Source organism: Anser brachyrhynchus, assembly GCF_964034855.1.
Source record: "Anser brachyrhynchus genome assembly, chromosome: 7".
In the NCBI taxonomy this organism is placed as follows: domain Eukaryota; kingdom Metazoa; phylum Chordata; class Aves; order Anseriformes; family Anatidae; genus Anser; species Anser brachyrhynchus.
Genome location: NC_137701.1, coordinates 14,653,285 through 14,877,340, shown reverse-complemented (window position 1 = coordinate 14,877,340; position 224,056 = coordinate 14,653,285). Strand labels below are relative to the sequence as shown.

The 224,056-nt window shown below is 38.3% G+C and overlaps 6 protein-coding genes and 1 long non-coding RNA gene across 44 annotated transcripts; 4 read left to right on the top strand and 3 right to left on the bottom strand.

Annotated features, from left to right (window-relative positions):
- Positions 1-10,187: 10,187 nt before the first annotated feature.
- Positions 10,188-55,665, bottom strand: INO80D (INO80 complex subunit D). Of its 7 annotated transcripts, none has more exons than XM_080600358.1 (13): positions 55,263-55,665; positions 53,858-53,927; positions 45,712-45,804; positions 45,359-45,605; positions 39,049-39,797; positions 35,752-35,860; positions 30,183-30,407; positions 28,032-28,141; positions 26,485-26,618; positions 24,889-25,106; positions 24,332-24,489; positions 22,192-23,384; positions 10,188-21,726 (listed from the first exon to the last, which is right to left on the bottom strand). In XM_080600358.1, the coding sequence occupies exons 4-12, from the start codon at positions 45,574-45,576 to the stop codon at positions 22,216-22,218; spliced, it is 3,090 nt and encodes a 1,029-aa protein (XP_080456484.1). In that variant the 5' UTR covers positions 45,577-45,605; positions 45,712-45,804; positions 53,858-53,927; positions 55,263-55,665; the 3' UTR covers positions 10,188-21,726; positions 22,192-22,215. The 7 variants fall into 7 exon arrangements, with proteins under 7 accessions (XP_080456484.1, XP_080456486.1, XP_080456480.1 ...); XM_080600360.1 differs by having other exon boundaries at positions 10,188-11,534; XM_080600354.1 differs by having other exon boundaries at positions 10,188-23,384.
- Positions 55,666-56,027: 362 nt separating this feature from the next.
- LOC308198313 lies at positions 56,028-63,417 on the top strand. The gene is made up of 2 exons (XR_013953818.1): positions 56,028-56,154; positions 56,297-63,417. It is a non-coding gene; the product is annotated as an uncharacterized lncRNA (long non-coding RNA).
- Positions 63,158-77,103, bottom strand: NDUFS1 (NADH:ubiquinone oxidoreductase core subunit S1). Of its 3 annotated transcripts, none has more exons than XM_080600424.1 (19): positions 76,904-77,103; positions 76,589-76,713; positions 76,267-76,358; positions 75,018-75,125; positions 73,834-73,910; positions 73,661-73,742; positions 73,431-73,561; positions 72,547-72,732; positions 71,938-72,072; positions 71,449-71,563; positions 70,291-70,436; positions 69,526-69,654; positions 68,212-68,341; positions 67,575-67,735; positions 65,745-65,899; positions 64,967-65,142; positions 64,091-64,225; positions 63,808-63,880; positions 63,158-63,502 (listed from the first exon to the last, which is right to left on the bottom strand). In XM_080600424.1, the coding sequence occupies exons 2-19, from the start codon at positions 76,650-76,652 to the stop codon at positions 63,411-63,413; spliced, it is 2,187 nt and encodes a 728-aa protein (XP_080456550.1). In that variant the 5' UTR covers positions 76,653-76,713; positions 76,904-77,103; the 3' UTR covers positions 63,158-63,410. The 3 variants fall into 3 exon arrangements, with proteins under 3 accessions (XP_080456550.1, XP_080456552.1, XP_080456551.1); XM_080600426.1 differs by having other exon boundaries at positions 76,589-76,656; positions 76,904-77,094; XM_080600425.1 differs by lacking the exon at positions 76,904-77,103 and having other exon boundaries at positions 76,589-76,897.
- A 293-nt stretch (positions 77,104-77,396) lies between these two features.
- EEF1B2 (eukaryotic translation elongation factor 1 beta 2) lies at positions 77,397-81,170 on the top strand. The gene is made up of 6 exons (XM_080600523.1): positions 77,397-77,554; positions 77,747-77,869; positions 79,118-79,241; positions 79,627-79,693; positions 80,442-80,567; positions 80,981-81,170. Exons 1-6 carry the CDS (start codon positions 77,475-77,477, stop codon positions 81,133-81,135), a joined length of 675 nt encoding a protein of 224 aa, XP_080456649.1. The 5' UTR covers positions 77,397-77,474; the 3' UTR covers positions 81,136-81,170.
- A 1,930-nt stretch (positions 81,171-83,100) lies between these two features.
- CMKLR2 (chemerin chemokine-like receptor 2) lies at positions 83,101-108,348 on the bottom strand. 5 transcript variants are annotated; one of them, XM_080600492.1, is made up of 5 exons: positions 108,202-108,348; positions 100,249-100,290; positions 96,742-96,888; positions 93,679-93,746; positions 83,101-85,826 (listed from the first exon to the last, which is right to left on the bottom strand). In XM_080600492.1, exon 5 carries the CDS (start codon positions 85,808-85,810, stop codon positions 84,758-84,760), a length of 1,053 nt encoding a protein of 350 aa, XP_080456618.1. In that variant the 5' UTR covers positions 85,811-85,826; positions 93,679-93,746; positions 96,742-96,888; positions 100,249-100,290; positions 108,202-108,348; the 3' UTR covers positions 83,101-84,757. The 5 variants fall into 5 exon arrangements, with proteins under 5 accessions (XP_080456618.1, XP_080456614.1, XP_080456615.1 ...); XM_080600488.1 differs by lacking the exon at positions 93,679-93,746 and having other exon boundaries at positions 108,202-108,346; XM_080600489.1 differs by lacking the exons at positions 93,679-93,746; positions 108,202-108,348 and adding an exon at positions 106,584-107,304.
- A 55-nt stretch (positions 108,349-108,403) lies between these two features.
- Positions 108,404-145,374, top strand: ZDBF2 (zinc finger DBF-type containing 2). Of its 15 annotated transcripts, none has more exons than XR_013953783.1 (10): positions 108,404-108,540; positions 111,917-112,028; positions 112,627-112,678; positions 113,178-113,229; positions 113,738-113,843; positions 114,655-114,782; positions 119,886-122,466; positions 122,739-122,836; positions 123,368-123,423; positions 124,628-127,209. XR_013953783.1 is itself a non-coding variant. In XM_080600346.1 (10 exons), exons 3-10 carry the CDS (start codon positions 112,627-112,629, stop codon positions 124,656-124,658), a joined length of 3,237 nt encoding a protein of 1,078 aa, XP_080456472.1. In that variant the 5' UTR covers positions 108,404-108,540; positions 111,917-112,028; the 3' UTR covers positions 124,659-127,209. The 15 variants fall into 15 exon arrangements, 7 of the variants coding, with proteins under 7 accessions (XP_080456472.1, XP_080456476.1, XP_080456478.1 ...); XM_080600346.1 differs by having other exon boundaries at positions 119,886-122,599; XM_080600349.1 differs by lacking the exon at positions 108,404-108,540 and adding an exon at positions 108,643-108,985 and having other exon boundaries at positions 119,886-122,599.
- Positions 145,375-145,998: 624 nt separating this feature from the next.
- On the top strand, positions 145,999-221,045 carry ADAM23 (ADAM metallopeptidase domain 23). 12 transcript variants are annotated; one of them, XM_080600374.1, is made up of 28 exons: positions 145,999-146,409; positions 147,489-147,715; positions 155,251-155,327; positions 166,426-166,489; positions 170,970-171,052; positions 171,747-171,810; positions 174,060-174,132; positions 174,632-174,705; positions 175,605-175,670; positions 179,758-179,829; positions 182,503-182,669; positions 184,837-184,921; positions 185,732-185,822; positions 187,411-187,459; positions 189,715-189,814; positions 192,620-192,691; positions 193,476-193,562; positions 194,046-194,126; positions 195,682-195,732; positions 196,206-196,269; positions 197,703-197,808; positions 199,297-199,416; positions 200,334-200,502; positions 202,295-202,406; positions 210,228-210,318; positions 213,311-213,365; positions 217,766-217,859; positions 218,986-221,045. In XM_080600374.1, the coding sequence occupies exons 1-28, from the start codon at positions 146,247-146,249 to the stop codon at positions 218,997-218,999; spliced, it is 2,571 nt and encodes an 856-aa protein (XP_080456500.1). In that variant the 5' UTR covers positions 145,999-146,246; the 3' UTR covers positions 219,000-221,045. The 12 variants fall into 12 exon arrangements, 11 of the variants coding, with proteins under 11 accessions (XP_080456500.1, XP_080456497.1, XP_080456498.1 ...); XM_080600371.1 differs by having other exon boundaries at positions 146,000-146,409; positions 217,766-221,045; XM_080600377.1 differs by lacking the exon at positions 213,311-213,365 and having other exon boundaries at positions 146,001-146,409.
- The last annotated feature ends 3,011 nt before the right edge of the window (positions 221,046-224,056 follow it).

Genomic DNA, 224,056 nt, shown 5'->3' with positions numbered 1-224,056 from the left:
GAACCTTCTGCTCCCTGCAGCGGCCTCCCCTTGGCTGCCTCCCCTCGCTGCCTCTGCGGCGGGGCAGCCAGCGGCACAGTGATGAGGCAGGAAGCTGGGGCTGATGAAGTAAATCACACTGCTGGGTCAGGAAGCGACTCCTGGTCATATCACTGGTGTTCAGAGGTCTCCAGAAACCACCTTGGCCCAGCACAGACAGGCTAATACCCGGCCTCCGCTCCTCCGGCCCTGGCCTCTGCCCCTTGCCGCCGCCGTTACCCCCACGCCAGCCGGCACCAGGCAGCGCTGTGTGCAACCGAGTCTGCAAAGCAAATAATTAACAGCGGTAATTAACCTCTCTGCTTGCTTTTATGCAGTCCCATCAAAACTCTGGGGTGCTTTTGTTTACTTGCTGTGTGACAACAGCTTGATGGATTTATATGAAGAAAATTAATAAATAGGCAGTACCCGCGGCAAGAAATAATTGGGAGGACTTAATGCCACTGATTAAATTACCCATTCAGAAAGCAAGAGCTCTAGCTAAGCTCCCCTCCTTTCCCCTGCCTTTTCTCCTACACCTCTGCACCAGGAGCCCTCAAAGCAGCCCTGCTCGCCCCTCAGCTCAGCACAGCCCTCTCCCTGACCCCCATCTCTGTGTGCCCCATCTCTGTGTGCCCCCATTTCCCTGTCCCCCCAGCTCTGTCCCCCATCTCCGTGTCCCCCAGCCCGGTCCCCCCGCTCCATGCCCCCACGCTCGGTGCCGCTCCCGTGAGCCCCGAGCTCCCCCTAGCGGGGCCGGCCCCGCCGCTGAACCCCCCCGGGTGCCCCGGCCGGGCTGCGGTCCCCGGGCACCCCCGGGCAGCTCCTCCCGGCACCGCCACAGGTTGCTCGGAACCTGCCGGCTGTGCAGGTGTGGTTCCCGCAACTTGTCTGTGTTTTGTTTTCTCTGTATGCCTGGAAAAGGGAAGCACACGGATTCAAGGCGCAGGTGATGTTTTCAGGCACTGTTCTGAAACGGCAAGGTTTGAGCTTTGCACCCCATTGCCCACGGAGAATTAACACGTCCCTCCCTTCAGAAAAGGAAGGCTAGTTACTTCTGCCAGCACTCCATCCCAAGGGCCACAATATTTTCTGTTCCTATGGGGTCCTGAGTGCACACTTTGCATTTACCCCAAAGGGCAGGAGGAGCTGCCTGGGCACTGCTCCAAGCCCATGTTCCAGGTGGCTGCTAACAGGGGTGGGTCTGGTCTCCTTCCCCCACCATCTGATCCACGGTCTGGCTCCTTCCTCCATCCAGAGCTTCAAGAAAACAAGGTTCTGACTTAGAACATGATGAGATTGGTACTAAAAGTTAAAGCAATGAGACTTGGGTTTACTTACCCTAAGCCTATGGGGCAAGAGTTTTGTTTTTTCTCTCCCGACACAAGATCAGCCCCTTCTTTCCTCCCTATGAGAGAGCAGAATTTCTCTCTGGGACCTCAGTGAAGGTCCAGCTGCTGGAAGGACTGACAGCAGAGAAGCCCTCCTCGCTGTATGATGGAGAAGAAATGCAACCAGCCTCTGTGCTTCTCCAGTTTTGTGTTGACATTTCCATTCCGCGTTGCTCCTTATCAGCTCAGGGCCAGCCTGGCCCACAGGCAGCTGATGACATTTTCAGTCATCGGCATTTTTCCAGTTGAGCTGAGATTAAGCCAGAGTCTTCTCATATGGTGGATGGCTGAAAAAGCGCTAACAAGGGCCTCGTCCACAGCTGAGACTGTGCCTTGGTCTCGCAGTGCTCTCGCTGCCACACGTGTTGCATTACAGAGCCGCAGCCACACACGGCACCTGCACCTGGGAAGGGCACAGGGGTCTGGTGGCTGTGCTAGCGGGGGCAGCACCAGCACACAGACCTCCAGCAAGGCAGAGACCTCGGCGTGCCGCTTCCATTGGTGAGTCAGCTGGATCCAGGCATGCACAGGACGTGGCTGTGGTCGCTGCCCATCTCTGAGGGACGCGTGGGGATCCTCCAGGTCCTCAGCAAGAAGGGAAGCACAGAGAGCTGTTCCCAAAGCCACTGGAGGGCAGGGTGAGAGCAAGAGCTGCTTTTTCGGCAGGGACCACAACACCGGGTGTTTGCACGGTGAGCCTGATGTCCACGGCCAGCACGTCTGCTGAGCGGCTTGCAGCTACTGGTGTGCTTACGATACGCACATGCATGAGGGCACAGGCCTGCGATCCCCAAATACCCGATTGTACTTGCAAATGGAGCCGCACGGTGTGTAAGTGCACGTAATTTGCAGGTGCCGTTAATTTTCTCCGCAGTCTGGTTTTAACTGCAGGCAAAAGAGTTGTCAACAGGAGAGCGCACCTGCGGGTTTGGAGGCTGGCTGAAAAAGCAGCAACAAAGCAGCAAAAAAAGCCAGGACCAAGCAAGGCAGCCTGACAGAGCACATGGGAGAGCTGCATCAGCAGGACAGAGCTGATGCTGCTGGCAGAGCCGGACAGGCACAGTGCTTTGTCCCCAGAACAACCATGGGAGCTGCTTACTTGACAGCCTAATGACACTGGAAGTGCTGCTGGGGGGGTTGTCTTCTCACCTGAAGGAAAGCCAAGGTGACAAATACCAAACAGGAGCTTTTTCATCACAAAGGAGGAAAAGAAATCTATCAGAAAGCAGCACACTCATCCAGCAAAGCCTCACTCCCATCAGACTGTCATGGGGAAGTGCCAAGATATGTACAAAGTGGAAAATGAGACAAGAAGCAGCTTGGAGAGGTTTGTGGCGCCTGAAAATGAGCTGCACACTCAGAACAGCGGCTGGGAAGGGAGGAGAACCCAGTGCCACCAGTGGGACCGGATAAAAAAGGAAAGCTGAAACTTTGTCCCAAGTTCTTGGAGCGTGAAGGAAGGGGAGTAGCTGGGGTACCTGTTTCAAACTCATCTTCTAGAGCTGACTGAAAACAAGGAGAAGGCTTCCTCTACTTGCAGATGGGATTTTGGCAACCACAGACAATTGCCTGCATCAGGGCAGCCACTGGGAAAGGTAAGGATCTGCAGCCGTGCTTCACAGGCTTGTGGAGTGAAACAGTTCTGAAGGAAAAATGGGCGGTGGGGGAACCTTGGACTGCAAAGGCCACATCAGCTCCCTGGGTCTCAGGGTGTTGGGAGGGGACCCCGTCTTTCCCTACACACTATAATATTGCAGAGGAGGGAGGAGAGCAACATGCAGACCTTGGATTTTTGGACTGTAAATGAAAGCCCTTGTAAGAGTGCTCTGCAAGATAATCCATGGGCTGTCCTCCAGGCAGGTTAGGTGGTTCTTGGATTAGGCAGTGCTGAGGAGGGTTCCCCTGCAGTTCACTTTTGATAATGCTCTTTTTAAGATCCTGTTCTTTTCATAAAACTTGGCCATAAAAGTAACCTTAGTGTAGGAATGGGCAATACAAGTCCACCCGTGGAGATCTCTTCCAGCCTGAGAACCAAGACTGCACCTTCCTGCAGAGGAGAGACAATGAAATAGCTTTTTGCAAGTATTCAGAATCAGCATCGTAAATCATGTCCTGACACCAAATCTCCATTGGCAGAGGTAAGAAACAGCCCAAATAAGAGGTTCTCTCTGGGCAGGACATGATGGATGACAGACAGGGAAGTCTCAAGGAAAAAAATGTGTTTGTGGGGACAGCAGGAGCCTTACCCAGTGAGTCTGGAGCTGTCAAAACCCAGGTTGTCAGGATAATTGAAGAAAAGCAATTTCCTAAAGCGTAACGAGCTAGAGCGAAGGAAATGTATTTCCTCAGCACTGGAAACAGGATATACTGAATTATCACATAGTGGAAGAACCTAGTGAGACATTTTGACACACGTCACTCAGGCATTATAGAGCCGCAGCCTCTTTAGGAAATTAAGTAATGAGGGTGAATAGGAATAAAGGAAAGTGCCTGTTTGGAGAGGATGAAAGGCATCCAGATGTGCATGCGGCCGTGACTGCTTCATATTGTTTGAGACTTTCAGCCCCAGAAACAAAAGAGACAATCCTGATGAAATATGTAAGCCTTCACTTGAATGCTATCAAGACAGAATCAAACCTAATGTTAAAGCACAAATACAAAAAGGAAACGCAAGAGGAAATGAAAAGTGAAAGAGAATCTCCCCTTGAAAAAAATAATAAAGATATTCCACTTCCCTGCGCTTCCCGTTATCTGCTCTTGCTTGGGGAGCATCAGTTCTGCATGCGGCAGCCTCCGCACAGACCACAGGGAATTTTGTGGGGTGCAGTCTCTGGGTGCAGGAAGAACAGCCAGCTCTGGCACCCCGTCCTGCCCCTTAGCAGCCCCGTCCTGCCCCTCAGCAGCCCTGCTGTGCCCAGGCTCTGCAGGGTGCACACCGGCAGCCCCAGCACAGCCACTCCGGAGCAAACTCAGAGCAGGTCAGAAATGGCTTTGCCTTGGTTATTAAAAACTCAGGCAGTATATAATTGTATCTTAAAGGGTATTCTAGAAATATATTCTTTGAAATGGGGCTCTGCTGAGCGCCTGACTGCTGCCCTCATCTAACTGGTGCCTCCCTCTGCTGCCACTCCAGAGCAGTGTTTCCCTCAAGCATGGACCATGACAGTAAGGTTACTATAAGTGGAGTCCAGTACATCAATGGATAGGAACAATCCCTAGATAAATCATTAGCGAATTACCTGCTTGAAAATAGAAGTAGAAAAATTAATTCTATATTGTTAGCAGCGTGACATCCTTCACACAAAAATAACAGCCACAAACTGATTTTACAACGCAGGCCTTGTACAATAATACTTTCCTTTGCCAAGCCATTTTCCCAGAGTAAACAAAAACCTCTGTGAATGCTTATCTTGGTATAAAACCTTGCAAGAAAAATAAACAGAATGATGTCCAAAATGAAAAATAAAACAGGACGTGTTGGTTTTATCTTGCTAGAAAACCCATAAAACTTAATAGTCCGAGTGTGAGAGGTTGATGCCGTTTGCTCTGATCAGTGTATCCCTTCCATCAAACAGCACCTTCCACAGCAAGTCAGGTCCCAAACAGCTGCAGGAAAAACAGAGAAAACGAGGCTGAATTATGAGTGATATGAACAAGTAGATTTATTTTCATGGCATTCATGACCAAAGTAAAAATATATTTTTTTCTATTGTTTTGACGTATTTAAGAATTACACACCACAGGTACAAATCTCAGCCACCGAGTAACATGGAGGGGAGCTAATTAAAAATGCACCTGTTCTCCTGCCAGGGGGTCTCACAGCCTGCTGGCTGCCTATACAGGACAGGGTGGGCAAGGTGGGATGGGAGGACTGATAAGGCAGCAAGAGGGTCAAAAATTCTGTCTGTGCTAGCTCCAGAGACTGCAAAGCGAAGCTTTGGACATGAGGCCAAAGCAAGCAGAGAGCACTGTTAGCAAGAGCCAGGCTGCAATGAAGCAGGCTCAGGGGAGCAGTGCAAAACCTGCAGGGTGCCCATGCCAGGGGCAGCCGGTGGGCGAGGAGGAGGATGGCAAGTACAGTCACTATGAAAGGTGCTGCTCGCTGCAGCACGACGCCTGCGTGAATGCAGCAAGGCATGGATTGATGCTAGCAGGACTGCTAGCTTTAAAAGTATTTGTAATGGGAAACAGCGTCTGATAAAGGCATCATCATTTTTGGCATGTCATGACAGGAAATTTGCTACAGGCAGCCAGCTTTGCAAGGCATGCAAAATATCACAGAGGCTTGGGTTAATTTTTCTAAAAGTGCGGGAAAGATGACTTGTCAAGATCCTCATCTCCATCGTCATTGAAGGGGTCTAGTCAGACGACATACTTATGTACTAGACTGTGACTGATTCTGATTTCATAATTACGGGTACTAAGAGTAGCTGTGCCAGGCATGGCCATGTACCTGGGCAGCACTGACAGAAACAACAGAGCTGCATGAGGAGGATAAGGTCTGGCAAGGAACAGCTCTGAGCTCTAAGAATCTAATTTTACTCACCAGAATCTCCACAGCAGCAATTTTAGTTGTAATCTGAGGGAATGGAGGAAACAAAACAAAAACATTATATTGAACGGGCAAAACATTGGGAAAAAAAAGAAGGAAAAAAATCAAAAGCTATATTAAACAGCAGGACCCAAGGGAGAGCAGAAGAATGAGATTAATAACAAAGGTAGCTGGCTGGCTCCACTGAGCAAATGCTGGTTAACAGAAAAATAATTTCTGCAGGATTAAACAAGGCATTAAACTGGTTGGGGCAGAAAAAAAAAAAAAAAAGAAAAAAAAAGCCAAGTGCTCTCAGATATAAGTCAAGTGGCTTTACTGACTTCGAACACTCAGCTGGACTGAAAAAGCTCTTTACTAAAGCAGCCGTAGCAAATGCATGCAAATTGCTAAGAGTAAAAATTATAGAAGCCTACACACTTGGGGAAACAGCCTCTGCTGATGCTAATACATGTTGCTCTGGATTCAGGCAGCAAGTTCAAACATCTGCACCAACAGGCAGCAGGAATGTGCACAGAGGAACCCAGGTGCCTCACGTACCCCATATTTAATCTGTTTGCATGCATCTAGAAAGCAGCACCCCTCAAACCTTTCTCCCCATCCCACTTCAGTTCTTCCTAATATGGTGGTGGCAAAGAATATTTTTTATTAGCAAACGGAAAGTAAAATCTGGCAAAGGCATGATTTTGAAGACCTATTCAAAACTGGTTGGAAGACCTTCAAGGCCCCCAGCCTCAGCCAGGTCTCCCAGCAAAGGGAAGGACCAGCACCACCATCCTGGCCATGGAGAGATAATGGGGAGTTGTCACTGGATACCACAGGCTCGGTATAGAAATGATGACAATATTTGCTTTGCAAAATACTCATGAAGACTTCCAGCATCCTTCTCTTCACAAATTCCACTTTCACGGCTGTGGACCAACTCTGCTGATGTGGCAGTATTGTAATTGAGACCCACAGTTCAAAATCAAACTTTGGCAGAGTACTGGCCCATATCTGACATAAATAAGTATCTGTGTTGTTGTTGATGCTTTAGCAGCAGCTGAGGGAAGCAGGGTTGCTCCTACTCCTTCAGCTGGAGTTTGGGCCCAGTACATCTCCTAATGAGCACTGCCACTCAGTGCATGCAAAGCCACAGCGCAAGAAAGGCACAGCTTGGAAAGAAATGCTCCAACACTTCAAGGTACGAAGAAATGCTGGAAAAATAGTCTTTATGAAGAGTAGAAGAGCTTTGTAAAGCTACAGGGAAATGGTCATGGTGCTTTAGACAACTTCCTGCTTGGCGCCATTTTACCTGGTATAAGGTCACTGCCAGGAGTAAGACAACAAAGTGTGTGGGCTCTGAAACCAAGGTTTTTGTGCAGCCATGAAGCCCTTTATGGCATGAGCAGTACAACAGGTAACTTTAACAGGGAAATGCTGGGATGCGTTGACGAGGGATTATAGTTCTGAAACAGAGAAGGGAGAGTGCCTCAGACAGAGGCTAGCTCTGCCCCCCCAAGGGCTTTCTCTCTGGTGTGGAAGGCCTCTGCATGCAAAGGAGGTGCAAAAGGTGAGTGGAAATGAAGTTGCTAAGACCATTACACCCTCACAGGAAACACAAGGGAGCTATGAGAAAATACTGGTCAACATGACAGCATTTTTGCCTGTATCAGCAGCCTAACCCCTGTCCGTGTCCTAGGAGGTGTCACAGTACAGAAAGCCCCGAAGATCAGATTTGCAAGAGGCCCTGGGACAGCCGCCTGTATGGGGGTGTGTGATGGGGTGTATGTATTCTTCCACCAAGTGTTGCACAGCTTTAAGTTGTACGTTTGAACAAGCAAGGACCTGAAGCCGGTGTACAAGCTGAGCACAAGCAGGTAGCAGAGCCAGACTAAGCTCGGGTGACAGGACTCCCCCCCACCAGTGGCTGTCAGCCTCCGCAAGTGAGATGTGAGGGGCGAAAAGGACCCATGGCCCCTTTTCCTTCAGGGACATTTTAACACAACACTTCAGTTTTACCAAGTCTATTCATTGACACCTTCTACAAGCCATAAATTAGCAATAGCAGTAAAACAAGGCAGCCATTCCTGGGCTGAAGCTCATGGCAGTAAACAAAACAATCACCTCCTAGCCCTTCAAATAAGCATCATACATCTCCAGTTCAGATTTGACAGCTGCAGAACACCAGCCCCGTGTTTGGGCGGGAGGACCCAGGAGGGAGCGTGGAAGATCGGTCCCATTATTTTCTGCAGATGGGACAATTGCCGTGGCCGTGTGGGAAGAGAGAGAGGCTGTCTTCACCTCTGCAGGAAGCCAGCTCCCACATTTAGTCAAGGTTTCTCCTTCCAATCACTTCACTGAACATGAGAGCAACACTTGCTCTTGTAACAAAACTTGTCACCTGCTTTTCCAGCACAAACTAAATGAGCTTTCCTGAGAAAATAACTGCCAGCTATTGTAAGGCTACTGTTGGAGCTCAAGAAGACTGGCACAATACAATGAAAGATGTACCACATTCTTCCTGATCTGATACTTCAAATAAAATCTATTTGTGTTTCGAAATGCGGCACTAGAGAAATGACTGCTTGGTTTTGTAAAGTTGCAGGCTGAGAGTCATGCAATCATTTTCCAAGAGCATTTCTTTGTTGCTCATGGAAATGTTGGAAGAAAAAAAGAAGAAAAAAACCCACTCAGGTGATTCAGTTGGTTTCTGCCTTACTCAGTACAGGAGCATTTCTCCCCAAGCCCATGCTGGAGCACACCTGACGCAAGCACAGGCAGCTCTTTCTGCTGGGAAGTCTTTCCCCATGAGAAGCCTGCATTTTCCTAACTTCCTCCTTACTTCTCATTGTGGCCCTAAATCTTACACCAAATAGCAACTTTTGCTGTCCTGTTAGAAGCACATTTTTAGTAACTATTTTTTCCCCCGTAAGAATCAATTATTCTACCTTTCGCCATTTTGTTGTCTTTTCAAGGGCTACTCCTGTCTCCCATGAAGGTAAGATATTACAGCATAAACTCATACAGCCTTTGCTGCGAGACCTTCGCAGTGTACGTTCGCATAGGAGACCACATCATTCACTATCACCACTTAGCCCTCAGCCTGAATTACAATCAGACACTGCAAAATGCAGCTCTAATTGCACTGTCTTGAATGGCTGGGCCACTTTTTTTAAAACACTGTTTTTTTTCTAAAAAGAAAAGTCACATTACTGAATCCTCTCATCATCAGTCTCTGTTAATAGTTATTCTGATGATCAGAGCAGCACTAAGGGAGACTGCCTATGAAAATCAGAACCTGGAGCATGGTCACACTGAGGACGTGACTGCTTCTCCCTTGCAAGACAAGTCCAAATGCACTAGGGAAGGAGACTAGAAAAAGCAAACATCAGTGGCAGCACATACCCTCAATGGCAGAAGGAAAAGGGGAAGACTTCACAAAACAAATACTGTAAGGAAGATGCAGCAACCACCTACTTACTGCAAAGTGTCCAGGGCACAGTTCTGGTTAAAAGAGCACATCCTTCATGCTCCTGTGGAAAAGCAGCTCTCAGAGAGCGGCCACTGCTCTGTAAGTTTTGTACAGACAAGGTGGCCGAGCTCACAACGGCCTCAGCAGCATGGCAGGAGCTGCAGCTTTTTCTTCCTGCAGAGCCCTGTCAGAAATGTGGTAGCAAGGGTTCTCCATGCTATGCATCCAGGCAGCCACCACATACACCCCTGCCCAGCCATCCTGCCTGGGGCTGAGGCAGCCCCAGTGGCATCCTCAGCATCAAACTGCAACTTACCAGTTTCAGTGATGAAACAGATATATATATATGTCCCCGAAAACATAACATCATGTGATAGAATTTTGTCTTATATACCCCTTAAATAATATTTCAAGTACAGCTCTGCAGCTCACAACAGAAAACAAGATGAAGAAGATCTGCTCCCTGGGTCAGTAATCCAGAGCTAGAAAGCACTATAATTAGAATCAGGAGTGAGACTGAAGACCCCAGTTTGTTTGCAAAACTAATTAGCTAATGTTATTAAAAAGCAATATAGAATAAACCAGAGCACAATCAGACTCTACTGCTACCCAAAGGACATTTGTACTTAGGATATTTTTTTTAAAAAAAATACAACAACAGCAACAAAAAACCCACAACAGTTTATGGATTAGATTTCAGCCTGGGCAATATTCGTACAATTTGGGAGTTAGCAAAATGGCTTGGAGAAGAGGGTTTCATCATAGAAAACACAGCTACTTCACAGCAAGTTTTATTAATACATCCAAAAGAAAGAAAGAAAATCATTTTGTCACACTATATACAGATAATACATACAGTGTTTTATACACATATTACATCAGTTTTTACACAAGAAAAATATACATAAAAATGTAAACTTTTGTATACAAAAACCCTTAAACAAATTAAACAAGGACCAGATAACAAAAGGAGACCAATCTATTATCATTTCATTGATTTTTTTTTTTTTAATGGTAATACAGTACATTCATTGAGAAGTATGAGGAACACGTGAGCCAACTTTTCCTATTTAAAGGGAAAGTACAAACAGGAGCTCTCCTGCCCGCCCCTGGAGTGCTGTTGGCGAGCGCTCTGGCACCAGGAGCAGCGCCAGGAGCTGCTGTCGCCGCTGGGACTGCACCGAGTGACCGCTCTCCTCAGACACCCCCATGCTCTGCTCTCTCCAAAAGCGGCACACGTCCCAGAAGCAGACACGACTGGGCTTTCTGTGCCCATTAGCTGGTCTTCCAGCTAACACCGCGGTACGGGATGCGGCCGTGCAAGTTTGTATGTTCCCTTTAAGCAGTCATTAGGTGGATTTAGCTTTGCTGTAGCAAGTTGTTTATTTTTCCCAATGTACAGTATGCTGAACACATGTCAGGGATGAAAGGGAACAAGGAAGGGGTGTAAGAGACTGCTAATCCTTGCTACCATGCAGTTACTTCAAAATCAGTTACGTTTGCAAGCTACAATTCACTGGTTCAATTACACTGCCTCACCTTTGCTTTCCCACTGCAACTTTATGCTTTTAACTCTAGTGGCCAAACAACTGTACGAGGCTCTTTGTTACAAGGCTGTTTCTGATATCAAAGTGTGATCAAGCTACCTTTAAAATGACACCAAACACAAACTTCTCTGAGACAGCCTTAAAAAGAGTGACCAATCCCTCTAAAGCACTTCAGATTGTCCATTTGCCACCTTCTCTTTCATTAAACCTAGGACAAAGATATTTATTGTTAATTGCAAAAAGGATATTGGTTGGGACTCTGACATCTGTTTTTCTCCACTTGCAGATAAATATTTTGGGAAATTTAAAAACAGAGCAAAGCAAATAAAAAAAAAACATACACAACGATAAAACCCAAACCCTAAAACCTCAGGCATCAAATAAGAAGGGAATAACTACCTCGTACAATGGTGAAAAAACAGTTGCAGAAACTCTTTGGAAACAAACAACAGATTTCAATGAAGGCTTCTCACATTAAATAAGTTAAAGACTTGTTACAGACATCTTCATAAAAACATCCATCCTCCACAAAGTATGTTAAAACGTAACACAATAGTGATGCACTGGTATTTTTCCTGGAAAGGACAGAAGAAATAAGATCTCCTTAGTGCTATCAGTACTACTAAATTTAGTAGGTGAACGATGATTTAAGAAGTAATGGGGAAAAGTAATGGGGAAAGCTGTGTAAAAGACACCATGAATCATTAATTCTATTTGGACAAAAGGGGGATGGGGCAGAATGTGATTACAGTATGCCTCAGAAAACCCTGAATGAAATAAATACTTAGGAATTTGTTTTTCCATTTCTTTCTTATGACCATCTAAGTGATGGTGGGAGTAAGGGCTTGTCTGCTTGTTTTTGTTCTTTTCCTTTTTCTTTTTTTTTCTTTTTTCTTCTTTTTTAATAACAACCCTCCTAGTAAAAATTCAAAAGACAATTACAAATGGCTTTAGATAATTAAGTCTCCTTTTTAAAATAAAACTTTGATAACACATTTCTCCGTTTCTTCTATATAATGCAGCCTCAGTGAAAATATTTCATAAGGGCCAGCAACTTGTAAAAAGTAAAAAAAAATAAAAATAAAAAAAATTGCCAACCAAGGTTCATAACATATACACATGTATATGCAGGACATCTACACTCTATATACATATTTAATATACGTATGCATGAGTATATATCAGGAGAGAACCAATGAGTATGTTCTCCACATATATAAACTGAAATAGCGTAATATATGTGTGCATATAAATATGTATTATACACACACAGTACACAGACATACCCATACACACGCCCAAACATATGTATCATAGAAATTGTTATGTATGATTGCATGAAAGCTCAGATGGAACAGTACATCAGTTACCTTTTTCTAATAGAAATGCAAGGAAGACAAAAATTCCATGGCTGAATCGTGGCCAAGAAAAATAGTGCCATACCCAGACTGAAGGTGTGGAATGCAGGAAGGGCTCGATGACAGAACTGGAACAGCGCTCTCCATTGAAACCAAAACGTAAGCTAGCTATGAGTTTCAACAGTGCTTACATGTGACTGAGCAGGTTTCTGACAGCTGCTTTCTGCTAAAAGGATATGGGAACTCAATTTAGCCAGAAAACAGAAAATAAAATACTTAACAATTTCCTTGCATAAGCAAAGTCATTCAAGACACAATGAGATGCAAAGTACTAGCATGCTAATGGTCAACTCCGCAGCTCATTTTAAAATGTTTAATGATAAGATGTAACGAGCTGTGTTTCTCTTGATATGTTTGACGACACCACCACTGCTCGGAACACAGCACAAGGCTGCCTTCCGACTCCTGCTTTCCTTACGGGAAACACATACTGAGCTCCCTTTTCTACCTAGGGCTGAAAATTTAAGATCTTTTTCAGACAATTTGTTTTTCTAGTTTTGAGTATTCACCTCTAAATTATGGTGCTGGGTTAACCTTTTAATATGCTAGGTAGCTTTGCATCAGTTTTCTAAGAAAAGCTTGTGTTCATCTGCAAATCAATCACAGTCATGGTCAAGCACTATTGAGTATCTGGAAAAATCTGCCTAAGATCAAGCAAGTGCTTAGGGCCCAATTCAGCTGCCACTACAGTCACCAAGAGAATTTCCCTAACGCATAAGAAGAGCTGGATTGGGCCATTAAAGCCAATTACTGCCAGCAAGATAAGCTTTAGGGATACTGGGGCAAAGAGGAGCTGGAATGGAGGCAATGAAGCAGCGAAGCAGAAGAGGTCGGCATTGCAAGAGGCCTCAACACGTATTAACATAAAGAGAGGCAGAAACGTGCCAAGGAAATTCGACTTCGAGGGCTGAGGTAACAAAAAAACAATGGTGACCAAGATCAGACCCATCACTGATGTCATCCAAATCCTTCAGAAGAATTAAAACCACCTTGTTTGGCACAAGTGCTTACCTCTTACGCACAGACTACACAGATAGTCTCTCTCTTTAGCTCACACACTTATTCATGTTACAACTAATGTGTGTGATACTACGCATATTCCATCTACGTATCTGTATGCTTGTACATATAGACTTAGATCGATTGCATTCATATGTATTTATTGTACATCATGAGGGCAAGTCCACATTCAGCAAAGTGCTACCAACATCTCATATACAGATATCTCTCTCTGTACAGGTATACACAAAAATGGGCCTATTTTTCCACATAAAGGCATAAAGATTTATGCTGCTGACTCCCACATTACCACCAAACGATGAGAAGGAAAGGCCTCTGACAACTTCCACCTCCCTGCCCGTTCACTTGTACATGCACATGCGCAAGAAAGGAATTGTAGGGGGGGGAGCTGTGTCTGGGGGCACCAACATACTGGGAGGGAGGGGGATGTACAAAAACATTGACATTCAATTTGCAAATGCACTTCAAAAAAAAAAAACTTCAAAAAAAAGTCTGTGCCATATTGGAAGCTCTGTTTTTCTAAACAGATTTTAAAGTCACCAGGATCACCATCACTAAAAGTGATACTGTATGAATGAATAACAAATAGGTTTTTATTTTCTCCAGCCTAAATATTGTAACTGATGAACAGTATGAAGAGTAAGCAAAAGCATGAGTATTTCTGATTCCTCACAGTTTTGAGTGAGAACTCCCATAAAGAAATTTTGCTTCTCCAATTATGAGAAAAGCTAAGTGGACAAAATTAAATTCAGAATTTCACAGCACAAGTGAAACTCCCTGGACTGTAAGTATATATTGCTCTGCAATCCACAACAGCAATTTTTTTTTGGCAAAAATCAATACATACAAAGACCTTCAGGAGAGAAAAGAATCTACTTTGAAAACAAGACGCTTTTACAGAATGGAGATCAGTCCATAAACAGTACCCCTTACAACCTAATTTGAAAACACAAGTACAACTGATTGACCACATTTTCTAAGTCAGACCATGGGAGATTCGGGTATTAATTTGCAAAAATAAAGTAATCCCTCTGTCACACCATCCCACCAAATACAGACCTTCCCATTTGAATTTCTTCTGAAAAATAACACTCAATTCTCCCATCCCTTTTCCTCCCCCATTTATTTTATTTAAAGGCTGTCTTTGGAAACTTGGTATTTTCATGGCATTTTAAACAGGGCTCAATGCAACTCATTCAAAAAACAGTAAAATTGACATGATATCAGAGTTAGCCTTATAACAGAAGATTATGTAGTAGAGAGTTTGAGTTATTTATACAACAGTGAGGACATAATAACCCCCTACTAAATAATCACATTTCTACAATACATTCCATCACCTCTCAACTACTTCTCTCTATACAAAACTATGACCTACATACAATATACACATTCGTATCGCACATACATCCCCCCCAATGCATATCTTTTGTGTGTATATATAATACATACATGCACACAAGCAGTCTAATTCTATTTATAAGTCACAGTGGGAATTCCTTTTGTGAGGAAAGGAGGGGGAAAATTCCTGAATAAGACACTGTAGATTCCTAATGTTCTGACTTTTCAAATTCCAACTCACAGAGCTAACTGGAAATAAATACATTTAAAAAAAAAAAAAAAAAGGTCTTACAAACTTGGTTCACAACTTCCAGCTACAGTAGTTGGATTTTTTTAATTTGATCTATTTACCCTGTAACTAAATTTCTAATCATAGGTACAAACCACAGATAAATTATTGCAGAATGTAACACTCAAAATAAAATTTAAAAAGAATTATAGGAACAGTAATATAAGGGTTAAAAAGAGTTCTATGCTTTGTTGATACAGGATACCATTTTATTTTATTTATATATATATATCTATATATAGATATAGATATAGATATCTGCAAGGTAGCAAAGAATAGCTGTACACCTTGACACGGCAAAGATCCAGTGTAAAAAGGTGCTTCACTAGTTTGTTTTTTCCAAAAAAGCTTGTATATAATTTTATAGCTATTAAAAACACATATGCAACATAATTCATTACACTCAATACAGCTTTAGTATAAAACTTATAATTTATGAGGTGATGTTAATAGCATAAATTAATATACCATTTCTCTTAAAATCTACAATAAGTATTCTGAAAGCTCATTGGGGAAGGGTATCTTTAAATAAAAAGTTTAAAGCTGAGCGTGATGAAAAAGATTCTGTATGTTGAACTTGAGATGAGAGCCCCGAGAAGAGAAAGAGTCCCTAAGCCAGACACTGGACTAGAAAACTGAACAAGGATTTCTCTTTCTTGCGCTCTCACTTAGATGACGCTCTACCTTAAATTATTATTTACTTTTAAAACTATTTACTTTTTTTTTTTTGTTAACTGCCCTTATTTCCACAAGGAATCCCTGAGACATACCCAAAACTGTACAGTGAAGGTAATCACTGTCAGAGAAACTGGTTCAACCCCTTCTGGTAGGATGTAGGTATTTTGCATGAGAACCGAACTGTCTGTCACTTCAGAATGAATCTGTTTTCACTGGAACCAACTACGCTTTGAGACGCAGGTTAGAGTCATTTCAGGGTAAATCAGTCCACTCCAAAGTAGAAGCAAATGACATAGCAGTCAGCTACATTAGAGCAATCTGCACCGAAGTTAAAGTTTTCCAGAGGATATCTGGGGACATCACCTATCCAGAATTCACTTCAGTGGGCACCGGCTGACAAAGACAGAAATTGGGTAAAGCAATAGCATTGCTGGACCAAGTTCAACATGCGCATTTTCATACGCATGTACTCTGTATAACTCACCGTGTGTTTGGGGGCCTAGCAAGGGAAAGGAGTATGAAGAATGCATTTTTCTACATCGACTATGTACAGTTTTAAGGTCAAAAGCCTGAATTTCATCCTGTTCACTTCCAAACTGAATTCTGTGAGCCAGGGAAGACTGAAAACTTACTTTAAGGAGATGGAAAAAGAAAGACGTCTCCAACTACTGATGTCCATCTACAGCCAAACCCAATGTCTTCTCTCATGCTTCCACTATGTCACCTTATTCCAAAGTAGCCAGACAACAAGTATGTGGAAGCAGAATAAAACAGGGAAAAGCAAAGAACTCAACAAGCATGAGACAAGTAGCAGAACAGCAAAGGAAAAAGCTCCCAAAACCAAGTCACTGTTTTTTTTTTTTTAAAGTGGCTGAAGACATGAGTGAGAAAATTGTTCCAAGACACTTCTTCTGCAATTCCTCTTTCTTCCCCAAACTTTTCTTTTCCAACAACATTATTGTCTAGTTGTAAAGACAAAAACAAAATACAGGTGATAGAACTAAGGTCTCTGATGACCATGACCTCACCTAAAGTCCAGATTTAAGCATAGTGAACACAAATGTAGATTTTTTTCTCCACCAACTGTCCTTACTTTTAGTTGGACTTCTTCACGCAGGTTATTAAAAAGAATCACCTAAAATTTGTCTTCATTATTTTCTACTGATGCACTTCACAAAACAAGAGGAATCTGTGAAAAGGTAGATGCTTGCTAAAAATGCCTACACATTTACGGCTAACGTGTGCACTCCTGGGATCAAGGTGGCACCACAGCATCTAATTCATAACGTATCACTCACTGTGTTATGAAAAAAGATCTTACTCACTGCTCTGAGAAATATTTCAGGTCGTTCTAGCACCCAAAATGTGTGCTATGAATTGCTGGAATCTCTCCTCCTTTTCGTTTTACAGTCACATTCGCTCAAGACCAAGCCACAGAAGACTTACCGGTTGGCATTACTTATATTGGAGAAGTATCTGAGAATGGGAGAATAAAAAAAAAGAATGGTGAAGAACGCAGAGGGGAAGTAAACAAAGGACTGAGGAGAGGAGAGACAAGAGAAGCAGCCCACAACACCCCACTACTAAATGTCACCCAAAAGATCAGAACAACTGTATGATCAGATCAGAAAGACCTAAAGATATGGTCGGTGCATTAGCCCAAACGTATTCCTTCATTTAGTATTTCCACCACCACAGGGCCTTGCAAAAGACCTACACTAGGAGGAGACTCCCCTTCACATGTAATGGCAAAAATATAAAAGCAAAAAGAAATATCCCATCAGGAAAGCTGCCCAGACACCCACACAAACGCCTCACTGCAGGTTAAGTTGTCCGAAAACTCCTCCTGCCACTGTCCCTGCCCTCCAGAGTCTGCAAAAAGTCGACACCAGGACCTGGCTCTTCTGCTGATGAGCTGGTGCTCATCAGCGCTGCTGAGGCCTACAGAGAAATGCAACAGCCATGCTGCTGCAGCAACAGGTGGAGCAGCTGGAGTTTTGGATGCAGACCAACAGCATGTTTTTAACCACTAGGGCCAACTTCTCAGTGAAGACACCTTTACAGGCTTTATTTTACTTCTTCTTGAGACCCTGGCAAGCCAATTCAATTCTAGACTGCATTTAAATGTGGTTACAGCAAAATGAAGCTCCAAAGTGAATTTGGCTACTAGTCTGCATGTTCAGCCGCAGGCCCTTTGCCTGGGCCATGTCCTGGAGCCAGCTGCATCAGACTGTACCTAACAGCTTACATCAGGGCTTCCAAATTACTGAACTAACAGCTCCTCCCTCTTCAAAAAAGGCAGCAACTTCCCTTGGCTTCTCTTTCCGGTTATGGATGGCTGTTAATATCTTTTTCTTTGCATTTGTATTTGTGACACCATCTCTGATTTTCACCGAACAGGCTGTAACCTTCAAGGCATTTTTCAACGTCTGCAAATGAGAGGTATGATTCCTCATTCGCTAGCCTGCTGGGTGAAGTGGGACATCTAGCTGTCGCAGTCTTCTCCACATGGCAAGAGGCAGACCTACACCTGTGCTACCCCTCAGCATTATCAGCTTAAATGTTTCACTAACTTCTCTGCCCAAAGATACAGAGAAGCTTGCTACCAACAAGAGAACTAAGCAAGAACCTGGGGGGGACTGGAAGGCAGGACAGGACAACACAACTCATCTTTTCCATCTTCTTGCATCACAGCAATTACAAGGCCCAAGAACAAATCAGCCTTGAGGTATCAAAGTACATACAGCTCCCCTCAAAGCTGGCATGAAATCTTCCTAAGTGAAAGGAAACATCAAAGCATGTCTAACAATGTCTCAGACACCAGGCCGGCACGAGGCTGCTTCTGACCAGCCTCCATACACCATTACGTGTCATTCTGTCAGTACTTACACTTTTGTACAAAGACTAATTGAGGTGCTGCTATTAACCAAAACCAATCTTACTGGTATTTTTTTCTAGGCCTCTTTTTTTCCCCTCTATTCTTTAAAACTGAAATCTTATGTCAGGAAATTAACTTTTAAGTTAAACTAGCTTTATTCAATTTGTTAACATGTAAAGGACGAGATAGATATTGACCATCTCAAATGAATGGACTGAAATTGCTACACTGACTCTTTGGTGAAAGGGTGATTAGGGTGCTAATTGCTGTATGAGGAGATGATATTCAAAAACCTCTGCAAGAGAGCATGGACTCTATTAGGGAACCACATAAATAGCAACTGTAAGGACTACCTTAACTAGACCTGCAGTATGTCCCAGAGGAAGAGGTGTGAAACATCTCTGGCTGCACAAACTCTCAAATTGGGTCTCTCATACCCAACAGCAGGATGCTGATTCACTGAACTCAGTGAGTTGTGTTGGTGTAGAAGCCCACCTGCAGGATTCATCCTGTAAACCTAAGATCAAAACCCCTAACTGCTTGGTAGGCTGTATTGTTGGCCGTGAAAAAATGGGAGGTGAACCAGGAAAAGGCAAGAGTGGTGGCCCATTTCAGAACTCTGTATCAGACCGGACAGAGGGATTCCTATTTCAAATGTATACAAACAGAAATTTATTTTTAATAGTGCAGCTTTATTGCAAACTTAGTTTGCTCACTGAAAAATGTTACGTAGTCACTTTTCTGGGAAAAGACATCTAGGGATATACAAAACTGAAGTCTAAGTGGGGGAAGAGAGTTGATATCCTAGGCTGCCTTAAAGGAATACAGGTACATAATGGCCATTGATTTCAAATGGGAATTATGAACCCGCGTAGTTTTGACAATTTTTAAAATTTCCTGACTAAATCAATGCTTAGGTTAGGAGCTGAATTTTGTTCTGAGTTACACCAGTACAAACACACAGTGACCTTAAACCAAAGAGCTCCTCGGAAATTTATAGTGATGTGAGCAAGCAGAACTTGACTTCAGGTTCCTCTCCTTCCTTCCCACCCAGCACTTGCTAAGAAAGAGAAATCTAATGTGGGGCAAATTAATCTGCACTAGCTGCAGCTTCACTGGAGAGTTTGATGGGCACAAGAATAATTTCAAGACCAAAGTCCTGAAACCAATTTAAGAAATTAACATCCACTAAAATGACATGAATACACAAGCAGATTAAAGAATTAACCATTTGGTATACTAGTTCTCCACTCTTTTTCAACCAGTCATCCAGAACACATTGAAGAAGGTATATGGACACAAGGAAAATCATTTGCAAATCAAACAGTTGTCTCCTCAACAAAGTGTGGGGAACATAATACAAAAATAAATAAATGCCTTGTCAGATTTGCCTCATTTCACAATACCACTGGGCATTCCTCAATCAGCAGGACAATCACAAGCAGGATTTCATAGGCTTCAATTCAACTTTTTACATGATTTAAAAACATTTAAATGTTACAAACATATTTAAATCACCACTTAAAAATATTCGGCTTATATTATTAAGATCTATTTTACCAAGTATGAAATAAGGACTTCATAACAACAGAAGCATCAAAATCATTTTTGTTTCCTCCACCCACATACACTTGCAATTTCAGACAGGACATACGCATCATCCATACTCCTTTATGTTCAAGGAGGACAGATCTTTCAAGAAATGGGATAGTATGATTGCTATGATAGTAAAAAGACAAGACCTGTCCCATTTAAACTCCGTTCCTTAACAAGACGAAAGGAGAGGTTTGGGTCAGAGATTTTGGTGCGGGTCTGACTGCTAAAAAATGTATTTCTACACTAATTAAACTTAGTTCAATGATCCCTTGCTCAAACAATGTATTAGGCCTCCCTATAACATGTGCTTGGTATCTCCATTTTCTGGATTAGACTAGAATACATGCAGGTAGGATGTTTTATTGTAAGGTAGAAGGAAATGTCTTCTACAGTCAGAGACTGAAATGTGGGTTTTTCTGTTCTCTCTCATCTGCATCTCAGAAACAAACCAAGAAGAGTAAAGACTTATACTAATTAAACAGAAGTTACTTTTACAGTCCAAGTCAGTGTACAGTAGCAAGTTTGAGCCCTATAAAGTCACAAGCAAATTTCTTTTCTCACTTCCTGATAAAGAGATACAAGTAAACACCTCAGGATTTCTGTTGCTGTTACCCCTTGGATTAATAAAATAAATCTAAAAGCTAGTGGACTCCATTCTTTAAGAACTGAAATTACTACCAAAGAGTCTTAATACTATCCTTCAGCAGGTAGGCAGTAAAAGCAGAACTGTCCTGCAGACAAGAGGAATTCTTATCTCCCTATTTTGCTTTAGAGATTTCTCTTTTGGTTAGCCATGACTACTGATAGGTACCTGCTAGTTCCTTACGTACATTCAGCTTCACGTACAGAGCATCAAATCCCATAAGTGTCTCAAAAACTATATGGCTCCCAGGAGAAAAAAAGCTAACCAAGAAAGTCTCAGTAGCTAGTAATAATTTGAGAAATGCATCCATTTGGAACTTACCAAAGGGTCTGAACTAGACTTGTGTGGATGGGCAGAATACCAACCGAATTCTTCCAGTTTCAGCTGGGAAATACCTGTCAGCCTGTCAGACAAAGAGTCTGGGACAAAGCCACACTTGAAAAGGCAAATCATCAATGCTACAAGGCCACAGTAATTCAGCAAGGGAGGGAATTTCTGCACAGGAATCCTCACTGTACCATGATTCTGTTTCAATCTTTCTGGTTTTCTTTTTTTTTTTTCTTTTTCCCTGGGCTAACTTTGCATCAGCCTTCAGATTTCTGGGCAACCAGTCAATTGGTCCCCTTGCTGCTCAATGAATTAAAAATCATCATCACAAAAAACAAAAGTCAGCATGCAGTAAGAACAGTGACCAGTTCTGGAAGGGAATAACTCCCACTTCTTCACCAAAAGAAAAGGAACTGCTGCTCCCTGCACCCCAAACACACACACGCACACGGAGGAGGTCAAGACACTATTTTAAGAAACTGTCAAACTCATCCCAGAACCATGGTCTTGTTTTAGGACTTCAGTGCACCATTCTCAAATCAATGTGTGCAGCCAAGTTTTCAATGCCAGATGCTACCTTTGGAAAAAAAAAGTTTGTTTGTTTTTTTTAAAAAAGAGAGAAAATCAAAAATTAAAAAATAAAAATCAAGACTTCTGCCCACAGGAAAACTTTATAGCAGATGCTAATGGGATGGCAAGCACTGATCCGAACCCTAGGAAACAGTAACATGCATCAGTAATCTGAGGTATCTTCCCAATTCTAGGTCTTACTGCTAAGATCAATTACATCCAGTAACTGTGCTGTATCCTTAAGGAATTATTGGGGAACGGTGAACCTGCCTGCAATAAATGAGCACCGGTGCATAACAAGCACATGTGAACGCTACAGCAAGGTTCACAGGGGGCTAACCCTGGTCAGTACTGAAGCAGGGGTTTTCTTCTTAACCCCCTCTTAAGAAAAAAAAAAAAAGAGAGGACAGAAAAAATAAAGAAAAGGAAGGAAGGAGAAAGGAAAGATAGAAAACACAGGTCCCCCATCTACCTGCACATAGCCAGGCAGACAAGCTCAGTTGGAGGTGGTGAAGGGTGCGGATGCGTTATTGGTACTGGTAGCGGTGGCACCGGTCACTGCGAAGCCCGTGGGAGGAGCTATGGAGCTGTGGCTGGGCTGCAGGTCCTTGGGGATGCCACTGTGGGAGCTCAGCTGGTGCCCAAAGGCTGCGCTGAACTGAGGGAGCTGTTGCTTAGGGGAGGTGGAGGCCATGAGTTCAGCGGAGGCAGGACCCATGCCACTGAAACTGGTCTGCGGTAACCCCGGAAGCACACTGGAGCTGTTGGGGGTCACAGTGGCGAAGGCAGGCTGTGTGGTCTCTGAGTGCGAGGTGGTAGGTGGTGTGGACAGGGAGGTGGACAGGAGGTGTCCATCTGCACCAAGAAGGTTGCTAAACGGAGAGGGGTCCCCAAGATTGACAGGAAGATTTCCCCAGTGAGTTCTGGGGTTGACCACCCCGCTAAGTGGCACATCCAGCTGAGTTGGGAGCAAGTGCTGTGCCATCATGGGCATCTCTGCTGAGAAGGTAGCTGCCAAGTTATCACCAGGAAAGGATGTGGTGTGAGGGGATGTGATATGGTCACTGTAGGGAGACGGCACATGCTCACTATCATAATGGCTTCCATGGGGTGAGGAGTGTGAATGGTCACTGCTGTATTGCTGTCGTGAGGTGATCAGGTCATCTGCCTTGCTCAGCAGCTGGGCAGGGTGGGGCCTCTGGGAGGCATGGCTGCCATCATGAAGTCCATGAAACTGTCCTGGGAAGGCTCTCTCCCCAAGGCCACTCTGGCTTATCAGAGTGGCAGAAGTAAGGCCGACGTTGGCTGGGGCTGAGAATTGCCCCTGGATCTGCCCTGCCAGGGGCGTAGGTGGGTTGGACAAGGTAGCAGAACGGAGCAAGTTCTCATCCAGCTCCAGACCGGAGAAATTATCATGTACTATACGCCCATTCAACAGCTCCCCCAGATCGGTGTTAACCTCTCGACTCAAGGACTGCATTCCTGGAGCTCCAGCACCTGTAGAGAACACCCCTATCCCTCTATCTGACAGCTCCTGAACTGGCACACCATCTGTCTGTGTAAGTACTCCAATGGTACTCAGGCACTCAAGAGAAGTTACAGCCTGTAGGGCCCGTTCCAGTTCTTCAGCCTCTTCTGTAGTCGGAAGGAGATCTCCATTTTTACCTGCAGAAACAGAGCAACCAGAAATTAGAAAACTCATCTCAGGTAAGCCCAACACTGGTACTCTAAGGATGCAAAGGTGAAGAGAGCTCAGTACAGAGCCGCAGTGTATGATAAGCTTCCAGAATGGCTTTGCAGTACAGAGAAAGTTTCCTTCACGAGCGTTGACTAGGTAAGCAGTGTAAGAAAAACTAGAAATTACACCTTCATCTCCTGTGGAATTCTCCCCTTCCTCTTCCACATACTGCAGTGCAAGATACCCCCTGAACTCACTAGATTAAAAAATCAATGCTGCAATAACACAAGCAGTCCCTTCTGTTTACCACACAGCCTCAAATGTACACGATCAGTACAATTTAGGTTAATTTCAAGTCAAACACACACTGATGTCATATCAGATCTGAAAATGAGCAAAGAAATCACATCCCCCAAGTCTGGGCTGTTCTAATTTCTTTGTTACCTGTGATAGGTACTGAGCTTTAGAATCCAGGAATTCATGCACAGTTCTGATCAAAAGCTAGTTTCAAAAATGCATTTAAAGACTTTATTTTCACTCGCTTCTCCTTTGATAAAAGGCCAACATTGACTGTGATTCCAGCCCCACTCAATGGCAGAAAGATGCCATTACTGTGAATATGCTTGATTAAACTGCAAGGCTGACAGGCAATAAAAATGCAAAATGAATTATTAAAAAGCTAAACCAATTAGGATTTACAGAGCAGTAATTGTAAAAGCAAGCAGTGAACTACACACACCAGCCTTTTTAAAGTCTGGTTTATTTCAGAGCTCACAAACAAACAATAAGGCAGATGCATTCTCCCTTGTCTAGAAGTTATTACCTTTCTGGGAAAGCAAGCAATCCCTCAAAACATACGTTTCAGAAATACTTGCTTCTTCAGTTCACAGACTGTGTTCGCACTAGTATAGAATAAACTAAAATAAAATGGTACCTTCAAAGAAATCAAAATCTTGCAAGTCATCAGGCAGCCGTGGCAGGACATCAGAGAAGTCCTCCTGATTCAATTCCAAGTCATGTGGAATGTCTGTAATTTCATTGGCGATATCATCAGGCAGCTCATCGGCACTCAGCTCTGGGGTGGAGGGGCTCCTGTACAGAAAGTACCATTAGTCCTTGGTTCTCAACTTTGATTCCTCCAAATGAAAACTATGAATGCATAGCCAACTATAACAGATGTTTCCCCATATAATTAAAAAAAAAAAGCATCTAGAAAAAAATGCTTTTAGGAAGTTTACACTTAGTCTACCGATTAAATACACAAGATGTGGCATTAGAAGCAAGGTACTGTATCCATCAAATTTAACATTTGTTCAGATCTAAAATTACCCACTCTAAGATTTTTTCAACAGTCACATGGAGATGTAGTTTCTAGTCCTGAAGCATCTCACTGCTCCAGATGCTGATCAGCACAGCAACATCACACCTTTCTAAGCTCCTTTACAGCGTTCGAGCTAGCAGTGAGCAGAGTGGGACAGGGCTGCCACTGACCGTATGTGGGGCATCTCTACTGGCAGTGAGACACTGGCAGGCATGGTGAGGTTCCCTTGGGGCACTGCAGGAGGAATAGGTTTCTGGGGCCGGCGTGGGCCTCGCCTTCTCTTCTTCTTATGTTTTTTGGTAAGTGCAGGTGGCTTTGTTTTTTTCCTGGGTTTCCTCTGCTGCTGGTGCTGAACTTTACGGGAGCTGTCCCCTCTCAAGAAATTGTCCTTTGGGAATAAAACAATAGCAACGGGAGAAAATTAAGAACAAATATTACCTTCCTTGCCCCGGTCGTTCCACATACATTTACACATAATGCAAGAGAGATTGCTAAATTAAACCCAGGCAAGATACACAAAATAAACTGTTTCCTTCCTCACTGATCCCAATGGCAAAAATCACATAGACCAAAACATGAGGTATGGTAAATAGTGTGTAATGTCACTTAACAAAATCATCATAGCAAACCCTAACCAAATAGAGCAAAAACTGTAACCTTTGGGAGCATTCCTGTGGTGAGGTGACAATACTGGGGTTAGTGTGTAGCAGCTGAAGCCACCATCCTGAAGCACCCACTGCCATAAAAGAGGGACACCACACTAGGGCTAGGGACTTGTAAAGGGTGCGGGTGAGCAACTGAAGCCTCGTTGCTTTTGAAGAGCAACCCCCTGGCCGATTACAAAATGAAACAAAACAACATTAATTTTCAGTTGCCATTATACTAGGAATGGCAGAGGATTTTATCTGCTGCAGAAGTAAGTCTTGAGAGACTCAATAAAGATTGCCTGGGAGAGGGGGAACCAGCCCATACAAACCTTTTTGTGCAGCAGAAGCCCTCACATTTTAACCCAGAAAACTCAATAATTCACTATTATTGGAGATTAGGGGCCAAAAACCATCAACAAACAAACAAAAAAAATGCAATCCAAAAATAGAACAAATGAAAAGGGCAGTTTTATGCCTACTGCCTTGAAGAAAAGGCAAGACAGGAGTGAGCGTGTGAATTATCTGAAAAATTTTGTTCAGGAAGACTGAGAGCATAAAAGGTGAGTAGAGGACATCATCTTAATTTGTGTATTCTCTCAACTTGTTGTAGGCCACTGCTTTTCCTCTGGGATGCACAGACCCCTGAAGGGGATCAAAGAAAACTTTTCTAGTCACCAAAAGGTAAATGAAGAAGCAAAACCATTATCTTTATTCTTGTAATTGTTATCTACATTTCTTCTAGAAAATATTTTGGGCCCTGTGTAGTAATGTTGTTTGAGAAGTGGTGCTCTGACCATAACACACTCATGCTACGTTCAGATCCAAGAGCCAGGAATCAGTCCACATAAAATGACCACAGGATCTCTCACAAAGATTTCTTATTTCTTGATTCAGGAGAGGAGTCAAATATCTTTCAGTGAAGGATATTCTCATGTGGACTTTATTATATCATCAAAAGTATATAAAAGATTTTTACAGCATACTTTACACTAGTTGGGAATGTCTTATCCTCTTAAGAAAATAAAAGGGAATGAACTCCTAAGTTTGTAAACTTGCTGTCTGTCAGGCAAGAGTTCACCCAATACAAAGAAATAATTACATTTTTGGTTTTGTTCTTACCATTTTTTTGGCATGTTCTTCACACAGAGGTGTCTGATGTGTAATGTCAAAAACTGGCACAGAGCACTGTTGACCATCTGCAAACTTGGCTGTGCAACTTGAGAAGAGCTGCTGAGAACGGTTCAATAAGATATCTGTGCATTTCTGCATCAGGAATAACACACAAGGCAACGATGGAGAAACGCCCTTTGATTTATCAATCTGATAAAGATCAGAGCCTTCAACTCTATCTGTCCATAGATGCTATTTTTAATGAGTATCTTAACTTTGTTATTCAAGTTCAAAGCTAGGTAAGGCTCAAACCCAACTTTTAAAGTGAAAAACTGCATTCATGCAGAATCACTAATGATTTTATTATATATTGAGATAGTTTTATGGAAGCAGCTATTTCACTAATGAGTTCTTAGCAAAAAGAAGCCTTTTCCTGGAGTCTTAATCAATAGATCAATAGTACCAGTTGAAGCAGTGTAGTCAACAGGACTATTTCCTTACAGACTAATGACAATCCTTACTGAAACATTAAAGAAAGACTATTTCTTAATTCAATCTTTTGAGGTACATTCTTGGCATTTATCTTTAGAGCACAGACAAAGAAGTTTCAAGATTCTTCCCGCTACTCTGAAAAAAGATGTGCAATCAGACAGAAAGGTCAAGTAAATCTAAACGTAAGCTTGCTGAGATTTCCTTCAGAAAAATCCCCTGCAGGAATAAAAATGTTTCTCGTCTTAAAGCAAATCAAACAGATACTTCATTGTGTTTTTTCAAACATTAGAAGTATTCTTTCCACCTTGGAACAGTTCTCAGACTGATTCTAACCTCAGCATCACTATGTATGTTCAGAAAATGTTAAAATGCAAAAAAGAAAGGACAAAGAAAATGGAAAATGCCTGGAGAAGGCAGTCTGGATTGCAGACTTTGACAGAAGGGCCAGAACCAAAAGCTTCCTAATTTTAGGAGAGGAAATTGGAAATTTCTTCTTAGTGAAGAAAGTGCAGAGGGAACAAAATGGGAATGAATGCAAAATTGAGTATTCTTGACTTCTCTACACTACATACACCCACAAACAAGACCTCTTGACCTTAGAAATAAAATAAAATAAAATTCTAAATCACAAGGAAAATCCCCAACACAGCTGCACACCATGATACTCTCTCAGAGAGGTTTTTGAACTATTCTGCAGACAATTTTTTTTTTTTTAAGACCTGCAAAAATCAACCAAGAAAAACAAGGCATTTGTAACCTAAAAACTGAAAAGGTGCTGCTGTCTGATGGCAACTGGAACAGATAAGCACTAGTCACTTAAAATACCAAAAACAAAAACACCAAACAAAAGGAATTACTACAACAAAAACCTCCAACAAGTATTCATCTATAAAAAGACAAAGTCTGCAGAATTCTTAGGTATTCCAGGTCAGAGGCAAGCCTGTTTATAGCCCTCAGACTCAAACCTCATATCTAGTGTGCCTCCTCCTTTCTGTGGGCCTCGTGCATAGGACAGGACTGATTCCACCCCTGAATACAACTCTCAAACTTAGTTAAGAGGATACGCTGAAAACAATGCCTGGTGAATGGAAGGGCCTTGTTAGTGCACTGTTCTCCCTTCGAAGTCCCACTACAGGTTGTCGGTTCTGCATCTCTCTGCCTCGCTTGGCTTGTGCTGAAACAAAAGCATAAAAGAGTTTGAAGTCAAAAACGCAGCCTCAGATGGTAATTTAGCATGACTATTCCACTGACTGTGGCACAGTAGAATGAAACTTATAGCACACGTGTGTGTATGTCATGATCCAGATGGGTGCACACTACTACCACACTCTGAACAGGGATACAGAATAGATGTCAATGACAGGTGAAGGTATGATGCAGTTAACGGGATTATTGTTTATTTCATGGGACATTAATTGTAATGAGAGGTGCTATGTGCTGCTACCATGTAAATACTACTATACCCTGCAACAGAGTCCAGAACAGCAGTAGGTGTCACCATAGGCGACCCTTAAAATAAGGTCAACCTTCAGAATACGATGTATTGGGTATGCCCACTCAGGCAGTCGAGTGCACTTTCAAGCCTGTTCATAAATCAAAACATGCCGAGCATCCCCAGAGCTTACATGCAAGCATGTGCTCAGACAAACTCAGACTGAGCTCTGGAGTGGCAGAGCCTGAGCGTGCTCAACATGGGTAAAAGCTCTCCTCCATCAATGTGCTACAGCCCAATCCACCAGCAGGTGCCCGGAGCTGAGCGTTTCTTCAGCACAGCCTCAGTGCTTTGAGCCTGAACTGCAAGCAGGCGACCAGTCAGCAGTGTGGATGAGTACTGCAAGCGTTACACAGCTCGCTTGGTGTTAGCCTGCTCTCAAGGCATTTGTCACCTTCATGTAGATAAAGCTGGCGGTTCCAGGGCTGAATTTCACCTCTGTACACGCTGTTTTCTAGGTTGACAAAAAGCTGTCTGTAGCCTGACTGTTTTCATTCAGCCTTTACTGTCATCAACTGCACTTTAACTGAGCAAAGTTTTAGTTAGCAATATTACCCCTGTGAAACATTTCATAACTGAAAAGACTGTGGTTACTTAATTCAACCAGAGCAGTGATGACAGACATACCTGGCTTTGCTAGTCTACCCAGAACAATTTAATCTTTTGTGCGATAAAAGGCCTTAATAATGAAAAACCCAGCAAGCGTTGTCAGTTATGGCAAGGTTTTTACTGTAGGTTAAGTTTGGAGACTTTTATGCATCTTCATAAACTAGTCATGTACCTCTACATTACACCTCTGAGCAGCTCTCCCAGCATCACTCCACTTCCCCAGCAATAAACCCTCCACTTGCCACAAACTACAGCCCATTGTTCAGGAACGAGAGCATCCCATGATAAGAATATACTCTCAGCACCCTGCCTGCCTCTCATGTCAGCTCTCCCCACCCCCATAGTCACACACTCTGTAAAGCAAAACCAGAAAAACAAAGGAAACTGCTGGCACCCAAGACATAACACCAGAGTTCAGACTTACTCTGTCTCTGTACACATATGAATCAACCAACTCTCAGTACGCTGAGAGCTGGAGGGATGTTGACATTATCTAGAAAGAATTCCCACAGAAGGTAACCTTCAGAGTTGTTAGAAGATATTTATTTTGTTGCCGAGTTTCATTTAATGTTAGATTGAGTTAAATCTAACAAAAAGCATCAGCTTAAGTTTGATTTGCTGGGAAGAGAATTAAGAGGAGATACTGACTTTAAAAAAAAACAACAAAAACAAACACAAAAAAACAATGCTGTCTGAAAAAAGAAATCTATTGAAGCAGGGAACTAAAGAACCAGACTGGTCACGCTCTAAAGAACTGGACTTATTAAAGTACCAGATATTTGTAGCTAGCCAAAATACATAGATTAACTAACAACAATAAATTTTTGCGGGCCACTAACTTCTCTCATGACATTTCACAAGTCAGGCCCAGCTACAACTGAACAAATGATCCACATTTTAGAACAAAAAGCTGAAAAATGCCTGTCTGCATGGAAAATACTGTATGCCACGTTTATTTTACCCTGCAGGCAGACATTTATATGCCATGGCTGTTCTGCCTTGTGCATGCCTACCAGTTTCACAGTTCAGCATTTCAGCTGCAGCTGCTAGATACTCTGCCCATCTTCACCCTGCCCTGACCCTGGGTTACTGCAGTTGCAGAGGAAGGTCTAACCTGGTACGAGCACAGGTCGCTCTCCGGAGCTCTTGTATCAGTTGCCCAGCACGCTCCGGCTCTCTGCTGGCCGCCTGCAGCAAGGCTTTCCGGAGTGTGTGCCGGCATTTCTTCTGACGGGATTCTGCCCGCTCCAGGCGGCAGAGGTGCTTGTATTTCTGCTGAAAGTAAGTGCAAAGTCTGGTCACCCTGGAACTCCTGTCATCTGCATTGTCATCATCGGACCTAGAGGAGGGAAAATAAAAACAAATGGGCTTTAAGCATATTTTTTTTAAGGAAGTAAATTTGTCAGTTTAATAGAACTTTAAGTTGGTGTCCATCTTCTAGTCCCACAGACATACAAAGGCTGGTATCAGGCAGGGATGCTCTAGAAAGGGTAAGAACAAGATCCTTTTTTAATTCTAAAGGTACTTACCCTTCTTAGTATGTCATTATTAGAGATTACATCAATTTATCATCAATTCTGACACATTTAAATGTCTGGAGCCTGCTGTTCAAAAAAAAAAATCTATACTGTTAACCTTTATTTACTGTAAATGTCTCAGCAAATGAGACAAACTCTTAAATCAAAGTGCAATTAATGGAGAAGACAAGGGTGGGGAACTATGTAGCGGAAATTTATTGAAGAAAGGTCATGTGGAGAAGATAGTCAAATTCTAACAAGTACCAAAACTGCTGACCTTTACCTTTTCCAATTTCTCTTACTTTGCGCCAGGCAGTGTTTTCCTTTCTAAACCAAAATACACTCATACAGCCAGCATGAGGCTCTACACACTCTCTCCCTCTTGCACTAGATATATACCAATGACATGCCCACAGCTGTAATGGAGTTATTTCAGCCTTCTTCTTCAGAAGTGTTCAGAAAGCATCTCTTGATTTTTATCATCCAAACTCAACCCTGCAACTTTCATAGTCAAATGAACCTGGACTGATATCCCAGTCCTGTCACAGTCAACTGCAAAAATGATGTAGGGGACAACACCCACATGGGACCAAAGTCCCCATGATTCCGCCAAACTGTTTCTGAGACGGTTAAAAAAAAAAAAAAAAGTGGGGGGAGAGTGATTTAAGTACCAGTGATTACTTTCTAAGGCGATTTTAAGACAGTTGATGCAGCTTCCCCCTTGCTCCAAGGTTAAACTTGAGTTATCCTACAGCCACAGAGAAGAAATTAATGTTTAATTCCAAAGTCACTGAGGAAAAAATCAGACCAGTACTAAGCAATGATCAGAAGGAGGACTGATCCCACTCTTTGTTTGCTTCAGAAAGCCTTTTCCCATTTATCTTGGCTTTCTGAATGTCCAGGCACATACCAACAAGGCTATCAAAACCATGTCAACATGTTCGTAAAAAAAAAATCACCAAAAAGAATGAAATTATCACCGGGACTTGTTAAAACAATAGGTTCCCTGAAGCTGCCAAGCAGTCCTACACACCAAGCACTCGTTTGCACAAGGATGCTCTTGTTCCCAGAGCAACAGAGTGAGCTGAGGCTAAGCGAGGCAGACTTTGTTCAGTTTTCCTTTAAGTTTTTCGTTATAGAAATGAGGAACGTTTTGTTAACTTTCCCACCTGTAAAACAACGGAAGGGCAGGGGCGAGAAAACAAATCCAAACAAACGAAACAAATCCAATCCTAATAAGGTTCATACTGCAGGGCTTGGCTGGTGTGACTGAGTGAACTGACACCCAAACCTGCACACGGCAAGGCAGACCACAACTGGCTGATAGCAGAAGGATGCAAAATACCAGCTGCGATATTTAGTAAATAAACTAAGATCCAGAAAAGCAGACAAAACAGCTGTCCCTGAAAGGCAATATGACTAAGACCTACTTTCCTTTGTGGAAAATCTTATTCCATACACATGCAGGCTAAATTTAAGAGACGATTTAAAAAAGGCATCCGTCTTCACAAAGACTGCCCACAAAAACTCCACGTGAGCAAACACTGCCTTGGCATAAACACACATTTTTAAAGGTTTTATGTAAAGCCAACCATATGATGTATTTTGCCTGTTAAAACAGATTACAGATTATTTTCAAGAAACGTAAATTGCAAGTAATTAACCTCTGGAATAAAATGCTAAGCAGTAAACATAACCTGTTAAAAGTATTTAATGTATGCAATATTTAAAATATTGAAGAAGAAAAGAAAATACACTTTTAAGCTCTCTTAGGAAATAATGCCTACTGGGAAAAAAAAAAGAAAAAAGAAAAAACACCCACAGCCTGATTAGAAAAGTTAAATTATGTACTATTTAATAAAGATTTTCCTTCTTTTAATGTACTAAAAGAAAGCAAAAATATGGATGGGGTCAGTTACACATAGGTAGGTCTAGGGTCTTAAATGTTTTGCTATCTGCTCTAGGACAAATTACTTAAAGAACTTTGCAGACATATTAATTTAAAATATGGTTATAAAAGTTAATTTGTAATTAAGAAAGGAATATTCCTTAGGAAAAAAGTGTTTCCTTTTTTGAGAGAAAAGTGTTTTTTAATGCAAATTTGAGATCTCTGACCTGACTCCCATTGAAATAGACAGAAGTCACGGTATTTTAATGCATTTTGAACTGAAATTTATGAGATCATTTTAAAAAGCAAGATTAAGATATATATACAAGACAGAAAAAAAGTCATGCTTGCAACAAACAATGATTTATTTCAAGGCTAACAGCTTCTAAAAACCTATTCTGAATTTTGTTTCCAGGCCAGTTAGGTTAACCAAAACATATTTATTTGCAGGTTCAAAGAGACCTAAAAATAGCACAATGACACTTTTTTTTTTTAATCCTAGGCAAGTATTGAAACCGAAAGATACTTTTTACTGCTGTCTGTTTATAAACAAGTTTACCAACTTCTATTTAGCCTATTCTCTTAAGGTGCCTATATAATTTTTGAAGTACAATTTAACGTGTGGCATTTCATTTTTTAAAAGAAAACTGAAAATGCATCCAAATGATCTGATAAATAATCCAAAAAGCTTCTTCACAACCCTTCCCTTTAAGGCTGTCGTGTGTAATCATCAAGGGAATTCTTGCTGATTTCATGAAGAAAACAAAGGCAGCACAACTTAGCAAAAGGGTAGAGCGAGCAGGCGGGCACAGCGACAGCGCCGTCAGGGGAGCACTAGAGCAGGCTCTCCTTTAAAGCTGTTTGTTTTCCAGTACTTTCTAAGCTACAAGACCCCGTGCTGGAATCACCTGGGGGGCACCCTCCTCTCTGGCTGCAGGGAACAAGTCTCATTCCCCCACCGATGACAGTGTCCCCACCAGCTCGCTGCCTGCGGCCAGCCCCGCACTGTCGCTCCCACTGAAACACCCGCGCATGCCTCCAAGTGCTGCCACGTGGAGCCCTGCCTCCGCTGGAACCCTTTTTAAAAAATAAAATATTGGAGGAAAGAATAACGAAAGCAAACATTTGGCCTGTGTTTCCACAGATGATGGCAACAGTATGACTTTTATAGATTAAAAGGGTCAGAAGGCAAGCATACTCAAAATGTATTGCTGTTTGTTTAAACATTAATTTTAAACCAATCCAGTGATTTTCTGAGAGTTTAGGAGCCACTATAGTATTGCATAAGAAGTCCAACAAGAAGTCAGAGGATTCTGCCCATTATCAGCCAACCAGAAATGCTGAAAACAAGCTGTCCGATAATGCAGAAATGAGCTGTTCGCTTTCTTCTTCTAATCTGCTCTGAGAAGCATTCCTCCTGCTATCTTCCGCGGAGTCAAATGGAAAAGGACCACAAGAGCAGACACAAATGAAGAAACAACTATCTTTTAACCAGCTTTGCTATGGAAAACAGTAAGTAAATATCCAAAGAAATAGTTTGAACTAATTCATCTTCAGCAGCAGACAGACTATAGTGCAAAAATGTTGAAGTAAAATAGTTCAGGTAATAACATCCTCTACAGAAGCTTGTAGAATAGAAATAAAAGTTTTAAAAGGCTGGTGTCAAGTGAGCATGTCTGTGTTTATTCATAAATAAAATTAGGAAAGCTGCTGAAGAGCTAATACTGGGCAGACTGATTGAAGTACAAAAGCAGCTGGTACTATACAAAAATATATCCATAGTGATCGGTTAATAAAGCATTTAATTGAAGTGCATAAAATGCTAGAATGGAACAGAAAATGTCAAGACAAGGTATCAGTATGTGAAAACAAGGAAGAATTCAAAGGAAGTTAAGACAAACAGAAGACAAAACATACACAGATGACCTTTAGAAGTTGATGAAAAAAGAGGGATCTATGGAAGAACCAGATCAAATGTCAAAGAGAAAAGAGTGTAAGGGAGTCATTTGATAGATATATCTGCTTTGAAAATTATCTGTGATTTAAAAGATGAACTGAAAGTTTGTTCGTATTTTCCCAAAACATTTTAGTTCAAAAGCTACCTTTTAAGTAAAAATAATATTTGTGGAAGTTCACTCTCTGACTACTGATTCCCTAAAACCAGTGGTTTTTCATAACTGCAGAAATCCTTTCTTTTAAAAAAGGAAAGTAAAGATCTACACCCTGCTACTAAGCTTTGATTCGCTAAAGGCTCTCAGTAGTTACTACTATCTTGGTACCTGTCTTGTTAACTGAGATACAGCTCTCTTGTTCACCTTGTGGACAATCTTTAGAGATGGTTAGAAGTTCTGGTGAGTTTCAGGATTTCCAGTTAATCATGAGAATAATGATGTTAAATGTTACTTAACTGTGATATTTAAAGATTCAACAAATGGAAGAGAGCTGTAGTATCAGAAAGTCCATTCACACAGTGAAAGAGAACCCTGTTATAGAAACGACAGTCAAACCTTACTGAGACCCCAATTACCTTTTGTTACCAGTTTCTTTACAATACCATGCTTGGGATGCTTTGCTTTAACTTTGCACCTTAAAATTTACATTAATAGAGATATGAATTATCATATCCTGGTTTAAGTCCAGACTCATGGTTTATCAGAATAATTAGAACACTGCAAGCCTTTCCGCATCAGCTGCTAATACCTGCTCTGTTTATCCCTTCAGTCACAACACTTCCTTGCGTGCTCCAAACTATTTGACAAAGGTTTATTCAACACTTTTTAATTAATAAAAGAAATACTATGCCCTTTAAAAAGACACATTAAAGCAAATATCCTACGCAATTACCATAAGGAGTAACAAGTAAAATGCAGCAGGTTTACTACAAACCACACACGACTCCCTCCACTTGGTTACAATTCAGGAAATATCTCTACTCAGCAAGGCACACAAGTTCATGAATAAACTTCACTAAACTCAATTAAATTTAGGCAAATAACCTTGAAATTCTTTCCTGGTGTATCCTTCTAATAGCAGACTGCATAAAGGTCTCTAAGTTAGGTGAAAGCTGGGACTGAAGGTGGAAAGCTGTTTTGTAGGTCTTACAAACAAGGTGGAAAGCTGTTTTGCAGCTCTTGCAAACAAATGATTCAAACAATCCTTTGTTTCAGCAAAGCACTTAAATGAGTGCTTAGGGTCCAGTGCCTCCACATAAAGTAAAGCTCACATTTACATGATTTACTGCATCAAGGCCAACATGAATACTGAAGAATCATACTCACTCATGTCTTTCATAGCCGAGGCTTTCTCGGATAGACCATGCGACCTGGTAAGGGGAGGCTTGCTCTGAATCCTCGAACTCCTCTCCACTGTCTTCAGACCAATCCAGCCCTAAGAGAATTGAAAACATGAAAGCTGGGTGAAAAGTGTATCCACCTCACACAACTCTCTGAGCAACCCACAGCACAAAGGACAAACGTGTAGTATAGATGCAAGCAAAATTATGCTTGATTAAATATATAACTTTGTCAATTACACTGGAAAGTTATTGTAGCAGCTTCATTGTGGTATGCAAATAGCATGCACTGATTTTTTTTTTTTCCAAATTTGAGTCTTCCATTTAAAATTCTTATTGGCCTTTTTATCCATAAACAGTGAAAGCAAAATCACTAGCTTTCTTACCTACAGAAAATATTACAGTTTCTGTACCAAGCACATGAAATCTTTAGAGATGAGGTAAGAGAAGTCCCTGCCACAAAGAACTGACTGCCTGGTAATTTTTAACGCTATATGATCTAAATAGGTCAATTCCATTTCTGTTTATATTCTGACCACTGCTCTGTGCCAAAACATGCAGAGAATAGGAAAACTGTAAGACAGCAGCATGGACAGAGAGAGATAAGGAGCTACGCAGGACATTCCTCTGCTCAGTCTTTGTAATTGCCTGCAAATGCATATATTAGCAGGAAAAGAGAACTACAAAGGTATGTGAACACTCAGGCACTTTTACAGAGCAGCATGCTTTGGCTTAATGATGATACAGTAGGATCAACTCATTGTATGCACCAGCAACCTCTGTTAGACAAACTAACTGGACTCTGTTTCTGGCTTTCCTGTTAAGTTCTCAGGTGAAAAATTTCAGCTGAAGCATCATCTTTTACATTTTTTCCTACTCTCTCTCCCCCACATCCAATCATACTCATGGCAATCTCTTGCCGTTGGTGGGATAAAAATCCTGTAGCCACTTTTACAAGCCATCGTTATTGCTTTTTCACTTCCTTGTGTGCTCCTTTAAAACGGAGCAGCAAGTTGGACAGAATTAAGAAGAATTTTTGCTGAAAATAAACCAAACAACTATATCTGAGATGATTCTGAAGTCAGATGCTTTCAGTTTGGGAAACACATCAGTACTTGGTTGCCCACTTTCCAAGTTAAGAGACATACATACACATTTGGAATACAATCATCAGGAGCCCCTCCAGCATTGAGACATTTAGAAGCAACACTAACACTAATCAGAAATATCAGAAACCCTATTTTTCAGTAATATCAGCATCCTGAAAATACCTTCTTAATTCTTTTTTTTTTTATTATTTTTAAGATATGCATATGAACTAAATTATTTCAACACATTTGATAAAATGCTAGAATTATACTAGCAACTTAATTGTTTTCTACTCTACCCCCATTCATAAAGGAAGGGAAAAAAACTTCATCAGTGGATAAAGACTGTGCACAATAGATACCATCTAATAAATCATTTACCCGAAGTTTAAAAACAAAAATCAGAGGTTGGGTTCTTTTGCTTCCAATGGGCACTGCAGAAATGAAGGAATAAAATCTAATCCAGACTCAGCAATACTTACACTGAGGACTGCAGCTACATTAATATCCAGTAACATGCCTCTAATAGAAAGTACACATAAAACTGAGTGCATCTCTTTAAAGATTCTGTGCAGCCATCTCTAGTGCTACTCCATCATTAAACAAATCCTAAAATTTTCTGAACTGCCTAACTACTCTTTAATATTAAGGCATATTGTGAAGAAGTAACACATACATTTTCCTGGTCTGCCTTGTTTAATACATGAATTCTGTTACTTTGCCAGATATGAAGTCTTCCAAGTGTATATATTCATTTTCACATTTATTGTAGCATGGTATTTGCATAACTCTACATTTTTAGGTCTAATCCATTTTTCTACTAAGCCTCTTTTTTTTTTGGAAAACATATTCCCTTCAGTGCAAACATCACTTGATAACGTAAAACATTAAACACAGAAAGTGATCTTTCTCAAGACACAGGTCACTTTTCAAGCTATTTGGGTCTGTGACACTTGAAAGCGCCTCTAGAGTTGCCATTCCGCAGAAGACCTGCATTACACAGAGGGCCATCAAACAGGATTTCTGAAGAACAATGTCCTTTAGAGAATGCTATGGGATGCTAATTATCTTCTAAACAAATAGTCAAGCTATCCCTTGAGTGCCAAAGTGCAGATCTTAACTGCAAATTAAAAAAGGTTAATTGAAATGGCAAAAATTACAGATGTTTGCAATGAAATAAGATATTATATGAAGTACTTCCAATTTTTTTGAAGTCTTAAAAAAAAATATATCAACACCCACAAACACATCATAAATGGCATTCCTGCTCTAATATCACACACTGACCTCTATTTCCCTTTTTCCTATCAGCATTTAACTTGTTTGGAAAATACAACCTAAAACTAAGCAGAAAAGTACGGTAACTTTGGAGAGTGAGGGAGATGCAAGGGCTGCTAGGTGTACCTAAGTCTGCATTCATAAACAGACAAATAAGCCCTAAGGTCTGCTGCCTTTTTAGAAGCTTCATAGAGCACTACAGCCATAGCAGCAGGTTGGCTATTTCCACTTACATTTTTGCAAGCAGCAATTGATTAGCATGGTTTCTAGATAATAAGGAAGGAGGAGACTATTTCTGCACTGATATGCAGACAAGTCTCCACCTCTCTAATTACCTGTATAACGGCACTGCTTTCCTGCCTGGCACAAAGACAGCCTTGGGCTTTTGTTAGCCAAGTTCCACATATGAACAGGCCCAGTCATGAAAAACTCTCTTGTGCTCCAATTTTCCTAGCCACGTTAACCAGAAATTTACATCTGCACAGAATGATGGGCCAATCTCCAAACTTTCACTTGCACTTATTTTGTAATCTGCACTTGTCATATATTTAACATTCAATCTAACCTTGCCTACTCATGTAGGTACAGTTTGCACTACACCTTTACTACTGCAGTTGCAAACCGTCCATACAGTGCCTATGTGATTAAGCAATGTTCTTCTATACCTCAGCTTGATTTCTCAAATGGTTAATGGGACATTAAGAAGAATAAACAATAAAAATGTCATAAATCATATATGATAGGTCCAGACATTCCCTTCATAGAGAGCAGGGCTAAAGAAAACATCAAGAGTTCAGGTTTCTTTCATAAGGACCACACGTGCAAGCAGGACGGAGCTATGGAGACATTCCTCTTTTGTGTTCTGGTCTCAGGTTAAAAAAAAAAAAAGAGAGGCAGTGCATTTATTATCTACCCACCTAGATGTGGAAACAGATCAGTGTCCAGCTGCTGTTTTCGAGTGCACAGTTTCACCAGTCTCTGTAGCCGGCTCATGCAGGATGAGTGCGGAGAGAAGGCTGTGGCTTTCATTAGGACCCGATCAGTCCTCGGAGGGTCCGTGACCGGAGCCCTAGCAGGTGGCAGGAGGGGCAGAGGTCTCTTGTTAGACAACTGCCGGGCTTGTGCTATAGTGTGTGTGGTGGGTGCCACTCCCTGCATTGGTAGGCTGGTGTTCGGAGGTTGAGGTGACTTGCAGACTAAGCCCTGCGGTAGCCCTGTCGGCTTTAACGAAGCTGATGAAGGTGGCAGATGGGAGTGCTGCTGCTGCAGAGGCTGCTGCTGCAAAGGTGCAGGAAGGGGGCTAAAGTGCTCTTGGCGAACTTTTAAAATCTCTGTCTCTCTCTGGCGCTGCCGGTTTTGAGCCAACTTGCTCTGCAACTTTTTCCTCACCGTTGCCCCTTTCTTTAGGTCATCATCCTCCTCGTTGAAAGCAAAGGGGTCTTCTAGTTCTGCCTCCAGGTAGTGGAGAGGAAGCCTAGCCCCGGGAGGGGAGAGGGACATCCCATCCAGCCCATTGGGCATCTTCAAGGCCAAGGTGGGCACTGTCAGACTGAAGGCCATAGTATCCATCTGATGCCTGACCTTTACCTCCTCTATGGGATCATTCTTTTTCTTCCTCTCCTTTTTCGGTATAAAGCCAAGTACCTGCAGGTGGCTGTTGCAGTACCTTTGAAAAGTAAAAGCAGACAGTTCTTAATTCAGTTCTTGTAAGTAACACCTGAAGAAAACAGTCCACTAAGGGGAAATCCACATACAACATGAAAAATTAATCAAAACACAAGGGATTTTATAAAAAGTGTACACAATCACTTCTAATACAACAGCTAATTGTGGTGTTCCCGACCTATAGCAGAAAATAAACTTTTACGAGTGACAATTTGAAATCTTAAGATACAGAAGTATTCACTGGTTATTCGTTAATAGGAGATTCACACACTGTATTCAAAATATTTACTCTCTAATAGGGTAAATACTCACAAACCAAAGTGAACAAAACAAATGGCCTGATAAAAACACAGTAAGAACTCAAGCCATTAATTCTGATCATACAGAACCATTTCAAAAGCTCCCAAGAAAGAGTACAGGGAAGAATACTTCTTTCATTTGGCTGTCCTTTCACTGGAAGTAGTTAGCATTTTCATCAACACCCACATCATTCTCATGAATCCCAATTGTAGTAGGGAGCAGTTTCTCACAGGGACAATCTCACTGGAGAAATACCTTCTTGAGAATGGTCACTACTTGCTCTTCATGAACAAGAAGCTTAAATATTAAGTCCTGTTATAATAATTTAACATAACAATTTTGTAGCCAGAGGATTAGCTGAATGTTCTTCAAATAAAAATTCAGGTTAAAAGAAATTCTCTGTTCTTGGAAAATGTTTACACAATGCCAGGAATATGTATACATACAATCCACAAACACAGACTCCAAGCTTCTCTAATGTAAAAATCTTTTAAGATAATATATATAAAAAAAAAAAAAGGAAAGCCTTTAAAAGTTTGTTACAATTTATAGACTCAGATAACATACTAAGAAATAAACAATTATTTTTTGTCTGGTTAAAACAAGCAGGTGTTAGAAATACAAGAATCACAATCTGATCCTTTTGATCTGATGCCTCTGTAGAATGCCCCCAGCAATCAGGCTTCTGCCTGATCCCTTGCAGGATCCTATTTACAACCTGCAGCTCACAGCAGAAAACAAAGATATGAGGAAAGACTGATGTCTACATCATGGTATTTATGGACAAGATAAGGGAATATCCATGAAAGTATTCCAAATCGAATACAATCAAATAGAATCTCCTGGTCTTCATGGAGAAAAAAAATAACACAAAAGTCCAAATCAACTCCCCAGAAGGTATAATGCTTTTGTTTAGTAACTTCCAATTTGTTGTCCCACCCCTAAAGAAGCAATGTGTGAACTGCTTCTAAAGGGTCCATAAAAGGTAAAAAAGAAAAAGCAAATTCTTATATGCTCTTTAGCAATCTCCATATATGTAGTTTCTTGAAGGATTCACACCCATAAGGTTTTACAAATCAAAAAAGGCTGAAAAACACTACTACATATTATTGTCTAAATAGTTTCTTCATTACATTAAGTTGTAAGTAATAAATGTATCTAAATGAGACAGGATGAAAGCCAGCATGGAATGGAGTTCTTATTAGAACAGACTAGAATACTGTAAGGTCATACCAAGAGGTGCACTTTTAAAAATTAAATTCTGTAATGAGGTCTCAATAAAACTTCCGTTAAATTCAACAACACTATTCACATAATTAAAATTAAGCATTTTCTTAATATTTTTTTTTGAACAAGGCTCAGATCAGTTAGAATAGCACTTTTAGCATGACAGAAGAAAAACAACAGACAAGAAAAGCACAACATTTTTTTTCCCTTAATCCAATCAAAAGAAGTTTTGCTCAGTTTGAATGTTTCCCTTATATTGTTCACATCTCCATGCTGTGTTTGTGCAGGAGTGAGAAGGTAAAACTGTGAAAACCAGGGAGAAAGCAAAATATAGAAAAGGTGAATAAACCCATGAAAAGGTAATTAGTTTATCATCCTTCTCTGAGTTTTAGGCTGTTATGTGTTTTGCTTGTTTGTTCAACTCTAACAGGATCATTTTTACATGACAGAGAATAAAGCTTTGGTTCTTACAACCGACCGTGCTGCATTACTGAAAGCCAACAATATCTTACACAGGCATCACCTCTGGACACAAATCCATAGATACCAGACTACAGCATAAGGAAAATACAGATCACACACTTGCAGACTCCAGTACCCACTGACTTGGCTCTGCATCAATTCCCTGTTTTCCAGCATAATCGAGGCTGATACACTTTGCCCACCGGATTAGAAGGAGCAAGAAGAAATGGGGACTAAGTCTTCTCTGGTAGCTCTACATGCAAGCAGCTTTGGCTAGGCATAATTTACGGGGACCAACTCCACCATGGCCTTGCCACACTCTGGCCGGTCCCACATGGAGCCAGGTGGGCATGCACACTGAACTACTTCCCTGCCCTGCAGGCTCCAAGGCAGCTCTTTAGCTGGCCCTGGCCCAAACTGGCTCTGGCTTTACGTGGTGCTGCAGAGCCTGGTGCAGATGTCAAGTGGCTCTGCTGGAAGCAGCCGAGAGCCAGCTGAGTTGAGGCAGGAAGTTCTTTGGATCAGAGGTAATGCCAGGGAAACAGCTCATGCTCTGTAGAAGACAGACTACCAGGAAGACAGACTAGCTCCTGGAAGTAGCACAGTGCTTTCCACGTGGCTCTGAGCTGGAAGCCCAGGAGGGTGAAGCTGGCCCTGCACAGAGCCAGCGCTGGTGAGCCTGCCGTAGTGGCACAGTTTGTCCTTTCTGTAACCTGCCGGTGAGTTATTCTCAGCTGACAGCACCATGCTGAGTACCTAATACAGTTTCTTCCCCTTCCTTATTCAGCACTAAAGGCACCTATTCTGGAGCAGGTAAGGTCAAATGCAGCCAACAGGTACTTCAAGAGCAGTGGGTTGATATCCATTAAAACCATCATAACACAAAGCTCACAAAAGGTGATGGGCCACAAAGGCAGCAGCTGGACAGTTTCCCACATTATGGGGAAGTTAAGAATCCAGAAAGCAAGGTTTTCTACCTACACCTGCATCGTGCTTCACAATACATCCCAGGTTTGTGTTGGGTTTGGTCACTTATTTCAAGGAAGATCTAATTAAACTGCAGAGTAGCTTGCATATTAACAAAATATGTACAGACTCGCTTGAAAGAAGACAGATAAAATTATGTTTAACCTACCTGAAGTATAACAACTCTATAATAAAAAAAAATAAACTGAACTTTATTATCTATGCATGTATTTGAAAAAGAAAAAATGAGGAAACGTATTCAAGAGGAAATGCAGATTCATAGCCCATGTTAGTGTATGTTCTTTCAAAGCAAAATCGTGAATATAGAAACTAGACTTCAAATAAGGCAATGAAGTCATGCACTATTAATAGATTTAATTTGTAGAATGTTAATGGTTGATAAGAAGTTTAATAATATAACAGAATATTAAACATCGCCGTGGCTAGTGGCATCTCATTTGTCCGGGGTCAAGGGATAATTATTTTTAATTATCTGTGGAAAGACTATGAGGCTTTTGGCATATAATGCATGAAACCTGTCAAGACTTCTTACTTTTCATAATCTTTAAAGATATATAGGAAGATAGCTGTCAGAGCATCCTGCTTCTGATCATGTAGTTACATGTCTGAAACTGACAAAATGACCATCTGACAGAAAATTTGTACACAGAAAATTAAAAGCTGAGAGTGAAGAACTCAGACAGAGCAAACATTTTTATATTGAACAGAATGTGAAAAAAGTCTCCTAAGAAACACATACAGGTTCGCCTGCCAAAAATAAAAAAATAAAAAAAAATGTTTGGAGCAGGCGCAGTCTTATCACTAGCATTCATCAAGTTTTATTGTTAAAACTAAACTCTGCCCTGAGAAGCAGTCTTTTAAAATATTCTTTCAAACTATCACATCCTCTCATTTGAAATTAAAAGTTTATTTTCTCCTTCAGACACCTGCTGTCCTCTTCAAGTACTGTAATGTGACACTCGACATGCAGTTGAATTATTCTAATATAACATACACCAGATGTCATGACCACACTTCACTTTAACTTGAGAAAAATCAAAAAGAACAAAGTGTGAACTCGATTCAAGGTGTAAAGAAAAATCTCAAATTCCATGGGAACATATGAGACCTAAGAAGTGTCATTAAGTATTATCATTTCTATTGTTTTTAAGTATGAATCCTTGTAAACAGCAACTCTGGCTGAGTCCGTTCTTACATCAGAAATTACAGCATATCATTTGCTCTAACAATGTCTATGATCATTTTTACAAGCTTATTTCCAAAGTGCCTCAATTGTACAGCAGCAAAGAAACAGTCAGCGACTGTCAAATTACAGCTTAAAGTTATTCATCTTGTGCCATTTGAGCATTTGCCCTACAGCTTTTGACAAACATTCATGCTTTTTTCTCACTTCATCAGTCTCCTCAACTGAAATGGCAGGTGAAGTGCAAGTTAATTTAGAGCACAGTCCAACTGTTATTTCAGACAAGAGAGGGAGCTGTGAGCCGAGAAGGAAGTTATATGTAGGGCACAGTGGGAACACTGCTAATAATGCAAAAGGTTAGTGAATGGCAGCTAATAATGTGAAAGGTCAGTGAAGAGTGGTTTGGTTCTTTTTTGGCATATTTTGTTTATATTTTAGTTTAAAAAAAAAATGTTTCTAACAGAACAAACCTCAGGTAGTTAACAAACACATTAATTAAATACTGTGGTACTGGCAAAACCTGCAGCAATGACTGAAAATTTAGTCATATTTACCAGCCAAGATCAGAAAAAAATCTGCTATTTCACCCCAAGCAGCACCAATGAGATTTGCCTTCAAAAAGTCTTAAAGAGAAGAAAAAAAAAAAAAAAAAAGCCCTTGTGGTTACACTATAGGCTGCAATTCAGGAAAACGTGTTTGAATTCCCAGCTCTCCAACAACTTCAAGCATTATCTCTTGCAAGCCATTTAATACATGGGCACCTCAGGCATCTTCATTTGGGCAGGGAGAGGGAGAGAAAGAGAGGAAGCAGAGAAGAAAGGGAGCGAACAGCACTTTCGCAGCTGGCTGACTGTTATCAAGCAGTATGTATTTTATTCCAGTAATACACCACCACAGATCAGTACTAAAGCAAGATCACTGAACTGTAATTCTGCATTTGTCCCTGTGTGTCACTGCTCCCTAAGCCCAGAAGGTATGCACTTTTCAACTGTTTATCCTGAAAAAGTAGATGAAAGTGTGCTTTTGCCACAGCTGGCCAAACAAGTGGGCCCTTTTAAGAGCACATACTGTGAGTGACATGGCAAATTAGTTAGATCAGCAGATATTGTGTAGCAGGTTTGATCCACAATTTATAGTGAATTTGAGCGAAGCAATGAACTCTTCTGAAAACTTGGGACTAAGTTCCTTGGGAGTAAGTTACTGTCCCCTTTGTGTACTTGACACCCACTGAGAATAAAATAAAGTTTACTGGTCTTACAACAAAACCCTCAAAGAAACATCCTGGAATTCAATACACTCAGGCCAGTTCCTCCCTTATCCTGAAACCACACACAGTCTTAAAAGGAAGCTCATGCCTACACCCCAGCCACTTCCCACATCGCAGACAGGCAACCGCCACTCACCTACGATCCTCAGATTTGGGGATGGGGTTGGTGCAGCGTTGGCTGTTATACTTGGCCACATATTCACATTGCTTGAAGGGGGCAGTCTTGTCCTCCAGAACGTGTCTGATACAGAAGGCGTAGCCGTTAAGTCGCCTCTGCTTGCACAGTTTGGGGCTATACGAGCACAAGGGCTTATTGTCAACCTCAGAGAAGTGTATGTGTTTGCCTTCATACATCACGTGACTCTATTCCTTGTGAACATCAGCTGAAAGAACCAAAATATTAAGAAAAATCACATAAGGAAAAGAAAATGCATTCAGTTATACATTGCATGTTTCATGTTGGTGGGAAGAAGGGACCCAAAACAATACCTGATTTTAAATCTTCTGTATCATATCAATGTTAAGAGAGAGCCCCAAGGACACCACTATCCTGGAATGATGAATCAAGATGAAGCAGATTGTCTACGGAAAACATCAAAAAGGTCAAAGTCAGTCAGAATACAACAGATAGGATCATCCTGCTTAATAAGTAGGTGGCCAGAAGCAGCCATTTAACCTGTGATTCAGGTAGCATCCAATAAACCAAAATCATTAGCACAATAGTTTTCAACTAGCAGTCACAGATCTCTGGAAACCATAAAGGGAAATCATTGAGGAAAAAAGGTTTACCATCACCTTGCTTAAACCTGCCAAAAAAATTCCTCTCATCTACCAGTAAATTATTAGGAGCTACAAGTTGAAAAAGGTTAAGCAACGAATTAGATCACCTGTTTTCAGGAATCATATTGAATGCTAGTGTAACATTAAACCAATTGATCACAGAAAGGTTTTCCTTCAAGTATCTTTGCCTACAAAAATGCTGGAGACTATCTTTGCTCTACCAAATATTAATTTTATCATGCAGTGCAGGATTTTTTTCTTTTTAAGCTGTCTTAAACCAGCTATCACACCTGGTGAACAGACTTCATATCTTAAATTTGCACAAGCTTTTGCAAGCATCATTATGAAGTCCTTCCTAAGGTCATCACAGTCCTTCAGAGCTTCACCTGCCTTATTGTGCTTGCTTTAGGTAAATGCTGCCCTTAATGATTACCCCCATTGACCCCAGGAAGGCTGAAATGTCCTTTCAGCAGGAGGCCGTTTTCTTCCCCATTGCCCCAAAACAGATTCCCACAGTGCAATGAAATACCAAATTCATGAAAACTTAAGGTACTCTTCACAGGGATCTCCTGGAAAGAGTCCAGCGGAGGGCCACAAAAATGATACAGGGCCTGGAGCATCTTCCCTGTGAGGAAAGGCTGAGAGACCTGGGTCAATTCAGCCCGGAGAAAAGAAGACTGAGAGGGGAGATTGATAAGATATCAATGTTTATAAATACCTGAAGTGTGGCAAACAGAAGGATACGGCCAACCTCTTTTCAGTGGTTTATAGGGACAGGACAAGGGGCAATGGCTACAAAATGTATCACAGGAAGTTCCTCACCAGCATGCGAAAGAACTTCTTCACGGTGAGGGTGACGGAGCACTGGAACAGGCTGCCCAGGGAGGTTGTGGAGTCTCCTTCTCTGGAGATATTCAAGGCCCGTCTGGACGCCTACCTGGGCAGCCTGCTCCAGGGAACCTGCTTTGGCAGGGGGGTTGGACCCGATGATCTCTTGAGGTCCCTTCCAACCCCTACAGTTCTGTGATTCTATGATTTTCTACCACTATGCAGTCTTTAGCAATCAATTTTTTTAACACACTCACAAAAAAACAACAAAGCAGCATCAAGTAATATTTAACAGTACAGACAACCTGCAGCTCCTCTGCTACAGCCAGCTTAGCCTGCATAAGGCAGCTCTTATTCAGAAAGGCCATCCTGAAGCACAGGAATAAACTGAAGATGGTGTGTTCAGCACAGTTCAGTTTCATACGCATTATGTATCAAGCAAAGGAATGTAAATAGAGGTGATATTCAGGAAATATGTAGTAAATGAAAGACATGGGACAAATGCACAGATTACCACCTCAACCGACTTAGTTATTCCCAAGGCCCCAAATGGCAAGCGAAGGGAACCTACGGCCTTTACAGAAAAGATCCCACTTCCTCTGGTGAAGGAACAAGCCTTCTCTCCCCACTGCATAAAAACACCTTGAGAAAACAAGAAGTACCATGACATCTGGGGATCCAGGAAAGTAACTTTAAGTCACTACGGTAAAACCAAACACCCTAATGTACCTCTAGCAGTAAACTGCATAAACCAGACACTTCCATTAGCATGCATCTAGCTGTACAGCCAAGCACTAAAAATTCAAAGATACACTTAACAATTACTTAAATAGTTTTACAAGTACACACGCAGCGTGCAGGTTGGAGACTTGCCACAAAACGTAGGTGGCACAAACGCCAGCGACCTGATTAATCATTTGACAATAACGAGGATCGTCCCGTATTTCCTCTTCATACACACAGTTCCCTTTCCACACTCTGGGGCAGGGGCCTGGCACTTTGTTTACACCAAACAGCCAAAACACAAGCACAGATATCAAAAACAGTTCCCATCACCTTTCCCTTGATGCATGGGAGCACAGGAAGGAGCAGACTGCATAAATTTGAAACTGATCACTGGAGTATGGCCCTTCACAACACATTCACCCTACAAGCAACTATGTGGAAGAAAAGAAATCCCACAGCCTAGAAATAGGTGGTGACCTGGGTTTGGGTCCCAAACGCCTGACAAACAGCGCTCTCCATTACTATGGTAGAGAGAGTAATCAAATGGGTCTTAACTAATTGCATCTCTTACACAGAGTGAAACTGACAAAGTCTTTTGCTCTGGAGTTTGCTGCTCTCAACAGCTACCCAAAGCTTGTATTTGTGACATACTGGACAGGGTGAAAAATTGGAAAGAACACCTGAATCTTGCAAAGATGAGGTGACCCACATGCTGCTCTCTTTCTCTTGTATTTACCAGCACCTTTTAAGCTACTGCTATTATGCTTTGTAGAGTTTTTGATTGATCAATGACCTCCTTCTCTTTTGCACAACCCAGCAATATTTCTTGCCTGAAGGTTATCAAGCAACAGACAAAAAAAGAGTTTTTCAGAGCAGTTCCAAAGTAAACAACAAGAAACATGTATCTGGGGATACTAAGTTAGGTTTCTGTAAGAAAAATACACTGCAGTTCCCAGCCACTATAATCCTGGATTTATTCTTGTGCCCCCAGTCTTATTTTTGGATTTAGCTCACAATTAAGTCTTATTTTTACACTTGACTGTGTCAAGGAAGGCGCAGTATTTTCCATCTCACTTGTCAGAAAGATGCAGGACACAAGTATGATGCCATATGAAACATTTAAGCAAAAATACTAACAGTAATCCTCAGGGAAGCCAATGAGCTCAAACATGTATTTGGGGTCTATATATACACTAAGAGAAGCTCATAAAAATATAACCATATTAAAAATCCTGATAGGAATCGAACAGTGCAACTCCAGAGTAATGAACAGAAAGAGAGCTAATACACCTGGCAGCCAGTGTTATATAGAAGAACTATAGCAATTCTCTCAAACTGCAATGATATCTTTATTGGCAGACTCCTATACAGACCTCCAAAAGACAGCAGCACTGTGCGGACACACTGCCGGAGACTGAACTCATGCTATGCCTAAAACAAGCCTTTCCTTTTAGTTCCATGCTACATACATATACACACACACAAACACAACAAAGACTTTTTAATCTATCAATTCTGATTTAATCTGACGTAGTATTTTATTTCGAGCAAAATAGACAGGAGTTATTAACAGAGCTTTTTGCTGCTACACAAAAGTAGCACAAGCATGGAACAGGCACAAGTCGCCTAACTGAAGAGAACTGAAACTACACTTAGCTAAATAGTGGGTGGGGGAGAAATTATTTTTGTCCCACAGGATTCAGTAAGAGATGACGGAAACATGGACTTCCCCTGGAAAAATCAAAAGCTCAAGCAGCTGTACTTTGCTGCAAAAATATCAGGGTAGAAAACCTTTTAGAAGTTGTTTTGGGGTTTGCAGTTACACTCCACACTGAAGCTGTAGACAGGTTCAAAACAAACACAATTCATGCCTGCATGTGCTCACACTGGCTTTAGCCACAATTCATGAATGAGAAACCAGACGCTACTTCTTGAGGAACCTACATTTTCCTTAAACTGCTTCTAAACAAATGATTTAGAGAGTCTGAAGCAACAATGCAAAGAACAGAAGAGAACCCAGAAATCTGTCATTGCCAAATGATGTAGGTAGGACATGAGTGATGCTGAAAAAAATGACAGTGGTAAGGGATAAGGTGAATACAGAGCAGTCATGTACCAAATCACACAACATTAGAACTAGCGGTACTTGAGAAAGCTAGGTTGACTCAAAATATATTAAAGAAATATTTCTTTATTTTTGCTACTCGCAAGTGGTGAGCTGCTGAATTTGCTGTCACGGGAAGCTACGGAAGCAGACAGCATCAGCAGGTTCAGAAAGTTCACAGACAGTGGGGACAAACAGATACTATAGGAAATGGGCAGTGACATACCTGCCAGCATGCCTAATTTAATAAACACGGATGTTGGAGGAGCAAGAGAAAAAAAAAAAGAAAAAAAAACACTAAAAAGCAGCTGGGCTTTCATACTGTCCCTAAATAGCATCAGTTAGTTCCACTGTCCAAGACAGAACAGTGGGCTGGATCGACCCCTGATCTTACCCAGCAGGGTACTCCTTATGTTCTTATAAGCTTACCCCTAACATTTGTAATTTGATAACATTAATTTCTCCCCTTCTCCCACTTTTTACACCCGAACAGATGACTGGAAGATAATCTACTTGCCGTGGTAAAAGCCTTATCTGGACACGTGAAGAGCAACAAATTGAGTGTCCTAGCAAGGCTTTCCAGCAAGGACAGGCAGGACCCAGAGCAGAGTCACACTCTGTGAAAGCACCACTTTTAGCAGATCTACTTGTTCCTGCTGAGTGCAGCCACTGGTGGCCTGTAAGATAACAGGGAGTGGTTTGTAAAGTGACTGTGAATGAGAAATAAAAGACTTAAACACACACATGCACACACCTGTGCAACTGTCAGTGCCTGCTGCCAGGCATTGGAAGAAGCCAGCTCCCAACTGCTTTTAGGACTCGCAAAAAGCATAATAGGTTTCCTTGCAGCGCACATCAACTCCAAGACAACTAAGCTGTAGCTCTGCACTCCACATACCCTCTCCTCAAACAGTTAAAGTCCTTTGGAGAGGTCAGGAAATGCTGTCACAGCAAACTTTGGGGAAAAATCTTTGCTAGATCATACAGAGTATCGGCATCATGTCACACAGAAATTTGGTACCTTGCATCATCAGTATTTTACAGAGAAGTTAACGGCTATTAGAAAGCCTGAAATTTTTTTTACAGTCCCAAGACCCATCAGTAATCCCAAGAAAACCCTGTGCAGAAAATAATTTAAACCATGTGGGTTAGACACACTCTTAAATGTATGCTCAGAATTTGACATTCAACCTAAACAAGACCAAATTTAGGCAATGGAATCCCCAAATGCGTTGTAAATTGCAACACAATTACACATCCGTGGTTAAAAGATGTATAATTAAGAGGAGAACTTAGAGGTTCACAGACTGCATCCAAATAAAAGTCATGACTAAAGACATCTTAACAGTGTTGGTTTGAATTTTCTAACACCAGTGCAGATTTAATGCTGTATTGCTTGGTGTGTTCATGAGATTTCACAGACAAGGTACAATAGTCTACACACGCTTCCAAAACCATCAACCTGAGGCTAGAAAGCAGAACTCAGATCTCCCTGAACCTCAGCTTTTCCACAAAAACAGGCAGCATAAATAGTAGCTTTACCAACTCTTCAATTTGACCAAGAGATGAATTCCCTGTGTTCCACTTGCCTGACCCTTTTGCTGGGACCAACAGTAAATACATGGATTTTAAAGTGTTTTGGCAACATGCAATCTAATCCACTCAGAGATGAGCAGAGACCATAAAAAATCATGACAAAAAGACACACATTTAAAGCTACCTTACTGTAAAACCTTCCCATCAGTACTAGTAAAAATATAAGAAAGAAAGAAAGAAAAAATACTCCTTTTTCTTTCCATTTCATACTAGGCAATGAGCACCTCCCTGGGAAGAGCTCTGTTCTATCAAGAGAAGCTACACCACATCTAATTGTGGTCAACATCAACGCCACAAAGCTGTAACTTCTGTCCCCATCCTACGATCTAACCATAACTTTGGCTTAGCTCTGGTCATTTAACAACTCAGGCCTCTACCATGCTCAGCTACCAAACCGAGCCTGCTGTAATTCTAGAAACAAAACAGAGTCTTATTAGTAAAAACATCCAAAATGAGACAAAAAACACTTGGAAGCAACCAAAGTCAGCTACGTGAATGTTTATAAGGGACAATTTTATTAACCAGAGGAAAATCCTTGTTCAGTAAGACCTCTGAAGAGCCCCACACAAGTACAGGCATTGCATACGTGTGCCTGTACCCAAATAGATCTACCTGCAAGACCAAGGCACTTAACATATAAGATAGTACAAGACATTTTTAGTCACCACCTAGAATCATATTTTGGACTAATTTTGCATGTGAAAATCTACCTAGGAAGACAGAAGCAGCAACAATTGTCCTCATTCTGCCTTTTTAGAAAGCTTCTACTCTGCAAAAAGACAATTTATATTGCATAAGAACGTCCAATGTATTAACAGAAAAGCAGTAGTACATTTTAAGCAACACTGGCAATATGAATTATGCTTCATAATACAATACAATAAATACAAAACTAAAATTTAGTATTATTCCTAATAATAACTAAATAACATATAGACTTGTAACAAGTTCCAATCAACAGCAGAAAACATAACTAAGGAGACGGGGGAAAAGGCACTTTCTATTCCAAACTGATCAGGTTGTTGTTTTTGTTTTCCTACACAAAATGAACTTCAGCAGGCAATTTAATTTCACCGGATTCACCCATCTGATAAATAGTACCTTAAATAAAACGTGACAAAGACAGCCCAAAATCTGAAGACCAACAAGCTTTTAAGACTGCAGGAATTTAAGAAACTTCAAAGGATTTCTTAAGAGGAAAAATGCTCAGTAGGAAGATTTGTAACTGAAAACCATAGCTACGAGCACACTCCTATAGATTTCAATAAAACATTTCCTAAATATGGTTATTCCTGATCTGAGTAAGGCTCCAGACTGGTTCCATATCACTGGAAGTCTTTTGAACAAGGATTTCTCTATTTGACCTGATGGTCTAAGGCCCCAGTCCTGCAGTCCTATCCACACAGGCAGATTTTCATGCTTGCACAGAAACACAGTTATTTCAACATGGCTATAAACAAGACCAGGGTTTGCCAGGGAGACTGGGGCTGCAGAAAGAAGGCCTTCAGACACAGCAATAAATGGGACATTTAGGCAATTGCAACATCACAAAAAATGCACTTTAAAATGTTATCTCAAAATATCAAAACCACGATCCAGAGAGAAATCAGAGACTAAAACATACCACAGTATACCTTGCATCTGTACTTGAATTTACAAAAAAAAAAAAGCCGTAAGTCCAAGTCTTTTATTTATTCAAATAACAGCTAACCTGCACTTGCATATGAAGTTAAACAAAATGCCTTAGCCTTATTTCTAGTCCCAGTGGTGCAAAGACAAACAAACTTATTTTCGCACAATACCAGAGTATCATTCTTGCTTCAGTGGGAACACTCTAAATAAAATAAAGCAGCAGAGCTCCTCACAGAGCAGCCTTTTAGCAGTTGTAAGCTATCGAAGTTTCAATACAGTATTGCAATAAATTTGTACCTCCTGAGGGTCTACCATACTGCGAGAGCATGATACATGCAACTCTGTAGGACCAGGCCCTACATAAAACTCATTCATTCATCATAAAAGTATTGAAACATCAAAATCACTCCTACTAAGTAAATTTGGGGTTGCTTTCTGTAGACAATTTAGATTTACAATTAAATTTATCTTACATGTGTATACATTACAAACAAATCACATAAAAGGCTGAAGATGGCTGCAAAAATGTCACTAGACTGCAAGTAACAGCTTCACACGAAACATTAGTGTTAGGGTTTATCCATCACCAGCACTACCCGGTCAGTAAGGTCTTAGTATGACACTCTGACAGTACAACGGTGCCCACAGGATAGGACGCTCAGCTGTAAGGGAATGATGCATTGCCCTAAATTTGCCAATTTTAAGTATACCAATCCTCAAAAATTGAGAGCATCCTTAAAATAAACCCTCATCATATGTTGTTAAGTAACAAAGTTAGAACTAACTATAGATCTACATATTTTAATCAGATGGTGTAATATAAGGCTTTAAGCTAAGTGTTACTGTCATTCCCCAAATTTATTCAAGGTTACTTGTACAAAGCAATTAGCCTTCTAAACTAAAAGTCATTTTAAGGAACATTTAAACCAAAGTACACATCTCCAGCATTAGAAACCAGAGCTATTTCACCTGTGCTGGGTGAAGCGTGTTGGCTGGCTTTCCAGTGGGCTCACTTCAGAACTACCAGACGTTCCTTTCCCTGAAAAAAAGCATCCTTTCATTCCCAGCTCCCGGCAGCAGCACCAAGTAGGCAACTCCTGCCCCACACCTGCCCCAAGGACCGACGGGGCCCCAACCCACGCTGGGACCCCTTGCCACATTTGGGGACGCGGGACGGGGCTGGAGTCCGAGTTCTACTGTGCCCTGGTTGTTGAGGGGCCTTGAGGGGAGCCCCTTCCCCTGGCTGGGGGGCCGTCACCCCAGCCCACTCACACCCACCGGCCGTGGCAGGGCTGGGGGTGACCGGGGGACCCCGGGCAAGCCTGGGGCAGCCACCAGCCCTGGCACATGGCAGGGCAGGGAGGCGAGGCTGAGCTGGCCCCTCACCCCCCACCCTCGCCCCCGGTTTGGGGGGCACCCCCGTGCGGGGGTACAGCACTGGGGGAGGGCACTGTAGGCACTCTGACGACCTCCCCGCAACCCCAAAAAGCCCCCTCAACCACCCCAAAAAAAAGTTGCGGGGCGAAACCACCCCGGGCGAGGGGACACAACGGGGAGGGGTGCGGGGGAGGTCGCGGGCAGGGGGGGGCGGCGGCCGCGTCCCGGGGCACCCCCGGCCCATCCCCGCGGCCACCGAGGCGGGGGCGGCGAGGGGGGCGAGCACCCTAAAAACGCCGAGAAACTTTCCAGGCCGCGGCCGGCGCGGCCCCGCACGCCCCGCGGGACCGGCACCGCCTCCACCGCGGCGGCCCCGGACCGGGCTAGGGGCAGGGGTGCCCCCCACCCCCCCCGCACCACCGCCGCTGCTCATTAAAAGTCATTTTGGGAAATTAATGCCGCCCCCGGCCCCCCCGGCCCGCGCCCCTCCCGCCACCCCCCCCCACCCCCCTTCGCCGCCCCGTGGAGGTGGGGGGGTGGAAGCAGCCCCGCCGCGGCGCCCCCGCCGCCTTCCCCCCGGCCGCCCGGCTCCGGCGGCGGCGGGGCTCGGCCCGCTTTGGGCCCGGGGCCCGGCGCGGGGGGCCCGGCCCGGCGGGGCGGGGAGCGGAGCGGAGCGGCCAGGCCGCGCCGCGCTGAGGCCTAGCGCCCCCCCGCCCCCGTTCTCCCCCGCCGCCCTTCACCTCCCGGGCAAAGGCGCCGCAGCGCCGCGCCCCGACCCTCCCGCTGGGTCCCGGCCACCGTCTCACCCCCCTCCGGGGCTCCTCTGGGCGCCCGAAAGCCGCAAACCCCCCCCGGCTCCCCTCACCCCCCCTGCTGCGGCCTACCCCGCCCCGGCCGATCCCCGGCCTCGCGTAGCCCGCCTCTCCGCCCGCCCTGTACCCTTCGCACCGCCTGCCGCGCTACGCGAGCTCGGGGATGCAGGCCGGGCCTGGCTTACCTTTCCAGCTGCTTTTTTTTTCTCCTCTCTCTCCTCTCCCCCCTTTCCCTCTGTTGGGCTGACAGATCAGAGTTTCCTCCCCAGCAGAGGGACTGGGAATGGGCTCGGGCTCTGTGCTGAGGAGCTGCTGCCCCCCTGGCTCTGAGAAGATCCTGATTTTTGTGGGGAGGAAGCTTTGGGGGCTCTTTATTATTTTAAAACTACAAAGTGCTCAGAGGGTAGGTGATTATTAAGGGGAATCCCTGAATATATTCTCCAGCAAAGAAGGCAGGGCTGCTGGGGCTGCTCAAGAAGAGAGCCAGCAGCCTCCTACAGCACCACTACAGGCACCGAGAGGACATAACATCAGAGAGCGGTTCCTCTGCCCTCCAAAACAACAACTTTCCTACCATCTTGGAGGTAGTAGAGGGAGAGAGGGAGGGGGAAAAAAGTACAGAAGGTTTTTATAAAGTGTCAATTTGGGGGAGGGAGCCAAATGGCCAAAAACAAATTTTTAAAAATCATTTATATGACTTTTTATTTTAAATAAAAATAAAATACAAAGGCATGAGGGTTAAGAGATAATTTTCTTTATAACGAAATAAGATCAGCTTTCTGGGGAAAAAAAATTAAAAGAAGGTATGGTCACTTTTTTTTTAATTTTTATTTTTATTTAAAAATTTATTTAAAAATTAAAAAAATGTATTTTTTTCCTACAATTTAAAATGTAGATAAGTTTTTATTGCTGTTGTTTGATAGTTCTAAAAATGTATGTACAATTGTGAAAGTTGGTGTAACTTTTTTGGTGCTGCTGCTCTCAATAGAACAACTGAAATTGATGTGGGACTGTTTGGTAGAACTGTATCGTTATGTCTTCTCACTCGAGGCATTGTAAATAAAACTGAATGTACAGGTAGGAAAAAAAGCTCTTTTAATATTTTTTTTTGGGGGGGGGGGGAGGGGGATCCTGTAAAAAAGCCATGGGGGATTTAATGCAAGTGAGTGGAGCCTGTGATATGTATCTGAAAAATTCTGCTTATCTGTCATAAATTTAGCATTGTCTGCCCTTCAGTATGGAATGTGAAAAATAAAGCTCATAGAAAAAAAATGGAGGTAATAATTGAATTTTCTTTTTAATATTTTCAAAGCACTTTATAGCTTTCTAAAAATCTGTTTTGGTTCTTTTTAAGTTACTGTTTTGATTTGGGGGCTTTGTTCCTGATATTTATGAATAGCGTTATTCCTGACTTCTTTCTTACAGAGTTGAGAAATGTTATTAATTTATACTATAATACCTTGTAACGCAGAATGGTCGTTGTGTTTTTCTTTTTTGCATAAGCTTTTATTAAATTGTTTAAAATGTATGGAAAGCTGTCAAAATAATGTGAGGTGCTACTGTGTATCTATAGGTGAAGACACGGATCACTGTGTTCAGCAGACCTATGATAATATTGCTTGTGATAGGTTTATACTCAGCCCTGTACAGGGATGAACTGCTAAAATATCTATTTATTTCTCCTGAAGGAAGATGAAATAATCAGAAAACTAATGAGCTATATATATAAAAAAAAAAATGCGTTTAATTTTTTTCCATTGTAAAAATTAGTCAGGTGGTATAGGCTAATTGAACTGCAATCAGACTGAAGTCATGTCAATGAAGGTATTGAATTGTTAGTATGTTATCACCCCCTCCCTTGCCTCTGTCAGATCTGAAATATATTGCATTATCTCAATTACGGTAAACTTTTATTTAAATATATATATATTTCTCTGAATTTAGATACATTCCCTTATGAAAATATACATTGTGAATTGCCTTGCTAGTATCGTGAGTGTAGTTTGTGTGTTTATAGTGGCATTTTCATTTAGATAAATCAGTTTGAATTAAAGTATAATTAAAAGTCACTTGGTCTGTGCATCAAACTGCATATTTTTGCTCGACTGGATTATTTTTTTTTAAGATTATGGTTGGTCCAATTAGCATACTTAAATAATGTTGAGTTTTGCATTCTGTGGAGTTATTGCAAAGCTTTTTTTTTTATCAGATTATTAATTTATTAAATGCATTATTCTGCTCTGACATTAGGAAAAAATAGTAATAATCAAATGCGTTGCTACTACATCTTGTTTTAAAAGTTTGTGTAGAAGTCATGGCATAAGTAGGGTACTTCATAATCTTACCAGTCATGATTGTGTTGTTTGAAGCATGAAATGTAATGATTATTTTTGTAGGATACTTAAACAAAATTACTTTTAAATTTTATATTTAAAATTCACTACAGGAGTGACAGGGATTACAAATGTTGTTTATGATCGGGATGATTTAAAAAAAAAAAAACACTTTTGAAATACTACAAATAATTGATCTCCTGTGCCAATGGATTCAAAAATTTAACAAATGCAGCATAAGCTAATATTTCCTTTTATTCTAAAAAAAGTAAAGGACCAAATTCTCAGACCCCAGTTTTTCAAATGCTTGGAGGCCTGATTAATAATTGAAAAGTGTTTGAAGAATCACTTAATACTTACTTGCATAAAACTCTTACGAAGTCATTAGGGTTTGATAGAGTACAGAATTCAAGTTTCTGCACTAAGTGTTTTCTTGCATATAGCTATGTGTTGAAAAGAATTGACACTTCTAACTAGATCAGTAGTTTAGTGTAACTCAGATGTAAGTTTGTTCTCTTTATTGCACAGTTAAAAAAATTTTAGTGTTTTAGAGAGGGAGGCATAACACAAACAACCGATCTGTACTGAGACTTTCTGTGGCACTCTTGAGAATGCCCATACAGCACACTGAGGACTTTTTAAAAATGGGACATAGATGATACAACGTGTTAAAGAAAAGGCTATGAAAGCACTTGAGAACCCAACTACAGAGACAATATTAAACCCTTTCTTTGGTTTATGTGCTTGACTTCGCGGGTACTGACTTTAATCGGATTACATGCATGCCTAAATTTAAATATGTATCATAGTAGCATTACACATTTTGGTGACATCCTGAGATCTGTTTGATGTGTGTTAATTGCAAAACCAGAAGCATAATGCTAAAGAAAAAGAGAAACATTTTGAATCTAATTTGTAATAGGAAAACTGGAAAGGGATATTTTTGAGTGTCTTTTTCTAGGAAAAACAAAACAAAACACACAACTTTTTAAGGAGGATAAAGTAAAGAGGAAAAAATCACTAGATCTTAGATACACGGACTGTTGTGTAATTATTCAACAGAGAAATGAGTATCTCCACGCTATGTACAGAGGAATTTATTTAACACAACTTTATTTGTCTGAGAGAATTCAAAATATTTACTTTTTAGCTACTTGCTAAAAATTGCAAATATTATTTTATTTGTTTTGCTCACAACGAAATGTTACACTAACACTTCAAAGGAGCAAATTCTGTTAGGTTTAGTAATGTAGAATCTTAAATATATAAAACATTTATGGACAAGACTCGTAACTTGTGAGTCGCATCATTTTGACAGAGTGGCTCAGCACTCTGGAGTTATTTTAGAGAAAAATTCGGTGTCTATGACTCCTGTACAAGGACGGCGTGTGACCCCAAAGCAAGAAACATCCCCTGTGCAAAATGCAGACGCGAATTCTGGAGATTCCATTTCCTCATTACAGAATAGGTCTGTGTGGCCAAACCCCTGGACCAACCGCTCCAGCCAGTAGACATGCTCTGTGCTTGAGCACAGGGTGGTCAAAGAAAATTAATGTTCCCTAAATCACTAGTTTCTAGCTAATGAAGCATACTTTGCAGATGTGCCTCACTAGTATTAATAGTGAGACAGAGGGCAGCATCATAGCGAATAAGCTTTGTGAGTCTAATAACAGAAATTAAATAAATGCTTTAGGTTGTATACCAGTTATTGGAGGAGGCTGCTTCAAAAAGCAAGCTTTGACTCTCTCCCAAGGTCATATGCGGCCCAAATGCAGACCTCAAGCACCCCTGGAGCATGACTTAGATTTGATGCACGTAGTGAAGGTCTTGGCTTTTCAGCAACAAGTGTTGTGATGTTGGTGCCATGGTATTACTGCGTGACAGACACACAGGTTCTGAGGAAACAGTTCCAGTGTCTTTAAATGCTTGTGAAAGTGATCAGCAATGTATTTAAAATACATGAGAGTATTGGAAAGGGGAGGAACAACTGTGTGTGCAGACTGTTAGAGATTTTCATGCGTAGAGCCACATTTATGTATAAGATCTTGTCTTTAGGAGTTTAAACACTGACGAGAAAAAAAAAATCTGATAAGATCCATTCATCTTAGTAAGACCTTGAGCAGCAGTTTTATGTAGTGTTGGTTTATTTAATTGTGGTGAGTTCTGGAGTCAAGATATCCACAGGACAAACCATTCATAGAGCTAACTCATTTTGCTTTACTTCATTTAGTCATAAATGCTAGCAAAGCCACGCAAAGTACAAATGACTATCCTTGTTTTTCAAAGTCTTAGGATCCACATTAAGGCTGATTGGAGCAATGGGAATTTTACTGTGGATTTCAGTAGGAGTAAGGTTGCAGAAGTATTTAACCAGTTGGGAGCAGACGTGCTAGCATGGTAATGTAATTAACTGATAGTGAACTGAACTGAAAATAATAATTAACTAAGACTTTACTAATCTGTTCATTATCAATGTGTATTTTAATCTGCATTAAATAAATGGTATTGTCTCCTAAATCTCAGCAAAGACAAAATAACATGACTATCAGTTGTAGGAATGTTGTCCAGAGTACATTGCAGGCATCTGTGGAGATTTCTTTAAATAGAAGACAAATTAATGGAATAAACTGTCCCAGCAGAATGCTCTAATACAGTCCTATTTGACTAGGAAGCCCACTGTTAATTGAAAGTATACTACTGTATTTTTACTTATCTATCAATATTTCATTAACTGTAATCGTGGCGGTTAAGAAGCTACACGCTTTGTGAGCAGACCTTCTTTCAGTTATTCACTTACATTCAGGTTATGGCAGGTCTTGGTCATCTCTGCAAATTGGACAGAGGAGAATTCCCACTCCGTACTAAATCAGTGATCTGTTAGTCTTCTGACAGTGACCTGTATAAGATGCTTCAAAAAAGCTGTGGAGTATCCCATGATGGATAACTCGGAAATGAAAAGCCTGTAGGACAGGATTTTTCAAACAGTTTAGCTAACATCAAAGCATGAGGCTTAATTAGTTCCTAGGGTCATGAGATTCCAGTGGATTTTGAAAAAAATTATACATTAAGCTCTTTGGTTTTAGTATGTTTCTTTTTGATGTTTGTTTCTCATCTCTGATCCCTTTCAAACATAGACACAGATGTGACAGAAGGTGACAAGAAATAATAAAAGTGTTTCTTTGAGATACTGGTTGCATTTATTCAAAATGTTGAATTAGCATTAGAGTGCTGGGATGTCTCTACCAACTGGTATTTCTTAGTAGACCAGGAGGCCTGACCAGGTAAATATGGCACAGTGTTAGGTGCTGTGGTAGAATGGATGTTTGCATGTAGCCAGAGAAAAATGTTTATTAACAGCATTTAGCATGGGAGGCTTTGCAGAATATGGAGTCACTCATAAAGAGTTTAATTTGCAAGGTTTTATGTACATCTCATGACTGCATGTGAAGCCCTTCTACTGTGGGGAGTTCTGGATACCCAGACACTTTAGGACACGTTGCTGACAACATCCCCTCAGTTAATATGCATCATAGTAAAGCTTCTTTTGGATAAAACATTACACAATGAAGAGGACCATGATTTGTACTTGTCCTCAGTGTTTTGTTTCTGGACAAGAAATTTCCTTGTGACTGTAAATTTAATTGCTTCTTTCCCCATGGTACCTTGCCTCATTGACATTATGTGCAGATAGCTGCAGGAGATAAATTACATATGTATTAGTGGTTTGTTTGTTTGTTTTTGTTTCTAAACAGGAATTACTTTATTAGGCAAGACAACTTTTCTGTTATCTCTGAGAGCTTACCGCATAGAAAGTGTTCTTGTACTCCTGATAACAACTTGTTAGTTGTCATTGAAGTCAACTTCCAGGTGCTCTCCCTTAATCACTTCTTACTTTTTAATATATATATATATATATATATATATATTAAAATCTCCTACGATGGTAGTCACAGTTAAGCTTTCTTCTATCAGCTTGCTTGTTAACACTTTTTCTGTTCATGTCTTATTTGTGCTTTGACAGAGTCACTCTTTGTGCCCTTCATCACTGAAGGAAATACCTATTTAAATGAGATCACAAGAACAAAACATGGTTTTTAAGGGACTGTTGTGTTTTAGGAGAGGATGTTTTGGCTTAGCCCTTCATTGGAGTATTTTATGAGGTGAAGTGTCTGGGGACAGGGATGGAGGTGAGGTTTTATTACTTTTCTCTTTAGATTAAGGCTGATGTTAGGCTGCTGCTCCGTATGGTTTCAACAGTAACACAGAGCACATCCCCAGACCAAACAGATTCTTGCAAGACAGTGGCTGCTGTTGGTCTCAGAAGAGGCACTGATGCCAAATCTTTCACTTCCTGGGGAAATGCTACAGACATTTCCTTCTCTGCCTTTAGCTACACTTGAAAATACATTTGAAAATGAGGCAGTTACAACTATTTTTATGAATGGCCTAGTTTTGTTGGCTGTTTCAAAGTCTTGCTGAGAACACACCTCAGTTTGACTTGACTTTCCATTTGGGACCACTTTTTTTTTTCTTTTTTTTTTTTCAGTCAAAGCAGCTCAGTGAATTGCCTAGAATGTAAAGTGTCCCTCTGGAATTACAGGGATGTACCTGGGGGCTGCTGGTGCTTCTGGGAAGGTGGATATTGAATGTTCGGTTGGTGTGGTGGTTTTTTTGTTTGTTTTAAATCACACTTTAGACTTGTGCTTAATAGGGCTTTACCTTGAATTAACACACCCTTTTCCTTTTTCTGTCTCTCTACAACCCTCTACTGAAGACAGGGCTACGTAAAGGCAAGGTTTAATTAAATTGGGGTTAACTGCATGAATATGAGAGTTCTGTTTACATAGTGCTACATTAAGAGAAGAGGGGGCTTAGTAATTAAACCCATCCATCTCTCCCAGACATGTAATTGTTCTTTCTCATGCTGTCTATGCAGGCAACAGAGTACAGGAAAAAGAAAAAAAAAATCAAAGACAGAAATTAGAAAGTTAAGAACTCTATAGCAGCATTCTCATACACTTAGTATTATTCTACACTGGAAAAAAATGTAGGTTTTCCTCTTTAAAATAAAAAAATTAAGAAAAAAAAAACTTTTAAGTTGGAAATGATGGCCTCATGAGTGTTCCAGTCTGCATGATTTCTGGAAGGATTACTCTAAACCTATTATACTAGTAACTCATTGAGGGAGTAGCTAGTTTTCTTCCAAACTTACATTATCCAACATTACAGAGCAGAGACTCACTGTTCTGTAGTCATTCTAACGCTTCAAAAAGAAAGCCCACAGCCCCCTCCCCCACTTTGCTATAAAAAGATCAGTGCACACAGAAACCATACTGAGATCTTTCTTCCCTGTACTTGTACCGGTGTATCTGAAGGCCTTTATCTTTTGCTAAATTTTAAAAACAGTTTAGTATTACAAAGCTGTGTGAAAACCACTTACTCTTTTTCATGACATAAAAATAAACTGTATTCTTGAGTATTTTCTCAACTGCAACTAAACAGAGAAACATACAAATAAATATCTAGAGCAGTGGGAGGTGAACACTGACACAAACCAGGTATGTTTGCCTTGTTCCTCAAAAGAGGAACAACTTGTTCTGAAAGTGCATGATAAAAATAGCATGTTCACACCCTCAGCAGTGTTTAAGATAACTGAATGCTCTGGAAGAACACTGATTCTCAGTTGCTTACTGAGTTCTTCTCCTGCAAGAAGCATGAGCTATATGAATTACATAGGTAACAAACTGTTTAATATTATAATTTATTTGTATACAATCATCATGTATTCTGCCTCTAGGTACGGTAAGTTGAATGCTGCATGTTGTCTCCAGCCACAACAACAGTCCTATATTAATGGGACTACCTGAACTGATGAAAATATGAAAAGAGAAATACCACTGCCTAACAAATAGATTTTTTTGGGAAAAAAAAAGTATCAGTCACAGTTGTTAACTGCAGTAAATACTTGGATGAAGTTGGTAGCAGTGTGATAGTAACTAACTAGCAGCTGGCTGGCTCTTCCACTGCATGAGCACCTTCAACAACAGCTTTCACACACTTGGCCATAGTCTGGGATGCTCTACTGATTGAATCTGGAAAGGAAAAAAATAAAACACTTTTGTGTAAACTGTTAATTTTCAGCATATAACGATACACACAGAATATAAGAGATCTAGTACAGGACTGCATACAGATACAATATAGAAAAACACTTAGCTGAAAGTACAGCCTTATGGTTTATGGAAATTCCATATAATTTTATCAGAAAATCATGTTTGAAGAAAAAGACAAATCCTACATATCTTACTGGAAAGTTTCAAATGCCTCAAAAATCACACTGTAGAGCAAAGTAAAATGTATTGCTGATTTTGGATTGGAAAGGCCTTACTATACATACCTGTCATATAGAAATCTTTTATTGTGAGCTGTGGTGGAACAAGAGGATCAGCAAGAAGCTGCTGCTTCACTAACTGTGGCAGGAAAGTTTAAAAAAAGAAAAAGAAAAAGGTCAGCCAGCTGTATGATAGGAACTTGGTACAAAAGTATCTGTTTAGTGAAGTCTGCATTCACTATTCAGTGCAGACCGAGGTATGTTTACAATACTATGTATGAAGAAGGCCCATTTCTTTGAAAAGCATCAGGCTACATAGATCAAGCTTAAATGCTTTGCTTCTGGTTACCTTTGATAATTCATTTGCCTGCTTGAAGTAGTTAGCCTCCTCCACATCATCGTATCGGACCAGATTAGGAGATACTTCTTCTAAACGCTTCCGTATTTGATCAAGGTTCTCATAAGGCAAGGTCATACCAGCCATCTAAGAGATTCACAGAAAGAAATGCCATCAAGTCTAGGTGTTTAATACATAGTATTTTCAGTTACCAATCCATTAACACACCTAAAATGAAAAATCAGGAAAAATCTACGCTTCTGAAAACATAAGCAATTATAATGTACAAAATAAAGCAAAGTTGCAATATTCTGTTGGGCTTTTGATGCCTACGGTTAAAACTACCCTCTTAAAAAAAAAAAAAAAGAGTTAGGCTTGTCTGTTATACAAAGGGGAAAAAAAAAGTACTTTTCTCCTTCCATATAGATAATCTCATTTGTACTTTCCCTTGCTTACTACCAAATGTGATAAATTGATGCAATTATCAATGCATCATGTTTCCAGTGACATGTAAGCATATATTTGATCTTATCTGATACCAGATCCTGTCCTAAGCACTGTTTTCTTTCTAAAAAGCAAGAAACTATCCTCCCACCAGTTTGCTCTAAAGTGCTTTGTGAAGACCAGCAGAATTTGCAGACAATGCTTCAGCCATTATGCATTCCAATAGCAAGCAGCAGCTACAACATTAGTGCTAGCTCCAAAAGGTAAACAGTATAATTTAACTCACAGAATTATGAAAGGATTCAATACAAAACACTACTACTTAAGACTACAAGCGTGCATTTCCCTGAAAATGTACCTCGTTTTGGAAACACTTTCCAATATGAAAGGAACTTAACCACTCACTATACTTTTATTAGAAGCAATTCATAGCAGAAATGGTACCTCAGAGACAGCTCTAATAATTCTCCAGTCTTCCCTTGCCATCCCAGGTGGTGTAACTGCTACTCTTGTCTGCTGGGCCCTGCCTTCAGTGTTCACATATGTGGCTGCCTTCTCTGTATATGCTGCTCCTGGGAGGATAACATCAGCCATGGGAGCTCCCACATCCCCATGATGTCCTAAATAGATGGACAAAGGAAACAGTAAACAGCCATGTAAGACATAAGTAAGTCAAACTAAAGAGGAATGCTTTACTAAGGCAATACAGAATTTCTAAGTTCCCAGAAAAAAAAAAAAAAGAAGTTTGAGGTTCACTTAAACTGTGACATAAACCTATTAGGCTGATTGCTCTGAGTTTTTACATGCCGACTGGGGAAAATGAACAGCCTGCAAGCAGTGGTTAAATGGTGGTTCAGCCTCTGTAGTCATTCAGCTTTGGGGGAACTTCTGAACAAGGATATTTAGTGAATTAGGTAAGACCATGTTTTGGTAAGATAGGACAGCTGGGAACCAACACACTTTTGTATGCCAGGTTTGAAGCTATGCTCCAGAAGGCCAAACTGGTCTATATTCTCATATTAGTCATCAACATTTTCTTATTTTTACCTAAGAAAACAGATAGCCAGTATCTCAGCTGTTAGTTGGAAGTTTCATTTCATGGCAGAAAATAAAGGCCATAATTTATCAAAGGGTCAGATATGATTGTAAGCGTATGACACTGTAAAGGTGTTCTCTCCAGCTTTTAGATGGTAACATTTCTAAAGTTACATCTACTAATTACCTTGATAGATGATAAAGCAATCCTTCGGCAAATCCTGCCGTGTTATACAACCCGAATCTGCTCCCAAGAGGTACAGTACTTTAGGAGGATTCTTCCTAATTGCTTCCACTCCTGGTTTGAAACCCAGATCCAAAGCAGCTACCTGGCTTGCAACCCTGTAGGAACAAACATATTGTAACCGCAGGTTATTTCAGAATTCTCCCTCTCCCATCAGAACAAGCCTAACTTTTTTTGACCAAATATTTTTTTTGGAGTGTCATAAGATGTCTCTAACAGTAATAGGACAAAAATGAAGCATAAAGGCAACTGAGAATTTTGAAAAAAAAAATATTTGATAGAATATTAGGTTGGTTTTGCTTTTTGACAAACTGATGCTGTCTTCTTTGGGGAATCTCACCTATTTATGACGGGATAGCAAAATAAAGGTAGGCATTACGGGTGAGGGTGACAGCTCACTTGTCATTTAGAACACTGAGGTTCACATTTTGGCCATGAACTGAGCTCAGCAGGATTTTAATTTAGGGCACTCACATGGTAGATGAAAGACTAATTACTAGCCCATCAGCCACTCTGAAGCATCTTAAGTCCACCATTTCATTGCTATTCATTTATTCACACGCACAAAACATTTTAAAAGAATTAAATCATCATTCTTGTTTTCCAGCAGTCTCTTTCTTTTCCAAAGAAACAGCTTTGCATAATCCTACATAATCAGGTACCAAGTTTGTGATTATATGTAAAAGAAAAAAATACCAGTACAGATCTTCCAATGTTAATGTTGTAATAAGTAAATTGAAAAAAAAATGTTTATCCTGTCATACAGAATAAGGATTTTTTTTTTTTTTTTACCTATTAGTATCCCTCAATCAGTTTTGAGTTTGGCTTCTAAAAACAACCAAATGTGACTTTTACACCTTTTGAGTCCTTTTCTCCTTATGTTTTTCTGATACAATCAATAATACAGGTTCTATTACGTTAAATTCCTTTTTACACTTAAAGCAGAGAGATGGCACACCAAGAGCATAAAAGTCTTGATAGTATGGAAGACTGGCAAGCCACATGTGAAAAAGGTAGCGTGGGTGTTCTTTAACAAGTCAGCACCTTGATATTAAATGTTCCAGTTTGAACAGTGGGGTTTTACATTCAAGTCTTCTTCAGAGGACCAAACCTTCCTCTAGCTATACTAGTTTTACACCAACAAAGCACCTTTTGGAAGGACTTTGTTGTGTCTCCAAATCTGAGAGCAACTGTATTTGCTGCAATCATTTTTCCTTTACAGAAGTTGTCAACTTGAGTTTTAGAAAGAGTGGGGAAGGATTGTCACAAGAGAAGCTTGTCTATCAAAATGAGTAATAGCCCTTGAAAAGCTTTAAAGCACACCAACCACTCAGTTAAGATGCTGCACAATAAAAGGAATATTATAAAAAAAACTTATTACTTAAATACAATTGCCATTTTGTTTTTCTTCCTCTAGATAAAAAAATGAATTACTTAGCAAGTGATGCTGGTTTCACTGTCTTTTACTGGGCACTGTGGTATGATATTAAGCTCTCCTATATTCTGAACCTCTAAATTTAAGCATTTAATTCTGCATTTAAAAATAACAGAATAAGAATCTAATATAATCTCATTAAGACCCTGAAAAGTTTGCCAGGTCAAGAAACCCATTTTTACTAATAAGTTTCTGCTAATTATATTCCCTGCAGGTTCTAACCTGATAAGGCACTTGTGTATACATAAAGAAATATATGCACATCTATTAACGGTAACTTATGTAGGCCCAGCATTAAGTGAATGAAAATGGCTCCCAAAAAAGCTTTAAAAGCAAACCTGTGAAGGATGTTCATGACTTTCCAATCGGAACCAACACTGCTTTTAGTCCTGGCATTTTGTGCAATGGTGGAAACTGCAGCATGGATAGCTGCTCCATCGCTGCGCTGCAATGCTGCACTACCTACCACCACCACTGGCTTTTTGGCCTGGTCGAGTACCTGTTAAGACATGAATGCCAAGGCTCTGAAGACAACTCTTGGTGCAGATAATGTAATAAATCCCATCATTTCTACAGAAGTCTGCCATGCAAAACTACAGTTCTGAAATTGTCATTGTTTCATGTAGAAATAAACCCAAGAGAAATGACTGTAACAGTAAGCTACTTTGTCAGTACTGAACTATACTCTTTATAACCAGACACCTAAGTGGAAACAGCAGTGACTGAAGCAGCCTGTTCCACATCAAGAAGTATTTCAGGAGTTTCCTGCACTGGAAAGTTTTACAAACTTGAATATATTAAACAGTTCACACACACTTGGTGCTCACCAATCATTACCTCATCTCTGCATTTGATTAAAAGCAAATAGCCCCATATACAATATGGTACTTCTGATCAAATCTGTCTCTGTAAGGAATTCAGGTTATTATTAAATTTACCCAAACTCTAACAGTCACATTCCTAAGTTGTGCATACCTTGCAGAACGCATGTTTTCCAGAAGCAATGTCCTGTAGTATCTGCGGAGACTCTCCTAGATGATCGTATGTGTAGGTCAAATTCACAGGAGAGCCAACAAGGGCCACGTGCAAGTCATTGTGAAGCCAGCTGAAAACACAGCAAACATTTTATAACATCAAAAGGAATACAGATTTAGTCAACCAAGCCTGCTAATGTAATTTCCCCAAATAGGACAAATTCTTTCAAAGCAGTTTAAATGTCATTTACTGTTTTCGTAACACGTAGCTTAGCATTATTTTGACTGTTAGGCAAGCTTATGGTTTTTAGAGCTATTTCTCTGTGTACGTTCTGGGACCAGTGCTGCAGTACACCTTATAGGAGAAGTATACGACTCAGTCTCCTTCTCCCTCAAACTTTTGCCAGTTCAGTGGAAAAAGGGTGCACAAAATGAGATGCTACACCTTTAAGCCATCTTTCACAGTGTTAGGCAAACACAAACAAACAGAACAAACACGTACAGCTAATATTAAGTTTATTCTCTTCTTTAACTCCTGATTACCTTAGAATTTAAATTGATTTGTACAAGGAAAGCATTTTGAGTTTGACAATGCTCACAGTTTTAGAAATCCACTTATTTCTCTGATACACAGAAAAATCTAGCTGGTTACAAATTTCTCATTTATTGCAGCTTCTCGTAGTAGTTTCATAAAAGACACAAGTCTTTCATAAATCTAATTGCATCTTTCTTTTCCCCTCAACATTTTAAGGTTGTCATTGTTTAAAATTATGTATTTTGGAAAATCCCTGAACATTTGGTAGGACAGCATTTTTTTTAAACTCAGTTACCTCCTGCTGACGCATCTTGTTAAAGATGAATTAGCAGTGTTCAAAAGTTTGGAAAACGGCCACATTACTTATCAGAGAAAACATTAAACTTGAATTACTGCTTCTAAATCAGCAAGTCTGATGTATTATAACAACAATACAAAAAGGCAGCAAACTGATACTGAAAACTGTTCTTTAAAAATATGCTTTAACAAATGTCTGTGAGATGGAAAGTCTGAAGTGTCTGCATTACCTAACAAAGGAATAAATAAGTGTATGGACCTGTGCAAAATGTCAGTAAGAATGAACAAAATACAGCTTACACACTATGGGGAGAAGAGCTGTGCTTTGTCTACACGTCACCATCCCCCTTTACTAAAAGGGTGAACAAAATTCCCTGAGTCCACCTGGATGAATGCTCTCAATGTACTGCCTGCGGCTCCAACCAAGCATTGTGCCAAATCCAAACGCATTTGCATGCTCATTCACCACTAAGGAATACATACCTCTTTCGAATTCTAGCATTAAAAAGCGGTGCCTCAAAGCGTGGATTGGTGCCAACCAGAAGCAGGACATCTGCCTCCTCCACTCCAGCAATCTTGGTATTAAGCAGGTAATTAGACCGTAAATCTGTGCTATAGCAAAGTGATAAAAGAATGAAAGAAGCAAGGCAATGAAAATTCAGTACAGGGAAGGAAAGAAGAACTAAATGAGAAATAAAGATTCTAGATCACAAAACATTTTTTCATGTCAGGAAGAGAAAGAAAATATTTTTTGATTTGAATTACTAATCCAAATACAATCAAAAGCTTCTCTCTTTCCTGAATATGAGACAACCAAACATTAAAAGAATTACAACATAGCTATTTTCTACGTTTACAGTTATTATAAGCCTTCACAAACTCCCATCTGTTATTACACAGCTTACAAGACTGCTATTGTCCTATGGTTTCCACAAAACTAACTAGAACTAAAATGACTGAATTATCAAACTTCTTGTAAGAGTATAAAACTAGCCTGCAGTAGCCTATTGTTGAACTGGAGCAGCCTCTCTATATATAAAGCAAACAAATCTTGCTGTAGTGGAGACTTTTGCCTCCATTCACAATCAATAAATACTCTATAAATGAACATTGCAAACTCATACAAAACTTGCTAATACATCAGCAGTTACTATCCTTGGCCCTTTCAACATCTTACCATAAACTTTCCAGTCTGTGAGTCAGTTCATTAATGCAGTAATTACAGACAAACTTTCCCTGCATTCTTACCCAGCTCCATCAGTAGGGAAGATCTCTTCAGTGCAGAGCGTATCGCAATTTACTCTATTCAGCAAGTCTTTTAGAGCTATTAGTGCTTCTGCATCCACCAGTCCTCCTACAATTGCTGCTACATCCTTACCTTCAACAGCCTGTAGCTGGAAAGGCAAAAGGTATAAATGTGAACAAAGGAAACCACTGAAATAAATTCCCTTTGGACTTGGGTAAATGTTTGTTACCTTAGGATGAGCCAAAGCCAGCAGTGCAATCTGCTAGCCTGGAGTAACACCAAGTATTCAGCAGTATCTGACTTCCGCAAGGCAGCAATTCCAGCTCCTTCAGAACTCACAGCTAAAGCAAACAACAGCTCCTTATTCTATGCAGATCTCTCTTAGTTGAATTACTGCTCAGATGTGGCTGATTTTTATTTGGTGTGGCGAGGTTAGGAAGACTGGTTAATGCTTTTATTTTAATGAAGCCACAGAATAGACAGAAAACAAACTTCCAAAAGACAAGCTTAGGTAGTAAACTCAACTCAAAGATATTGTCTGAGAAGCAATAGCTTTCATAACAAACCCTGCTACTGTACCACTGGGAAAAATATCCTTGAGGAAAGTTCAATTACAGTTATTCAATTCTACTGTATCCCACATAAAATTTTTAATCAAAATCCAGAGCAGTCATGCAGCACTTCATGTGAGCACCAGAATCAATCACTGCTGAGAGAAAGCAATGAGGCAAGCACAATTCAGATAAGTAATACAGAATTAATGGCTTTGATGGTGAAAGTGTTTGATAGCACAATTTCAATAAATTTAAAGATTCTGATAGATCAGAGTAATTCAAGAAAGTCACTTTCTCCTGGATTTCTGAAGTAGTTTAGCTTCCTATTTAAATAAAAGTAATTTCTCTCCCAATGCCTTAAATTATGCACTGCCTGCATGTTCTTGAAATAATAAGACAAAGTTCTTCAGATGGTCTAATCCACAAAATAATAAACCATATTCAAAAGATAAGAGTTTTAACTGGAAATAAAATAGAAGCCAAATTCTCCCTACTAACCTTAAAGAAAAAAGCCCTTTCCTATATGGCTGTTTTCCTATTAATAATTTTAATATGCCCAGCTTTAGAAATTAATTTTACAATACATATATTGAAAATTATTCTTACCACACCAGCAACACGAGTTAACACATCCTCCCATGAGGCATAAACAAATAGTCCTTTCTCATTTTTGATCATTGGCTGAGTAAGCCTCTGACGCTTCAGACCATCATAAGCAAACCTGAGTGAACACCACTAATATTAGTAAAGATCAAAGACAAGGATAACTGTGTATACTAAATATTTTGTAGGATTGTTCTTTTTTAAAGAGCTTGCAGCAATTAGAAAAAGCACGAGAAATATTTCCTCCAAAAATTCAATTTTCTCAAAAACATGCAAAAAATCTGGCAAATAATTATTGGGAAAAAAAGAGGCTACAAAAATGAAAATATTACAAAAGCCAATAGCTTCAATTATCATATTAAAGCTATGTTTTTACCAATTACACTTCATTGTACCTTCACAATAGTAATAATGGAACTCAGAAATCAGCACTACTGTCCACATTAATGATTCTGTGCATGTTGCACATGCATGCAAACACCTCCCACACACCTTGTTTTGTCAGATATCCATTCCTCATTGATATCTTCATGCAGCCTTGGCAAAATTCTCATCACTTCTCCAGTCCTTGTGCTTACTACAATGTTGCTTCCAAGTGCATCAAGAACATCAATTGACTCTACCTTCCTGTTTAGGAGAATAAGTAAACCATTTGCAGTTTTCTATATGCCAGCAGCAGCAGACTGGTCAACAAACATTTAGAAAAAAAAGTGGTGTAGGTTTAGCTTTAGATACAGTTAAGAGCTTAGTTTCACAGATATTTAATTTAATATCGTCAACAACTACTGAGTTAATGAATTTGAATTTTACTTTATACACATTTTTTCTAAAAAGCAATCAGCATAACCTACAAGATTAGTAGTATATTTTACAGACTATACTTTACAAATTATAACATCTTTCATTTTTAGAATGATTTTTGAGTCAATAACAGAATTTGTGTTAGATTCAATCTACTAAAAAGTCTACAACAAGAACGCAGAGAATAAAAATCTGAGAAAGCTCTTGGTATCAGGGATGGAGGGATGGACGCATTCTTAAATAAAAGTATGTAAGAAAAACAGAGAATGCTGCATCTTCAGTGTGAGTTGAGATACACACCTTGTCTCCCATGGGCGTGCAGTAAAGGCATACGGCTTGGAGGTCAGAGCACCAACTGGGCAGATGTCAATAATATTTCCTGATAACTCAGACATGAACATTTTTTCAACATAGGTACCAACTTGCATATCATTTCCTCTTCCGGTTGTTCCCAAGTCATCTACCCCTGCAACCTCACTAGCAAATCTGGTAGACACAGAAGGAATGAAAAACAAATCTGGAATGTACAACAGCAACGTGGCACATTTTTCAACTCTTATTTTCTGAGGATAAAAGATTAGCATAATCTTAGTCCATATGCCCGAAAGAAGAAAACAACTATTTAGATATATTAGTCAGTGCCATCACATGCAGGACTATACATCTGCTTAATTTCATTTAGATGAGGCTACAAAAAACAGGTGTAGTTAAATTTAAAAAAAAAAAAAACAACCGTGGTTCAGTAGTCATTCGATTTCACAGTTTAAGTCCAAGACCAGCCATAACTAAAAACTTTCTAGCACTAGGTGGGTACACTGTATTCTTTTCCATCAGGCTAAAGTTAGCTGGTACTGAATCTCAGGACTACAGAACAGCATAAATAGAGCTACCAGAGGCTGTCAAGAATAAACAAATCTTGCAGCTATGGCTGAGGACATCACCAGTTCTGCCTCACAGAATCCTGACTTTGTTTTCGTGTTTTGGCCACCTCTCTCTACTTCCTGTATGACAGCTGTCTGGTAGCTCTGGGAAACAAGTCATCAGTCCCTACCAGAATAAAATTCTTAAGCACAATCAGAAAAGAAATTAAGTTTGACTACCCCTCATGTTACTTTCACAAGTAATAAATTAATACATATATCCTTGCTCAGTATCCTTCTCCAGTGAAAAATAAAGGACATTACCTGATACATCGAGTGCACTGTATACACCGAGTCATGATCGTTTTGACTAATGGACCAATGTTCTTGTCCTCAACAGCACGTTTACCCTCTCTAAATCTACTCCTATCACTGCCAAACATCATCGATTGATCCTAGAATAGACAACAGAAAACAAATGTATCCAGGCTGCTGGACAGCACCTAAGGCAAGAACATAAATGCATGTCTACGCAATTTAATTGGATGTTTTACCTGTAAGTCACATTCTCCACCCTGATCACAGATAGGACAGTCCAATGGGTGATTTGCCAGCAGGAACTCCATTACACCCTCCCTGTTGAGTTCAGGAATACAGTTAATGTTAGTTTTATACCCGTTAGCAGATAGTACAAATAATCAGCTACAGGAGGCTAAAAGAAAGGTACCTTGCTTTCCTGGACTTCTCAGAATTTGTTAGTATGTTCCAGCCCTTCATAACTGGCATGGCACAAGCAGCTACTGGCTGCAATCATCATAAAAAGCAAGAGTGAGCACAACATATTTCTTCCCGGTAGGGGCAGAAATCCCTGCCTCCCCCCCAGAACTCTTACATAGGCATCTGTTATTAGTTTAACACGTTGCAGAAATAAAAAGGTATCTGCAAGGAAAATAAAAGAGAAGCAAACCAATTCACAGTCACTAGAAATCATACATAGTAAATAGTTGATGTAAGTTGATGATTTTGAAAACCCTTAGTAGTGAAGTTTGCAGCATGCATCATTTGTTTACTGGGTATTTATTTGTACACAGCATTTCCCAGAAGTCTTAGTGCAAGTTTTTTTCCCAAGATTACTGCAAGATTAATAAAAACTCATGCTCAGAAAATGAATCCCTCCTACTTTTCTCTCACTTCGTGACACGGACTATCTTCAATCTTTAGTGATGATCCAACATTTCCAGAAATGCAAAGCTCACACTATTGAATTCAAGTTGAGGTGAACTAGAAAGCCTTACGTATGGTAAGTGTGTATTTAAAGGTGTAATCCAAGACTATCTCTAAAAGAATGCCTTAACTATCTAAATAGATTTCTTAGAACAATACTGCTGAAGACAGTATACAATCATGAAGTTAATTCTATTTTACAGCAGACTTCAGTGATACAAATTGCATTAAAATACTGAGTAATAAGTAACTGCAACCTCCACTTAGCTAGAATAAAGCTGCAAACACTGATCTCACAGCTGAATTCAAACATTATCTGAAATTTACTACTTGTGTAACATCAACTGAAAATCTGCAATTGAAGCCTTAACTACAGAACATAAAAACATATCCGACTAAAAATACACAGCTATCAAATGCTCATCTCCAGTAGCAGGATAATCCATAAGAAACTGAGTGACTTTGATCCATAGGTCTAAAAGTAGACAATTGCTACAGTCCAGCATCATAATTCACCTTAATGCATATAAAACACAGAGATGAACTTAAATGCAGAAGGGAAAGACCTGCTTGCAGCAGATGAATTACAGCAATTTGTGTGCTAATAGTGCAGAAAATTATTTATACGATAAAAGCAGGCCCTAAGCATAGCAGAAAATTGTAATTCCTATGAAACACATACAATACCTTTGGAGCTTTCTCTATTTCCACAAGACACATCCTGCAGTTTCCAGCAACAGAGAGACGATCATGGTAACAAAACCGAGGTATCTGTATTCCAGCCTTTTCACAAGCCTAGAAAGAGTAAGAAACAATGGAAAATTCAATTTGAGTTAGATCTTTCAGTTCCACCTCATAAAACATAATGGAATTTTTCAAGGAATACCAGTTTTAGTGCTCAGGAATATAGTGCATTCAACCTTTCAACTTAAGTTGACTAAACTTTTAACTTTCGTAGGAACAAATTCTAAAAACTGTAGTCAAGCAGAAATATGTAAGGTTATTAACTATATTTTTTCAAAAATGCGTAATTGAGGAAATGCGAATTGACCTTTCTTCATTCTTTCCTTTCCCCAAAGAACAGCAAGAATTATTTTTAGTAGATAGGACACCAAAAGTAAAAATAATTTTTAAAGAAAGCATGCACTATTTGAACAAAAGCACATAAAAGAGGAAATATTGAAAAATATAAAAGAAACAATGGGCATAATGACTTCAGATAATTCAACAACACGGACACTCTGCACAAAGGTCAATCTTCAACCTTAGTAGAACCCCAAGCCCAAAGAACCATTCCTCCATGCCGTGTCTGAAGAGAGGACAGGAGGACAGACAGAAGAGATTTCCAGAGAACAGAGGAAGGCCTTTCTTGTATAGATGCACCCTGTCTAATGGGATTGATGCTATAGCACTAGCTTCACCTGCCAGGTGAAACACCATCGGTATGGGCTACTACTTCAAGATCAGCATCAAAGCACAGTCAGGTCAAAAAAAACTAAAAAGATCTAATTTTTCTGATGATTTCTACCAAAAAAAATATCATGCATAAGCACAAACAAAAAGCTAACAAAAAACATAATTTAAGAAAACATTACACTAGACTCCAGCTGGGGGCATCCTAAAACCCAACTGAATTAGTAACTTATCCAAAGATGCAATTATCTAAGTCTGCTATTGTATTGCTTAAGCTTTGCAGTTTGGATTCAAGCTGTATGGATCTTCTTTCAAGCAGCTATGACAGACGCTTCTTTATCAAATTCTGAACTCCTCCTGAAGGATCTCTACCCACATGAAATGTCACCACAGCCAGTGAAAACACCCCTACAGAATTTCAGGAAACAATACAAAGAGGATCTTTGCTACTGAGAATCTGAGACACCATAAAGAAGTGAGATGGGGGGGTCCAAGAAAAATTTAGGCATGCCATTGCCCACACCTGAAGTACTGTGGTGCCCGGGTTCACCAACACAGGCTGACCGTCCACAAACACCTCTATTTGGTTGCTGGCTGCCGTGGCAGTTGTACGTCCTGAAAAACATGTAAAGGGCAAATAAATAAACGTCTGTCAAAGGCCGCTAGAGGCAAGCTGACAGACCCCGTGCTTCTCATCTTACAGTTATACATTACTGATGTAATTCCAAGTGCAAAATGCACTATATAAAAACCCAGTTCTGCAGACGAAATACCCATACGTGCCCTCCAGCAAGCCCACTGAACATATGTGTGTTTTACCACCGCACCCGCACGCAGACACTTACCAGATACTCTGGAGGGCTGGGCAGCCCCGGCCAGGGCCCTGCGGACGGCGGGCAGCCGGAACATGGCGCTGGGAAGAGAAGAAGGCGCCTCGGTCTCTGTCCCTTCGGTCGCTGCCCGACGGGCTCTAAACAACCAGAGCAGAAGGGCCGCCGAGCCCGGGGTCACCTTGGGGCCGCCCCCGCCGCGGCTCCCGCCCGCAGCCCCCGGCTGCCCGTCAGGGGAGGGGAGGGGAGGCAGGGCCGGGCCGGGCCGGCCCCGTTCCCGTTCCCCCCCGTGAGGCGGCGCCGCTGCCCCCGCCGGGCCCCGGCCGTTACCTGCTCGGAGGCCGCCGGCCCTTCCCCCGCAGCCGCTATGGCGGCCGCTTCGGCTCTTTCCGCCGCCCCCTCGGCTCTTTCCGCCGACGCCTCGGCAATCTCCGGGAGCGCCGCCCTGCGGCGCGCACGCTCGGCGATCTCCGGAGCCGGCGGCTTCGGGTATTTCCGCCGCCCCCGCCGAGCCCTCTCGGCCGCCGTCACGCATGCGCGCGCCGCCTTCGGCCGTGCTCGCCCCCTTCCGCTGCCGCCCGGGAGGCGGGGGGGGAGGGGGACAGGACGTGGAAGGGCGAATTTCTTGTTTAAGGCCGCAAAGCGCCCCGGGCCCGCCCGTAGCGTTAAGCGCCTCGCTGCGATCCCCCCTCCCCTCTGAGGTTCAGCCCCTGCGCGCCCCACGCCACGGCGGCGCAAACCCCGCCAGGGACTCTTTTCCGTCCCGCCGTGCGGAACGATACGCGCGCGTTCGACGTGGCGGAGGGATACCGCCGCTATATAAGGCGGGCGCAGGGGGTGCCGGACCTCTTTGCGCGGCGGCGGGGCTGAGGGTGCGGGCGTGGGTCGCGCCGCTGCCGCCATGGGCTTCGGGGACCTCAAGTCCGCCGCCGGCCTCCGGGTCCTCAACGATTTCCTGGCCGATAAGAGCTACATCGAGGGGTGAGGGCGGCCGGGCTGTCGGGGGCCTGGCGGGGACTGGGGAGGCCTCGAGTCGCGGGGGGGGCGCTGGGCCTGCGGGTCCCGGCCTGCTGGGGCTGGCCCGGCGCCGTCCTGCCGGCGGCCAGCGGCTGGTGTTCGCCGTCCTCCGGCGTGCCGTGAGGAGAGGAGCTAATTGCGGCTTGTTTTCCGCAGGTATGTTCCATCCCAGGCCGACATAGCCGTTTTTGAAGCCATTGGTGCCCCGCCTCCCGCAGAACTGTACCATGCTCTGCGGTGGTATAACCACATCAAGTCCTACGAAAAGCAAAAGGCAAGGTATGGTTAAAGCACGAAACGAATCCATGCGCAAACAGGCCTAGGAAGTGTTGTGTTTGTTTTTGAGGGGTTAAACAAAATTGCACTTTTCGCCAGTACCACGTGGGTTTTTCTGCTAGTGTTGGGGCAGGAACAGCTCTAGAAGCAGAGCAGACCTCTTCTGTCAGTATGTTACACGGGTCACCTCGAATTTCAGGAAGCTGAATCTGCCTTTGAATGCTTGCTGACACTTTCAGTTTCTGAGACTTGAAGCTTTAGGAAAGGCTTGAGTTGTGTTGCTGCCTATTACACAGATAACTGCTGAAAGCTGAAATTTCTTACCAGTAATTTTCCTTGGGTCTCAGGACAAACATACAAGAAGTAGATGACAAAGCGTTTTTTAATCCCAGAAAATTAAACTAAATCAAAGATTTACAATGCAGAAGCCCATATGAAGAAGGGAAACTATAAAAGCAAATGTTATCTTTTCTCTTTTTTAGTGATTTTAGTGTTCATGAAAGGTGCTGTATTGACATCCATGGAGACTGCAGGCCTCTCTAAAAAGGTACAGCATAGGTAGTGTCAGTTGCTACACTGCCTCCTTTATGTGCCTCAGTCCTGTTGTTGAGGGAGTTCTTGTAAAATTGGGTAGCTCGATCACCAGTGGATTTTTGAAGCTCTCTTAACTCTAAATGGGACTGAGATTATAAAGTTGCTTGAAAAAGTCTATTCTATGGAAAACACTGCAAGTTACTGAAAACTAAAGCTGGTTTTACGACATTAGTAACAACAGTTCACAGTAACAATAGACTACAGGCTTAGAATGAGACTACAACACTATGAGCTATATTTAATTCATGGGATTTTGGTCCCACGTACACTGTCAACATGTTTACTGTTTTTTAAATGAAAATATTTTTAGGTAAAGAAGTTCATAACTTTCTACGCAGAATACAGAGCAGATAAATTGTTCCATTACAAAAGGTTTCTCTATCCATACACTCACACAGGGCAGCAGAATTGTGCAGGATCCATCACTGTTTAGACAAGCGATATTTTGACAATAGGATTTGCTGTAGTTTCAACTAGTGTGTTTTCAGGAGTATTGGCAATTGTTTGGGGGGAATTTCTGTTTTCAAGAAGCAGGATTACTGTGTTTTTAGTTCTTAACATGTTTTTGCTATGAATGTGCTTGTAGGTTCACTGATAAATTGGTAGTACTTGAACTGACATGTGAGAAGCTTCTTAACACCTGCTGTTTTCCTTCAGTTTGCCAGGAGTAAAGAAGGCTTTGGGGAAATACGGTCCTGCTGATGTTGAGGACACAACAGGTGCAGCCACAGACAGCAAAGATGATGATGACATTGATCTTTTTGGATCTGATGATGAAGAGGTACTGGTGACTTGTGTGTTTGTTTTTTAAGAATTTCCTGGATATGCACATTCTTGTCTTACTAGTTTTGGTCACCATAATTTGTGACCTTAATAACAAATCCTGCTCAGGATCCTTCTATCTTTGAATTCTTCTGGATCAGGATTCTTCTATCTTTGCATAATATAGAATTTTGAAAGATAAAAAATCTGGGTTAGAAAGGAATGTGTTGTGATGGGATGAAATGTTTGACTGGTTACATGATGAATAAAACAAAATCACCATCTTTCGGCTGACAGTCGTGATGATTTGTTTTTTTTCCTGAGTAGATGCCAGTCAATCTGGTAGTGATTTAAAGATCCAGTGTTTTGGTGCTTTTCTATGACTTTGTATTTCTCTTTATCAGGAAAGCGAAGAAGCAAAGAAACTGAGGGAAGAACGTCTGGCCCAGTATGAATCGAAGAAATCCAAAAGTATGTCTGTGAAGAACTTTTTAACTCTTTATGTTGGGGTTTTTATGCATTTGAACAGGATGGCTAAAGACATCAGTTGTAATAGATAAACTTGACTGTAGTGAGACAAAAGTAATTGGCTGTACTTGAGTTGTCTGTGAGCTTCGCATTTCCCATAGCAAATCACTGAACCTTGGCATATTTTTTGTCCTGCCTATCATACTTCTGTTGGTCTTACTAACAGACTGAGCCTTGTCTATAAAAAGAGAACCCCAGGATTTTCTCTGATTACAACAGACATAGAACTGGTATAATATATGTCTGCATGGGAGTCTCTGCAGGTTACTGTAAGAAAGCTGGTCTGTAGTTACTGAGGTTTTTAAAGGAAAGGCTGTGAGATGCAAGTCCTTCACAGTTACTGGTCTGAAACTGTTCAGTACTGTAGCAGTTGCAGTATTCCCTCTGTGGAAAATAAACTGTTACCTAGTATTAAGCTCCTTCTCAGACTCTCTGAGAAGGACTTCCTATGTAACAAACAGTGTTAGCTTACTGATGTTTATTTTTTTTGAGTATTTCTTAAAAGTATGCACCTACATCTTAAACACTGGAATATGCATGTTTTAAGTTCCTCTTAAATGTATGTTGGTGCAGGAGGCCTGCCTGATGAAACAGGAAGTTACTCTTTTAAAGCTAGTTTTGCAAGTATATTCATGAGTTTTTTAGAAATTTCCTAGCTGTTCATGGTGATTCTCTTCTCTTTTTCCCCCAGAGCCAGCCGTTGTTGCCAAATCATCAATCTTGCTTGATGTGAAACCCTGGGATGATGAGACAGACATGGCCAAACTAGAGGAGTGTGTTCGAAGTATTCAAGCAGATGGCTTGGTCTGGGGATCTTGTAAGTAGGACAAAATAAAACACAGGGAGAGGGAGATAATGTGGTTTGTTATGATACTGTATGAATATGTAGCAGTGTGGTCACTGCCAATCTGAAAATGGAGGTAGTTAGAACAGTGAACAAATTGCCATACTACAGTACGTGTAGCACGAGCTGTGCACGTGTGTGGTGTTTGAACTAGCACCCTCCAAATAGCAAACTGGTGTTTCTCTGCAGAATCTCACTTCAGTGATAATACAAATGGGGTAGTCAAAAAGGTGTAGTAGTGCAGCAGCCAGGTTAAGATTCAAATACTAATTACACCTTTTGAAGCAGCTTGTGATGAGTGCTATTAGCCAGTTAAATCTTTGGTTTGCAATTTAAGGAGTTCTACCAATTCAAGAGAATTAAATGTTTTCTTTTTTTTTTTTCAGCCAAGCTCGTACCAGTTGGCTACGGTATCAAAAAGCTTCAGATTCAATGTGTTGTTGAAGATGATAAGGTTGGAACAGATATGCTGGAAGAAAGAATAACAGCTTTTGAAGATTATGTACAATCAATGGATGTAGCTGCTTTCAATAAGATTTAAATCTGATATATCTAGAATAAACGTAATTGCAAAAACCGGGCTCTGTGGTTAATTCAAAATCATAGGACTATAAAAAGCTTTGGGTTGGGAGGGACCTTAGAGATCATCTAAATTCCAACCCACTGCCATGGGCAGGGACACCTTGCACTAGAGCAGGCTGCCCAAAGCCTTGAACACTTTCAGGGATGGGCATCCACAGCTTCTCTGGGCAAACTGTTCCAGTGCCTCGCCACTCCTCATAGTGAAGAATTTCTTCCTAATACCTAAATCTACCTTCTTTTAGTAATCCAGATTGTTAATGTAAAACTTGGTTGACAGGTAAAATAGAAGGTAAAATTGAATTTCAAGATTGCTTCAGTGCCATAGTACCCTAGACTAAAGAGTAGAGGAAATAGGAAGCTTATGTTCATCATTAATCTAGACATAATTTTTTATTTAGCACTTTAAACAGGAGTATAAATTTTGTTTCAAGATGTTGGTGAATAACCAGAGAGTTGTATGGTGGTTCGGTCTGTTTTTTTTTAAAGCTAAAATTTAGCTTTCACAAAAGGAATGGAGGTAAGTTGAAGGAAACAGGGAGGACTTCAATGCACTGGAGGTGATGTGAAATTGAAAATAAATTGTTTATCTGAAGTGAGACTTGCCACAGTAACTTTCTACCATCTGTTGTGTGGACTTGGGCCTTCTTTCCTCTGGTGTTTTTAAAAAAAAATCAATTATTTCAAATTTTGCATCGTTTTCCGGGCTTCTTAATTAGTTCAGCAAATAATGGTGTTGATTAAAAAAAAAAAGTGATAACTTCCTGTTTTCATACTCCAAGGTGCATCTGCACCTTACACATCGCAGACAAGCACTTCGTTAGTCTGAGGAGCAGGGCTGAGATCCGTGGAAGGTGCTATTAACTTACTGGCGACTAGGGGGCAGCGCATCCCTTCCAGAAGGCCTTCCGAAAGCACCGGCTGTCCAACCCCACAATGTGCTTGAGGGAGGACTAAGGGGGTACAATAAACTATATGCTACAGCGACTGCAGGTGGATCGTGGTTTGATTTATAGACTGATTTTGCTAAAACAGTGTTGCAAGCTGTCCATCTGAACTACACTGGAATCCTTCATGCGTGCTTAGCATGCATGTACAAACTCCAGTTGGTGGGCATTTGTTTGTGATTTGTTCCTTTTTTTCTGAAAGCAGAAGGAAACTTGCTGCATGGGAACAACAAAAAGCTTGAGAACATGGTCTCCCCAATAACAAAACAGACAAGTAGGCAAGAATGCATTATTCTTGAATGACTGACCGGTTATGGGTCTATTTACTATTATTTTTTTTTCCCTGCAGTATCTTGCAGCATAATTTGATAGTTCTCCTTCCTTTGGCTTTTTTTCCCCATTGTAGAGTTTTGAATGAGCATTCCTCAGTCCAAGTGGTGCAGGTGAATAATTGGTATTTTTTGGTTATTCTTTGTAAGCAGAAATCTAGAATGCTATCTGTTTTGTTTAGGTATCTTCCACTACTCTTGCAGAAATTATTTTGGAGATAATTCTGTAACATGATCTTGGTGTGAATGAGGTAGTATGTACACTGCAAATATGTTAATCCATTTATTTCCTACAGATGGGGGTGACCTTGGCTTTATTCAATTCTGCTCTGTATCTGTCTACTCTAGGGGAGGCTTTTGCTCAAGGTGGTGGTTAATCTTGTCACTGTAGTTTTTATCTAAGGAGCTGGTCCTAGCAAAGCACTGTGAAACATTTTCTGACTGTTCTCCCATTTGAAAACCAAGCTTTTCTCTGTATATCTTGGTATCTGTGTTCATGTGGCTGACATGCAAGAAGAAAATTGAAATAAACCTTAATTCCTTCAGTAGAAAAGGTCAGGGTTTGCTTTCATCTAAAACTGTTGGGAAGGTGTGGTTCTAAGAGTGGACAGTCACTGCAAATCGCTGCTGAGAAAAGTAATGAACACGCTCTTTGGAAACAACTATTTTATTACTCCACTTGGAGTACAGTCAGGAAAGGAGTGCTAACACATCACTCTTAGAAAGATGTCAGGGAATATGTGAAGAAAAACTGCAAACAGTTGATGTAGGCACATTCAGCTGCATGGTACCAAAACATTATGATGAGTCACTATGTACTAGGCAGCGAATGACTCACAGGGAAGAATGCTGCTTACCAACTTTCCAGCCCAAAGTTAAACACATTGAAATTCCACTGATCCTGCCTCATTCTCCCAAATTCAGACCAGAGCCCAAAGAAACAGTTACAGACCACAATCAGACAGTTTCTGTTTGTACAGCTACCAATTCTGGATGTGCTCATCCATGCACATATATATGCTATTGTATAAAATATATTCACATATAAGACCTCATTTAAAGTATGAATGCTACTTATGTGTGTTGGCATGTAGATGATCTGAAAGGCAGTTTTACTCTAGATACTTAGGTCAGGAACAAGGAAAAACTAGTTTGCATTTACCTAAATCTTTATGCTTTTACTTTTAGCAGAGTTTTATCCTATGTACAGCTTCTTAGTTAAGTGGTATTGCCTCAGAAATTGGTTCACTCAGCATGTATATTTGCATTGGTGCATGTGTGATTCTACAGCAGGCAACAGGTTAGAACAGGATATAATACAACTGGGACTGCTGCCTCTTTCTTATGGGAGTGGACAGATTACAGACTTGTCAAATAATATTGTTAAATTCACTTAACGACACTGAATTCAATTCACTGATTTTTTTTTTTTTAGAAGATTAGCATTAAGACAAAATGTTATACAACTTCTTAAACTCTGTTTGCAAGACCAGTAGAGAGCAACTGATAATTGTAAACCTCTCTAAATGTGAAAGCTTAAACATAGAAAAAGAACATATGATAGGGACATCCCAAATTCTTTGGGAACCATTTCTACTAACTGCACATTTCAAGTGAGCCAAAATCCTATATGAAACAGTTACTCAGTATTTTGTACCCAACCGGTATTAAGAGCACAAGACTAAGGGACCAGAAACCACAGCCTCCTTGTATAACTTCGAGTATAAGACAAAGAACAATGGGACAACACATTTTATTTCCATGTTTCTCTTGACAAGAGAAGGCAGCAAGTTAGTCTTCTCTGTCCTGGGACACTTCTCTGATTGCAGAGTGGAACTATTGGCAACTTCGCTGGGCTGGCATGTAGCCAGGTGATTCGTACTTTAAACAATACTAGATAATCGGGACACTCACAAGCCACTGATGTATGGCATGACCTCTTGGAGGAGGATGCCTAGATCAAAAGTGTTATCAGTGAGGATGAGGGGAATATTTTTGTGTGTTATTTTAATATCAATAAGCTACAGAACCCCAAAACAACAGGATTACAACAATATTCCTCATCAAAAACCCAGTTAAAGCAATTCCACTTACGCTGACAACTTTCAGTTCAGGGTGTCCGCATTGCAACCACACCACACCCAAATGATGTGTCCTTTAAAAACATTTAAAGGAAAGCAGCAAGCACAGTTAAGCCAGCTGTTTATATAAAACTGTATTTGCAAAGATGCACATCTGACTGGCAGATGTGAAGTCAACTACACCTCCAAATCCGTCAGCTATTTTAGAGACAGATGGTGACAAGCTGTCACTGAGCAGTTTCGCAATAGTGCACAGGTGCATGGGTGTTGTCTGAGCTCCACAGCTGCTCGCTGACAGTTCCTGAGCGGCTCACCTCCCACAGTGCCAATTTCAGCACCTCAGAGACTGTTGTCTTGACCTGGGCCTGGAACTTCTTGCTGATGAGAACGTAGAGGATTGGATTGAGGCAACTATTGATGAAAGCAAGGCCAGTGGAGAGGGGAATGCCATCCTGCAATAAGTCATGCAAGTTTTCATCATGGTGAGCAGAAAGCTCCACAATGCTGAATATGTGATATGGTGTCCAGCAAAGAAAGAAAGCTACAACTACAGCAATAATGGTCCAGAAAAGCCTGCTCGAAGTCAATACAGTTCTCTTCTTCACTTTAACGATCAGCAATGAGTAGCAAATGACCATGGTCACTAGAGGAAAGAGGTAACCAAATGCAAGCCTCACCCAAATTAGAATGTGATGTCTCAGCATAACGAGTTCTCTATCATGCACGTGGAAGTTGTTGTAGCAAATGGTGACGTTGTTGAGAACTGTAGCTGTGTCCCTAAAGTATAAGGCAGGGCCACCAATAACTGCAGCTGATATCCAAATGATCCCACTGAGAATGAGCGTGTTCCTTATAGTCCGGTACTTGTAGGAAAAAACTGGGTGGACTAGGCGGATGTAGCGATCAAGGCTGATGAACGTCAGGAAGAAAACACTGGCAAACATATTAAGTAGTGCAATGAATGAGTTCATTTTACACAGCCACTTCCCAAAGGGCCAGTGGAAGCCCATTGCTACGTACGTGATATAAAGGGGCAAAAAGAGAACAAAAATGAAATCTGCAATGGCCAGATTGAGGAACCAGAGCGTAGAGACCGATTTATCCCACTTGAAGCCCATAAACCAGATGACAATGGCATTACCTGGGACTCCCAAAAGAAATGCCACACTGTAAAAGGAAAGGGAAATCATATGGGCAATGCTGAGGGTGGACTGGGGTGATTCTTCTTCTTCAGGCAGGTCATAGAAATAAGAGTAGTTCTCAAAATCTTCAAATGTCATGTTGCACAGCTGCTTTCTGGAAAAGAAAAGAAATAGAACAATCAAAGGAGAACTGTCCTATTGCATTGTAAATAATAACCTGCAATTCCTTTGAGTTCAGTTTCACATACCTATCACTCCTTAGCTGTCAACTGCTAGTACAAAGCTTGTGGAATATTCTGGCTGCAGACATTTCAAAAAAATACTCAAATCAAGACAAGTATCACTTGAATGCAAGGAAAACAGTTCCTGAAGACTTCATTTCTTAAGAGGGTGCTGACCACAATATCACTGGCAGAGTTCTGTGAGACTAGCTGCAAAGTTTCACTGCAAGTGTGATTTGTATACTTTTCTAGTTGGGTTTGGTATTTTACTTCTCTGATCCTGTTTGAAACAAGTTTTATGGACAGTATCTTTGCCAGAAATCAGAGAAGCACCAGGAATCTATAGAGGTGAAAAAATGCCAGAAAGAAAATGTTTTTTTTTAAATTGATGTCCATCCCCACACAGCTAAAATAATAGTTAACAAAATATAGACACCGTTTTCTAAAGCAACTGAAAGTTCATAGGTTTATTCCTGTCTGTCATGTATCTGTCTTTGTATTAAGGAGCGACGATTCTCAGACCCACTCAAGGTATTAGATTCCCTAAGGCTGGGTGCTGTTCTTGTCACCTAGCAGTGTTGCTGACTTCAGGATGACTTATTTAGGACACAGCCCAGTTATAATATAGCAAAGGATGTAGAGAAGGAAACATAAGGAATGCATTTAAGGGCAATGCATACAACTGTGGTACTCTTCCATTATGATGAAAAGAAAAGTTTCTTAGGAGAATAACACACCCTGTAAGAGCTATAGCTGGAAATGTGTTGTGGTGTTTAGTTTGTGTATTTTATTGATTTATTTAAGACAAAGACAGACAGTCTGTTTTCTTCTGTTGCAAAGCTTCTGGAACTTACAAGTACAACACAATTTTTCAAATAGGAATTTTCCTCTAAAATCAAAGCAGAAGAGTGTAGGAGGGCAAAGAGTGGTAAAAAGGAAAATACAAACCACCAGTAAAATCAAGAAGAGAAAAAAAAAAAAAGACAGGAAAACATCAAACAATGGTTGAACAGGAAAAAGCACTTAGAAGTTCTGTATTCATTCTACAGCATAAAGAATAGCACAGATGACCACAGTCTGACAGAAGTATCTGCCGTACTCAAAAGAAATATTCTGCTAAATTCTGTTTTCATTTAAAGCTATGTTGTTTGACTGGACTCAGCTGCGCTGAGAGCAGAATATGACCAACCTATTGGCCGTACGATGGATAAGCTCAGTGGTACATTTCTCAGCACTAGCTCAGTTCTGAAATGGAGATTCAGCCTGCACTTTTGGAACCCAGCTCTGCATTCCTGTAATTCCATTAATTCTAGTATGCTAAAGGACAACAGGAGCAGGATGTTGGGAGTGTGCTGCCTGCAGAAGCACATCTGCAAGTTTGTATTCATGTATATAACTTTCCTCCAAAAAAGTAGTTTGCTTACTTCGAAAGGATTACTCACATAAGCTACATATGTGCACACACATTGGTAGGATTAAATTTCTTATTTGTAAATGAAAGGAACAAGGTTAAAAATAAATACAAAAATTGTGTAATTTTATATCTCTTTAAAAAAATGTAATAAAAGTCAATGCAGTCTGTTTTATCAAGAGGCTATGATAACATTTGCCCTTTGCAATTTACATCAGGCTTGAGGAATGTTATTTGGTTTGCTGTCCTGATAAAATGAAGTTTACTGGCCTGCATTTATGTAATTACTTGCCCGATGGGGATAGATTCTGCATCAAATACTGGTACCACCCTCCTGAGTAATTTTTTTCAAACAGCATAACTTCTGAGAAATAGTATAAACAAGAAGCAGTACCATTAACATCTGGAACAACACTGTATTTGGATAGCTTCAGAGAACACTGAGATTAATAATCCAATTTTAAGGGTCTTTGCCTGCATACAGAATTATGCCTTCAAACTGAATTTATTCAACTAAATAAATCAATGCAATTTTTCAGTCTCTTGCTGATTAGCATCCCGTATCCTAGTCACTAGTCAGGTTTGCTTCTAAGTTTCTCAGTAGCTAGCACAATGCAACAATACCAGGATTCAAGCATTTCCTCCACATGTGTAACCCCAAAACTTTTATTTCCCTCCTAAGTGCTAACAGTAATGACAATAACAATTGTTTGCCTACCGCCCAACAACGTTCCTTTAATATTTAGAATTTCCAAAAATGATGTATAGCAGGAGAAAGAAAACATTGGATAACATTGCTCCCGAGGTACAGATACTGAGACTAGGCTCTATGGCTAAGGCTTGGCAAAAATTGCCAATTACACTTGCAAAGTCCAGAAACTTCTACATTTAACACATACACAAAGTACTCCTACAACAAGATTCATCACATTAGGTGCTGGTCTGAAAAAGATATGCCATAGGGGATATTCAGTGGAGCTATGTTGGTTTACTGCAGCAAGGACACGGATTTCTTTTCTTCTGGGCTGTTAGCCATCATTTAACGGGGCCATTTCTTTGTATTACACATAGTCCCAAATACGAGCTTATTTATTAATAAACATTTAGAAGCACAATTGTCTTGCAATTCAAGTCCAGATCTTGAAAGTGAAGAAATTTAATTATATTCCTTATTTTGTTTCTTATTTTCTGCATGTTCTTTGACAAATGGCCTAATTTCCAGGCTGGGAAGACACTTTGATGAACCTGTCTGCAAACTGAGGTCCAGCAGAGAAAACAGACTTTTTGAAAATGGTTCCCATTTGGCTTTCAGGCCTACTGCTAGAAAGTGTAAGGGAGATGATGCAGTTCACTGTCTCAGTCCCTGATGGTCCAGGGTTGTAAAAAGGGGCCAAGGTAGGAAAATATTTTTCAATAAACAGGAAAGTGTGGTCAGAGGCCTGGCAGTAGGATTTGGGGGCAGCTACAGGTTACAGAACAGTGTTGTACTGCATTTGTATGAATATAACCAAGTTTAGACTTCATCCTGTCTTCTTTTTAAATACACAGTCTGTGTAAAATGTATGCTTAGCAGTTGTCCTTTGACTGGAGTCTTTTCCTGTTTGCTGAGGTCACAAGCAGCTCTGAAAACTGAGCCTCAGTTGCCTTGACTCAGTTGCTTAATTATGAATACAGTTGTTTAATTTTAAGTAAATAGGTTTCAGAATGTTTGACCAGGAGGTTTCATTTCCTGTCCTCTTCAGCAAAATTGAAATTAATTACTAAATGACTTCATAAGAATATGTAAGAAATATCCCTGCCCCACCCCTGGAAGTGTTCAAGGCCAGGTTGGATGAGGCCCTGGTGGCGTCCCTGCCCATGGCAGGGGGAGTGGAACTGGGTGATCTTTAAGGTCCCTTCCAACCCAACCCATTCTATGAATATCACAGGCTGGCGCTCAGTGCTAGTGCTTTTCAGATCCTAGGACAGAACAGCCTAAAGAAACACATATTACTAATAAATATATCTAAAATATAAGGTCACCATACTGCTGGGAAGAGATTTTACCACGTACAACGCCTTTCTCCGCATTTCAGTGTGGGAATGCAGAATCAGATCTCAATTGACAGATTCACAGCTTTTTAATTGCAAGTACCTGGAGTTTTTCTCTGCAACAAATATAGTATTTTAGAAAGTTGAGCCATAAAGACAACTCAGACAAATGACTGAAACTGCTTATAACAGAACAGCTTTTGTCTCAGTAAGAATGGCCTTGCAGTTATGACACGGGACCAGGGCTATCTATGGACTCTATTCCTGGCTATGCCACATGCATCCTGTTAGACCAGGGGAAGTCTTTTGACCTCTCCGTGCCTCAGCCTTGAGGTCAGTGGAATGGCTTTGGAATGAAATTAGAATGGGTTTTCAGTCTAAAATAGGAGAAGACAAACAAAACAGTTGCAATTTCCTTTCACCTCACTCAATGTAAAGTCTTCCTGGGGGTTCAAAGTTCTCTGGGCACCATGCAAGTTAGGGTTATGGCACATGTTTGGGCTGCAGCCCATGCAGCCCCTACCTCACATTTGGCCCTTATAATTTTAGACATTTACAGAGCGGTCCAAGGGAAGAACTTATTTGTTGTCTGTGTTAGTTAAAAGTTAACACAAATGTTTGAGTGGCAGTCTCTAAATCTATTTGTTCAGTGTGATGAACAGTGCTTGGAGCCTTTGGGCAGCTAAACTGATTTCACAGGTGGACCCTAATTAATAGGAAAATTATGGAACATGGAGTTGGCTGTCTCAACAGTTTCAGAGAGGGTATATAATGTACAATCCCGCCTTTTAACATCTTCATGAATAATTCTGAGCATATCACATTCCAAATGTATGATCTATGGCTAAAGGAAAGCTTATTTGATTGACTCACTTCAACATTTGCCATTTGCACAAGTCAGATGTTGGAGAACAGCTAGCTTTTCAAAAGGTCACCCAAAGCCTGCTCGTCATGCTGTGTCTCAGAAAGTTCATCTGGGTATCAAATTCATTTGAGAGCCCTCAGAAGAAAAACTGTGGGACTTTTGAGGCGCTAAATTTTGAATGTATGTAGCTTCAGAAACATAAACTACTGGGTGAATTTCATGTTTATCCGTGAAGTTCAAAACACAGATGGTTGAGCAAGCTTGTTAGAAGTATATATGTATTTCTGGAAAGTATTCTACAAACGCGTAAGATCCTAAAACTCACAGGGAATACTGATGAGATTACAAACTGTCAGGGTCCTATGTATGTATTTCTCTCTCAAAGGCACAAAACCAAGATGACTGTTTGCCCCCATTCTTACAGCAAGAAGCACCTGGTACACCCATACTACTAAATTAAATCATAGCTATGCTACAATTAAGCCTAAAGCTAACCCTGCAGACAAAACTACTAGGAAACTGGCATTTTAATCTAGATTACAAAAAAAAAAAAAAAAGGCAGAATCAAGGCTTGTGTGCATGTTTCACTTCCACAGAAATGCTCAATTGTTCTAATGGTCAGTACGCATATGGTAACAAAATGACTTTGTAAGCTGTTCTGAATTCAACAACTACAATGGATTATGATAGATATGATATGTGATTTGAAACCTTTTCAAGACACAATGTAGATGTATTTGTTCTAGCAGACAAGACAAGAATGCAAATAACCATCACTCACTGTTATGTCTCTCAGTGAAGCAGTGCTAGAAATGCATATGCAATGTACTAGCCAGATATCTCCTAAAGTGTATGCCAAAAGAAACTGTCTTTGAGCAAGGCTAAACATGACCTTATTAGTCAAAACACACCACTTCATCTGTGGTATTGAAGTCACCAGACCAGATAATAGCCTCATAACATTTTACACAGACAAAGTGAGTGTTAGAGCAGGATTAACAAACTCTCATAGAGCAGACACAGTTAATACCGGTAAAGCAATGATTTCAGACCAGGATTTTTGCTGCCACAGAAATGTTAAACAACAAATGGAAAACCCATCTTCATATCTAAATCATGCTGCTGTAATAGGAAAAATATCTACTGTAGGTCTGGCCTGAATATAAAAAATCACCCAGACAACTGCTGCAATTGAGCAGCTTACAATTTCCACAATCAGGTAACTCATAAATGCCTAGAATGAGCAACTGCATTTGGTAAAAAGTGATTTATTTCATGCAGATCCCAAGCACCAAGATTTTCCATCCCCAAAGAAAACATAGAAACTCTGATGTCCTTGGGATATGCACTGGAGGGGGGGGGAACCTGGTAACCATGTAGTTGGCACTGTCTCCTGCTCTCATTTTTTTTCTGTTAATACAGCTAAAAGTACAAATATCTCCCTTAGTAACCTTTTGAGCGTAAAGGTTTGCTGAAATCTTTGCAAGTCCATGACGTGAACATAACAAATTACAAAGTAAAAACAGAAGTTTACAGAAACAGTGCCCCTTGAGATTTAAAATATGGTCTTATATCCTATATGTCAGCACTGACTACGTATTTACATAACCAGTCATAACACCTAAGCATTCGCAGGCTGTAGTGAAACTGTACTCACATGGAAGTATCATTGGTCTGGTTTACAGACAAATGAGGTTGAGAATGACCTACAGGAAGTATCTGATCAAACCAGGTGCTAAACCTAGAATCCCTGCCTAGTTCCTGAACCACAGTCCAATCCTCCTTTCTTAAACATAACACTGTTCCCTCACTCATGATGAAGTAGAGAAACCACAGCTTCACCTCTGGGAAACCTTCATCCTCCTGAAGGAAGGCCCTGCCCTGTGCTGGTGGGAGCCAGCACCTACCTGGGCAGCCCTTGCAGATTCTGGTTGGCTTTCTTGTTTTCTTCTCTGGAAAGGAACCTGGATCTCTGCCATTTGTCTCTCATATGCATTAATTTGACTCTGCAAATCCACGATATAACTCAGAGCCACTAAGCACATCCCAGATGACCAAGCCCAGCAGGGACTGTGGGCTCGTGAGCTACCCAGATACTGTATTGGCTGTGCCCTCAGCATGTGGCATGTGCACACCAATGAGATATTGTTCCAGAGAAGTTTTGTATGTATCCTGTTCCTCCCCAAATGCCATCAGTATTTTCTTTAGCTATAAGCCACCACAATAACTACATATGTAGAGTAACGGAGACACCCACTTTAATTTTTTTGAGGTGCCTCAGCTTCACAGTGACTGGATTTCTAAGGTAATAAATGCTTGCATTTCTAATCAAGTATGACTTTTTATGTTTTTTATGTAAAGGTTATATGCAACTTTTACTTTGCAACTGTTGCATATGTTTGGAACAGAAGAAGATTTTGATGAGCTTTCCTATGATCATTAAATAATCATGCAATTCTGAGCATGTTTTTTAAATGGTTGCATTCCTTCAGCAAACAAATGTGTTAATCACAGTTCCCTCCTAACAGGAAATAGGAAATGAGAATAAAGTGAAAAGTTCAGACTATGAACTGTTGTCTCAGCAGACTGATTAAGGCCAATTAAATGTACGTTAGACAACAGCCATTCTGAAGTTACTGAAGGGTGACAACAGGTCTCTTCAGAAAAATAAAAATAACCTTCTCCAGCAAGATACAAAACCTCTATCAAATAACATAAGAACAACTTACAATCTACTATACTTATAGTCCTTTTAACAAGAAGAATTAAGAGCTAGTCCCAGGAAAAATTAGTAACACAGGTGATGAGATAACATACTTTATTTTGCCCTCACAGTTAATATACTAGAATCACTGTGTCCAGGAGATTAAGGGCTGTCTATATCTGTACCAGTGTACCTCTAATATTCATACAAAGATAATTCTTTTACTGACTTCAAGCTCAAGTCTAAAATAAGCATGGCCACTATTCTTGCAAAACTGGAAAAATCATATCAAAACAATTTCAGGAGGACTGGATTTTTATCTGTGTCCCAAATATGGCACAGGGAACACTCCCTAGCAGTGATAAGAACAGACGATGCCTATGACTTAGGAGCTTGGAAATACTGGTTTTACAGGCTTCCCATATTACCTTTTCAAATCACTTCTATGTCATGTTGAATTTGATGCCACCAGATATGGTACAACACCCTCTGGTAAGAATTTAGGACACCAACATGCTACTCAGTTTTCTTAAATGGACAATAGTACTCCACTAGCGATATGGTTTAGTGGAGTACTTAGTGTTAGGTCGGAGGTTGGACTCGATGATCTTGAGGTCTCTTCCAACCTAGAAATCTGTGATACTGTGATAGTTCTTAATATTTCTGAAACGTCTCACTAGAATGATCTGATCTGTTTAAAAGAAGATCACCAGAAAGACGAAATGGGAATGCAGAAAATGGTATTACATTGATGCTTCAGGGCTTACTACTCACCATCTTCTTCTCTCTCACCTAGGTGGCTTCAAAAGTGAACAAAACTTGCTGTGCCAGGCTCATACTTGCTGAAAGAGGCAAGTATTTCATGTTAGGAAAATACCCAAAGGCCCTAGCCTTTGAGATCAAAGCTTCACTGGGTCTAGGCACAGTAAGCACATAATGAGAGAGAATTCCTGCCTTGTTTATAATTACATGAGAATAAACAGCCACAAGAATAACAGAGAAAGGAACAGAAGCATCTTGCCCAAAGCCAAACAGTAAATTCAGACGTTGAGTTTGAGGCAGAATGGCCTGGCCAGAACAATGAAGAGGCAACTACCTTTTGTGAATAAGGAGAAAAGGTGCTGGTTCTTCATACTTTCATCTTATCACTCTTGAAATATATTCTCTGAGAAGTGTCAGAAAGTAAGATAGGAGAAGTCAGGAGAAAGAAATTAGGGAAGGAAAGAAAGAAACAAAGAAAGAGAAGAATATGGGGGAAGACAAATGAGGTTAATGGAGACAGGAATACATTGCCCCCTGTCTCCCAGATAACCATTCTGTGATTTAATCATGAATTCCAAAAGTGAAATTAAAAATATTAATTCACTTCCCATTAGATTGTGCATGTTTTTCTCCCCCACGTATAGACCTTCAAGAAACCCCCAGTGATGCCTCCTTTCTCTGTAAGTGTGTCCAGAAGTTATCTATGCACCTTTGACTGGCTGACCTGCCAAAAGGGAAAAAAAAAAAAAAACAAAAAACAACCAAACAAAAAAAAAAAAGGAAAAAAAAAGAAAAAAATTAAGCCAAAAGAAGTTAGCAGATGATGAAACTTTGGGGCCCACCATGGGAAACCTAATTGGTTTGGCTTCCATTCTTGTACAAGTAAAGCTAGGTACTAGATGGTCTATGGCAGTGAATATGTTAAAATTGCATCTACGACAACTCTCAATAGCTTTAGGGTTAGACAAATATAAAAATTAATATACTAGTCTTTTCTTCTCTTGCACTGATAACTGATGAAATGCTACTTTGACCAAAGAAACAAACAGAGAAGAATCCCACAGAAGAGAAGGAATGACTACTTTTCTCTGTGTGTGTTTAAGTCATCTCTAAAATGACCTGGATTTTTATAAAGAGATGCCAGAAAAAGAACAACAGTGGTAAATACTGGGAGCTGAGGGAAGAATAATGGTTTTGACAAATAACTTTGAGGAAAGACCTAGTAGTCATGCTGATGTATCGAGTGATCACATCTGGGGAAGGAGTAGGAAAGAGATGGATAAAACAGACAGAAGGACACTGAACCTTGGCTGGTAAGCAGAGGTAGGAGAAGGCTGCATACTATTTGGGAACTAAGGTTTCTGTGAAGGACTAGAGACTTCTGGAGTGCTGGCCCTTGCAGATACCCTTGAAATGAAACCTGACTTGTAGTGACGCATTTCGTTAGCTTGCCTTTAAGCCCGCTAATGAAAAAGTATCATATCTGAAGCAGGCCTGCTCATTTCCTCTAAAGAATTGTAGTACAATAAAATGGTGGGTCAGGTGTAAAAGACCTGCAACAAGCCAGCAAAAATGGTCTCTCTGGAAGAGAGCAGCCATGGGCTCATACAAAGCTTTTTGGTCCTGCCTCCAAGCCCACAACCTCTGGAACATACTGAAGATACAAAGAGCATATTCTGTGAGGACACAATTTTTCTGTTTGTCTCAGGAACTTCAAGCGTATAGTAAAAGTAGCAGCGAGTCTTGGAGAGTTGTTCTGTGCATGATAGTATCTTCCCTTCTAAAAGCAAATGTCTCTTGGTCACTGCTCACCCCAGCCTCAGCAGTTTCTTCTGGTACAGTGCCATGAGAACTGTTCCTCCCACTCAGTTCTCTTTTGCAAAGCCATCAACAACAGAGCCCTGCACTGTTATGAAACTAGTAGTTTCGGACTGAAAGAACGCAAATCAAGCCATTATCAGAAATAATGAGTGAAAATTAGCCTGACAACCAGCCACCACAGTGAGAGGGACAGCTGAACTGTTGGCACATTCCTGAGACAAAATGAATAAACAAGCTGATAACAAAAGCAATCATCAGATTGTAATCTTCTGCAGAACTAGTTCCTTACTGTTTGGAATAGCAGTTATTCATAAAAAAATAGTATCTAAGAACAGATCACAAACTTTTAAATCTAAATGTAAAATTATTCAATAATACAATTTTATTCAGCTGGAACAAGTTTTAATTCTTAGAGAATGTATACATCTTCTGTAAATCTACAAACATAATTCTGGGATATTGCTTCATTTTGCAAGATTGCATTTATAAAGGCTACAGGGGACAATGACATGGTTATCACTAAGTCTGAATATGAGGCAGAATCTAGCCCTATCTCATTACACTGCGATAAATGAAGTTTCAAAACTCTCTGTTTCCTAGAAAACACTGTTCTATGGACTCAGTGACAGCTAGATCCACAACCTTCTACTTATTTCATGATGGTTACGGGAAACACACACACCTTACATCTCAATCATAGGAACCTTTTTTAATTCTACATGACTAATTATTCAGAATGATTTTATTAGACTGTTCATAATTAAAGATTTGTTGATTGATAATTAATTTTTTACTTGAAATTGAAATTATTTCCAGTTTCTGTTCTAGAAGCTGTTCAGATCAGAACCAATGTACTTATTTTAAATAATACTGCAATTTGTGATAGCTGTAGGAGACATACTACCACTAAGCAGAGCAAACGAATTAAAACCAACAGGGTGAGGGGAAGATATTTCAGCCAAGGTCAGCTGGCATTCTCTGGCAGGATAAAAGGCTTCTTGAATTTTGTTTAAACACATCCAAAAGTTATTAAAAATTAAATTCACACATACTTTCATATTGTTTCTTGCTGCAGGGTTTGTTCAAAATAACCTTTGAAACAAATGAGAATCACATTCTTCATTTTAAGAAGTTCTTTTAGCCAGCATATGCTACACTACCTTACAGAATTTGCCTGCAAGTGTTGTTTTGTCACACATTATTCGGAACAAAGTGAGAGAAAGATTTAAAACATTAACAGAAAGATCAACCTACCTTCTTTATTCTTCAGAAGAAAGCGCACTGTAATTCAGAGATGTGTGCTCTGTAGCAGAAGGAAGAATGAAGTGATCTGTAGAGTTCAGAGTGACTTCAGTGTGATTCCAGCTGCTTCACTTGGCTACTGCCTTCCTTCTAATAAAGCTGCAGAATGATATAATGACGTGTTTGTTTTCAGCTGTGAGGAAGTTGTTTCCAACTTCCCTTGGTTTCCTAAACCCAGTTTTGAAATATTGCCCTTCTGTATAATCCCACTATTTCACCAAAATAAATGTTAGACGTGAATGAATCATTTTGGCCAGTGTCCAAGCAAGCAACAGATGTGGTGGCTGATGAATGGAAATGGACCTTACAGTTGCAGGCTGCTTTTTGTTATGCAGAGAAGCTGAACAGTATTTCTCTGTTTCTGACAACTCCAGTTTATAGAAAATAATTGAATGAGGAGAAAGATGCTTAAAAAGCTACACCAAAAGCATCGCTTTGTAACTGCATGGTGAGATACGTTCATTTATGTATTTATGATTAGTAGCTTCATCTCCTTTTGGATGTAAGAGAGAAGTGAGCTTCTCAAACTACCAGTCGTAGTCCCCTTGCCCATCAGTCAGTGCAACTCTGTGGTCAGACATTTGAACTGCATTTTAGGAGACTTGGCTTGAATCACAGTTCTGTCAAGAGCCTACTGAGTGTTTGTGGTCAGGCCTCATGATCCCCATGAACCTTAGTTTCTCAGTAAGTAAAATGTGAATATTATTCGACTAGTATGGACATACCATAGCTTCACCTGACTCTGATGGTACTACACTCATCATACCATTCACTCCTTCCAGCAAAACTACCCTGTTTTGTCTTTCCTCCATGCCAGCTCTTCCTGTCCTGCCAATATAACTTAAAATGCTGATAGCTTGTATGTGAAGGGAAAAAGTATGAATGAAAGGAGGATGGAGATTATGCTATAGTGGGACACAAGTGTCCCTGGACCAGGACGAAATGACAACAGGGGGACATAATGTCTGTGAATATGTAACACAGGAGACAGACTACAGGATTGCTTGAAGAAAGAGCAGAGAACGACTTGAGGACCTCATGGTATGGCACCTAACTTGTCTATTTCTCTCTGTTTAAAGATTTCCTCTTTTTTCTAGGTAACAGATAGGTGAAACTTTGCTGATAAAAACTAATAGCAGTTTAATAGCAGTTCTCTCTCTCTCTCTCTGGTAAATATTGGGATAGGGTAAACGTAGGCACTATTTAACTGCAGATGTGCAGAGAATTTTGCCTGTAATGGCACATGAGTCTGTCTCTAGGTACTTTGCCAAATGCAGTTAATGTAAGGCAGTTAATTTAAGGGCTCGTTCAGCACTATTTCAGTAAGACAAAAGCAAAAATTACTGGGTAGAAATGCCCACATATGATCTGCACTAAAAGAAAAACCTCAGCAAGCAAAGTAGAATTACATACATGCCAATTACACTTCACCTTCTCAGTGCAGGGAGCACTCTGGAGAGTGCAATGGATTCTAGCAGTTTTTGGGTGGTGAGGAATCGTCTCTAAGGGGCTGTTTCCTTCTCCATAAAGTAAAGCACATTGGAACTGCTCTATAAAGGTACTGGGATGATAGGTCAACTCCTTCATTCTTCTGAAGCAAGGGAAGATAGCAATTTCCTTCACCCTTCCTACCACTGTGGCAAAAATAAAATCAGAGCTGCTAAGGATCCAGAAGAAATTTTGTGGAGACAAGTTTTCTTTGTAAAAGAGTTTGTATCCCATCCACCCCACCCCAAACAGCAGGTCACTACATTTCAAAGAGATTTTTTTGCCAGTGTGTTCTACCTAGATTTTTTTTGTTTTAAATTGAATGGGATTTCTGATCTGATGAGCAAATTACCAAATTTCTACAGTATAATCAGCATATGCAATGTACCTAGGAGGAAAAAAAGAACAGAATTTTACAGACAAAATTTCACTTAATCTGAAAGGATTTTGTTCTCCTTGTTTTCTGTTCAGAGCTAAATATATCACTTTATTCTTCTACAGTTTTGATCAGTCACAGTGGGAATTTTAAGTCCCTGAAAAATGAAAGGTTGGGCCCTAAAACTTTAATTTTATTTCCTTCTATACTGAGACATAGTAAAGACTTGAATGATGAATCCAAAATTACATAATTTAATATATACTTGCATGCAACTCATTAACCATGGATCTTTTTACTAGTGTGATCTTTTTAGATATTTTTGAATGTTATAAGCTTGGAAGAAAGTTAATGAAAAAAAAAAGCACCTTATTTGCTTTTTTGTCTTCTCCTTTTTATACTTGATTGTATTTTATTTTGCCATGTCATTTGTGTTTTTCAACAGGGTATGTTAATGTGGTTTGGGAGTTTTAACTCTATACATTGGGGGTGTGTGACAATATGCCAGTGTTGTTCTGAAGTGGGACATGCATTCATGAACATACAATGCATGTAGGACTTGCAGAGCAGAGAGACAGTAATTTATACCTGGTGAAAAAAAGAACAAGGAAGAATATTTTCATACAAATAACAGATTTTGGGTTGCCCAGCAGTGAATAAACTAGGTTTATTAAAAAGCAAACGAGTTTTAAAAATACTTCTGATTCTTTATTGTTAAACCCTATAAAACAAACCAAAAGCAGAGAATACATGGCCTTCAGAAAAAAAAACTTTACCAGTATTAAATTAAAGCACAAACTACAAACCAACTAACAAAACCAGCTTTAATTTACCAGGATTACAAACAACTGTCTGATAGTTCTGAAAATTATTTCCCACTGTAGGACCACTGGGTTTTATCAAGCTGCATATTAGTATGTGCAGATAATCTGAAGAATACTGAAGAATACTCCAGACTAAACCCAATTTGCATTAATTCAATTAAGTCATATCAACCACGAATTTCTAAACTAAGTCTAACAAAATATATTTAGTTTTTCACACTTTCAATTAAACTGAACAAGAGAATAAAGAAAGAAACTACTTACCTTCTGAGGTATGCAGTTGTTTGTTTTAATTCTTCCCTGTTCCTTTGTCATTACTTTTTCAATTAACACCTCATCGATTAAAATCCATTTTGGAAAGACAGAGTTTAACTGCCTGACAATCAGGATCAGGAAAAGAGTAATTTCCTCCCTTCCTGTAAAACTAATGACTATTCATGCCTATCCTTTTGGTAAAGCTGTAATGTTTACTTGTGGCTTAACTGTGCACTATGTACCATAGTCAGAAACTATGACAACATTCTCCAACGACACATTTAAACCAAACTACCTGGTGAAGGGAGGTTTGGCTCATACAGGAAGGTCTGTATCCTTTTTCTATACAGATGTTAGAAACCTGAAGATTTTCATGCATAATGTGTGAAAGAAATCCAACAATTGTGCAAAAGGCAAAATTCCTCATTTAGCTGTTACTTTGGTCTGGTAAAAACACACAAGCATAGAAATGAATTACTATATGTGGCTGTATATATATAAAATGTATATACATACAAGTTTGAGAAGCACCTGTAGAAGCAGCACTCAATGCAACTCCTGCAAACAAAAAGAACGAAGTGTTTCATTCTATGAAATCATTAATATTAGACAGTAATTTACAAAGAAGTGAATGAAAAACATATATTTTGATGATTAAGAATGATATCTTGAAAAAAATACTATTAGAAATAGCCTGTTTCTCGTAGTTTGCTTTTATACTTGCACTTTTTCCTCCCTTTCTACAAATAAATAGGAATGGTTTTCTACATAACTTTTAGACCATAGCTATCCAGATTTTGTATTCATATGACAATAAAATAAGAGATTATATCTGCCACTTAGATAATACTTGAAATTAATGGAATTTCCACAGTGCATCAACATGAACGTTCTGATATGTCATTGAGCACTAAAGGTAAGCTGCTGTTATTCAATGACTATAAGTAGCCAACTTGACAACAATATTTTTCCATTTTAGCCGAAGCTCTGTCTCCTTCCATACAAAGGAATGCTGTTTGGAATAATTTCAGAGAGAACTACAGAGATTACAGAAACAAAACAAAAGGCAAAGCAAACTATAGTTGTTTCACTATGTATTTCACAATCTTCAGTACTACTGTAGGAATGAATCAACTTGCACTTTTTCACCTTACATAAATTAACAGGAACTACAGAGTTACTCAGAGATCTTAGGAGACAAATGCTCAGAAAGGAAGCCAGAGTTTACTGTTATGCATCTAAGGCACCCTGGATTTATATTCTTTATGGATTGAGTCACACATCTCAAAAACTGCCCAAAACCAAACCAGGCTAGGTTAGAAAAAAACAAAAGCACAGAGATGAACCTGAGCCACACCAGAATTTTAGCTACCTCCATCTACTCAAGATCTGAGTCACCAGTATAGTTGCCTATACCTATTCTTCCAAAGAACTTAAGTCTTATTTTCCATTTAAAATACAAGTTCTGAAGGTTCAGTTATCCATCTTTTATATAACAGGTCTTTTAATTAAAAACCCAAAGCCAAAACTCAATTTGGGATTGCATGGGTATTGTATTATTAATGGGATTATATCCTGGTGATGCACACAACAGACATGACTCTCACCTAGAAGGAAATTAAATTTAATGTTCTGCAATCATCCCTTAACAATTCACAGCTAAGTTGTTGAAGTTTGTCGTGATGAATAACAATGCAGAAAACAAGCAGGTTCATAGGGAGGAGAGGATAACAAGTACCAGTCCCTCACTAGTCTGCAGTTAGACTGTTGCTCCTAGCTGCTCTGCTAGCTGTGACAAAACTGCTCTGAAACACTAACAAACTGTAAGCAGCAAAATTGAAGAGTTCTCATCACCTGCAAAAAAAAAAAAAAAAAAATCACAGCAAAGCTAAGGTTCAGTACAAAATAAAAAACAGCCCCCTGAAAAAAATATGCTAACAGGCTGGGTGCCTATGTAGCACACATGGGTGATCAAGCAAGGTCGCTGCTTTGCAGCATTACTACTCAAAATCTTAACAAAAAGAAACATCTACACATGGAATCGTGGAGCCTGCTGGTTACCCTCTACAATGCTGTCTAACCATTGACATTCCTTAGTATTTATGGAGATGCAAAGGCTTTAAACTGGACAGTAGCTCCTTGCATATAAATGGAAGATGGTTCCTGAACACTAGTGCAAAGCTGATGCAAATCAAGTCCAAATCAAGCTCAATCAACTATGGATGCTCTGAGAAGCTGTGGTCAGTGGTTTAAGCACATATTCATTTGTATTTTTAAAGTTGCTTTTTATAGTCAGCTACATTTGTCAGATTGTTTTTCTGCTTAGTGGATGTAAATGCCTTTTGTGAAAGGTGCCAGGTGACCTTGACTCCTTGGGTATTTAAGTTATTTATCCATAGCAATGAATGTGAGAAAGGGAGAAGCAATGTGAGCTCTGCTTACTGCTCTGCATTTGCCCTCTCCTCTGATCACTCCCCAGGGAGAGAGCATAGTTTTACTTCTACAGCCTACCCAGCCCTCAGCCTCTCTAATGAGAAGGGAGCTGATAAATCCCAATAAGCATGCTGCTTGTGATACAGGTAAAGCAAATTATTAGAAGCTCTGAAAAACACTTTGGTAATTAAGGGCTCAGTTCTGTGTATGAATTCCATATTAACTCTTCTACTGCCTTCAGTGAAAGCAAAATTAGCATAATCTCTAATAAATTAACAGTGGGCTCAGGGAAGGAAGCACAGGAAATCAATTCAACCAATGAGGCAGCTGAAAACCCAGCGTTTATTTGTCCATCCTAGTTCCTTAAGCTGCATCAAGATGCACAAAGATTAATCTTAACTCCTTATTAATTCACAATTATTATTTTTTAAGAAGACTATGAGCACCAAATTCAGCACTTAGCATGAACTTGAAAGTAGAATTTACAGGAATATTGAGACTAGAATTGCCACATTTTCTGTAAAGGCTATTTAAGTAGCTATTTGTCTTTTCAAGCTTATTAATTTCAGCTATAACTGGGGGCATATTGCAGATCTTCTGCACAGATGAAAAATATCTGAAAATTTTCTGAAGATACTACTGAAATCATTTGAGGAAGAGAGGAACAATTTTTAAAACGTTTAGAAGCCTATAGCTCTGCTGTCTGTCATTCAAGAACAAAAGAACCCAGTACTGCCTTGCCACGAGAAAGCAGAGTTTGGTACAACATGGCTCAGAGGCTACTGGCTGAATACTTTGCTGTAAGAACATTTCTTTGCTGTGCACCACACATCCCACGAGATGGGAAAATAGGCAAAAGGCATAGCTTGGGTCCAAACCAGAAACTGAACCCCAGTTACTTCAGTATTACAAACACAGACCATCCAACAACGTGGAAGAGACTTCTGTTTTTATTGATGGACCAGAAAACAGAGACACTAAACTCTGATCCAAAGAACTACTACAGTTCCAGTAACAGCATGCAAAATGCTGCAGAAACACAAACCCTACAAAAAAGCTTTTTGTTCAAAAGGTCTTTTTCTTTCCCCATGTTCAAAATTTTCCATGAAAACATCTCTATATTTTCCAACCATAAGAGAAAGAGGTTTCATTCAAAGGCTGCTGTTTTTGCTTATCAGCATCGCTAGACTAAAAGTAAGTTTTGTCCTTGGAGAAAAACAGAACTTCTCTATTCTACCTCATTTAACTTCCTGCTTTTTTCCTGAATAGGATAAAGAAATCTTTCTTCAAATTATTCCTGAGGTAAAGCAAGGCTGAGCGTCTGCTTGCTCTCAGATGTAAGAAAGTACTTTATGTGGTTTATTGTGGGAACAGAAAAAAAATATATATATATTTTAGAGCAGCCAATGTGGGGGAAAAAAATGCTCATTTAACTATCTTGGGAATGTATTTTGACCCCATCTTAAATTGGCTGCAGAACATCCACTGACTCAACATAATAGGATATACTATTTACAATTCCTTGACTCCTATAAATTACACTATGGACAAAGAAGCTGCAGAGGTATTTTACACTCAGGGTCATCTTACATTCATCTGCATCTATTTAAAACTGGAACAGATCCATTAAAATTGATGGATATAAACATTTAATTCAGAATATTCAAAGGAGGCAAGGCAAGTAGTCAACTTCTGGGAGTCTGAAAATTGAACATTCTTGAAAAAGAGAACTAATAAAACTCCAAGAAGCTTTGAGAAAATTACCTCTATTGGAAATACATTATTCCCTGCCTGTATAATGGGATTTAATATTTACTTTTGTGAAAATGCCTTGGAGTTCCTACTGTGATAAAAGGTGAGGTGAGCTAGAACTCATCTATCATTAGTCATCTACCATTCTTATTTAAAATATCTCAAGACACTCACATTAGCTCCTCCTATAAAACCTGCATTAAGTCTGTGCCATACCTATATTAGAAAAGAGGATGATTTCAAACATGCCAATCAAAACATTTTGCCACGCAGATGAGAATAACTCTGTTCGAAGTGTGTTTCACTCCCCTTATCTGGCTGTGGTTAATACTAGAACGTATTGTTCTGTTTTCTTCATAGCTGAAGGCTGTCAAGTTGTATAGCTCCCTTCAGTGTGGGGGAATGAAGTCACGTTTCTACTTTCCACGGCATTTGCTAGCATGTACCTTTCCAAAATTACTCTATATTTCAGGGTAATTTGGTAATGAACAACCATACTTGAAAATGCTGTCAGTTCTCAAGGGCTGATCTGACTATATCAATCAGGGAAATTTATTCTGTGTTATTTTTGAAAATAAATATAAAACAAAAGGAAAATAGAATCAAGAAATTAAAATTTAGGGACCATTAACATAGTCCCTTAGCATTAAGGGACTATTATTTCTGAAGCTAAAAATACTTCCATGCACAAGCTGAAGGTGAAAGAATATCCTGTAATTCATGATCAGTCACCACTGGTGGCCCCCAACCTACTTCCTGACCTAGTCCTGTTCTTTGTGTCACATTTCTAAAAACAAAGGCACAGTTATTTCAGAGGGATGAACTGGCTGAACAATTATTAGCAGAAAGCAGAAATAACTGTGGATGCAATACTAAACTATTTAGCATTTTATGATGAACAATGCGTTCTCTGAAAGCAAACATTCTTTCAGGTTACAAACGGGAAAAGGATCCAGAGGTGAGAGTTTCCCCTTTACTTTAACTCCAGTGAATTTTATTTGGTTCCACAAGGGGGCTGCCTGGACACCTAGACAACATTTTCCCCGTGTTCTCCTAGGTAATGTGGTTATTTGGGTCCAGTAAAGAACGAATTCCATGCAGTGCCAGAGAAATGCATACAAATCTCTCAACTGCTGCTTTAATTTCTTAGCAGAAATTCTCTTCTGAATTCTGCTTTAGGACAGAGTGTCCTAAAAACATGTTAAGCTAAGCTATTGGAAACATTTAAAACAATTGAGCAGTGTTAGGGTATGGTTTTGAAAAGTAAATTAAAAAATAATAATAAAGAACATTAGCAGACCATTATGCAGAAATTTTCTGAAAATGCTGAATTCTAATAAATTCTATAGCCTCACTGTTTAGTGACACATTTTGAGTTGTCTCATCAGCTGTTCCTTCTGGATGACTTGCCAGCAAACAAGCAGCAACAGCAGCTGTAACAGCAACAATAATAGGCTCTGGAATGAGCGCGAATGCCACAGAATGTTGCTCAGCATTATTATAATCAAGATCTCTGTATTCTCTAAAGTACATACGTACAAAAATACGTTATTCAGAGCAGTTTTAGTGCAAGAAATGAGGAGTTAATCTAATACCCCAGATATTTGGGAAGTTCTTATCATTAACTCTGATAAAGTTGTTAGTTTAAAATTTATGGAACCTTTGATTTTTACACTTAACAAGAATTATTCTTTTTTACATAACTGAAGTGATTACAAAAGAGATAAAATACCACAGGATATCAGATCACTCCTCCGTTTAGTCTGGTATCTGATATTGAACAGTAGCCAGCAGCAGATTCTTCAAAGATACCAAAATTACTTTAAGAGAATTTTGCATTTGTTAGTAATTAAATGTTTCAGTATAATGCCATGTATTATCGAACACTCATTCTGCTACAGAGTTGAAGAGATCCTCCTTTCCCAAGCCTACTCAGAACTGAAGTGCCCTACAACCTATACATGTTCTTGGACTGTCTTGAAATTTGCCATACTTTTTACAATCCAGGCTAGGTCTAGCAATCCACAATTGTGGACATTTGGCAGAAATACTCTCTGCATTCCTCAGAGCCCAGCCCTCAAATGCTGTTGAGTCATTCAACCTTTTGCTCAGATCCTCTGAACAATTTTACCAAAACAACAATTCAAGAATAAATTAGGCTATTAAAATCAGCATGGAAAGCAGATATACAACAAACTAAAAATCTAGGCAAGTTTCCTTCCTGATAGTTTTATCAACCTTGATTTTCATTTGTTATATTCTCACTTTACTAGCTGAAGCATACTGCTGGAAGAAATTTGAGACTCTAATTTTTAGGAAAATATCTATTGTTTATCTATTGATTGTCGGAAGTTACTTTTTCTTAATGTTTTTTTCAGAGGTATAACCTTGACATGCATTTGGCTAACAGGTGCAGAAAAGCATATCAAATCAAAGCAAAAGTAAAAAGCAAAGCATTGAAAGCTGTATGGGACAGTTTATGGAAACTTGATAGATGATACCAGGAAAGGGAAAAAAGTGGGATGCTTGGATCAAAAGAGTGTAATTTTTAAAAGGCAAAAGGAAGTTTCTCAGCCCTGCTTTAATGTTCATGCACGTATGTGAGGAGGAGGTTAGCTGTTCCTATAGTTAAGAGGAGAATAGAGGGATCTCTCTCAATACCTTACCTGAGCTTAAATCAGATTGCAACCTCAAGTCGATAAATACAAAAAGAGTTGGAAGGCAAGAAATGGCAGAATTTAGGCTTGTGATGTCAGGTATCTTTGATCAATAGTCCAAAAGATAGAATATTTCAGTCTATCCTTGCAAAAAATATACAGGAACATTCCAAGGGCAAGATACACGGCACTGTGGGATGGACTCTACAACCTTCTCTTTGTCAGAACTTGAGCTACACTGAAACCTCCGACAGGTATCTGAGCTTACTTTGTTTCAACAAGTTATGAAGGGTTGGTTAGTGATCCACATTAACTCACAAAGCTTGCTGCAAACCCGTCACAAAGGTAAACTATTTTAGCCTGAGATAACATGTTTCAAAGCGTCTTTGCCACAGCGGGAGTACACACCTTCAAACAAGGCAACTCTGCAGACAAGAAGTAATTTGGGCATCTGCCTGAGCTTTTACATATGCAAATCTTCTCCACAGAAATACTGCATCTGCAAGATTTTATGACTGCTTTTTACAAATCTCCACTCCTACCCACAGGATTCTGTCTAAAACTAGGCTTTCACTTGTCCATCACTGAAATCAAAAATTATTTCCATGTTACTGAAGTGACTGATTCTCCCTACATATCCTTGTATCACAGTCTTATGTCTTTCAAGATGCCTCAGCTAATCCATCATCTTATTCAGTTATGCCCAACAAAATAAATGTAGCTAGAATGAGTAAATAATGATTAACGGATCCTGTCAGCCTTAAGAGGCATAAACACTATGCTGTACGTACCTCAGTGTAGTATCCCCCACTTTTTTAATCAGTTTGAGCTTTGCCAAGTTCTATATTAAACCAGGTAACAAAATATCACCAGGCAACTTAAATTCTGCGCTAGCTTCTTTGTTGGCAATGAAAATATCTCTATATCCATTCACATATCAAAATAATTCAACAGCAGTTAAAGTAGTTTCCCTCCTAAAGAAAAGCCTTCTCCTGCTGTTCTTCCATTTGTGACTTTTTGTGTTCAATTACTCGTTCAGCGTGGGTGGACACTTCTAAGCTATGGTTTCATAATCACACAACAGCAGCCCTTTTTTACAGTAACCTCTGTTTAAATATTTCTTATTATGGTGAAGTCAACTTCCCCCCCCCCCCCCATTGCACAATCCAAGCCTGCATCTGCACCTGTCTTCACACATAAGTGGTGATAATCTTTGCATCTGCCCAGATTGCTTAAAAAAATCCTGCTTCTTCAGCATAATATGAGAGAAATGTGCAATAGCTGCTTTCCCACAGGAGATTAGATAAAACACTGAATACCTACAACTGAAAACAAAAGATAACGTGAGCTATGGTCGCATTTGTAATCCCACTCCTGAGGAAAACAAAAGCTTTTTTCATTTGTATGGAAAGAGAGCGGATCTGGCATTAGGTCAATCAAAAAGTCAAACCAAGACTTTTGCTCTGTGGTAAGAGCCAGCTACAGAAGGCTCATCACGGAAAGCAAGCTGTTTTGTAATGATAAAGGTATAAACCCTACGGTCACGCCTCCAGCATGTGAAACAGCGTGCTTTGAAGGACAAAACAACCAGTACGTTTGGCAAAATAAAGCCTGTCAAGGCCACTACCTCCCAGAACTGGAAAACCACGACTCGAGCTCGCGAAAAGCCGCGAAGCTCCAGCTTGCTGGAGCAGGTTTTGGAGGCACCAAGGCTTTTCGGGGTCGTGTCACGGTGCGATCGCGACTCCCCCGCCAGAAGCCCGCCGGGGCCGAGGGTCAGGCGGGCGGCGCCGCGGGGCCGGGCCGGGGGCCGGCGGGAGCCCGCGCGGGCGGAGCGAAGCGCCGAGGGGAAGGCGCTGAGGGGAAGGCACCGCCCGCCGTCCCGCGCCGCCCCGGAGCAGGAAGCGGGGGATGGCGGCCCCTGACCCCGCCGCGGCACGGAAGAGCTTGCGGGGAAGGGACGGAGGTGAGGCGGTGCCGGGGAGCGAGCCGGGCGGCGGGTGGGCAGGGGAGGGGCCGTTGGGGCCAGCCCGGGCGGGTGTTAACGGGCGTGGTGGTGGCGGCGGCGGCGGCGCCCCCTCAGCCCCCCGCGAGGGGCGGGCGGAGCGCTCCGAAGGCGGCGGGGCCCAGCCCGCCTCGGCTCGCTGTCGGCCCCGGCGCTGCCCGCCGGGACCGGGTGGGGACGGGGCGCGGAGCCTGAGGCGGCTCCGCAGGGAGCGGCCGCCTCCCGGGGCGCGCTGCCGCTGCCAGGCGGGGAGCTGCGGCTGGCGGGGCGCTTCCCCCGTGCTCCATCAGTGACCCCGGGTAACGGAGGTGCTGGGGAGGAGCAGTGCTGGTCGGCCTCTGCTCCTTTATAACCTGTTGCAGGACGAGGGTGGCACTAGACTTACTCTGAGGCCTTCGACGCTTGTGTACGCTATCAAAACGCACTACTGGTTTTTCTTTGTGTACGTTTCATGCCTTTTGTTGGCTTCGTTGTGGATTTCTCGTTCAACACGCTTGTTTGAAGCTTTTTGTGCTCTGGCTGCTGTACACAAGTCATTCGATAAACCCAAAACCAGCACTGGTATTCAGATACAAGAGATATAAACAAAACTTCTGGCTAGAGATCTATGAAATCAAATGTTTCTGTGTGGAGCCTGTTCTTACGTTCACAGTTTACATTTTTTTTTCCCACTGGTAAAATGCTTAAATGAAAGCTTATGCAGATCTAATTTATTTTTTTAATCCATAAGTTTAAGATATTTACAGTTGGAATACTCTTAGCAAAGCCTGCAAATCTGAAAAATCCTTTCTGCATTTATAGATGTAGTGTCTGTTTTGATAAAGTAAGGATTGTAGTGAGGCTTGCCAGATTTTATTAGTATAAATAAGGCATCTACATAGAATGCTTCCTTTACGTTACTAGACCGTGATTTGAGCTTGACCTCAGATGCCATGTAGGATCTATGTCGCTTCAGTTCAGATTTTCAGCTTGTTCTGCTCATCAGGGTTCTCATAAAACAGAGACAAGGAGAATTGTTTTTTGTCTCCTGTCAGCTTTGCAGGGAACTATGTCTGAAAGGCTTTTCTCAGATGTTCACCTCTCTGTTACTTAGTGGTAGCACAGGCTTTTACAAGTTTTCCCTAGCATGACCCCCCTCCACAGTGAGAAAATCTGGTCCATCAAATCTCCTTGAACTGCAGAAAGTTGCCAAGGAGATGTAGACTGGAGTAACTCAGCTATTTTAATAGTCCTGCACAGTTTGAAGTTACTGCACTTGTAACTCAGTTTAAATGTGAGTCTGCATGACTCGATTTGGAGGCTGTTGCTTACAGAGTTGTGCTTGCAGATGAGCAATCTCTCTCAGAAGAGCACCAAAACCACGTAAATTATTCCTTGAAATAAGAAAGTAATGAACCACTGTAGTAGTTATCCTCCAACATACTGTAGTTGCCACTTTCTGGCATTTTCTGAGATGAAACTAGGTATTTTTATGTTGAGGTGTCGTAATCCAGTTTTGGGGCAGCGGATAAATGTTTGCGGTGCCCTCTGCTGACTCTGGAACGAGCGAGCACTTTCCTGTTTCTCATCAGTTGGAGTGAATGGGCTGGCCTCCTCTGTGGCCACTGCACTCTTACTTCACTACATAGTTGCAACTATAGCTTAAGAATATATGGATAGTAAGACCTTAGATTTGCAGTAAGTTGACTTGTTTACAAACACAAGGAAGAAGTTATTCTCCATAATGCATTATTCATGAAAGATAGTGTTGTGGGCTTTTTCTTCGCATCCTTCTGGGTCCCAGCTGTGTATAGGGCACTGAACAGGGTGACTTAGACCTGTTGATATATCAAGAAAGCCTTTTTCTTGGTTGACAGATGAGCTTGTTTTGCCCACTTGCAGGATCAGATTGATTATCAGTAAGTAGTTTCTCGTGGGTCAGATTTTCATGGCCACAAAGGATTTTTTATATTCTCCTGAACTCTTGGATATTGTTTGCTTCCAAGTATTGTCCCATCTCGTGATTTCCATATTGTTCCTGGAGCTGTGGGCACTACGTGTTCTTGCTGTCTGACAGTGATATGCATCAACTTTACTGAAACCCCTGATGCTGTTTTCAGTTTATTGCTTTCAGGTATAAAATGGCAATGCTAAAGTGTTCCATCTTCTTGTGGCTGTGTAATGTATGTCCGCCCTGTGCTAGAGTAATCACCTTTTATTAAAAACAAACAAAACCAGAAAAACAAATACAAATTGATCTCAAAGATCAAAAGCACAATAACAGTTGTACATACAGTTGAATTTGAGTCCTGCTCTGAACTCTGATTTGGAAGAGACAATTTCCTGACCACATGCAAGAGCACAGGCTTCTTGTTGCTCTTCATTAAGGATCCTAATGGTGGTGGTGTAAATGTTCCTTATATGCAAACTTGGTGGTGGCAATAATATAGTCAGAGCAAGGTTTCTAAGAACAATTATTATTTTTTTATTACATGAATTAGTACACTATACTACAGGAATAGTATGGGGGGGTTCTTGGAATTGACATTTTAAGGTATTCCTTTCTAACCATAACTGCTCTAGCAGCCCTACTATTTTATAATGTACAGTGTGTAGTGAGGAAAGAGCCAAACAATTAACGACAACAAAAACATAGTCGTAAAAAGCAAAAGTCACTGACTTGAAGCTCTAGGTTTGTCATTTCACAATCACATAAATGGTAAGCCAAGGGCAGGTCTAGGAATTACTAAGTCCTGAGTTTTAAGACAGGATGTGGTACTTTCACTGTGATGCTAGTAATGGGGGTTGTGGAAATTATTGTGGCCTTTCCCTGTCTGTAATATGGAAATTATGATACTTCACTGAGTATGTAATGATTAATTCATAAAAATGCTTCGAATATCCAGGATACTGTAAGAGTTCAATTTAGTATTTTGCTGCAATATCTAGTGGATTTACATAACCTAAACAAAAGAAAACGTTTTTCTGAGTAGGTTCATGAATGATGCTCAAAATAGGTTCATTTCAATTTGGTTAATATTGATGAATTTATTTTATGTTGCTGTAGAAACGTACTTAATTTCATGAACAATAGCATCAACAAAATTTAATATGTAGGGACTATGAGGAGAAAAGAAGGAACAAAGTTATTCCAGAAGGAACAGTTAACGTTTAGGAAGGAAATGCTGTCAGAACTACTTCCATAATAAAAAAAGAAAGATGTACTGCAGACTTCAGAAAGAGGTTCATTAATTTTACTGTTTGTAAAGTGGTACAGAAAAATTTACATGCCCGAGGGCATGGAAAACATACATTATTAGCTCTATTTTAAAAGTCTTTTTAACTTAATTGTTGACAGATGGGATGAGAAGAGATAAGTGTCCTGCACTGCAAATGGCCTCCCGTTTGGCATTTACTGGGTGCTAGCCTGGAATCATCTTTGGTGGAAGAAGAAGGTTGATGACACTAAGGTTTGTACAAGAAGGTTGACTTTTTATTTTTTTATTTTATTCTGTAACGTGAAAGGACTGTGTGAATCTTGGAAGCTTTTTGTGTTTGGGAACCCTAGAGTATGTTGCTGCAGTCAGGTTTTATGTAAAAATTGTGGGGTTCAATGTTGGTTTGCAGGTATTCTGAACAATAAGGATTACTTTTCCAGCCTTGATGATTATTTTGTTTAGTGTAGATCTTGTATGGTTTTTATTAGCATACCTCTTCCATCTTTAATGTAAAGACAAGAAATTAAGCAATTAAATGAATTTAATAAGGTTACTGCTTAATAACCTAACGCAGTCTAAGCTGTATTCATAAATATAGTATTTGATTTAATTAATTAGATCATAAATTGTCCCATTCTCCTGTCAAGGCTAGCATGAATACTTAAATATAGTGTTTGGGTAACCTAGTAAAGCAGAAATTGTTTTTTACAGTGTAGATTAAATTAAGTCAAGGTCTATAGTTGAAACAATATAGTGCATTTGAACAGCTTGGAGCTTGGACTGAAGGATGAACTTGAGGATGGGTGTGGGTTTTTTGTTTTTTATTCTCAGTTTCATTTTTGATTTACAGATGTTTGACAGAATCAAACGATCTGATGAAGCTTCTGCTTCTTCAGCACAAGGTGAGGAGATTAAAGTACATATTTTTTGTTGCAGCTTTTTATTAACATAATAATAGTAGACGCATTGGTTTACCTTAAATTCAGTTGTATAATTCAATTTTCTAAATTTCAATATGGAGCTTAGATGGAAAAAGTGGCTTCTGAATTATCCACAGGTTTCCATGCAGACATAATTTTCTTGTCTTTTAATAAGCTGTTTAAGACATTGTGCGTTTTGTCTCAGTGATCATGGATGTATGAGTCTATCAGTACACATTGCCAAATCTTGATCCCAGACAAATCAGAAAAATACCCACTCACCTCAGCCATGAAAGCATAAAGTTTATTTTATGAACCTCACAGAGCATCCTTGAGGATGAAAGGGTCTCTCTAAATGTTTTTTTGAATTTCTAAACTTTTTAACTTCCTTTAAAATATTAGTTTTGACAAGTACAATTTAAGGGAGTTAACTGACTTCCTCCTCTTTGCTTTTCTGTGTTTTTTTTTTTTGTTACTATAGGAATAGAAAGACATGGTGTTGAAGGTTCGCTACAACAGGACAGCAATAGCAGGTGAGTTAGGTGATAATCTAACTGGCATCCAGTTTACTGCTTGCAAAAAGTAAAACAGGCATAATCTGTTTTTCAATCTTAACTGTCATCTTGTGTAATGGATGACAATGATGTGATACAGATCAAATATATCATGGAGGTCTTTTGTCTTGTATCCACACTTCATAAAACTAGGGGTGAGGGGCACTGCGACTTTTTCTGGAGAGACAGTTCTCTTCAGACTACAGTCAACTCAAATTAGAATATGTGTTAGCTGTACCTTCAACCTGTTATCCTTTGTTCTGCATTTAAGAAAAAGTTTTCTTTAGTTAAATTTGCTTGGGAATAGCTTAAAATACATATTCCTACTTGGCATTGTAATTCTGAAACAGAAATGTTTATCTTGCAAGTTTGTTGCAGCTCTGTAGTAAGATAGATATTAAGAATTTCTATGTTAAGAACTTGAATTAACAAACCAATGTTGTTTTTTATACTGAAATGTCTTGGTAATATTACCTGCTTCTTTCAGTTTGCATACGAGAGGGCAAGAACATCCTCAGCCTGGAGTATCCACCATGCAAAACAGGCAAGGATACTGCAACTGCTGCCATGTACACTACAGTAATCTGGAACAGGTAAGAAGCCTACGGCATAACACAGCAGTAGATAGCAAGAAGTACAAATAGGCTTTATCAGCTTACAAAATGTCATTCTCTACACTGAACAACCAACACTGAATGGAAAATTACCAATTTGTGAATTGTACTGAGTGTGCACAGAGAAGAGGAATCCCTTTTTACCTGTTAAAAAGAAGCTGGTGGAACAGCATGCTTACTGCAGTTTGCTTTTCTGAAGCGTCACCCTGCCATGCCTTACACTCATTAGGTTTGTTTCAGTGGTTTTTAATTTTAAGATTTGTATAGACTGTGTCAAATATTAGGGTTAATATGTTAGATATGAAAGCTGAAGACATTTGATCAACTACTCTATTTTTAACTCTGTTGGTCTCTTGTCTTTTAGACTTTTCTAACTAGAGAGTGGAACCCTATTTAAGCTTCTATGCTGTGAAAAGTCTCCACAGTTTGAATGAAGTTTGGGATGTTTGCTCATATGAAGTTCAAAAATACCTTTAGTCATTGTTTATAGATATGTTTAGAGTATTTGTACCAGTCACAAGACATTTGTGAGCATCTCTCAGATCTGCTGATTTACGTTCCATTTCAGAAGGGGTTTTAACACATTTTAGTATATTATTTGTGACTCCCTAAGCATTCTTATGGCCTTGATGCAATGAGATTTTTATGGTAGAAAAGACTGAAGATTTTCCTTTCCACTTAAACATTTTCATTGTAAGGAGAAATGTTTAACCTGGGAAGTAACTTTTCTGAGCAGGTCAGTGCGTCAACAGTGATATTAAACTAGCAATATGTTTTGTCTTTCCATCAGCATATTTTCAGCTCCCAGCACAGACATTTTACCACTTACTGCAGGAATCGTATGGGTACCAGTAGCTTGATGGAGCGTTTCCTGCAAGATGTTTTGCAGCATCATCCCCACCGATACCATGACAACAGGTATAATACAGCTCATTTGTTTTTAAATATATCCTAGTAGAATGCATGTATTTTGAATCCTTATTTCTGTTCCATTTCTGAACAGTAAATTTTGCCCATTTGAAGTGAAACGTTCATATTGAAGGCAATTTGGAAAAGAGTGTATTTATGTAATCGTTGTCCAAGTGTATTCCTTTTGTGTTGTCTCTGCACTTTCAAACTTGATTTCACTGCTTAAGGATTTGATATAACACCATTGACAGCAATTAAATATGAAGACCTAATAAAAAGAAGGAATATATGGGTCAGCTAGAATATATACACTGTGGGCTTAATATATATATTTCACAGTATATTTTATGGTATGTATCTAGTTCATAATTTTGGCTTGCTGAATGTGGTGCTTGTCAGGTGAATATGTATGGTTATTTATTCATTATTCTTGGAGTTTGTTATCTTTAGAGTTACTACTTGCATGAATTAAGTTAATCGGCCAGTTCATCATTGCTCAGATTTTGAAAAGTGTTCTCTTTATTTATCACGTGCACATTTAAGAGTGATAAGGGGGCATATAAACTTTTTTCTGTACAAAGGCCAGCTGAAAGGAGACCTGTTAAGTCTCATTCCTTGTTATGTTCTGCAAGGCAGTCAAAAATCCTGATCTGAATTTATCATTGTATTTTGATAAATAACTTTTTTTCGCTACTTTTTCTATATCTCTCATAGAGGAAAATACAGGATATACTTTAAGGCAACACCCACATTAAAAAGGTAGATATCTCCTGAGGTGTTGCTAATACAAGCTTATTTCATTTGGTGAATAAAATCCACTAATTAGTAAAAACAAGCTATCCGTTTTCCTCTAAGTTGGTAGAATGAATAGAATAAGCAAAATAATGTACAAGGCCTAGATAAAATAGGATGGCAAGTGGGGGAGGAATAATTCCAAATCTATACAGAGTTTGGAGGAAGAAAACCAAAGATGGAAGACAGCGTGAATAGACTTTTGTTGTGATTCTGCTCTGAAAAAGACTGAGTCAGAAAGTCATTTTTTTAAGTAGCATCTGGGATAAGAATAGGATTCTCTTCTTTCTTACATAAAATCTCTTGGATTGATGCATAGTTTCACAAAGGAAATGCTTATACAAACCATGCAGAAGCTGAATTCACACAAGGGATCTTAAGACTGTCATTTAAAATAATTATACAAATATTTGTGAGCCTTGATTTATTTTGCAGAACCAACCAGTATCACTAGTAGTGGTGTGGCAGAAGGAAAAAAATTCATCTGAGCTTTGCCTTTTGCTGAATTTCAGAGGATATTGGTGTTCTGCCTTTCCTCATGGTCAAAAAAAGGAAAAAAAAAAGGGGGGGGGGTGAGGGGGGGGGGGAGAGGACAAACCATCCTTTCCTCCAAACTCTTGATATAATTGTTTTTTCAATAAAGAAATAATATTGAAATATTGAGCATTTAAGAGACTAAATCTCTTTGATTTTTGGTGTATTTTGTTGTAAAACTGCCAAAAGTACCTAACTTCAGTTAACTGAAGTTTTATTTCACCCCCCAGAAACATCTGCTTGTTAATAATTTCTGAAAATCATATGGTATGCTAAGTGAGCGAGGATCCTGAGAACTTGCTAGTTTATCCATATCAAAATCCACTTAGTGCTATATACAGTCTTCTAGTAGCATCCAGATGCTGAGTGTTTCACACAAAGATGGAAGAACTCTGAGAAAGTTAAAAGATTATTTGTACTGTTTTTGTCTTGTCCTTTAGATTTAATTCTGATCTATAAGATTTTGAAGTTAAGACAAAGATTTTTTACCTCAGAGCTTAGGTGCGTGCACCAGTAGGGCACAGCAGTTCAGCTCACAGGCATAATTTGGTCATCTGATGTATTTCATTACATTGCATTCAAATGATAATAATCCTCTTTTTTAATGCCTCCAAGAACTTTCTTCTTGTGCTTAGTCAGTCCTAATAACTTATCTGTACTCCTATGAATTCTATCCCCCCCCCCCCTTTTAATTTTTTTAAACCAGAATTCCACTGTATTCTATATAACATTTCCTCAGCCAGTGGCGTATAGTCATGTATTTGGAGTTACAGAAGGAATATTACAGATTGTGTCATAATTTGTATTCATCCCTTTTAAAGTAACACTGCATCTTGAGCAGGGAGGAGTTGTGTACTGCTGTTGGTAAATTGTTGTGGCTTGTTAGGCTCATGCAAAGTGTGTTTTAAGTTGTATCCATTGTTGTTTATCAAAATTGAACTAAGCCTCTCCATTGCATTCCTTTATTTGTTCACAGGATTCTTACAGCATTTCTTTGTCATCTGCAGATTTTAATACTTTGCAAAAATTTTGAAAGGGCAAGTGAGTCATAAAACTTAGTCTGAACCAGAGGGTATTCTGCTTCTGATCTTTTTGTCATGGTGAAGATTGTTTAACCTATTTGATACTAGCAATCAGTTTCTGTTTTTTGATTGCTTTTTATCCTCCACCAATAATTTTTTAGGTTTTTAATAGACTCTAAAGGACCTTAATGAAAGATTTTTGCGTATCTAAATAGTCCATCTTCTTTATCCACTCCTTTATCACTGCCTAATGCATCTAGTGTTTGGACTTGAGAAAAATCTGAAATCAACTTTATCCATGGAGCTGTAGGTAGTGAGTCTGTAATAACAAACTTCTTTGGGTGTGTTAACGCAATTTGCACTATTAGTTCAAAACAAATATTGACAGCCAATAGTTGATATGTACATCACTCAACTGAGTGAAGAATAATATGCCAGTTGCCAAAGTATAATACCCTTCAAATTACCTCGTTATAAATAGCATACAGTGCTTTATCACTTTTTTATATAGCCAGTGTGTTTTTTTTTTTGTTGTGAGTTGAAATGATAGGAGACTTTGATCAATAAGACGTCCATGTGAATGCTGTTGTGTTTCCTTGGGAGGCTTTTTATGTTTGATGGATGTTGCTTCAGTCCCTGCTCTGTGAGATACCATAGGTCTTGGTCTTCTAATAACTTCAATTTCAATACTACTTTGCATTAAAATGTTGTTTTGTTTATGGCTATTAGTGACTCTGTAGTTCTCCTCACATGACTTAATTAATAGAGATTTCAGCACTCTGTGAAGGAGTCTCGGAGCTGTTAGTAATTATTTTTGAGAGGCCACAGAGACTGTGTAGGATGTTTCAGAAGGACTCTGGGGGGGAAAAAACAAACAAACAAAAAAAGCACGCAGAGATTGTCAGTTGTAAGTAAGGGCATAGAGGACCTACTTGGAGACTTCTTTGCTTAGATTATGGTATTTCCCTGGCAGTTGAATAAATGAGCTCTTCATAGGAGTCCAGAAGACAGTGAATTGATGAGTAATGGTTACTGCTGATTTAGTCAAGAAAAATCACATCAGGTCGTCTTCAACAAGGTAACAGACCTTGTGAATAGAAGAGAATCATCCATTTCAGCACCATCTGTCCTGTTGCATCTATCATGCCATCTATCAAAACCCCAGATTTTGGCATGTTCTTGCATGAGACTTATAAGCAAGCTAAGGAAAATGTGATAGGAGATTAAACAGTGATTAAATGAGTAACTGGCTGGAAAAAAGTATTTGTAATTATTTCTGGCTTGGGGGGGGGGAGTGGGAGAGAGATCATGAAAGATCCAACAAAATCTCATGTTGGGTCATAAATGAGCCCTATCCTGAGGCTTGAAGTATGTGGTTTCAAGTATGAATTATTGGTGCATTTTTTTCTATTTGTTTTGCTTTACTTTTTGTTTCTGTTTTGGTGATAATCCTATGAAGTACGTTTTTGTTACGCTAAGTCTTGTCATCTCTGTAGAGGCCAAGTCACCTTTACTTTCAAATAAAAATATTTTTTGAAAAAGTACCCAAACCTGTTTTTAATTTTCAACCGTAAAACAGTAGTTCTAATGTGAGAATTCTTTTTCTTCTATTTTTCACAGTAAAAGACTGAGACATAGCTATATTCAGAAAAATTCTGTGATTGTTTTTCAGTATGAAGTAGCTAGTTGGAAATACTTGCTATAGGCTTACTTGGTATCAGCTGGCTTAATTAATAACTTTAGTAAACTCAGACATATTAGTGTCTGAGTCTTTCAAGGACTTCTACATGTTGACTACTGAATGCTTATAATCAAGGAAATTACTATACAGTAGAATTTATTCACGGTACTTCTTTAGCAGATGAATGCACCACAAAAGGTGCATGGCATGTATTAAAGCAAGCATCTTTTTTGACTCTTACAAGGTCTGGTCAAAACTTTCAGGGGAAGCATCGTATTCTCCCTTCAGCTGTATTTGCTACACTTCAAAACTATTTTCTTATTTTAATTTATTTTCAGCTGTTTCAGTATGTGTAACCTTGTGGGTTCCTGTGGTATATAAGAGAAATGGTCCATATCTGCCTGTTCTGTTAATTCTGCAAGAAATGTTATTTGAGGCAGTCCTAAAAACAGAGTGGCCAGTCCTAGGATATATAAAAGTGTGCTGTTGTCACAGTGAGCCTGAACAATCATAACTTGGCTTCTTATAGAAGTGAGTTAGAGCTGTGGTATGTCTGTGAGAAGCAATAAGCATGGGACTCCTTGGTGGGAATGTGTACAGAGTTCCTATCAGGCAGACATGTTTTGCAGGGAAAGGGGCATTCATACTCAATAGTATTTTTAATGCTGTGCCTTATTATAAAGTTCCGTTTCTTTACAAAAGCTCATTATTTAATTAATTATAGTTTTACTAAGGAAAGACCATCTTTCTAAGCTCACAGCTTTGAACAAACGAAAACTCTTCAGTTTTCTTGCTTTATTCTATTTATAAAATTATTATAACGTAAGTTTGGCAATTCTTAATGGATAGTTGCATGGAGAGAGGGTAACCAACCAATGTCCAGGTTGTTGTCTTTTGCTTTGTGGAACGTTTCTTGTTCCACTTTCTAATGGAATTTCTCTGTTAAAGTAGTAGAGCTGGAATCCTGTGTTTGTTCATTAAGTGTGGTGCACTCTAGGTAATTACTTTTTAAAAGCTATCGTTAAAAAAATCTTAAGCATATTTACAGTGTTTATATAGTTGGCTTTTTTTAATCCCTTTTAGGCCGACCTATGATGACATGCCACTCCAAATCACTCCAGCATCTGCTAGGATTGCTTGCCCGTCTTCAGAAGAGACGGAGAAAAAGAAGAATAGAGGCACACAGGAGATTTCCAGCAAAGACCAGGAGTCCATTGATGACATGTGCTCTTCTGCTCCATGCCCCTCTCATGAGGGCCCACAGGAAACTTCTGTAACACAAACACTTACTCAGAAATTAAAAACTGAGGAGGAACGTGTTATAGGAATATCCCAGCAGTCTACTGGCATTTGTAGCAATGAGAAATGGAATGTCCTGAAAGATGCTCAAACTGCAAATCATAGCCATGAAGACCAGTTTACGGCTGTGAGCTCCATACCTCAGCACTTGTCTGTCAATCCTTTAACACATAGTTCTTCTGTTAATCCTAAAATAGAAAAAAATGTTAAGAATTTGTCATCATCAAATAAGATTCCACATAGTGGATGTGATGAAACAGAAACTGAGATAGGCAATAGGGATGTGTTATTGAAACCATGCTTGAATCCTGCTCTGGCGCTGGCTCACCCCAAATACCCTTCAATTTCACAACAGAATCCTGTGTATAGGCACAGGGATTCTTTATGTATTACCTCAGGTCAATCTCTTTTAAAACAAGATGGTTTACAAACTCAGGATGAAACTTTGGTGTCTGATTTCCATCTCAGGGATACTGTGGGTGTTAACAGCTCCCTAGATCTTGGGACTTCCCCACAACTAGCAAGATGCAAAAATGTGAAGACAAACAGGGGTGATGAAAGTTCAGTGGATGAAACTATTGAAAATGTTATTCTGAAGTACTGCCATGGAACCACATATGAAGAACTTCATTTCAAAGAGGAGAACAATCTCTGTTTAACTGTTTCATCGCTTCTGGATCGTACTCATTTAGAGGGTTCTGAAATGAGTTTTGACTGTGATGCACCTATTCAATCAGGAACAGACTTACCCAAGGCAGCTGTAAAAGACATAGAGTTGCTAAAAGAGGTCCAAATAAGTTTGCAAGATAAAGACTATGGAACACAGCTCTCTTCTGTTTTAAAAAGTGAGTCATTGCAGCAAATAGAAACAGTGAAACGGGATGTAGTAGCTCATACTGAAGAACCAGTTCTTCCAGCTCTGCCTCATGTGCCTCCTTCTTTTGTGGGAAAGACTTGGTCTCAAATAATGTATGAAGATGATATAAAAATTGAAGAACTTGTGCGTGATTTCAGGGAAGGTCGTTTTCGCTGCTACTTTGACAGCGAATCGTCAGCCAACTTTAGGGGGAGGAGAATGAAGAAAAAAAAGCAGAAAGATGAGAAAAAGAATGATACTGCTGAGGGTAACAGAACAGAAAGTGCATCAGTTAAAGCACTGCCAGAATTTAATGATGCTTTAAGTGGTGTCTCTGATTTCGATAACCAATCTGTAGCTTCAGATATGCTATGCAACCAACAAATTCTTAAAATGCCTAGGAAAAGGACATGGCGCCTAGCTTCAAGATGCCAGGTGGTTAAAGTTAGCCATGGCACACAAACAAGTCTATTGAATTACCCTGTAACAAAAAGAAAAATGGCTAGAAGGGAGTCTGATCAAGCTGATCAGAAAGAAAGCATCACGTCGCCAGAAGGTGAAAAGACTCCAAACATGAAAACTAGACTATGTGCCCTTAAACTTCCTGAGTCCTATAGCAAGATTATGAGCCCTGTGCAACCCAAGACAACGGTGTATGTACTTTCATGTCCAGAGCTTAAACAGTGTAAAGGTAAACCTGTAGACATTCCCCAAATGAGAAAAAATCGTAACTCCACAGATAGCAAGGACTCTATAAGGTATAAATACAAACAGTGTTCTTTGAAGTATTATGACCCACTGACAAATAGAATTCTGAAAATGCCTCCCAAGAGTTCTGTTGGAGAAAAGGTCAAAAAGCCCTCCCATGTTAGACAGCTTTTCAGAAGTCTCAGCTTTGATGCAAACATGAGGAAACTAGCTGATGCACAGAGAGAAGGCACACCATCAAAGTCCTTGAATTGGTCAGACCTCTATAGCTCATCTTCAGCAACTCTTCTGCCAGACCCAGGTAAAGGGAACGATACAGCATCAAGTCAAAAAGCAGATGGATCTTCCACGATTTCCATGGAAAGAACAGATTGTCTTGTATCTGGTCACTCTGAGAACTCTTCGAAACACCAGTCTGTGGTAGAAGGAGACAGTAGATTAACTCCTTTGAACAGCAGAGTTACCAAAACTCCTCTGACCTCCATCAGGAGTGAGCGATTAGAGAGGGAGAATCCAAAACCAATGTGGAAGAGAAAAGAAGGCACTAGCATAGAACCACTTTTTTCCAAAAAGGCTGCAGGAGCTATGTCTGTCAGATGCACTGTTGGGAGAAGAGGAAACAGAGTAAACACAGGCAAACAAACTTCCAGAACTATAAAACAGCAAAAAGAGGGAATGAGAAGGAAACTTTCTCCTTGTGCACAGAAATCTTCTGCTTTCTCCATACACAGGCACCAGACAAGGAAAACTACAGTGGGGAAGCACCTTAACAAAGAAAAGCCTGATGCTAAAAAATTAAAGGTGAGGAGGAAACCAAAAAGGACTTTTCTGAACACAACAGTCGTCACAGGGATTCCTGAAAAGGGGCAGAAAGTCACGCCAGGATCTTTTCCTAAAAAGCCAGAGAGCTTCTTCCAAAGTCAGAAGCTGGGAAGTAAGTGGAGATTGGGGTCACCCTAGCACTGTGAACCAACCCTCAAGAAGAACTTCTGCTGTACCATTACTTCGAAACTGTCTCGTTCTACCAGGTGAGAGCTAGCCACCAAAACATCTTTTTTTTTTTTTCTTTATAGCCAGCACCTGGAAAAGAAGGGAACAAAAGGAGGTCATAGACAAAGCAGTTGAAGTGTTAGAGCTGCAGAAAGTGCAAAGCCAGTCTAATGTGAAACAGGTACAACTTTAAACTGAGTTCTTGTTCCTGATATATGGGACATTATATATGGGGCATATATTGCACTGTCCTACTGTGTAAAGCTGCAGAAGTTGTGCATTTGAGTTAAAAGCACTTAGAACCCTATTTACTAGACTTCACTTGTGCATCAAAACAAATGAGCTTGAATAGTATCATATTGTTTTTATGGTATTATCAGTGCGTAATAGTGCACTACAATAGGGTAAATTAGAAGCTGTACTAATTGTGCCTATTCTCATTTTTTTCCACATAATTTTAAAGTGCAAAAAATGACTCATGCTAAAAATTAATTTAAGATATCTTAATCTGGGGTGAATTCTGTGTATGTATTTTGTGTTTGTATATATGCACACCTTGTTCAACACGTAATATGGTATATACTTGCCTATGGAGTGGTATTGAAATTAATACAGTATGATGCAGTTCAGATCAATTCAGTGTTTTCTTGAAATGAAATACAATTATACGTGTTTTTATACCAACGTTTTCTTGAAACCATGTCCAAATCAGTTATTTTGGGCAACAAGTCACTGTGGGCTGTTATCAAGCAATAATGGACCATGCTGGTAAGGAAATATGTCTCCCTTGGGTACTGTTCCAATGGTGGTGGCTATACTGAAACCTCAAATTCCAAAAGAGAATACAGGTTTAGGTTTACTTTATTCTGCTTTTTTTTTTTAATAGCTTATTGATAAAGTTTATAGGTTAATTTTACATTCCTTAGTGAGGGTATGGAAAAGTTAGAGACAAGTAACAGTGAGTTGTTCTAATCTTAAATTTGAGATCCAGTGGGTTTTTTTTTGGATTTTAATTGGGCATACTGTTGGTTAAGTTTTTGTGTACTGTAGTTAAAACTATTTTAAATATTCAGTAAAACATTTAAATAAAACAAACCTAAAGCGGCATCAATCTAAATGTATTAAAATTAAAATATCTGTTTAAAACGGATATTTAAATAAGCTGAATTTAATAAATAAATAAATTGTATTCCATTAGTGATTTTTGTTAGGCCATTGATGCTCTATGATTTTGTCTATGGCAAAAAAAAAAAAAAGACCATAGTTCTGTGGCTTTCGGTTATATTTGTTTCTGGCTTTTGTTTTGGTTTCTTTGGGTATGTTTTTGTTTGTTTTTTGTTTTGCTTTTGTTTTAGTTGTTATGATGACAGCTTATTTAATTAAAGTGTGTTTAGGAGACAAACCCTAGTCTTGAAGATGTTTCTACACTTTAAAATCAAAATGAATTGTTCACTTGTATTAAATTAAGCACAGAGTTAAATGTCGTCACAGGCAGGGCTCTGGTTTGCAAATTTGCAATTTGGTATATTATCTAATCTATCCTGTTGTAAAGTTATTTGTAAATTCTATACTTGTACAATACATCTTTCTTATATGCTGTAAGAAAGCATATATAAAAGACTGAGACCCTGCTCTCTCTGCCATTACACACTATATGTGTGCTTTCCCCCCCCAAAAAAATTCAAAACACGTTCTTGATTTGCTTTCTGAAGTGTCAAGGGTCACTAGTTTGTATTGAGATAAAGCTGTGCTATGAAATGTTGTATTTTGAAATACAGCATCTGAATGAAATGTAAAAGCTGTCGTCATAAGCCACTCATTGTTAAAAAAGTAAATCAAAAAAAGAAAAAAATCCAACTATATAAATGTGCATATTTCCCAGGATAAGTCAACGATGTGCATGTACTTAAGCCAGCTGGAAACTAAATTACAAGTCAAATATCATCTGACGCTTCTTTTTTTTTTCTTTTAGTTTTGAAATAAAAGTCTGTTTCTATGGATGAGTTTTCCTATGTTTGTCAGTTGACAAAGAATCTTATGACTGGATTACAAGTCACTGGAAAAAAAAAAGGGGGTTATGAGTTCTTATAGCCCTAAACTAATTGTGCCTGTATAATTTAATATTTTGTCTAATATAAAACTGATTTTTTAAAGCAAAATTTTAATGGAATGGTTTTTATAGAAAGCCTAATTTTTAGATTAAAGTTTTAAAGCCAAAAAAAAAGATTTTTAAGATAAAGTTTGTTTTAAAGCAAAGCTTTAAATTAACTCTTAAGTCCCATTCTAACATATTTTTATGATACAAGAATGTTTTCCTATCTAATTTCTTCAGTCTAATTTTTCACGATATTGTACATATGAAAAGTATGGATTGTTCTGTTTGAGTAAGGTTTAATGCACATTCTACTTTGATTGCTAGTGTGTATTTGTTTACACTCAAAAATACTGTTTTCCATACTCACTTATTGCAAGCTTGTTTCTCCAGCACAGAAATTTCCTTGAAACATTGAGAGTAATAAAGTATATTGTGGACTATACAATGACTAACTTTTTTAGCATCTTTTTTTTTGGGTGGCGGGGTACATGATAGACCCCTTTGTTGAGGTGTTTTACTTTTTTTTTTAACAGAGAAAAGTTATTTAATTAAAAGTGTAAGTAGCTATATATTTACATTTAAAAAAAGAAGATGAACTCTAACAACTTTTATTAAAGAAGAAGACTTGAGGTCCAAGTCTGGAAACAATTCTGTGGTTGAAAATGTAAAAGTGAGATTTAATGTATGCTCAGATTTTATTCTATGCATCTTTTATGATTGTTTAAAAACCTCTTCTGTGCATGCTCAGTGACTGCTAGGAAAGAGGGGAGATTGTGGTATGAGAGAAGCAAATGTAGAATCTGCCTTGGAAGAAGAGTTGATGAAAATATGTATTAAAAAAAAAAAAGGCAGATATAATACCATGTGCATGAAGGACAAAGGAGTTTTTTGGGGATCTTGAGGAATTGTTATACTAATTCCTCATTAATGTTATATATTCTGCTGCTGTTATTGAGTAGCACGCTGTTCATTGACATCTTGGCTGAAACTTCAAAACATGGTTGTAGAGGCTACAGCAATGGAAAACTTGAATGCTGAAATACTTTCTCGCTGAAATACTTTCTCACTGAAATTGGAAGGATTTTTTTTTTGCATCATTGGACAAAGGTGCTTACCAGTATATTTGCATGTCTTAATGTGCAAAAGCAAGAAAAGATAACTTGACTGAAGAGGAACAAAGTCATGCTTTTAGAATCTAACTGGCAGCAGTTAGATGCAGAATAGCTTGCATAGAATAGAAAATAGAATAGAATAGAAAAATGTTACTATTTCTTCTGTGCATGTCATTTTTGACCTTCCATAAGTTCATACTTATAATTTCAATACAGTTAATAATTTTAAATAAGTCTCTCTCTGTAAAGTACTCATTCAATTTTTAAACCTCATTCTAAGCAGATTGATCTTTATCATTAGTATTGTGATCATTGAGTGTGATCTAAACTTTTACTGTGCTAGATGCTAAGCAAACAGTATAATAAGTCCCCCAAAACTTAGATGTCTGATGCTTGCACCTAGCAGTTCTGTTTTTTTTTTTTCTGACTGGCTTTTTCATTTTCTAGTTCTTTTTGTGCTTGTAGTATCAAAGTACTCCTCTCTGGGACTTGCATGCAATGAGATATTTAGTTGTCTTTATAATGTGATTATGACTTAATCCAAAGATTCATGCTAAATTTGTGCCTAAATGAGAACACATTTTTATTGGTGTTCACATTCTTACAATTGGTAATGTATTTTGAAACATTTTTGCCTGATGTAGGTTTTTTTTAACTTTTTTTTTAATCTGCTTCTTTATCTCTACTGTTTGCGGTCATTTGACATAGTATGTGTTTGTAATAACATAGTGATGTCACAGACTTTTCCAGTGATATTGCTGGATATTCTTTGTATCGTTGGCTCTCAGACATGCAATTGAACTTTTTTTCTTAATGTTATGAAGAGCTACAGGACAGGATATAGTATCTGGAAATAAATTAGTGACAGGTAACAGAAGGGGATGCTGTCCTGATCTGAAGTGTAGAGGAGAGGTTCATGTTTGTGTTTCAGTGCTTCGGAGTCTGCTTACTTCACTGACTAGTGCTAAAAGGATGTGGGATGATAAATCTTAACTTATTTAGCTGTTTTCCCTTGTCTTTCACCTAGGGTAAATCTGCCTCACAACGGAGCAGTCTGAATTCGTACAGAACAGTGTGTCAGCTCTTGATGTTTTGGGGATAAGAAAAGTAAAACATACCTCACTTGCTTAATGCAATTAAAGTCCAGCAATTTTTGTTGTCAGTGACTTACTTGCTGTGATTTACAGCATTCCAGATGATAATTTTCTGAAAACTCTGTACTCGCCTAAGTTTGAGCATGCCCAGAAGCAAAGGTTTTGTTCCTTGTTTGCTTATATTGTTTTACAGTTACGACTATATTCATTCCTTCAGCAGAACCAATCTTGTTTTAATAAAATAAAAAACAAATTTGTGTTTTTGTAGTCTTTTTTTTTGAATTCTGGATGTATTAATTAACTTGAAAATAGTTATAATTTGTTGTGGAGGGAACACCACAAAGTGTCATTCAGTAAGCTATGTTTCTGAAGAAAGCTAATCATAATTTAAACAGCTGTTCACAACTACAATATCTTGATCCAGTGACGTCTTCTGTTGACTTCAATGAAGCCAGGATTCATCCCATCCTGTGGTAACTGAAGCAATGACATCCAAGGATAGCACTGAAAAAGCATTGGAGGTATTTTAGATGTCTTCAATTGCATTTTGGCAGCAGGAAACCAAGAAAACCAACCAATTGGCAAGGTGCCCACAGAACTTCATGAACATTGTTGGCTTTTAGTTGTTTTGTTTTTGAGGGCATGTTTATTAAAGAGGGCAGTGCCTGAAAGTATCATAATATTATGTAGTTTTCTACTTCACAGAGAAGCCAATCGATTCTGCATAACTGTAGACCAAATAAATCTTGATTATGATGATGATCTTGCAATGCATGCAGAAGAACTGCCTTTAAAACTGTGTGTAAAAATAGTTTAAATGTTTTCTGGTAAATAGAATACCAGAATTGTACTCTATACAATTTTATTGAACAATAGACTACCTTGCATAGAACACCTTGTTCTTTAAATTTAGTAGACATTTTCTGTTTGTAACAGTGCCTGTTTAAAACAGCATAATCTTTTGCAGGAGTGATGCATGCAAATGTGTCAGCTTGAATTGGCAAATGGCTGAAAAGCATAGACGTGTTGTTTCTTGAGGCTTTAATATGTCATAAAATTTCGGGATATGCTTTGCAATTTTCAATCCATCCTTGAAGATTATTATGTATTATGTTATCTGAGTGTAATTATCTACTTCAGCACTGTTGTGCTGTCAAAAAGTGCCTCATTAAATGCATTAGATACAGTTCTACCTTCTAAACCTGGAGTGACAAATATCATACTGTAACCAAATTTTTGATCTGGTGATTGCATCTTTCCTGGGAGATGTGAGCAATTCATAACATGTTTATAGAGTGTCAAGTATAGTAGAGATCTAGTTTAAATTGGAATATTTGAGAGTTATGATGAAACTTATGTTTTAAGTTGGTTTTAGATTCATTGGAGTCATTAGTGGTTTAATGCTTGAAATTATTGTATTTGTGTGACACTGGAAGTTGTAATGATTTCCCTGAAGTCCAGAACTGTTTTTGATTTTTTGATGAGACACGAACACAAGTCATTATTATACATTATTATAGCTCATATTATTTGTCAGGCTTTCTCTGTCAATGTTCCTTCTTTAAGGAATACTGAAAAACAGTTTTTCACAAATACTAGCATCTGTAAATAGCTTTTTTGATCTCTTGCATCCTAAAAATGTATTTTAATGTATTAAAACTGGTCAGCTTTTCCTATTTGCTGTGTCATATTGCATTGACATTGGCACTAGTGCAACTGAAAATGTTCATTATAGTCTACTTAGTTATTAATATTGCAGAAACAAGTTGTAGAATCAAAACAATGAAAATATGTCTTTTCTAGCTCATGCAGAAAGCTGTCTGCTGGTCTGAAGATTATGCTGACAGAATTAACAGTGAAGGGGATAGGTTTAATCCTCAGAATGCGTGTTGCTTCCCTTGTGGATACAATGCACATGCGTGACGTGCCTTTTAATACACTAAAGTGCTAAGAAGACACGTAGAAATGAACAGTAGTAAGACTTACAGTTGTAGCAAGGATAGAATGAAACAAAACCAATGAATACTCAGTTTTCTGTTTTTGTATTTCTTATACGTTAATCTCTGTTTTGTCTGAACCTTTGCAAACAGTTATCAAAATCCATTTACTTTCTGTCATGATTCAGTTCAGATTCTATCATTCTTTCTTCTGGTATTTTACATTTATTTGCTTAATACATAAATAATATTTCTCTTTGGTAGTGCTCTTTTGATCCTTTCAGCAACTGTTAGAGGGGGAAAAAAGATTATAGCAAAAGTTGTGCACCTATTTCCTTTAGAAGAAACAGTTTAATAAATAAAAGCCAGAAGTTCTAAGGCTGTATGTGGCTACCAGTGGGTTTCTCCGAACACTGGAAGCATCTCTGTTATAATTCTGCCCTAATGTTGACTAATCAGTCAGTTGTCCACAAGGTGATGGAAATGCTTGGGCTTTTCTTTTCAATAGCATTAGACTCAGTCTGCATACAACAAAAAGTAAGCATACTGAGTTTTTGGCAACAGATATTTCATGGCCTTAGATTTTTAAATATCTAGTGCTTTTGTTTTCCACACTATTCTTGCAAATTATCATTTCCTGAGTTATTGCCAACATATCATATTTATGGTGGAATTTGGGGTCAGGATAATGTTGGAGTCAAAGTCAGCATATTTTCACCTACAACAATTAGTTAATGTTCATACAGCACTTTTTGTGGATATAAAGATCTCTTAAGTGTTCAATATTATCTGGAATTATCTTCAGTAATCTTACTTTAGATGTCAGTGTTTGCTTTTTGTGAAGTGCGTTAGTAAGCACATGCACTTTTTTTTTAAGAGCTTAAAAGATAGCACGGTAACAGAATTGTATATTACATATTTCTTTTACTTCCAAGTTTATAGAGACATTTACAATGAAAATTAGTGTTCATTTTTTCTGCACGTAAAATATTTTTCTCCCTCATGCTCCTCCCTTTTAAAATAAGAATTCCATCTGCAATGCAGAGTTCTCCATCTTTACTTTCTCTGAGATTAGGGTGTGATGAGTGTCATTTGGCTCTAACATGAATATAGTAATTATGTAGCTATTGCTTATGCCTTCATACATCTGACTTCAAGAAAATTTTAAAAGGGAGCCAAGTATCCACATATGTCTCTAGTTAAAGTGTTCTGTTGGCTACCGTATCCTTTTCAGCTCCCTAGTGCAGCTAGTGGGTCAAGTCATCTGTTTTCCTTTATTTCGTTTAACTGTAGAGCATGCAAAACTTTAATTTACAGATTTTTTTCTGTAATTCATCCACAATTTTTTCTTTATAAGACTTTCATTCAGGGAAGGTGGGGGGACAGGAATATTGTGGCCTATGAAGCATTTTATTTAACAAAGATTTTGTCATAAATATCTCTCAGTTGTATTCTGGCAAGCCATGTGTTCCCATCATCTCCTCTAAGTTTACAGAACCATTTGTTGTTGCTTGAGATTTCTGTATTGGTTTGCTTTGCCATGTGTCCAATAATTTGTTCTAACTACCTTAGTGTTAATTAGATTTAATGAATATTTTACAAATATTCAGGGGAATATACTGTGGCTTATTTCTTTGGGGCTTGTTTGGGGTTTGAGCTTATTATTATTATTATTCTATTTGCTTGCTTATTTTTTTTTTATGGTCTCACTTGCCTGTGTTTGTAAGGAGATAGTATTTTGGCTTCCTATTGCTGATAATTAAACGAAATAGCTTCTTATGAGAATGGGTTGGGGAACAGGATTTAAAAAGGGGTTCCTTTGCTGACTTGTGCTGCCATTGCTTTCTCCAAAGCAGATTGGTGGAGTTGTGCAAAAAGGTAGGCTGCTTTAAGGGGGATTTTTATACTTTATCGTTTTATCTCCTTTCTTAAACTTCAGTGATGTTTACCCTGTAAAGCATAGCGATGTATGTAAAATAAATAAATAAAATATAGAACAGCTAGGCCAGTAATACCAGACAGATTAGTGCATTTTTCTATTGCACTCTACTAAATTTGCTGTTAGTAAAAACTTGATAAATTTCTATTGGAGAGCTGAAATTGCAAATATTTCCAATGTGTGTTTGCATTGTTTGTCTTTCTTTTCTTTAAGTTTACTTTAACATGGGGTTTTGTTTTTCTTGTTCGCGTACCGTGGCATGTCTGTATCATCAGTTCAACTTCCTAGTCTGTCTTCGGTAGCATGGTAGTGCTTTATTTTTTCTTTGTAAATGTATTAATTTCTCTCAAGTTTACAAGGGGAAAGAATTAACATTTTCCAAAAGCTGGCTTGTGAATCTGAGCTCCATTGTCATCAGGCTGCATGATTCTTACTAAATTCTTGAATAACGTCTGGAGAAGGTGGAAAGACATCAGCTTCCAGAGGAGTATGAGTGACTTGGAAATTTTTTGCAAAGTTTTAAGTTGTGTGTGTGTTTTTTTGGTTGGTTGGGTTTTGTTTCTGTATATTATTATTATTTTATTTTCCTTCAACGCTCTTTTAAAGAGCTACATTGTGCATTTATCGATGTCTTGACAGTCAAAATGCTCAGGCTATAAGTAGATTTGAAAGGACTGAGTGCTGAAATTCAGCACAAGTTTAGACATGGTTAACTTTTTCATGTTTCTAACACTTCAAAGTGAAGAGGACTATCACTTATATCACATTCTCATGTTTGTACTTTCAAGGAAAGCTCACGGTTTTGTTTCTAAATGATGAATTCTGATGTATTTATATACTAAGAGTGGATGCTTTTCTGGGGAAAAGATCTTTTTTTTAATTTTTAATTTTTAAGTAAACATTTAAACATTTGAGGGTGACAGAGCACTCAACAGGCTGCCCAGAGAGCTTGTGGAGTCTCCTTCTCTGGAGATATTCAAAACCTGCCTGGATGCCATCCTGCGCAACATGCTCTAGGTGATCCTGCTTGGCAGGGGTTTTAGACTAAATAATCTTCAGAAATTCTTTTTGAACCTCAACTATTCTGTGATTCTGTGAAACTTTATGCAATTGATGTAAGTGAAGGTCACGTAGTATCTCAGACTTCAGGAGATGATTTTGTAAGCAGTGTGTGGGAGTGTACCTGCTCTTTTTTAGCTGTTTAATATTCTATCACTTGGCACCCATTGAATTTTTTCTCTTTTGATTGAAAAACATATGTCTATTATTCTGAAAATTAATGCTTGAAGAGGCATTAGGTAAAGGGGCAGAAAACATGGTTCTTGATTAGAAATTTTTGGATATAGCACAGAAGCCCTTCACGGTTTTTGCTGCGTTATCAAGGCTTTATCCATTTGTATTTGAGCATACAGTGGGCTTATTTGTCAGCTAGAATGTGTTTCATTTAAAGATAGATCTGAAACAAATTACATTGAAGTAATGGAGTTTTGGGAGAGTTTGGATGTGGATCCTAATTTTGCAGTTTGAATATGCTTTATTTTTATACGTATTAAATTACTTTGGAGTTGCTGTATATGCCCCATTCAGCAGAGTTTAATAGGACATGAATATAGTGAATAAGAGTCCAAATCTAATTAGAGATTACCAGCAGGTTTCTGTCAGTTCTGGGGGACCTGCTTCTAAGTTTCAACTGAACTCTATAACGCCTTTTTACTGTTCTAGAGCCAGAATGCTCCAGTTGTGGCACAATATTATCCACATGGTTGGTCTGAAATCAAACGATGTCAATGCAGAAACCTCCAGTGGCAGAAATAAGTCTGTATCTGTCCCTAAATAGGATTCCCTGTTCTACGGGGGTGTTCGTAGCACTGTTCATACTCCAGTAATGTTTCTGCCTGTTCATTTGATGCAACTGTCCAGCAAAGTAATTCATATATTTATCATACTGAAAGTGCTTTAAAATTAAAAAATAAATAAATAACAAAAACAAACATTAATTTACCTGTTTTGCACCAAACCAGCCAAGAAAGTTAATTGCCTTAGAGCTTCTTACCTGCTGCTTCCAATTAGGAATCTATTTTGTTTGCTTTTGTTCAGTGGTTTACATGTTGGATAACATAAAATCAAAGATCGCTTCCTGTCGCTGTGCCTTGAACCAAAATGCTAATTCTTGCTGTATTCTTAACGGGTGTTTTGATAGCATGTATCACAACACAGGCAACTGCACAGATAGGCTGCCAGTGTATGCGCTTCTCCCAGCTGCACAGCTGCCTCAGGCTAGCTAACTATAGCTTTATTTTTGTGTGTGGTATGTCAAAACCATCTATTTATAAACCAAATCAGAAAATGCCTTGGAACCATATTTTTTTCTTTCAGGCTTCACTTTCAGCTATCTAGAAGCTCAGTACTCTACATTGATACATTTGGTTATAAAATTTAACTTGTCTGAATAGTAATAAAACTGTTAAATTATTAACATTTTGGAACACAGATATCAGTCATAAAACATTTTAAAATATATTTGTATTTTTATCTGCAAGGTGAATCGAAAGGGTGTTGGGATGCACTAACCAGACAATGAAAACACATATTAATGTTTTTCCATTTTCCATTTCCAATTAGTTATTCTTGACAATACTTCTTCATGATAAACTGGTGTCATTCATGCTTTAAAGGTGGGAAAAGTGAGGTAATTTGTTTAAAAGCAACATGCTTTTAAACATGAAAATGCTCACTAACTTTGACCTTCTTCACTTTCAAATCAACATACACACTGACTTTTAGAGTCTGGTTGTCATTCCCAAACTTTGCTAGGTGTTTATGAGGATTGGGCCCTCAGTGATGTGAAATGTATATATAAAAATTGGCATTCTAAAATAAATGGAGGTCCTTGAAAACTTGGGGATTATCAACCCTTCAGAATCCGCTGAAGAAACACAAACCCCCCAATTCTTTCTTATTTTCAGATCAATAAACTGGATTGTAGGGAGCCAACTTTTCTCCTGATTTTGTTGGGGCCTTGGTAGGTTGTTGGAGTTGAGATCTTAATTGCATGGATCAAAGTGCGTTAACTTCTTGTAGATTAATATTTAATCCTGTAAGTAGCCACTCTTTCCTCAATTTAACCATTCTCTAACATGAGAGCAGTCTGGTTAAGGAATGAATGGCCTATAGTTACCCATTGGCAGGTAATATTAGGAGTCTATGCAGATGACTTGGAAGCATTTACTTTACTAAATAATAGTCCTCTCTCACAGATTAATCTCCTATAACTAAGCACTTTCTTTAAATATAAATGGCTCTGTGCCATTTTTAGAACACTCAGATTACTTTGTTAAATTATTAACCAGTTTTTATCATCAGTAGGGGAGTTTTTACAGAAATGAGAACAAGATCTTACTCACGGGTTATTTTTAAAATGTGTCAGCGTGAAGGCTTGTACTTGTGACAAGGCTCATGAAGTGCAACAGAGCTGCTGTTGTATGGATTTTAAAGGAATTAGAGAAATCAGAGATAGGGAAAACTTGTTTTAGGCATAAAGCTCTGTCCAAGCTTGGTTCCTACAGTGTATTTTAATGTTCTGCTTCTGAAATCCTTTGATGCTGAGTCTGCTCAGCAGCTCTTGGAAAGGGTTTTTTGTTGCTTTCTTTTGAATCATATTTCAGGATCCAGCTAGTAGACTATAAATACTGAAGGAAGGGGAAAGATGGTATATGAGGCTTAATTTACTGGTAAGCATTCTGTCCTGACTTAAGACATAGGGTTGGCAGTAGGTTATACGTCATTATCTCTCTCTCATCCAGATTCTTTTATTTGCTTTAGGAGCTGCAGGTAGACAAACATTGAGGTCCTGTTTTGGCTGGAGGCCTGACAGGAGGAAGGCCCACCTGCAGAGTTCCCGCATAGGGGCAGCAGAGCTGGCGGGTTGCAGCAGGGCCTACCTCCCAAGCTCTCCATGACTTGCCTGAAGGATACCAGTGCACCTGGTCCCCAGCAATTCCAAATTCTGGGCAAGCTGAGCAGCATCAGTCATGGACAAATCCAAATGATGTCTGCCAGCTTCTGAGCAGCTCTTCTGGAAAGGAGAGGCATAGGCTCAGCTAGAGCTGAAGCTCCATCCTCCTTGGTAGGAAACTGGAAACAAAACAGGCCTGTTTTGCTCCAGACTGCAAAGAAACATAATGTAAGAATATTATCAAAATACAGCAGGAAATTGAATTATCTTTCTGTAGAGTAGAACTTACCTGTTGTTTTAACTGAAAATACTTTGATGAAGGATGGTGTGACAAATGGGAGTTGAGGGAACATGGGTGTCTCTTCCTCTTAAGGCCTAGAGCATTATTTTCTACAAATAAATTTCAGCCTCTCTTCTTTTTTCCTCCATCTAACAAGCCAGGTCCAATTTTCCTATTCAGCTAGTTATCACGAGTGTTTGCTGAGCAAATATGGATGTCTTGAAGGTGATTTGTGAAATCGCTGAAAACTTGCATTACATGGCCATTTTTTCTCCTAGTGTCAGGGTGCCCAAATTTAAAATTTATGATTCAATAACATCATTCTCTGGTCTTGTTGTGCTGTGGTGCATTTCCACTTTTTGTACTAGGCCCATATTTTATTTTCAATGGAAAGCTACAGAATTTCAGCATGGAAAGTAGATACATTGTTCTTGCAGTTTGTATAGTAAAATGCTCTTCTTGCATTGGCAGAGCATATTCAGCAGATGGCTGGGCAAGGAAGGTTTAATCCTTTTCCTCCTGGCACAAGGTATGCTAATTACTATGTGCCCTGAGCAGAGAGTCTTCTGGATATTCAGCCACCTTTCGTATTTGGACAGAAATATCTGATGAGGAAGGTGATGGAAAGATCCCTGTGTGTAGTTGAAGAAAACTATACTGTAAAAATGAGAGGGAGGAGGGAAAAAAAAAAAGGAAAATCTGGTATCTCCAAGAGTCAATTGGAAAGGTAACAGGGCTTGCTGTCAGCCCAATTCAAATCCCACCAGGGATTTGTGCTGGGTGGAAGTTGGGTTTGGCAGGATAAGTGAGAAGAGATTACAGCATTTTCCATCAAAACAGTGTTGATTTTCAGGGAACACAGCAAAGAATCACTGTGTCTCCTGATACAGTCTTCTGAGACCTGTGAAAGACGTGGTATGAGGCTCGCTGGATGGGCATTTGGCACTTCTTGTCTCATTATTTTCAGTTCCATTGAAATGACAATGTAGTACCACAGCAGAGGAGCTAGGAGGAGGCCAGGAAAAAAGCTGCTTGCCTAACAAAGGAAAATTGTTTGAAACCTGAGACACTCCTCCATGAACCCAGAGAATTCCCATTCTTCCAGAGCTGTTCAGAGGGGAGGCAATTCTAATACTGTTCCCAAGTCCTCGTTCACAGGTGCCTCAGTTCCAACAGAGATATGAGGACAGGAAGCCGAGGGATGGTGAAGACAAAAGTACACTGTGCTTGTCCTGGCACCTGCAAGAGACCTGAGTGCCTTTGCACTATTGCTGTGGTTACTGAGCTTTCAGGTGTGATCAGTGTTTGGATATCCTTCAGTGTTGTTGTAGACCAAAAGATTAGATATAATTAATGGTGCTTTTATATTCAGATTTTGCTCTAGCACATCTTAAACTGTAAATCAAACATATTTATCTCCAAGCCAGAATCCAAAGGAGATGGTTCCATGTTTAAATGCCACTCTGAATATCGACCTTCACATCTGAAAATGGTGATGTAAACATCACAGCTCCCCCCCCCCCAAAGTGACTGGAAAATCAGACAAAAGTCAGGATGGTCTGGCTGCTTTACCTGAGGCCAGATTGGCTGTTGAATTTATGCTGCAGTTGACTGGACTAGCAGGAAGGAAGATTATAGTCTTATAAGACTTAGTGTGAATCTGGTTTTAAGTAGTGTAACTTTGTCTCAAAGGGAATGGAAGGGAACGTATTTCCCATTGGGTACAGATTAAGTGATGTGTTCACCCTGCTTGCTTAATTAAACATTCAGGAGATGATCAAAGACCGAAGGCTTTTCTCAGAATGAAATGTGTATTAGTACAACTGTTCAAATTGGTAGTTACCTTGAAAAGTCAGCAGTAAATGTTTTTATCTCCAGTGAAAGAAAAATTCCAAAGTGAAGATCACTTTTTTCCCAATATTTGGTCTTTTTAGAAGTTCAAGTTGTTACCACCTGGTATTTTCTATCTTAATACTGTAGTATATCAGCTGCAAGACCTTCTTTGCTGCCTATGTTCTCTCTTGACACCAGTAGGTTACATTTTAACTCCTGGTGATACCAGTGGAGAAGTTCTCAGAGTTCATCACTCCTGGGTCATGTTGCTTCTGCTCAGGGCCCTATGACGTTCGTCACCAAAATCATGGTGAGAGCAGCTGAGAGGCAAGCAGGGCAGTTCCAGCTGCGGTAGCCAGCTGGGAGATATTCAGTCTGTACATTCAGAGTGTTCCCCTGCTGTTTGAGCACATTGCTTCCTCAGTGACCTAGTTTTGTGAATTAAAAAAATTTCTTCATAAGTACAGCAGCCAAGAATTTTATTAACGTTTGCTAGTATAAAGTAAAGGTTACTGTGTCTTAATTTTACTAGGTTGCTTTAAAACCTATAACATCTTTATGGAAGTTAGGAAATAGCTTGTGATCAGTTGTCAGTCCTATGTGCATGCTTCTTCTAGAAATGAGTCTGTAGGGATGACTCAGGCTTGGCAGCCCAACAAAAGATGTTCCGTCTGTAAAACAAATAGTTACATCTGAAAATGTAAGACTGTTTCTTCATTGCCTTCTTGGAGGGGATGAAAAAAAATACTGCTAGGATGATCATGAATATTTTAAATTTGAGCTCTGCATTTCAGCTGCATGACAGCTCATATAGACCAAGTTACATTTTATACCCTGACTGGATAAGCACATTAGTGCTTCCAGTAGAGGTTCTAGTTTCGGCTCTGCAAATCGTTACCTTTGCACATATGTGTCTGGGATGAAAAGGGGTTCTAGAAACTAGCATTTAAATGTCACCTTAAGCCTGTTTGCATTCTTATCTAAGCCTAGTCTGAGGACTGTTACCGTCTGGCCACATGTATAAGGCCAGTAGCAATTGCTAAGCACGGCTTCCCCGGTAGCCCAGCAGCAAAGAGGAAGTACCATGGGAGTTCTGTCCAGCATTTCTCTCTCTTTAAATGGAAACCTTAAAATAGCAGTGAAAGCAAATTTAGGATTGCAATGCAGCTGAGGATAGGGCCACAGAGAATCCTGGAGCAGAAGTAGAATTACGCAGGTTTCTTCTGGTTGTTACTTGGCAAAATAATGCAAAAGAGATTATATAACTCTGGCTACATTGTTTTCATTCTAAGCATGATTTTTTTTTTATTACAGTGATAGTTCATGCCCATATTAATTCATCTATCTGTATCTCCCCCATAAAAAATGTAGGTGGTATAATGTTGTGAAAGACTATTGTATTGTTTGAACGGTGGCCCAATCAATGCATGGTTGTTGCTGTTTTCTGTAAAGAAAAGGGGAAAAAAACCTCAATTTATCAATAGGCAGAATGAGGAAAAAGACATTTTGTGCTCAGCAAGATCTCTTTGGTAAATGGAAGCTTCATTTATTATGCAACTGTGTTTGAGAGCAACGTAATTTTGGGATAGGGCCAAGACAATATAAAAGTAGGAAAGCACTGTCCAGTGGGAAGAGCCTTGAACTACCTTTGGTCTGCAGAGGTCAGATTGTACTTTGGACTGTGCAATTAATCTGTTTTGTATCTTTGGTCATGTTCCCCTGCTGTTTTATGCTTCAATCCACCAAGCTCTACCAGTTGAAGTGTAAGAAGATTTATTTAAGAAATTCTTTTGCGCTTCAAGCCTGTGTGCAGCATCAGCATTTAGGAACAGTCATAAAAGCTAAGAATAATTCTAGTTTCTGTGACTAAGGTCTTGATTTTTGTAACCCTATGAAGCAAGTTTGGGGCATGCCTTTGTTATGGAGAGAGGGCTTGGTCTGAAATCCAATTTAGTCAGGTGCAATTCCTTTTGATTTTTAATTTCTTCGGCAAGATAATGGAAGAGAAGCTGAAAGATGGTTAAAGTCGGAGCATTTCTCATCCATGAGGTGTGGATGGAATTTGAGAGAAAAGCAAATTCATGAATTCCTTGTAAGAAGTAGTTTCACAAATAATCATAGAAAAAAGTATTATGAAGTATGAGTTTTGAATCATAAATGTTCTCCATCCCTCCCCCACCCCCCAGCTGGGGGTTTGAGGGGACATGTCATAAGAAAACTGGTACTTTTTCCTTCATGTATGCTGCAAAGAAACTCCATGTAGAATAGAATAATGCTGTCTTAATTTCCACAAAGTCTTCAAAAACCGCTACATTTCCATAATAACAACCCGTAATAATGCGTGCTTAAACTCATGGTTAACCAGCTAGATAAGCAACCCTAAACAATCATGTGGAACATATGCATGTAGAGAAATAATAAGACCTTTGGAAGGTGACTGAGTGTAAGTTCATGTGGGCAAAAGGAAGAATGGAAGGAGCAGGGTGAAGGGCATAATTTCAAATCCCCAAGTGTGGGTTCTTGATGTGACAATCCACGTGGTCAGATTGTGTGTGGCTCTTGTGGGGGAGAGAAGGGAGTATCTGCTTCCATGGTTGTGAGGGCTAGGTGGGTTTTTATGTTGTTTGCTTGTTGTTTTTTTTTTGTGTGTGTGTGTTCTAAGGGTTTGTGGCTGAGACTTTTGTCAAGAAAATTAGCAAGATGCTTGAGGGATGTGTACTACATTAGGAAAGACTGTTGGGCTTCATTTGCCTTTATATCAAAGTGACAAAATGGAAGAAGTAATCCCCTAAAGTATCCACTGTGTTATTGTGCTGACAGTTTGAGTCTAGTAAACTAGTAAATATTATTGAATTCAGATTATTTCTGGTCTTTGGGAAATAGAAAAGCTTACTGCAGCTTCCTTAGGAATCAAGAATCTGCTCAAGGAATTAACAGCAGAAATTATAAAAAGCATTCACTGGGGTCTCTGAATAATTTTATTGTGATGTTGCAAAACTACTACGTTGACATTAGGAGATATTGTCTTTGGCAGGTAGGTGCTGAGAATCACCAAATCATCAAAATTTGGGGACCCATAGATGCAGACTGATTGGTGGGGGAAAGCTGAGAGAAAATGTTCTTTATTTGCATATCAATATTGTAAGGAAATGAGCTTAGAAGGCCAGGACAGGGAGACAGGGCGGGAAGGATGATAATGCCAAACTGGGATCCATATCTGATGCTGAAACTTAGTTTTTGTCATGGAAATATCTGCTAGTAACTCAAGTGTAGGGGACACACTAGGCCTCTCATGCAATACTTTGATATCACTGCACAGATTTTTCTTAAAAATTTCAGACCTTCCTCTCTGGAGAAGTGATGGTTAGATATTGTTTTAGAGTCTCTAGAGGAGTCAGTCCCAAATCCTAGATGTGTCCTCAAATAGGAATCTTTCAGGATAGCGTGTTTCGTGTCTGATGATTCATCCCTATGCCTAATTAGGAAAGGAGCAGGGAAACCGGTCCAAGTTTATCTATGGAGAAAAGGCAGGACGCCTAATTGGATGTAGCAGTTTCTATTTTTTTCCTATTTTGTAGAGCTGCATTTTATGGAAATTCCAGGATTTTCCTTTCCTGACTAACACTGCTGTTCCTCAGCATTTTTACCTACCTTTCATAACACAGGATTACAGCATTGATGGCTGCAGCATCAGCACAGGTCGCTCTGCTGAATGCACACAGGAAACCAGACTGTAAAAATGTGTTACCTGAGCAGCAGCCACAGCACCTGCAAATACTGGAGAAAGTGTTTTTTAGAATTTTGGGGGGAACATGAGTTATTGTACCTTTCTAAATGCCGCATGTCCATATCCAGAGAGACAGCTTCCCAGTAACTAGTACCTGTTTTCAGTGAGGTTTAGTAGTTCAAGCATGCATTATATTGGCATGGCCATATTCCTTTTGCTTCTCAAGCTAATGCAGTCCTTGCTATTCTGGTCATCTCTGTGTTGGAGATAACATCCTTACTGTTTTCATCTACAGTTTCATATTTTCACCCATCTCTTCTTGGGTTTAGATGCTGTAAGCATCGACAGCCTGGTCATTTCTACCAGCAGGGGGAATGAGCTGTTACTGATAGCCCTGGCACAAGAACAGATTTCTGTTAAGCATGAATAAATTTAGGCTGGGAAGTAGGAGGATTTACGTAGTGATTCAAACAGTGAGCTTCTGGAGTAGCTTTCCAGTGGTATTGGAAGGGCAAAACCCCTAATTACTTTTAAATGCCATGTATGAGAGGAATTGTTAGTGATAGCTGGGGGCTGGACAGGATGCCTTAGGAGGTCCCTTGCAGTCCTTTTTTCCCATGTGCGTGTGTAAGTGGGTCAAGAAAAGAGCAACGATACCTTCCCTCTCCTTTGCAAAGTCGCACTGGAGCAGCTAGAGTCTGGCTTTTTCACAATCTACCATTTGGAAGTATTTGATCAGCTGTAGCAAGTCCATGGGGTGTGAACTGTATTTATTTAGTTTTAAGAAAGCATAAACAAAAGTATATATTTAAGTAAGTTTTCCCCTAACACCCCGTCCTTCTTCCTTGACACTGTTTTTCATGTTAATGCGCAAGAGTGAAAGGAGCTAGCAGGGAGCGGGCCTGATGTCACAGACACAGTTAGAACTGCTTGCTTATTAAAAGAGCAGCACTTTTTCTGCTGGCAGCATATGTTTTACTTGCTAAGTATATCTGTATTGGAATAGATGACAAGTGTGTTCTAGATAGCCTCATTGACCAATGTGTTTCTGCTGCTGCTCTGTTTCTTATTAATAAATTGGGCAACATGGTGAATAATTGGAGCCTTTAGAATTTTAATGTTTCCACTGGTGGCAAAAGTACCTCACTGCAGTATCTTGTATACAGTGAGTTACATGCAGTAGTTTCAACATTGCTGGGGAATCCTACTGAACAGCTTGTAAAATCCTTTGGTTATGAATGCACAGGTAATTACACAAGAGTACACAGCGAGTTCGGTCTGAAATTAGTCTGGTGTAGTAGTTTATTCAAAATAAATCTTTACTGCAATCAAAAGTAGCTTACTGATGCTACATTTCACCTGAATACAAATTGAACTGTACTTAATAAAACATCTGACTCACTTGTTATTAGTGGCACAGTTGTATTCTTCTCTCTTCCTTGCCACATATTGCTAAGTTATATTCTTTTTATCATTTTACTTCGCTTGACCTTACCATTAATATTTCGCAATATTGAAGGAAAGGGGATGGAAATTATATCCTAACTACCATGTATATTCTAACCTGTAGTGCTGAAACATGAAACATATATGGTACTCATAGAAGAGTTCATTTGTGTAGTAGTACTAGTGAGAGGAATAGCTAGCAGTAATGCTAAGTATGCAGAACCTGGTAAATGAGTGACACTTGGAATGAAAAAGTGGCATTTCAACTGTACTATATTTTATAATATTAATTTAAGGTAGTGTTGTGCCCAATAGTACACTGGGTAAAGCTGGATTTAGGGCTGTGTTGAACTACTGACTAACAGGAGAAAGCTCTTCCTCTGAAGAGTCTGAGGTTGAAATCAAGAAGATGGTAAAGTGAAGAACAGCAAAAACCATGTTCTGCTAGATCTACAACTTGGAAAGCGATGCTTGCTTCAGAAGAATCTAGAGCAAGTACTCCGTTTCCTGAACCTCTTATGTGTTTGTTGCATTACTGCAATGTTTATGCTGTTTTCCAGGGTTGCTGAAAGGTATTTAATGAAACTAAGTGGAACAGTAAAAATGAAAAGTATGTATTTTTTTCTGACCAAATGCTGGGTTGCTGCAGAGCTGTTAGGTGGTGGGATGTGTAGCAAGAGATGGTTACATTGTATGTAAAGGGAAAAAAAAATAACAGCCATTATTACAGAAATACTCTCTTTCACACTAATGACTGAGGAGCTATTTGAGAATAGCTGAACATTGAGAATCAGTGAGTATTCAAATGTATGATTTTAAAAAAGGTTATACTAATGCATTGCATTGTTCATTGTAATTACCAGGTTTCTTCTAAATATAAATTATTCATACTTACACTGCACATGATATTTTTATATGTGCTGTGGTGTATTTTATGAAAGTAACGAAACATGACCTGCATGAAGTTTCAGCACAGCTTTGTCTTAGCTGTTAGTCCCATGCTGGGAAACAGAGACTGGCTACTGCCTTCTTTTGTGTGCACATTAGAGGTTTGTGTGGGTTAGTTATGTGCCAGCTATGAGATTCTACTGGTACTCAGTGCCCATGTGTAAATATTGCTTTTTAGGCCTGCAGTGTGCTTGGTACCCCTCCTGCTCAGGACTCTTATATTTGTTGTATTGTTTACAGCACTGGCTGATTTATGTGCTACTGCCAATCAAAAGGAAATCTCTCTAACAGATCTGTCACTTTGTCCAGTTTTTGTGCAGCCTATGGCTGCGCCTGCTAGTGCTGCAGTCGTACAAGTCATAACCACACCTGAGAACTGCACTCGCCTGATGGCACAGTTCAGCAGTGGCTGCTTCTATTCTGCTTCTTTGCGCTGCCTGCGTTCTGTGGTGTTATACCCTTCAGTCACACAAGGACGGTCTTAAACTGCTGGTTGGTATCATTGCTATTACAAAAGTAACTGAGACAGTCCTTCTGTGTTCGGAAGCTCTCCATTGAACTGATTATTTGAGATTCCAGTTTCCTCTTCTGTAATGATCATCACTATCGTTAACTTGATTGCAAGAATGGTGTAAGAACACTGGCTAAGTCTTACTGCTTGATAAATCAGTCATCTATGTTTGTATCTCCTGAACTTCTCTCCTTCATATTCCATCTGCAAGAGAAATATTTCTGTTTCTATTAAACCAGAAAATAGTTTGTGTCTGTGAGCAATATCCAGGAATACTCCACATGCCCCTTTGTTATAGGACCTAACTGGATTCTTGAAATAAGTGTTAGATATTTGAAGGTAGGTTGTTTCTCTGATGTTGAAATCCAGAAATTTTCCTCATATCCCAGTAAGACACACTCCTGGAATACTCAGTCAGGAAGACCAATATTATTTATGCCTTGGGTAAGGAGCAAGTTCATTAAAAACATATTCTATAGAGAGACTTTTCCAAGTCAAGCGATACACTGACACTTTACTTTTTTTTTTTTGTTCAGGAGATGCTGGAAAAAGAGATTAGATCGTGTTGAAAAGCTGTGTCTTTACCATTGAGGTAACAGAGCCTAGTCTGATATTTCCTGACTAGCTTACAAGTATGAATAGCTAAGACTACTATCAGCAGTTTTGCATCTGAAGCCTTATGATTTGAATTGCAGCATTACACAGTTTCATTCCATGCGTTCACTGACCCCCATCCTGATAAACAAGCAATGAATGTAAAAGCTCTGGGCAACAGTCTGCAGCTGTGATGTAAGCTTTATTTATCACCCAGATTGCAAGTATGTGTGTACCTTGTGTAATACATGTTTTCTTCATAGCTAGTCTTGAAGCACTGGCTATCAGCATTTTCCTGCATGTCTCTGACTCAGAGGTTCCCATTTATTTAATTGGAAACAGATGTTGCCATGATAATCCATGCTTTTGATATTTTGCTTTCAGACATTTGCAGTGCAATCTATTTGAGATTATTTCATAAGGTCTTTCAAAGATGAAAGCAGGTTTAAAAAAAAAAAAGGCACCTGTGGAGGCACTTAGTGGAGTATTTCATCTGGAGCTGATTATGCTCCTGAACTGCACATGCCCACCTGAAGCTTTTTAGCAGTTCTATAAAATGCAGCTTGAGCTACATCATGATCAGCACATGGGAGACTGAGCATGCCTGCTTGAGATGGTGCTATGTGATTGTGCTGCAGATTTCTGCTCGAGTCAAAAGGGCTCTAGAAAGAATTTGCTGTAGCCGACCTTTGTAGGAAGAGGTAATTGTTGCTTTTACACCTCATAATCTGGATAGTAAAAATAAGAACTGATAGTTTGAAGAGCAGATACTTCTAGCATTCGTTGTTGTTAGTGTTCATTGTTGTTAGACTTGTGTTTCTTGTCTTGCGGTTAGTTTCTGGATTTAAATTTTTAACTGTATGGTCTACTCTTTGATTCTAAAATATCTCTTTTGACTGTACTTATTTATTTTGGATCTAGGTGCACTGACATAACTGGTCCTTTGATCTGTTTACATGTTTATGGGGATAAATGAGGAGCTGCTGTTGGTTGAAAGGTTCCAGTGATATTTAATGATGAATAGCTGGGCTAGATGGACTGCATGGAAAGTGTCTGGGAAAATGAGTACTGAGGAATACCAATTTATACAGAAAACTAGTATAGGTTTCTCCCTAGGCCCAGCCAGCAGAAACCCTAAGGAGTTTTCTGTCATTTTTCACCCCAGGTCATCTCATAGCTTGATGCTGTCTGCCATTACGTGCTTGGATTCTGAGCTTCCACAAGTAGCACCTGTCTGACCAACGTGAGGTAAGCAGCACGTGCAGATTCAGAATGATTTTCTAAAAAAAAAATAAAAATAAAAATAATAACACTACTGTTATAAAATAGTCTGCATAGCAATGATTTGTCAAACTGCTTATTCTTTCTAAACTAGCAGTAACGGTAATTAACTTAGTGATACAAAGCCAGGGTTAGTGCTAGCTGGGCTCTAAAGAAAATTAGGTGAAGCCAAGAAAATTCGTCTCTCTAAATCTGTGTGGTACTCAAACTCAGCTTAGAAGGAATAAGGTGACAGAAATAAAAAGCAACAGCCAGACAAAAAACAAGAAACATCTTTATTTCCTCAGCAGGGAGACCTGCATCAAAATAAAACGCATCTATTCTGGGCTGTTGGAAGTCTGTGGGCAAAATGTGTGCTAAGAATGTGGTATCTAAAACGGTTTGAGGAGAAATCAACAGTGAGGCCGCAGATTAGATTTCCTCCAGACTCCTGAAGCTACGGAGCGCACGCAGAGCAGCGGCCCCATGGTCTCTGCGCCGTTATTTCTATCTCATCGCGGCGGTTCCCGGGGGCACCCTGACGGGGCGGGGGGGGGGCGCGGGGCCGTGCGGGGCGGCGGCAGCAGCAGCAGCACAACGGACAGCGACAGCGCGGCGCGCGTGCGCGGGGAAATGGGCGGGTGAGGGGGGAGAAGCGGCGAAGGTGCGCGCGCGCCGCCCGCCCTCGCGCTGAGGTAACGGGTAACGGCCTCCCGTAACGGCGGCGCGAGGAGCCAGACGGGCGGGAGCCGCCTCTTCCCCCCTCCCCTCAGCCCCTCAGGCGCTGCCCGTCGGGGGCCGGAGCTCCGCGCTACCCCCCGCCCCGCCCCGGCCGGCCGCCCCCCGGGGCGCTATGAGCCATGAAGCCACCCGGCAGCATCGCCCCGCGGCAGCCCCGCTGCTGCGGCCGCCGCCTCCCCGCCGCCTGCCGCCCCGCGCTCCTGCCGCTCCTCGGCCGCCTCGTCTGGCTGCTGCTGCTCCTGCTGCTGCTCCGCGGCTCCTCGTGCCCCCCGGCCGCCGCCGGTGGGTATGGCGGGACGTCCGTCCGTCCGTCTGCGTGTCCGTCTGCGGCCCCCCCTCGCCCCTGCCGACCCCCCTGCCTCTCCCCCGGCCACTGAACCCCTGTAAAGCGCGCTGCCGCCGAGCCGTTTCTTCCTCCGCCCCTTCCAGCTTTGTGTACGTGCCGTCTCCGGCGTCTGGAAGCCCGGGGCTCGGATAAGGTTTCCTTCGCTTGCTTATAAAAAAGGAGAAAAATGTCAGGTTTCCCTGCCTCCGCTCTTCTGGGGCTGGTGCTGCAGTGGTTTAGGTGGAGGGTGGCGTGCGGAGAAATAGGCTGGTGAGGTATGCGACAAAAAACAGGCGTACATAGGTGGGTTTGGTGTGAGTCTCGCTAGGAAGCTAACTTGTTTGGGATCGGATTTTGTGTGTGCATTTCGGTTATTCACTTTTGAGCGGGTTATGATAACGTGGAATGCTGGATATAGTCGTTTTGTGAATCGTTGCTATCAATTTTACATTGCACGTTGGTTGGCTGCGTTTTAAAATTTTAACAAGGAAGGATGCAGGATTTCGTCTGACAAGGTGCCACTGAAGAAAAGGGCTCTTGTCAAAGTTAAGAGTTAGAAAACTTCCCATTATGTAAAGAGAATGGATTAGCATTCAGAGTGTATGAACTCTAATTTCAGTTTGTCTTGGGAATATGGGAAGTATCCTTAATCTTTCTAGAGGTGTGTGTATATATATTTTTTTCTGTGTGTATGTGGCTTGTGAGAGGGAAGAGAACTTATCCCCTACATCTTCCTTTGCTAGCTAACTACATATCCATTAAGGTTTTTTTCTCTTGGTGATTGAAAGGCATTAAAATATTTATAATCCATGACTGTATGTGAAACTATACATGCGTTTAAATAAGTAATGTTATTTCTGAAACCATTTCATGTGTGAATAATGAATCAGATCTCTCTCCATGAATAAGCTGTCTTTTTGTTTGCTTGAGTGATTAATGAAATATTAGAATACTGCAAGCTAAGTAGGTTGCTTTTTTATGGAAATAAACATATTCTGCCATATAATTTATGGCTGGCATTATCTTTCTTTCTCAGACCTGCATTGGAATGAAACGGCAGGCAGTATAGAGGGAGTCCTGGCAGATGAAGAGAGTACATTTCAACAGAATAAAAGCAGCAGCAGTAAAAATAACAGCTACAGCAATGCAATCCAGAAAGAAATCACGCTGCCTTCAAGACTAATCTATTACATCAACAAGGACTCTGAGACCCCTTACCACATCCTGGATACTAGAGCAAGGCACCAGCAGAAGCACAATAAGGTAGGATAAAAAGAGCCTTATCTGCAGAATTTAGGGGAAAAAAAAGTGATGTGGAACTGTGTTTGAATAGTTTATTTTGCAGATCTTCAAGACTTAATGTTGGTCCTCACCACCGTTTTTAGGCATTAAAATAGGACATGTAATTAAACAGGAATGCCATTTCCCTTGTTTTAATTAAAAACAATTATTTTAGATTTCAGAATGGTTCAGAAGCTGACCTGTAGATAAAAATGAATGGGAATTATGCAAGGCTGGCTTGTCTGACCAATATACAGTTCCAGTGGCTTGACTTATGTTATACTATCGTTAGCAAAATGCTTCTTCCAAAATAACTCCATTCTGGAGAAATGTTTGTATAGGGATTTTCTTCAGAATTCTGATCTTAAAGCATGAGTTACTCGACGTTGAGTGCATCATGCACTACCTAATAAATGCAGTATTGATTTACTGCCATTGTATGGCTAGTGAAGACCACTGTAAAGTGTTAAGTTTTTGTCAAATTCTGAATACCTGTTTTTTTTTTTTGTTTGATTGTTTTTGAGGGGGGAGAGTTACTATTTTATTTTGCACAGATACAGATAATAAATAGCAAAATGAATTTTCTGAAATTGTATGGACTAAATGATTTTGGTTTTGTGTGATAACTCGGTGAAGAGGTAAACCTTTTCTAATCTATGTTATTTAAGAGGCACCCCCTAAAATTATTCCATTCTATTTTTATAAATCTATGTTTTAAAAAATAATTTCTTAAAGCAGGTTAAAAGCAAAGTGAAGGTAAAGAAGGTATAGGAAGAGACTGCCATGGTAGAAAAGAGAGACAGCAAAGCAGATAAGTGTGTAAGATATTACTGTAAGACTTATCTATAGGGAAGTTCTTACCAAGAAAACTAACATTTCTTTTGAAACTTTCAAAAGATGATTTATTATGCATTATGTATGTTTTTGTTGGTATTGATTATGTGACATTTCAGATGTGAAATTAACATGGAGTTACTGTATAATCTTTGAAGTAAGCTATTATTGTATAGTTTCGATATTTTAATGAGAAGAAAGATTGCTTTCTAACTTATTCAGATGTGCCTTTGGATGTATCTAAATATACCAGTCTGTTACGGATGGAACAGAAAAGCTGTCCCGTTGTTGGAAAATGAAGTTACTTAAAAGAATGCTACCTTCAGAAGTAGCACCCTAACCTTCTTGAAGCATGCATGATACTGGCTTGCAGAGCGGTTAAAAAGGTCTCAGATATTATTTAGGAAGGAATAAGCAGCATCAGTGATACATTAAACAAAACAACCTTCCTACCTTCGTTACCCTCTTATTGCTCATGCTGACAGAATGTGCTCTGTTTATACAATCATTAGAAACATGGGAAAAGTGTAAGTCCTTTGGAATTGTATTTTCTCTTCTAAAGCTGTTCACTATAATGGTGTTAGTATTTTGTTTCTTTGGGGGAATGTAGAGGCTTATCCCTTGACCCCTGGGGAGTTGCCTGTGAAGCAAGACCGTTCTTTTCAATAAACTTGTACACTGGGGATCTTCTTCGTCCCTTCTTTGGAGAGTGATATGGGAAGAAAACGATTTGCTAATGTTTGGAGACCTGACTTTGGGAATAGTGCTTTTTCCATGTTTCTATGTGAGGATTTTCTTGGAAATCCACAGAGGGGAATGCCTGCCGGTCTCTTAACTTGCCCAGCATTCCCACAAGAACATTGCTGCCGTTGTCTATCCTTCCTGTGTCCTACCATATCTCTATACCTGTTGGGGTAAAGCTTTGCAGAAATCAGCGCTGACAGAATTGGTATTGATTTCCTTGAGTATGCATGGTGCTGAGCCTTGTGTAAAGTGGATCTTTCCACTCAGTGTCCATTTTAAGCCTAGGCGTTGCTAACACTGCAGTTCTTCCCAGAGAAGGCTTCTTAAAGTTGGGTGTTCATGGAAACTGACATTATGTTGACTTCATTCTTCTGGCATGAAACTTACATTGCTTTGATCCATTTAATTGAAGGAGAGGGTTGTTTATATTCCTTGTCTGGATTGTTTTTGTTTTTTGATCTTCTGCTCCCAGAGCACCACAAGGGGCTTCCCCTTCACCCCCAATTCCCCCCCGCCCCCAGCTTGCATCTCATGTCTTTCTTTGCAATGAAGTCTTTTCTTTGCTCTTCCATCTGTTTCACCAATAATAAGATGCTAATCAATATTTTGTTTATTTTGTTCTGTTGAACATTCACTCTAATCACCTCTTATATCCTAGGCAGACTTTTATTTCCCTGATTACAAAGGAAGACAACCCACAAAGAAAATACAAAGCAATTGGATTGTGAAAGATGCGCATTGGGGGGGTTGATGATTTGGGGGAGGCGGACAGACACGAATAGGGGATGGACTTTTTAGTACTTGCTTTTATCCTTTCCCAGAATTGAAATAAATGCTATATTGTAGTAAATCCTGATGTGAGATTTTGCTGCCTCCCACACTGCTAATGAAAGAAAATAGCTAAAATACCTTTGTAGCTGGGTAAAGAAAGAAGTCTATATTTAGGATTCATTGTATGCATGTGGGGAAAAAATGTAGAGACAAATTTGATGACCTTATATGCATTGGGCAGAAATGGAATTAAAGTACTACTTTGTGTCATTCCCCCCCCTCCCCCCTTGTTTTTGGAACCATACATCCTTCAACCTGAGTTTTCAACCTTAATGGTCTCATTTATAGGTACATGATATGGATATACTCCCTAACTATGCATATTATTCAATGGGCCCTCTTTCAGTGGCACCTCGTTATTGTGGCCAGAAGAATAGAAACCATGTGGATAGTTTGTGGGATTAGGCTTGAATGCCTCGGAAATGCTGAATCACTATGGAGAGCAGAGTGGTGCAGGAAGTTATGTATGCATGTGAAGAAAGAACGAAAGCTAGAAAAATCTGAAAATGATTGAAATAAAATTTGTTTTTCTTTAAAAGTCTCTTCCTAAAAGTAAGGATCTGCAACCTTATTTATATATGGAGAATTGAAGGGCTGGAGAGTAATACAGTATACTGGGGAATCCAATTTAAATAATTTGTTTTTCAACACTGATATTCTTTATCCCCTTTCTACTTTTGAATTTGGTGAAATACCACATTATGAGAGGGCATATGTGATCTAAACTGTGGGTAGAACCTCTCTCATTCCTTCTCGTTCTTCCAAAAAGATTTTTCCTGCTGTTGACAAGAATGAACATTCAGCATAGTTTTGACTATGAAATGGTGTCTCTCCAAGGCAGACAGAGTTCTAGTGTATAAACTCTTCTCTCGTTATGCTCTAAAATATATTTTGGATACTTGTTACTTGAAGACACTAAAATCTATACACCTCGGTTTCCTCATAGTTAAAGTTAGCTGTTTTCTTTGATTTCTTCTGAAGTTATTTTTAGTGTGAAATGCTAAAAAAAAAAAAAAAAAAAAGCACCTGCTTACAAAAATCCACTAAAGAAGCTCACAAGAAACCTGAAACTTGCTGAAGAGCTTTGAGTTATCTGCGTTCTGCTCCTTTTGTCAACTTTTGCAGATGAATGTAGCCTTTTGATAAGCTTGTGATTGAACCAGATGACTGCTTTCATATGTTTTCATAGGCTGCACATAGCAGATTGGTAGGACCTAGTGGGAAGACTACATGGGTCATGATTTGTCACAGAATGCTAGGAGCAAATCCTTACGGTGGCCAGCAGAGGGAGAAATCTTACAACATCGGATGTGATCTCACAATAATGGAATTGGTAGAGGAAAAACAACTCAGGGCAACCATACCAAATTTTGAGTGGAAAATCGCTTGAATGATACACTTATGAAGGAAAGCTATATCTGCTGGGCAGTTTCTAACTTTTTGGATTACTGGAAATTGTAAGTTTTCATAATTCATAAAGAAGCAATGTCTTTTATGTCTTAATTCTAAGCTGTTAGTGTAATTTTCAGAAGGAAAGGGTTGTTAAGATCTTAACTACTGAAAGAAATGTGTTATAGTAGTTTTGACTGCAAAGACAGGACAGTTATACCTCCCCTCCCCCCTGGTTCATTTTGTGCTATTTTCCTTGGGGTGGACACTCCACTTGTGCTTCTGTTCAACTCAGCTGTTCGTCACTTAAATTACAATGATATTCCTGCCAGGCTTAATTCTATGTTACCTTGTTTTAAAGGTTTTGAAGACTAGTAGGTCTCAGAGCGTCTTATGCAACTTCAGTATGTAGTGTGCTCAAATTGAAAGGGAAAGCATTCTTAAGATGAAGTGAAAAGAACATAGTAAAAGAGGTGGTATTGAAGAAAAAGCAGACCTGTTTTGTAAAGGATGAAAGATTATGTATGGTTAATAACCTTTGAGTGATCCTGTGAGGTCTTACTGAAATACAGAGAGAAGTCCTATGCATTAATTATATTCCCTTTACCTATCTTAGGATAAGTCTTCACTTCTAATCCCCATGTAATGAAAACTGATCAAATTAATGAATGAACTTCATGTAGCTTATGTCTATGAGTTTAATAGACTGTTGGAGAGTCTTTGTAGTATTTCAGCTGATGTTTGCATTTTTTTCTGAATTTTCCGTGGTGCAGCTTCCATTTACAGTACTTGCAAACTGATGATTTTGTGTGCTTTGTCTTTTGATACTATATTGAATACGTATTTATATATTACTAGTGACAACACTGGTAATCCTAGCATCTGGAACAGTGAAGAACGTTTTTTTTTTTTAAATTTGGATTTGAGTGTGGGAAGATGTTTAAAGATTCACGCCCTTCTTTAACTCACTCTGCTATACTTGATTAGTAAGTCTTTGCTGCAGAAAAACTTCATGTAATTTTGCTGCTTTGCAGTTGGAGCAGCCCACAGCTGTCAAAGCAGGAACCTCTGCAGAGGTTTTTATATAATAAACATGTACAAAGGTACTTAGTCTCCTGCATACATAAGTAAAGAACGCTCGTGCAGGTGTGCACAGCTGAATGTATGAAAGTGGTACGGAAAGGTGATGGGTAGTAATTTTCATATGAGTACACACGGTGTAATATCTAGTCTGTATATTCTTCAAAGCGCATGCTAATCTGCTTTATATTCTTGTTTGAATTTATATTTCTGTGTGAATCAGAAGAAGCCCATATTTCAGATTATACTTTAGGCATTGCATTACAAGGTAGCTGATAGGAGAATACAGTGAAATGATCAGGATGTATAGCAGAATTCCATGGATAATTTTTTGAAATATTTCTTGCCATCGTGATGATACATGGCAATAGTAATGGCTAAAACACCTGGTGACAACTCACTGGTGGCTTTCTGTGCTAACTTGTTACAGGAAAAAATGTCAGTTTTGGGATGAAACATTTTAGTTTCATTACTTTTATCTGATTTCTGGTTTGTGGCTTTCATGGGTGGGTATACATTATTAAACTGGATTAACAAGGTCTGTATTTCACTGTAGCAGTAGAGTATCGCATTCACCTGAATTCAAAGCAGTGTTTTTGCTGAACAGCAAGGATTTAAAATCTCATGTTCTTTTTATAACCAATGGTTTGAGCTGAATTTGGTGGAGGACGTGCCCTATGGCAGAGTAGCAAATTACCGCCAGTTGCTTTTCAGTAATTGCTTATATGTAAGAAACTACATCTATTGGAACTGATGTACAGTAATAGATTGCAAGGGTGTGTTTATATACAGAAGAAATTGTTTTCAGAAATAACATTTTTATTACATCTCATACTACAGGATGATCTTTTTCTGGTATTACTATAAACTGAGAATACAAGTTCCTTTAAGTAACTTTAAATTTTGGAAAGATAAAAAAATATTTGATGGTTTAGAAATTACAAGAAAGGATATACATGTGTCACCAAATGGGCTTGATTGGACAAAAGAAAAGCTGTAGCAGATCAGACTGGACATCCATCTAGCTGTCCGTAAGAACAATCAGTAGCAGATGCCTAGGGGAGGGATGGATGTATGGGTGTAACATTCGTGGAGTGCTACTTCCTAGACTGGTCTCCCAACCTCCAGTTGCTGGGTCGGGGTCTTTTGGGAACCAGAACTTGTTGTTTGGTTTTCACAGCCCTTGATGAAGTTCCCAATCTTTAGGTTATGTAGTTTCTTTTATATACACACTATTTTTGGTATCTGTGATGTCTTGTGCTGAAGTTTAAGGATTTTCATGTTTCAGGAGCTGAAGACATTATTACCAACATGCCACAAGTACTTTTGAAATGTTTTATTATTTTAGGTGATAACGTCAATTCTTGATGCTTCAGCATTTCCTTAATCAGTGAAGTATGTTGAAACATTGGTTAATCTTTCTGAAAGGAAGTATATTCAAGAGTTTCGTTTAGTTAATTGGTTTGTAATTGGCTGTCAGAACAATAGTAGTGACAAAACCAGAAAAGATACTTAAAGTGGAAAACAAATTTCTTGATATCTGTTTCTTACAGGTAATTATTTAGTCTTGATACTGCTACTGTCCTAAAAAGTGTTTGGGGGAAAAAAAAAAAAAGGTATTTCAGGTCATACTAAGTCTGTTAGGGGAGGTGAAAAAAATGCTGCACCAGGATCAAGCTGAAAAGAAAAGGAGTATGTATTTTTTTCTAAGCTAACTCTGGAAAAGGAATATAGTCACTTTTGATATTACTGTTTTGTTCAACTTGTTTAAGTAGAGTGTTTGGGATCACTGGTAGTATCAGTTCTACAGCAGTTCATAAACCACGTTAATGATAGTCTGACCTGTTTTACCCTGTTGGAACACTGTCTTCACAAAAATAAACTCTTGGACTATTTCTTCTTATTTTTTATCTGGAAAACAGCTGAACATGTTTTAAATGTCTTTGCTTTCATTTACAACAATATAGAAAAGAATAAAGTACATGATTAATATATTTGAGAAAAATCGAATATCCTTAAAGTTAACTGCCTATAAGAGACTAGCTAACTTTATTTTCTTATGTTGAACAGCATCAGTCTTCTATACATCGGCTTGGTTACAATGCCAAATATAAAGCCTTTAATTGTGAAGGGATTACTGTGAAAGAAGTCTTTCATAACATGTAATACAAGCTTTGCTCTGATTTTCTTACTCGAAGCTTTGTATCACAAATGCTTTAATTATTTCAGGCCTTTTAAAGTGAATGAATGCAATAACATAATTAAATGAACAGTGTACTGTGTTACTTATTATTTTGTTACATAGCCATCTGGCTATGGCGAAATACAGTCATTTATATGAAGCTACATTTTTGCTTGTTTTTGTGAGGAATGGGTGTGTATATTTGAAAGTACTCTTTTCAGATACTATTTCAGGTACTTCTCTTTTTTCCTTCACTGTCTAAAAAGGCAAATCCTTTTGAATCTGAATTTGGTGCAAGGCCAAAAAATTTACTGATGCAATTCATGAAAATAAGCATGTTTTCCATAACTTCGCTTTTTGCAGTTGTTTGTTAAAAATACTTGTTGCAGTGATTCTTTTAGATAACTTAGAGTGTTCTGCAAAGCTCTATAATACTGTTATGTGTTCATGTTTACAGGCTGTACATCTGTCCCAGGCAAGTTTCCAGATTGAGGCCTTCGGCTCCAAATTCATCCTTGACCTCACTTTGAATAAGTAAGTGCACAATTTCAGGTTTCTTTCTTTCCTGTTCTAAATTGTCTTCAACTTATGATACAAGGTCGGAGCACATGAAATTCCAAGATCTATGGAAAACTATGCTGTTGTCCAAGTTTATTAATACAAAATAACATCTAGTCTATTTTAAGCAAGGTAGATGTTACCCTTACTGACATCCGTACTGTACCTTTAAAATTTTATCTCTCAGAAAGAATAATGGTACCTAAAGATGAAACATATAAAGCAATATCTTGGGCTTCAGAAGCCTAAACCTGACAGTGAAAATGCAGAGCATTTGAAACTTACATTTACTTTTACATTTGTAAATGATCTTTATGATTACTAAGTATGTATTAATATATTGTTATAACTATGAATTTAAAATGTATAGTTCAACTATAATTATATTGCCAGCTGTTAAAATGTAGTTTCCAGTAATAAAAAAAACACCCCAATGATTAGGACCCCAATGATCCTAAAGGACTAGCATTTTCTGTGTATTCTGTCTATGGTATTTTTTTCATGCTTTGATGCAACAGAAGCAATTGCAGAATGATTGACTTTTGCTACCTACAGTTTCTGAACCTGTGTGTAATAACATCATAAATCACAGTAAAATACAGTGAACATGCTTCATATGTAGTAGAGAAATGATGATAGCTATCAGTAATTTAGTTCCCATATTGTAAATGCAGTAAGCATGGAAATGTTGGAGAAGAGAGATTACCATGAATAATGTTACAGAAAGTAATGCAAGTTGGTCTACATCATTTCTATTTATACCATGGTAAAACATAGTTCAGTATATTGGACAGTGACTGGAGATGTTTGCTATCATTTTTGCTGTTTTACTTGCATGCCTTCTCAGATTGATTTAGGACAGCAAAGCATTTACTTGAAAGGGCAAAGACCGGATGTGTCAGTGGCTTATGTACTGTATTTATAGAGAGACTCCAGTAGAATTAGTGTTTGAAAGGTGTGGATTTTTTTGCTTTGTTTTTAATATATATCGATGAACTGTAAAGTAAATATTACTTTAGTTGTTCAAGGCATGTAGGAATATTGTAAATATTTATATGACTGGCTCATCTTTAATGATTTGGAAACCATACTGTTGACACAATCATCACGAAGTTCCTCATGACGTTGGAAGTCTTAGTGGTTTGGCTGTACTGAAAGGTGCAGCCTAGAGTCTGTTTACTTGTAAGGTAAACACCAATTTCAGATAATTCTCCGGTCTGGAAGATCTGACTTATAATACAGATCATTGTTGGTTTAGTTGTTTGTATCGCCTCTGTTTATATCCGCAGCTGAAGATAGGGAGCTATGTTTCTCTAAAAAATGTAAGAAAGTTTTTGTGCTACTGAAAATTTGCACCCATAAAGTTTACGAATAAAGTAGAAACATAAAATCAGTACTAAATGCCAGACAGATAAAATCATCTATAGTATTGCATAAAAGTCAATTGTATTTTGGGCTGTATAGAAGTATGACCATCAGGTTGAGGGAGACGCATCTCCCCTGCTCTTGTGAGACCCCACTGGAGCACTGTGTTCAGCTCTGAGACCCCCAGCACAAGAAGGACATGGACAAATTAGAACAAGCCCAGGGGAGGGCCATGAGGATGATCAGAGGGTTGGAGCACCTCCCCATGAAGACAGGCTGAGGGAGTTGGGGTTGTTCAGCCTGGAGAAGAAAAGGCTACGGGTAGACCTTAAAGCAGCTTTCCAGTACCTGAAGGGGGCCTGCAGGAAAGCTGGAAAGGAACTCTTTACAAGGACATGTAGCGGTAGGACAAGGGGTAATAGTTTTAAACTGAAAGAGGGTACATTTAGATTAGATACAAGGAAGAAATGCTTCACTGAAGAGTGTGGTGAGGCACTGTAACAGGTTGCCCAGGGAAGCTGTGGGTGTTCCATCCCTGGAGGTGTTCAAGGCCAGGTTGGATGGGGCCCTGGGCAACCTGGTCTAGGGCAAGGTATCCCTGCCCATGGCAGGGGATTGGAATTAAATCATCTTTGAGGTCCCTTCTAACCCAAACCATTCTGTGAAAGCGTATTTGCAGCTTCTGCTGTCATTGAACTTTTCTGTTGTCTTAAAGGAAAAAGTAACACGCAGCATTGTCTTAACCCACAATTTATTTTTTTAAAAAAGCAAGCAACAACAAAACAAAACACTTTAAAAGTATGTTCAGTAATTGAAAAAAAAACACGTTTTTATCCACAGTAGTGTCAATTTGTTTAAACAACGCAGTTGTGTAATCAGTGATTCTAGTATATCTGAACAATTTCTCATCTTTTATTTCATTTATGTATTATACACATTAGAAAAGTTGTGTGAGAGGAGCTAACAAATTACTTTTTAATGATCCCTTTTCCACTAATGTGTGAAAGGCATTTAGCTATCCTCCAGTTGAAGGACAAGTGTTTCTGTGGGTAACTCTTATGTCCTGGTTAAAGATAGCAGTCTTTATGTTCTGGTGTAGAACTAAAACACGTTAGAGAGAAATAGCAAAAAACAGTGAGTTAGAAATGTCTACTTCCTGTTTTTTAGTGCTGAGGGCAGTTGGCTATATTGTCTTTGTCACAGAAACAGCGGTTTTTGTCTCATGGTCTAGCACCAGCCTCTGAATAACAGAGTGTCCTGCTCTGGGAGCCTTCACCTACAGGGCTGTGGCACAAAAAAGGAGTGGGAAATTCAGTACCAGAGCTGCACAGAAACAGAACGTAAAAAACAAAGACTTCCCACCTTTCCCATTGAAAACTAACTTCCTTCAAGATTTAGGGGTGGGATGGGGGTGTAGGTCATATTTTTCAGCTTTGCTTTCTTTTTTCTGTAGAAGTCCACCTAAATTTCCAATTTTTTTTTTCCACAATGAAGAGATTATATGAAAAAAAAAAAACTGGCATCTTTGGCATGAACTGAAAAAAAAACACATTTGACTGTAATATGACTTAAATATTTGAGACATTAAAATATGATGATTAGTGTGAGCGGTCATTCCCTATTAGGTGAGAAGCAGCATTACAGCCAGCATGTTGCAGCCAATATTATCCACCAGTTTTAAGCTTGTAAATGATGTGTTGTCTTTTGTATGTATTTCTGAAAGGCTGAATGTCATTTGAGAATAGTCACAGAGCAGATAACATTGTTAGCAGAATTTCAAAAAGAAAGACAGTAACTGGATTTTTTGTGAATCTATTCAGTTTTTTTTTTTTTTTTTTTTTTTTAATTGGAAATGTGAAAACTAGTCATAACTTTTCCAGGAGGAAACTTACTTCAAATATTTATAACATTTTCTTAAAGGCAAGTCTAAATGCTTAGGGTGCTAAATGGATCCTATGAGATACATGAGCTGCATAAATTAAATATGATAGTATTAGTGTGGCAAGTTTAGCCTGCTTTTAACAAATTTCTGTTACAGATGAGATGCAAAGAAATCAGTGTTAGTATTTTAAACAAAGTGTGTGTACTCATGTGAATATTTGTGGTCTTGAGTCTGAGCTGCAGGTAGGAGCTTTACTGCCTCATTTCCAACTCCCAGAACTGGAGGCAACCTATTCAGTTACTTGCTTCAGTGGGCATTCCGCATGTAAAAAGTGTTGGAGGGAGATGCTAAAAACTCTCCATGTTTTTCAACACACAATAATGTGAAAAAAGTTTTCTGTTGTCTTTGCAAGAGTTAGAAATACCTGATAATGTGGAGAAACTTAATTTTCAATTATTGTATTCAGCCGCAAACTAGAAACTAAATTGTAAGCAATATTTCGGTTATTCTGTCCTCTTACTATTTTGTTTCTCTAATTTTGTGTGTGTGTTTAGCATGATTCTCTTCAGCTATTCTGTTCCATCCTGTCATTAAGGCTATGATAAAAATGTGTATTTATAATATGCATGCATGAGTATTTATATGTTCACTAATGTGCACAGTCTTGTGTTTTACTTAGTCACTATTCCAGAAGTTCAGTGGGAGGTAATACCAATCCTGCCACATACCAAGAGGCCGCACTCTTAGCTCAATTTCTCGAATGTTTACCAGCAGTATTTTCAGCTCCTCTTTCATTCCTTCTAGAACTTTCCAGATCAGTCTTTTTAATATTTACCTTGTCTCATTTTTCTTTATCTCATCCCTTTCTCCTTGGCCAATATCTATAAAATAAAAATGTGTGTGTGCATTTGTTTCTGTATGGGTTTTATAGAAGAGGACTTATAACTGCAGCCGTATAAATTAATGTTAGAGTGCCTGACTTACAAGCACTCAAGTTTTAGATTTCCCTGTAGTAATTAATGCCGCTGTGCAATGAAAGTCTATCAATAAATTCACATACAGTATAGCTTGTTTCAACAGAACTATAGGAAACTCAGGATAGGCTCATTTCTGTTAAAAGTTCCACTTTATTTTAAGTGCTCTTGGGGAGTATGTTCATGCATGGAATATAGTGGAAGCTTCTGAGAAGAATTTGGTTTAAAGAAACAAAAATCTGAGAGGACATGCATGCTGTTTGTCTTATTAAAGTGCAGATATTGGTGTTGTAAATGTTATCCTTCTTGTCTGACACTTTAAGAGTGAAAAGACTTTATTATGTGCGTTCTTTATTCTGCAATTAATCAAGTGTGGATATCACACCCTTCTAAGCAGGGTATAGAATAGCTGTCAGCTGAGATGTGACCACAGCCATTGGACTGGTGGATTGCTAGGGTCAACAAGCTCAGGGCATTGCAAATGTACATATGAGGAAATAAGACAATGTTACAAAATTCTACCTGGCAGGAGGAGGATGTTTATTGCCTCTTCCAGTGTAACACCTGTGGACACCAAATAAAGGAGGTGCTTTTCACAAAACATAAAATTAAAATAATGTCACAGACTACTAATGTGACTTATTAAACAGTTTACAGGAGTTTTAAAGGATTGCAAAGACAGAGAAGACATCTACTGAGGGCCATTAAAAACAATGATACTAACTCTGGTTTAGGAAACCCTAGTGTCACAGATCACTGCATGCTGAGAAAATACACCCCAAAATCGCTACACACGTGTTTTTGCTGTCAAACAACTTACCGTGTTTTTGCCTGTCTTAGTGTGTTCTAGGGGAAGAAGGCTATGTCCTTGTACTCCTTGCTTACATGTAACCACTGTAGTGTGGCAGTGCTGAAGAATTACCTTTCTAGCCTTGCAAATTTTTCACTGTTTTGTGAGATGGTCCTGACTTGTCACCTAGCTCTCTATGCTGAAGTGAATTACTGGGATCTCCAATTCTGCTATAATTAGGCTGAAATCTTTGCCTTTGGAGATAGTGTAAAGCCTGCCTATGCTCTACATCTGGTTAAGTTGGTCACACTAGCTCCTAAGAGCCTGTACCACAGGCTCTTACCTGATTTGATTCAAAGACAAAGCTAAAGTTACACAAAGTAGTTCAATATGGGAGCATGGATTAAGGGAACCAAAATAAACTTTTAGTTTGCTGGAGTACTAGAAGGAATCTCTGATTCTGCTATAGTCATTTATCTAATCTGAAGGCAGTCAAGTCAACCTCTATAAATAAACTTACTTTGCTAGTTCTAGTAGTAGAACTAAAATAAATTTAAAATTTGTGCTTGCATCCAGTTGGATTTTTCCTTTGTAATAAGAGTTGGTTTAAATCAGACTGTTTTCACTGGACACAAAGGAACAGAGCATGTAGATCGTTTACTGAATTCAGTAAGAGGAAAAGAAACCCAAGTTTCTATTGTGTGCAGAAAAAGCTTGTTTTAAATTGAAGGAGGCTTTGGCAAATCTGATTACCATTGAATGAGATTATTCTGGCAAAGATGGCATCCCTCAGCTTTATGTTACAGGATAATAAAATTCATATTGATAATTCAAAACTACCTGATTCCCAGCTGGCTATGGAAGAAAGGGATCAACTAAAATACAGTATTGAATGAACTTGAACAGTTGTTTAAATAAAATCTTTATTTTGTCAATTGCTCTTCTAGGAAGACTGTCATAGTGAATTACATTGAAATATTTTCCATAACAGTCCTCATATCTTCTGTAATGTTGTCTAGCATTTCATTTATTCAGATCCTTTCAAGTAGCACTTTTTAAAGTGGTATGATCTTTGGTGCTGTGGTAGAGGGAAATCCTGGCAGAAACTGAGCAAGATACTGGTCTTAATATTCTGAAGAATTCTTCAAGCTCCTACTTTAAAAATGCTTATTGAGGTAGCCATTAAAATATAGCATGCTCCATTCTGAGCTGGAAGGTTTTAGGACAGAAGGTGTCTCTAGAAGTACCTAACCAGAGGATCATAAATTGTTTTCTGAACTCCTTTGAACAGATTCAGGGTTTCTTTAACTGGTGGAGGCAGATTGATCTTGAAAAATAATATGTAGCATTTTCTGCACTTTCCTATAAGAATTCAGAACATGCTGCTTTCCTGTTAGTACGTTCAGGAGAACTTTCCCCACTTGAGGACTTAAAAACAAAACAGCAAAACCGAACACCTAAAATATCACCTAGGGAATTTCAGCTTAACAAATTTGTCAGTTTTTTTTTTTTACCTGAAAAGCAAGCCAAACAAAAACACACACAGAACATAGAGCCAGACTGTGCATGAAGTGATTTTTAAATGTGTGCTATTTACTGTTACAGAATCATTATGATGTTAGTAGTAGAGTGGGGACTTTCTTTCATTCCATAATTATGAAGAAAATTGACCTATATGCCTGAATCATCAGTTGTTACTTTTAATTGTTTTTAAGCAGACATGTCTAGTCTATGGTGTCATATTTTGATTTTTCACCTCCTTAAAGATGATGTAAGAAAAAATAGTGAATCCTCATTGTGTTTTTAAAAAAGTAATATTTCCAATATAATTATTCCTTGGAGATAGTCTGGTCAGAGGCAGCAGCCAAGTAAAGTTTATTGTAAATAGATACTAGGAACTTATGTTAATAATACATTCACATAAGTACAGGTGTTGTTTTTTTTTTTTTTTTTCCAACAAAGGTTGTAGATATAATTGAAACTGATAATAGAAAAAGGCTGTAGATGGCCAGTTCATTTGATGACAGCATCTTGATGATGTAACTAAATGCTGTAGAAAGCTCCAAGTTTCTTTTCACATATTTATGTGCTACTAACCTATATCTGTCAAATAAATGGTCAAAAATACTTGATGTGTATTCTGTTACATAGTTCACAAGATGTTTCCAAACTGGATTGATGAAATGCTGCTTCTGAGCTTGAAGCATTTCACAATACTTTAGAAAATCATTGATTGGTAGTAGGTTCGTATAAAGGAAATTTAAGAAGTATGCGAAAATGATAATTCCTCTGTACTTCCTGGAAACTAACATTAGTTATTTGTGTACGAGATTTTTAAAAAGTAACTTCGTGGCATTTACCTAGCCCAATCATTTTTTTTTTCCATCAGGATAGTTAGATGTCAGCTGAGGTAAGTTATTTCTCACACTGCAGTTCTCCTGCTATTGGCAGTAGCAGTGGTGAAAGGTTGTGCCAGGGAAGTGGATATGAGCTCTTCAGCAAGCATATGCTGCTTTAACAGCTGGCCTGTGTCTTTGAAGAAGGCAACTACCAGAATAGCGTTTCTGTTTGCTGCTTATTTTGCTTATGTCTAAAGCAACGTAACTCTGGTAGAAGAGGTAGTGATGCAGAACAGCTCAATAAAAACAGTTATTTAGGGCAAACTAGGAAGGGCAGAGGGAACTCCAGAAAAGGACATGGTAAGCACAACTTTTTTTTATGAATTCAAGCACTATGTCTAATTTTGGATTGTAATTTGATATAAGTGCTTATTATTAAGATGTACTAACATGGTACTGGTCTAAATATGCCTTTGTCTGATGTGATCACAACTTACACAATTGTTTTTGTTAATGCTCATGTGGTTTCCAGTGCTCATAATGTTGGAAAACCAAATTTGCTATACCAGGTGCATTTCTGATGAACCAAAATGTAAATGGATCAACTGACAGGTGACAAAACACAGTCTAGTGTGGATGTGAAAGGTGACAAAACACAGTCCAGTGTAGATTAGGCATAATATATATTTTCTAAAATTCAGAGCTGCCTTTCAGAAATAAATTTAGGTATTCTGTCAATGATAAGGAAGAATTATTATTTTGTTATGTGGAGACCTCTACTTTATGCATGAGTTCTGTATCTTATTCCTCGGGCATGTGAGCTTTTAAATGATGTATTCCAGGCCTTTATTACAGTGTTCTTTTGTGTGTCTGTCTTTCATGTTGGGAAAAATGTTTGAAAGTTATTCTGGATTTTTTTTTATCCCCTCTTCTCAGAGTATCCCCCCCTTGGCATTTGGGAAGTACATTGTGAGTAGCAGGCCCCAACATTCTTTGGAGGGAATTTGCTCAGCACAGAGAATTTTGTTGATAATACTTTGTATCTAGCAGGTCGATGAGACAGTAGAGTTGGAATGTCAGTGATGACAAAAGTGAAGTGTTTACTGGAAAAGCCACTGTCTGCTGCACCTTTGCTTTATGCATGTAAGATATAGATAGGAATATTCCACCATAAGCATGTCATGTTGGATACCCTACCATGTAGAACTCTGTTTATTACCTGTACAGTTGAAGGTAGTGAGAAGCTGAAGAATGGAGAAGTAAACAACTAAGTTACGACAGTAGCCCAACCAAAATCTGGGAAGAGTGCTGAAGTCTGCATAGATTCTGCAAAGGGTAGACAAAAGAACTTCTGAGCAGCTCTTGCACTACGTGAAGGGGGACAAATCTAAGGGACAAATCCTCTAATTAAACTACAGTTAGTTGTGAGTCAGTAGACCCAGTGGGAATCCACTCACTGCAATTCTTAAAGATGCCAAAAGTACTGGAGTGCACTGAAAGCAGTTCTGAGATCACTCATGTAAGGTTGCTAGAAGAGAATAAAAACGAGGGGAGAGATTGTGTGCTTGATTTGGAAACTGGTAGATAAAACTGGATCCTGGTGTTGGTTTGAAGAAGCCAAATGGCCTCTGTGGATTCAGGCAGAAGTGTCTGTAAAAATCTGAGTCTAAGTAAGCAAAGTGCTAGTAATCTTAAGGTTTGTAACTGGCCTTCTCAAGTAGTACTAACTTATCAGACAAAGTTTAAGAAACTAGCTTTAAGGCTTCAGCTTTCAGCTGAGGAAAACATGTATAGCTATGTGAATGTGACTTAAAAGAATAGCAAATTTATTCTTGTGTGTCTGTTCAACCTCACCTCATGAGGTTAACCTCATCTGCTGTATGAGATTGCAGTGGGCTGTGATGAGACTGAGCAAAGCACAACAGTTAAAAACACAGAATAATTGAGGTTGGAGTGGGGATGTCCAGTCCGGCTGAATCCAGTTGATCAAGGCTGTTTCTGGTTGAGTGTAGTTCCAGGGTTTAAACATCCTCATAATATTTTTTTTATTCAACTTACACCTTATCAGAATTTTCCATTTTCCTGCTTGTGTCAGTTACTTCCAGCCTTGTCCAAACTACCCTATTAAGTAGTTGAGGAAAGCAGTCCTTATATATGGTATAATAATCATGAAAAAGACAAAGAAGAAAGGATATTATCAACACTCTTCGGTTTAAATGCTTTGTATATGTAATCCTCTTTAGAAGCTTCAAACCTTGCCACATTAAATTTTGTGAATGTTTGTATTGAAGTCATGGACTTGCACTATTTATAAAGTGTTTTCGTTTTCTCGCAGAAAATGTATAGCTTACCATGATGCATGTAGAGAAAGTAAGAAATTATTTTATGCAGCTAAATTTATTTTTATATCAGCACTTTAAATGTGTATCTGTTAAATACTGATATCAAAATGAAGGTTAAGACAAATGATGAGACTTCAGTTATTATTCATAGCTATTGCTGTTGGATTTGCAGGCACGGAGTGCCCATACTGTGGTCTCTCAGTGCCATCAAAAAGGGCTTTTAAGAGAACCACTGGTAACTGACCTCTGAAGGAGCTTCTCTGATAAGTATAATGCCTGATAAATGCAGCATGAAGAAACGATTTTATGAGCCAGTAGTCCCTGAGTTACTGTCTTATCAGGATTGCTAATAGCCTAATCTCAGTTTGAGATACCCATTATTATAAGTTGTTGTTAGTCATGAATTCCCATTAGAACTATTTTGTCAGACCAGGCTTCCATAATGATGATATTTTTTATTCATAGCAGCAGTATTTTTCATGTCTGTGTCACTAGCAGACCCTTTCATGATTTTTTTTTTTTAATTTGTAAGTGTACAGGCTCTGCTCTTAGAGGCCTGAAAAGTGCTGAGAAATCTGGACCACATTAAGTAGCATGTTTATCTTGCATATAAGATGGTGCCACAGTTAACATGTTTTATTGTTTTGCTGTCCTGAGGCTACTGTGCTGCAGTCCTGATTTTAACTGGGTGAGAGGTGAATGGGACATTTGAAATGATCCATGGATTTTCACAGGTTAGATAATCTTACTTCAAAAAAAAAATTGTAAGTTATTTACAGTGTAGGGATTTTTTTTATGCTTCGGAAATGTCTTGCCAGTGTGCTTTGAAAAGAAGAAGCAAGAATGAGAAAAGAATCTGAGAAGAAAAAGTAAAACGAAGAAAGGGGGTAGTATGTGGTTTTTGTTTTTAAGAAAAAAAATGAAAAAAAGGTTTTTTGCAGATGTGAAAGTGAGGTCTTCAGGACAACCATGTATTTATTTGTCTACTCTCGCATATATTGTATGTAATTTTTAGGTCAAATATGAAATGTTTTTGAAAACAATAATGAACTAAGCACATGTTTTGTCAGTAACAATTACTGGCAGCAAGAAAAGTTCTGAAGTCATTGGATTTTTTTTTAAATATATATTTAAAAGGCTGATAATCTTACTCCAAAGCTAAAACAGGATTGGATTGCAGAATGAAATTCCTCCTTCTGAAACACACTCTGACTCCCAGTGCGTAATCAAACTATTTGCTGGACACGAGCTGCCTGATTTTTATTTTTTTTAACTAATTTACAAGGAAAGAAAAAATAGTTTGAAGATTTTATCTAAAACATCTGCATAACAGTATAGACCATTCATATTTTTCTCATCTTGCTATTTCCTTTTTTTTTCAGTGATTTGTTATCTTCCAATTATGTGGAGATTCACTATGAAGATGGAAAACCGAAGTTTTCTAAGGTATTGTGCTCTTAAAATGTGGCAGAATGGTCTTTCTGAGGGAACAATGCCAATTAAAAAAGAAAAAAAAAAGGAAAAAAAAAAAAGATTTGCAAGACTTCTTAAAACACCAGAAGCCTTTTTACAGACACATGAGGAAACTCATCTGATCTTGTAAAGATATCTCAGTAACACAAGAATAGTACAACAAAGGAGACCTGTGTGATGGGGATGGGAAGTAGGCAGTGATAGGTGGTAGTAATTTAGATGATCCAGGTAGTGCCGGAACAGTTATGCCTTGTAAAATGTAGGGTAGTCTTCATTAATTATTTATGTATCCTTAGCAGAAATTGAAAGGGGAAGAGATAATGGAAATCTAAGACGTACAAACAAACAACTTGCAGTGACTTTTCTTTGCAAGAATTATACAGTTGGGAAACAAAAAAGGAAAAAAGGAAAACCAACTGAAACCTTAACCTCTGGAGTTACTACAAAAACAGCATGTTACTTGACGTCCAATTAATTTAATTTGTCAAACTGTCTCCTAAATTGAATTCAATGCCAATAAACTATTGATCCAAAGACAAAGAGATAAAGTTATGTAAGATAGTTTAACATTAGGAGAATCAGAATCATCTTTTTGTTGTATTAACAAAATGAAGACTTGTAGGTTCATAGGAAGATTATAAGATACATTTTCAGGGAATGACTTATTTCATAGCTGATATAAATGCTGGATTATTTGTTGTGAGTTTATTATATATGAAATACATCTTAATTTAGAGTGAAACTTGAATAGTTGCGTTTATGCCTTCAGCAGAGTGGGACTTGTTTATTCAAATACTAGATGTCTCATTGATTATTTTGCCCTTGCTTTAGAGAATCCCAAAATTACATCATAGATAAGGGCAAAATAAAACAAGGACATTGCAATATAATTATTGCCATATACTTTTCTGTATTCTTCTACTGAAAATAAGAAATTGTCTCATGTAACGTACTAAGAAGGTGGTTTCATTTCATTAAGACTCAGTACTCTGCAGAATGGGCAAAAAAGCTAAGTGATGCAAGAAAACAGTTCCCTCTGGAATTTGGACAAGCTCATGCAATTGTTAGCTGCAGCACTAGCATTGAGCACTGCGGTTGCTGAATCATGAATTTGACTAGAAAATTATACTGGAACTTTAAACTGAGCAAAAGTACCGCCTTTGCGTGCTGCAGTAACTTGATTCAGACTTCCCAGGGGATCTTCTCTGAATTTATTTAGAAACAACAATATTGCTCCTGAGGTCACATTAATGTCATAAAGGCTTCATTATAACTTCAGAAACTATGCATGCAATTAGTTTAGGAGGTCAAATAAGGACTGCATCCTAAGCTGCTGCAGTATCATGTAATCCTTTTTAGACTTGAATAAATAAAAGATTGTTTCCTGATATGGATGCAAAGAAGTGAGATCTTGACAAAAAATAATGTTTTCTAGAAGGGGTTAATTTGTTTATAAGAGTGAATACACCAGAGAACAAACAGTAATTTGTGCAATTGCACAGCAAACTTAAAAAGTTTGAAAAGCTGCTTGTGCAAGAAAGATGATCACAATTTAGTTGTTTAAAAGCATGTTATATGTATTCTTTCACTGATGGAAAAGTGAATACATAGTGATTGCTTTTTGTGTAATATTTTGATTAAATTGTGCACAATAGAGTCTATTAGGGAATTTCATTCAGATTCTGAATAACTCATTAAACAAGCTGCAATGTAGAAATAATGCTGTGCATAGTTGCATTTACATGTTTTGGTAATTCCTCAAGTTATAGTAATTGCAGAAGCAATGGATTCAATATGCTTGTTGGAATTCAGATGACATGATATCAGAATTAATATTTTGATGATGAATGCTACATTTTCAAACAGTGTGGGAGCAAGAGAACTGTAATGAAAGGTTCTTAATAAAACTTTTTAAGAATGCTTTTTATCTTTAGTTTAGCTGGTGTTACCATTGATAGACATTAAAGACCAGCTATTAAAATTAAGTAAATCAGTGTCATTCAGTTTTCCTTATTTAAGCTTCAATGACATATAGCACCAGAATTTCTGTTACTTAAAAGCTTCTAAATTCACTAATTCTTCCTCTTTCACATACACTTTAGAAAATAAGAGTAATGTTGTAGTTTCTTTTTTAACGCTGATAGCCTGAACAGTCTGTTAATGTTGTTCTGGATGCTTTTTGTTGATAGACAATAAATATACTTGTTTACTTGATTAAATCGTTCCTATGAAGCTAGTTTATTCTATCCTTAGTCAGAAAAAGTAGTTCTGTAAGCCTTTTAACAGTCCTAAACACTTTATTCCTCAGTGATTTTAGGGATTAGTAATTCTGCTGTCCAGCAATAAGGATAGAATTAATTTCTGCATGAGAATAGAGATAAAGGATTTAATAATGTGATTTGTGGCTGTCTATAGTATGTATTCCTAAAATACGCCAGAGTTCTTCATTTTTTTTATACGTACTTAGCTATTCACGATCAAAATAATACAAAACTGTTAATAGTGCAGTGTAACCCTACCCGCATTAAACGGAAAAATTAAATATACAAATCTAGTACATAGAAGAAAGAATATTTAGAAAAACAATGCCTTGTAAAACTGTGGAAAGTCCCAAAAAACAGATTAAAAAAGATCTTCATGAAGTTATTTTAACACTAGTAATTCTTGCATGTGAGTAGATGATGGTTTGACAAAACAATTATTTCTGAATTTCCCATCTAAATCATTTATTTGTTGTAGTCTGCTGTTAAGATGTTTCCTAGAAGCTTCCTAGCCTCTGGGGAATAAAATTGTGCTTCCTCTTTCTGATTTCATGGATCTCTGTTTTCTACAAAAGGAGACTGCCTCAGTGTGATTCACACAGGGTACTCTGACACAAAATAGCCGGTAGCTTTGGAGCTAGAGCACATTTCTGGAAAGTGAGGAGATGGGAGTCAACACTCCTCAAGGTGACCTGGGAAATTGTTAGGAGATGAGAAACTTGGGTTAAGTGTTGAGAAGGGCATTTTCTTTTAATGATCTATACTTAATAAGCCACTGCAACTCTATTAGGTGAGGATCTTAAACTTGTCACTCTCTTAGATGTGTTCTGAACGTGCCTGAAGTCCCCTTCAATGATTATGTTGCTTCTTTGCCCACTTTAAGGAGAGCTTAGTCAGGAGCTAATTGCTTTTAGGAGAGGAGTGGTCAGTGTAGCTCGTTCTATGATGAGAAATTGGGTAGCAATTCTCAATCCAGCAAAGTTGCACTTTGATTTCAGGTGAAAGCATGTAGCATTCACTAGAGTTGGTGTGGTATCTGAGCAAGGCTTTTGAGAATCAGAACTTGAAGATTTTAAATATGTATCAAATGTTTCCTGTGGTATTTTGGCCTCTTGTTTTGTCCTGTTCCCCCATATTGCAGCTTCCCTTATCTGCCTGTGGAGAAGTGGCAGACTACATTCAGTTTCATTGAACACCCATTTGATAGGACTTCTGAACAAATTTGGTTCTGCCTAATCCCTGAAGCTATTGACTGTTCAAATCCTTCACTGTAGCATTCATCAGGGTCTTCCTCCCTTATTTCAAATAATTAAGGCCTTTCAGAACTGAGGTTTTAGAAGTAGTTTGCCTAATGTTTTTTTGTTGTTGTTTAAGTCTCTAACATTTAAACATGCTTGTAGGTAATTTAAATGTTGTTATTTTTTCAAAGCCAGGATCTTGTCTAAAATATGCCTGTTAATTTGGTTAGAAAATCACAAAAATCCTACCTTTTTTGAATAATTAGATTTTGCATCAATTTTGGATTTTATGTAGTTAAAATCAAGAGTTGACCTTTATTGCCCTTTTGATCTGCAGAGTAAAAATGCAACTGTATATTTTAGCGTTGATAAGCTGTATTTACCTTCTGGCTCATTCATCATCAGTAATACTGGTACCTACATTCTAATGATACAACGTTTTAATTGACAAATTTTTAGGGAGATCAAAATCAAACTTGAGTTGGTAGAATCTAAATCCAAGCCAAACACATGCCAGCTGATTGGTGAACACTGTGTTACTTGTAATTTGAACGGATCTGGAAGGTATCAAGAAATAACTCAATACTCATATAACCCGCATTACATAATGTTTCTTTGGAATCAATTTACAGCAAAAAAATGTGCTTTTTAAAAAGAGATAGAGAATGCTGTGAGAGCATTGTAAGTGCGATAGAATAACTCATGTTATGGCTTGAAGGCATTTAAATTAGTTTTTACCAGGCACAGTTTTTCTCTTACTAGCAATTAGCAATTTTCTCTTACTAGCAATTTGTCATTGGGATTTAGTTTAGCAATCACTGCTTTCTCTGAAGTTTTATCTGATGCAAGATGTTAGATCTTTTTTCTCCTAGGTTTTAAGCAACAGACAGGAAATCAGTGTAATTTTCCATGGGTTTTCCATTTTCTTTTTTTTTTCTTTTAATACATGAATAGGGTGGAGAGCATTGTTACTACCATGGAAATATCAGAGGTGTCAAGGATTCCAAAGTTGCTCTTTCAACTTGTAACGGTCTTCAGTAAGTGTATTTCTCATTTTTCAAACAAGGCCATTAACTAATTACTGCTCTTGAATATTATCACTTAATGCATGATGGACTGAAATTCTCCAGGCCCAAAGATTTTTGACATTTTGATTTACCAGTACCAGCTATGCCAAACTGCTAACACATTTTTTAGTCTTTAAATAAAGTCTTTTGATACTGTCTCATGAAACCTTTTGAATATGGCAAGCAACAATAAATATTTCACCAAGATGCCTTATTAAGGTGGAGGATAAACAAGAATTGTACTTCAGCAGTATGCTCAGTATTCATGCATGATTCTATCAGCCTACAGAATAACTGATCTTTTTATTAGATTATGCAAGGAAAAAATGTAAGATAATAGTCCTTACTAGGATTTGTTACTCACTTCATTCTGCATGCTAATATGAGTCTTAGGACTCCCTTTTTCCAAGGTCAAATATTTACTCTTTGGTATTTTATCATTACATCACCACTACGTGCAGTGTTATTTCATGAAAATGTGCCTGATTTCTGGAAAAAAAATTATTAGTTTTTGCTGTATAGAGTGGAAATGTATGTATATGGAATTTAATATTGATCATATTTTCAGCCCCAAGTTTGGTTTTATTTAGTCAAAAATCTTATGTTGGAGTCAGGTTAATTCCCATGTAATCCTAACTATCACTTCTGTTTCTCCATGTCCTAGTGGCATGTTTGAAGATAGAAATTACCTGTACATGATAGAACCAATGGATTTGACCCACAGTACAGTAAGTTTATTTTGATCTGATTTTATACTTAATTTGGAAAAGAGAGTGCTCAAGAAATAGTAAATAGAAGTATTAGAATAAATCAGTAAATATGTGACCTGACTTGTCTATTCATAAGAAAAACAAAAGTATTGTAAAATACCTGATTGGAATTTACTTAAGGCGAGAAATGTGCAAACATGAGCTGCTTAAGATCTTTCTTTGCTTTTCTTTCATCTTTATTTTTCTAGTCATTGTTAATCATTTAGATATTGGAAGTAGAGTAGTAAGATATATTCCATAGCAAATGGCTATGGAATGTCAAAAAGTGTTTATTAATTTGTTCTAGTACTTGAACTAAAGGATTTATAAATTCATAGGAGGTATCTGTGGAAGTCATCTGTCTTAAAGCAGTTGGATCCAAGTTTGAAGCTGAATCAGACTGCTGTTTGATCTACCGTGTTTCCAGAAAGAGTTTAATGAAGTAGATAATTATATCTGGGTATCTTAGACTTTATATGTGTTAAGTCACTGTATAGCTTAAATTATTCTGATCCAGCATAGTCACATATTCATATATTTATATGTAATTCGGGATTTTATTTATGCAAATATATTATCTAGAATTATTTTTTCAAATATTCACTTCAAACTTTAAATATAATGCAGCTGTTCCTAAAACTATCTGCTAATAGAACTGACTACATTTCACAGACAATAATAAAAACAGGTAGGTTTCTATCTTTTGAATGGTTCAAAGGTTTGACTGATTTTCAGCAGAATGATTCTGCAACATTGAGACATTGTTAAGGTTCATATCATACTTCGTCTGTAGGGTCTATTCTAGGTGCTGTATCACATCTCTCAAATTTGCCTTGCTTTAGTACTTACAGTATGTGATAAGTAACATAACGCTGCAGAACTGATTTGTTTTAGTGACTACAAAGATGAACTTGTAGCCCAGAGAAAGATCTACAAAATCTTTGACTCCTGAAGCTTTCAAAGAAATGGAATCAACATTCAGAGGAATCAGTATCATTTGGATGGTCAACTCTTGGATTGTAAAGGAAATAATACAGATGCTAAAAAATGTTACATCTAAAAAGACTGATGTTTCTCAGTCTCCTCAAAAAACATATTACATGCCATGTATTAAGCCATGTAATGCATTTTGATGTAATGCGTATTCATAGGTTGTAAGGTTGAAAACTGACAGTACAGATACAGTAAATTAATGGAAATGTTATTTATACAATGGTATAAGTATAGTAGTCAGAGGAGAAATTATAGAAGTGAGATATACCATCTGCCGATTTTGTTGAGGATTCAAGTGGTAGAATTGTAAATGATAAGAGGACAGATAAGTATTTTTCTCAAAACTTTTGAAGATCAAAATAATACAGCTACAGAGTTTTCAGTAGCTCATACTTTGATTGTACTATGTGAGATAAATATCTCGGGCCACAGGCTTCAGCGTGTAGGTTAGTCAGCTTGATTAACCTTAACTGTGGCAGGTGTTACATAAAACATCTTTTTGCAGTGGGGGGAAAAAAAAGGCAAAAATGTGCTGTATTTTCCTTCTGTTCATTGTGTATTTTTCACAGAAATTACAGAACAGTAGTCTCTTACCTTTTGAAAAGAATTGCTTGTTTTGGCAGCCTCTGCAGAAGAGGTGTTACAGAAGAAAAGACAGGTATCTTCTAGAGCAGATACCAAAATATGATAATTTGGGGCATGTCAGACTTCTAAAGAAAGCATGCATTAAAAGTGTTCTTTTTATTGGTGTACTCAACAATTAGGGTGAAAAAAGCCTCTCAAAGATACTGTATTGATTAGTTTCTTGCATTTTGCTGCAATTAGGAAGATAGGTTTTTGTCATAAATAGTAAGCATATCCTTGCATTTCTTCTGGGAGAGGAAAACTTCATCTAAATATATATATATATATATATGTATTCTTTAACTTGATTTATATAAGTAAATGGTTTACATTCTCTAACACAAGGGGTTTAAAGGAGGTTTTTTTTTTTTTTCAAGTAATCTCAAAACCAGCTGTGATATCTGAGTTTTGCAGGACAGTGAATGGGCTGAAGCAGAGTAGCTCCATGATTTACTTAAGATTGCAAGCATTTTTTCAAATTAGTGCTATGCCAAATCAGTACTATGTTTGCGTGCAAAAAATAATAAAAATTATAAATACTGAAAGAAATACCTCACTTTTCACTTGCTAATTATTAATTAGAAGAAAATGTCATGTATTTTTCTTACCAGGAAAGTAAAAGTAGGCCACACATCATCCAGAGAACTTACGGAACACAAGCCTCCAAGCAGTTGCGGGACCCTGGTATGTTTTTGCTGATTAGTTTTTCAATATTGGAACATAGGTTTTTTTTTTGAATATTAGGCTAATAGAGTCCATTTAAAGTTGCTGATTATTTAGAAAAACTTGAAAAATAAATACTAAAATTATTTCACAATTATTGTAGTGGAATCAAAAGCAGATTAAAAGGCTTTCATTCATGAAGACCTGTATTTATTGTTCTGCAAATCACTTAATTTAATCAGTGATATTAATGCTATTGAGGACAAAAAATGAAAGAAAGCATATGTCCTAAGCCAAATTTGCAATCTTTCTACCTCCCCTTGCATGCTTTAATTCTAACTCTAGATTTCTGAATGGCTTGTGTTTTTATATGAAATATTGAATGTGTATTTTAAAAGAATGAACTTTCCAGTATCAAAGTTACTCTAATTTTGGTGATCTTAATCCACTTTTGGTTTAGACACTGTATATCATTAGTTTAAAATAATGCTATGAAATTCTTCAATTCTAATTTGTACAGAGACGGATTCTAGTTCTGAATGGCCCTTTCTCTCTGAACTACAGTGGCTGAGGAGAAAGAGAAGAAAGAGAGCAGTGAGTAGAAATGTGACCCCGAGTTAAGACCATTTATAAAAACATGGCCAAAAACATTAATTTTCCGATTTGAGTGAAGAGGGGCCTTATTTTATTATTATAATTATTTTATTATTATTTAATTATTTTGGTAGCTTAACATTGATATATAATACAATTATCAATAAAACAATACAATTCTTCTAGAAGCAAAACTCAGAAGTTCAGTAGTGAAAATGAGTTTAGAAAGTGGTAAGTTTTAGGTTTTGAGTCTCCTTTTTTATAAAGATTAATTTTGGATGAGGTATTGCTATTTGAAGGTATCTGACTTTATTTTTATTTGGCATGTTAAATAGTATGATCAAAGAAGAACTCCAAATAAGGACATCTCATTTGACTGGTTATTGAAAGAACCCAGTTGATAGTTGATAGTCCTTATGATCTGCGTATGCGTGAGAGCTTGGGGAATAATTGAGTTAAAGAAAATTAATTGGTATTTTTCCACTGTCTTATACAATCTTGGTATATTTTTTGAAGGGCCTATTTACTTTACTACTCATCACAGATTTAGGGAGAAAGTTAGTAAGAATAAACTAAGAGTTTCTAGTGTTTGAGATTTTTCTCCTTTGTGAAAATAAGAGAGCAGAGAAGCAGTGGCAGCTTCTGCATTGAGCCGAAAAGCAGATTCTAAACTTATTCCTAATGTTGTGACTCAGATTTTCAGCCAGTGTCAATTATCAAAACTTGCTAAGTTAGTGGAGCTATGATGATTTACCGTAGTTAAAGATCTGACCCAGTTCTTACAGGCTTGCACACCCTACATAATATTTATAAGTAACCCTGTTATATCAGCAGCTGCACTTATTTTTGAAAATCACTGCATCTTCATGATTTCTCAGAGAATTTCTTTAATCCATCAGGCATCTCGTGGTATCTTTGAAGAAATGAAATATTTGGAGCTCATGATAGTCAATGACCATAAAATGGTAAGTATATCAATTCAGTGATTTCTTTTGATTATTATTTGTAGAGTGATATACAGCGCTGTACATTATACATACTTTTGGGTGAAAGATCTCATTTATGAGCAGCTGTTAATGATAATACTGTAAGATCTAGTCCAGGCCATAATAACTAATAAAGCTGAATGTAACTTCAGATTTTCTATGGCACTTTTGTTTTTAAATAATGTCTGAAATGTAATGGTATTACACAGAAAATTTAGTATGCCCATAATTATATCCTGTTTTCAAAGAGGTAAAGTAAGAGGTCAGAATTTGTTACTTTGACTTTAGTTTAACTAACTTAAATTTTAATGTAGCAAAGCCTGTAGACAAAACTGTCTCATGGTTCTTCATGGCTATTCCATGCTTATAAACACAATCTGTGAAGTAGAAGATAAGTGGTTTCTTTCATTCAGGAACCGTTTGTCATATATTTTAAAAAATACATACTTTTTCCCCCCTTTTGTCTAGTGGGATAACTGGAAAAAATGAGATCAGATGACATTTGTTATTTAAATTTATTGCTCTCGCTAATTATGCCAAGTAAGGCTATCAAAGTGTCAATATGATACCCCTATAAAAATCAGAAAAGAGGTGACTGGAGAGTAATATGTTTTGTAAGGGTGAGATTCTTGTTCAGTTTCCACATCATGGGAATCCCACATCTTAGCAGTGAAAGATTTTAACCAGTAAACTATTGAATAGAAAGCAGATTGTTGTTGCTACCAGTCTTAATTTTTTTAAGTTACATATTATTTTCTCCTTCAACCTTCCTTCCCGCGATTTTTTTCTGAAATTTTTCTGGTAAAATGCAGATGTCCCCATAAATTGGTGAAAATACCTTTTTTCCATAAGAATTCTGAGGAGAAAAAGTGGCCAGCTGTGCCCTTCAGGGTCTTTCCTTTTAAAGAGGAAATGACATTTCTTTTTCTGAACTACACCACAGAAGTCTTATTTGTACTGGAGGTTGTAGACATAGGTTCAAAAGAAATAGCTGGGACAGTACAGTGTTTATATGTAAAAGTCATATAACATGTATCCCTTGAGCTGTGCTTTATTCTGATGAGTAGTTGTCATTTTGTACTATGGTAGACTCTAAACTGCTTTGGTAGTCTGAAAATCTGGTCTACAGGACTTTTCTGAAGTAATTCCTTCGTTGAGTCCAATAGCTACATTTTAACCAGAACATATGTGCAATGGAAAAATATTCAGTATAGGTTTAAAAGTTTTTTAGTAATGAAGAATATACTGCAACCAACAGCAAGTTACTCTATATCACTTATCTTTCTCAATGATTAGTTGACTTAGAAGCATATAAGGGTCATCAGTTGGCTTAGTCTTAGTATTATTTTGCTTCTGTGTGAGCAAGACCTTTTTATAAATCGAATTCTGTTGATCAAACAGTTCAAGCTTATTCTATGCACAAATAAAATAAACTTAAATTTCTGTAAGAGCTCATTAAATCTATCACTCTTGCATATTTTCACAGTGGTTTTATGTTGTTGTAGTGGGCCCTTTTGTCAGCGCTGAAGGACAATTTTAAAGAGCCAGGAATAGCTGGTATCAGAGCAGGATGAAATATTTTGTACTCGTTCCAGTGCTGAATAGACAGATAATATAACCTTCCCACTTCTGTTTCATAAATTATACAAATACCCTGGGCTAAAAATAACCTATATTTAATCTGTGTCAAATCAGCAATGTGGAGGGAATTTGAATGGGTAGGAAGACTAAGACAGAAATTTCTTCAACTGTTTTCATTTGCAAAGCCAACTGGTAGAAAAATATTCTAAAAGTGCTCACATATTAGTTGTATGGTGATAGGGTACAGTAACTGAAGTTATGGATATTTTGTCATCTTGTTTGAGGTCTGTGGTTGGTGTTTCTTACGAACAGATAGCATTTCTATGTCTGTTTCCTCTGGCCTCTCTTGTTACAGACATGCTTAGCTGACAACCATACTTTTCCCTATGCTTGTTACAGACACTGACTGGTGTCTCCTTGCAAGTTTTATTTGTTAGAACTTCAGAACACAAACACTCAAGATTATTTGCTTCAGAGTTGTCAGTGACTCAGAAGCAGGTAATGATTTTTTTTTTAATGAGTAAAATGGATATACTTAAGGAAGTGTTCACACTTCCTTGAGTCCAGGAATTTATTGTGTTCTTTTAAGGTTTTCTGCTTACCGGTAGAGGGCAGATTTCTCCTGCAGCAAGATTATATGCTGGAAGAAGTATCAAACCTCTTTGGACATTGTTTTGTTCAGTGGTTAATATTACATATTTCCACAAAGTTTTCATTTCCTGTAGCACTAAAGATGCACCTAAATGTATTTAACTAGGTTGCATTTTTTACAGACTTAACTCTGCTTTATTTTTGTTAGAGAAGCTGCATTTAAAGACATTATGTCATATGTTGGTATTGATTTTGACATTTAAATAGTCTTCTGAAACCAAGAACATGTTCAAAGCCTGTAATTTTACCTTTCCACTCTGTGAAAGTTTAGGATTGCCTCAAAACAAAACAGCAACCTTTTTCCCCCCTTATTTTTGTTCTAGTATCCTGGATCTCCTTAGAGCAAATAGAATCATAGAATATCCCGAGTTGGAAGGGACCCATAAGGATCATCAAGTCCAACACCTGGCACCGCACAGGTCTGCCCAAAAGTTTAGACCATGTGACTAAGTGCACAGCCCAATCGCTTCTTGAATTCAGACAGGCTTGGTGCAGTGACTACTTCACTGGGGAGCCTGTTCCAGTGTGCAACCACCCTCTCGGTGAAGAACCTCTCTTCCCGATGTCCAGCCTAAACTTCCCCTGCCTCAGCTTAACACCATTCCCACGGGTCCTATCACTGGTGATCACGAATTAGATTCCCATAGCACTGCAGCTAAAAGTGTTTATGTTTGAGAATAGTAATAGGGGAGCTTTGGGTATTAAAATTAGCTGTGCATATACTGGTAAGACAGCATTGTGGAACTTAACAGAGAATGACTGCATATGTAGAAAATTACTGCAGTCATATGAATGAGTCTCAGCCATCATTAAAGAGTTAGGTGAACTTTGTGTTGTCTCTATGGCATTTTGTCTATATAAAACTAGATTGCTTGTGCAAAAATAACTGGAATTTACAGGGGTGGAAAAAATGTTATCTAATGTGGTGGTGTTGTATTTCTTGATAACACTCTTTTGACTTTCAATTTGAGAAATACAGATTATTTAATTTTAAAAGTATAGCTGTCTTTCAAGTTTAATTTCACCTTGACTCCAATTGTAATTCTGGAAACCAGGGAGTTTTTTTCTGTAATTCCAGTTTAGGAAGGTAGTTGATCATCTAACTAACTTCTCTTGATGGGAGTAACTCCTGAGATGCTCAGAGAAGAGTCTAGACCCTCTTGTTTCAAGGACTCTGAGGTACCATGTTTCAGAGTGGGAATAGCTGGCATTTTCGTGGAACTTGATAATATTGCTCATTAGGTAATGCCATATGCTGTTTTTAACCAGTAGCTGAAATTAGTAAGAATATTTTTTGTGAAGATTTGTTACATTCTTTGTTCTATGCATTTTTTTGTTCCTTTTTTATGAATTTTTGAAGACTTACTTTTCCTGTTTGCAAATCATAGCATAATACAATTTTCCTTTTTAACTTTACAGTTTTTCTCAAGTCACGGATTCACGCTCAGATACTATAGCATGTCTTTGGAAAAAATTGACTTTGAATAGAAGGGTCTGGTGGGCCAGCATTCTCTCATGAGGTCATGTTTATGAGCTCTACAGGCAATGAGTTTACCTTGAATTTTGTCTTGAACACCTGAACTCTGATTCTAGATAGGATATTTTTTGTGCCTAAATGTTTGTTTAACAGATGTGAAAGGCTGTCTAGCAGACATGGTTTCCTAAATTTTCCAGGGATTCTTGAATATGAGATTCAGGCTGTGATCTGCAAAGTTTTTGAGTTTGTCCCTTTGTCTTTCCTAAAATATTAATTTTACTTCTTTGCTGTAAAAATAATGAATTAGTAATAAATATTTAAGTTCTTACTGTGTTCTATTTTTTCTTCTCCTTTTAGTTCAAAAAGCATCGCTCTTCAAATGCATACACGAACAATTTTGCAAAATCTGTGGTAAACCTTGTAGATGCTGTAAGTATCAATTTGTCTTTGGAAAATGGTATCACTAATTTAATTAGTTTAGTTCTGTATTTAAAAAGTTAACATTAGCAGATATCTGATAAAAAGAAAATGAGCAGCTATAAAAATTGCATTTTAAAACTCATTTCCAGCTTCTCTGCAGAAAGGTAGCCTGGGGTGAGTGTGTAAGAAACCACCAAATTTTTCTTGGCATTTTTCTCAAAGCTTGCACCTTCAGAGTCTACCTTTGGCAGGGTGGATTTCAAACTTGAAGGAGCTTTTAGCATTATTCAGTGCTTAAGAATGAGATGTAATCAAGTTTAGATTCATGAAGTAAAACTAACCTAAAGTGGTTGAAGCTGCAAGTGTAATTCACAAAGGATACACATATCTATTGCGAGAAAAATAGAAGGTGTAAATAAAAATTCTCCTTTATAAATCTGTATAGCTTAAAACTAAAATCACGTTGTAGTGCATCATAAATGGGTACCACTGATACAGATACCATACTTGTGTTTGTGACTAGAGTAATTTTACACAGAGCACACAAACTAAAGGTAAGATTTGTTGGAAAAATTTGACCTTGTCTCTTTTCAGAGCTGTGTTAGTAGTGAAAGCAGGATGGATTCTCTGGTAGTGATGAACGCAGACTACCCAAATTCTGACTCAAAAGTCCCCTTTGCATGTAATGTTATCAATACCAATAGAACTGTGTGATAAGATTCAAAGCAAAATATTGTCAATAGCTTGTTTAGCTTGGAGGAAGCAATAAAGTATTTGTATTTAATGTCTTACATATAAAGTATTACATATATTGAAAATTTAGGTGAATACACAAAATACTGGAAGTGGTAACTAGAAAAGTTTTGTGTAACCATCTGAAAATACTAAATATAAATAATAGAAATAATATTGCTACAATTCATATTGCACATTTCAAAAGAAAAGGCGGTAGCTTCATCTTTTTCTTATCTGATCATTATTTCTTCGTATTTGTGCTGCATTTTAACAACTATTTAACTATTTTTCCTTTCTCTGATTATTCCTTCTATTTTTCAGTTTTTCTTTGCCATGTGTATATTTAGAAATATTCAGCTTCTTTCCAGTGTAGAATTCAGTCCAGTCATAGAGATCTTTCAAAATGATGCCCTTGGGGCCTTTTCTTTAAATGGAGCATGAAAAGGAGCAGGGATTTCTGCCTTGTTATTCCCTTATGTTCATAAGAAGCTAGCTGTATTTCTTACTGAATATTACAGGGAAAAGGATACTGGCTTTCAGAGACTTTCAGTTTCTCTGCTCTCTATGCCATCCCTTCCTTCCTGTTCACTTCAGGAAGTATAGTTTTCATCTCAGCAAACATAAGTGAGGGCTTTATTGATCCAGCCATATGTAATTTCTGAGTTTTAATTTCATTGATTTCTTTCAGGTAGTTAGCCATTTCTGTGGGTATGTCCTCAGCCTGCCTCCCTCACACCAAAGCATATTAGTATTCTTTTTCCTTAAAAGTTCTTGGACAAAACTGAGCTGGTCTGGTTATTCTCTCATTTTACTGTGTTTATTGCCTTTTCTTCCAAGCTGAATATTATGCACTGACTTTATTTTTTTTTTTTAGTAAGGATAAAGCTGCCTTGACATAAAAGAGTAGGGTGCAAGCCAGTGTTAATTTATTCGGTATAAATATCTATCATAACTGCAGGAGGATATTTGCAATTCACATTGTGTAGTGCAGGTATGGTTTGGAAAAAAATATAATAAAAACATTTTAAATGTGGTGCCTTATGGAAATGACCAAGTAACTTTTGAATATTTTGTAGATTAAGTAGCTAATGGATTAATTGTAAAAGCTTTTCAAATCATAACTGAGCATATTTGGTCAGTAAGTGTTCTTCATGTCCCATGAAATACTTCAGATTAGCAGACTGTCTATTATAGGTAAAGAATCTATCTCTCGTAGATCTGCAGTAACCTTAATTAATAAAATTTGGCATCTTATGTCCTGATCCTAAAGTGAGCAGCTGTTTTATTTCAGTAGCAAATACCACGCACAAAGCTAAAAATGATATTTTAAAGCTGTCTTGTAATTGTTAGGGCCTGGTTGTAATTATTAGGGACTGGTTGTCGTTTACTTGCATCCTGCTACAGTGACATTAAAATTAATGTAAAATCTAATATTCTTAATTCTCACATTGCTTAAGTGGCATAAAGGGATCATAATGTAAATGAAAATCAAGCTTTGTGTGTCTTAATGTTTGCATCTATTGGAGAAAACTGAGAAGTTACTTAATCTTGACTTGAAGAGTTGGCTTTGGTTTTCCTTCGTTTTTGAAATCTTTTCTTTTTCTTTGAGATCATCCTGTGTACGTTTCCATTTCTACTTCGTTGATTTTTATACAGGTTTTGTGCAAAAATGAATATTGAAATCATGTGACATGAGAATTATAAAGAAAATGGAATAACTCAAAAAAAGTTTTTTTGTTTGCTTGTTTGTTTGTTTTTTCATCTAAAACAAAAGTTAGGTTGATTGGATTATTAACTTTTAGGAAATCTAAGGCATTACCAGCTAACTGTTTTCCCGTGTTTCCCTCCTGATTTATCCCTCTTGTCCTTCCGCTTTACTCTTACTGGCTAACTGTGCATGTTTGACCCAGTGTTCTACTCCTGTGCCTGTCCTGTCTCTGCCTTCAGATATACAAGGAACAGCTGAACACCAGGGTGATCCTTATTGCTATGGAAACTTGGACAGACAGAGATCGTATTAATATTCACCCTGACCCACTGCAGATGCTTCATGATTTCTCCAAATATCGACAACACTACATCAAACAGCATGCTGATGCTGTGCACCTCCTCTCGTATGTACTATTATACAATGACTGTTACAGTTTTATATGCTTTTCTGTATACTGGTTTTGTCTACCTGTCTCTTATTGCTTACTTTTTTGCTTGGTAGTCATTACATTAACACCTGTCTTCCTCAGCAAGTTCAATCTATTTTTTAATGTGTTAGTCTATTTTTAATACGTGTAGTATCTACCATGGTTTTGTTGATTATATATATATGCAAAATAAAATGTTAATGTTTTTGCAACCTGGAGACAGTGTCACATATTTGAAGTGTCTCCTGATGCGCCCTTAAGGACACTTAGTTTTGCTAATCATCTATAATGTACTGCTTTTCCAGTAAAGAGCAGGAGAGGGCAGAGCTGACAGTATTATGTGTTGCCACAAGAGCATTCCAGTTACTGTATTTGTTCATATGTCATTTGTTCATATTTGTTCATACGTCATTCAGCTGCAGTGACATTTATTAATGGAAGGTCTCCTCCTTTAGAGGTAAAATGAATTTTTTTCTGTCATGTGAGACACTGCATTTTGAGGGAAATTCCACTTAGATCATTAGACTCATCATCAACCCGAAGTAACAGTGTACTTTAATTGTACTTTAATTCACAGCATTGTAATCAAAGAGGAGGAAGAAGTGTGTTCCCCTGTGTAGCGTAAAGATTTTGAGCCTTCTCCTAGCCGTGCTACGGAGGATGGAATGACAAATCTTTTGTATGAGATCCTCCTATCATTCTACTTCTGCAAGGGAAGATAAAGATAGGGGATGAAGAATTTCCTACAGCCTCTGCCATAGCTGCACTGTCTTAATACAGGCATTGCAATACAATGCTAATTTTGTCTTATAAGATATGCAAAGCGCTGATGATGTGCTCTTTAATTATTTTTTGCATGTGTTGTCTCCCTTGCTGAATAGATGTTCCAATTCTCTAAGTGTTATATGATTGTGAAGCAAGATTCTTTTGTAAATGTAAAGTATATTTCTGTTTCTAACAATGATAAGTGAGTGAAGAGTGCTACAGGAATCTTGCCTGAATTTCTTCACTTGAGTAACTGAATTGTAAAATTACTATTAAATGTTATTTTGTAAAAAATCTCTGAAAAAAATGACTAGAAGAAATTAAATAAAAGTTAGTGGTGCTGCAGGATGAGGTTCCAAAGAAGATGAAATCATAGTTGCTGTTTGGAATGAAAGATGAGAGTGTTCAAAATAAAATCAAGTCTGGAAAGGATAATAGGTGAAGGCTGGGCCTGATTTTCCTAAAGATATCTCAGTGTATCTGATAAGATTCTACCTTATGAGTACATGCTGGTAGATTGTCAGTTTTGTTCCTTTTGCTGTTTATCTTGCTCAAAAGCTAACAAAGAAATAGTTAGGGTAAGATCTTTCCCACAGTGTTCTGAAGCACTCGTATTCTTCAAAATAAAAAGTAGAAGTGACATTCTTACGAGCAGCCAGTTTTATGAAAGAGATCCAGCAAACTAATGTTAGTGCACTCATATGATAACCAAATTTGAGACAATAATATCTAGATATAAATAATTACTTTTACTGAACTAATTCTGTATGGCGTTAGCAAGCTAGCCTAGGCTGCATTAGGTAGAGCATCTCTAGTAGGTCAAGGGAGGCGATCCTTCCTCTGTACTCAGCACTGCTGAGACCACAGCTGGAGTGCTGGGTCCAGTTCTGGGCTCCCCACTGCAATAAGACAGACATGGACATACTGGAGTGAGTTCCATGACGGGCCACAAATATAGTTAAGTCATTGGATCATCTGAAGTAGGAGTTGAAACTTGAATTATTTTGCTTTAAGACCATAATTTCAAAAATTCTTAACACTGATACATTTTAGTACCGAATTCCTTCTTGACAGATGATAAGTTGGAATATATTCATTGTTATCTTTTTAAAGAAAATGTTGTTACTGAATTTTCTTAGGAATCTGGTTGGCTTATTTCTGGTTGGCTTGTTTATGGGTTGGGGCTAATACTGACTTTGCAAGATAAACATAATACTTTGGTTGTATTAACTCTTTTCATGAGTTTACTCTGTTAACAATAGCTTTTGATGTTAGATGAGGATTAATGTGCATGTAATGTGTGTGAAAGTTTAATCTTTCATTAAGTTCTTGGTGCCCAATCTTAGTTATTTTCACTTTGTTTTTATTTGTTCATAAGGAATGTGACATTTCATTACAAAAGGAGCAGCTTAAGTTACTTTGGAGGGGTTTGTTCTGTCACCAGAGGAGTAGGAGTGAATGAGGTAATCTTTTACCACCACTAAAATGAAGTAAAATAGAAACTACTTTATAACTATAGAATTAATACGTTACAGTATTCAGAGCTTTAAAGATAATTTGCATATTGAAAAGTTAAGACATCTCACAGGCAATCACTATAGTACTGCTAACTATATTTTTCTTTTTAAGATTAATTTATTCTGTCTGCATTATACTGTCATGAGTATCATAAACTTTTTTTTTTTTTTTTTTTTTTTTTTTTTTTTTTTTACATATTTGTCAAATACAGACCAAAAATCTCAGACTAAAGAATTTGAAATGTAGCACTGAAACTCGTTTGGGATTTTCTCACTGTAAGAGGCTTGATCTTCTGAGGTGCTGATGGCATGTAGCCATTACTAATTTATTTTAGCTTAAAAGCTAAAATCATTAAAGCTAGTATTGATTTTTTTTTCTTAGTAATATTTTTATCCTCAGAATAGTGTTAAATCTAATATGAAAATCTCATTTTGATGTGGGTTAATCATATTACACAAAAACTGTGTTGCCTATACAGTAAGAAACAGACTCCTTTCTGTAGGTTGACCATTGGACAGGGATTCCCTCAGAATAAGAGGAAGATTTTTCCATTAGAGACTTAGTTGTGTTTGTTTTCTTTATATGCACACAGAATTGTGATTGGCTGGACAGAATTACTTTGTGATGTAGTAGGTATGTGGTAAGCCAGGATGAGCTGGGATAATATTCATTACAGTAGCTTATACTCTTACGCTTTCTTTCTTCTTTCTTTTTTTTTTTTTTTTTTTTTAATTTGCTTTCCTCTTCAAATGCAGTATGGCCTCCCATTGGCCATGGCACAGGAATTAGCACAAAGTCTTGCTCAGAACCTTGGAATACAGTGGGAGCCAGCTGCCAGAAAACCGAGTATGTACATGGAGTCACCTTTTGTCCTCCTTAGCTAAATCTATAAATACTCTTCCTTTATAATATTCGAAATGAACACCAAACTTTTAACCATAGAAAAAGACATTTTATTTTTGGAAATATAACCGAAAACATTTCAGTTTAACCAAAGTGAGAGCCACCAGTTCAGCGCTCGTTTTGCAATGACCTCAGCAATGTCCCAACTTAGGTTAGATTCATAACTGACATTCAAAGGTATAATGTAAAAACAACATCAGTTTAACTCAGAATTCCTTACCTATTATAATGTAATCTGTAATTCCTACAGAACTGTTACTCTTTTTTTTTTGAAAAACACCTTATTTATAACTGAAGAAACTGTAAGAAGTTGTAACCTACTGACATTTGTTCAACTTGGTATCTGGCTGCTTCACAGCTGGATTAGATTGATGTGGCCTTAACACATGTGGGGTGTTGATACAAAAGCTGCTGCTAAAGCCTGTCTGGGGAATAAGGAACTTTTTTTTTCCCCACTTGTATGTTGTAAGCAATTTGGCTATGTTATCTCTTTGTTTCTTCTGTGAAACTGTGAATGATAGTAGCAACTTTATTTTGGAATCACTTCAGAAATCTGTGAATTAGGAAGCAATGTGAAGGGAGTGTTGTTTCGTAAAGCATCACTTTTGAACTGTGTAAGCTTGGAAATAGCTAAAATATTTTGTTTTCTACATTGTTGTTTTCTGGTTATGGATAAAGCAGAGTTCATCTAATGTGGAAATCAATATTTTTTTGTCTGTAGGATATAAGGATTTTTAAAATGCTAGCTTAGTTTCCTTATTTAGATACCCTTTATAGAGGAAGATTAATGAGAGACCTGGATAGAGGAGAAATAGCCATAGAAATAATTGTGAGTATTTTCTGTTGAGGAACAGCATAGATTTAGTGCAGTAACCAGAATACAGAATGTTAATCTTTAAGACGTTCTTTCTTTGGTAGATGATTTTTATGGGTAGTTTATAACTTCTGTTTTACCAACCATAATACATTGATCTTTTGGTTTTATTTTATGAATTTTGTCACTGTTGACTTACATGCTATAGCTGTAAGTAAACTAAATCCACTTTCACTTAATTACTTTTTCTAATGAATTTTTGGCTGATTCACATATTGCTATTAATAACTATATGACAAAGAGGAAAAAAATATAGCCTGTCCTGTAACAATTTTCCTTCACGGTGTTCTGTACACATTTTAGGTTGGAGGAAGTGGGAACATTTTTAATCATCAGTATCGTGTACTACACAGAGCCTTGTGCTGCCTGTTTTGAGAGCATGTAGGGAAGAATGTTGCCAGGTATTTTTAGCTTTTTATACTGCCTGAAACTTAGTGTCGAGTCAAGAATGTGCACATATAAGAATGTGAAATGACCACATTCATTGTAAGTATATTAACAGTTCTTCAAGTGGGCTGGTTTTTAGGGCTGTACAGCGATGCAATCAGCTAAGCTTTGTATAATTAGTCAAGGTCCATTAGTTATAGTGAGTACTTCATTGTAAACATATTTATAACTGGTTTCCTTTTCTGTTGTATGTTGGTCTTGTCTGAGAAGAGTGTGACTGCACTGAATCCTGGGGTGGTTGCATCATGGAGGAAACAGGGTAAGTCCTAACAGTAACTGAGGGCTCTGGAATGAGTTCATAGTTTACATTATGACATAAATATTTATGTACTGGACTTTGTCCATGTGTTTTATTACCAATAATTGAAAATCTAGCAGCCCAATCATTTAGCTAATTGGTTTATCCTTTTCTATTTTTCTTTGCTATTGACATTTTAGGAAGATATTCATGAATCTTAGATTTTGAAGTTCAAGGGAGTGTTATTCTCTAATGCTTTGTTACACTTAAAATGACTCAAAAGTAAAGAATGTACATTTTCAATGAAATAAACCCATACTTTTTCTGTACAGGTGAAAAGCATCATAATACAGTTTTGATAAGTGATATTCCTATTTTCTTCATAATTTTAATTATTTTTTCCAATTCCTTCAAAATTCTAATTTTGAATGAGCAGATCTCTCTTCTTCTGTTCAAGTGAATAAAAGTAGAAAGCTGAATGCTTTCAGCAAGTGCTCTCAGTCCTTAACTAAACAGTCGTTGAAGTCTGAGGGGGAAGTATATCTATATAGGACAAGACCAAGGTCCATTGCCCTCTACACACTGCCAAAGGTTCTGTATATTGTATTCTTTCTTTCTATTGTAAGCAATTGGCAGAAAAAGAGAACTTCTGAAACATAGGTTTTTGAGTCCTAAGGTCCCTTCCTGCAAAATTCTTTCCCGCTGCAAAAATCCTGGAGAAAATTAGTTATAAATAAGACAGAAGGAGCTTAGTTTGTTCACATACGATATCTGGAAATTGGTTCTGCAGTAGAATTATTGTGTGGCTTTCCTGTGGGCTTGCGTTTGCCAGCCACCTTATGAGTGCAGCAGAGAATTACAGAATGTTTGTTTCTGTAATATGAAGTAAGGCATGGATCAGAATAGATACTAGCTTCATTCTCATGGTGAACTCATCAAAGTAGCTGTCTCAGATAGAAATGTCAGTAGAAGATGTTGTGGAACAAACCTCTTCTGCAGATAAAGTAACAGTAAAAAAAATTGCCAGGAGCAGATTATAGTCACCCAGAAGCTGAAAAAGAAGCAATGAATGAAATAGGTAAATTGCTGCAGTGTAAAGCCTTTCACTTAAATCCATCAGTACCAAAATACCTTTTATTTTAACACAATAATTCAATGGGGAAATGTCAGTTCAATAGCAGTCAAGCAAAGCATCCTTTTCCAATAACATTTGGGAAAGGAATGGAGAACATCCTTACGGCACTGTTACCCCCATCTTTGTGTGTGAATAGTTCTGATTCCCAGATCTCAAAACATGGCTATTAAAATTATTTGATGGTTTCTATATAAGAAGTGACTAATAAAATATGTTTTCATCAGAACGGGAAAGATATGGGGAACAGGAGATCGGAGAGAAGTCATCATAATCAGCATAGTAAATGATTACTGTCTTATGGTGTAAGAACTAGGGAGATGTGAAACAAGCCTGACAAATAGGTGGCAAAACAATCAGGATGAAAATTGTTCTTGTACCAGTCTATAATTAAGCTGAGAAAATCCTGCTGTAGCTCCTTGTAGATGCTAAATGAGTTTGGGATAACTCATGGGAGAAAATACAATGAAGATTTTTAAATAAGACTAAACAAGGCTTCCCAAGCAAGTTCTCGAGCAGAAAATTGTTGAAAGCTGGAAAAATATTCTGTAAATAGTAGTACACTGCTGTTCTGCACACCTTCCTGGGCATTTTCTCTGGGCCAAAATCAGAGATGAGATTTGGGAAAAGTTTGCTTGTTTGTTTTTGTTTTGTTTTTATTTATTCTGACCCTGTACAGCTACAAATGGCTACAAATTCTTTTTGCTTTAAAAAATTAACCTTATTAACAGGATCAGATGACTTGAACAGTTTAAAAACCCTAGCATGAAAACAGGGATCAGGAACATAACCCATTTTTTAAACTGAAGCTGCAGGGAAAACAAACCATAAAAAAAATGGATTATGCATGCAATCAAGAGGGTGCATAGCAGCTTTTTATAATAATGTGGTTTCATATTATTAAGAAGATTCAAAGACCATGGTATCCTATACCATGGATCTATATAATAGAGATACAAAAGTGCAAACTGTTCTGAAACTCCTTTTATTTTGTTCTGATTTTATTCTTTGAGATATAAATCTGAACTGACATACACAGTGGCTGTAAGAAACAGGGATTTACAGTGTAAAAAATGTTATGACCCCTCTGCCCTCTTCCAGTAACTGTTGATGCATTTACTCAGCTACTTCTTTGCTATTTTAGGGTTTATCATTCCAGGAAGTTCTCCAAGTGCAGCATTGCAGAATACAAAGAATTTTTACTTCGTGGGGGAGGTGCTTGTCTTTTCAACAGGCCAACAAAGGTAATAAATGTTTAGCAGAGGTGGTGATTACCAACACATTATAATGAAAATGCAATTGTTCCACTAACACCCATCTGTTTTCAGATTTGTGAAAATATCTGTGTGGGTATTTTCTTGAGGTTACTTGTAATTAGCTGAATGTTCATCCATAACATTTAAAAATAATCTTGAGGAATCATGCAACTTGTTTTCCATTATTTTTTCATGCTCAAATAATGACAAATCTTGCAGTTGATTTGTGTAGCTAGATACATCCCATTTTAGAATAAATGCTCTACCTATTAATCTGAAAGTAGTGCAAAATAAATCCAGAATTGAGTTTGTATAGCACATGCTCCACATCCACTCTATTCTTGGGCTCTTTACCTGACGTTGTTAAAAGGAATTTAATTCCTAATGTGGTAATTGGCAAATCAACAGATTTTACATCATATAGGCAGTAGCAGTATTGTTGAAGTTCGTTTCATTTTATTTCAGGTACAGAGCTAACAAAGTTTGTAATTTATAACAGTTTCCTTGTACCATCCACATTCCTTTTTTTTTCTTAAAAAAAAAAAATCAAGGTCATATTTTTTTTTCTGCCTAAGCGATATGAGCATGACATTCCTCTAAAGCAGCTAAGTAGTGTAAAAATACTCCATGTGGCATTTTTTGCAATGTAAGATCAATCCAAAGTATTAATACACTATTTAATGACAATGTCAAACTTGCTGTCCTTGTAGAATTTAATACAGCATGGAGTACTAGACTGTTCTGTTTGCTGTGCTGTATCCTTTGGGAGACCATTACCTTGCACAATTAACTAAAAAAAATGTGCTTGTTAGTGTTTTTAATCTTTTCCTAGGGTAGCAGTTTTTGCTTGCAGAATAAGAGTGACAGAATTGTTACAGAAAAGAGTAAGTGGGGAGAAAGAAAAAGTTTCATTTTTTGTGATTAAAATAGGGTGATGATTGTCTAGCAAGGTAATGGGAAGCAATTGTCAAATTGCATACAGAATAAAAGTGCAGTTTACTTCAATGAAAGTGGTCCCAGGAGAATGGTTGAATTATCTTTATATGTTATCTGTGTTAGTGTTTCACAACTTCAAAATCAAAGGTCTTTGGGGGAAAAAATCATACATCATTTTGAGTCTTATTATTTGGAGGTAGGTAAGTGAGGTGGAAAATAGCGTACTTAATCTTGAGATAATTAAAATGTAGTTGTGTTAAGCAGTCACCATGATGTCATTTTTAATTTGAGCTTTTTAGTTTGTCTGTGATACATATGAACATTTGATGGTGTCCGTTTAATGCCACAGGAAATTTGTTTGCTTTTGTTCTTGAAATTCTCTGATTGACCCCTTTGCATTATCTTACCAGCTACAGGTCAAATAACCAGGTCTGTTTGATAGAGAACTGAATTTCAGGTTCAGAATATCAGATGTTGATGTTTCCGCAGAAGCACAGAAATAACAATGGCTTATAGAGAAAGAAAAAATAGTTTTCTCAATCATGTTGACATTGCTACTAAAGAAAAGTACATATGGTTATTGTTTCAGTTTAATTTTGCATCCAGCACCCAAAATTACAGGTGCTGTTGATTATCTATGGAGTTTATGCAACAAAAGGAAAATATTTTCTTTTTTTTAATGAGGTGATATTGTTCCTCTTTTTATTTTCTTTCTTTTTTCCTTTTTTTTTTAAAGGAGTTCTAAAGCAATCTTAGACGATTAAGCTCTTCTCTGCCTGACTTTGATTATAATAGAATTTACCAATCAGACCTTACCAGTTGTTGTTACCTGCTGTTACCAGGTTGTTACTAGCAGTGAGTGTTCTGAGAGAGAGAGAATAGGGAGTGAGTGGAAAGATGTAAAATGGACATGAGAAAAAAAATGCAATAAGAATAAACTAGTTAAACACTGTAATGTAAGAAAATGTAAACAAAAATTACTGACTCCTGTCGTGGTTTAATGTACAATGTCTTAACTGTCCCTTAGAACAGCAGAACCAAAAATAATACAAAGAGCCTTGAGATTTTAGTCCAGCGCTAGGCTTAGGGGTCGACAAGAGTTTTGATTTACCTTTTAAAAAATATTACACTTAGAATTATTCTTAGATTTTCTTTCTTGCCACTATCAGAAAACATGGTGTAATTTGTGAATTACTGAAGAGTTTATTTCCTGGTTATTAATTGGGGAATGTGTTGTTTTTCTCATTTAATTTTCATCCTGAACTGTAGAATATATCTATATTGTATTTATCTGGTCCTGGGAGTAACTGCTTAGCACTATTTATATTTATCTATGTTATTCCAACTTAATAAGACACACAGTAGCCCAGGTAGTTTTAGCAGTATTTCTTAGTGTTATTATTTTCATGCATGAACACATTACACTGGAATAGACGGAAGGTAATTGCAGGAGCAAGTATGGGTACCTGAGTAGATCCTAGAGATCATATTACTGACTGTTTTCTTAAAGGAATTGTCAAATTATGCAAGTCCATGACATTGGAATGAAGTTCAAATGTTACCACTATGAGAATTATTTTATTGTCTCAGTTTATATTTTTCTGGGGGTGAATATTCTCTTAAAGGGGGCTAGCAGTCAGGTGGTTTAGCTGTACGTATTTCATGTCTGCACGATTCTGACTGGCTGCACTTGAAAGCCATGCAGCATGCCCTATCACTGTAGCAAGGGATATATTCTCTGTGAGAGCGTGTCTGTAGCATTGCAGAGATGGGCTGTGTATGACAAAAAAAATCATTTGATACTATTTTTTTCTTACTTTTGGGGCCGGGGGTTTGGGGGTGCTCTTTTGCTTTCAGCTCTTTGAAACTACTGAGTGTGGAAATGGATACGTAGAAGCAGGAGAAGAATGTGATTGTGGTTTCCGAATGGCAAGTAAAGAGTTCTTATATCTTATTCCACAAGTTTCACAAAATACATTAAGATAATTAATATGATTGGTAAGAGAGGGGGAGGGGTTATGGAAATTAACCTGTTTTGCCTTTTGCTATGGAAAAAATTAATTAAAGGACTGTTAAAATATTTTTTTCCAGTGAGAATGAGTGCAAAGGTAAAGTCTATACTCAGAACAGTCTTTCTGTCATTTTAATGAAAAGGAGTTACTGTTTCCTAGCATATTTAGCATTGCACTATAGAAATGTTTACCCCTTTCCTTTTCCTGGATAGTGTGCCTGGAATGTAAGGTTCCTCATCAGTGTTCTGGAGATATGTGTCTTTGTTCAGACAATGAGTAAGCTGTTGTCTTATTCTCTAATGTAGAAATATTTGTAGAACTTTTTTTTTTTTTCAAAAATCTGTCCTATAGCCTTGAGACCTAGTTCTAGTAATTAACTATAGTTACACATATAATTAATTTCCTTAATTGTTTTTCTGCATTTAACACAATTTGACTACTCAGCATGCATTGGTACAGGCTATTCCCCACCTGTGTAGAGGCTTCGGAAAGTGTGAATCTACTTACTACTATAGCGCGTATGTCACCGTTTTCCCCTTACTTTACGATTTGAACATTGCAAAGGATATTTTCAGCTGATAATTTCAAGTCATCAGTGCTAAAGTGAATCTTTTGTCTGCTGGTACATGATAGTTGGTTGGAAAGATTGGGAAAAATATTTAAAATTGAAAATTTAAAAGATCACTTAATATTTTCTTCAGGAATGCTATGCAGACTGTTGTAAGAAGTGCTCTCTTTCTAATGGAGCTCATTGTAGTGATGGACCCTGCTGTAATACATCATGTCTTGTGAGTGTTCTTGCATTGTATCTATTGTTCTTCTCAGTTGTCTGTGGAAGTCATGCACTTTTTAAAGTTGCAAGTGTGATTTATGGAGAATGAAGAGAAACAACTCAAATATAGGCTGAGACTATTATTCCAGACAACATTCCAGTGGTTACTGCTCCAAATATAAAGGGAATAATAATTGCATTAGATTCATATTCATGTAAAAATGACATTTATTTGTATTTATCTATCATAGATTTAGAAAAAAAAAGATTTTGAAAGTATTGCATACTACATTTTAGCCTTTAAAAGGTTAAGAAACTGGAACATTTTTCAACATTTTGAAATAGCTGTTGAGGTTGTGTTGTTTTGTGGTTAGACAAGCAAAAAAAGCACAAATATATGCGAGTTTAGTGTTTAAAAAGCATTAAAACGAAGAGTAATTCCAAACAGGAACCTTTAATTTTGCTGTTACATTATCTTACTGTATTCTTCATTTTCTAGTTTTTTCCACGAGGCTATGACTGTAGATATGCAGTGAATGAATGTGATATTGCAGAATTCTGCACTGGAGATTCTGGCCAGGTACGTATGCAACTCTCTCTGCCCAAATTATTGATATTTGCTTGTACTCACTTCACGCCAATTTAAGAGGAAGACCCAGACTGACAATCAGTCCTGTCATATACCCTCAAATAACTGTACTCAGGGAAGGGAAGAGTGTTTTTTTTTTTTAATTCTAACAAAGGTTCTTAAATATAACAACACAAACCAATATAAGCAAGCAAACAAAATCTAGTGGACTCAGAATATGACTTTTTTTGGGTTGGTTTTTAAAACTCATGAGTTTTATTTTTATATCTGTACAATATTGGTGTCAGACATCCTCCTGTACTCTCTGCTTTGTCTATAGTTTAATTACTAAGAATATACTGCAGATGTGAATGGGTTCAGAGTTAATAACAGTAAGATTTCATGAAATAAAACAGTTTAAAATGCAAATGTAGAAAATATAGACAATTACAACAAATTGGGAATAAAATGCTATGTTTTTAAGAATGCACACGTGATTATTTTATAAATTGTACACGTTTCTCTTGAAAATACTTGGATAATTCTCAAAAGTACAGGAATAAAGAGCAGACAAAAGGTTATTTTGAGTTCTTTTAAATAGTTAACATTCAGCACATCTTCCATTTTCACAGTAGTATTGACTTGTTAGGTCATGTATGTTTCTTTTCAATACTGAATATTTAGCTCCAAGATTATATAAGAACTTCATAACTCCGCTGCAGCCTACTGTATCAGGTTCTTAACTTTGAAGAAATAAGATCTCATAGTTCTCTTTGGGCATTGGCTGTATTGTAGATTACAATAAATTAACAGTAACCTCTTTGAATGTTGTCTTTTGAGACATTCACACTTACAGATAGTAGCTATTGGTGAGATTTTATTGTAAATCTTTCATTCTGTAGGTGGAGGCTTCTCAGTGGAGGAGAGAAAGGGTTTTTTTTAGCTGGAATGGCTGTCCTGAAAGTATTGGCTATGATGTACATTGCAGCACCATGCCCTTTCCAAATCTTCACCAGTCCCTTTTTTGTTGAAGAAAAGCACTGATGCTGGTATACTCATAGCTTTAGTAATCTGAGGCTTCTGGGGCTAATGAATTGTTCGTATCAAAAATTTTTGCAATGCCAAGAGAAACCTGACAGTTAACATGATCATAATACAATATGGCTCTGTAATCAACAGGGTGGTAGGCTACAGCTAAATGTTCTCTCACTTTCTTAGTGGGACTGAGAATGTAGTGGCAGTGTTGCACATGAAAGCAAACATGGCCCCAGTATTTGTAAGGAGATATCCTGTTACTGAGCACACCTGTTTCGCTTTTTATTTTGCCTCACCTCCTTAATTTCCATTGGGAATATGCGGAAAGTTAGAATCAAACCTTGTATTTTATAGCTCAAGATGTTAATTTTTTCATTTTTATAAATAGCTGTAAAGATTCCTCCAGTAATTGTTATCTACCTCCTTTGTATGTTTTGCAATTGTCACTTAAAACCAGGAATATTCCATATGTGATCCTTTGACGGATTGCAGTACACATGATAAAAAATAAATAAATTTTACTCCTTTTCAGTGTCCACCAAATCTTCGTAAACAGGATGGATATGCCTGTGATTCTAATCAGGTATGTAATGTTCTCAAATCTCTGCACATCAGTTAATACAATTTGACCCAATAGCAAATATTTGTTTTTGTAAAGATCCTGTCTTCTGTATTTCTACATAGATATTGTCTTTTGGACATCAGTGTTGTTTGTGCTTAATACACTCTGTGAATAGTAATGATTTGTAGTTTGAGTAAGATCTGCTTGGTATCTTTACATTTTTGCATGTAGAATATGAAATCATAATCCGTGTTCTTTACAACTATGTAAATGAGAGATACAAAGCAGCTGCTGAAATTTCAGTGCATATTAGACACCAACTGACTTTGAGAATCCGAGCCAAAATGTGTGGTCCATCTACCCAAATTCATGAAAACTATTATACACTCCAAGATGTGGATGAAGAATCAAAAATCAAAAGACATTTGTCAGGGGAGGAGAATGAAAGGAAACAGTGGTCAGTTCTCATTGCTAACATGTTGTGTTTTGTTTAGGGCCGTTGCTACAATGGTGAATGCAAGACAAGAGATAATCAGTGCAAATATATCTGGGGATCTAGTAGGTTGACTTCTACTACCTTAAATGTATTTTATTTCTACTTCGTTATTGCCTTTGTTTTATATTTTTAGTGTTTTACTTTTTGTTTTTCCTACTGTAAGTTAAAAGGTTTCTGCACAGTAGACGACAGTGTGAAACTGTGACTTGATTGCCAAACAAAATGTCAAGTTGCATGCTTGTTTGGGAGTGGTGACAGTGAGATTGTTCAGACCTGATGTGGTTGCAGACACAGACAGGGCAGCAAATGCTGGACTCTGGTGGAGTTAGGTGAGATTAGCAACTCTGAGTTACTATTACCAGGGAAAAAATGGGTTTCAGGATTTTTTTGTTTTATAGTTTCAAACATGGTTTTGGTTGTTAGGTTGTTTTTTGTTGTTGCTGCTGCTTTGCTTTTAATGACAGTTGTCAATTCCCTTATCGCAGCACTGGTTCATGCTAAAGCTGCTCCTATCCTCTTTGTTGAATCATCCTATATTTATGAAAATTCATACATTAGTATGTATTTAATTATCCATATTACAAATTTAAACCTAGATGTAAACCTGATTGAGTAAAATAGAATTGTACTTGTGATGGGGTTTGCTTGCAGCTGAGAGGGGATAACTACTCAGTTTAATGACTTTGGGACAGTTCAGCAGAGCAGACCTATCAGGATGCTCTGTACTCTAGCACTTAATGTTTTCTTGAGTTTTGTCTAACTATAACTGCTACTGCTGCTTATGCCTATCTGAGACTCAAGAGTGTTTTAATTTTTTTGGGGGGGTGAGAGGTGAGGGATTTATTGTATAACATTTATTTGTTTTTACTTTACTTTATCATCCTCTATATAATTGTGGTGCCTTTTTTCAGTGATTTTCAGAAAAAAAATGAGCTTGTTAGCAAATAATTGTGGTTTTAAATCTGTTAGTTCAGATTTTTACTCCTAAGAAGCAGTAGAAATCACACTCTGACTGTTCAACCTTGATTTATCTATGAACTCCTAAAACACAAAAAACAAACAAAAGAAACACCTTGAGTTGCTATCAGGTGTTGTTGTATGTCATAGATATCATTTTTGATCTCCTGAAATACAGATCAGGAATAAACGCAGTGGGAACAAGTAGATTAAAACTATGTGTAGATGTTATGAAGTAAACAAAATAACAAATAGAGTTAAATTCAAATGGAGAAAACAACACAGTTACTTTTATAAAAGTTCAGAGCAGATTTTGAACACTGGGGGTTATTTAGAAGAAAACATCTGTAGGTATTGCAGTTCTGTCTGTGCAGGTTCCCACTGTGGAAAGTGCTATCTCTGTACATACAAATGGTTAGATTTATAAGTTTTGTGTTAAAAATAATAGTAATACAACTGCAATAAAAGATTATGCAAGTTTTCAAAGCGCTTGTGTCACCATTAGAAAGTACAATCCTTTTCCTTTCTTCATCAATAGAGTCCTCAGGATCTGACAAATTTTGTTATGAGAAGCTTAATACAGAAGGCACAAAAAAAGGAAACTGTGGAAAGGATGGAGACCGATGGATTCAGTGTAGCAAACAGTAAGCACGTTTAGTAGAGACAATTGGTATTTTTAAATATATTGGTTTAATATTTTCTACTTTTTCATCAATGCATCAGCAGTTTGTTTAGCATTATTTTGAATATTCACCTCACAGGGTTTGCAGCTTGAGAAAGTTCCATGTCTGTTTCTGAAAAGTCCGCAGGTGACTCAGCAATACATTTCTAAAGAATTCTAGGTTTTAAGGATAATATTGTGTAATTTTTGTGCTCTCAGACGGCATGGGGTACAAGGCAGCAAAAAGTCACGGGTTTATGTATAATATACAAATGCCTCAGAATTGGTGGGGATAAATTAGGCTGCAGATTAACAGTGTTTGCTTGCTAGAGTGGCTCTGAGACTGTTACTACGTTATGCTCTTTCAGGTTTGTTCCAACCTTTATTTTGACCAGAGAGGAGCATTAGACATTTGAACAAGCTATATAGGAAATGGCTGATTTTTATTTGTATGTGCACATTGCTAGATGAATATTTGATTAAATTTCCTTTTCAAGGCAATGATTATTAATGGGTAGGCTTAACCTTCTCCTGATTTACTTACTATTCTGTAATTTTTTAGAATTTTTTTTTAGAATACACGTAAAAATTGTACTGGCTATACAGTGTGTTCCCTCTTTGACTGATGTTAGTTACATGGTGTTATTTTTTATTTTGGGTTACATGATTAATTTCAGATAGGAAAATTAATATTTCAGGTAAGGAAAGAAGTGGTTAAATGGATTTTTGTACATATGAAGAATGGTGGTGGTCTGATATGTATACCAAAACCCTAATTTGTGTAAAAGCTTTTTTTTTTTTTTTTTTTTTTTTTCGGTAGAGAGATGCAGAAAAATGGTCTAACTGAAGAGCTTTTTAAAATATTTGCAGTTTTAACAAATACAGTTTCCAGCGCTCATCCAGCTGTTTGTATGACTCTGGGCAATTACAGAAAGAGATGGAAGCTTTAAGTGGGGACCCTTCCATTGAAGGAATGCACATGTAAAATAACAGCAAATAAAGTAGATTCTTTCCTAAAATTCATGCACACCGTCATCTTATTGATTGTTATTATGGTTCTGTGCTCCTGCAAGGGAAATAAAATGCAATCAAAAATTTAAACTTCACATTAATGTATGATGTCCAAGCTGTTAAGATGTAGGAAAATGTAATGTAGTTTGATAGGACAAAGCTGTGTACAATTCGCCTCCTTTTCATTGTATTATATTTAGAGCACAGATGAAATTTGTTCATGTGAACTTTATGTGAATACTGTGCAGTGGTACATTAGAATGCATAACTACTGGTTTCTGCCTCTTGTCATTTACACCAAATAGCATTTTATTTCTACGCTTGTACTCTGAAAGTCTATCACGTGACTTACTGTCCTATATTACTTAATGTGATCATCAGCAGCATTGCTGGTCTTTCTGTTTTGTAAATTTATTTCATACCATTTCAGTAACTTTGATTTTTTGTTTTCATATTACAGTGATGTTTTCTGTGGCTTTTTGCTCTGCACTAATCTTACTAAAGTTCCACGAGTTGGTCAAGTTCAAGGAGAAATTATCCCAAATTCATTTTATCATCAAGGACGAATAGTGGACTGCAGGTAAAAGATAATTTTGCTCTGTCAAACCTAAATGAATGAACATAAGAATAAATGTAAAAATACATGATTTAAAAGTAATTGATATCTTACAGGAAAATTATTGTTCTCAGCATTGTTTCTTCTGATTAAAAGAAAATATTCCACATTTAAAGAGGGTGAAATGTGGGTTGCTCTCCTGATTATTCTGTCTCAACTCTCTATTAGCAGTACTTCACAGTCAGAATTTAATGGTCAGCATTATATTTTTCTGGAAAAAATAGATCTGTAATTACCAAAGACCCATGAATTAAACATAATATCCTCAGAGAAATAAATACCTATAGGGAAAGTGAAGGTTCAGAGGGAGAGAACTGTGAGGAGTTGTGGCTGGATAAGATGTTAAGTTACAGTTCAGTTAAAGGTCAGGTAAATGGATTTTAGTTTGCTGTGCACAGTACTGGATTTGTATTTAAAGACATTGGAAACATTACTGTCACACTAAGAATATTCTGTTATATAGTTAGAACCTGAGTGAACAATGATTCTGAAGTCTTCTATTATTCCACTGATGTTTTTATTTAAATGTCATCACCCGGGAAGTTATTTAGTATTTTCTAGTAATAGCAATCTGCAGCATTTACAAAGAAAAAAAAAAAAGAAAAGAAAAAACAGTCCACCGAAGACTGTTTGCAAAACAAACAAGAAACTAAGGTACCCTTTTGAGTATTTAGGTCATTATCTAGACTCTTTTTAGTCTGACAACTGAAACACTTTGTCAGTCCTGTGGATGGAGAGAAAGGCTTGATAATTTTGTTGTATTTGTGTACGTATGGACGTGAGAAAGGTATGAAACTTTTAGTATCTAGACTGACATGTTTAATATTTTCAAAAGACTGCAGTCATAATACTAATACTATCTTTAAACTTATTTTTCCTAGTGGTGCTCATGTTCTTTTAGATGATGATACAGATTTAGGTTACGTGGAGGATGGAGCTCCATGTGGTCCTCATATGATGTGTCTGGACAAAAAGTGCCTGCCAATTCAGTCCTTGAACATAAGCAGCTGTCCCATTGGTTCTAATGGAAAAGTCTGTTCCGGTCATGGGGTGAGCCTGTGTTTGGAGTTAGCAGCTATGCTTCTCTAGCTATCTCTGTTATGTCTGATCTTAATGTACCCTGTGCAGTTCTCTACATGAAAGTGTTCCTTGAGGCCTGCTGATCTCAAAAAGCAAATGTTAGATTCTAGGGAGCACTAACATCCTGTGAAGCAAAGATGAAATTTTAGAAAGTGAAGTTGTCGAATTACTTCTGCAATTATATCCAAAGTGTTTTGTTTTTGCTACTATCAAGAAAGTTTGACACTAGTTATTGTAAAGACTTCTGTAATGCATTATACCTTTAGAAAGTTGGCCCTCTGTTCATAGAATTACACCTGATGACTTAAGTTACTAAAATTGTAAAATGCTGGACCTCAACAGAGATATGTTCTTCCTGAACACACACAAATTGTATCATTTTACATTCAGGTACATGATATTCTGTTATTCTACCCTTAAGTCCATTTGTCTAAGATGATAATGTTTTGAAGAACAGATTCACTGTTCTATGTCTTAATGGTAATATTGTTGAAAACTGTAGGATTCAGTGGGCATATACTTGCCTAAGGGGCTGGACTTTGTACATGAAGGTGTTTTTTTTTTTTCTTGTTAATGTGTAACTGAAGATTAGACATGAATTTGAGCCCTTCGAAGAAATGTCAGCTGGGTTCAAAGTTAACAAGAACCTTTTTCTAATCAGATAATAGAGGGTCTAGAAGAGATTCAGAGATTTAATCTTGGTACATTTTGAAGAGTGGCATGAGTGGTGAGGGAATTATGCTACGTTTTCTGTTTTGCTTTGGGTAATTTTAAAAGAATACTTCAGCTGATCAAACCTGTCATAAGATGCATTTATCATCATCTTTCTAGATAAGTTCCTTCAGTGAATACTTCAAGAAGCAGAGTGAGATAAAAAATTGAAAAACACATGTTACTTCCAATTATTAGTGTGTAAGTTAAGTAGTCTTTGGGTTTGTTCCAGTATCCAAAATGTGTTATCAGCTGATGCCTAATGATTGACTTCCCTTCAAATCTCACAATCAAAACTTCATTCTTTGTTTTGTGTCTTTTTCTCATGTCATGCTTTTTCTTTAGTAATCTTTAGCAAGACATTACATATTCCTTTTCGTGTGAAAGGTTTATAGATACTAACTTGTGCTATTGATTTGATATTGTAGGTTTTCCTGGTTGGATAGGTTTTCCTATATCTATGACAAATATACTGCCAATTTTAGTGAGTACATCCTCTTTAGAGGTCATTTAAATACATGTAGACTTGGAACTATTCTTAGAAACAAAAGCAGTCCTCATTGCTGCTTAGAGAAAAATGAGGACAAAAGCACTGAAAATCTTACAGTTTTTTCTCCATGAGAACAAACTGTAAATGAAAGGTTGTAAAGCATGACCTGCTCTTAGATTTTTAAATGGAAACGTTTGTATTCCTTCTGAACATCCAGGCCAAAAGTCTACATAGTTTGCTGGTGAAGAGATAATGAGTCTGGATAGTTTCTTGGTGGATGAGAATTTCTGTTCTTTCTCGCATCCTGTGCAGCTGTGTAGTGCAAGTGATGATGGAACCACTAGGAACTCTTCTGCTTTTCCTAGCATCTGAGTGTATTTAGAGGGCTAAAGCAAACTTTCAGGCTCCTGATATTTTATGCTCTTTCTAAACACTCAGTGTTATTGCTATAATATATAAGTGAATGAATTTTTATTGTGTGAACTAACTACCTAATTACTTTGAATAAATTTAAGAAAATACAGTTTAAAAACAGCTGTTTTTATTTCTTTTCTTTTCCAGGTATGTAGTAATGAAGCCACTTGCATTTGTAATTTCTCTTGGGCTGGGACAGACTGCAGTATTGACGATCCTGTCAGGGATACTGGTAACAAGAAGGATGAAGGACCCAAGGGTTTGTGTGATTTCAGTTGTAATGTTCTTTCAAATATTTATGATATTTTTTCAGTCGATACGTGGTAGTAGAATTAGCATATAGGAAGGGAAAAATACTGCACAGTCCTGTTTAGAGACAGACAGTAAAATTCTGCTTCATGTAGATGATGTAGGTCTTTCTGCTTTGAGAATTGATTAAACTTTTAATTTTCTAATTTAAATTTTGGGAAGATTTCAATACATAATAGTACATACTTTCTGATCTTTCCTTTGTCACCTACTCTCAATTTTTTCAATCATTATGATTGGAAGCTGACTAAATGTAGCTCTTACTTTTTATTTATTTGAGCATTTATGTTTTACTAGAGATTTCCAGTTCCCATAGCTCTTCTCAGGTAATTCAGAGAGCTGTCACATAAGGGAAAAGTCAAAATATCCCTGGTGAAAATAGCTTTGGTTCCTTGGCATCAGATTTCAATGGGAAGAAAAATAAGATTCTTATGGACTTACATTATTTTTATGACCATTATTGCTTACCTGTATAGTAGGTATTTCAACCTACTTCATATGTATATGAAGTAAAAATATGAAGAGGAGTTACTGTCAAAAATTTGTCAAAATTTTTTAGAGAGGAAGACAAGCACTTGAGATTCTCACTGACTTCTCTTCCAAACAACGTCTTTGGATTGTGCTGTCTAAGGTTTTTAAGTCTTCCCTGTTATCAGGATATTATCCAACATCAGACTGTATTTATCCAGAATCACGTATGCATTTACAGATAAAGTTGCCAATAAACAAACGAGAAACCTGTGGGGAAAAAAAAAAAGATTTCAGCTAAATCCCAGTTCTAGAGCATTCTGCACATTCTATAAAGCTGATGGAAAGAAGCTTAAAAATGTAGTCCTCAGAGCTCACAGTGCAACTCATTACACTTTAAAGTATCCAGGGCTTCACGGGAGTTGGACTCAATGATCCTTGTGGGTCCATTCTAGCCCAGGATATTCTGTGAAGGGAAGACAGGATTTTGGTATGTCCCTCCAGAATGGCTCTACTTCTGTCACGTGTGCCATATTCCTTTGCCCCTTAGCAGAACGGTTCCAGTAGTTCTTTCCCAAGAAGTGTCAGAGAGATCATATTGAAACAGGTTCCTGCTGTGAAGGAAGTTCTCTAGAACAGCCCAGATTTATATTATGGGGAATCTTTGCAGGTACTTCCTGGATTTATAACCCCACCACAGTTCATTATTTAGTTGTCTAGTTTGTACTCTGTCTTACAAAGATACTTGTCATTCCATTTCCCATAAAACTTTCCAAACTTTGGAACACTGCTTACAAATTTTTAATTGCTTACTTCCAATTCCTATAGGTAAGAATTAATTCCCTCATCTGTAAAAAGGTCTATATGAAAGGCAGCACAGAAAGTATATTTATCTTGGTTAGATTCTTGTAATTCAAACTAACTTGAATGACTTCAGAATGGAAATACCTTTATGAAAATTCATGTATCAGTGCTGAAAGATTTCTGGGAAGAAAATCTTTAATGAATAGTATCTGTATGTATTTCTGCTAGGTACAGATGTATAGCTTACACTCCAGTTTTCAGTGGATTCCACTGAAAAAAGGAAGAGTATGTTTTTGTTACAAGGTGGCTCAAATAATCTTAAAAGACGAGTTATTTTTGTGTATGTTGTTGCAGTAATTTATTGATGCTGAATCACCTGGAAGTGAATTTAGGAGCCTGCACACTGACAGCCACTATAATCTCTTTTGGTATGCTAATAGAGGATTCCTCTGGGAGATGTCAAAAGAATACAGAAGTAACCTTCTGTACTTCTGTAAAGATTCAGAAATAGAATACTCGTGGTTTTTTTGTTGTTGTTGTTTTGTTTTTGAGAAAAGTGTAGCAGATTCAGCTGCGAGAACATTGCATCTAAACTAAATCCAGCATCACAAAGTGACATCTGATATGACCAGAAATCTAAGGAACAAGCTAGAATGAATATAATCTGACTCTCAAAACCAGGGCAGAGAAAATCCATGAAATCAAGCCTAGACAGAGTGAGTAGCCATATCCATGGTACTGATACCAAACCTTCAATTTTTACAGTTTTGATGATGAGTACTACACTTTATACGTGAAAGTTTTTAAGTGGTTAGTTATGTTCACGTGATTGGAATACAGCAATTTTTGTTTTATTTGTTCTTTAAATGTGGCCATATCCAGGTGTAAAGAAAATTGGAAAATGTTTTAGTATCACATTGTAAAAAAAAAAAAAAAAAAAAAAGTACATTCTCAAATTAGAAAACATTGGATTTTTCTTACTTACATAAGCATATATATCATTAAGAATAGATCCAACCTAGCAGATATGCTTCTTGTTTTGAGTGTCAAAAGTTCAGATATTTGACAAATTCAGACTGAATACAAAAAATTGAAAGAGATTTTATATTGTAGTAGTAACATTTTTACAAGAATCTAGTGAAAGTTTTTGTATTGCTTACACAATTAATTTACAAATCTGTCATTTAAAATAAATAAATCTCCATCACTTCCATCTACTTCACACCTTATGTCATGTTTAGACAGGGACACCAACTCTTCCTGACAAGAACAATCCCTTGATGATGAGTTAATTCTTTGCATTAAACTACCTACTTGTGTTGGAATCCTTATACTTTGATATAAGGGGAAAGGAAAATATTTTGCAAATAAACTAGAATCGTGTTCATGTATTGTGAGAAGCTTTGATACAGAAAGATTTGCTTAAGTCAATATCACCTGTATGTTACATGATTCAGGGTTTAATTTCTTCCTATTTCAACTACTTACCATAGTGGTTAGTGCTGAAACCTAGTGCTTAAATAGCATGAGAGCAGATAATTATTTAGGAGAGTTTCTATACTTACACGAGTATATATCTTTTATACAGAGATGTGAAATTTCACAATAGCTTTAAGATTTTTCACACCATAGATTCCACCATTTTTCTTACTACGATTAGATTAAGTATAGCAAAAAAGTATTGCTATTTGTTTACATATTGTTGTAATTGATAATTGGTTACTGCTTCTACTGTACTTTTCAGACCTTTGTATCATCCGTCAATTGCCTTTGCCTCCATACTGTACTTCAGGATTTAAAAATTGGTCATCCTTAATTATGTTAATTATGTTGGTATTAATGCATGACTCTTGAATTAGTCTAAACTCAGCAACCTGTACTAGCCGACCCACAGGAGAGCAATTCAGGATGGTAACTGTTTGGAGAAGACAAGGAGTTCTTGCTGTTAGTTTTTGGTTACTGCAGAAACTTTGAATTATTTTACAATGCTGGCTAATAGTTTTGAAGTCAGTGGGGCTCCATATGCACACAATATTCTTTCTTTGCAATTTCACTGCAGAATTGGGCCTCTGTTTTGACTAGTGGAATAGTGTTTGTTTTTAATATAAAACGTACGTCTCAAGTGTGTGTGTGTGTTTGTGTATATTTATGGAATTAAAAAAAAAGAGAAAGTTTCAAAAGAGACTTATTGATGAAGATTATCAAGTTTTTGTCCCCTGAAAAAGTTCCCATTAGAGAATTCAGGTGCTTGTTTATGATCTGTTAAGACACAATGAATCTATCCAACTTTTAATCTTTTATAACATGTAGGAAATACAGGTTTTTTTTTCTTTCCTCAAAAAAAAGCTTCCTTCAAAAATAAGGCCTCAGTGTACTTAAGAGAGTCTCTGAACATACTGAAGTTCCAAGCTGTTACCTGAAGCACATTACTAGGGTAGGTTTTTCCTTTTAAAAAGTGTTAATTGTCTGTAGGTGATATAGATAAATAGGGTCCTGTTTGATAAATGCAGTAACAAACAAAAATATTACACACTTGTAAAGGACTTAATTAAAAGTTGTTCTGTTTTCTTTTCCCTGCAATTGAACTGTTTTCAAACAAACAGTTTTTATTTGCTTAGTTATACTCTGGATACAGTATCTTTCTGGTGATCAACAGGAAGTTTTCTTATTGGTGATTTATTTACATTTTGGCTGTCCTAAAATTAACTAAGCAGCAGGCTGAGGATGTTCCTTTTTTAAGTAAATAATAAAATCACAAGCTAAAAGGAATAGTCTTATGTTTACAGGGAAGCTTTTCACTGAAATATTTGCAGGGGTTCAAATGAAATCACATAAAGCTTACTTCAGAATTTTTAAAGCTACGGTATTTGGTAAATAAAAGTTTGGTTGGAGGTTTGGATTGCTTATCAGATGATGGATTATAAAGTAAAATATTCCTTTGAGGAATTATTTTGTTTTCATTTCAGACATATATGATGTGATCATTTCCTTAAAAAATCTTCACTTTTCCCTCCACACAGTGAGCATGGCCACTAACAGGCTAATAGGTGCAGTGGCAGGGACCATTCTGGCCTTGGGGGTGATTTTTGGAGGCACAGGGTGGGGAATAGAGTAAGCATTTTTCTTAGCTTGAGTTTTATGTCTGGTGCCTAGTGTGTGAGGTAACTGTATGCACCTGAGCCCTCTGTGTATTACCCCTTTAGCTTTGTCGTGTGGTGACCGTATTTGTCGTGTGATTTGACTGTGTCTGTGTCGTGTGATTTGCTCATGCAGTGTTGAACCTTCTCCTGTCTGGGATAATGTGGGGCATAAAACAAAAAGTTTGTGAATTTTTGCATTGTCACAGTAAAATTAAATGTCTGAATGTTCACATTATGCCAAATTACAAAAGTAATGGAAAAATGAGTTTGTTACTATTTTGCAAAATAGAATCAGGGTAACCTGGACTATTTGATAAAAAGCAAATTGTTTATTACACTCTTTGGGGCTTTCAGTCTAATAATGGTTCACACAATCTAGCTAGGAAAATGAAAGCTGATAATAGTGTATATAGCTAGTTTTACAGTAAAGCTTCCAAATATCCTGTTGCTAAGATTCTGTTACCTGAAGGCAGTAGAATGCTGAAGTATAGTCTTCACATATAAGCGTTAGCCCACTACCTCAATTTTAATAGTGGCTATTTGCTTTTCATAGGTGTGCGGAGGCTCACAGGAAAGATAGACTTTCCCAGGGCCTGTAGTCACATGGCAAAGAGCAATGGTTTTAAAACTGAAAGAAGATAGATTGAGATCAGCTTTAAGGAAGAAATGTTTTACAATGGGTAGTGAGACGGTGGAACAGGTTGCCCAGAGAAGTTGCGGATGCTTCGTTATTGGAAGTGTTCAAAGTCAGGGTGGACGTTCCTTTGAGCAATCTGATCTAGTGGGAGGTGTCCCTGCCCATGACAGGGGGATGTTGGACAAGATGACCTTTAAAGGTCCCTTCCAACCCAAAACATTCTATGAAAAATAGCTGTTTAGGACCCACTTTTTTACATAACACAATTTAGTAAATTTTCCATTAACTTAGCCTGATTGTCTCATATATTGTCTTATGTTTGAATTTTCATTGAATTCTTCCATATTTAAAGTGAATAAAACTAGTATTGGCTTCCTGTATTGAAAAAACAGAAGTTTGTTCTTTGTTGAATGAGTGTCCACTACAAAATAGACTTTTTCTCAAACATTTAGCAACCAGGGAACACAGGAAGAAGAGAGATGATAAAAAGCGGCCCTTTGGTACTTTCTTATCTAAGTTATGAATGCATTACAATCAGTTAATCGTTGTATCTCTTTTGTGGGAAGATAGCATTTTATGGCTAGAAAGAAATGAGCATTAGAGTTTATCAAGGCTTCTGAAATTTCTTACAGGTAAATTACTTGCTGTGTTTTCAGTCTTTTTGTTGTGTGCAGTCGTCTGATAAAATCCAGAGTAAGATGCACATCCAAGTGAAATACAGTAGCTTGTTAAGTTGTGAACTGTTCATAGCAAGTCTTAGTTGTGAGTACAATGCCTGTCAGATGGCACTCATTTACCCTCCATCATGCTTATTCCTGTTGATTTAGAGCCAGGTGTGACTTTAAAGGTAAGTAAATCCAAATAAGATATTTTCTTCCAAACTGTGAAAAATTACCTTTTTAATTACTGTCGTCCAATCTGTGCACTGCTTATATCTGTAAAGCTCACCTTATTTCTTTTCAGTCTAAGTCTTTTATTAATATTCCTGAATACTCTTTGTGTGTGAATTGCTGGAAACAATTTTTAAAGCAAATGTTTGAAAAGATTTGGGAGAATGTATAAGCCCCATTTTGCTACGCTTCCTTGTAGCAAACAGTCCTCCTGAAGTAAATGTGTGGTCCTCAAGAAAGTATTCAGCTTAAGTTCATGGCAAAATCTGTTTTGTTTGTGTTGTTTTTTTTTTCCCCATGAAAGTTGAGTGGAAAATAATTTTTTTTTGTATACCTGATTTTTGTGTATACTAATTCAGAGTGCTAAATCATACTTATTTTCAGCAGTGTTTGTATACTCTTCAATTCCTGAATTGTATATTGACATGAATCAGTTCATGACATGTTTGCAGAGTAATTCTTACATACCACTGGATGTTACAAACAAAATCTGAGAAAAAAATATTGTTTTCTTTTAGCTAATCTTATATTCAAAAGCACTGATATGGGGAATGTATAATGGCTGCAATGAAGTTAGGTAACCCTGCTACATTTTAAAACATTTTAAAACTTAGGGTATTTTCCTATTGTAGTGTCTGGGACTGGACAGAAGGCTTTGGGATACTGACCTAACAGCTTAAAACTTTGAGCTACTGCAGTTGCCCTTTCTCTTTCCTTTGCTGATCTCTGGCTGCTACTTTTTCTTTTTTATTTTAGCTGTCTGATAGCTTTCAAAACTCAGCTTCAGAACATTTAAAACAGTAATTTTTTTTATTGCTGTGTTGAAGTGTTGATTTTGAGAGACTGGGATAGGAGGTAAGAACTGTTTTTGAAGGCTATTCCTGGATATTTAAGTGTTTAAACACAGTGTGCAATATGCTGCAAAAGAACTGTTGTGTTGGTTTTATTTTGTCTTGAGCTCAGATGCAATTAGCTTTACATCAAAGAGTACTCGATAGGTAATTTTTGTGTAGAGCAATTAAAATGGTAAAATACTCAAATCTATTGTCTGTTTTCTTCCACCCTGTGTAAATAGAGCACTTACGGGTCAATTATGAATTTCTTATTTAGGTGTTCTCTTGCCTTTTCAGAGAAGTGCACAAATATATTTTGTGCTGCTGCTTTTTGTTGCTTTTTTTCCTGCTCCACCCTTCCCCACTTTGTTGTTAAGTAGCTTATTGAGGATGATGAAGAGATGCTTTGATGTTTGGAAAGCTTAATGGGAATACAGCTTTTATGTCAACTTCTGTTCCTTATTATATAATCCTTTCCTTTGTCAAACAATTGTTTGTAAATTTAGCATTGACGTTAACGGTAGGGAGTCTGGACTCTGATTAGCAAGTGGTACTAGATGCTCTCAGCTCAAATTAAAATGTCTACCACCTTTCAGGGTCTACTTAAAAAATAAATGGGGGGATGATTTTTTTTCACTTGCTGTAGTCATAAAACGTATAGCATTTATAATGTTACCTTTCAGTTAAGGAATTATTTACAGATTTCTTAGTGTCCTCAGTTAAAGTTATTTCACTAGATGATGGAATAAGTCACAACAGAATTTACTGTCTAATATTAGATTCTACCTGTGGTAGAAGTCAACATAGCACACAGGGCAGAGACCAACAGCTTTGTTCATTCTTGCTATTAAAAGTAAGTTGGGCCTGCTGAAATTGTCTACAGACATCACCTTGTGTGCTGTCTGTATTTCTTGAATTGTTGACTACCCTTCAGTTGCTTCACTTAATGTGAATACAGTGGTTGGTTCTTGTCTTTCTTACCATAATCCTTTATCACAGGTCCTAGTGCCACCAATCTTATAATAGGCTCCATCGCTGGTGCCATCCTGGTAGCAGCTATTGTCCTTGGGGGGACAGGATGGGGCTTTAAGTAAGCAATGCCGCATGTCTTCTCTTCAGTGGCTATGGCATTTCTATTTCTTGCTTACATCACTAAATTTTGAGTTCCTGCTACAAGATTTTTAAGTAACCCCCTCCCACAAACAATAACAAGAGAGAGAATTAGGCATGTGCTGAACAAGAGGAGGAAATGGATTCAAAACTAGCCAATGTCATCAGGGTGCAAAGTTGAAGAACAATAAAAGAAACAATTTAACATTCAAGAATTCATCCCAGCAATTAGCAAGCAAGCTCTTTTTTAATTTCCAGTTAGTAGTGTTGTTCTCTCTCAATTGAATACAGTGGTTAAAATTCCCAAAAGATAAATTTCTTGGGAAGCTTTTATTTTTGAATGCAATAGAACTTTAAAACTGATTTTTTTTAAATAATCTAATCTCTTAAGTGAAAATGGTAAGTGGTGGCAGTACATAAGTAGTTTTCAGTAACAAAAATGCATTACTGAAACAGTTGTCTCAGAAATACCAGAGCTAACTTTCGTTTCTGGCTGCTTGTTTTTTATTACTGAATCACAATTTTAATAAAATTTCAGCTTAGCTTTAGAGATAACACTTTGAAGCCTCAAAGTTTCTCCTGAGAGGTAAGAACTGTTCTCACCTGTTTCTAGTTCAACATGTCTTACAGCTATCAACAGTAACGTGATAGTCATTCTACTTGTGACCATTAAAGAGAGTCTTGTGCAAAGATACTTAATTACTGATTTTTTTTTTGTAGTGTCAGGTCTATATGCATGCATGGTCCATATTTGGTAAAAAGGATCTAAATTTAGAACCCGTGCTTTAACCTTACAATTCATGGAAGCACAGAAAAAAGTAAGTTTTCATGCTATTCAAGTTGCTATTGCTTTTCAGTAACATGAATTAAGAATAAGTCATGATAGAACAATAAAGTATAATTCCTCAATAATCATTTTTTATAATAATTGAAATAATGTTATATATTATCTATATTCATATTCCATGTATGACTTGAGGAAAAAAAATTCTAATTGATGAAGGATATAAAAATATAAAGATGACCCGATCATTATTTTCTCTGTTCATTCACTTTCAGAGGTCACCTGAAAATGTTTACTTCTGTTTGACTGTTACATTTTCATAGCGTCTGGTGACCTTAATTACACCTGTATATAGAAGCAAATATCTTTCAGCCCAGCTGAAAACAGAGTTTGCACACTGCTGGAAGAGACAATTATTTGTTCCTGTTGCACTGCCTGTCAGTATCAGGGTTTGCAGAAAGACCCAGCCCCTGCTGCGTTCATTCTAGTATTTCTCTAAACACTTGCTCAGGGCTTCATGCCTTGCACCTGGAGCTGGCCTGGAGCAGGCAGATTTAGCGCTCCCTGCGCTTCCCCTGGCACTGGCACAAGCCGCAGAGCTCTGTGTGTCCCTAGCGGGAGTCAGAGCACTGGTGCTCCTCATTTACTTCAGTAAGAAAAGATTAAATACGAAGTGTATAAAAACATCAGTCAATTTTTAGCCCTGGGTGTATATGTATGATCTTTATAAGCCTTTTTAATACCTGCTGATAGACTTACCTTGAGATGGTTTTTATTTTTTTACAGTTTCTCAGTTAAATAAATCCACTTTCTTGTACAATAAATACCCCTGGTTCGGTCTCCAGTATTTGTAAGCTACCACAGGACATTTCAAAACAATGTAGCTTTAATATAGTCCCATACCTTTACCATTGTGTCTCATATTATGACAGATAAATATTTTCCATTTAGTTAAATAATTGTTTTTAGTATTTATGCATTTTTTATTGTGTTTCTGCATCAAATTTGTGTTCAAAAGGAGAGATTCCAAATGAGGTATGTATTTTAGAACATGCAGTGACAGATTTGGATTTGTATGTGGTGTTAACAAATTAAGGAATTGGGATTCTTCCCATTTGATGGATCGAAAGATCTCATGTCTAAAGGTCCAGTCTGTGCCTTAAGCTTTTTACAAACCTTTTGTATGTATCAAATACACTCTGTAGTATTAACAAATACTTTTTTTTTTTTAAACCATGTCCTATAAAATGCAGAATTATAGGATAGAGTTGTCTTTTTACCTAAATAAGGCATATAAGCACTGCAGAAAATTTTCAGGTTAGATGCAGAACTGATTGTTTTTTATTTTTACATTTTACTACAGTTACCTTTTTAACTAAATACACAAGCCTTGCAGAAAATTTGGCTATAAACATTTGTTATTTTTTTTCGATTTATTGAGAACAACAATGTATGCACTTCTAAAGTGATAATCTCAGAATCGCCACTATTGCAACTTCCCATGGGAATTAACCAAACTACATTTTGTTGAGAAGTATTTTTGGACTTGTATTATGCCATCAGACATATGTCTGCTTAACAACAAGTCATGTACTTTCTAGACACAGTATTTATCCCTAAATTACTTTTTGCATTACAAATGTATTATTCGTTTAAAACACAATACAAGCTATTAAAACATAAAAACTTTAGGTGATTCTGAATTTTAGGTAAACTCTAAACTGTTCTTTATCTGTCTTGTGCCTTACCAGCCTTTGGCCTGGACTGAAGGTCTTTTTCATCAGCACTGTAGCACCTGTTCTTCTTTGCATCCTGCTGTCAATCTTTTGCCCAAATATAAAGCTCATTATACCTATAGAGGATCTGTATTGGAAAAGTCTCGAAGTTGCTATTCTCAAAAGACCAAATACAAGCATTCATTCTGTAGCAGAACCTCAAAAACACTGGCCTGGCCTAGCTCACAGCTTGAAGTGCATGTTTCTTCTGGGGGTTGGAGGCTTTTCAACTTTTGTATACAAAAGAGGTCTTGCATATGTAGACCCTCTGATACTTTGCTTTAAATATATCTGGAGGGACAGATGAGGATAATAGAGGACTTTAACTTTTCCATTTTAAGCAAGTGATATGCAAATATGAGAGAAGGTAGCTAATGCTTTACAAACTGGGAGATGTGATTTCTGTTTCACAGGTTATCAGATTTTCATATGAACATACGATACTGTGGTGTCAAGTCCAAATCAAACGTAAGCTGCAACTAAGCAAATTTTGTTCATGAACTGGGCGGGGGGGAGGATTGCAAGGGAAGCATAAAAGTAGGCTTGATGCAAGTTTAGAGAAATGAGGTAAAAATTTACAGTCAATTTACAAGAATGAATTCTAGATTAATTTTTCTAATGAAGTTGACATGTGAATGGAATAGGGAAGGAAAAAAAAGTTGTCTGACGATCTTTGGGTGCATAGAGCCTTACAGAACCTTTCTGGTGGTTTGGAGTTAAAGGCAACTCCAAGCAGAGCTGTGAGTGGAGACCTTGTTAGGAAATAGATTTTATTTTGGTTGAGCTTCGCATAGTACTTCTAAAGCTGCTGGGGTTTAGACTGCATTAAAGGAAGTCCTATATGTTTCTATCGGAACTCTGCTAGGCAGTATACAGAAATAAGGCATTCATGAATCGTGACATTGATTTTGATGTAGCAAGTCTGTGCAAGATTTCAGTATATGGCATCTTATACAGGAACCACATAGGGCAATTTTACGATGAGAGTATTTTTTATGTGGGCCTTCTGCATTGGCTGCAATGTCAGTTTCAGGGCCATATGCTTGCTTATTTTTCTAGCATATATTCATGTACATTTGCAAAGCTACTGCAATAATATAAGCCAATTAAATGCTTTTGTTATCGACTTTAACAGTAAGACAGTTTTAGTAATAAAGTAATGGTGCTAAGAATCAATGCTAGTAAAAGTGATGTAAATGTGCTTGAAAAACTGCTTCTTGTTGTATCACAAGGCGTAAGCGGCTGATAGAGAAGAACTGATTGTAGGTACAATTCTATATAATTCCAGCAATTTTTTCGTAGCTAAAGAGCTCCAGGGTTTTCTGTTTTTTAAATGGAGGATTAACGGTTGAACTAAAAACTTGCTTAGTCCTTAGAGATGCCATATTTTTGTCTGGTCCATGCAGATGCATGTAGACCCCAAAAGCTTATGGAAGGTAAGGTACTAAGAATGCTATTGGAGACTTTGTGAGGAAGTAGGTTTCATGCAGCACTGCCTTAAAGCATGTATCATGACCTAGATACAGCCACTACCTACATAAACATCAGTATCAGAATCGAATTATGCATTTTCTCACTTTTTTTTTCCAAACTAGTACAATAAACAGCAGGTCAGCATTTTATTTTAAGCTACTAATCTTAATATTAGCCTCTCATTTTGTTAATTTCAATTATTTTTTTTAATAGCAAAAGGGTCATTTATTTAATCTCTTGACCAGCATTTGAACCATGCTTTAAGAATGCTTATGACAGCATTGGCTATTTTAAATGATTGAAATACTGGCTTTGGACAAATCTTTAAATACTTCGGTAGAGGATTTGCAAGTAATATACTGTGTAACCATGTTCCTAATTAGTGGGGAAAAGAAATGCAGAGGATTACAGAAAGGTATTTCTTGCATATATCCAGCCTTTTTTAAAAACATCTTTTTTTCTCTGAAGTATTTTTTCCTTTGTAACAATAACCATGTTATGCAGTATTATACTTTATCATATTACAGTGTAGTATGTTTTTTGGTTCAGAATCATCTATAATTTTGTTTTTGTTAGAGATTTTTTTCTGGTCAGATTACAGACTGAAAGTCTGACTATCATTATTTAACTAGGCATTAAAATGTTAAATGCAAAAAGTAGTTAATGTTCTTAAAGATTTTCCACATGAACAACAAACTAGGAAACAGTATCATTCTCTTATGTGGCCTTCCCTACAGGTCTCTTCTGCTTGCCCTGCTATTTGGTTTCCCCACAGATGGTCCCCAGTTCGCTTTGAATACACTGTTTAAAGAAAGCAAACTTGTTTTATTTTCAGATAGAGGGAAGAATTTTAAAGGAGATTAGTTCAGTAATCAGTTGGAGTTGTGTATCACAGATAGTTGCTGTCATACATTGAAACACCCCACTGATTTTTCTAAGGCAGACATCCATGTACCTTGTGTCTTAGGCTCTATCAGTACAGTGTTTGAAACAGCTTTCAGCATGCACTAGTGCAGAGCAGCGCTGCTTGTGTCCCGGGCAGAGTACTCAAAGCCTCTGTTTTTCAAATGCTACAGTTGTCTATTGTCTGACTGGGCATGGACACGGGCCCAAGAAAATAGCATGTATGAAACAGGCCCTGGAGATGTGTCTAGTTAGATGATGTGATTGAATCAGAGTCAAAATGATTTTGCTGAAGCTTACTTGAAGTTTAGCCTAATACTGTGTGAAAACTTTTGCTTTTATAATACATAGCTATAAAATGGTGTGGGCTGCAAATATCCAGGATCTGAAAATCATCTAGTTCCATTTCTGTTCATTCTAATTTTCTTAGGGAAGATAGCAACTGGTTCTATTTGCTGATTTAAGAAACACTGCTGCCTTCATTGTAGTATTAAAATGGCTGATGATTCAGGATGAATCTAAGGCAGGTCAGGGAAGCACCTGCTTACTTCTGTGAAGTACTAAGACTGCAGCAGAGATCTGTGGCAAGCTCTTAATGTTTTGCATGTGTACTATGCTGCTGTAGGGGCACTGTAACTGATGCTCAGTGTTTCAGAGGCTGTTTCAGGCTCCTGTCTTAAGTGTTCTTTTGGTTCCTCAGGTGTTGTTTTTTTTTTTTTCTCCCTCTTAATAACACTCTTAGCAGAATATCCTAAGTGAAGAAAGGTAGTAATTTGATTAGTATCTTATTCCTTGAAATGTGTATTTCAGATGGATGAAATACAGATCTGGCCTCTGTAGCTTGCTCTAAGACTTAAAAAAAAAAAAAAATACTTCTTGGTTTAATTAAGTTCAGATAACAGAATGTAATTTGGTACAGGTTTTAATGACTTGTACACTTAAAACTAACTAGAAGATGATACTTTCCTTAGAGTAAGAGGACAAGTTATGTCATCCAGATTTTTTACATGCAGTGATGATTTGCTTTAAGGGACTGACTAATTAGTTGGTCATCACTAGTGTTTGAATTTGGGTATCCTAAACAGTGTTTAAAGGGAGGACGGGGAAAAAGAAGCAGATACCCTTCTCACATTGAAACAGGCAGGTTTAAGTTTGCATAAGTATATGCAAAGCACGTTTTAAGTCACATTTAACCAAGTTACTGTATTCATACTGCTTACCATGCAGCTTCTGCAAGATGGCCTGAAAAAAATAAAAATAAAATCTTACCTCATATTTAACCGTATTACAGAGGAGGATGGATTGAGGTATTTAAGTAAAGTCAACTTAATTCAAATGAAGTGTTAGTACAGTACTCCTAGAGGGGACATGCTTAAAAAAAATGAATATAGTGATATCTCAGAAGCCAACAATTCTTACAAAGCATGCACCTTACAAAAATGCAGGCACTGGTACCCAAAGAAAATACAAAACAAAGGATGCCTACCAGTCTTTGACAGTCTTCTCAAAAAGAAGTTACCTTTGCACACATCCATTAGTGTCTTGATCCACTAGGAAAACTTCATGTATTGTATATTTAACATGGCAGCAGTGATGGTAGTTAGCAGGCTGCAGAAACTAGAAAATCCTGGGGATGATGTGTAGCTTTTAGGGAATTAATGAATTCCTGTTTCATATTTTTTGCATGTCAGTTTGGTGGCGGTAGTGGTGCATATGCCCAATGTGAGAACTAAATGCATGAGCCCCTTGCTTGATGCCCCACATAAAGCCAGATACTGGGGAGGTTGCACCTAACTTTTGTTGTTGTTGCTTTGTGGTGTCTTGCTGTTTGACATAGGATATCAGTATCGTAGGAGACTGGATATCACCTACCAGGTCGCTATCCGCTATTAACATTAAATTCTGACCGTGCAATGTGTAAAGCTGTCCAGTCTCCTTCGAGTGCAATGTCTTTGCTATATTTTGCACCTTACTGAGATTCACAGCAGTTGTGGTCAATAGTGTGGTAAATGCTCACAGAGGTTCTCATGTTTTCCTTGCATGAGAACATGCAAAATAAATTCTGGAATAACCAAAGATGGGCACCTGCTATGAGAACTAAAGTCTCTGTGTGCTTACATATTTACTGTTGACTCGATTCCACTTAGGTATATGCATGCTTTCTTGGCCTAGTAGACAAACATTACTATGGTCTGAACATTTCTACAAATTTAGAGCATTAAAGTGCTACAGAAAAAAAACTGAATTCCATATGCCAGTGTGATCTTTAAACTTCATAAGGAAATTAATACTTGATGCTGTGCTACAGGAAGCCTGCAACCAAATTCCTTGAATTGTTACCTCTTGGAAAGGTGACTTGTTAAGCTGACACAGTGTGAGCTTTTTACTTTACTATGACCTTAGCATTGGCTTTGTTCATGTAATATCTAACTAATATTTTGCTTTTTTTTTTCCTCCTCCCCTTTTCTACTCCTTTTGATGCAACCTGGAAGAAATGTCAAAAAACGAAGGTTCGATCCAAGTCAACAAGGCCCTATCTGAAGAGATGTAATTCAAAATGCTGCTTCTTGCACTACCGGATTTTGGGTATGGTATCTTTGCTGTGGCTGTGCAGGAACTAAATCAATAAGGAAGAACATAAGAAACAATAGCTACAACCACAATGTTGGGATGTTAGGAAATGAGAAGATAGAAAACTGTCCTTTTTGGAGATAAGTTCAAAATACTTCCTCCATTCACCCTTCTCTTGTTAACATTAACTGATAAGCATTACAAGCAAACAGTTTCACAATCAGTTTTTTTTTCCTTTTCTCAAGCAAAGGAGGAGACACACAGACCAAGTACAATGAGAGAACTATTCCAAAATAATGAAATAGCAGAAGATTTTTTTCCCAGCCTGCTGGCATTCTAACTTCACCTGAGTTCGCATGACTTCCTTTTTCTTAACAAACTCCTGTGGCATGAGGAGCTAATTACAAAAGGGTAACCTGCATGGCTCACATCACAAACAACTGACATAGCAAGCTGACCCCAAGCAGAATCTGCAGCCCGATAAATACAAACCACTGGAAAGTTGGTACCTTGGTACCAGGCTCTGGCAAACCTCGCAGCCATACAGCGTGCTCTGTCACTGGACTTGAGAGCTTCCTGCTCTATGAGCTCACTGTCCGCTTTGTTTGGTGTCCTGGGCCAGGAGTCTGTTGGGTAGGGAAGTTATTGAGTGATGGATGTAGTTCTTCCAAGAAGGAAAAAGTGTAAATATGGAAATAAGATTTTTGATGTATCATTTTCACAGATTATATATATACAGAGAGAAAAAGGATTTCCATATAAAAAGGTTCTATTCTTTACGTAAATCTATTTTTGATGTTGGGTTTGTTTTTGTTTTCTTTGCTCCCCCTTTCTTCTGTAGCATGTTGTACAGCGAGTGTTCTGGGCTTGCCCAAAAAAGGCAGAGAATAGCATGCAGATGCAGGGAGTTCTGACACCAAACATACATGGTCTAAAGTTTGAATGCTTGAAACCAAAACCAATGAAAGTGTGTAAATGCATACCTACATATTGACTGTAAGTCTGGATTATTTCTTATTTTGGCTGGTTTTTTTTTTTGGCAGATTTTCTGTAATACCATGTCAGAAAGTGACACCCTCAAATTAATCACAAAAGTGCCAAGCTTTTTTTTTAAACTATAGCTTTGTGTGTTTTTGTCTAGGTTCTGTGAAATAAAAACTTAAATAAGCCTTAAAACACTCACAATATGAAAAGCTTGGAACAAGTTATTCTCCTCTTCCCTTCTGCCCACCAAAACCAACTTGCAAAGATGCCTGACACTTCTGACTCACTCCCTGTATCTCCTTGATGCATTCTACTTTTCCAGGTATAACGCAAAATTAGTATTTTGACACTTTGCTACTGAGACCTAGTAACAAAATGTGCAAAAACCCCATATAATTGTAGGGGGAGGTTGTGTTGTAATTATTTTTTTAGGTATACCTTGTCTACAAACAGATTTTTGCAGAGCAGCAGTACTGCTCCTGTAGTAACCAGGCTACCCTGGGTATATCTGACATGAGAAAGGTATGAAGCTAGTTTAGGACTCCCTTATAGATCTGTAATGTCTGGCTCACCCTTTTTATCTTGATTTAAAACTTACATGAAATAAATTATGTAAGTGAAGTGGCCTGAAAATTTCATTGCTATAACAAATAATCAGAATTAAAGATTCTTCTGTATTTTTTTTTATTTAAAGGTTGGATATTAGTAACTATGGAAGTCCACTTTTACAACATATTCCATCTTTGTTCAGTGAAAAATCTCTCTCTTGAGTTACCTTTAAGAGTCAGACCATCAGAAAACAATGCTGCAGATATCTTGTGACTTACAAAAAAAGTTAAAGAAGAAAACCTTTCTCATTTCAGTTATTTCTTATTATGATGTTGGATCCAACAGTCTCACAAGAGAACTACAATGTATTGTTTTGGTTGACAGTTATTATTAAATGTTTCTAAACAGCTTTAACATAATCACATTAAACACTTACTACATTATGGATTAAAGGTGCTGCACACAGGTAGTCAATATTGACATATACTATAAATCATATTCTGAAAAATTCCTGCCTGACTTCAAGCAGAATTAAGTTAGTGACAGTAATTCTATGGCAAACCAAAAACACTTGCAAATATATCAGTGTCCTCTAAACTTAGTTTTCTTGGGAACATAATCCCCAACTTTAAGAGTTCTGCTCCCAAAGTAGGTGTAACCCCAACTGAAATACCAGTGGTTACCAAAAATTACATAAACTCAACTGAATATATGTAAACTACCTGTGTAATAAACCTTTGAGGAGCATTTCACAAACAACATTGTAAATGTGCGATGTGATGTTTTAAATCAGACCACAGTGGTCCCCAAATACTATGTACATATATTCAGTGCTGGAGTAACTTTTAATTTACACCAGCAGTTTCATAGGAATTATGATTTCTTGACCTATTTTGTGCTCCACTCACCAGCCGTTGCCTGTATGTGGAAGAACACATTTGCTTTCTGCCCTGTGTGTACAGAATGTAAGTGATAACACGGCACAGAGTGGGTCCAGGCTGAAGTGCTTTCTGTGGTATTAGACAATAAAAGCTGTTTTAGCTAGGCGTTGATTTTCTACATCATGTCTTTGCTGTGCTTTGGAAAGTACGTATGCATTTAATTTGTTCATCACAGCGCCATCAAAAAAAGATATGGTCAGCAATGTTTGCATTTTGCCCACTGTACATTTGCTCCATTATTTATCTGTTCATCTGGACAAGAAACTGGTAACTATAGCTCATTCCAGTTTGCTGCATGATCTCACTGAATTGATCTGATCCTCCTAAAAGAGAAGTCTGCTAGGCAAATTAACAGACGTATAGGTGCATGTTAAAAGAAACAGATTACTTAAGGCTGGAATTTAACAAATTTTTCTTTACTATGCAAAGATGGGTATTGCACAAACAAATTCAAGACAAATGTCTGAAGAAATGCCGTAGAATACTTGAAGTTATGTTTTAAGCCTACTCAATCATGTTTTATATTCATTATTGCTTCCACTGTTATTCTTTCTTTTAAAAGTGATTTGTAATTATTTTTTTTTAGTGCACAACTTGATGTTATAAATCATTTTTTGTTTGTGGTTAATACTCATTCATATCCTGTTGGCTGCTAACGAATGGAAATTCAATAGTCTTTGTTCTGCATCTTAGCAAGATGAGTATTAAAAGCGTCATGAACATGGAATGGCGGAGTTTTTAGTTTTTCAATCACTTTTTCCTTATTTATTGTCAGTTTTGTTTAATTTTGTGCAAGATACCATCACAGTTACAGCAGTGGAAACTGGCAGGAATTTACTTTGACTTGAAGATCTCTCAAACTTTGTCACATCTCACAGCAAGGGTCCCTCTACAAGAGGATGTTGTGCACACACTTTCTGACACACGTGGGGCTCAAGCCTCAGAGCACAGGGCTGAGCAGGCAGGGAAGGAAGGCTGCTGTGCCTGCTTTACGCCCCTCTGCTGGCTTCAGTGAGTTGAAGGAGAGCTGTATGCATTAGTTAGTTGAGGAGAGCCTTTTACATTTCAAAAAATCTGAATAATTGAAGTCTGAAGTAATTTAAAAAAAAGTGTTTTAAAGGCCTTAGTAGATACTATGGTCATAATGTTAATGGATTATTGAAAGAAACTCAGTTTCTCTCCCCCACACACAACTAATTCTGCTTTCTCCAGCCCCAGACAAGGAAAAAAATTAGTCTCTTCTCTTAGTCCTGCAACAGTTACATACGGAAGCACACTTCTCATTTAGAAGTGCAGAGCAAGGGAAAACTATCATTAATGGATCTATCATCCACTTTCATTTCCTGTCATTTGAACACAGAAGGATTTGTCTATAAACAATATTACCATACAGACATTCTTACTATAATTACAGTAGACAGTCAGTCCTAAGATAGGAGTTAAGCCCTTTGCAGCATACAAACACAAAAGCAATAAGGGATTCATAAATGCTTTTGATTTTGCAAGAAACATGAATTATTCTTTAAAATTTAGAAACCTTTCACTAATACACCAAGAAATATTGAAGAGTGATCTTCCTGGGGCACTTACTGTTAAGAACAAACCAACAAAACACAGCAGCAAGTCATGTTGTACAAAGCAGAAAACCCCTCTTTTATTCCACGTTCACTTATTATAGATTCCTACCCCCAAGAGCTGAAAAAATAATTAAACATGATTCATCAGGAATACAATAGAGACTGTTTAAGTGCCTTCAGAAAGCTTGGAAAAAAAAACAACTAGACATTTTAATAAGTAATGATGCTAAAACCAACACTATTGAAAGCAAAAGGTCACACAATGAGATTATCTTAAAGCTGCACATACTACAATTCTGTTCAGAGCTCAGCAAGCAAAGCAGTGCATCTTCAGATGTTAGGTTTTTTGAAAAAGGTATTTAGTGGAAGCATGTAACGCAAGAAGATAACATGGCTTCTGGGTAAGTACAAGGACTCTATCAGGCTAGTGCAGACATCCCCTTAATGTGTTACTTCTGAGCAACTGTGCACTGCTGAAGGCAACATTGTTCCGAATACTCTGACTGCAGAAACACAGTAATCATGTACCAGTCCGCTTAAAATCCCTGTTAAAATTGTCTTTTAAAATAGCTTATTTTTTTCATAAGTCACCGGATGCCCCTCAACTTTACCACTAGTAGTATATTAGGCTGTGCTGTAGTACGTGCTTTCTGAGCCAGTACAAGAGGTGCCCTGCCAAGCTTGGTAACTCAAAGCATGAGACAACTCGGTGGGTTTTACCATCATTTCACAAGCACAGCCATGCCGAGCTCCCATCACACAACCTGGGGAGTTGTCCCCATCTCCCAGTAGTCTCCTGCACCCCCCAGAAACCAGGTTTAGTCAGATGTGCCAACCAAGGGAAATCGGTCCCCTTTATGTGACACTTAAACTGGGGAGGGGCAGAAACCAGAACAACTTGCCTGGTCCAAGTCCAGTTTTCAGGCTTCACAAGCGCAACACTGCACCACTTGAAAAAAATTCCCCTAACTGTTCACATATCATACACTTACTGTTCATATCATACATTTACTGATTTCCTCAGCCATCAGACCAAAGTTTATGATCTTTGAATCTGCTTTTGGGACCAAGAAGTAGTAAGTTTTCATCTGTAGGTTTTGTCTATCACTTGCAGTCCTGCACAGAACTTCTTGAACACAGAGAAGTCCAGAGAGAAAGGCAGCTTATTAAAGCCATGCTTTTAACTGAGGACCAAGGAATGAGCACATAGCACACACATTACTTTACAGGCTGGCTGCGTTCTGTGGGTCCCTAACATCAGTTTCTCCTCTCCTGCAGAGAGGAGTCTCCGCAGTCTAACCTGGACAGCGTCCAGCTAAGTAACCACACAAGTGAACAGCATTTTTGACTAGTTTCCTATTTTCCAGTTTAGATGATGACCACTTTCTTCTCAGGAATGAAAAGCATCTGGCTAACTCAAACCTAGTGCTATTCGCATTGCTTAAGTTTCAGAGAAAACAGGAGAAATTGAAAAACAAGGACTTCATGGCAGCTGTGCTAAACTTGTTTCCATATCCATTGCAAAAAGCAATGGACTGACAACTTACAGCTCCATGTTTTCCCATTTGATTCCTTTCAAAGTATTCTGCGCACACTTGCATTTGTATGGAGATACGAATTCATACCCTCAAGCATTTTGCCCTCACACATTAGATCGGAGGTATAATTTTGAGTATTTGCCATGAAACAGAATAGGCACTGACCTTAATAATTCAAGACAGTTTTCCATTGATTTGGTCTTTGGACCATCAAGGCTGAGGTTTTTAGTATCCACCCTTTAGAAGAGACTCCTCAATACACATTAGGATGCTACGGATTCACGGAACATTGAAACGTTCTTAACTATTACACGAAAGCTCCACTATTCCCAGAAAAAACACATCCAGTATTCCAGAAAACCAAACAAATCAGCCACCAGTGTCCAATGCAAACGACAGCACCAGGACGCCTCGTGGAGCTGCAGCACAGCCAAATAAGTCACAGGACTTCTAACAGCAGGGGCATTTTCTTCACTGAGAGAACTTTTACCCCCAGCTGTGTGAGCACACAGGGGGCAGAGCTCCTGGAGGCACTCCCAGTTGCTACAGACCTGCAACAAGTGCCCAGAGGAAGCCCTGTGCACAAGAAGGCTGCTGGGCAGAGCCCCGTGCAAGACCACCTT

Excerpts from the sequence above, each read along its gene's own strand:
- NDUFS1 (XM_080600424.1), bottom strand. The coding sequence starts at position 76,652 with ATGTTCCGGCTGCCCGCCGTCCGCAGGGCCCTGGCCGGGGCTGCCCAG. Across the intron at positions 69,655-70,290 it reads TTCCCTACTGATGGAGCTGG|CACAGATTTACGGTCTAATT; the intron begins GTAAGAATGCAG and ends ACTTTGCTATAG. Across the intron at positions 67,736-68,211 it reads GAAAACATGCGTTCTGCAAG|GTACTCGACCAGGCCAAAAA; the intron begins GTATGCACAACT and ends ATGTCTTAACAG.
- INO80D (XM_080600354.1), bottom strand. The coding sequence starts at position 45,576 with ATGTATGAAGGCAAACACATACACTTCTCTGAGGTTGACAATAAGCCC. Across the intron at positions 39,798-45,358 it reads CCCAAATCTGAGGATCGTAG|GTACTGCAACAGCCACCTGC; the intron begins GTGAGTGGCGGT and ends TACTTTTCAAAG. Across the intron at positions 26,619-28,031 it reads CACCAGGCATTGTTTTCAGC|ATATCTTATTGAACCGTTCT; the intron begins GTATCCTCTTAA and ends AGAAATGCACAG.
- EEF1B2 (XM_080600523.1), top strand. The coding sequence starts at position 77,475 with ATGGGCTTCGGGGACCTCAAGTCCGCCGCCGGCCTCCGGGTCCTCAAC. Across the intron at positions 79,242-79,626 it reads TTGGATCTGATGATGAAGAG|GAAAGCGAAGAAGCAAAGAA; the intron begins GTACTGGTGACT and ends TCTCTTTATCAG. Across the intron at positions 79,694-80,441 it reads TGAATCGAAGAAATCCAAAA|AGCCAGCCGTTGTTGCCAAA; the intron begins GTATGTCTGTGA and ends TTTTTCCCCCAG.
- ADAM23 (XM_080600371.1), top strand. The coding sequence starts at position 146,247 with ATGAAGCCACCCGGCAGCATCGCCCCGCGGCAGCCCCGCTGCTGCGGC. Across the intron at positions 185,823-187,410 it reads GCCAGCTGCCAGAAAACCGA|AGTGTGACTGCACTGAATCC; the intron begins GTATGTACATGG and ends TTGTCTGAGAAG. Across the intron at positions 197,809-199,296 it reads TGGATTCAGTGTAGCAAACA|TGATGTTTTCTGTGGCTTTT; the intron begins GTAAGCACGTTT and ends TTCATATTACAG.
- CMKLR2 (XM_080600492.1), bottom strand. The coding sequence starts at position 85,810 with ATGACATTTGAAGATTTTGAGAACTACTCTTATTTCTATGACCTGCCT.
- ZDBF2 (XM_080600346.1), top strand. The coding sequence starts at position 112,627 with ATGTTTGACAGAATCAAACGATCTGATGAAGCTTCTGCTTCTTCAGCA. Across the intron at positions 113,844-114,654 it reads ACTACAGTAATCTGGAACAG|CATATTTTCAGCTCCCAGCA; the intron begins GTAAGAAGCCTA and ends TCTTTCCATCAG. Across the intron at positions 122,837-123,367 it reads GCCAGTCTAATGTGAAACAG|TTATTTTGGGCAACAAGTCA; the intron begins GTACAACTTTAA and ends TGTCCAAATCAG.